General features: G+C 44.7%; 3 protein-coding genes, 1 non-coding gene and 4 pseudogenes across 12 annotated transcripts; 4 read left to right on the top strand and 4 right to left on the bottom strand.

The window, feature by feature from the left end:
* Positions 1-4,283: 4,283 nt before the first annotated feature.
* LOC146762673 (mesoderm induction early response protein 3-like) lies at positions 4,284-224,164 on the top strand. Of its 8 annotated transcripts, none has more exons than XM_085533733.1 (13): positions 4,296-4,406; positions 5,159-5,183; positions 7,284-7,429; positions 20,963-21,097; positions 23,069-23,189; positions 24,873-24,958; positions 25,215-25,287; positions 76,483-76,634; positions 77,071-77,152; positions 140,643-140,737; positions 220,882-221,009; positions 221,193-221,338; positions 221,418-224,164. In XM_085533733.1, the coding sequence occupies exons 1-13, from the start codon at positions 4,398-4,400 to the stop codon at positions 221,873-221,875; spliced, it is 1,656 nt and encodes a 551-aa protein (XP_085389859.1). In that variant the 5' UTR covers positions 4,296-4,397; the 3' UTR covers positions 221,876-224,164. The 8 variants fall into 8 exon arrangements, with proteins under 8 accessions (XP_085389866.1, XP_085389859.1, XP_085389875.1 ...); XM_085533726.1 differs by having other exon boundaries at positions 4,374-4,490; XM_085533742.1 differs by having other exon boundaries at positions 4,392-4,490; positions 5,159-5,254.
* On the bottom strand, positions 27,064-34,156 carry LOC146762680 (uncharacterized). Its single transcript, XM_085510537.1, has 2 exons — positions 32,804-34,156; positions 27,064-27,213 (listed from the first exon to the last, which is right to left on the bottom strand). The coding sequence occupies exons 1-2, from the start codon at positions 34,031-34,033 to the stop codon at positions 27,064-27,066; spliced, it is 1,380 nt and encodes a 459-aa protein (XP_085366663.1). The 5' UTR covers positions 34,034-34,156.
* On the top strand, positions 51,081-51,184 carry LOC146762679 (U6 spliceosomal RNA). Its single transcript, XR_014942339.1, has one exon. It is a non-coding gene; the product is annotated as a U6 spliceosomal RNA (small nuclear RNA).
* On the top strand, positions 91,819-93,495 carry LOC146762678 (uncharacterized; annotated as a pseudogene).
* On the bottom strand, positions 142,434-143,582 carry LOC146762677 (uncharacterized; annotated as a pseudogene). The gene has a single exon (XR_014941253.1). The product of XR_014941253.1 is annotated as an uncharacterized LOC146762677 (transcript).
* LOC146762676 (uncharacterized) lies at positions 158,962-162,247 on the bottom strand. The gene is made up of 2 exons (XM_085551745.1): positions 162,149-162,247; positions 158,962-161,538 (listed from the first exon to the last, which is right to left on the bottom strand). Exons 1-2 carry the CDS (start codon positions 162,157-162,159, stop codon positions 160,113-160,115), a joined length of 1,437 nt encoding a protein of 478 aa, XP_085407871.1. The 5' UTR covers positions 162,160-162,247; the 3' UTR covers positions 158,962-160,112.
* LOC146762675 (uncharacterized) lies at positions 164,839-165,933 on the bottom strand (annotated as a pseudogene).
* On the top strand, positions 179,785-181,718 carry LOC146762674 (uncharacterized; annotated as a pseudogene).
* Positions 224,165-231,338: the final 7,174 nt, after the last annotated feature.

The following is a 231,338-nucleotide window of genomic DNA, read 5'->3' as shown; positions in this document are numbered from 1 at the left end:
AATGTGTTTGAGGAGAGGAGAGGAGAGGAGAGGAGAGGAGAGGAGAGGAGAGGAGAGGAGAGGAGAGGAGAGGAGAGGAGAGGAGAGGGAGAGGAATGTGTTTGAGGAGAGGAGAGGAGAGGAGAGGAGAGGAGGGGAGAGGAGAGGAGAGGAGAGAAGAGGAGAGGAGAGGAGAGGAGAGGAGAGGAGAGGAGAGGAGAGGAGAGGACAGGAGAGGAGAGGAGAGGAGAGGAGAGGAGAGGAGAGGAGAGGAGAGGAGAGGAGAGGAGAGGAGAGGAGAGGAGAGGAGAGGAGAGGAGAGGAGGGGAGAGGAGGGGAGAGGAGGGGAGAGGAGAGAAATGGAGTAGAAAAGAGGAGAGGAGAGGAGAGGAGAGGAGAGGAGAGGAGAGGAGAGGAGAGGAGAGGAGAGGAGAGGAGAGGAGAGGAGAGGAGAGGAGAGGAGGGGAGAGAGGGGAGAGGAGAGAAATGGGGTGGAAGAGAGAAATGGAGTTGAAAAGAGGAGAAGAGAGGAGAGGAGAGGAGAGGTGAGGAGAGGAGAGGAGGGGAGAGGAGGGGAGAGGAGGGGAGAGGAGAGGAGAGGAGAGGAGAGGAGAGGAGAGGTGATGAATGGTGTGGAGGAAAGGAGAGAAGTGGAGAGGAATGTGTTTGAGGAGAGGAGAGGAGAGGAGAGGAGAGGAGAGGAGAGGAGAGGAGAGGAGAGGAGAGGAGAGGAGAGGAGAGGAGAGGAGAGGAGAAGAATGGTGTGGAGGAAAGGAGTGAAGTGGAGAGGAATGTGTTTGAGGAGAGGAGAGGAGAGGAGAGGAGAGGAGAGGAGAGGAGAGGAGAGGAGAGGAGAGGAGAGGAGAGGAGAGGAGAGGAGAGGAGAGGAGAGGAGAGGAATGTGTTTGAGGAGAGGAGAGGAGAAGAATGGTATGGAGGAAAGGAGTGAAGTGGAGAGGAATGTGTTTGAGGAGAGGAGAGGAGAGGAGAGGAGAGGAGAGGAGAGGAGAGGAGAGGAGAGGAATGTGTTTGAGGAGAGGAGAGGAGAGGAGAGGAGAGGAGAGGAGAGGAGAGGAGAGGAGAGGAGAGGAGAGGAGAGGAGAGGAGAGGAGAGGAGAGGAGTGTAGAAGAATGGGGTGGAGGAAAGGAGAGAAGTGGAGAGGAATGTGTTTGAGGAGAGGAGAGGAGAGGAGAGGAGAGGAGAGGAGAGGAGAGGAGAGGAGAGGAGAGGAGAGGAGAGGAGAGGAGAGGAGAGGAGAGGAGAGGAGAGGAGAGGAGAGGAGAGGAGAGGAGAGGAGAGGAGAGGAGAGAGGAGAGAAATGGGGTGGAAGAGAGAAATGGAGTTGAAAAGAGGAGAAGAGAGGAGAGGAGAGGAGAGGTGAGGAGAGGAGAGGAGAGGAGAGGAGGGGAGAGGAGGGGAGAGGAGGGGAGAGGAGAGAAATGGGGTGGAAGAGAGAAATGGAGTAGAAAAGAGGAGAAGAGAGGTGAGGAGAGGAGAGGAGAGGAGAGTAATGGGGTGGAGGAGAGAAATGGGGAGATGAAGGAGATATTTCAGAGAGAAACATTCTACCTGTGCCCGTGACAGGGGCCACCGCCCCAGAAATGAAGGGAAAGAGGGGAATGGACAAAAACAGTGACAGCAATCTAAGGAGGAAACTTATTTTACTAAATATGATATTGGAATACAAGATAACACAATATAGTACAATATAATTGAGGCTAATAAATCAAACATGTGAGAGAGAATAAATCCCTGAAAACCGGGAGGCCTACTGTTTCCTCTCGGCGATAGGGCTGAAGCGCAGCGATGACAGAGCTGGCACGCAGTGAGCGAGAGAAGAAGAAGAGGGCATTCCAGCTTTCCAGCAAATTATATATGTACACATTCTCTGGGATATGTAGTTCTCCTCTGTGAGCTGAGTACTCGGGACGCTTCCATTCCACGTAACTGGAGAATGAACCTTCCACTCTTCCACATACCCTCTATTACACTTCCACATACCTTCTATTACACTTTCATATACCCTTGATTACACTTTCTTATACCATCAAAACAGTTTGTCCCATTCAGACACCTTTAATACCATATAACTTTCCCTTAGCAATCTGTTTCGTTCAGTTATAAACATAAACTTACTTCTCTTTAACCCTTTTTCCTTTGTACATGATTTCACTATTTATACCCTCAATTAATGATTCATACTGCACATGATGTTATGATGTAGAATATTGACAGCAACAACACCAAAACCATGACATGGAGATGCCATGGAGGAACTGTTTTTTAGCTTTTAGATTGAACTTCTCTGCTCTTGGAGAGCTTTGTTTGCCTTGTTAGGGGAGTTTTATTTCTTCTGCAGTTGCTCACTGAAGAATTTGACCTTGAAATTCCATGTGGACTGTCAGTATTCTGGGATATTTATAAACTTTGAGCACTCTTATCTTGCTTCTGTAATGAGGGGAAAAAAAGATCCTGCTTTCTTTTTTAAACTTGTGTTCAGAGGGAGCTGCAATTTTTACTGAACTTGTGGTTTTTAAGCAGGCTCCCAGTCTCTCCTTTGAATCATTTATTCATTTTTTGAATGTTCATCTGATCACATTGTTAATCTCCCTGAATGTACTACTCATCATTTCATTCAGTATTTGTATTTGTCATATTTCGATGAAGCCTTCCCTGAAGCCAGAGAATACTGAGTGATAGGGGGTGTGGAGAGGCTTGGGAGGGACTTCAGAGATCTAGGCATAGTACATATTAATAGCATGTTGGGAAAAGCAGTTTGGGTCTTTCCAGCCTCTAGGAAGGGGAAACCTCTACATGGAACTGTTTTCGCCCATGGACCTGGGTCCACTTGGTGGGTGATGCAGAAAAATGGGGATGTTCAGTGTATACCACAAGGGAATTTGATGTTGGGGGAGTGTAGTCATTAATTCCATCTATATATATGTGTGTATATATAGGTTTGTGTGTGCGTGTGGCTAATGCTTGTTAATTATTCTTTGCTTGTATATATATTAAGCATGATGTAGTTACGTGGGATGTCATGGTTTTATGATTTTTGATTATTGGTTTTAGTCATCTTAATATTGTGCAGTGTACTGGGAGTTAAAATATTAATGCTACATTTCCATGGACTGTGGATAGTTCCAGGTATCCGGTTCTCAGAAGAGAAGAACTACATAGCAGTATTCGATTTATTAGCTCTAATTCTAGTGTATTATGATTTATAGTGTGTTATCTTGAATTCCCTTATCTTGTTTAGTAAATTAGTTTGTTTCTCCTCAGATTGTTGCTGCTGTTTTGTTTTAAGGCCCATCTCCCTACCTTTTTCCCATTTTTCCCTTTTTCTGTTTCCTGGAGTGTGGGTCTGTGTGTCCCCCCCACCCCATTAGTCACGGAACCAGGTCAAACCAGCCTGTAAACTATTGACAATATCCCAGAATAATGGCAGTCCACCTGGACTTCATGGCCTTGTTTTCAGTACAGCACCTGCAGTGCAGATTAGCTTTCTAATGAAGCTCTCCAACAGCACTGAGAAATTTGTTCTAGAAGTGCATCTTTTCACAGCCAAGGTGAATTATGCCTGCATCCTCCACCAAAAATGTCAACAGCTTATGGGTCAGTTTGGCCCTGTTATGTGACTAATAGGGTGGGGGACCCACAGAGCCATGCACTAGGGAAGGGGGAAAAAGGGAAAGGAGTAGGGTGATGGGCCTAAAAATAAAACAGTGGCAGTGGAATATTAATTTACTAAATACAATATTGGAATGCAAGAAAACTCTATAAAATGCAATATAATTAAAAATGAGGCTAATAAATAAAATAAAATGAGTGTCCAAAAAAACAAAGGCCTTACTCTGAATGCTGAAAGTGAGATAGCTAGGCAGAACACACACTGCAGAGAGAAGCAGAAAGGGAAAAAAAAAAAGAAAAAAAAAAAGGGGGGGGGGGGGGATATGTTGTGATCTGCAAACAATTTTCTTTCCTTCTCAAAGGGAAACAGAAGTTAAAAGTTCTCTGTGGTACGTAGGTCTTCTCTTCTGAGAACTGAGTACCTGAAAAATTGGTAGTCCATGGAACTGGAACTCTTTTAACTCCCGGTCATCTACATGATGTTATGATGTGAAATACCAATAACAAAAAATCATAAAACCATGAAAGACCCTCAGCTTTTAGGCCTGTGCCGAGTGCCCCCTCAGCGCTGGGCAAATCCAGGACGAGCAAAGCGCCCTCAGCAAATGAGGTGCCGTTGGAGGTGGGGTCCCGGGATGACACTGTGACGCCTCTTCCTCCATCCCATCCGTCCCGCCAGCTTCTCTGGTTCCTCCCCGGCCGGCTCCGACTCGGCGACTGCCATTGGTTTAGCGGCCTCATCCGGGCACTCGTTGCTAGCGCTGTTGCTCAACCTGATTGTCCAAATATGGCGGAGGTGAGCGGGGAAATAGGATTGGGGAGTCGGAGTTCGCGCGGTTTCTCTCAGGGGTTCCGCTACCGTCTGGTTTTCCACGTCCACGTAAGGCACTTCTAGGGTGGGCTAAGGGCGCGGGGTACTAGGAGGGTGGCCGTCGGAGCCACCGGCTCCAGGTGCCTACAAGATTAGGCCGCACGACAGGCGCCGTGCAGTGCGGGTGTCGGGTTCGGAGGCTGCGGGTGGCCGACAGGCCGCGGAAGGGGACGTGGCGGCTGTGCTGGGGTTTGAACTGGACCGGCTGCTACTGCAGCGCTATGGAGAAGTGCTTGGCGGGCGGGAGAATGAGCAAGCCTTGGACTAGGAGTGGAAAAGAGGCGGCGGCCAGTCGGTCTGCATTTATTGCTGTTTGCTGCTGCCATGTCCCGCTGAGAATGGAGGGCGGAGGAACACTGGGTCAGTCCGATTGCGGCTCGTGGTTGGATTTTACTAAAGGAGGAGAAAAGCGTAATGACAGAGAGTGGATGAGGGAAGGAGGAATAGGAAAGGGTAAGTGGGATGGCGGGATAAGCAGAGTGAGAGATATAGGGGCTGGGGTAATGCCAGCAGCCAGTGTGGGGATGGCAGTGGAAAAAGAATGGTGGGAGAAGGGGGAAGCTCTGGTGACAAAGGGGAGGGGATGTAAAATGGTGAACCCTACATGCTGTGGGGTGAGGAGCCTTGTTCCAGACTACAAGAACTTCATGCTTCACCTGGCTCTACTTTTCCTGCAGGCATCCTTTGGGAGTTCGAGTCCAGGTTTGTCATTGCCAGCTCTTGCCTGGCATCCTACCTGCATGCTGTGCTCTCTCCAATTCCTCTACACAGCTGTATGTTCTTGCTTTGTAGTTTTTCTAATACTTCATGGTCACCTAATGTATCACCTGCATGTGCTGTGGAGTTCCTTCTCTTAGCTCCAGTCCCAATTAATAATTGGCTGCTTGGAGCACAAAATGAAGGCAAAGTTTTGTAGTGCTTTTAAATCAGGAGAGAGGGAGTTGCTTGATGCTGATAATTATGGGCTTGTATGAATTTTTTATTTCTTGATAATATCAGCAAATGTTGCAAATCACAATTATATACAACCATTAAGGCTTGAAGCTCTGTGAAGGTTCATTGGAATACTTCACACAAGTGAGTCTGTTTAACATTAATAGGGCTACTTATGGATAAATATTTGAGGGTAAGTATTTGAGTGCATTCACTTTGGTGCAACTGCTTTCTGTATTAACTGTTCTTTTTAACTGCTCTTACTAAATTCAACGAGTTCATATGACTTGAATACAGTTTTAAATTGGATATCGAGTGCCACTGAGTATATCATTTTATATGAGAGTTTTGTAGACCATCCACTTCAGTTATTCAAAATGAATTAGAACAATTAGAAACATTAATATATATACACACACTACATTAAGATAGCTCATGGTTCTTGAAAAGCTGTGGGATCAGGATGTAATAGCCAACAGCAGAAAAATTTGATGTGTAATTATTGTAATTTAAGTAGTATTATCAGCTATGCTGAGAGCTACGTGAGACCATAATATTAAGAGCATGTGAATGAAAAGTGTTTTAAGCCTGAGTATTTTTGCATGGTATGGTACTTGCTTGGTACTGTCTTAAACAAGCTAAATAGACAAAGCTTAATTACTTGCATTTAAGAAATGAACACTTAACATAATCACTGAAAAAATAATTAGATGCTTTAAGATTTGTGGGTGTTAACATATACTAGTGTTTCTGAAGGCTGTAAGTAATGTGATGAGGGATACTGCTTTCTTCTTTTTTGTAAGAAGGGGGTTGTAAATTTGTAGGAATTTCCTTGATGCTCCAAAAAAAAAAAAAAAAAAAAGTCACGTGGAAATAATTTTTAATAAACCAGCTGCTAGTAAGCCAAGGATTGCAGCAGAACAATAGTATGTAAGAACTAGAAGAGGAAACTAGAAGTTAAAAGAAAATATCCTAATTTGTTTACTGTTTTTTAAGGCTTTCAGGATTGAGAAAGATAAACATTAAAGAACACGTCAACCCCATATTTCAGTAACTTTCATTGTAGATTGCTGGCTTTGTGGTGCAGAATGTTTGCATCTTTTAAACTTTTTGAATCTAATGATAAGGGTATTTCTTTCAACTGTTAGGTTAAAATAGCAGTACTTCCTAATGATTTGCAAGTATCCTCTTGAGTAGTGCAAAAGTGTCTACTGGACCATAAAGCTGTCATAATGACTTGTTAATTAATGTGATTCTTTAGAAGCATTTAGTTATTTCCAGTATATTTTCCTTTTTTTTTTTTTTTTTTTTGAGGCTCTGCCATGTTTATTTTTTCTTTCTAGATCAAATGCTGAGAGTTAAGCGAGTTTTAGTAAAACATCCCACCTGTGACAGTAAACTAATCTGAACTGAGTCTCACTGTTTATTTTGCTGTAAGGAAATTGATTCATAAACTGAAGTTAATCATTTACCAGTAGAATAAACTAGCTTAGTTACTGTATAAATCATAAGTAGAATCAAAGACTTTAAATCACAGCCTCTTGATTTGTGAGGTAAAGTTGGCATTCTTGTAGCATCAGAAATCTTGTGATATGTATGCCTTAATTATAATTTCAAGGATGCTTTGAACAATCTTTTAGCTAGAAAAATACTTGTTTGAGATTGTACTTCCTAAACTACTGAAATAAAGTTTCAGATAATTCTTCCAAGTATTTACATTATGCTGCAAGAGAGAAAACTGCCTGTTCCTTATAATTATGGAAAGGGAAGGCCAGCTAAATTCATGTAACTTTTTTTTTTTTTTTTCCTGATGTGACTTTGTATAGTGATGTAGAAAAAATGATTCAGATATGTTTTTTTTTTTAATAGTTGGCTCCTTATCGTCTGAGGATCATGACTTTGACCCTTCTGCTGAAATGCTGGCTCATGATTATGATGATGAGAAAACTCTTGAAGAGGAGGAGATGATGGAAGAAAACAAAAATTTCAGCTCTGAAATTGAAGATTTAGAAAAGGTAAGAGTGACTTATGATCTCCTAAATTTCCACATGTGCTGTACCTCTTTTACTGAAAAGAACATTCAACATATTTAACTTGTATAATACAGTTTCTTGCAAAATGTGTTTACAGCTTGTTTAAAGATAACAAAATCAAATTTACTTAGGATATAGCAGTGCATCATCACAAAAAGACTAAATTTAGCTTTTCAAATGTATTAGTGTAAAGTTCAGATTATTTTTTTTTCATTTAATGCTTTTTAGAGGTTAAACTACTGAAGCTGATTTGAGAGTACAAAGGCTACTCTGAAAGTAATGCCTCCTATGTTATTATGTTGGCCTACAACATCAGAGGCAGATGGTGGTATGACACTAGAAGGTGAATATTTTGTTGTTGTGTGATAGATGGCAGCAGAGGGGCAGTCTGAAAAAATGGCATCTGGCATGAAAGTGCATGTGAAGTCAAAGGTGAATTCTTCATGTGGGGGGAAAAAATTGTACTCATTGATATTCATTGAACATTAATGAAAAAATTGTACTCATTGATATTCATTGAACATTAATGGAGACCAAACAGTGGCTGTGAGCACAGTGAAGAGGTGGGTGGTGCAGTTCAGCAGTGGTGACAGCAACGCGAAAAGCAAGCCATGTTCCAGGCAGCCATGGATAGCTGTCACATTGCGAAATGAATAGCGTCTCAATCAGCTCATCTGTGTGAATCAGTGGATTATGACCTGTGAGCTGTGTACAGAGCTAAATATCAATTTCAGTGTGTTGGAAACAATGGTGGCAACATTGGAATATCACAAAATTTGGGACTGGCAAATCACACGAATGCTCGCACAGAAACAGAAAGAACATAGCATGCAGGTTTGTCAAGGCCTATTGAACCAATATGAGGCTGAAGGTGACAGTTTCCTGGATTGCATCAGCACTGGTGATGAGACATGGTGTCACTGCTATGAGCTGGAGTTAAGACAGCAGTCTATGCAGTGGCGACCTGTGAATTCCTCAAAGATGAAAAAGATCAAGATGCAGCCCTCAGCTGGTAATACATGATGTGCACTTTACATAGGAAAGGGATCATCCTTCTGAATTTCCCCAAACCCGAACAAGCAGGTTTTCTATACCATGATGCTGACTAAGGTGAAGGCTGAAACTTCGAGAATCAGGCCAGGGAAGACCACCTTTCTCTCTCAACAAGATAGAGCCGTGCCCCACAGCAATTTGAAGGCAGGAGTGCATTTCCCACCGGTGGGTCCTACCAGACTGTATGGGAAACTGTTGATCATAGCCTGAACCTTTGATTAACTATCTGAGGCAAGCAATGAGTCAGCTGCAGGAGCACAGATGAATTCAGCTGTGCTACCAGAATGGGTGGAGTTTGACTGGACTTAAATGGGATCTAGTAGAGGTGGAGTTCAAGGGCTGACCCACTATTAAGGTAGCTTCTCTTTCTGAAGATTGCTCCTTTGTGGAGTTCTTGTGGTGAGCCTTGACATTGGTGAGCACCCATCTTGACTGAAGTTGGTGAGTCTTTTCCTTAGATATCCTCTGGCATTTATTTCCAACTATACATAACTATACTTATATTATTCCAACTGTACATTTGGCTAGCCAGGCAGGAGTCACAACTTGTATAGGTGGTAAATATACAGATGTTAGCAAAGATGGTAATAAACTTACAAAGGTTATAAGCAAGAGGGAAACTCACCAGTGGTGATGCTTTTGCTGAGGGAGCCAGGGCAGTCTTCACTGAAGAGCGATCTTCAAGAGATGCTGCCTCAGTGAAGGTCAGCTCTTAAATGAGGTCTCAGATGAGGTGGAGTCGAGCTCCACCCCTTCCAGGAGAACAGCTACATTACTCTCACCTGTGCTGCCGTAGCTGACCCAACACTTGCCTCAGCTGATTAATCAGTGGTTCAGGCTGTGATTACCAATCTTCCATACACAACTATAATGTCTTTCCTTTGGAGCATGTTCGAGTGGATCAAGGGGTAGAACGCTCATCCCCTAGGGAAAATGCTCCCAGGGCAGATCCTGGGATTTATGGGTTCCCCTTATTTTCAAATTGCTACCATAATTGAACAGTGGGGTCCATTGTGAGTTGCGGACAATGTTTCCCTGTTCTGCCTAGCAGAATATTTTAAAGGTTTATACAAGGACATCTTGACTGCAAAAGAAAGACGATTAGCTGCATCCACAATAGCATGGCTGCTATTAACTCCTTTAAGTCAGGCAGAAATTAGATCAAATACTTTAGAGCATGAAAATAAATTATTAAAAGATCGGATTGAAAAACTTGAGCATGAGCTCAGTATATTGACGGGGAAAAGACCATTATTGCATTCCCCAGTCCCTCAGTTCCGTAATATTTCAGGTACTAGGTTATCATCTATTGAAACAACAGACCTGGTTAAACAAGAGAATGAAATTACTAAGGCGGACTTGGAAGAACCCCCTAGGACAGATCCTTTACAACTCTGTCCACCTCTTCCAGATCTCATTTAAGGGCTGACTGCCACTAAGGCAGTATCTCTTTCTCTGGAGATCACTCCTTTGTGGAGTTTACTGTAAACCCTCAACATTGGTGTTTTCTATTTATCATAGATCATCTTTCTATCATGATAATCTTTCATACAAAACATCTGTTTAACCTGTTTACTTATTGACTGTATAATTGTGTAACTATACAATTATGTAATTGTACACATGCCCACTGAATAGTCTAGATTTGGCACCTTCTAACTTATGTCTCAATGGACTGAATAGGCAATGTTTTCCTAGCAACAAAACTCACAGCAGCTGTGAAACAGTGTGTCAACTCTGCTGGTGCAGGTTTTTATGTGTGGCATGCAGGGTCTTGTTTATTGCTGGTGAAAATACATAGCTAATGGTGGTGATTACATTGAAAAATAGCCTTTTGTAGCTGGGAATTTGCTCTATCAAATAGTGTTATTCTGCTTGTTGTATATGTTGTGGTTGCCATGGAAATAAATGGGAGGCAGTACATTCTGAGTAACCTGTGTGCATATGGATATGCATACAAGTATTTTCCTGTTTGTGTAAAACGTTCTCATATCAAGCATAGTCTTTTTTTTCTCAGGCATACATAAAAAGGTCCCTAAGTGTACAGTAGGGCACACACAAAAAAAAGCATGTTTTCATTTGCAAGAAGCTTCTGTGTTTTATTGATGCATTATGTAGTAATTTAAGCATGAATGCAACATCAAACTGTTAATTTGCAGCATTATTTTGGCAAAAATTTCACTGAAAGAATATCATTAAAGCACAAGTTCAAATAGATAAAAATGAAAGAAACTGTCCTTAACTTAAACAAAAAGTAAAAAAAAAAATCATTAAAAAAAAAAAAAGTACTTATGAAAATCCAAAATGTTTTTTAGGGCATTCTGCTCAAGTATTATTTTGGAAAAGGGAGATCTTGAGAAGATAATATACAAAAAATAAAACAAAAAACAGTTATTTTAGTTATTTGTAAATGTAATTACATTCTGCCTTAGACCCTGTTGATAATGCTCAAACTGAATCCAGAGCTTTATCTATTCCATTTCATCCTCAGTTGAGAATTTTCTTCGTTGTTTCCTGTTCACTGTCATGAAGACTTATAGTGAAAAGCTACTGATATTGGATCCAGTATCATAAAAACAATGTTTCCATAGTATCTATCAGACTGGAGAAAAGGAAGATTTCCTAGTTCTTAGCTCATGTACATAGGTCTCTCTGAGAATAACACCTCCTATTTATTTCCATGGGAATAGTTGCCAAGCCACTCTTGATGATATTGGAAGTCATAGTGGTCAAGTGAAGTTCCTGGTGAGTGGTGGAAGAGGCAATATTGCAATCAATTTTAAGAAGGGTAGAAAGGATGATCCAGGGGACTACTGGACCTGTTAGCCTCACCTCTATGCTGGGGATGATCATTGAGCAGATCCTTCTGGAAACTATTTTAAGGCACGTGGAAGACAGGGAAGTGATATGGGATAATGACCATGGCTTCACCAAGAGCAAGTCCTGCCTGACCAACCTTGTGGCCTTTTATGATGTTGTAACTGCATCAGTAGACAAAGAAAGAGCCACTGATGTCATCTGGACTTCAGTAAGGCCTTTGACACAATATCCCACATCATCATTCTCTCCAAATTGGAAATACATGGGTTTGATGAGTGGACTGTTTGATGGGTGAGGAACTAGTTGGAAGATTGTACTCAGAGAGTAGTGGTCAATGGCTCAATGTCTGGATGGAGATCATTGACAAGTAGTGTCTTTTGGGAGTAAATACTGGAACTGGCGGTCTTCAACATCTTGATCAGTGACATTGACAGTTGTACAGTTATAAAATTGTGCAGTTATACAGTCAATAGGTAAACAGGTTAGATGTTTTGTATGAAAGATTATTGTAATAGAAAGATAATCAATGATAAATGGGAAATGCTCACCGATGTTGAAGGTTTGCAGTAAACTCCACAAAGGAGTGATCTCCAGAGAAAGAGACCCTGCCTTAGTGGTAGTCAGCCCTTAAATGAGATCTGGGAGAGCCTTGAGAAAAGAAGACTGAGAGGGGACCTGATCCAGGTCTACAAATATCTAAGGTGCGGGGGGCAAAGTGGTGAGGCCAGACTTTTCAGCAGTGTGTGGAGATAGGACAAGGGGAAATGGACAGAAACTAGAACATAGTAAGTTCTGCACAAATGTGCACAAGAACTTCACAGTGAGGGTGATGGAGCACTGGAACAAGCTGTCCCAGGGGGCTGTAGAGTCTCTTTCAAGAGATATTCAAGACCAGCTTGGGTGCCTACCTGTGCAACCTGGTGTAGGGAACCTGCTTTGGCAGGGGGGTTGGACTCGATGACTTCTGGAGGTCCCTTCCAACCCTTGTGCTTCTGTGGAGCCAAGCTCCACCCCTTCTGGTAGCACAGCTGAATTACCTTCACCTGTGCTCCTACAGTTGACTCATTGCTTGCCTCAGGTGGTTAATCAGAGGTTCAGGCTGTGATCACCAGTTTCCCATACAACAGTGGCTTGAGTATGCCCTCAGTAAGTTTGCTGATGTCACCAAGCTGTGAGGTGCAGACAACACAGCAGAGGGAAAGGATGCCATCCAGAGAGACCTAGACAGGTTTGAGCAGTGGGCCTGGACAGAACCTCATGAGGTTTAATGAATCAAAGTCTTGCACCTGGGTCAAGGCAACATCCACTACCAATACAAGCTGGGGGAAGAAAGGATAGAGCACAACCCTGCCAAAAAAGGCTTAAGATACTGGTTGGTGGCAAACTGTATGTGAGTCTGTGTCATGGAGTTATCTAGATTTATGTCTGTGGTAGAGGGGGCAGTAGGCCTGTGTGCCCCCTGGCCCCCAAAAATGGGAAAGGAAAGGGGTAGGGAGGTGGGATCTGGGCTCAAGGAAACAAACAGAGCAGTGGCAATGATCTAAGGAGATAAACTTTACTAGCTCTGATATTGTGTTACCTTGCATTCTCTTATAATGCAAACTAATTGAAATTGAGGCTAATAAATAAAATGAGTGAGAGTTTTCCAAAGACTGCAAAGCTTACTTTGAAATAGGTGTGCAGCTTGGAAGCACACCCACACCTGCTGCCAGGCAGTGAGAGAGAGCAAATGTTGCTTCCGTGATACATTTTCCTCTCTGACTGTGAGGCACTCTGGAACACGTAGCTCTTCTCTGTGCACTGCATGATGTTGTGATGTGGAATACCGATAGCAAACATTACAAAATCATGACATTCCACCCCTTATTCTACATCACTACATCATGCTTAATACATGCACACACATATATAAAAATAAACAATAATTAAAATGTGTTACGCACATACCTATATTCATATATATACATAGGATTACTGACTGCCTCAGCATCAAATTCTTTGTTGCCCACACTGAGCATCCCCATCTTTCTGCATCACCCACTGAGTGCACCCAGGTCCTTGGGCAAAGACAGTACCTGTCTTGTTCTGATTTACAGGAGGGAGAAAAGAGGTTCTTTGATATATGTATATCTGGCATGAGATGAAGAAGCAACAGTTCAAATGTTGGTCTGACCAGTTTATTGCAAATCTTAATCATGGAGATGGAGAAGGGAAGGATGGATGATTTAGTGTGACAGGGAAGGGAAAGCAGACAATAAAAAAAAGATAGAAAAAAGCAAAAATTGGGTAAAGTGGGGATAGTGACCACCAGGCTCTAGCAGTGGTCCCACTGCAAGACATTCGGATGGTCCGAGGCAAAAGAGCAGGGGAGGGAGAGCAGCGGCAGTATGGCCAGCCTTGGGCAACAATTGGGTAACAGGAAGAAGCCGCAGGATAAGTCCAGGAGCAGGCAGCAGGATTCAGGTAGCAGGTTGTCTCGCTCCAATTTGTAGGAGGGAGACAAGGTTCTTTGATATGTGTATACCCGGCGTGAGATTAAGAAGCAAAGGTTCAAATGTTGGTCCAACCAGTTTATTAAAGTCCTAGCTATTTTTAGGGAGATGGGGAAGGGAAGGTAGGCGATAGAAAAAGTAGGAAATGTAAGCAAGGAGTCTTTGCAGAGAGCGAAAGAGATAGTCACCACTGTGGGTCCAGCGAGGTACACAGTAGGTCCGATGATCTCAGGAACTCGTCTGATCGCCGCAGGGGATGGGAGACAGCCAGGGAGCTCCGCAGCAGGCCGGTCCCGGGGGTTCTTCCGACAAAGTTTTCACAGAATCACAGAATCACAGAATCACAGAATTACCCAGGTTGGAAGGGACCTCAAGGATCAGGTAGTTCCAACCCCCCTGCCTAGCAGGGCCACCAAACATACACCTTTACTAGATCAGGTTGCCCAGGGCCCTGTCCAACCTGGTCTTGAACACCTCCAAGGACGGGGCATCCACAACCTCATTGGGCAGCCTGTTCCAGGACCTAACCACCCTTCTAGTAAAGAACTTTCCCCTAACATCCAACCTAAATCTTCCCTCCTTCAACTTAAAACCATTTCCCCTAGTCCTGCTATTATCAGCCCTTTCGAAGAGTTTACTCCCCTCCTGGGAATAAGTTCCCTTCAGGTACTGAAAGGCTGCAATGAGGTCACCCCGCAACCTTCTTTTCTCCAGGCTGAACAAACCCAACTCCCTCAGCCTGTCCTCATAGGGGAGGTGCTCCAGCCCCCTGATCATCTTTGTGGCCCTCCTCTGGACCCTTTCCAAAATCTCCATATCTTTTTTGTACTGAGGGCTCCACACCTGGACACAGTACTCCAGATGGGGCCTCACAAGAGCAGAGTAGAGAGGGACGATCACCTCCCTATCCCTGCTGACCACCCCTCTCCTGATGGAGCCCAGGATCCCATTTGCTTTCCGGGCTGCCAGAGCGCACTGCTGGCTCATGTTAAGTTTCTCATCTATCAGGACCCCTAGGTCTTTTTCAGCCGAGCTGCTCTCAAGGACAATTCCTCCCAGCCTGTACAGGTGCCTGGGGTTCTTCCGGCCCAAGTGCAAAACCTTGCACTTTGCCGTGTTGAACCTCATTAGGTTCACCCGAGCCCAGCTTTCCAGCCTGTCAAGGTCCCTCTGAATGGCATCTGTTCCCTCCACCGTATCGACTGCACCACTCAGCTTGGTGTCATCAGCAAACTTGCTGAGGGTGCACTCCATTCCCTCATCGATGTCATTAATAAAGATGTTAAAGAGCACCGGTCCCAAGACAGACCCTTGAGGGACGCCGCTCGTTACCGGCCTCCACCTGGACATAGAGCCATTGACCACCACCCTCTGTCTGCGGCCTTTCAACCAATTGCTTATCCATCTAGTTGTCCACCCATCAAATCCACCTCCCTCCAATTTGGAGATGAGGATGTGATGGGGGACCATGTCAAAGGCCTTGCTCAGGTCCAGGTAAATGACATCGGTCGCCTTCCCTTCATCCACCAACGCCGTCACTCCATCATAGAAGGCCACAAGATTAGTTAAGCATGACCTTCCCCTGGTGAAGCCATGCTGGCTGTCTCGGATCACATGCTTGTTCTTTATACGATCAAGCATGTTGTCCAGGAGGATCTGTTCCATAATCTTCCCAGGCACAGAGGTGAGACTCACCGGCCTGTAGTTACCTGGGTCGTCCCTGCTCCCCTTCTTGTAAATGGGAGTGACGTGACCCTTCCTCCAATCATCCGGGACCTCACCTGACAGCCACGACTTCTCAAATATGATGGAGAGCGGCTCAGCAACCACCTCAGCCAGCTCCTTCAGGACCCTGGGATGCACGCCATCTGGCCCCATAGACTTATACTCATTCAGTCTAAGGAGGCACTCTCGGATTTGCTCTACCCTTACAGTGGGGAGGGATTTACCTCCTTGGTCCCCACATGGAGGTATGGGGGTGCAAGACTTAGGGACGTGAAAAAGACTAGAATCCTGGCCACCAGTGAAGACCGAGGTGAAGAACTCATTCAGCACCTCAGCTTTCTCTTCATCTGTTGAAGCCATTTCTCCTTTTAAATTTACCAGAGTAGGTACACCCATTTTGGCCTGTCTCTTCTGGCCAATGTACCTGTAGAAGGTTTTCTTATTGTTTTTCACATCCCTCGCCAAGTTCAGTTCTGCCTGCGCCTTGCCTTTCCTGATCCCACATCTGCAAGTTCGGACGGCATCCCTGTATTCTTCCCGGGTGACACAGCCTTGTTTCCAGAGCTTGTACACCCCTTTCTTCACCCTCAGTTCTCTTAGCAGGTCCTTGCTGAACCATGCCGGTTTTTTTTCCCCTCAGGGAATTCTCCGTCAAAGGTGTCTTTGGGAGTTTGTCTCCAAAGTCCCCAGTTTAGCGAGGGTCTTTTATCCCCCATTTCAGTGGGGTTTCTTCTTCTTCTTAACAAACGCTTCTTTGTAAAAAGATTTAAAACTAACTTTTCTGACATTCCTGTCCCACAGATAAGCCAGCAAGGGTTGGAGGTCTCTGTTGCCAGACACAAGATTTACCACCTTCTGCAGGGGTCTGCTCCTCCCAGCAGCATTCCTGGAAAAGACTGCTTGTCTTGTTCCTCCTTATCTTTACAGTCCTAAGCAGGGATGGCACGATAACACCCACCATTCACCCTCCTGGATAGTTAGCAGTTGCCTGTCAGAGTCTTATCATCAGAAAGGCCTCACGAAAGCAAACTTTGAGACAATAAAAGAAAAACAGTCTGTCTTTCACACAGGTCCAGCAGAGTCTGTCAGTGGGCAGGATTTCTGTAGTGAGGGATCTGATGGCTGACACCTACTACTTCTTCATCATGCTGGCATCTTGCTGTGAGGTATCTGATGTCAGGAAACCCTCTCTTGTTCACATTGTGAGGAATCTGATGTCAGAAAACCTAACTTCCTGCTTGCTGATCTCTCTTTTATCCTCCTTTTTTCCTGCCTACGTAACATCCCTCAGTGCACCCCTGGAGATGGCCATCTTCCTTGAGATAAGCCCACGCAAAAGACTGCTTCACGGCCATTAAGCTGCAGCTTCTTTCTCTCTCCTTGCCATGGGCCTAGTCCATCTGTGTCCCTCAGACAGATAACAGATATTGCACAGATAACCTGTGCAATAGCGTCCATAGTTAAGTCCACCCCTTGGTCTCTAGCTCACTTATCTGTGATGTCTCTTCCTTGATGGCTTGAGAACTCATGGGCCCATTGTGCTAGAAATAATTTACCCTTGTTCTGCCCGTCCAAATCTATTTGAGCCACCTCAATTCTGGCTGCTTGATCTACCTGATGGTTATTTTTTGTTCTTCAGTAGCCCAACTCTTAGGCACATGTAGCTCTGAATTGTCCCGTGTTCATCCCTGACTATCCGCGGCTGGGCCAAATGCCGAGACAGCGACAAGAGAGCGCATGGCAAATGGCGTTTTATTCAAGTTTACACATCCTTATATAACCTTGGCACAGAGCCTTCTAGAGAGTAGGCATGGCTTATCACACCCATATGCTTGCGTCACGCATATTAACTAGGGAGGTGGAACCTTTCCCGTAACAACCCGTAGCCCCGCCTTTCGCCTAATACACTACAGGCACATGAGCGTCTACATGGCACACCTTCTACAACCATATTCTTTATTTGAGTAGCAGCCCAAATAGGTTTACCCCTCTGCTGCTAGTTATTTTGCTCTCACTGCTGTGACCACCTCCATAAGGCATTTGCCACCATCCATGAGTCAGTATAAAGATAAAATGTTGACCACCACTCCCATTCAGCAACATCTAAGGCCAGTTGAACAGGCTCACTACAACCAGGAAAGACTGTGTCACTTTCTTATTTGTGGGTGGAAACATAGCAGGTTTTTTTTTGATCACGTCTGCTGGGATGTGATGACACCTATCTTGCCACTTTATACCCAGGAACTGAATTTCCTGGGCAGGTCCTTTTACTTTGCTTCGTTTAATAGCAAAACCGTCTTGTAGAAGAATTTGGATTATTTGCTCTCCTTTCATGAAAACTTCTTCTGCTGTATCGCCCCACATAATGATATCGCCAATGGACTGCAGGTGCTCAGGCTCACCACCCTGTTTCTGTACAGTTTGGATCAACCCATGGCAAATGGTTGGGCTGTGTTTCCACCCCTGGGGCAAATGATTCCAAGTATTCTGAATGCCCCTCCAGTTGAAGGCAAACTGTGGCCTACATTCTGTGGCCAAAAGAATAGAAAAGAAGATGTTAGCGATGTCAGTTGTTGCATGCCATTTGGCTGCTTTTGACTCCTGTTCATACTGGAGTTCTAACATGTCTGGCACAGTAGCGCTCAGTGGGTGTGTGACTTCATTCAGGCCACGGTAGTCTACTGTTAGCCTCCATTCTCCACTGGCTTTATGTACTGGCCATATGGGGCTGTTAAAAGGTGAGTTTTGCTTATCACTCCCTGATTCTCCAGCTGATGATCAACTTATGAATGGGAAGCAAGGTATGCTTATTGGTACAGTACTGCCATCTGTGCACTGTTTTTGTAGCAGTCGGTACCTGCTGCTCTTTTCAGCAGCCCCACAACAGACTGGTCTTCTGATAGAGCAGGTAAAACAGCCAGCTGCTTAATGTTGTCTGTATCTACAGCAGCTATTCCATCAATACCCCTTAGGGTGACTTGCAGAATCAAACTCCAGAACCACAAAGTTGTTATAAGCAGGTGTGTTTAATGAGTGATGCACATACACCCTGGTGCAAGGGGGATAGCTGCACCTTACTTGCACACTGTTACAAGAAAGTGTGCTACAGATATAGACTGAACTTATACATATCAATATTTTGCAGGAATTTGGATACATATATATTACATTCCTGAGACCCCGTTAGCATGCAGTCCCTCCCCCCTTGCGAGTGTGTAGTGAGTCGTGGGGGTGTTCGTGGATGAAGGCTCATCGTCTTCCTCTTGTAAACACTCTACCCTGTGGGAGAGGCACCCCCCAAACTGGTTTCAACTTGCCATGTGGACATCTAATCACCTCACTGTTCTTGGGCTGTTTCACCCTTATCTTTATGGCCTTCATCACCCTTGTTATTCCAGACCCAGTGTCTGTAATCCCCATTCTTCTAACAACTTTTATATAAACTTTTCGCTACCCCTGTCCCAGTTTCTGTGACAATTTCTTTCTCTGCCTTACTGTGCGGCCCTTCTCTCATCCTTCAAGGGTCCTTGAAATGCCCCCTTCTGAGGCAATCAATACCAAGTATGCATGGAGCCCCTGGGCCAGTCACAATAGGATGTTTTTGCCAGTCTTTACCAGTGAGGCTTATTTCAGCCTCCAACACAGTCAATTCTTTAGAGCCCCCACTCACTCCAGAAATATGGATTGATTCTGTCCTTTCATGACTCAAGGGCATTAGAATGCACTGTGTTCTGGTATCCGCCAGTGCCTTATATTTCTGTGGTTCTGGTGTGCCAGGCCATCGAATCCATACAGTCCAATAAACCCTATTATCTCTTTTCCCCTTCCCAACTGAGGGCAGGGCCCCTCTATTCATTACCTGTGGTAACTGGAGCAACTGCACTTTGTTGTTACAAAACTATGACAGCCAGAAATGTGCCCTTGCAGCTCAGAAGGCCAACTGCATCATGGGTTGCATCAAAGGAAGCATGATCAGGTATTGGAGCATGTCCAGAGGGGGACTACAAAAGTGATCTAAGGGATGGAGCGCCTTCCCTATGAGGGCAGGTTGAGATAGCTGGGGCTGTTCAGCTTGCAGAAGGGAAGGTTCTGAGCAGACCTGATAACATCCTTTCAATATCTAAAGGAGGTTTATAAGGAAGAAGGGGACAGGCTGTTTAGCAGAGTCTGCTGTGGCAGGACAAGGGGAAATGATTTTGAACTAAAATTTATGTCAGCATATCACTCATTTTAAACACGTGCTGAATGTTGAATGCCTACAAAGTGATGCTACTAGTATTTAACCTTCAGTGATCTACTTACTCCATGTAGTATACCTTTGGGTTTTGATCAACGGCCTTCTGAGAATGTAATTTCTGACATCAAATATAAATCAGTGTTTGTGTAGCCCATGTAATAATAAATTTTCTTAATATTCATTTGTCGGTGTTTATACTCTTGAATTCTTGTCCTGCTACCCTTACAATTTGATTTTTGTCATGTTATGGTTAAAATCAGGTTATTGCTCTACAAAATAATCTTACTTCCTCTTTACTAGAAGGAAAAAGAACTGAGAGCTACTCATCTGAAACACTATTACTCTAGGTCTCCATCCTGTTAAGACTTGAACATGAGTTTACATTAACCCGTTGTGAAAAGTCTGCAGGATTAAGACCTTAGCTGACTAAAGAGAACAGGTAATCAGTATATGAGTTCAACAAGAAGTTTTTGAGGGTGATTTAACTTTTAAAGGTATAAATATCAGAAAATATTTCTAATTATTTGTTGAATTGGATGATATAATTGTCTTAGGATGGAAATATGATATTTAGCAAGATCACTTGCACAAAAACTGTTGGGAAAAGAAAATTATAAATGCAACATTGTCTTTTTTTTTTTTTTTTTTTTCCTTCCAGATCATTTGCTCTATTTCTCCTATTGCTTTCTTGACAGTTGTGATAAAATATATTGTGCAAGAGATGAAAAGGGGAGACAAAAGCTTGCTATTTTGGTTTACTTTCCTGAGTTTTTGAATGCACACTTACAGCTGTAATTGTGTAGGACTAGAGTCTTCAAGTTTTTCTGCAGTTCTTTCTTGTAGGGGTGTTGTTGTGTTTCTAGTATTGAAGAAATACAAGCTGTACAAGCCACTTGTGCTCTACAGTATGAATCAGATAAGGAGCAAATTTCTGTTTAATTTCATCTAGTAAACAGTTTTATTGAATATCTTGATGAAACTTCACTATTTGGTAAGAGAGATGGTGATAAAGTGTTTCACTCCTGTGCCTGAAAACATTTTAAATGTTGATTCAAGTTTCTTGCTTTCAATTAAATTTTTTTTTATTACTTTTTTTTTCTTCCCAAAATATATCTTATCGTTTTAGGCCTGAAAAGTTTACATGTATTTGCTAATATGTTGAGATGTTCATAAATCTTCTCATATTAGGAAGGAAACATGCCTTTGGAAGATTTACTGGCATTCTATGGATATGAACCCACGATTCCAGTTATGACAGGTTCCAGTGTGGATAGCTCTCCAAGTGAACTTGCAGATGAACTTCCAGATATGACTTTAGATAAAGTAAGTCATAGCCATTTTTTCCCAGTATTACAATTTAAAAGCAGAAATCCATGCGACTTCAAATAATTCTTAACACTTCCTGATCTCTTGATGTTACAAAATGCCTATCTTTGTCAATTTCAATATACTGTCAAGAACTACTGTATTCATTTTCAAGGACACTGAGAATCTGATTCTAATTATACTTACTTCACTTAGAAATGCAGAGCAAATTCAGTGACACTATATTACTCCAAATGAGTAATGAATAAATTAACACTTCTTCTGAACCACATCCAAAGAACTATAGATTTATTTAATAAATAAATAGATGTGAGATTTTCCCGAAAAGATCTACATTTTATTTTAATGTCTACAATGTTCAGAAATAATTCTGACTTCCAACATGTCTGTTACAGAATGAATGATGGATTGCACTCAGAGAAAAAGAGCAATATAATTTACTAATATGAGACACTTTAACAATGTTCTGATGATAAATGTGTTATTGAACAGATTATGATGGCAAGGTCACTTGGTTATGTACCGAATAGAGAACAGTCAGACAGAGCTGTTAGAGAAAGCCTCCCGATGAGTTGCAAGGTTCAGAGTGGCCCCCTGGTCAGTGGTTTATGTCTAAAGGATTGTATGTGCAATCTGTCCTTTATATCACTTACCTAAGATTACAATACACCATTAATCACTTATTAAGTATCTGTCACAGGTAAGGAATCTCTCAACCTCGAGGAGTAGCCTTGAGAGGTATCCCTGCTCAAGGGAAGGTCCTGGCACACAGCCCACTGCCATGCAGGAGAGATGTTCCCTAGTTATGTGGTAGGATGATCGACTCCTATTCATATCTGCATATCAGTAATATTTGGTGCATGCTCTGTTAGCCCTTGATTATTGTGGTGTTATCTGTCTCCCCTGAATACACATTGAGCTCAGTGCAGCTATCATGACCAGATGCATCTGTCACAGATTCCACTGATGTTTATTGCTTGAACAGGGTTGTGGGTTGGAGGGAAAGCACACTGTCACATTGTCCTGTACCAAAACTTTTGTGGATAACTTGAAAGCCTTAACTGTGGCTTAACTGAGGGGGGAGGGGTGTCAGTGAGGGAGACAGATAGTAACATACATAATCATTACAGATAAATACATTGCTGATGTAAAAAAAAAAAAAGAGTTTGGTCTCTGTGATTTGCATACTAACATTGAATTCTGAGATTTTACTCTGTTTGTAAAATCTGTAGGTAGTAAGTATATGTTGCTTTTTTTCCTAACATACATCACTTACAGATACACCCCATAGAAAGTTAAGTTGAATATGAATATAGTTATGGCTCTGCACATCTAATTCTCACTAGATTCACGATTGTGTTGAGGTTACAAAATGTAGTTGACTTGTTGTCTAATATAGTTCTTTCCCTCCCTAACCTATATACAGAGGAGTTCAAATATGTCTACTACTGCTTTTTTTTCCCTGTTTTCCTTTGGAAACTTCAGTTTTTGGTGTGCTTTAGATAGATAATGGGTGTTCTTTTTTCTGTAACTGTCCTCTCAGCAAATGCTTGCAGAAGTGCCTGATCTGTTTTCTTTTTCCAAAGTGTATGGGTAACAGCATCTTAAATCTTCAGTGTATTTGTGATATAAAGAATGACAAAATTCTAAAGTTTGAGGCACTTTCCATTGATATTTTTCATTGGAAGTGGTTGGAAGCACATCTGAGATTGATAGTTGCAGAGGTTACTTTTTGTGCCTTTATTTTAATAGAAGACAAAGGGGAAACAAACCCATGTTCAACTCTGAAATGAAGTTATGTTTCTTCTTAGATTTAGGAGGAACAAACTAGCTTTTTAATTAAGGGAATACAATCTGCTAAAAGTATGTACTGTGAAATAATTTACTGAATCTAAATGCTCACCAGTCCATACTTAATAGACAATCTGAGATGATTATTTACTTAATTATTTTATTTTAATGATACAGGAGGAAATAGCTAAAGACCTCTTATCGGGTGATGATGAAGAAACACAGTCCTCTGCTGATGACTTGACACCATCAGTTACTTCACATGAGGCTACAGACTTCTTTCCTCGGCCATTAAGATGTAGGAAATCTAATTTTATAACAGCACTCAAAACAGTCTTGTCATTACATACAACTTTCTAGCTTAAAATATCAAGAGTTGCAGAGTACTGCTGACTTACTGATGGTTGAGAAACAATACTTTGGAGGATGTTGTATGTGAATGTTGTCTTTGGCTGTTATTAATAATTACCTGAAAGACCTACATTTGGTATTGTGCTTGAAGCCAAAATACAATTAACTTCTCTGCAAATACAGTGACTTTTCATAGTTAATAGTTAATGTGGTATTGAGGAACACTCTTTATGATTTTCAGTATTTGTGAGTATGAATGGAAGTGAATTACATGAATATATAGCTCATTCTTTTAAGTTAGTGTTTCTTTACTAAAATTTTGCTGCTATTTTTAAGCCAGTGACTTCAGTTCAGCTGGAGAATGCGAGTTTGGCTGTGATTTCTTTGTGATTATTTCCTTTCACATATTCATCACTTTTCTATAGGACTTTGTAGGGTGAGCCAGTGTTTTTATATGGGATGGGACCTTTGAACCCATGACCACCAAAATTTCACTTCCCATGGAGCTATGATGGGAAAGATTTGAGAACCAGTGGTTCAGTTACCCAATGTGGACCAGATATTCCTCATTGCCTACTGCAACTCATTTGTTCAGTGGTGTACTGGAGTTAAGACAACGTGAACATTTTATCATGGTTTTAATTTGGCAAGTATCTTGAGCTATTTTTTGGGGGGGGATTTCATCCTGCTAAAGAAGGATGATAAAGATGATGTGCTGCCTCAGTCACCTGCAGGTGTAGTACTTAGCATGTTGCTGATTCTTTAATGTAAGACATTCTTATTTAAGGAGAGATATAAAAAACCTTAAAAACTATAATGCTCTTGAAATTAAGCAAACCCTAACTTTGTTGGCACTTAAACGTTGCTTGTAAACTGTTAAGGAATATGACACTGAAAGTGTGTAAGCTTTAATCTTATTGTAATGATAGATTACATTCTACCAGGAATTATACATCTGTATTAATTTCAGAACCCAGTACCACAGTGTTCCAGTTTCTAAAATATGAGTAGTTCTGTGAAGTACTATATTTGAAATACTCGGAGTGCTTTGCTGTCTTTCTTCTCAAGGAGGGGAGAAAAAAAAAAGTAAAAAAGAATAAGCAATAAGATGCCTTTTGCTTATTCTGTTTTGGAAATCTCTGCTATATCTTCACTCCATGTTGAGGCAGCCTTACTTAAAAGAATGTTTTGAATACCCATTAAAACTACAAATTACTGGCTTTGGTAGATATTAGACTTGCCTTCAACATACATTTTGATTAACTGGGACTAAGTTGTAGCCCTGAAGGTTTGTTTTCTCATACCTTTTCTGTAACATGTAAGCCTTCACTGAAAGGGAGAGGGGAAAAAACAAAAGAGAAGAAAAATTATTTTATTCCTTTTTGACTGTTAGAATTATGTTGTCTCAGTTGCAGTCATGATAAATGTTTCAGTTCTGTAGTATGCAAGTACCAGTGCTTTCTGACTTGATGCTGTAGTTTGATAGAAGCGTAGAGCAACAGACTTGTGATCAATGTGTACCTGAATAAAAAAGCAGCTGCTTCTTTCAAAAGTAAAAGAACAATTCACTGTAGTTATGTTTAAAGTGAAAATGCTTCCTAGCTAAAACCAAAAATTTTTGTGTCTGAAGCAAACACTACTTGTGATGGAGATAAAGAATCAGATGGTGAAGATGTGGAGGTAGACAGTGGTAATACATCTGAAGATTTGAGAAAGGTAATAATTATTTCATAAAACAAAAAAGCACCAACAGTTCAAATAATGTTTTTTGTTTTGTTTTGTTTTGTTTTATAGGAAAGTTTTAAAGATCTACAGAATGTGTCTAAAACTGTACCTTAATTCTGGAATTTTCTGCTGAATGCCAAGTTAATTATGTGGTTTTTTTTTTGTTTTTTTGTTTTTTATAATGCGTCCATGTGAAAAATATTAAGTAAATATTTATCTCCATGTTTTTGTTTTTTTTCATCTTCAGGAAATAATGGTTGGTTCAAAGTATCAGGCTGAAATTCCACCTTACCTTGGCAGGTGTACTGATGATGAAAAGGGTAAGTTCTGCTGACTTTCACTTTTTATCTTAACAGTAGCAGTTGATGGAAAAATATTATATAATTTTTAAACTCAAATCTATGGCTTAGTTAAAATTTGAGATGTTAAAAACACAAGAAAATGGAAGATTTGAAATGTGATTATAGAACTTTGAGAAGGCATAATGAAAATGATATAGGAGGGTGGACTGCAATGTTAATTTCAGAGTATCTAGTAATCTTAAGAGGCAATAAATGGTGGGTCAAGAAAGTAAGAGTTTTCTTGGACTATCATAATAGGGCCATGACTATGCAACTTAGCTTAAATTGAAGATTGAGAAGATATTCAGATTTGTGAGTTTTGATTGCAAATACAGGTTAAAAACTGAAAAGGGACTAGAAAAGAAAAAATGTCAGGAGTTTTATTTCGCATGCTGAAAAGACTTCACTATGATTAAAGTGTGGTACATAAAGCTGTGGTATTAAAATAAACATGTATGGACAATTAAAAGGATGGAAGGGGAGAAAGGAGGGAAAGAGAGTGAGCTGGGAGGAGAGAGGGGGAGGAGAGAGAGCCAAAAGGGAGGAAGGAAGGAAGAGAGAGAATGCTGGGAAGGAAATAAAAAGGAAGGAAGGGAGGGAGAGCAAGAGAGGGCCGAGAAAGAGAGAGAGAGAGAGGAGGGAGAGAAAGCCAGGAAGGAGGCTGGGAGGGAGAGTGTGATAAAGCTGGGAACAGAGCCAGGAGGGTGGGAGGAAGAAAAAAGGGCATGACAGGGAGCTGGGAGGGAGGAGGATGAAGCGAGAAATGAGCGAGACAGTGATCCAGGAGGGAGGGAGAGGAAAGGAGAAAGGGGTATGACAGAGAGCTGGGAGGGAGGGAGAGGTAGGGAGAAAGGGGCGTGACAGAGGACCAGGAGAAAGGGAGAGATAGTGAGAAAGCGAGAATGAGGCACATCAGAGAGCAGGGAGGGAGAGGTTGGGAGAAATGGGCATTACAGATTGCTGGGAGGGAAGGAGAGGTGGGGAGAAAGGGAGAAATGGGCACAACAGAGAGCTAGGAGGGAGGGGGAGGAAGGGAGATGGGGAGAAAGAGCTTTACAGGGAGCTGGAATGGACTGGGAGGAAGGTAGAAAGAGTGCAACAGGGAGTAGGGAAGGAGAGGGATAAAAACAGAAGGGGCATTACAGGGAGCTGTGGGGAGGAGGAGTTAGGGAGTAAGGAGTGAGATAGTGAGCTGGGAGAGAGGGGGAGCAAGGGAGAAAGGGATGTGACAGGGAGCCAGGAGGGAGGGAGATGAAGGGAGAAAGGGGTGCAGCAGGGTACAGGGAAGGAGTGAAAGAAAGGAAAAAGGGTTGTGAAAGGGAGGAGCTATGAGGGAGGAGAGAGGAAGGGACCAAGGGGCACAACAGGGAGACAAGAGGGCATGAGAGGAAGGGAGAAATGAGTGTGACAGTGAGCTGGGAGGGAGGGAGAGGCAGGGAGAAAAGTGTTCAACAGGAAGCAGGGAAGGAGGGAGAAATAGGGAGAAAGGGACTCGGGAGTGAGCCAGGAGGGAGGGAGAGGTAGGGAGAAAGTGAGTAAGAGTGCGACAGGGAGGGAGATGAAGGGAGAAAGGGGTGCAGCAGGGTACAGGGAAGGAGTGAAAGAAAGGAAAAATGGTTGTGAAAGGGAGGAGCTATGAGGGAGGAGAGAGGAAGGGACCAAGGGGCACAACAGGGAGACAAGAGGGCATGAGAGGAAGGGAGAAATGAGTGTGACAGTGAGCTGGGAGGGAGGGAGAGGCAGGGAGAAAAGTGTTCAACAGGAAGCAGGGAAGGAGGGAGAAATAGGGAGAAAGGGACTCGGGAGTGAGCCAGGAGGGAGGGAGAGGTAGGGAGAAAGTGAGTAAGAGTGCGACAGAGAGCCAAATGGGAGGGAGAGGTAGGGAGAAATGGGTACAACAGAGAGCTGGGGGAGGGGGAGGAAGGGAGAAAGGGATGTGACAGGGGTCCGGAATGGATGGAAATGAAGGGAGAAAGGTGCATGACAGGGAGCAGGGAAGGATGGAGAGGTAGGGAGAAAGGAGCATGACAGAGAGTCGGGAGGGAGGGAGAGGTAAGGATGAAGGGGGAAAGGGGTGTAACAGTCTGAGAAGTAACAAACTAATTTACTAATAATTTACCTGGGTGAGAGGGAGAAGTAGGAAGAAAGGGGTGCAACCAAGAGCTGGGATGGAGGGAGAAGTAGGGAGGAAGGGGAATGACAGAGAGCTGGGAGGGAGGGAGATGTAGGGAGACGGCGAGAAAGGTGTGCAACATGTAGCTAGGAAGGAGGGAGAAATAGGGAGAATGATTGAAAGGGTGTTAACAGTGAGCCAGGAGGGAAGGAGTTGTAGAGAGAAAGGAGCACTGTGGAGAGCCGGGAGGGAGGGAGTGATAGGGAGAAAGGCACACGACTTGCAGAATCAAACTCTATAAACACAAAGTACTTATACAGCAGGTGTTTTATTCAGTGCTGTGCACACGCCGGGTGCAGGGGGGCACTCCCTTCCTAACCTGCACATCAAAAGCAGGTAAACACCTTTAGTTATAGAATGTATACATTCATATTAATAGTATTTCTTAGACAAGGAGTGATTATTACAATTACTTCTGGGAATTCATTACAAAATTCCATGCTCATTCTATGCCCTGAACTCCACCCCTAATTAATGCTTTTGCACATGTGTGTTGCCTCCTGATAGTAACCCCAGTGGTTATGGGGATGAAGGCTGTATGTTATCCTTGCAGTGTGCTTCTTATCCCAGCATAGTTGAGGAAGTATTCCAGCTTCATCTTGTTCAGTTTCTAGGATAGTTTCTAAGATGTGGCTCCTTGGACCAATCAGCAGGCTCCTCAGATTACGATTGATGTACCCTATATTTTTCCCATTGTTTGTGCTCAACTACTTTTACAATTTTAACAATATAACAAATTAGCCCTTTGTTCAGGGTAGAGATGGGCCTAAAAACAAAGCAGAGGCATCAATCTGAGAAGTAACAAACTAATTTACTAATAAGATATCCGAGTGCAAGATAACACACTATAATGGAATCTAATACAATATCATTGTAACATTGGATGTTAGGGGGAAGTTCTTTACTAGGAGAGTGGTGAGGTCCTGGAACAGGCTGCCTAGGGAGGTTGTGGATGCCCCGTCCTTGGAGGTGTTCAAGGCCAGGTTGGATGGGGCCCTGGGCAAAAACTGATCTAGTAAATGTGGAAGTTTGGTGGCCCTGCCAGGCAGGGGGGATGGAGCTTCATGATCCTTGAGGTCCCTTCCAACCCAGGTCATTCTGTGATCTGTGTGATTAGAACTGGTGATAATAAATCAAATAAAATGAGAGAGTGTCTGAGAACCGAAAGCCTTACTCTAAGTAAGCTGGAGTGATATGGCACTGGCAAGCAGAGACAAGCCAAACAGTTGAAATGGTAAAAAATGGTGTCTCCTTATCTATGAACAGTTTTTATCTTTTCCCTCTGAGCAAAACCAGAACAGTGAACAGTCCTCTGGGAGATACAGTTCTTCTCTTCTGGGACAGGTACCTGGAAGTGGAGTATTAACTCTTTAACTCCCAGTACACTACATGATGTTATTATGTCGAATACCAATAAATAAAAACCATAAAAACATGACACTCCACCCCTTATTCCACGTCACTACATCATGCTTAATATGTATATAAAAAAAGAACAGTAATCAATAAGCATTAAACATACACACGCACAAAAACACATATATAGACATATGTATATACAAGGAATTACTGACTGCACTCCCCTAACATACAAGTCCCTTGCGATCCACACATAGATACATAAAATTATTGACTGCACTCCCCCAGCATCAAATTCCATTGTGGTACACACTGAACATCCCCATCTTTATGCATCACCCACCAAGTGCACCCAGGTCCCTGGGCAAAGACAGTACCAGGGAGAGGTTTACCCTTTCCAGAGGCTGAAAAGATCCAAACTGCTTTTCCCAACATTTTCTTCACATGTACTACAAGGATCTTATCTCCCTCTACACTATGTAGGTGGCTGGTCTGGGTAGGACCATCACGATTGACAGATCCTCTAGTATTGACCAACCAAGTGGCTTCTGCCAGATGCTTTTCCCAGTGCTTAAATGTTCCACCACCCATTGATTTAAACATAATTTTCAACAGCCCATTGTATCGTTCAATTTTACCAGAAGCTGGTGCATGGTAGGGAATATGATAAATCCACTCAATGCCATGATCTTTGGCACAAGTATTTATAAGGGAATTTTTGAAATGTGTCCCATTATCAGATTCAATTCTTTCTGGGGTGCCATGTTGCCACAGGACTTGTTTCTCAAGACCTAATATGGTGTTTCTGGCAGTTGCATGGGGTACTGTATATGTTTCAAGCCACCCAGTGGTTGCCTCTACCATGGTAAGCACATAACACTTACCACTGTGAGATCGTGGCAAGGTAATATAATCAACCTGCCACGCCTCCCCATATTTATACTTTTGCCATCGCCCTTCCTCCCAGAGAGTTTTCATCCTTCTGGCTTGTTTAATTATGGCACATGTTTCACAATCATGAATAATTTGCACAATAGCGTCCATGGTTAAGTCCACCCCTCGGTCTCTGGCCCACTTATATGTTGCGTCTCTTCCTTGATGGCCTGAGGTCTCATGAGCCCATCGAGCTAGAAATAATTCGCCCTTATTCTGCCAATCCAAGTCGATTTGAGCCACCTCAATTATAGCAGCTTTATCTACCTGATGGTTGTTTTGTTGTTCTTCAGTAGCCCGACTTTTGGGCACATGTGCATCCACGTGACGCACCTTTACAACCATATTCTTTGTTCGGGCAGCAATGTCCTTCCATAGTTCAGCGGCCCAAACAGATTTTCCCCTCCGTTGCCAGTTATTTTGTTCCCACCGCTGTAACCACCCCCATAAGGCATTTGCCACCATCCATGAGTCAGTATAAAGATACAGCATTGGCCACCTCTCCCGTTCAGCAACATCTAAGGCCAGCTGGACAGCTTTTACCTCTGCAAACTGACTTGATTCTCCCTTACCTTCAGTGGCCTCTGCAACCTGTCGTGTGGGGCTCCACACAGCAGCTTTCCATTTGCGATGCTTCCCTACAATGCGACATGATCCGTCAGTGAATAGGGCATATTTCTTTTCATTTTCTGGTAATTCGTTGTATGGTGGGACCTCTTTAGCACGTGATACCTCTTCTGCTGGTGATGTTCCAAACTTTTTATCTTCAGGCCAGTCCATGATTACCTCTAGGATTCCTGGACGATTGAGGTTTCCCATTCGCGCTCGCTGTGTAATCAGCGTAATCCACTTGCTCCAGGTGACATCGGTAGCATGATGGGTGGAGGGAATCTGTCCTTTGAACATCCAGTTCAGCACTGGCAGTCGAGGTGCCAAAAGGAGCTGTGTTTCAGTCCCGACTACTTCGGAAGCAGCCCGAACCCCCTCATACGCAGCTAAGATCTCCTTCTCAGTTGGAGTGTAGCACTCTTCAGACCCCTTATATGATCGACTCCAGAATCCCAGGGGTCGGCCTCGGGTCTCTCCTGAGGCTCTTTGCCACAAACTCCAAGTGGGGCCTTTCTCTCCAGCAGCAGTGCAGAGGATGTTCTTTACATCCTGTCCAGTCCGTACTGGCCCCAGGGCTACAGCATGGGCTATCTCTTGTTTAATCTGTTCAAAAGCCTGCTGCTGCTCAGGGCCCCATGCAAAATCATTCTTCTTCTGTGTCACCTGATAAAGGGGGATTACAGTGAGGCTAGAGTTTGGAATGTGCATCTTCCAAAAGCCCACTACACCCAGGAAAGATTGTGTCTCTTTCTTGCTTCTTGGTGGAGACATGGCAGTGGTTTTGTCGATCACATCTGCTGGGATGTGACGATGTCCATCCTGCCACTTTATACCTAAGAACTGAATTTCCTGGGCAGGTCCTTTTACTTTGCTTCGCTTAATAGCAAAGCCAGCTTGTAGAAGAATCTGGATGATCTGCTCTCCTTTTGTGAAAACTTCTTCTGCTGTATCGCCCCACACAACAATGTCATCAATGTACTGCAGGTGTTCAGGAGCACCACCCTGTTCCAGTACAGTTTGGACCAACCCATGGCAAATGGTTGGGCTGTGTTTCCACCCCTGGGGCAAACGGTTCCAAGTATACTGAATGCCCCTCCAGGTGAAGGCAAACTGTGGCTTACATTCTGCAGCCAAAGGAATAGAGAAGAAGGCATTGGCAATGTCAGTGGTGGCATACCATTTGGCTGCTTTTGACTCCAGCTCGTACTAGAGTTCCAACATGTCTGGCACAGCAGTGCTCAATGGGGGTGTGACCTCATTCAGGCCACGGTAGTCTACTGTCAGCCTCCATTCTCCACTGGCTTTACGCACTGGCCATATGGGACTGTTAAAAGGTGAGTGAGTTTTACTGATCACTCCCTGATTCTCCAACTGGCGAATCAAATCATGAATGGGGAGCAAGGAATCCCTGTTGGTGCGATACTGCCGTCTGTGCACTGTCTTTGTAGCAATCGGTACCTGCTGCTCTTTTACTCGTAGCAGCCCCACAACAGACGGGTCCTCTGACAGGCCAGGCAAAACAGACAGCTGCTTAATGTTGTCCATGTCTACAGCAGCTATTCCAAAGGCCCATCGATACCCCTTAGGATCCTTGAAATGCCCCCTTCTGAGGTAATCAATACCCAGTATACATGGAGCCCCTGGGCCAGTCACAATAGGATGTTTTTGCCAGTCTTTGCCAGTGAGGCTTATTTCAGCCTCCAGCACAGTCAATTCTTGAGAGCCCCCAGTCACTCCAGAAATATGGATTGATTCTGTCCCTTCATGACTGGAGGGCATTAGGGTGCACTGTGTTCTGGTATCCACCAGCGCCTTATATTCCTGTGGTTCTGATGTACCAGGCCATCGAATCCACACAGTCCAATAAACTCTATTATCCCTTTCCCTCCCCTGACTGAGGGCAGGGCCCCTCTATTGGTTACCTGTGATGACTGGAGCAACTCCACTGGTGGTTGGTATGTCTAGTAGTTCTTTCACCCGTGCTCGTAGTGCAGAAGTGGGCTGATCGTGCCACTTCCTCATGTCTTCTCCACGGTCACGTAGGTAGCGCCACATGGAAACACGCGGTGCAATCGTACTGTTGTTCTTTGCTCGAGCTGGGAAGCGTGTGCGTTTAACAGCTGAGACTTTTGATGATGCAGGTGGGGAGTAGGACTGGACTAATTTGATCAGATCCTTCATTAGACCTTGTGGCCCGTACAAGGATTGACCTTCATCAGTTGTTTCTGATACTATTACGGGATCATTACGATTAGTTGATGGAAACAATTTCTTGCACATTTCATCTACTCGGTTTTCTACCCGTGAGATGGCAGAAACTGCGGCATGCAGTTGGGGGAGCTGCTGATCGACGGTTTGAAGCATTATAATCAGCTCAACAACTCGGGGCCATCTGTCCCCGAATCCTTTAGATCCTCTTACCAATGACTGTGCAATTCTCTCTGGTGCTGTACTTGTGATTTTCTGCCACATGTCAGGATCGGCCCTCACTTTCTCAGGATCAAGTTCGCTTGGATCAGGGCTGTACAACATTTTCGCCATGGCCAATTCCCTCAGGCGCTGAATACCTTTTTGGACGGTATTCCAAATATCAAATTTAGGCTTCAAAGCATCCTTATAGGGGTACCTTTCTCTCACGGCTTCTAACAGCCGCAAGCAAAGAGTGGCAGCTCCATCCGAACATCTGCTAATCCCTCTGTCGATACCTGCATCTTGGGTAATGCTTCCTAGTTGGCGAGCTTCATTACCATCTAGAGACAAGCTGTTGGCCCCGTTGTCCCAGCATCGAAGCAACCAAGCAAGGATACCTTCATCTTGACGCCGTGTGAACTCCTTTCTTGAGCCTTGGATTTCAGTCAGCTTCAGAGGTCGACAATAGGTGATTTCCTCCTCATCATCAGTCTCTTCTTCATGCCTCTTGGTTTTTGCCTTTGCTTTTTTCGGTACTGCTCCATGCCCGGCACCTGGGTCTTCTGCAGCCCCCCCCTGTGCTTCTCCTTCTTTTCGTTCTAGACGCATGGACACCCGTTTCCATTTCTTGCCTTCCACAGGGGCAACTGATATTGCTACTGATGCCTCCTGTGACTGATCAGAATTAACTTGGGCTTGAATCTCAGATCGGAAACTCTCTCTCTCCAGAATAGTATGATACAAAGCACGGTATGCATAAGCCAAACCCCACATAAGGTTTACCTCCTTAGATCTCTGACCCAAATACTCACTTAATTTCTTAGGGTCCCTTAGGTGTTCAAGAGTGAAATCCCATGACACTGCGGGTCCCCATGCTTCTAAGACTTTTCCTAAACCTTTCCATATTCCCTGCCAGTCATCATTCTCTGTTTCTGGAGGAGACTTCCGCATAGAACGAAAGCATAGGAACATATATGCATTCATTGATAGTGATAACATGGATGCAAGTATGAACCCTATCTCAGTTATTGAAAGGCGTGTGGAAATCTGAGAGTACAACCTAAATAAAAAGGGTTTTTTTAGCCTGTACAATGAATTAAACATGGTGGTGTTTGTAAAATTGCCTGTTCCATCTGGGATGCAAGTATTTGTAAAATTGCTTGTTCCATCTGGGATGCAAGTGTTTGTAAAATTCACAATTCCATCTGGGGTGTAGATGCCAAAATTCTGACCATACCACATCTCCTAAAAGTACCAGGCAGGTGTCTCCATCAGTATCCACCTTATTAGGCTATATACCTGCACAATTCCACAACACCAAATTATGGTGTTAATAGTTGACCAATACTTTAAGAAGATCATAATTGCTTTCAATCCCTTAAACAGAGCAACTGGGATGAAGAGTGGATTCATAGCTGGCAGGCTCTGTAAAAGTCAGAGCTAGCTAGCTTTGCTCTAAGGGAGAAAGAAATCCCTTTGTTTTCTACACAAAAGTTAGATAGCAATGCTGAGAATGTGCAGCAGCCCTTAATGTTGACAATTTGTCTGGTATTTCAAGGTCACGTTCTCCGTGAGCAGCTACGGAAAGATAGCACTCCCAACACTCCCGTAACGAAGCTCTTTAAGAGCAAAGAGAGAGTCGTTCTAAAAGCTAAAAAGCTCTATGCCCGCATTCTCCACCAAAAAATCTGTCACGGGTTACTTAGATTTACCTATGCCCGTGACAGGGGAAGCCACCCCGTGGGCCCCCCCCCTGGGGCCCGGAAAGGAGGGGGAAAAGGGGATTGGAGAAAACAGCGACAATCTAAGGAGGAAAAACTTATTTTACTAAATATGATATCGAAATACAAGATAACACAATATAATATAATTGAGGCTAACAAATCGAACGAAACAGAGAGAGAGAGTCCCAGAAAACCGATTGGCCTACTGTGAACTTTAGGCGACACGGCTGGAACGCTTCCCACTCTCTGAGAAGTTCGAGAGAAGAAGGAGGGCACTCCAGCCTGGAAACGAGATTATATAGAGTCCTGGTCCCGTGACTTATTGTTACCCCTGTTGTTCTCTGGGATATGTAGTCTTCTTCTGTGGACTGCACATTCAATAGAAGTATCCATACTTGACATGATGTTATGATGTGGAATACTGATAGCAAAATTACAAAATTACAAAACCATGTCAGGGCGAGACAAAGAGCTGGGAGGAAGGGAGAGAGGGTGGAAGGGAGAAATGAGAGACGGAGATGGGATGGAGGGATGGAGTGAGGAAAAGAGCGAGACAGAGCTTGGAGGGAGGGAGGGAGAAAGGGCGAGACAGATAGCTAGGAGAGAGGGAGGCAGGGTGGAAGGGAGCGAGACAGAAAGCCAGGAGGGAGGAAGGGATGAAGAAATGAGTAAGACAGAAAAGTGGGAGGGAGGAAGGGAAGAAGGGAGAAAGAGCATGACAGAGAGCAGAGAGGGAGGGAGGGAGGGAGAATATGTGAGAAAGAGCTAGGAAGAGAACAGAGGAAGTGTCACGAAGTTATCTAGATCAATCTATGCCTGTGACAAGAAGGGAGGGAGAAATAACCAGGAGGGAGGGGAAGAGAGAGAGGGACAAGAAGGAGAATGAGAAAGAAATGAAGCCAGGAGGGAGAGTGTTAATGAGACAGAGATTTAGGAAAGATAATGACAATGGTTTATGGGCTGGTTTGGCCTGGTTCTGTGACTAGCAGGGTGAGGGGACCCACAGACCCATGCCCCGGGAAAGGGAAAAAGGGAAAAAAAAGGGAAAAGGGTAGAGAGATGGATCTAAAAACAAAATCTGAGGAGAAACAAACTAATTTACTAAATAAGATATAAGAATGCAAGATAACACTATAATGCAATATAATACGATATAATTAGAATTGAAGCTAATAAATCAAATAAAATGAGAGAGTGTCCGAAAGCCGAAGGCCTTACTGTAATGTTGTGACAAGATGGCACCTGCAACAGAGACGAGACAGATTATCAAAAAGGGAGAAAGTAATCTGCGAATAGCTTTTTATCTTTTCCCTCTAAATGGAAAAGGGAAACACAAATAATGTGAAGTCCTCTGGGGTATGTAGTATGTACTTCTCTTCTGAGAACCAGGTACCTGGAACTATCCACAATCCACGGAACTGCAGCATTAACTCTTTAACTCCCGGTGCACTAAATGATGTTATGATGTGGGATGCTGATAACAGAAGTCATAAAACAATGACAGAGAAGGAGAGAGAGCAAGAGCTGGGAGGGAGCTAGTGAGAGAGAGAGAGAGACAGGAGTACGATAGTCAGAAAGGCAGAGAGCTGGGAGGGAGAGGGTGAGAGAGAGAGAATGAGAGTGAGAGACGGGATGGAGAGAGAGACAAGAAGGAAAGTGAGAAAGGGAGCTGGAAGAGAGTGCTGGGAGGGAGACAAAAAGAGATAGAGGCAAGAGGGAGAGAGAGAGAGTGATGGGGGATTGAGTGTTACAGGTAGAGAAAAAGGGTGAGACTGACGACTGAGAGGGAGGAAATGATGTGAGAGAGAAAGGAGCAGAGGAGGGGATAGGGAGGGAGGGGGAGAAGGAGGAAGAGAGACTAGGGGAGAGGGATGGGGGAAGGAAGTAGAGTGAGATGGGAGGAGGGGTAGAGGGAGGGAGAGAGGCTGGGGGGAAGAGGAAGAGAGAGATGGGGTGAGGGAGAGGAAGTGAGAGGCATGGGGGAGAGGGAGAGAAAGGGGCAGAGGAGGGAATTGGAAGGGAAAGGTAGAGGGAGGGAGAGATGGGGAGGAGGAAAGGAAGGAAGACAAAGGAGCAGGAGAGGGAGGTAGAGAGTCAGTGGAGAGGGAGGGTGAGGGAGAGTCTCTTTGGTATGAAGGGCAATGGCTGAAATATAAATATGGATAGTTCTGGAAGGTTGACTATGTCACACTTTCACAAACCTGCCATGACAAGCACCATGTGTTTACTATGGTGGAAGCAATCAGAGTATGACTGGAAACATATTCTGTGCTCCATGCCACTGCCTGAAATACTATCCTGGGTCTTGAAAAGCAAGTCTTGTGGTGACAGGGCACCCCAGAAATAACTGAGTTAAACAATGGGAATCATTTCTGAAACCTCATAGATACCTGGGCCAAAGAGCATAGTGTTGAGTGGGTGTATCTCATTCCTTATCATGCACCAACTTCTGGAAAAATTGAACCATACAGTGGACTGTTTACACTGAGAGCAATGGGTGCTGGGACATTCAAACATTGGGACACAAAGGCAACCTGGTTAGTCAACACTCAGGGATCTGCTAATCAAGCTGGTCCTGCCCAGTCAAAACTCTTCCGTACTATAGAAGGTGATAAAGCTCCTGTAAAAGAAATGAAAAACATGCTGGGCACGACAGTCTGGGTTATTCCTGCCTCAGGCAGTGGCAAACCCATCTGTGGGATTGTTTTCACAGAATTGTAGCAGTTGGAAGAGACCTCTAGAGATCTTATGATCCAACCACCCTGCTAAAGCAAGTGCCCTACTGTAGGTCACACAGGAAAGTGTCCAGACAGGTCTTGAATACTTCCAGAGAAGGAAAATCCACAGCCTCTCTGGGATTCCTGTTCCAGTGCTTTGCTACTCTGACAGTTAAGAAGTTCTTCCTTGTGTTTGTTTGAATCTTCCTGTGCTCCTGTTTTTGCCTATTGCTCCTTGTTCTGTTGTTGCACACACTGAGAAAAGTCTTGCCCCATCCACTTGACTCCTGCACTTTAGGTATTTATTAACGATGAGATCCCCCCTCAGTTTTCTCTTCCCCAAACTGAACAGTCCCAGATCTCTCAGCCTTTCCTCAGACAGGAGATGTTTCAGGCTCCTAATCATTGTGGCCATCCAGTGGACTCTCTCTAGAAGTGTCAACGGTTGACGGGCTGGTTCGGCCTGGTTCCGTAACTAGTGGGGCAGAAGAATTTCGCAAAATCTGCACTTATGGAAAAGGGAAATGGGGACCCCAAAATAATTAAAAACAGCGGCAATGATCTGAGGAGAAACAAACTAATTTACTAAATATTGTATTGGAGTGCAATATAACACACTATAATACAATATAATTAAAATTGAGGCTAATAAATCAAATATAATGAAAGAATATCTGAAAGCTGTAGGCCTTACAGTAATATTGAAGTGATGCGTGCAGTTAGGATGGGCAGCAGCGAGGAGAGGCGAAGGAGAAGGGTGACGAAAAGACTGATCAGGTGACCTTGCCAGGAGTTATATCTCCTCTCTGACCACAAAGCCCCTTGGGGAATGTAGTTCTTCTCTTCCAGGCGGTACCTGGAACTGGAGCATTAACACTTTAACTCCCAATACACTACATGATGTTATGATGTGGAATACTGATAATCAAAAGTCATAGAACCATGACAAGAAGATCCCTGTCTTTTTGGAACTGAGTAGCCCAGAACTGGACACGCTATTCCAGATGTGGCCTCACCAGGGCAGAGTAGAGGGGGAGGATGACCTCCCTTGACCTGTTGACCATGTTCTTCTTGATGTGCCCTAGAATACCATGAGCCTTCTTGGACATAAAGGCACAGAAGAACCTGAATGCCCTTGCTGGGTAATGCAGGAGGATGGGGAAGTCCAGTGTGTACCTCAAGGGGATTTGATGTTGGGTGAGAATAGCCAATAATTTGATTTATGCAATACTGCATATAATCTCTACTATGATTGTTATGTTCCTTATCAGTTACATTACAGTAAGAATCACTCACATTAAAGAAGAATGAATTCTGACCTTTTTCTCCAAACCAGATCAGACTGGTTGATAGAGCAAAACCATGCAACAATCCAGCACCATGCAATGTCTCTCTCGCCCTGAAGGACTTTTATGACAAATGAACGCTATGGACAATTTAGAGAGATGATCCATAGAATATAGAAATTACAACTATATAATTAATTGGAATGTATTGGAAAGTGTAGGACCTAAGAATAATATAAATTGCATGGAATAATGGATGGATATTGTCCTGGTTTCAGCTGAGTCAGTGTTAATATCACACACATTTTGGTTGCTGCTTCACAATGGTTGCATGCCTGGGGCCAGGCCACTGGGCGGAAGAGCCGCTGCATTTATGGTGCAGATGTAGGGAGCAGAACCAGCTGCCTGAACACAGCTGGCCACAGCTGAAGGACAGCTGGCCTGAATTTGGCAAGGAGTTATTTCATAGTGACATGGGGAAATTAATCTCTATAACCACAGAGTAGATATAACACAGGTATGCTGATTCAGCACTGCACACACATGGGATGTAGAGGGGGTATTCCCACCTAGCATGCATAATGTAGGGCAAGAAAGACACACACATAAAGAACAAGCTACTTACATATGCATTAGCTGTCCAAGAAAAGGCTGGATTATGACAATGAGTTCCCAGAATGATTGACATGCCCCCTGCCCCAACTCAGTTCTTTTATACATGTGTATCTCTTGGTTTTTTGGTGGTCTTTCTGATGAAGGTCTGGGTCAGGTTGGAGAACACTTGGCTGGCTCTGTTTGGTCATCTCATCAGCCACAACTCCATTCACCAATCGTCTGCTTCGTTAAATTGTGGTTTACTATCCTAGTCTACAGCCTTGCATTCCAGAGATAGGAGAGCTAACAATATTATTTGGAAGAAAAAAAAAAAAAAAAAGGAGCCTGAACTAATTGTCTAAGTCAGTAGAAAAGCATCTGTTATCAACTTAGCAAGGAACCTGGCTAAGCAAGGTCAAACCCACAGCTGCCAATTCAGCACCCCATGAAGGCACATAACTTTTAAAGTAACATACTTTACTTCACTCAGTTCACCCCTTTTCTTCAATCTAGCAAGGTTATCCTCCCTTACTAGATTATCCCATTCTCATTAAGATTCACCCTGGAAATACTTCCCCTTTTCTATATGCTGATGGAGCTGATGTTGTTTCCACTGTTCATAGGACTCTAAAATGTTTTTCCCAGACCATACAAACCATTCAGTACACAACATACTAAAGCATTAGCACTAGGATCACTACTACAACAACTCCTCCTCCAACAAGGAGATGTTTTAGCCGTTTTATATCAGGCAAGCAGCCTGTCAAAGTGTCCCAAATTCCCGAGGAATCAGCCAGTGATTTTTATTGGGTTATCATGTGAACTACCAGGGATTTTTCCCATATAGTCTGCAAATCTGTTTCTACTCTGTGGGTCTTGTCTACATAAGCACAAGACTGACTGACAATCATGTACACTCCCCTTTCTTCAGCTGTTAGTGAGTCTAAGGCCATTTGATTCTGTAACACTACCATGCTAAGAGAGCTAACTTCTGTTTGGTCAGCTGTTATAGCATCCACAGTTGCATTCTCAGTATCTTCCATTGCTTTTGAGATATTTAATATCGCACTCTGGAGATCTGCAATTCCTCAGATTGGGAGGATTGCACCAAGGAACTTATAATGTCCTGAGGAATCCTTAGTTAATATTACTGGGTCCCACATAGTTCTCACTATACCTGACAGGAGTTCTTTTGGATGGATGCTTGTAGGAGGCATTAAAAATCCTCCTAGGCAACGTCCTTTCCAATTTATCGGTACCATTTTCTGAGCTATCTTGTCCCCAAACAACCACAAGAAACCCCTCCGTAACAATACTTTAGTTATCTCATGTGCCTTATTAGTTATACAAGGGAATGCCTCTGGCCACCCTAAAAAGATATCAGTTAGTACCAACATATAGTGCTACCCCCCTTTCCTTGGGAGTTCCAAGAAATCCATTTGCTACTGTTGCCCTGGAAGGTTCTCTTTCCTAATAGGCCCACTTCTACCCTGTTCCTGGTACTAGGATCTTACTCTGTAGTGTTTGTTCACCCAGTATATTTTCTTATCTACCCTTAGAACCAATTTCTATAACATACTAAAGGGCATAATAATGTGTCCATCTGGGCGTACACCCATCTGTCAGCTTGCCCTCTTCCCTTCTAAATCATTAGAGTCCTATCCTCTCAAGAATATTTTACAAGTTCTGACTTGGGTTCAGAGGCTGTCATGGAGTTATCTAGATCAATCTGTGCCCGTGACAGGGGGCAGCAGGCCTGTGGGCAGGAAAAAGGGAAGGGTAGGGAGATGGGAGCTCAGCCCAAAAACAGAACAGCAGCAATGATCTAAGGAGGAAAACTTAATTTTACTAAATATGATATCGGAATGCAAGATAACAATATAATACAATATAATTGAAATGGAGGCTAATAAAATCAGAGAGAGCGTCCAAAAACCTAAAGGCCTACATTTTTGCTGAAGGCGCACAGCTGGGGAGCACACCCACACACTGCCAGGCAGCAAGCAAGATCCTGTGTCTTATCTTCCTCTCTGACCGTGACGTCCCCAGGAATATGTAATTCTTCTCTTCTGAGAACCAGGTATCTAGAAAGTTGTTAGTCCACAGAACTGGAGTATTAAGTCTTTAAATCCCCGCACTTTACATGATGTTATGACGTGGAATACCGATAACAAAATTATAAAACCATAACACAGATTTTAAATTTACAGTCTGGAATTAAAACCTTCTTCAACTGCCTGTTCTATCACCTGATCCACCATCTCATTTACAGTTTCCTGTACAGTGTTACCTTTCTGACGTCTTTTACAATGTATAACAGCCACACTCTTTGGTAGATTGGTACCTTTTACCACCGGTACATTAGACACTGTATGAGATATTAAAACTGTTATTTTTTGTCTCAGCGTAAATTTACAGGCTTCTTGAATATTGAGCACTAGTGCAGCCACCACCCTCAGGCACTTTGGCCATCCCTTACTCACATCATCAAGCTGTTTGTAGAAGTGTGCCGCTGCCCTTCGATAGGGTCCAAGGTTCTGGGCAAGGACTCCCAAGGCTATTCCTCATTTTTCATGCAAGAACATCCAGAAAGGTTTAGTCGTGTCTGGTAGCCTCAAAGCAGAGGCCTTCATGAGTTCTTGTTTCAGCTGGTGGAATGCCCTCCTTGCCACCCCATTCCATATAATATTCTTTGGATACAATTACAAAAGTGCATAAAGAGGCTTTACCAACAGTCCATATCTGTATATCCACAGTTGGCACCATCCTGTCATTCCTAGGAATGTACGGAGTCCCTTAGCAATCTCCAGCTCAGGGGTTTGGCAGATGGCATCTTCCCTGGCAGCCCTTAAGGTTCAAAGTCCAGCTGTAATCTCATATCCCAGATACATCACTTGCTGCTGAGTTATTTGTGCTTTCTGTTGTGAAACTTGATAATTCGATAATTATTTAAACCAAGAAATTCAGCAAACTCCATCTATTGCACACAGTCCTCTTTTGTTGCTGTGGCATCCACATACTGCAGTAAAGTTCCACCCTGGGATGTAGAAACCCAAGTCTCAGGCTCATGAGTTGACCAGTTCTCAAAAATCATTGGTCTGTTCTCACAACCCTGGGTAACACTGTCCAGGTTAACCGAGTCTTTTCTTCCCCATATTGGGATTTTCCTATTCAAAGGCAAATAACTTCAGTCTTCCTTTGGCAAAACCAGACAAAATAAGACAGCCTTCAAATCCAGAAGGCAAACTCCACCTAGTCATTCCTTAACTTGGTTAATAAAGTGCATGGATTTGCCATTACTGGGTGTATACATTCAACAATTCTATTACTTGCCCTCATGTCTTGGATAGCATGTGATATAGCTTGGTACAGTTTTCCATCTGCAAGATCAGGGTGCTGTAATCAGAGTCACATTCAATTAGTAATCCAAGTTCCAAAAAGTTAGCTATTATTTCTTTTATCCTTCTACATTCTCATATCCTCAAAGGGCACTGCTTTACCCTGACTGGACTGGCCCTGCCAGGCATCTCTGATACCCACGCTCCTAAGTATACCTGATTTAAGATTTCTGTAACTTCTGGGGTGCAACATTATTTTACCCAGTTTGCGTTAAAGCCAGACTTACAATTTTCAGTCATCTGATATTTTTTGACCCTTAGCTCCAGTTTTATTGAATTTCATCTCTGCATCCATTTGTTCTAATAAGTCTTGCCTGAGTTATGGTTTTGGAGAACCTGGCACGTAAGAGAATTTACTTATTCCTACATGTTCCACAAGCCTGTATTTAACTGATACCAAAATGTAAGTTTCTTCTTCTTTTTGTTTACCAGTAGCTCCTACTATGTTTAAAAAAAAAAAAAATTAAAAAAATCCATCTACGGGTAGTAAGAGGCACCCATATCCACCAGAAAATGAACGTCTTTACCCTGCTCCCTACCTGCAGTTTCAACAGTGGATCTGCTAGGGTAAAGTTCCTGGGTTCCCATCATTAAGCTTCTGTGATCAGAGACTCTTCTCTCTCACTTAGCATGGTACAACTTCTCCACCAGTGCCCAATTTTCCTGCAGTTTGAGCCTCCCCCCCCCCCGGGTCCTTCAGCCTTACTCTAGTGCAGCAACAGGATAGTTCTTCCCAGTGGCAGCTGCTACTTACTACCTCTGTTCCTCAATCAGCTATATCAGCTTTTCAATATCACTCACCTCCCTTCAGTCCTTACATTCCTGTTACACCTTGCTCATTTTTGCTTTCCTCAGCATGCATCTCTCCCAAAACTTTTTTCCACTCTCCAAACTCATTACATAGACTACTAACATTTCAGCTTCGCCTCCTCCCCTTCAGAGGCTTCCAATGCTAACACAGGGATTTCAAGTTCCCTAGATCTCTGCAGACAAAAGCTTTTCTCACTTCCAGTGCCCCATCCCCTACAACCCCCTTCACAAGTAATACTGTTTAGAACAACAGTCTCTGACCCCAACTATCACTCACACTCAGAGTTCTACTTGCAGAGGGGCAGTGCAGTGGGGTTGCTCTCACACCAGTGCAAATAAACTCATTCTTTAATCCTTTTGCTTTCACACACTATTCATGCCCTCAATTACACTTCCATTAACAATGCTTTCTTAAAGCATTAAAACAGCTTGCCCCATTCACTTAAAAAAAAACACAAATCAAACAATATGGTTCCTTAGATTCCATGAACAGCCAGTACTTAGACTTATGATTAAAGCACTCAATTATAAAATCTGGTCATGCTACATAATTTATTTTTGCTGTTACTTCCACTTCTCTTTTCCTTTTTTAGTGCTAAAACCATCAGACCTTGGGGTGCCATCATACCACAGTCCCATTACCACTTGAGATGATTACAAAGAGTCAAAAACATATCCGTGTATGCAACCTTTCTCCATTTACCACCCCTTCTTAACATAACATGAACTGTAAGAGAAAATCACAGCTTCATGCCCAATTCCAAGGACACTTAATTTTTAATTTATAATGGACTCACCGGGATCTTCTTCTACTTCTTATTTCCATTCTAAATGCAAGGACACACCAAACAACCAACAAATAACCAGAGATTAAACAGACAATTCACAGAATCACAGAATCACGGAATTGTAGAGGTTGGAAGGGACCTCTAGAGATGACTATCGAGTCCAACCCCCCTGCCAAATCAGGCTCCCTACACCACATCACACAGGTAGGCGTCCAGGCAGGTCTTAAATATCTCCAGAGAAGGAGACTCCACCACCTCCCTGGGCAGCCTGTTCCAGTGCTCCGTCACCCTCACTGTAAAGAAGTTCTTCCGCACATTCGTGCGGAACTTCCTATGCTGTACTTTCATCCCATTACCCCTAGTCCTGTCCCCACGCACTACTGAAAAGAGACCAGACTCACCACTATGGCTCCCACACCTCAGGTATTTATAAACCTGGATCAAGTCCCCTCTCAGCCTTCTTTTCTCAAGGCTAAACAGACCCAGTTCCCTTAGTCTCTCCTCATAGGGGAGATGCTCCAGGCCCTTCACCATCTTAGTGGCCCTCCGCTGGACTCTCTCCAAGAAGTCCCTGTCTTTTTTGTACTGGGGAGCCCAGAACTGGACACAATATTCCAGATGAGGCCTCACCAGGGCAGAGTAGAGGGGGAGGATCACCTCCCTCGACCTGCTGGACACGCTCTTTTTAATACACCCCAGTATGCCATTGACTTTTTTGGCTACAAGGGCGCACTGCTGGCTCATGGTTAATCTGTTGTCCACCAGGACGCCCAGGTCCCTCTCAGCAGAGCTCCTCTCCAGCAGGTCTTCCCCCAGCCTGTACTGGTGCATGCAATTATTTCTACCCAGGTGCAAGACTCTACACTTGCTTTTGTTAAACCTCATCCGGTTTCTTACTGCCCAGCTCTCCAGCCTGTCCAGGTCTCGCTGAATGGCAGCACAGCCTTCAGGTGTGTCAGCCAATCCTCCCAACTTCGTGTCATCAGCAAACTTGCTGAGGGTGGTCACTATCCCCTCATCAAGGTCATTGATGAAGATGTTGGACAAGACCGGACCCAGTACAGACCCCTGGGGGATGCCGCTAGTTACAGGCCTCCAGCCAGACACTGCACCACCAACGACAACCCTCTGCACTCTGCCAGTCAGCCAATTCTCGACCCACTTCACCGTCCACTCATCTATCCCATACTTCCTCAGCTTTGTTATAAGGATGTCATGGGGGACAGTATCAAAAGCCTTACTGAAATCAAGGTAGACTACATCTACCGCCCTCCCCCTGTCCACCCAGCTAGTGACATCTTCATAAAAGGCCACCAGGTTGGTCGAGCATGACCTCCCCTTGGTGAACCCATGCTGGGTACTCCTGATAACCTCCTTATCACCCAGTTGTCTGGAGATGGCATCCAGCACAAGCTGTTCCATCACCTTCCCGGGGACAGAGGTGATGCTGACTGGCCTATAGTTACCTGGGTCTTCCTTCTTGCCCTTTTTGAAGACTGGAGTGACATTGGCCGTCCTCCAGTCTTCAGGCACCTCCCCAGTTCTCCATGACTTCTTATAGATTACAGAGAGTGGCTCAGCAACGACCTCCACCAGCTCTCTCAGCACCCGCGGATGCACCCCATCAGGTCCCATGGATTTATGGACCTTAATGTTTCCTAGGCACTCACGGACCACCTCTTCCCTGACTAAAGGGAAATCTCCCATTCCCTGGACTCTCTCATCAACCTCCAGGGTCTTGGATTCCTGAGGGAGAGCCCTTTCACTAAAGACAGAAGCGAAGAAGGCGTTCAGTATTTCCGCCTTCTCAGCATCCCTCGTTACCAGAACGCCCCCCTCACTTAGTATGGGGCCCACATTCTCCCTAGCCTCCCTTTTGCTGTTAACGTATTTAAAAAAGCCTTTTTTATTATTCTTTATCTCCTTAGCTAGATTCAACTCCAGGTGGACTTTGGCCTTCCTGGTCGCATCTCTGCAGTCCCTGACTACATTCTTATATTGTTCCCAAGTGGAACAATTCGTTTAAAGACAACAGAAAGCTAACCAAACACAAATGAAAAACTCACAAATATTGGAAACCTACAGCACAGCCCCACAAAACAACAACACCAGTGACTGATACTTCCTCAGTGGCAGTCAGTCCTTAAATGGAATCTAGGAGAGGTGGAGCCAGGCTCCACCCCTTCCCATAGCACAGCTGTATTGCCTTCACTTGTGCTCCCACTGCCGACTCATTGCTTGCCTCATGTGGTCAATCAGACGTTCAGGCTCTGATCAACAGTTTCCCATACACTCCACCCGTTCACAGCATGAACCAATGATTAGGTTGACTAAAGGGTAAGCTTTTCCTCTTTACAGAGATCCGACACATTGCAACGCTTATGCAATTTTCCATCGTGATGTATGTTGACATAGTTTAAGATGAGTGATGACTGGTGAAGGTTCATGCTCTTGTATGGGCTAGCACTTGGTGGTGTTACTGGAGGCGTGTAATCATGAGGTGCAAGTCTATCTATGTTTCATCGGTCCCATGTAGACCATCACTGGGTATTACACATGATGTGGCAGCAACACTGGAAAACTTTGGGGATATTTTGTTCCTTCCATGGTCCTGGAGGCTCACAGACTCAGGGAGAGTAAAACATATGTTTCAGGGGTACTAGGAGGGGAAGGTCTACCCTCCAGGGCAAGATATAGGCCATATTCCTATCCTGGGTCAACACTTCAGCTCATACCAGGGAAAGGCCCAGCTGCCTGTACCACACCCTTTGCTCAGATATCTGTGGCTGCATAACTATATCAGGCACCAAAGGATGTCTTGATCTGCAATAGGGACATGATGGGGGTCCCTTTAGCAATAAAGATTGGAATGTTGACCACAATATCCGTAGGCCATGTACAAACTACTGGAGGGACTACCGAGCCTCCCACCTCCAATAATCTCCCCCAAGGTGCAAGTCAAGACATAACCAACTTCCCCCAGCAAAACAAGAGTATTTTAAATAGGGAATGGAATTTCACAAGTAACATTTTTACAACAAAAGCATTTAATCCCAGTAAGAATCCTGTATGAAGCATTTTTGCAGCATAAGCACTGAGCGATTACAGCAATTAGTACTGTAATTCCTACTACTGGCCAGAGAATTGAAAGAAGAAAATAAAAACTATTTGGACATTTGCTCCAAACTCCCTCCTGGGATTACGAGAGTTTGAATTACTGATTGTCCAGTTCCTGTAGGTTCCCTCGAACCTATGGGCCCTAGTGGGAGCTCCCCCAAGGATCCTTCCCACCCTAGCCTACAATCTTACCCGTGAGCTCACGTTCCTCAGGGGTAACATATGCTCCTTCATACCCCGTGTAGGACGTCTCCTCACGACTTACAAGTTCCCCATTCCTAACATACCTTGTCTGTAGACAGGGCTCTTTCTCTGCTCTGCAGTGGATGTGTTGGCCTGGGGGAGTCTTCTCCGAGAATCTCTGAGGGTGTGCCAGAAGCGTCCCCTGGGCTGACCAGCCCCACAGCCCAGCAAAGAGTCTCCTGGCTGGCTTGCCAAATTTATGTGGGGAAATCAAACTCTATAACCAGAGTAGTTACAAAGCAGGTATGTTTAATCAGTGCTGCACACGTGCCAGATGCAGAGGGGGTATTCCCACCTAGCATGCATAATGGAGGGCAAGAAAGGCAAACTACTTATATATGCATTAGCTCTCCAAGAAAAGGTTGGATTATTACAATGAGTTCCCAGAATGATTGACATCCCCCCCTGCCCCGAGTCTTAGTTCTTTTACATGTGTATCTCTTGGTTGTTGTTTTCTGGTGAAGGACTGGGTCTGGCTGGAAGATGCTTGGCTGACTCTGTTTGGTCGTCTCATCGGCCACAGCTCCATTCACCAATCCGTTGCTTCTTCATTAATTTGTGATTTACAAAACACTAGTTTTCATAATAGTCGTTACCATTAGTTATGCATTTTCACTAGCGATGAACAAGAGCCTTCATGCTGTGCTTGTAAAATTCTGCAGCAGCAGACATGACCCACTGTCGTTCTCTCCACTGCTGAAATGCACCAGTGTTGTAGTTTAACCTGACAGGTGACTGAGTACCACACAGTCATTTGCTCACTCCCCCTCCTTTCCAGTGAGACTGGGGAGAGAATCGGTAAAAATAAAAAGAGTAGAACTTGTGAGTTGAGATAAAACCATTTACTAAGATAGAGGAGAAAAGGAAAAATATAATAATGATGACAAATATATATACATATATGAATGTATACAATAAGTGATGCACAAGCTTACTACCTGCCAACTGATACTCAGCTATCCTCCCAAGCAGCAGAAAAGAACCAGATGAAGTCCTATCCCCTTCAAAACTCCTTCTGCATGATATCATATGGTATGGAATATCCCTTTGGATAGTTTAAGTCAGCTGTCCTGTTCCTTCCCAGCTCTTTGGGCCATGCTAGTTCACTGTTAGACTCTACTCTCCATTGGACTTTCGCACTGGCCATATGGGACCATTAAAGGGTGAGCGAGTCTTGCTGATTACTCCTTGGTTCTCCAGTTGGCTGATCAGCTGATGAATGGGAATTAGGGAGTCTTAGCGCAATGGTGCACTACAATAGTAGCAGTTAGCACCTGCTGTTCTTCTACTATTAGCAACCCCACAGCAGAAGGGTTGTCTGAGAGACCAGGCAAGATGGACAGCTGCTTAATATCCTCCATCTCCAAGGCAGCTATACTGAAAACCCACCAGTATCCTTTTGGGTTCTTGAAGTACCCTCTCCTGAGATAATTTATATCAAGGATGCACAAAACCTCTGGGATAATTGCAATGAAGTGCTTTTGCCACTCATTTCCAGTTAGGCTCACTTCGGCCTCAAATACGGTAAACTCTTGGGATCCTTCTGTCACTCCAGAAATACAAATGGGTTTTACCCCTTTATAACTTGATAGCTTTTGAATACATTGTGTATCAATGTCTACTAGGGCCTCATATTTCTGTGTTTCTGATGTGCCGAGCCATGAAATCCAGACACTTCAATAATCCCAGTTGTCCCTTTCTTCCACCTGGTTGAATGCTGTGCCCCTCTAGTTCTGGTTATTGTATTAATTTCTTATCTCTTGTGTATGGGAACATGAAGGCTCATTGTCAACCTCAGAGATAAGATAGGACCATTTTCTCTGTCTGGAGAACTACCCGCTGGAAACTGGAGTTGCCATTTTCCTGGAAGGATCCTCTTTTGTGTTTGCTTTCCTTTGCAACTCACATACCTTTGCCTGTAGATTTGATGTGGGTTTTCCATCCTACTTCCTTATATCCTCTCCATGGACATGCAGGTAAAACCACACGATGCTACATAGTGCGTACGTACTATATCTTCTCTCTTGAGCAGAGGAATGTGTGTTTTTAATGGATGAAATACTATTTTGTACAGGTGGAGGTACCATTTAAACAGGTTTTTGTTGTTTTTTTGGTTTTTTTTTTTTAATTTGAGCCATTGAACCAGTTTCTTCACAGCTGAGACACAGACCTGTAGGGAGGAAGAGAGACTATCTTCATATTGTTGAGGTAGCCATTTCATCTAGCACTGGTCTTTTGTTATCTTCCCAGTTCACTCCTGCCAGGGTGCTGGCATATGATGATGTTGCATTTCATACAACTCTGCCACATAGGTCATATACATATCATGTTGTCTGGATCTTGGGAGTTGATATTATCATCCAAGTTAATTTTATACATCATCTCTACCACAGCTAGTTCCCTCAAGTACTGGGTACCTTTCTTCATAGTATCATATCATAGTATCATAGTCTCGTGCGGGTTGGAAGGGACCTTAGAGATCATCAAGTCCAACCCCCCGGGATTCGAGCCTCCTGTGTAGCAGAGCGGCACTTCTACCACTTGCGCCACAGGGGGGATTCGAACCCCGGGCCTCCGGTGTTGCAATGCGGCATTCCTACCACTTGCGCCACCGGGGCACACATGGTGGTCCATTGCATGGGTTAAATACTAGGTCTTCCTTGAAGGGATATATTTCCTTCACGGCTGACAAAGAGTTACCTCCATAAGCTGAAAGACTGTATCTCTTTTCCGACTGCTTTGTCAATGCCACTATCTCTAGAAAGAGTGTAGGTTTGTGTGCTGGTTCGGCCCAGTTCCATGACTAGTGGGGCAGAGGGATTTTGCAAAATCCACGCCTCCGGAGAAGGGAAACAGGGGACTCCAAAATAATTAGAAAAAAACAGCAGCAACGATCTGAGGAGAAACAAACTAATAAATATGGTATTGGAATGCAAGATAATTAGAATTGAAGCCAATAAATCAGATATACTGAGAGAGTATCTGAAAGCTGTAGGCCTTACAGTAATTGCGCAGTCAGGAAAGGCAGCAGTGAAGGAGAAGAGAGGTGAAGAGAAAAGCTGAAGTAAAGCGAGAGAATGTCAGATGACCCGCCACCGCCTTATATGCGTTCCTCCCTGTGCAGGAATTATATCAGCACAGCAAACAGTCTTCTGGGGAACATAGTTTCTTCTCTTTGCTGTGTGGACCTGGGGCATTAACACTTTAATTCCCAGTACACTACATGATGTGATGATGTGGAATACTGATGATCATAAAACCATGACAAAGAGATCCCAGCTGCTTGACTGCACTGACCACTAATCCAATCTACCGGCCCCACCATCCCAGCACCGGAGCAGCCAGGTGGCAATGTTCTCTCCTGAGCAATAGTTGTAATCTTTTCACAAATCTTGCAGCTCACTCAGTGTTAGAAGTCAGATGATTTCTGTCTCTTCCTTCTGCTTTTGTGATGGCCCCACTCTATCTTCATCATCTTCTTTGAACTTATCATCTTCTCTTTGCTAAACTGATACTGACACTGGCTGATTCTCTGATTGAACTGTGGTGCTTGTCACAGGGATTGGAGTGATCACAGGACTGGTTGTGAGGGTTGTGGCACCTGCAGGGCCTGCCCTCCCTCCAGCAGCACATATACTAAAATTGCAACAATACAGAGATTAGCACAACCTCTGCACAAGGATGGAATGCCAATTCATGAAGTGCTCCTTTTTTTTTTTTAGAGTAACCACAGAGTATGTCAAAAAAGTCAGAACAACTGCAGGGCCCATAATGGGAGTTGAAGCAGCTGCAGGGCTTGTTATAGGATTTGGAGTAAACAGAGGACCTGTCACAGAAGCTGAAGCAGACACGGCTCATTGCAGGGGTTGGAACAACTACAGAACTGTACCTCTGGGCATGGTTCACCTCCCTCAGGAGGAACTTTTTTTTTTTTTTTTTTTTTAATTTCAGTACATGGAACATCCACAGGACCCATAGCAAAAACAAACACAGGGCTCATTCCAAGGGTTGGAATGACAGTTGCGTCTTTTGCAACATTTGGAGCAACCACAGGATCAGTTGCAGGAATTGGAGCTGCCTCAGAGTCTGTCGCAGGAGTTGGAGGGTCTGTTGCATTGTTGCCAGATCCAGAGGTATTCTCTTCCCCTGATGATGCTGAATAGTGTTAAATAGAGCTCAGTAGGCATAGAATCATAGAATGGCCTGGGTTGAAAAGGACCATAATGATCATCTAGTTTCAAGCCCCCTGCCAAGGGCAGGGTCACCAACCACTAGACCAGGCGGCCCAGAGCCACATCCAGTCTGGCCTTGAATGCCTCCAGGGATGAGGCATCCACAAGTTCCTTGGGCAACCTGCTCCAGTAATTCACCACCCTCTAAGTGAAAAACTTCCTCTTAATATCTAACCTAAACCTCCCATCTCAGTTTAAAAGCATACCCCCTTGTCCTATCACTATCCACCCACATAAACAGCCATTTCCCCTCCTGTTTACATACTCCCTTGAAATACTGAAAGGCCACAATGAGGTCTCCCCAGAACCTTCTCTTCTCCAAGCTAAACAATCCCAGTCCCCTCAACCTTTCCTCATAGTAGAGGTACTCCAGCCCTCTGATCATCTTAGTGGTCCTCCTCTGGACTCATTCCAAGAGCTCAATCTTTCTTGTACTGGGGGCCCCAGGCCTGAACACAGTACTCCAGATGGGGCCTCACAAGAACCTAGTAGAGGGGGACAATCACCTCCCTCTCCCTGCTGACCACTCCTCTTTTAATGAAGCCCAAGATATAGTTGGCCTTCCAGGATGCAAGAGCGCACTGCTGGCTCATGTCCATCTTCTCGTCCACCAGGACCCCCATATCCTTCTCCACAGGGCTGCTCTCAAGGAGGTATTCTCCCAGTTTGTATAAATGCCTGGGATTGCCCTGATCCAAGTGCAGCACCCTGCACTTGGCCTTATGGAACCTCATTAGCTTCACACAGGCCCACATCTCCAGCCTGTCGAGGTCCCACTGGATGGCTGTAAGAGGCCATGCTTTTTACATTACTGTCTCAAAGTTTGCTGTAATGGACAAGTTCAGGCAAGTCCTGGCCAAGGTTCCAGGACTCCCTTTGAGACTGGTGGCGCAAGTGGTAGGAATGCCGCGTTGCAACACCGGAGGCCCTGGGTTCAAATCCCCCTGTGGCGCAAGTGGTAGAAGTGCTGCTCTGCTACACAGGAGGCTCGAATCCCAGGGGGTTGGACTCGATGATCTCTAAGGTCCCTTCCAACCCACACGAGACTATGATATGATGATGATGACACACAGGAACCAAGGTTCGTGAAATCCCTTTGTTTAGGAGATGGACAAGTCTGGGAGCTACGAAAGGGAGATAAGATGCTGATTAATGGCCCTTAAGTGGTCTTTTGTGTTGGCCTATCTCAAGGAAGATGGCCATTACTGAGGAATTCAGAGGACTCTGACCCGAGCCTTCCCGAAATGTCTCAAAGGCTGGAAAGAAGTATAAAAAGGGCACAGACAAACCACGGAATTAGGTATCTAGGTATCTGACCTCAGATTCCTCCACCGTCGTCCTACTGTTGCCTACTGTCTCTCCTGGGATTGCTGCTCGAGACTCTGCTCCGTGAGACCTCGCTGCCCGAGACTCCGCTTTTTCAGACCATGGTACTTTGACCGCGTTCTCTGCGCCGCACCGATCTGCTGCTTTCGGCCTGCTACTTTGCTGCTGCTCTCCCCTACGCTTATTTTGCCCCGGACCAACGTAACAATGTGCTACCGGTCGCTGCTGCATCCAGGAGGTGACTATTCCCCGCTTTAACGTGATTCTTGCTCTTTTCTACCTTTTCTATTGCCTACTTTCCCGTCCTCATCACCCCAATTTTGATATTAGCCGCTCTCCCTTCCCCATCCCCTCTGCTGTCTACTATTTCCAATAAACTGGTCGGATCAACATTTGAATGCTTTTCTTCTTAATCTCACGCCGGGCATAACATATCAAAAGAACCTTGCCTCACTCCTAAATTGGAGCGAGACAATGGCTTCCCTTCCCTTCAGTGTATCAACTGCACTGCTCAGATTGGTGTTGTCTGCAAACTTGCTGAGGTTGGACTCGATTCCATCATCTATGTCATTGATAAAGATGTTGAAGAGCACTGATCCCAAGACTGAGCCTTGAGGGTATCACTCGTGACCAGCCTCTACCCAGACATAGAATTGCTGATCACAATCCTTTGGCTGCGTCCATCCAACCAGTTCTTAATCCATTGAACAGTCCATCCTTCAAATCCACACGTCTCCAATTTAGAGAGAAGGATGTGGTCAGGGATCACGTCAAAGACTTTGCAGAAGTCCAGATAGATGACATTCATCACCCTTCCCCTATACACCAATGCTGTCACTCCATCATAGAAGGCCACCAGATTGGTCAGGCACGATCTGCCCTTGGTGAAGCCATGCTGGCTGTCCTGGATCACCTCTTTGTCTCGTATGCGCCTTAACATAGCTTCTGGGAGGATCTGCTCCGTGATCTTCCCAGTCACAGAGGTGAGGCTCATCAGCCTGTAGTTCCCCAGGTCATCTTTTCTCCCTTTCTTGAAAATGGGAATAATGTTTCCCTTTTTCCAGTCACTGGAGATTTCATGGAGAGTGTCTCGGCAACCACATCAGCCGTCTCTCTCAGAACCCTAGGATGCATGTCATCCAGCCCAATGGACTTGTTCAGTTTCTTGAGGAGGTCCCAGACTTGTTCCACTGTTAAAGCGGGATGGAATCTACTCCTCTCACCCACACCTAGAGGTTCATGATCCTGGCAGACATGAGGAGAAGCCTGACCACCAGTGAAGACAGAGGCAAAGCACTTATTGAGCACCTCAGCTTTTTCCATGTTTGAGGAAGCTGTTTCTCCATCTTCATTTGTCAGAGGGGGAACACTCTCCTTGATCTGTCTCCATCTGCCTATGTACCTGCTGAACCCCTTCTTGTTATTTGTCACATCCCTTTCCAAGTTCAGCTCCAACTGTGCCTTGGTTTTCCTGATCCTTTCTCTACACATGCCAACAATGTACCTATATTCTTCCCAGGCTACACAACCCTGCTTCCACTTCCTGTACATTTCCCTCTTTTCACTCGGTTTAAGTTGCAGGTCCTTGATCGGCCATGCCGGTCACCTACCTCCTCTGGTCAGTTTCTTCTGCTGGGAGATGGAGAGCTCTTGTACTCTCAGAAGAGTGACCTTAAAGAGCTGCCAGCTCTATTCTGTTCCTATGCTGTAAGGACAGTTTCCCAGGAGATCCCACCCAGCAGTTCTTTGAGCAGATGGATGTTTGCTTTCCTGATGTTCAGGGTCCTGACTCTTTTTTTTTCCATGCCTGCATTCCTCCAGATCACAAACTCCACCAGGGCATGACCACTGCAGCCCAGGCTGCCTCCAATCTTCACCTCTCTAACACTCTCCTCCACATTGGTGAGCCCCAGGTCTAGTAAGGTTTGGCCTCAGATCGGTTCGTCTAGTACCTTGTCAAATGGTTTACGGGCTGGTTTGGCCCAGTTCCATGATTAGCAGGGCAGAGGGATCTGCAGATTTGTGCCTCCAGAAAAGGGAAACATGAGACCCTAAAATAATTAAAAACAGCGGCAATGATCTGAGGAGAAACTAATTTACTAAATATAATATCAGAATGCAAGATAACACACTATAATACAGTATAATTAGAACTGAAGCTAATAAATCAAATAAAATGTGAGAAAGAATGCCTGAAAATGCTGAAGGCCTCACATTAATGGCGTGTGGTTGGGATGAGCAGCAGCAAGAGAGCCTGATGATCAAAAAGGGGGACATCAGGTGACCTACCAAAGCTTTATATGTGTTCTTCCTGAGTAGGAATCGTAACAGAACAGCAAACAGTCTTCTGGGGAATGTAGTTCTTCTCTTCCAGTCAGGTGCACGGAAGTGGAGCATTAACTCTTTAACTCCCAGTGTTACATGGGACTCCACTCCCACTACATGATGTTGTGTTGTGGAATACCAATAACCAACAAACATAAAACCATGACATACCTGGACCAGGAAGTTATTGTTGGGAAACTGAGTTTTCTGTGTAAGGGTTAATGAGTACATAGAATGTAGTTCTAAGTAGGATGAGTGTTCTGGATTAGTTGAGTTATGAATTAGGAAGCTAGTGGGTGTGGGGTTTGGGTAGTGTCACGGTTTAAATGAAAATCCACCTGCATCCGTGACAGGGGGCCGTGGGCCCCGCAGGGGCCCTAGGCCGAAAGGAAAAAAAAGTTAATGAGGAAAAGAAAACAGCGGCAACGATCTAAGGAGGCACACTTATTTACTAAATACTATATCAAAATACAGGATGATACAATATAATACAATATAATTGAAAATTGAGCTAACAAATCAAGCAAAATAGGAGAGAGAATGAGTCCCAAAACCGAGAGGCCTACGGTGAATCTAGGCGAAACGGTGAAGGCTCCCACACACTCCCCTGAACGCCAGAACTCGAAAGATGTCAATCTAGCTTGCGACAGAGTTAATATAGTATCCAGGTCCCGTGACCCATCTCTCTGACCGTGTTGTTCTCTGGGAGATGTAGTCTTCTTTTGTAAGTTGCAGATTCAGTAAAATTATTAATGCTTTATATGATGTTATGATGTGGAATACTGATAGCAAAATTACAAAATTATTAAACCATGACAGGTAGGTGTGTGTATAGGTTTTTCTTGCGTGTATCAGGTGTGTGGCGGGTGTACGTGTCTGTGCGGGAATTAGAATCATTAGGGCTAGAAAGTGAAATTAACAACAGGGCTTTGCCTCAAGGCCATCTGCTTCATGGGCCGGGAGAACCGTACATGCAGTTCTTGGATCTGTTGCTTAACGCATTGAATGCATCAGGTCTCCCAACTGTTGTGAAGTCAGCAGTGGGTAAGGACTTGGCTGCGGTTAATGAAAATTCGTTGTGTAAAGCAGCAATTTGAGCACTGCCAGGAGATGCCACTCTGTCACAAATGCTGGAGGTGTGTTTTCATGCCAAAAATATCAAGGCTCAGGAACCGATGGTGGTGGCTGTAGCCTCTGCTGTTCGGGAAGTTGTCTGGAACATACCATCTGCGGGTAATTTGAAACTGCATTGTTTTAGGTGCGGTGGTGTTGGTCATACTAAGAGAGACTGCCCCTCCCCGCCGGTGACAGGAGTTGGAGGTAATTGCTTTAACTGCGGTAAACTGGGCCACCTCTCGAGACTGCAGAGTGGGGTCGGGAAACTGCAAGCAGAGCACCGCTCCAGACGTAAGAACACAAATGCAGACCAAGAGCTCCACTCACCGGGCGTTTCTGTCAACGCCGCGTCCAGGCCCAGACCAGGAACACAATTGAGATCAGAAAGCGCATACCTTTTGTCATCACCCACTCTTCCAGTAACCTCCAAAAATACCAGAAGAGGTGAACAGGTAATAGTGGGGGCTCCAAATACAGAAGAGTGGGGAGCAGAGGTATGGCTGCAGTGGACTACAAAACCAGTCCATAACATTCCTTTGACTCCTCTGACTGATTCCCCAGTATTTATACCTGCGCACCTTCCCATTGCTGCTGCTGTATGGGAGCTTCATGGTCACCCTAAGATTATCACATATATTTGTTGGAATGGGCAGTACCACCAAGTAAACTGCTAGGCGGATACAGGTGCAGATGTAACTGTCGTTAGTGAGCATGATTGGCCCCCACATTGGCCTACCGACGCTTGCCCATTGGCTATCTCTGGGGTTGGGGGTTGGCAGTTTGCAACCAAGAGTGTTAACTCTATTCAGGTTAAGATCAAAGGGGAGATGGGAACTGTCACTGCTTGTCCTTATGTTCTGCCTGGTCTCCCAGTCAGCCTGCTTGGGCATGATGTGCTTCAACAATTTGGAGCATGATTGGTTGTGGGGCACACAGACTTTCCTGGGTGGGGCCTTGGTTGTTGTTGCCGGTAAAGTTGTCATGGCACTCTGACAAGACGGTGTGGGTCCCCCAGTGGACCTTGAGTCAGAAAAAATTGACCCACTTGCAAGAATTGGTAGACCAGGAGGTTGCGGCAGGCCATTTGGTTCCGACTATCAGTCCGTGAAATTTGCCAGCTTTTGTTATACAAAAGTCTGAAAAATGACATTTTATACATGATCTTAGAGTAGTCAATGACACCATGAAAGATATGGGAGCTTTGCAACCAGGCCTTCCATGTTGCCGCGCAATTGGCAGTTGCTTGTGATAGATCTGAAATTTTGCTTTTTCACCATCGCCCTGCACTGTGACAATCAGAAGCATTTTACTTTAACTATTCCTTCTGTGAACAATGCTGCTCCTGCCTGCCAGTACCATTGGACTGTTTTGCCACAGGGCATGAAGAATTCCCCAACTATCAGCCAAATGTATGTGGATATGGCCTTATGATCACTATGTAAAGAGTACCCAGAGTTACTGATCTATCATTATATGGATGACATCTTCGCTGCTGGCAGAATTTTGCCGCCAGACTTGGAGCATGATCTGTCTGGTCATCTGGCTGATGTTGGTCTGAATATTGCCCAAGAGAAAGTTCAACAGATAGGTTCTTATACCTATTTGGGCACTATTATTAGAGAGCATTCACTGTCCCCCCAGTGACTTTAAATTAATATACCAGTAGCAACCCTTAATGACCTCCAGCGTTTGGTTGGATGCATCCAATGGGTGCAGTCTCTCATGCCAGTACCACAGCAGGATCTCCAACCATTGTTGGATGGTCTAGCTGGACCTCCAGATCCAGTGGCACCTTGTCATCTCTCTGTGCTGCGGTAGCAAAAATAGAGGAGACGTTATCTATCTATGCATTGGGCCGCTGGATTCCACAGCAGCCCTTGGAGGTTCAGGTTTGTGCATTCGTCAAGGACAACAGCTTTACTGTACCAATGGGACGAAACCACAGCGCTTGCTCAGTGCTTGATCCCTCTTGGATGGCTATACTCCACAACTTTGGCATGCACAGTCATTACATTGGGAAAAAGCCTGGCTGATATCATCACTTGGGTGCAACGGTGTGCCATCCAGATAGCGATAATAGATGTTGCTCAGTTTTCATTTAACTTACCCCAAGCTATATGGGAAGGGGCAATTATTGATAATGTTCCTTTGACAGCTTGCTTTATCGGGCTGTTGATGGCTATGTCAAGTTATCCTCAACAGACTCCAGGAATCTCCTGGATTGTCTGCCACCTGCCATGCCGCTATCCCAGCAAATGTCTGGGTGGTAAAATCAAGAGTCTCCCAACGTCTCCCGCAGTTGAAGCAAGAAGGCCTCGTCAAAAGGCTGCCCCTGATCAGGTGGCCTGTAGCAGACCCCAACCACCAGATGTCCTTCACTGGTCTTTTCCCCAATTTTCATTCATAATCTCTCAGCCTGGTTGTGGCTGTTCCTCAGACACAGTTCTTCATACTTCCTAACATAGAAGGCAACTCTCCCTCCCTTCTTACCCTGTCTGTCCCTTCTGAAGACTCTGTAGCCTTCAGAGTATTCCAATCATGGGATTCATCCCACCACGTTTCTGTGATAGCAACCAGATCATAACTTTCCAAGCACAACATCGTTTCCAACTCCTTTTGCTTATTTCTTATGCTGTGTGCATTAGTGTAAAGGCACTTCAGCTGGGCGTTGTGACACACTACTTTTACAGAGGGCCCCTCCCTCAAACCTCTGAAAGAAATCTGAAGTGTCCCCCCACTGTTTCCTAGAGGGACACAAGAAGGTTTTCGATGGGAGGTCAGCAACATTACCTCCTCTGAGTTCCCAGAAGATACTAGTTGAAATTTCTGAACTACTCACTCCACCCTAGTGAGTGTCATTTTTCCCCTTCCCCCTTACCTAATTTAAAGCGCTCTCAATGAGCCCTGCTGGCTCCTTGGCAAGGATCATATTTTCCCTCAGAGACAGGTGAGACCTGTCTGCAGTTGTCTGGCCAGGCACTGAGTAAACAACCCCATGATCAAATAACCCAAAGTTCCAGTGGCAGCACCAACCCTTCAGCCACTTATTCAAAGCCTGTATTTTCCTAGACCACCCCATATCTCAAACCATCCCCCAGAAGGCAGAGAGAAAAATACCTCTCCCTCAACCATTTACCCTAAACCCTTGAAATCTCTTCTGATTGCTCACAGGCTTCCCTAAGCGATTTCATCACTGCCTGACTGTAAAGGTGGTAACAGAGGATGGTTTAAAGATAGCTAATATAAAGATGTTGACCAAGATGGTGATAAATAGTCAAAGGTTTTTAGTAAAGAAAACTCACCAATGTCGATGCCTTGACCAGATAGCTGAGGCAGTCTCCACTGGGGAGCAATCTCCAAGAGATGCTGCCTCAGTGGTGGTCAGCCATTAAATGAGGTCTCAGAGGAGGTGGAGTCGAAGTCCACCCCTTCCGGGAGCACAGCTAGATTACTCTCACCTGTGCTCCCGCAGCTGACCCAACACTTGCCTCAGCTAATTAATCAGAGATTCAAGCTGTGATTTCCCATACACTCCACCCCTTCACAGCGCAAACCAATGATGATAGGTGAGTTTTCCCTATTACAGAGACCCAACGCGACGCTGATACAATTTTCCCATCGCCATAAATGTTGATATAATTTGAGTGATGATTTGATGGGTATTCATGATCTTCTGTGGGCCAGTGCTTGATAGATGTTACTGGAGACAAGCCATCATGAGGTTCCAGATCTGTGTGCACTTCATCAGTCCAAACGTATCGTCCTGTGATGGTCCTAGAGGCTTAGAGTCTTAGGGAGAGTAATACAAATGTTTCAAGGGTACTAGGAGGGGAAGGTCCGCCCTCCAAGGCAAGATACAGGCCGTATTCTTATCCTGGGTCAATACTTCTGCTTGTACCGGATTATGCCCCAGCCGCTGATACCATACCCTCTGGCCAGATATCTGTGGCTGTATAACTATATCTGGCACCAGAGGAGGAGTCTTAATTTGCCATAAGGACATGATAGTTGTCCCTTTAGCAATGAAGATAGGAGTATTGACCACAATGTCAGTAGGCCATGTACCACCATGTACCACCGAGGCAGTTACTGAACCTCCCACCTCCAATAATCTCCCCCAAGGTGCAAGTAGGCCCCGGTGGCGCAGTGGTTAAGGACATCGCCTTGCAACACTGGGGCCCGGAGTTCGAATCCCCCCTGTGGCGCAAGTGGTAGAAGTGCCGCTCTGCTACACAGAGGCTCAAATCCCGGGGGCTGGATTCGATGATCTCTAAGGTCCCTTCCAACCCGCACGAGACTATGATACTATGATGATACCACTTGGGTCCTACCTGCACCTTCCAGGGTCAATTTATCTTATGGATTCCTGGTTCGAGATTCTCAGGGGCAGGGAGCAGAAGATTATTTTCATTACCAACCTGCGGTTTTACCTGATTATCAGTACCCGTAGTTTGGATCCTAAGAGGGGAGGCCCATATAGTCGGCAGCATTTTTAGGGCACTGAGTCTGCCATCTCGAGGTCTTTCATTCAGGTCCCGCAGGGTTTTGTAGAGTCTTTTTGTCCACCCCTGCAGGGACTGGGAGACTGTCTTCAGGGCAGTCTTGAGGATACCATTGTAACGTTCAATAAGGCCTGCCCCTGTTGGATTATATGGTAGGTGGAATCTCCATTCAATGTTGTTTTCTTCTGCCCAGCGCTGTATCATTGCACCAGTAAAATGAGTCCCTTGGTCACTCTCGATAACTTGAGGTGTCCCGTAGGTAGACATCAATTTAGTAAGTACCTTGATGGTATATGCCTGATTTGCTTTTGGCACTGGATAGGCTTGCAGCAGTCCACTTACAGTGTCAACGCAGGTCAGGGCATATCTTGCCCCCTCAGATCGAGGGAGGGACCCAGTGTAATCAACCTGCCATCTTTGAAGAGGACGGTATCCTCTAGCAATGTGGGATGTTGTTTCAGGCAACGGTCTTAGTCTCATCTTTGAGCAAGCGTCGCAATCCTGACATGCTTGGACGATATCAGATAGTTGTACAGGCAGCCCCCATGCTTTAGCGGCTGTCCACATTATCTTTTGTCCAGCATGTCGTAGTTTCTGATGTAACCAACGGGCAATATTTTCAGATTGTGAGTTCTCAATCCATCGGATTCGGGCCAGTGTGTCAGCTTCATCGTTTCCTGGTGACTGCAGGGGTTGATGACCAGAGACATGGTAGACACGTACTGTCCTGCGTTTGACTGCATTCCATATGTCTAACCACATGTCTTTACCCCAAATTGGTCGGCCGTGGATAGTCCATTCTTGAGTAGCCCACTGCGTAAACCAAAGAGTGAGCCCCCGATACACAGCCCGACTATCTGTACAGATGTTCAGGACACCGTCACCAGGTTCTTAAGTTATAACCACCCACACAGCTCGCAATTCTACCCATTGGCTGCTCTGACCATCCCCCTCATCAAACCAGATTGTCTCAGTAGAGGGATGGTATGCTATCGCTCGCCACTTACTCGGGTTGCCTTTGCTCAATCCATCCGTATACCAGGCATCTTCAGGAATAGTATATCTTCCTTCCTGAATGGGACTCTTCTCTGGTGGAGCAACCATCGGTTCTTTTGGTGCATCACTGTGATATGTCACTGAGCCTAGGATTTTCTGTAGTTCTTCTTTAAGTGGAGATGAAGACAGACTACTTCTCTGGCTCAGATAGGCGACCCATCGTGCTACCATTTATGCTTGAACCACCCCTGTCTTAGGAAGGTGGGTCAAATCCCTTACCTACCCCTGGATTGGTAATGTAGTTTTTACTATGACTTTTGCTGTCTGTGTTATTGGCTCAACTGCTTGCAACACCAAATAGGCAGCCAATAACTGTTTCTCAATCATGCTATATCTTTCCTCTGCTCCATGCCAAATCTGAGACCAGAATCCAATGGGGGTTCGAACAGAACTCTGGCATTGCCACAGGCCCCAGCCAAAACCATCCTGGGTAACATGAACATCTAATTCGGCTGGGAGGGTAGGATCAAATATACCCAATGCCTGAGCTTGTTTAACTGCCAGTTTTGCCTGTTGAAAAGCATCCTGTTCTACCTTCCCCCAATCCCATGATTGACCCTTCTTAGTGAGTTTGTACAATGGCCTCAATAGCTGCGCCAAATGAGGTATAAAGGAGCGCCTATACCCCAATATACCTAAGAATTCTTGCAGCTGCTTAGATGTCGTAGGGACTGGAAATGCCTGAATCTTATCTACTACCGCACTGGGTAGTACTTTGGTTTTCCCCGACCAAACTACTCCCAGGAATTTCACAGATAACCCTGGACCTTGCACCTTCTGTGGGTTTATAGCCCACCCTCTTTTCTGCAGATAAGGTTTCAACAAATCTGCTGCTTGTCCTACCACCTCTAATCATCATAGTATCATAGTATCATAGTCTCGTGCGGGTTGGAAGGGACCTTAGAGATAATTGAGTCCAACCCCCGGGATTCGAGCCTCTGTGTAGCAGAGCGGCACTTCTACCACTTGCACCACAGGGGGGATTCGAACTCCGGGCCCCAGTGTTGCAAGGCGGCATTCCTACCACTGCGTCACTGGGGCACACACGAGTCGGTTGTTAACAGGACATCGTTAATATAATGATATAAATTGACATTATCCAGATTTTCCCAATTAGCCATGTCACGCGCCACTAAATTATGACAATAGGTGAGAAAATGCACGTAGCCTTGCAGTAGGACCTGGAAAGTCCACTGCCTGCCCTCTCATGTAAAAGCAAACTGGTCTTGTGATTCTTCATTGACTGGAATACTGAAGAATGCATTTGCTAAATCCAGGACACAGTGGTATGTTTTAATTTCTCTGCTTAGCATGTCCATTAGGGAGGCAATATTGGGTACGGCCTCATGAACGGGCGGCGTGACCTTATTCAATTCTCCATAATCTACTGTCATCCTCCATGTTCCATCCGGTATTCGCACTGGCCATATTGGGGAGTTGTATGGGCTACGTGCAGGTCTTATAATACCCACTCTCTCTAACTCCTGCACTGTTTTTGTTATTTCATCCTGCCCACCCGGGAGTCTATATTGTTTTACATTAGTAATCTGGCGTGGCTTCGGCAGAGAAATAGGCTCATGTTTGGCATGGCCTCTCAATATTGTTTGTATTGCTTGGATACTAATTCATCTCTGTCAGAGCCGAAACTCCCCCACCGTTGTGTGGAGAGCCAGGCCCCACAAGATATCAATCCCCAATATATACTCTGGAACTGGGGCAATGGATACCTTATACTCCTGTGGTGGGAGTCACCCAACCCCCAATTTTACCCAGGTTTGGGTGACTGGAATGGTCTGTCCCCCAAAACCTCCAATCATCACTCTATTGCCTTTGAATTTTGTTGGGTCTCCGTATACTATAGATGTTTCAGCCCTGGTTACCACTAGGGCCATAACCTTTTGTATATTTTTCCAGGACTATTGTTAATTCTTATTATTGTTAATTTCCGGGAATATTGTTAATTCTACATAGGGCCTCCGGTCGCGTCTGGAGGCCCTAGGGGGACTGACGTCCCTCGTCATGCCATGAATTGGGCTAGGTTCAAATCTTTTACCTCTGAAGTCTTATATAAAGACTGCCATATAAAGATGTTGACCAAGATGGTGATAAATAGTCAAAGGTTATTAGTAAAGAAATCTCACCAATGTCAATGCCTTGACCAGATAGCTGAGGCAGTCTCCACAGGAGATCAATCTCTAAGAGATACTGCCTCAGTCGTGGTCAGCCCTTAAATGAGGTCTCAGAGGGGGTGGAGTCGAAGTCCACCCCTTCCGGGAGCACAGCTAGATTATTCTCACCTGTGCTACCACAGCTGACCCAACACTTGCCTCAGCTAATTAATCAGAGGTTCAAGCTGTGATTTCCCATACACCTGACTGAACTATCAATAATTGGCTGTAATCACAGGAGTGAATCCTCCTGGGAGTTTTTTGGTGATATCCCTGACGCGGGCCCCAGGGAGGCAACACAACTCCCTATGGGTCAGGTCTAGTCTGCATATGGGACCCTCTGTTCCCCTGAGAAGGGAATAGCCTACCATAACCTTCTATCTTTATAATACAATACTAAAATTTTGAAAGCAAAATCCTACACTCTTTTACTGTAAACTATAGATCATTTGTTGAAAACACCAGAATGAAAATGAGTAGATTCGCTAGTTTATTTAAAGGAATATGATATGTGTATACATGTAATTTGACTTGAATCATGTTGTAGTCAACAAGATTATCTGTCTTGAGGAATCACACTCTATAACCACAAAGTAGTTATAAAGCAGGTATGTTTTATTCAGTGCCATGCGCATGCTTGGTGCAGGGAGGGTAGCCCCTTCCTAGCCTGAACACCAAAAGCAGGTAAACATCTTTATTTATAGAAGGAATACATGCATATTCATAGTATTTATAAGACAAGGAGTGATTATTACAGTTACTTCTGGGAATGCATTACAATATTCCATTTGCATTCTGTGCCCTGAACTCCATCCCTAATTAATGCTTCTACACATGCATGGTGCCTCCTGGTGGTCATCTTGGTGGTTGCGGGGATGAAGGCCAAATGTCATCCTCGCAGTGTACTTCTGACCCCGGTGTAGTCTGAGAAAGTATTCTAGATTCACCTGGTTCAGTTTCTAGGATGGTTTCTAGGATGTGGCTCCTTGGACCAATCAGCAGTCTCCTTGGGTTACGGTTGATGTACCCCATATCTTTCCTGTTGTTCATGCTCAACTACTTTTACAGTTGTAACAATATAACAAATTATCCGTTTATTCATTCCTCTGTAAAGGTTGTCTAAAGAGTTAAGTTCATTATCTCATTCTCCTTCACCATACCACATTGCAGAGTCATAGAATCATAGAATTACTCAGGCTGGAAAAGACCTTAAATATCATCAAGTCCAACCACAGCCTAACCATTGTTTCTTAACTCTAACAACCCTCTGATAAATCATATCTCTGAGCACCACATCCAAACGGCTCTTAAACACATCCAGGGACAGTGACTCAACCACCTCCCTGGGGAGCCCATTCCAGTGTTTAACTACCCTTTCTGTAAAGAAGTGTTTCCTAACGTCCAACCTAAACTTACCTTGGCGCAACTTGAGGCCATTTCTCTTTGTCCCGTCACATGTCACCAGTGAGAAGAGACCTGTCCCGCTCTCAAGGTAAGCACCTTTCAGGTTCTGGAAGAGGGCGATAACGTCTCCCCTCAGCCTCCTTTTCCCCAGACAAAACAGCCCCAGCTCCCTCAGCCTCTCCTCATAAGGCTGATTTTCCAAGCCCTTCACAAGCCTTGTTGCCCTTCTCTGGACCTACTCCAGTACCTCCATGTCCTTTTTGTACTGAGGTGCCCAAAACTGAACACAGTACTCAAGGTGAGGCCTCACCAAGGCCGAGTACAGGGGCAGGATGACTTCCCTGGTCCTGCTCACCACACCATTCCTGGTACAAGCCAGGATGCCATTGGACTTCTTGGCTACTTGGGCACACTGCTGGCTCATATTCAGCTGACTGTCCATCAGTACACCAAGGTCCCTTTCCATCAGGCAGCTTTCCAGCCACACCTCTGCAAGCCTGTAGGGTTGCCTGGGGTTGTTGTGACCAAAATGCAGGACCTGACACTTGGCCCAAAGTTTACTCATGCCGTAAACTTTGGCCCATCGATCCAGTCTATCCAGGTCCCTCTGTAGTGCCCTTCTCCCCTCTGGCAGATCAACACTCCCTCCCAACTTAGTGTCGTCTGCAAACTTACTGAGGGTGCACTCAATCCCCTCATCAAGATCATTAATGAAGATGCTAAACAGAAGCGGCCCCAGCACTGAGCCCTGGGGGATGCCGCTCATGACCGGCCGCCAACTGGATTCCACTCCACTGACCACAACTCCTTGGGCCTGGCCATCCAGCCAGTGCTTCACCCAGAGGAGCATACACCCATCCAGACCATGGGCAGACAGCTTTTCAACAATAATGTTATGGGGGACAGTGTCAAAGGCCTTACTGAAGTCCAGGTAGACCACATTGACAGCCTTACCTTCATCCACCAAGTGAGTCAACTTGTCATAGAATGAAATCAGGTTTGTCAGAAAGAATCTACCATTCATAAACCCATGCTGACTGGGCCTGATCCCCTGGCTGACCTTTAATTGGTCCATAATGGTTCCAAAGATTATTCGTTCCATAACCTTTCCAGACAATGAGGTGAGACTGATAGGCCTGTAGCTACCAGGATGCAGCATTTGAGGCACGGACTCAGATGTGAACAATCCAAATCGTTTATTATAAGTTCTCACATCCCTTATATACCTTATATACCTTATATACCTTCACAAGTTTTTGTTTTCTAACTCCCATCCACCCTTACAACTTTCCCAACCACCTTTACATGTCAACAGAGCATTCTACAAAACACTTTTCAACTGTCCATGCAGGCACATACCCAGTCAGAGCTGTGAGTCCCTTCTTCTCCTTCTAGAGGTGTCCTTGGTTCTCATGCTGTTTATCTTGCTCCACAGATGCTGCTCTGAACAGCTAACACCATACTATACTACAAAATAATAACACTAGTTATATTAATAACATAATCATTATAACTCAATCAAAGACTCGATTGACAATACTCTAAAAGTGAGAAAGGAGACAACGCAAATGACAAGAAATACTGTTAAACCCACTAAAATATCAGACACATTTTGCCTGTGGCCTCAGTTCCTACAACCTGGAAAAGAATCCCTGAGAATCCAATTCCGTATTAATCTGAAATGGGTTAGAAAAAGACTTCACTTTCGTGTTATCCATTTCAGACCATCCCATTAGCAAGAAGCGAATACTCCCTAAGCTAGCACATTACTACTTATTGTCCCTGGAGAGGCAGAGAACTGCAGAAAAGGAGAGAGAAGGATCATGTTGGCTGTGAATGCGATAGGCAGCACCAGCAGGGCGTCCCCTGCTTCAAGGTGCACTTTCCCTTTCTCATCCACCACGGATTCTCTCTTGCTTTTATCCTACTCAGGGTTTGTATGGTATTTTCCATTTGTACACTGCATCCGCATGGCCAGTACGTGGTACAGAGCCCAAGTGGAACACCTGTTTACAAAATAGAATAAACTACCAAGGTTAGCTCTTTTAGCAAGCACCTTAGTTTCAATTGATGCATGGTCATACTTTGAAAATCCCAATTAGTGAGATGAAAAAGAGTTAATCATTTTATATTTAAGAAACATCCCTTTGTCCAGGATTCTTTTCTAGGGTTTTGCCTTTATAAACTAAAAAGAGGCTAGTTGATAGGCTAATAAAATCATAACTGAACATTATATTAAAAGAGCTATTCCCATAGTTTCCAGCATTGATAACATCAAATCCTATTTAACTTATATTCGATCTACTACCAAAATAGGAAAAGCACACAATAATCTAGATCATGCTTAATAATTCTAATTCTTAAATTTGTACCAGTAACGCAGAAGAGTTACCCACTATGTCCTGCCATTACTAAAATTATTATTTGCAATACAACAAATTACAAAGCAATACCAATGAAGTAAGAAGCATATAATCATGGTCATTATTAAGGCTGGATGCTGTTTTCTGCCTTGAGATGAGGCTGAACATATCGTGCCAGAACCCATATAGGGCCAGTCTCTGTAGAAACACAAGCATATCCATGACCCCAGGTTATCAGTGTTAAGGGACCTTCCCAGTGCCCTGTGGCCATATTTCGAATGTTAACCATTGACCGTTCCTTGAGCACTGGGGAGGCCCCAAAATGACGATCCACACAAGTTGTATTTGTATGATCACGATTCAAAAAATTCAGCACAAACAAAGCCTTACATAATCTTTCTTGTGATGTGTCTCCCATATTCCCCCTTCTTTGTTTAATAAGAATGGATTTCAGTGTTTGATGAGTACACTTAATGATAGCTTGTCCAGTGGTAGAATGAGGAATGCCTGTAATATGTCTAACCCCCCATTCTTGAAGGAAAGTTCGAGTGGCCTTAGAGGTATACGCAGGCCCATTATCTGTTTTTATATTATGTGGGATTCCCATAGCAGCATAAACAGATAACCAGTGTTTACAGGCGTCGCAACTGCGTTCACCTGTATGTGCTGTGGCAAATATGTAAGAAGAATGAGTATCTATCGTTACATGTACATATTTTAGACGGCCAAATTCAGGAACGTGAGTGACATCTTTCTGACACAGTTGAAGAGGTGCTGTGCCATGTGGATTTGTCCCAGTTTGAGGCAAAGGGGCAATTGCCTGGCAGTCTGGGCATGTTAGAATAATGTTACGGGCTTGATCCACTGTCAGTTGGAATTGTTTTTGTAAGGCTCTCCTGTTCTGATGAAAAAATTGATGGGAGAGTCGTGCTTGCTCAAATAATTGAGGAGTAGCAAAAGCGACTGTGGCTTGATTAGCCTTACGGTTGCCCTCAGTTAAAGGACCAGGCAATGTAGTATGCGATCGAATGTGCATAATAAAATAAGGAAGAGTAAGGTGAGAGGCATAATGCAAGACTAGCTTGAGCTGTACAAACAACAAAGGTTATTAACTTCCTTAAGAAAGGATCCTTCAATCCGCTGAATGATACCTGTAACATAAAAAGAGTCAGTTATTATATTAAGCTTTTGTTCTGAAAAAATTTGAAAAGCTCGAGCTACTGCAGCGAGTTCTACAACTTGAGGTGATCCATCGACAACATGTATGTCTGACTGCCATCTTGTAGCAGTCACACGCCAGAGAACCACTGCTTGGTGTGTTTTGTTGGAGCCACCTGCAAATGCAGTAACAGCATTAGGTATTGGAACATGTGAAAGTGAAGTATTAGTAAGGGGGATATCAGCCAAATTATGTAGTAACTGATGTTTGGGAGGATGGGTGGACAATTGTCCGGTATAGTCTGCCATAGCAGTCTGAAAAGAAAGTGACTGCGAAATCATCCAATCTAAATCTTTTTTAGTAGCGGGTATGTATATGCAATCAGGGTCAAGAGCTTGTAGAATTTGTAGACGATGTCGACCTTGCTGTATTAGCATAGCAAACATTTCCACTTGTGATGTAATAGTTTTTGAAAATGTATGCGGTAGAAATACCCATTCGAGGATAATGAGAGGATCCTTTCTTGAGGTATCTCGTTGACATAACAAGCCGTATGGCTGATAGAAGTTGGATATTCTTATGAGATGTACTGGAAGTGATAAACAAACATGATGGCTATGTCGATGTTGCACTGATGTTATTACAGAGTCTAAGCACTGTTGTGCTTCTGGTGTTAATTGTCTTTTAGAAGTTAGATCTGGGTCTCCTTTCAGGAGTTTGAATAAAGGATGCAGCTCTTGAGTAGTAATTCCCAAAAGTGGTCGCAACCAACTGATGGTTCCTAATAACTTTTGCAGATCGTTTAATGTCTGTACGTGAGGTACTATTTTGAGGATTTGTGGCTGGATAGTGTGAGATGCAATTTTCCATCCTAAATATTTCTATGGAGAACTAAGTTGCAATTTTTCTTCTGCTATTTGTAAGCCGATACATTGGACTACCTCCCGGATGAGCAGTAAAGCGTCCTTTAGACCCTCTTCTTGTTCTGCTGCTATTAAAATATCATCCATGTAATGATAAATAAGGACATGAGGTCTAGCCTTTCCTACTGGTTGTAATGCATTTGCTACAGTCAATTGACATATTGTTGGACTATTAAGCATTCCTTGTGGTAACACTGTCCAATGATACCGCTGAGCAGGGCTTTGTAGGTTGATGGAGGGCACTGAGAAAGCGAATCGTGGCGCATCTTTTGGATGAAGCCAAATGGTAAAAGAACAGTCTTTTAAATCAATGACTGCTACAGGCCAATCAGAAGGTAACATTGAGGGTGAAGGAAGGCCAGGCTGCAACACTCCCATAGGCTCAATCACTGCATTGACAGCACGCAAGTCCTGTAAAAGCCTCCATTTTCCCCTCTTCTTGAGGATAACAAAAACTGGAGTATTCCAAGGGCTGGTAGTAGGCACTATGTGACCAGCAGCTAGCTGTTCTTGAACTAACTCATGTAAGTGCAGCAACTTTTCCCTTTTTAAGGGCCACTGATCTACCCAAATAGGTTGTTCTGTTTTCCAAGATAGGAGTATAGGTTGCTGCCGATCAATGGCCCTCATTGAATATTTGTCTGCAAAATCATACCCCACTGACTTAAAAGATCACGACCATCATTAAAAGTGCAACCATCAGGCCCTTCAAAAGATAAAATTTGGGGCACTTTGTTTTGGCTGCTGTAGGCCCCCAACCCCCACAATAGCAGAATTAGGATCTCTCAGTGGCCATTCAGAGGGCCAATCACTGGACTTAATGATGGTAACATCAGCTCCAGTATCCACTAGTCCTAATAACTGTCTGCCATTTACTAAGCATGGTAATAATGGTTTGTCTTTTGACACTTGTGTGGTCCATAGCACAACAGGTTTCTCTGTGTTCCCAAATCCACCAGTTTGATCTCTAATGCCAGGTTCGGTCATAGAATGAAAAGGGACTAATTGTGCTATTTTTTGGCCTTTTGGAATAAAATAGGGGGGGCAGGTGTCCATGCCATTATCTTAATTTCCCTGGTATGGTCAGCATCTATAACTCCATGTAAAACAAAAAGTCTCATCCTTGTAACAGAAGAACATCCTAACAAGAGGGCGCTGCTCCCATCCCCAAGGGGACCCATTACCCCTGTTGGAATGAGAGTCACGGTGCTATCAGTCAGCGTCACTGACTGGGCGGTGGACAAATCCACTCCTGCGCTGCCAGCAGTGGCTGGACTGAGTGAGCTAGCCAGACAGTGGCTGGCTGAGTCAGAACTGTATTTGTTGTCATAGTGCACGGTCTCGCGCTCTTCTTGCCGTTTCCCAGCAGATCGCAGGGCTGCGCAGCAACAGGGAGTTTAGATCGGCAGTTTCTCTCCCAGTGTAGCTCCCTCCTGCACCGGGGGACAGGGTCAAGTTGGAATAGCAGAAGCATTTTTATTTGCTTGCTTGGGCTTTTTACAGTCGCTTTGTACATGACCCGGTTCTTCACAATTGTAACTCTTAATTTTTTGAGCTGCTCCCTGCATCGAGTTGGGCTGCCAGTGAATCTGCTAGCAAGGCCATTTTATGGCTTTCTGTGCCTACATCTTGACAGCTTTAATCATGTCAGTAATTGATGGATCTGCATTCTTTAAGGACTGTAAAACCTTTCCACAGTCTGCATTTGTGTTTTCTACTGCTAATTGCTTAAGCAAGACATTTCGGGCGGCTTCATTTTCTACTTGTCTCTCTAGTGTATTTTGTAAATGATCAAGAAATTTAATGTAAGGCTCAGTAGCCCCTTGCTTAATTGATATAAATGAAGCATCGGGTGAATTAATATCAGGAACCTGACGGACAGCACGCAACACCAAAGTCTTAACTTGCTCCAGGCATTGCCTGTCCAGCTGTGCCTGTGCCTGAGGTGTTGCCGATGCCCCCTCCCCCATGAGTTCCTCTATGCCAATATGATTTAGGTTGTTCAAATTATTCAAGGCCTGGACGGTGGCCTGTTCCCGGTATTCAGTCATAAACACGGTGTATTGCATGGGAGAGAGGATCATTTGTAACACAATTTTCCAGTTGTGAGGGGTCATAACGTAACTGTCACCGATTGCAACCAAAAGGTTGTATGTAAAGGCTGACTGAACTCCGTATGTTCTCACTGACTTCCTTAGCTTCTTCACTGCCTCATAAGGCAGAGATTCCCTCAGGGGGAGCTGATTCAGCTGATACAACACAGGAAAGGCTTGCAACCTGTCAGCATCACCCCTTAATATTGCTTCTTTTCTGCACTGCTCTAACACACCTCAGTACGCTGTAGAGAAATTTGTTGTTCCTGCTCCCTTCAAATTATCATCAGGAGGGAATGCGTCCAATTCGCCTTCCGGTTATACTGGACCGGGGTCATAACGATCTCCTGGTTTCGGTCCGTCCGTGCCTTTAACCACGTTACACGCGGGCTGCAGAGACGCAGCAACGCACGACGTGAGGGGGGCGGAGGGCGGAAGCGTGGCGAGCGTCGTGGGCAGAGCAGAGGGCGACAACGCAGCGAGCGACGTGGGCGGGACGAAGGGCGGGAGCTGCGTGACGAACGTCGGGGGAGGAGCGAACGGCGGGAGAGCGAGGATTTGGGGGGGTTGCGATTTTTCTTCTCCCCGAATCGGGGTGGGGTTGGAGCCGCTGGTTGGATCCGGGCACGGGCCGCTTCCCGCAGCGAGAGGCAGCGCCGGGGCGGGACGGAGGGTGGCAGGGAATGGTCGGAAGAAATTCTTCCTTGTCGAATTTGCTTAAGCCCTTCCATTATCCGGCTCCAAATGGGTAACAGCTTTGCAGCCGTGCTTTAGCGAGAGAAGCCTCGTAGAGTTTTGAGCCGATTTTGTCCCAAAGTTTTCCATCGAGAGAGAACTCAGTTTTCGGGAATTCAGGGACATTTTTGCTTATCCATTTAAGCAAAGTAGCTAATGCTGAAGTAGACACAGGCTGATCCTGAAACTGTAACACTGACCGTAATACTTCGAGATTTACTTTTTGCTCCTTAGTGAGCTCCCCATAGTTCCAGACTGCTCACCTTCTGTCCTGCAGAACCGAGCGGGCACGCGCGAAACAGTCTCTCTGAAGTTCAGTCGAGAGACGCTGCTAAACTGGGCTCGCTCAGCCGCGGCTTGATTTGCTCCACGCAGTGGGCGCCATTTGCAGCGTTTGAGGCATGGACTCAGATGTGAACGATCCAAATCGTTTATTACAAGTTCTCACATCCCTTATATACCTTCACAAGTTTTTGTTTTCTAACTTTCCCATCCGCCCTTACAACTTTCCCAACCACCTTTACATGTCAACAGAGCATTCTACAAAACACTTTTCAACTGTCCATGCAGGCACATATCCAATCAGAGATGTGAGTCCCTTCTTCTCCTTCTAGAGGTGTCTTTGGTTCTCATGCTGTTTATCTTGCTCCACAGCTGCTGCTCTGAACAGCTTTTCTTGTATTCCCACATCAGGATCATCTTTTCGGCCCTTTTTGAAGATGGGCGTCACATTTGCCAGCCTCCAATCCACCAGGATATCCCTGGTTAGACAGGACTGTTGAAAAATGATGGAGAGGGGTTTGGCAACCACATCCACCAACTCCCTCAGCATTCTAGGGTGCAATCCATCCAGCCCCATAGACTTGTAAGCATCCAGCTTACGGAGCAGGTCCAAAACTATGTCATCATGGATCATGCAGGGCTTTTTCTGTTCTCCATCCCCATCTACCAGCGCAGGGGGCTGTGTTCCCAGAGAGTAACAAGTGTTGCTATTAAAGACTGTGGCAAAGAAGGCACTAAGTACCTCAGCCTTATCCCGATCCTTGGTGACCAAGTTGCCCTTGGCATCCAACAAAGGATGGAGATTCTCCCTAGCCTTCCTCTTGTTGTTGATGTGTTTACAAAAACATTTGTTGTTCTCCTTTACCTTAGTGGCCAAGCTCAGTTCTAGCTGTGCTTTGGCTTTTCTATTTTTTTCCCTGCACAGCTTCACTACATACCTGTAATCCTCGTAAGTAGCTTGCCCACTCTTCCAGAGACCATAAACTTTCCTTTTGTTCTTGAGATCCAGCCAAAGGTCTCTGTTCAGCCAGCCCGGCCTCCATGCCTGTCAGCTTGTCTTCCATGACTAGGGGATGGTTAGCTCCTGCACCTTTAAAACAATTTCCTTACAGTATTCCCTGCCTTCCTGGGCTCCCACGCTCTCCAAAGGGACCCTCTCAACTATGGTCCTAAAGATGTTGAAGTCTGCCTTCCGGAAGTCCAAGGTGGCAGTTCTGCTGACTCCCCTCCATGCTTCGACAAGGACAGAGAAATCTAGCATCTCATGATCACTTTTTCCCAGATGGTCTCCAAACTTTACATCCCCCACCAGACCTCTGTTAACAAACGGCAGGTCCAGGATTTGCTTCCCCTCAGCTCCTTCACCAGCTGTGTCAGGAAGTCATCTCCCACACACTCTAGGAACCTCCAGGACTGTCCCTTGTCAGCTGTATTACAATTCCAGCAGATGTCTGGGATGTTGAAGTCCTCCACCAGAACAAGGGGGAGTGACTTTGAGACCTCACCCAACTGTTTATAATGCATCTTGTCCACCTCTTCATCCTGAATGGGTGGCCTGTAGCAGATTCCCACAATAACGTCAGTCTTGTTGGCCTTAGCTTTTTTTCTGAGCCATAAGCTCTCAACCCTATCATCACCGTCATTGATTTCCACACATTTACAGCCTTTTTTAACATAGAAAACTACATCACTGCCTTTCCTATCTAGCCTGTCTCTTTTGAAAAGTTGGTAGCCCTCAATCACAGCAATCCAGCTGTGGGAGTTGTTCCACCATGTTTCCATGATGGCAACTATATCAAAACTATCCGAACACACAGTGGCCTCCAGCTCCTCTTGTTTATTACTCATGCTGTGTGCATTAGTGTAAAGGCACCTGAGCTTGGCCTCCTTGGAAGTGGCAGTAACCCTAATACCCTCATGACCACACTCAGGTGTTTCCACTGCCACTAACCTCACACCAGCCCCCGTGATCTTCCTACAAAGGGGTGAGTCATCCTCTTTCTTCACCAAGGCACAAGACCATGGGGTCTTACAAGCACATCCCTCTCCTGCAAGCACAGGGATGTTACGTACAGGCTCCGTATTAGTGACCCCAGTTACACCCTCACCTCCCTTCATTCCTAGTTTAAAGCTCTCTGAATGAACCTACCCAACTCCCATCTTAAGGCCCCTTTCGACCAGTGGGAGAAGCCACTCCTATTGGTCGCTAGCCGTCCTGGTCTAATGCAAATAGAGCCGAGGTCAAAAAACTCAAATCCTTGCCGGGCACACCAAGCTCAGAGCCAGGTATTAATCCGTTGGCCCATTATATTAAGTCCCTCCTTATTCCCTATAGCTGGAGGGATAGAAGAGAACACAACTTGTGCACCCAAACCTTTTTATCTGTCTCCCCAAGGCTCTGAAATCCTTTTTCAGAGTCCTTAGGGAAGTTCTGTCTAAATCATCACTACCAACCTGAAACAACAACAGGGGATAGTAATCAGTGGGCCGGACTAGGGAAGGAAGTTTCTTCCTCACATCCTTAATCCAGGCACCTGGGAGGCAGCAGACCTCCCTGTGTAGATGGTCTGGTCAACATATTGGCCCTTCTGCTCCCTTCAGCAGAGAGTCACCTATAACAATGACCTGTTGTTTTTTCTTAGTCGATGAAGTTCTAATGCTAGGCGAAGATTGGTTAGACTTGGGGAGCACCACCAACTGGGGAGAACCATCATCACCACCACTGTCCAGTTGTCCCTGCAGAGCACTGTACCTGTTCCACACAGGGGCAGCTGGAGGGGCTGGGGACTCACCGGGAGGGCGTGCCTGCATCACTGAGCAGGGACCTTATGCCATGGCCCTACATTCCCTGATTCTTCGCTGTTGTTCGTAGTGGGAGGAGAGGATAGTAGGCTCACTGCAGCAGGAATGCTGTCTGTGTGCTGGTTCCCCTGTCACCTGTTTGCAAGGCTGCAGGGGTTGATGTACTCCGTGCAGAGCTTCATCTGGCTGCCAAGATCTAGGGGTCGATAGGGTTTGGTACCAGCAATCAATCTCCCTCTCATAATCCTTTATGTTCCTCAGCCTCTCCACCTCCTCCTTCAGGTCAACCACAAGGCTGAGTAAGTAGTTTACCTGGTCACATCGTACACAATCGCTGCCTCCCTCACCCAGCACTGCAAAGGCCAGGCTCCAGCACTCACTACAGCCAGAGACCTGCACACAGAATCTTGGTTTGGGATCTCAGACTCTCCTCATTTTTCTTGGCATTCTTTGTCTTTCTGAAATAGCTTTTTATTATATAGTCTTAAAAATGTCACACCTGATGTTAATGGATTTCTGTTTTAACAGCCTATGAAAATGAAGACCATTTACTTTGGAATCCTGATGTGATCTCAGAAAATAAAGTTAAAGAATACCTTTTTGAAAGCTACGTAAGAACAGGAAACTTAAAAATGATTGGCAGAATTCCTGAAGGACTACAAACACGGGACAATGAACAAGTATGTTTTATATCCTGTTCCATTTGTGACACATTGCTTTGTAATTCACACCTTCTCTTTCTTTGCTTGTATTATAAAGGCAGCAATACTCAGTTTCTTTATTGTTTGCTTTTAGATTAGGTATTGGGGGTCAGGTTCTAAAATTTATGAATATTTGAATGTTGGCAGTGCTGTGATCTGACATATTTCTGATTGCTTGCTCTTGACAAATCTAGCTTTTTTAGAAATTGCATATAATGTTTCAAATTTAATTAAACCTTGTCTCAACTTTTAGATTGTTTTGCTTTTGGCTGTTTTTTATCATGTATTAAAAAAGAAAAACAAAGAGAGAAAATGTCTGTTTGATATGAGGTATGCTCACTGAAAAGCTAGTTTCATATGTTTACATCGGATATTTGCAAACTTTGACTCCTTTTAAAAAGGCTTTATTTTGTAGGCACTGTATGAACTTCTCAAGAGTAGCCATAATGTTAAAGAAGCAATTGAGAGATACTGTTCAAATGGAAAGGCATCTCAGGGTAAGAAAAAGTACCTGATTTCCCAATAATGTGTGTTTGAAAATAATTTAAGAAGCTATGCAAAAATTAAACAATCAATCAAACAAACAAAACCTTGAATAACAATCAGATTGACAGGGATATCCCTTTTCATTATCTCTTTAGCATAGTTTAGGTATAATCTCACTGGTGGCCATCAGGAAGTTTATGCTAGAGAAGTTTGCAAACTTTTGTAAAGTTTGCAGGATCAGCTTTTACACCTTTTTTCCCTTCCTTTCCTCCACTGCTGTAACAAGAATTGCACAGACTGAGGGATGGGCAGGAAGCTGTGATTTTGCTCCCATAAGGGAGTTTTCACCCACTTCAAAGTACCTTTTGGAGACTATGATCAACTATAATCTGATGATATTTATACCAGAATTGGGAAAACAGAAATAGCTATATAAATGAGCCCCTCTCTTCCTCACTGCATTAATATAGTTCTATGTCAACCCTAAACTAGATTCACTACATTTTGCAGGTTTTTGACAGAATGTGGAGAATTTGAAGTGGAAAATGAACTTCTGTCTTGCTTGTCCCTAACTTTATTACTCCCTTAAATGAAAATCAGAGTTGATCATTTAGCAAAGACAGTTCTGTTTTAACACACGTTGCATAAAGCAGAAATGGGCTATGAATCCTGCTGTAAGTCAATATTCTAGAAGATATTCCCTACTCAGAACTGGATTGAGAGGAAATGAGTGTTTTCAGGTTAGGTGCTGTGAAATCTAAGTACCTAAGGTACAGCTGACTGGAACAATAAGGAATATCAGAGCAGTGCTTCAGAAAGCTCTGTTCAGTATCTAGTGGGGAGCTACAAGAAAGAAGGGGGAAGTATCTTTAGCAGGATCTATGGTGATAGTACTAGGGGAAATGGTTTTAAACTAAAAGAGGGTAGATTTAGGCTGGATATAAGGAAAAAGTCTTTTACAGTGAGGGTGGTGAGGCACTGGGACAGGTTGCCTAGAGATGTGGTGGAAGCCCTGTCTCTGGAGACAGGCTGGACTAGGCTCTGAGCAACCTGATCTAGGTGTGGATGTCCCTGTTCATTGCAGGGGAGTTGGATTAGATGATCTTTTAAGGTCCCTTTCCACTCTAAGGATTCTATTATTCTAAAAGAAGAGAATTTGCAAAGAGGTAAACAATAAGGAAATACCAGTTGCAGGGCTATGTCTTAAATGTCATGCCTCTTTAGGATTTCAATTCCTGTTCTGTGATTGATAAATATCTACGGCCATTTGTGATTCAGAGCCCCATATTCTGTCCTACAGAATACTACTACTCATGCTCCCCACCCCCTCAAGTCGGATGAGAATTATAGTATCCTCATTAAAAATGGTAAGGAATAATAATGCTGTCAGTGCCTGTCTTTTAGAGTAACAGTTGTGCTATGATGTACTTTACCTGCTGAAGTTCACTGCTACTTTCAAGACGAAAATTAAAAATTCACATTTCCCAAGATATTTTCTTAAAGGTAAAACTTTCCACGGGGATCTTCTCTTTTCTTTAAAGCTTGAGAACTCTGGAGAAAGGAATACAAAACTAAAGGAGTGAGAAAGAAAGAAAATGACTGTGTAGTCAGATGGTTGTCACCTTCATTTGGGAGCAGAAAGGTCTTGGTTCTAGTGCCTGTTTACAGAAACATATTGAGACCTTGTCTTTTTTTCTACTCATCGATGTTAAATGATAGTTGAACAGAATTTTTCTGAATTACTATTATGAATGCAAGATGCCTGAAAATCCCTCCTTTATTATAAGTAGGTCCCTCCAAAAGTAATGCCTCCTATTTATTTCCATGGACTCCACAACAGCTTTCCATCTGTGATACTTTCCGACAATATGGCAGGATCCATCAGTGAACAAGGAATGTTTCTTTTCATTCTCTGGCAATTCATGGTATAATGGGGCCTCTTCAGCATGTGTTACCTCTTTCCCTGGTGTTGTTCCAAAATTTTTACCTTCAGGCCAGTCCATGATCACTTCCAAGATTCCTGGATGACTGGGGATACCCATCCGAGCCTGTTGTGTAATCAATGCAATCCACTTACTCCAAGTAGCATCAGTAGCATGGTGTGTGGTGGGGTCCTTCCCTTTAAACATCCAATTCAGTACCAGCAGTTGAGGTGCTAAAAGGAGCTGTGTTTCAGTACCAGTCACTTCTGAAGAAGCTCAAACCCCCTCATATGCTGCTGCTATCTCCTTTTCAGGTGGAGTATACTGTTCTTCATATCCCCTGTATCCTCAACTTCAAAACCCAGGGGGTTGACCTCAGGTCTTCCTTGAGGTTCTTTGCCAAAGGCTCCAAGTGGGGCCTTTCTCCCTGGCTGCACCATAGTTTTTTATACCATGTCTCATCCAGACTGGTCCCAGGGCTACTGTACAGTCTATTTCCTGCTTAATTTGCTCAAAAGCCTGCTGCTGCTTAGAGCCCCATACAAAATTGTTCTTCTTCCTCATCACTTGATGGAAAGGGCTTACAATAAGGATATAGTCTGGAATATGTATTCTCCAAAAACCCACTATATGTAGGAAGATTGTGTTTCCTTCTTACTAGTCAGTGGAGACAGCAGTGATTTTGGTTATTACATCTGCCAGAATGTGACAGTCTTGCCATTTTATTCCTAGGGACTGGATTTCCTTTGCTGGTCCTTTAACTTTGTTTAACAGAGAAACTGGTTTGCAGAAGGATTTGGATTTTTTTTTTTTGGTGAGGTACTTGGCTCTGGAGCAGACGCATTTCCACACCAAAGCAGGGAATTGCTTCTGCTGGTTGAGGGGTAGCCCTGTCAGAGAGCAGCCACTGGGCTCCATTGTCTTTCTTTCGCACTGCAGCAGCATTCTGACATCGTGAGGGCAAAGCCAGGAGCATCAACACGATCATCCTCTGCATGTATAAAACCTGCCACTAAGGAATGGAGTGACCCAAGAACAATGTAAACAGGACAGACAAACAGGTCTTGGCATGTCAGAAGGGCGTGACTCAGCAGTTTTGTGCAGGGCAGGCAAGCAGGAAGGGCAATGAGTATCTCTCCACATGGGAGGCTGCCTCCCTGACAACAAATCCAGCTGTGGTCTCCACTTGGTAGAAAGCTCTGGCAAGAAAGAATGTGATGACTCAGAGTGCCTGCCTAAAAATGTGGAGGTTTAAGTCTCTGGCTGCAGCAAGTGCCTGAGCCTGTTTCAGCCGGTGACTGGTGGCAAGAATTCTGCCTGTGTGAGGTGTGAGCAGATAGGTGATCTGCTCAGTATGGTAGCGAAGATCAAGGAGGAGGTGGAGACACTAAGGAGAATCAAAGAGTGTGAGCAGGAAATAGATTGGTGGAGTAACTCTGCTAAAATTCCAAGACAGACACTGGGGTGATACCCACAAATGGTGGTGGACCACCTCTCCTGCTATCATCAAGCAGAGGGAGGCAGTTGTCACGGTTTAAACGAAAATCTACCTGCGTCCGTGACAGGGGGCCGCGGGCCCCACAGGGGCCCTAGGCCAAAAGGAAAAAGTTAATTAGAAAAAAAAAAACACAGCGGCAACGATCTAAGGAGGCACACTTATTTACTAAATACTATATCAAAATACAGGATGATACAATATAATACAATATAATTGAAATTGAGCTAACAAATCAAGCAAAATAGGAGAGAGAATGAGTCCCGAAACCAAGAGGCCTACTGTAAACTCTAGGCGAAACGGTGAAGGTTCCCACACACTGCTTTCCTGAACGCCAGAACTCGAAAGACGTCAGTCCAGCCAGAGAGTGAGATAATATAGTGTCCATGTCCCGTGACCCATCTCTGACCGTGATGTTCTCTGGGATATGTAGTCTTCTTCTGTAAGTTGCAAATTCAGTAAAATTATTCATGCTTTATATGATGTTATGATGTGGAATACTGATAGCAAAATTACAAAATTATTAAACCATGACAGCAGTTTAAGGGAAGAGGAGGAGTGGAAACAGATTCCAGCTTGGTATCACAGACAACCCCCATCCTGACCTACCTCGTTTCCCCAGGTGTCCCTCCATAAGAGGTTTGAGGCTCTGGAACTTGAGGGAGAGGTAACTGAGGGTGTGGTGGGAGATCCACCCTTGAGGTTGTCTAGAGAGACACAGTCGACTCCACGCCTCAAGACTGTCTCTGCCAAGAAGAAAAGAAAGGTGATTGTCATAGATGACTCCTTTATGAGAGGAACGGAGGGCACAATATGTCAGCCCGGCCCTATCCATAGGGAAGCATGCTGCCTCGCTGAGGCCCAGGTAAGGGAGATTTCTAGGAAACTTCCAAGTCTGATTTGCCCCTCTGATTGTTATCCTTTATTGATAGTTCAGGCTGGCAGCAATGAAGTCACTGAGATAAGCCTGAGGATTATCAAAAAGGACTTCAGAGAACTGGGGCAGTTAGTGGATGGAGCGGGCATACAGTTTACATTTTTCTCTATCCCTTCAGTGGCAGGGAAGGATACTAAAAGGAGCAGGAAAACCCATCTCATGAATACATGTCTTAGAGTCTGGTACAAACACAAGAATTTCCAATTTTTGACCATGGAGTGGTCTACTTGGCACCTGGCCTGATGGCTACAGATGGGTCTTGCCTGTCTCAAAGGGGGAAACAGATCCTAGTCCAGGAGCTGGAAGGGCTCATTGAGAGGGCTTTAAATTAGGGGGAACGGGATAAAACCAGGCGTGCTTGTGTCACGGTTTGAACGAAAAATCCACCTGTGTCCGTGACAGGGGGCCGTGGGCCCTGGAGGGGCCCTAGGCTGAAAGGAAAAAGTTAATTAGAAAAAAAAAAAACACAGCGGCAACGATCTAAGGAGGCACACTTATTTACTAAATACTATCTCGAAATACAGGATAACACAATATAATACAATATAATTGAAAATTGAGCTAACGAATCAAGCAAAATAGGAGTGAGAATGAGTCCTGTAACCGAGAGGCCTACTGTGAATCTAGGCGAACGGCTGAAGGCTCCCACACACTCCCCTGAACGCCAGAACTCGAAAAAACGTCAGTCTGTTCTGCGACCAAGTTAATATAGAGTCCAGGTCCCGTGACCTATCGTGTTGCTCTCTGGGAGATGTAGTCTTCTTCTGTAAGTTGCAGATTCAGTAAAATTATTCATGCTTTATATTATGTTATGATGTGGAATACTGATAGCAAAATTACAAAATTATTAAACCATGACATTCCACCCCTTATTCTACATCATTACATTATGTTTATACAAACATACACACTTATACATATAGTTGAGAATAATTAGCAACCCAGCAACCTTATTTTCTCAATAATCTATATTTATTCCATACAAATCCCTAAGTTGAGAACAAAACTCTATAACCTAACCTAACATTTTATTAATTTTGAGAAAATGGCAAAACTGCCAGAAAAAGGAAAACATGTCAGCGGTAGAGGAGAAAGGCAGTGCTAGTAGGGCGTCCCCCACATCAAGGTGCACTCATCCTTTCCCAGCCACCACAGCAGATTTCCTTTTGACTTATACTTCTTTCCATGTGTGCTCTACACATGCATGGCCAGTGCATGATATAGAGTCCAGATGGAAAGCTTACTTACAGAATGCCTAATTAAGGTATATAGGAAAAAGTGTTTCCTTAACATTAATCCACTTTGTCTTAAGTCCTGTACCTAATTGAACTATCTTCTGAGACTCTACTTATATATCTACGAGAAATCATTGGCTGCACTCCCCCAACATCAAATTCCCTTGTGGTACACATTGGACATCCCCATTTTTGTCCATCACCCACCACGTGCACCCAGGTCCCTGGGAAAAGACAGTACCCCGGAGAGGTTTGCCCTTTCCAGACGCTGGAAGGACCCAAACCGTCTTTCCCAACACGCTCTTTATGTGTACTACAGGAACCTTGTCTCCCTCCACGGTACGTAGGGAGCTGGATTGGTTAGGACCATTACGATTACTAGATCCTCGAGTGTTGACTAACCAGGTGGCTTCTGCTAAATGGTTCTCCCAATTTTTATATGTTCCGCCACCCATTGCTTTCAACATAGTTTTCAACAACCCATTGAATCGTTCAATCTTACCAGAAGCTGGTGCATGATAGGGAATATGGTAAATCCACTCAATGCCATGATTTTTGGCCCAAGTGGTTACAAGAGAATTTTTAAAATGGGTCCCGTTATCTGATTCAATTCTTTCTGGAGTGCCATGCCGCCACAGGATTTGCTTTTCCAACCCTAATACGGTATTTCGGGCGGTAGCATGGGGTACTGCGTATGTTTCGAGCCACCCAGTGGTTGCCTCCACCATGGTGAGTACATAACGCTTACCATTGCGAGATCGTGGCAAGGTGATATAATCAACCTGCCATGCCTCTCCATATTTATACTTTCGCCATCGCCCTTCCCCCCAAAAAGGTTTCATCCTCTTGGCTTGTTTAATTATGGCGCATGTTTCACAATCATGAATAACCTGAGCAATAGCGTCCATAGTTAAGTCCACCCCTCGGTCTCTGGCCCACTTATATGTTGCATCCCTTCCTTGATGACCTGAAGTCTCGTGGGCCCACCGAGCTAGGAATAATTCACCCTTGTTCTGCCAGTCCAAGTCTATTTGAGCCACCTCAATTTTGGCAGCTCGATCAACCTGATGGTTATTTTTATGTTCTTCAGTAGCCTTACTTTTAGGCACATGAGCATCTACATGGCGCACCTTTACAACAATGTTCCTTAGTTGGGCAGCAATGTCTTTCCACAGTTCAGCAGCCCAAACAGGTTTACCCTTTCGTTGCCAATTATCATCCTCCCACTGTTGCAAACACCCCCGTAAGGCATTGGCCACCATCCATGAATCAGTATAAAGATGAAGCATTGGCCTCCTCTCCCATTCAGCCACATCTAAAGCCAGCTGAACAGCCTTTACCTCTGCAAATTGACTTGATTCTCCTTTACCTTCAGTGGCCTTTGCAACTTGTCGTGTGGGGCTCCATACAGCAGCTTTCCATCTGCGATGCTTCCCTACAATACGACATGATCCGTCTGTGAATAGGGCAAATTTCTTTTCATTTTCTGGTAGCTCATTGTATGGTGGTGCCTCTTTAGCGCGTGATACCTCTTCTGTAGATGGTGTTTCAATTTTTTTACTCTCAGGCCAGTCCATGATCACTTCTAGAATTCCAGGACGGCTGAGTTTTCCCATTCGAGCTCGTTGAGTAATTAATGAAATCCACTTACTCCAAGTGGCATCAGTAGCATGATGGGTGGAGGGAACCTGTCCTTTAAACATCCAGTTTATTACTGGCAAGCGAGGTGCTAGAAGAAGCTGAACCTCTGTCCCAACTACTTCAGAAGCAGCCCGAACCCCCTCATACACAGCTAAGATCTCCTTCTCAGTCGGAGTGTAGCATTCCTCAGACCCTTTATATGCTCGACTCCAAAATCCAAGGGTCGACCTCGGGTCTCTCCTGAGGCTCTTTGCCACAAACTCCAGGTGGGACCTTTCTCTCCAGCAGCAGTGTAGAGGATGTTCTTCACATCCTGTCCCGTCCGTACTGGCCCCAAGGCCACGGCACGGGCTATTTCTTGTTTTATCTGCTCAAAAGCCTGCTGCTGCTCAGGACCCCATGAGAAATTATTCTTCTTCCGTGTTACCTGATAGAGGGGGCTCACTATGTGGCTGTAGTTTGGGACATGCATTCTCCAAAAGCCCACTACTCCCAGAAAAGATTGGGTCTGTTTTATTTGTGGGCGGAGACATAGCAGTGATTTTGTCAGTCACATCTGCTGGGATGTGACGACGTCCATCTTGCCATTTTATACCTAAGAACTGGATTTCCTGGGCAGGCCCCTTCACCTTGCTGCGCTTAATGGCAAAACCAGCTTGCAAAAGAATTTGGATTATCTGTTTCCCTTTCTTGAAAACCTCTGCTGCTGTATGGCCCCACACTACAATATCATCAATATACTGCAAGTGCTCAGGAGCATTACCCTGTTCCAAGACAGCTTGGATCAATCCATGGCAAACTGTTGGGCTGTGCTTCCACCCTTGAGGTACACGGTTCCAGGTATACTGAATACCTCTCCAGGTAAAAGCAAACTGTGGCCTGCATTTTGTAGCCAATGGGATGGAAAAGAAGGCATTAGCAATGTCAGTGGTGGCGTACCACCTAGCTTCTTTTGACTCCAATTCATACTGGAGTTCTAGCATGTCTGGCACAGCAGCACTTAATGGAGGTGTGACTTCATTGAGGCCATGGTAATCTACCGTCAGCCTCCATTCCCCACTGGTTTTACGCACTGGCCATATGGGGCTGTTAAAAGGCGAGTGCGTTTTGCTAATCACTCCCTGATTATCTAATTGGCGAATTAGCTTGTGAATGGGGAGCAATGAGTCCCTATTGGTGCGGTACTGCCGTCTGTGAACCACTTTGGTGGCAATTGGTACCTCTTGGTCTTTTACCTGGAGCAACCCCACAGCAGAAGGATCATCTGACAGACCAGGTAAAGTTGATAGCTGCTTAACACCGTTTGTGTTTACAGCAGCTATCCCAAAGGCCCATCGATACCCCTTGGGATCCTTGAAATATCCCATCCTAAGGTAATCGATTCCCAGTATACATGGAGCCTCTGGACCAGTCACAATAGGGTGCCTTTGCCAGTTTTTACCAGTGAGGCTTATTTTGGCCTCCAACATAGTCAATTCTTGGGAACCCCCAGTCACTCCATGTATATATATTGGTTGTGTCCCTTGGTGACTTGAGGGCATTAGGGTGCATTGTGCACCAGTGTCCACCAAGGCTTTATATTTCTGTGGTCGAGATGTGCCAGGCCACTTAATCCACACAGTCCAATATACTCTATTGTCCCTTTCCCCCCCCTGGCTGGGGGCAGGGCCCCTCTATTGTTTACCTCGGTGGCTTGCAGCAACTGGAACTCTCCCCTTCTTGGAAGAGTTCACCTTGGTGGTTGTTTCACCTTGTAATTCTTTCACTCGTGCCTGAAGTGCAGAAGTGGATGAATTACCCCACTTCTTCATGTCCTCCCCATGACTACAGAGGAAAAACAACAAGGCAAGACGTGTAGTCTTATCGTTGTCATTTGCTTGAATACGAGGTGTCTTATCGTTGTCATTTGCTTGAATACGAGGACGTCTCTTTTTTATGGTTGAGATTTTCGATGATACAGGTCGAGAGGAACTCATGTTGTTTAGCTTTCTCAATAGGCGATCGTGGAAATCCTGGTCTCCATCATCTTGTACCACCGTGGATTCATCTACATCAGGCACATTAGCCAATTTGTCAATAATATCACTTTGTGTTCCCTCCATTTTGTTTAATCTTTCCACAATTTTGACAATGGCTGAAGTATACAGATTAACTTCTGTGGCGCTTATAAATAATTCAAGTTCCTGAAGCCTGCCAATTAGTTCATTCACAAGGGGTTTCCTGTCCCCTTTGCCATATACTAATGCAAGTGCACTGGCATACTTTTCTGGAGCTGCTTTTGTAAAGTCACGCCACATTTGTCGTGGGACGCGGACTGCTTCAGGATCATGTAATTGGTTTGGATCGTTACGATTGAACTGGGGGCTGTATAGCGTTTCCACCAGAGCATTTTCTCTCAAAAATTGGATACCTTTCTCTATATCAGTCCATTTCTTTCTCTCAGGCTCCATGTCCCGTTTGAAGGGGAATCTATCTCTTACCGCTATCAACATCCGCTTCCAGAGGGTGTAGGACCGATTTTGGCATGTGCCAATACCTCTGTCCACACGTGAGTCCTTGGAAATGCTACCCAGTTGGCGAGCTTCACTGCCATCGAGCCACGCACTATTGGCACCATTGTCCCAGCAGCGAAGTAACCAAGTGACAATATGTTCTTTTGGATGACGTGTGAAATCCTTTCTTAGATCTCGAATTTCACTCATTTTAAAAGATCGATCAATAATGGTCGTAATACTTTGCTCACCTTTTGCTCTATCAAGAGTCCCAGATGTTGATGGTGGCATCTGTGTCGGTGAGGCTGCCCCATCTCTAAGTTTGGACTCGAGAAATTCTCATAAAGAAAATCTGGCTTTTGGCTCCTCTTCTGACTCTGACCCTGACGCTTGTGTTATTTCCTCCAGGTAACCCTCCTTCTTTTTCCTCTCTCCAAACTTCCTCTGCTCCTCTAACTTCTTCTGCTCCTCTAACATCTTCTTGTACCCCTCTAACATCCTCTGCTCCTCCAACTTCCTCTGGTCTTCTGACTCCCCCTGCTCTCCTGAGTCCCCCTGCTCTCCTGAGTCCTGCTCTACTAACTCCCTCCGCTCTTCCAACTCCTTCTGCATTTTCTCTAACTGAGTTGAAACTCGTTTTGTCTTTCACCCTCTTACAGGGGCAACCAACATTGTATCTGGTGTCCCTGATAGTTGGTCCAATTGGACTACATGTATCCCCCGTGGCTGGTCAGATTGAACTACATGTGCCCCCGGTGGCTGGTCAAATTGGACTACATGCGCCCCCAGTGGCTGGCCAAATTGGACTACATGTGCCCCCAATGGCTGGTCAAATTGGACTACATGTGACCCTGGCAGTTGGTTACATACATTCAGCTCATCCCGGAGGGCACATAGCTGGTCTCGGAGAGCGTTCCGCTCGAACTGGACGGCACCGAGCTCAGTCTGGAGGCTGTTGTAGTTGGACTGGAGAGTGTTGTACCCGAACCGGAGGACATTATGCTCGGCCTGGAGGGCAGTGTGCTCAGTCTGGAGAGTGTTGAGCTCTGTCCGGAGGGCATTGTGCTCAGTCTGAAGAGCGTTATGCTCGGACTGGAGGGCATTATGCTCAGACTGAAGAGTGTTGTGCTCGGTCTGGAGGGTGTCACAATTGGGTTGAAGGGCATCGTGCTTAGGCTGGAGGGTGCCGCGCTCAGACTGGAGGGCGTCATACTTGGCCTGAAGAGTGTTGTACCCGGACCTGAGAGCATTGTGCTCAGTCTGGAGAGTGTTGTGCTCGGTCCGGAAGGCATTGCGCTCAGTCTGGAGCGTGTTGTACTCGGACCGGAGGGCATTGTGCTCGGTCCGGAGGGCATTGTGCTCAGTCTGGAGAGTGTTGTGCTCGGACCGGAGGGCATCGTGCTCAGTCTGGAGAGTGTTGTGCTCGGTCCGGAGGGCATTGTGCTCAGTCTGGAGAGTGTTGTGCTCGGACCGGAGGGCATCGTGCTCAGTCTGGAGAGTGTTGTGCTCGGTCCGGAGGGCATCGCAGTTGGGTTGGAAGGTATCGTGCTTGGCCTGGAGGGTGCCGCACTCAGACTGGAGGGCGTCATACTTGGACTGGAGAGTGTTGTGCTCGGTCTGGAGGGCATTGTGCTCGGTCCGGAGGGCATTGCGCTCAGTCTGGAGGGTGTTGTACTCGGACCGGAGGGCATTGTGCTCAGTCTGGAGAGCATTGTGCTCAGACTGGAGAGTGTTGTACTCAGACTGGAGGGTGTTGTGCTCGGACCGGAGAGCATCGTGCTCAGTATGGAGAGTGTTGTGCTCGGTCCGGAGGGCATTATGTTCGGACTGAAGAGTGTTGTGCTCAGACTGGAGGGTGTCGCAATTGGGTTGGAAGGCATCGTCCTTGGGCTGGAGAGTGCCGCGCTCAGACTGGACAGCGTCGTACTTGGACTGGAGAATGTTGTAGCTGGACCGGAGGGAGTTGTTCTCTGATTGGAGGATGTTACACTCAGACCGAAGGGTGCTGTTCTCTGACCGGAGGGCGTTATGCTCGGACTGGAGAGTGTCGAGTTTGGATTGGATACTCTCATTCTCGGCCCTGAGACTCTCTCTCTCAACCTCAAAATCCTCCCTCTCAGGAATGGTATTGAATAAGGCCCGATAAGCATTAGCTAGGCCCCAAGTCATTTGTGCCTCCTTAGATCTGCCTGAGCCACAACATTCCTGTCTCAAATATGCGGTCAAACTCTCAGGATTCTTTAAGTGTTCAGGAGTAAAGCTCCATGACACTAAAGATGTCTGTTTTCTAAAAGTCTCTCCAAAGTTTCTCCACACTCCCTGCCACTCAGTATTCTCTGATTCTAGGGAAGACTTCCTCCTGATGTAACAAATGTAATAAATCCAAGAACCAATAAGTTAAAAAGCCAACATTAAGTTCAGGGAGATTGACACAATTGACAGTGTGGTCCACTGGGACAACTGTTCATTCGAAGACTGCTTAAAGGATGCAAAGAAAAAAGGAGGAGTACGCTCAAAAACCACCATTCCTGAACTAATAGTTGCATTAGTTGCATTAGTTGCTTCCTCTGGAGCTGCATGCAGATACCAAGTAAGCGTTGCTAACCATGTTTTCAAATCATTATACATGTTTACAGTTCCATAGGAAAAAGTGGCTATCTTAAACATGCTCCAATATGTTTGGAGCATCACAAAAGAGGAACTAATGAAATGCAGTCCCTGGTAGAACAAACTTACTAGAGGGAACATTTTTTTTCTTCTTTTTTTTTTTTCCTTTTTTTCTTCATTAGAGAGAAAAAAAGTAAAAGAAAACAAAGCTCAGCAGTGTTTATAAAATATACCGGAGTATTGGCAGTCCGCCTGGACTTTCAAGGTCAAGCTCGCAGGTGCAGAGTCGCAAACCTAAGATAGCTCCTTAACAAGAAAAAAAACTCGTAGCTCTGTTAAAAGCTAAAAGAGCAACAGAAGAAAACACAGAAAAACAGCAACTCAATTTGCCCGCATTCTCCACCAAAATCTGTCACGGTTTGAACGAAAAAATCCACCTGTGTCCGTGACAGGGGGCCGTGGGCCCCGGAGGGGCCCTAGGCCGAAAGGAAAAAGTTAATTAGGAAAAAAAAAACACAGCGGCAACGATCTAAGGAGGCACACTTATTTACTAAATACTATATCGAAATACAGGATAACACAATATAATACAATATAATTGAAAATTGAGCTAACGAATCAAGCAAAATAGGAGAGAGAATGAGTCCCGTAACCGAGAGGCCTACTGTGAGTCTAGGCGAACGGCTGAAGGCTCCCACACACTCCCCTGAACACCAGAACTCGAAAGACGTCAGTCTGTTCTGCGACCAAGTTAATATAGAGTCCAGGTCCCGTGACCTATCGTGTTGTTCTCTGGGAGATGTAGTCTTCTTCTGTAAGTTGCAGATTCAGTAAAATTATTCATGCTTAAATTTATTATTTATTATTATTATTAAACCATGACAACATCTAATTCCCTTGTGGTACACACTGAACATGCCAATCTTTCTGCATCACCCACCAAGTGCACACAGGTCCCTGGGCAAAAACAGTTCCACAGGGAGGTTTGCCATTTCCAGAGGCTGGAAGGAACAGAACTGCTTTTCCCAACACGTTCTTCACATGTACTACAGGGACCTTATCTCTCTCTACAGTATGCAGGGGGCTGGATTGGCTAGGACCATCATGACTGACAGATCCTCTGGTGTTGACCAACCAGGTGAATTCTGCCAAATGCTTCTCCCAGTGCTTAAATGTTCTACTACCCATTGCTTTCAAAATGAATTTTCAACAACCCATTGTATCATTCAATTTTACCAGAAGCTGGTGCATGGTAGGGAATATGATAAATCCACTCAGTGCTATGATCTTTGGCCCAAGTAATTATAAGGGAATCTTTGAAATGTGTCCCATTATCAGACTTAATTCATTCTGCAGTGCCATGTCACCACAGGACTTGTTTCTCAAGACCCAATACAGTGTTTTGAGCGGTATCATGGGGTACTGCATATGTTTCAAGCCACCCAGTGGTTGCTTCCACCATGGTAAGCACGTAACACTTACCACTGCGAGATCGTAGCAAGGTGATATAATCAACCTGCCACGCCTCCCCATATTTATACTTTTGAAACAGCCTTTCTCCCCAGAGAGGTTTCATCCTCTTGGCTTGTTTAATTATGGCACATGCTTTACAGTCATGAATAATGTGCGCAATAGCGTCAATAGTTAAGTCCACCCCTCAGTCTCTGGACCATTTATATGTCGCGTCTCTTCCTTGATGGCCCGAGGTCTCATGGGCCCATCGAGTTAGAAATAATTCACCCTTATTCTGCCAGTCCAAGTCTACTTGAGCCACCTCAATTCTGGCAGCTCGATCTACCTGATGGTTGTTTTGTTGTTCTTCAGTAGCCTGACTCTTGGGCACATGTGCATCCACGTGACGCATCTTTACAACTCAGCTCACCTTTTGTTTGGGCGGCAATGTTTTTCCACAGTTCTGCAGTGCAAATAGGTTTACCCCTCGGTTGCCAGTTATTTTGTTCCCACCGCTGTAACCACCCCATAAGGCATTTGCCACCATCCATGAGTCACTATAAAGATAAAGCATTGGCCACCTCTCCCGTTCAGCAACATCTAAGGTGAGCTGGACAACCTTTACCTCTGTGAACTGACTTGATTCTCCTTTTCCTTCAGTGGCCTCTGCAACCTGTCGTGTGGAGCTCCACACAGCAGCTTTCAATTTGCGATGCTTCCCTATAATACGACATGCTCCATCAGTGAACAGGGCACATTTATTTTCATTTTCTGGAAGTTTGTTGTATGGTGGGGCCTCTTTAGCATGTGACACCTCTTCTGCTGGTGATGTTCCAAACTTTTTACTTTCAGGCCAGTCCACAAACAATCACTTCTAAAATTTCTGGACTATTGAGGTTTCCCATCTGCGCTCATTGTGTAATTTGACTATTTACCACCATCTTGGTCAACATCTTTATATTAGCCACCCTTACATTTGGCGAGCCAGCCAGGAGCCTGTGGACGTGGGAAAAGAGATGTGTTTCTTGTGGAATATGTTTAGCTGGTTCAAGGGGGAGAAGGTCACTCCATTAGGAAAGATCCCTCCTGGACAAATCCCGGGATTCATGGTATCCCCATTTTTCCAACTCGCGATTATTACTGAACAATGGGGTGCCTTACGGGTGGTGGACAACATGTCCCCATTCCGTTTAACTGAATATTTTCAAGGGTTACATAAGGATATACTTACTACTAAAGGCAAATGGCCGCGTCTATAGTAGCCTGGCCCTTACAAACCGCTTTAAATCAGGCCAAAATGAGATCAAATGATATTGAGCATGAAAATCAATTATTAAAGGCTCGAACTGAAAAGCTAGAAAGCAATCTCAGTTTATTAACAGGGAAAAATCCATCTATTTTTTTCACCAAATCCCTGAATTAGATATATTACAATGAATGATGAACAAGATCCTAAAACAACAGATCAGGACAAAGTCACCAAAGCTGATGTGGGAGAACCACCTAAGGCGGACTTATTAGAAGTCTGTCCTGTAGTGACCCAAAAGACAAAAAAGATCCAGGACCGGCCAACGGAGGTGCCACCAGATCAATGGCCCACTGCCGAGTCTTACCTACACATAACAGCCCGCCCCTACACACTTACTGAGCTCATGGATTTGGTTCAGCGATTTAGACAAAGGCCGCAAGAAAGCGTTCCGGTCTGGCTGTTGCATCTATGGGATTCAGGGGCAGAAAGTGTATTAGTTAGTGGACCCGAAGTATCTAAATGAGCAACTATAACCATCCATCCTGCCCTTAGGCAAAGATTATATGCACGGACCCAGTTCCCTGATGAAAATCATTCAGTCATAGATTGGTTGATGGCTGCATGCCACATGGTATGGTCAAATAAATCTGATGTACCAGTAAACATGGGCATGTGGTCTTCCATGGAAGACCTTCAAAATTATATATGGGAATTGGGCATGCGAGAAACCATTTATGAAGATATATTCGATAGCCCTGATATGGTAAAATTTTCTGCAGGGATGAGGGACCTAATACTGCAACAAGCTCCCTCACATATGTATGGAACATTAGTTTCCATATTAAATCCGTTGGTGGCTTCGGAAGCAGCAGTTCAACAAGCTGCTCAATTAGTAGCAGATATGGGGGAGACAGAGCGTTTAAGAGCTAAGTGCAATATTAGGGTAATAGAAGATGCAGAAGTCTTTCCAATAACTTGAACTAGGAAACCAGCCCTGCGAACCCCTCAGTCGGGACCTATAAGAGTGTCCCAAAAACAATTGTTTGGTGATCTTCTTTGGGCAGGCATTCAATTTACAAAAGTTGATGGCTAGCCTAACCATGTCCTCCTTCAGCTGTGGAAGCAGCTGAAGGATGAACAAAAATTTCCAAACCGTCCTAAAAGACCAAGGATAAGAATCATAGAACGATGGCCAACAGTAACTTGGAACTTAGAAGATTTCATTGTTCCTAGTAGAAAAAAGAAAACACCTCAAGTGTCTCGGGCTACAATACCTGAGACTTCAGAGGTAAAAGATTTGAACCTAGACCAATTCATGGCATGACGAGGGACGTCAGTCCCCCTAGGGCCTCCAGACGGGACCGGAGGCCCTATGTAGAATTAACAATATTCCCGGAAATTAACAATAATAAGAATTAACAATAGTCCCGGAAAAATATACAAAAGGTTATGGCCCTAGTGGTAACCAGGGCTGAAACATCTATAATATACGGAGACCCAACAAAATTCAAAGGCAATAGAGTGATGATTGGAGGTTTTGGGGGACAGACCATTCCAGTCACCCAAACCTGGGTAAAATTGGGGGTTGGGTGACTCCCACCACAGGAGTATAAGGTATCCATTGCCCCAGTTCCAGAGTATATATTGGGGATTGATATCTTGTGGGGCCTGGCTCTCCACACAACGGTGGGGGAGTTTCGGCTCTGACAGAGATGCATTAGTATTCAAGCAATACAAACAATATTGAGAGGCCATGCCAAACATGAGCCTATTTCTCTGCCAAAGCCACACCAGATTACTAATGTAAAACAATATAGACTCCCGGGTGGGCAGGATGAAATAACAAAAACAGTGCAGGAGTTAGAGAGAGTGGGTATTATAAGACCTGCACGTAGCCCATACAACTCCCCAATATGGCCAGTGCGAAAACCAGATGGAACATGGAGGATGACAGTAGATTATGGAGAATTGAATAAGGTCACGGCACCCGTTCATGAGGCTGTACCCAATATTGCCTCCCTAATGGACACGCTAAGCAGAGAAATTAAAACATACCACTGTGTCCTGGATTTAGCAAATCTGAGATACTCTGAGATACTGCCTCAGTCGTGGTCAGCCCTTAAATGAGGTCTCAGAGGGGGTGGAGTCGAAGTCCACCCCTTCCGGGAGCACAGCTAGATTACTCTCACCTGTGCTACCACAGCTGACCCAACACTTGCCTCAGCTAATTAATCAGAGGTTCAAGCTGTGATTTCCCATACACCTGACTGAACTATCAATAATTGGCTGTAATCACAGGAGTGAATCCTCCTGGGAGTTTTTTGGTGATGCTTTTCAACAGGCAAAACTGGCAGTTAAACAAGCTCAGGCATTGGGTATATTTGATCCTACCCTCCCAGCCGAATTAGATGTTCATGTTACCCAGGATGGTTTTGGCTGGGGCCTGTGGCAATGCCAGAGTTCTGTTCGAACCCCCATTGGATTCTGGTCTCAGATTTGGCATGGAGCAGAGGAAAGATATAGCATGATTGAGAAACAGTTATTGGCTGCCTATTTGGTGTTGCAAGCAGTTGAGCCAATAACACAGACAGCAAAAGTCATAGTAAAAACTACATTACCAATCCAGGGGTAGGTAAGGGATTTGACCCACCTTCCTAAGACAGGGGTGGTTCAAGCATAAATGGTAGCACAATGGGTCGCCTATCTGAGCCAGAGAAGTAGTCTGTCTTCATCTCCACTTAAAGAAGAACTACAGAAAATCCTAGGATCAGTGACATATCACAGTGATGCACCAAAAGAACCGATGGTTGCTCCACCAGAGAAGAGTCCCATTCAGGAAGGAAGATATACTATTCCTGAAGATGCCTCTGCAACCTGTTGTGTGGGGCTCCACACAGCAGCTTTCCATTTGCAATGCTTCCCTATAAAGCGACATGATCCGTCAGTGAATAGGGAATATTTCTTTTCATTTTCTGGTAATTCGTTGTATGGTGGGGCCTCTTTAGCACGTGATACCTCTTCTGCTGGTGATGTTCCAAACTTTTTATCTTCAGGCCAGTCCATAATTACCTCTAGGATTCCTGGACGATTGAGGTTTCCCGTTCGCGCTCGCTGTGTAATCAGCGTAATCCACTTGCTCCAGGTGACATCGGTAGCATGATGGGTGGAGCGAACCTGTCCTTTGAACATCCAGTCCAGCACTGACAGTCGAGGTGCCAAAAGGAGCTGTGTTTCAGTCACAACTACTTCGGAAGCAGCCCGAACCCCCTCATACGTGGCTAAGATCTCCTTCTCAGTTGGAGTGTAGCACTCTTCAGTCCCCTTATATGATCGACTCCAGAATCCCAGGGGTCGGCCTTGGGTCTCTCGTAAGGCTCTTTGCCACAAACTCCAAGTGGGGCCTTTCTCTCCAGCAGCAGTATAGAGGATGTTCTTTACATCCTGTCCAGTCCGTACTGGCCCCAGGGCTACAGCACGGGCTATCTCTTGTTTAATCTGTTCAAAAGCCTGCTGCTGCTCAGGGCCCCATGCAAAATCATTCTTCTTCCGCATCACCTGATAAAGGGGGCTTACAATGAGGCTGTAGTTTGGAATGTGCATCCTCCAAAAGACCACTGCACCCAGGAAAGATTGTGTCTCTTTCTTGCTAGTTGGTGGAGACATGGCAGTGATTTTGTCGATCACATCTGTTGGGATGTGACGACGTCCATCCTGCCACTTTATAACTAAGAACTGAATTTCCTGGGCAGGTCCTTTTACTTTGCTTCGCTTAATAGCAAAGCTGGCTTGTAGAAGAATTTGGATTATCTGCTCTCCTTTTGTGAAAACTTCTGCTGCTGTATCACTCCACACCACAATGTCATCAATGTACTGCAGGTGTTCAGGAGCACCACCCTGTTCCAGTACAGTTTGGACCAACCCACGGCAAATGGTTGGGCTGTGTTTCCACCCCTGGGGCAAACGGTTTCAAGTATACTGAATGCCCCTCCAGGTGAAGGCAAACTGTGGCTTACATTCTGCAGCCAAAGGAATAGAGAAGAAGGCATTGGCAATGTCAGTGGTGGCATACCATTTGGCTGCGTTTGACTCCAGCTCGTACTGGAGTTCCAACTTGTCCGGGACAGCAGCGCTCAACGGGGGTGTGACCTCATTCAGGCCACGGTAGTCTACTGTCAGCCTCCATTCTCCACTGCCTTTACGCACTGGCCAAATGGGACTGTTAAAAGGTGAGTGAGTTTTTCTGATCACTCCCTGATTCTCCAACTGGCGAATCAAATCATGAATGGGGAGCAAGGAATCCCTGTTGGTGCGATACTGCCATCTGTGCACTGTCTTTTTAGCAATCGGTACCTGCTGCTCTTTTACTCGTAGCAGCCCCAAAACAGACAGGTCCTCTGACAGGCCAGGCAAAACAGACAGCTGCTTAATGTTGTCCATATCTACATCAGCTATCCCAAAGGCCCATCGGTACCCCTTAGGATCCTTGAAATGCCCCCTTCTGAGGTAATCAATACCCAGTATACATGGAGCCCCTGAGCCAGTCACAATAGGATGCTTTTGCCAGTCTTTGCCAGTGAGGCTTATTTCAGCCTCCAGCACTGTCAATTCTTGAGAGCCCCCAGTCACTCCAGAAATATGGATTGATTCTGTCCCTTCATGACTGGAGGGCATTAGGGTGCACTGTGCACCGGAATCCACCAGCACCTTATATTCCTGTGGTTCTGATGTGCCAGGCCATCGAATCCACACAGTCCAATAAACTCTATTATCCCTCTCCCTCCCCTGACTGAGGGCAGGGCCCCTCTATTGGTTACCTGTGATGACTGGAGCAACTCCACTGGTGGTTGGTATGTATACTAGTTCTTTCACTCGTGCTCGTTGTGCAGAAGTAGGCTGATCATGCCACTTCCTCATGTCTTCTCCACGGTCACGTAGGTAGCGCCACATGGAAACACGCGGTGCAATCGTACTGTTGTTCTTTGCTCGAGCTGAGAAGCGTGTGCGTTTAACAGCTGAGACTTTTGATGATACAGGCGAGGAGTAGGACTGGAATACTTTGATCAGATCCTTCATTAGACCTGGTGGCCCGTACGAGGATTGACCTTCATCGGTTGTTTCTGATACTATTACGGGATCATTACGATTAGTTGATGGAAACAATTTCTTGCACATTTCATCTAGTCAGTCTTCTAGTCGTGAGGTGGCAGAAACTGCGGCATGCAGTTGGGAGAGCTGCTGATCAACGGTTTGAAACATTATAATCAGCTCAACAACTCGGGGCCATCTGTCCTCAAATCCTCTAGATGCTCTTACCAATGACTGTGCAGTTCTCTCTGGTGCTGTACTTGTGATTTTCTGCCACATGTCAGGATCGGCCCTCACTCTCTCTGGATCAAGTTCGCTTGGATCAGGGCTGTACAACATTTTCGTCATGGCCATTTCCCTCAGGTACTGGATACCTTTTTGGACGGTATTCCAACTAGTAATTTTAGGCTTCAAAGCATCCTTATAGGGGTACCTTTCTCTCACGGCTTCTAACAGCTGCAACCAGAGAGTGGCAGCTCCATCCGAACATCTGCTAATCCCTCTGTTGACACCTGCATATTGGGCAATGCTTCCTAGTTGGCGAGCTTCATTGCCATCTAGAGACAAGCTGTTGGCCTAGTTGTCCCAGCAGCGAAGCAACCAAGCAAGGATACCTTCATCTTGACGCCGTGTAAACTCCTTTCTTGAGCCTTGGATTTCAGTCAGCTTCAGAGGTCGACGATAAGTGATTTCCTCCTCATCATCAGTCTCTTCTTCATGCCTCTTGATTTTTGCCTTTGCTTTTTTCGGTACTGCTCCATGCCCGGCACCTGGGTCTTCTGCTGCCCCCCCCTCTGCTTCTCCTTCTTTTCGTTCTAGACGCATGGACACCCGTTTCCATTTCTTGCCTTCCACAGGGGCAACTGATATTGCTACTGATGCCTCCTGTGACTGATCAGAGTTAACTTGGGCTTGAATCTCAGATCGGAAACTCTCTCTCTCCAGAATATTATGAAACAAAGCACGGTATGCATAAGCCAAACCCCACATAAGGTTTACCTCCTTAGATCTCTGACCCAAATACTCACTTAATTTCTCAGGGTCCCTTAGGTGTTCAAGAGTGAAATCCCATGACACTGCAGGTCCCCATGCTTCTAAGACTTTTCCTAAACCTTTCCATATTCCCTGCCAGTCATCATTCTCTGGTTCTGGAGGAGACTTCCGCATAGAACTAATGTATCGGATTACATATACATTCATTAATATTGATAACATAGATGCAAGTATGAACCCTATCTCAGTTATTGAAAGGCGTGTGGAAATCGGAGAGTACAACCTAAAAAAAGCAGGTTTTTTTAGCCTGTACAATGAATTAAACATGGTGGTGTTTGTAAAATTGCCCATTCCATCTGGGATGCAAGTATTTGTAAGATTCACAATTCCATTTGTGATGCGAGTGTTTGTAAGATTCACAATTCCATCTGGGGTGTAGATGCCAAAATTTGGACCATACCACATCTCATATAAGTACCAGGCAGGTGTCTCCATCAGTATCCACCTTATTAGGCCATATACCTGCACAATTCCACAAAACCAAATTATGGTGTTAATAGTTGACCAATACTTTAAGAAGATCATAATTGCTTTCAATCCCTTAAACAGAGCAACTGGGATGAAGAGTGGATTCATAGCTGGCAGGCTCTGTAAAAGTCAGAGCTAGCTAGCTTTGCTCTAAGGGAGAAAGAAATGCCTTTGTTTTCTATACAAAAGTTAGATAGCAATGCTGAGAATGTGTAGCTGCCCTTAATGTTGACAATTTGTCTGGTATTTCAAGGTCACGTTCTCAGTGAGCAGCTACAAACACTCCTGTAACGAAGCTAACGAAGCTCTTTAAGAGTAAAGAGAGAGTCGTTCTAAAAGCTAAAAAGCTCTATGCCCGCATCCTCCACCAAAAAATCTGTCACGGGTTACTTAGATTTACCTTTGCCCGTGACAGGGGAAGCCACCCCGTGGGCCCCCCCCCTGGGGCCCGGAAAGGAGGGGAAAAGGGGAATGGGATAAAAACAGTGGCAATCTAAGGAGGAAAAACTTATTTTTCTAAATATGATATCGAAATACAAGATAACACAATATAATATAATTGAGGTTAACAAATCGATCAAAACAGAGAGAGAGTCCCCGAAAACCGAGAGGCCTACTGTGAACTCTAGGTGACACGGCTGGAACACTTCCCACTCCCCGAGAAGTTCGAGAGAAGAAGGAGGGCACTCCAGCCTGGGAACAAGATTATATAGCATCCTGATCCCGTGACTTATCATTACCCCTGTTGTTCTCTGGGATATGTAGTCTTCTTCTGTGGACTGCACATTCAATAGAAGTATCAATGCTTTACATTATGTTATGATGTGGAATACTGATAGCAAAATTACAAAATTACAAAACCATGACACCCAGTGCTTCAGCTATCAACTGATGATCTTGGGCATTAAATTCTTCCTACGGAGGTAATATATCTGTCAGTAACCATCATTTGACAAAATAGCAGTATCCATGCCAAAAGAGAGGAGCATATGGGATGTGCTAATTGGTTCAGGTCCATAGTTATTGCAGACATTTTACTCATTAACAGTTGTGAGTCTATGCTGTTTAGGACAGCCAGTACTGTTCCTAGAAAACCAGCAACATCCCTTTTCCCCTGATTTCCTGAGGAGAAGGCACGTTTATGTATCCAGGTTGTCCATCGTACTGAAGACGTCTTCGGGTATGGTGCACAAGCAGGTTGACTGGCAGAAACATTGCCTCTCATCTGTATCTCTATCCGCTTAAGAGACCATAAAGGATTGAAATGCATCTTTTGATATCATATACTTTTAATTATATAAGGACCTGTATTAAAAATATGAGGATTTAATTTAATAGGAGGTTGAGTAGGTATGGGTAACTCAACTTAAATTTTCATTTGTAATGCTGTGCTGGAATGAACTTTGGAATTCGCCCAAAAACTTGTTATCATTACTGGATGTGGCAAAGCAAAGGAATACCAGCATTCACGTTTAAAAGGGCAAATATGTATTTGATCTTCCAACTCATCTTTGTCTTAGTTGATAGTGATCTGAGACACAGTTGCACAGTCAGTGTTGCTTTCAATCCAACACCCTATCGAAACTGTCTCTTCATCATTTCCAATCACAGATGGAATCTGTCAGTGTTTGTCCCTCTCCTTTATTTTTCATTCCTGTCTAGAAACTGTGTTATTTCTCAATACTACTGCAGACAAGATTGGCACTTGCCCCACTTGGGTAGCATAGGCATCAGTCCATGGCCACCCTGTGGTACATGAGTGTCATACATCTTGGGTATCAACCATAAAATCAAATATCAATTCTGAACCTTTATATCTCCATTTACAATATATAAATAACAGTTTCGAATCGGCAACATTATACCAACAGATTTGTTCTAGCTCTGTCATCTTGCAACAATAAAAATCTCAGTGCTTAGGATTTTCTGGTTTTCTGGATTACTCACTGTAATTGCAGTGTATTGTGTGTGTCTAAGTTTCCATGGCCATATTAGCTCTCTTTGACTACTGACTTTTCCTATTATAATTAATATAATTAATATTGCCTCTTTCACTGCAATTTAAGTTTGTCCACTTCCCCCCCCCAATTTATAGTTTAAAACAACAGATTGGTTTACAATATCTTGGTCTAACAGTCCTTAATAGAACTTGGAAATTTTAGTTTACAAATTAGCACCCCAAATATGAACACAAAAACAATCAAAAACATTAACAACCCAGTTTGAGGGCACTCCCATTCAATATATTTCAATACCTCCTCCCAGTCACGGGTTATATTCATTATCTGTTAATCCTTACTTCCTGATGGTTCTTCTGTTTCCCCAATATTGGGATGTGCAGAGGCCTTTACTTGTGTGTAGTGAGTCCAGCCTTTCTCTACAGTCGTCACTGTTGTTTCAGTGATCAGCAGTACCTGAAACGTTCCTTCCCACTTGGGATAAAGCTTCGACTCCTTACAAATGCATATTAGGATCCAGTCTCCATCAGAGAATGAGTGAACTGGAAGTTCCAGAGGTGGAGTTTGAGCCAGTAGTCCACATTACAGAATCACAGAATCACAGAATTACCCAGGTTGGAAGGGACCTCAAGGATCATGTAGTTCCAACCCCCCTGCCTAGCAGGGCCACCAAACATACGCCTTTACTAGATCAGGTTGCCCAGGGCCCCGTCCAACCTGGTCTTGAACACCTCCAAGGACGGGGCATCCACAACCTCACTGGGCAGCCTGTTCCAGGACCTAACCACTCTTCTAGTAAAGATCTTTCCCCTAACATCCAACCTAAATCTTCCCTCCTTCAACTTAAAACCATTTCCCCTAGTCCTGCTATTATCAGCCCTTTCGAAGAGTTTACTCCCCTCCTGGGAGTAAGTTCCCTTCAGGTACTGAAAGGCTGCAATGAGGTCATTCCTTGAGGGATAATAGAGAAACAGACAACCTGAGTATATATGGTCTTAAACTGAGACAAGGGAGGTTTAAGTTAGATATTAGGAAGAAGTTTCTCACATAGAGGGTGGTGATGAACTGGAACAGGTTGCCCAAGGAGGTTGTGGATTCCGCATCCCTGGAAGCATTCAAGGACAGGCTGGATGTGGCTCTGGGCAGCCTGGTCTAGTGGTTGGTGACCCTGCATATGGTGGGAGGGTTGAAACTGGATGATCATTGTGGTCCTTTTCAACCCAGGTCATTCTATGATTCTATGACATAGTTCTTAAGAAACTTATCCTTGGTTTTGAGAGTGGGCATCTCACCACTCTCTCCCAAGTACAACAACCCAAAAAAGCATTTCATATGGTGATACTCCTAGGTCTTTTTTGGGAGCAGTTCGTATTCTGAGAAGGGCTAAAGGTAAACACTTTGTCCATGGTAATTTGGTCTCTAAAATCAGTTTTGACAAGTGCTTTTTCAGCATCTGATTCATTCTTTCTACTTTCCCTGAAGAAGGGGGGTGCCACAGTGTATGGATATGGAACTCACACTTTAGGAATAAAGTTCTCATTAGCTCCTGCAGGATGTGTGAAGTAAAGTGAAATGGCTTCCCTTATCTGAGTCTATATTCTACACAATCCCATATCTAGGGACTATTTGCTCCAAAATTGTCCTTGTCACTACACTAGCAGTTGCTGACACTGAGGGGTAAGTTTCTACCCAATCTGACAAGTGATCTGCTAATAATAACAGATACACGAACCTTCCTACCTTAGGTAGTTCAGTAAAATCTACTTGTATACTTTGGAAAGGTCTAAGTCCTGGATCCCTACCACTCAGGGATTGTTTTCTTATGGTCATCCTGTTTATTTGCTGACATGTTATGCAGCTGCTGCATATCTGCTTGGCTATTGTATACAATCCACACACACATATTTCCTCAATACAGCATCATACATTTCTTGAACTCCCCAATGACTTCCCTGATGCAAAAGAGTTAAAATTTCTCTCATTACTTGCTTGTTTACCATTTCCCTACCATCAGGGAGAATCTATCATCCTTCTGACCCCTTTACTTCTAACTCTCTAGAAGTTGCTTTCTCTTTTTCACTGAAGATTTGATTTTCAGAAGGAGGCTTTATCTCAGGCACCTGTGACAGTTTAATTACCCTTTCTGACTGTAAAGCAGCCTCCCTTGCTTTTTTGTTTGCAGTTTGTTTTCCTGTGCTTCCAGGGAATCTCCTTTTTGATGTCCCTTTATATGGACTACAGCAATCTCTTCTGGCAGTAACACATTTTCCAAAACGTGTTTGATTAGTTCTTCATGTGCCAATTCCTTTCCTCCACTGTTTATCAAAACTCTCTCCTCCCAAATTTTTCCAAATGTATGTACCACTCCATATGCATATCTCATATCTGTATATATAGTTCCCTGTTTCCCCTGTAACAGCCTCGGAGCTTGATTTAAGGGGAACAACTCACAGGTTTGAGCTGACCAACTACTAGGTAAGTTTCCCATTTCTGCTACTTTCCTGTCTGCTCCTTCAACAATTGCATAACCATTGCACCACTTCCCACTTATCACTCTAGATGATCCATCTATAAACAGAATTTCCCTTTCAAAGGTACATCCTGTAAATCCAACCTTATCTTTGTCTGAAAATTTAAGTCCAGGCAGTTACATTCCACATCCATGGTGTTTTCACTTCCCTTAATTAATAAGGAAGCTGGATTTGTGATAGAGTTTGTAATTAGAGTCAAATCATCTTTTTCAATCAATATTGTTTCATATTCAAGTATCCTAGAATCCGTCAGCCATCTCCCAGCTTTCTGAGTGATAATTGTTTTTACTTGATGAGGAGTGACAACAATTAATTGCCCCCCGAAGGTCAATTTCCTGCTTTCTTCTACCAATAAGGCAGTTGCCACTACTGTCTGGACACATTCGGGCCAACCTCAAGATACAGGATCTAATAGCTTAGACAAATATGCAATGGGTTTTCTTTCTGTCTCCCCATTCTTGTGTTAGAACTCCTAAAGCAGCTCCTTCACTGACAGTTACAAAAAGGTGAAATGGTTTCTTTAAATCAGGAAGTATGTTGGGTTCCTCCTCTGATAATTTGAGATAGTCTCTTTGCTTTCTGTGCATATGATTCTATCCTTATTCTACAGTATTGAATTAAACCTAGAAACATTTGCAACTCCCTCTTTGTCCCAGACAGAGGAAGCTGCACAATGCCCTGAATTTTCAGAGTTTATCCTCCATTTCCCCTCAGAAATCACATGCCCAAGGTATCTGACTTCTTTTTCCACATACTGCAGTTTCTTTTTAGATACCCTTAGCCTGTGTTCCCCCAAGAAATTCTGGAATTTATTTGTAATCTCTTTTACTTTGGACTCCTCTGTCCCACAAATCAGCAAATCATCCACATACTGTAACAACCTCTTCTCTAGCCTGTAACCACTCTACCTCTTCACCAGCCTGAAGGTTTATCAAAACTTTCTCCAGCGCTTGTCCAAATAGATTAGGTGATTCTGTGAATCCTTGGGGGTAAAACAGTCCACATATATTGCTTCTTTTGTCCCATTTCTGGGTCCTCCCATTCAAAAACAAAAAGATCTCGACTCTCTGAGTCCAAAGGACAGGCCCAGAAAGCATCCTTTAGATCTATTACACTAAAACATTTATGTTCGGTGGGATCTGACTCATTAGGGTATAGGGGTCAGGAACCATGGAGTGTCACTTAAAAACTATTTCATTAATTTTTCTTAGATCTTGCACCAGCCAGTATGTGCCATCTGCCTTCCATACTAAATTGCTAAAGAGGCCCCACCATACCATGAACTACCAGAAAATGAAAATAAATATGCCCTGTTCATTCAAGGCTGTCCATCTGGCCTTTAATGTTACTGAACGTGAGAGGTGGCCAACGCTTTATCTTTATACTGACGCATGGATAGTGGTGAATGCCTTATGGGGGTGGTTACAGCAGTGGAAACAAAATAACTGGCAATGGAGGGGTAAACCTATTTAGGCTGCTGAACTGTGGAAAGACATTGCTGCCTGAACAAAGAATATGGTTTTAAAGGTGTGCAATATGGATGCTCGTGTCCAAGATTCCGGCTACTGAGGAACATGAAAACAGGTAGATTGAGCTGCCAGAATTGAGGAGGCTTAAATAGACTTGGACTGGCAGAACAAGGGTGAATTATTTCTAGCTCGATGTGCCCATGAGACTTTGGGACATCAAGGAAGAGACGCAACATTTAAGTTTTCTACAGACCAATGTGTGGACCTACCTGTGGACACTATTGCTCAGGTTATTCATGACTGTGAAACACGTGCCATAATTAAACAAGCCAAGACGATGAAACCTCTCTGGGGGGAAGGGCGGTGGCAAAAGTATAAATATCGAGAGGCATTGCAAGTTGATATCACCTTGCCATGTTCTCCCAATGGTATGATTTGCTTACTATGGTGGAAGCAACCACCGAGTTGTACAATATAGTCTTATCTTGCATTCTGATATCATCATTTTGGGGGACAAAATGAGTGCTGCTGGGTCTGAGGCGGCAGTTTGAAGCTTAAAACAGAGATTGATGGGTGGAGACAGTGGAGTTCAAACGCATGGAGAGGGGTGGGGAGATGCTGCTTCTCTTAAGTGCCTGTATACTAACATGCGTAGCATGGGTTATAAGCAGGAAAAGCTGGAGTTCTGTGTGCGGTCGCAGGGTTACGATTTCATTGCGATCACGGAGACGTGGTGGGACAGCTCACATGACTGGAATGTTTTTGTGGAGGGCTATGTGCTTTTTAGGAAAGATTGGCTGGCAAGGTGGGGTAGTGGAGTTGCTCTTCATGTGAGAGAACACCTAGATTGTATTGAACTCCACCTGGGGGAGAGTGATGTAGCAGTGGAGAGCTTGTGGGTAAGAATTAAGGGGCGGGCTGGTAAGGGTGACACTGTTGTGGGTGTGTACTACAGGCTCCCTGATCAGCAGGAGGAGATTTGATGAGGCCTTCCATAAGCAATTGGAAGTAGCGTCACGCTCCCAGGCACTGGTACTTATGTGGGACTTCAATTATCCATATATTTGCTGGATGACCAACACGGCCAGGCATGCACGGTCCCGACAATTTTTGCAGTGTCTTGAAGACAACTTTCTGATGCAGGTGGTCGAGGAACCGACATGGGGTGGGGTGTTACTGGACCTTATTCTCACCAACAAAGAAGGACTTGTTAAGGAAGTAAAAGTCAGGGGCAGCTTGGGTTGTAGTGATCATGAGATGGTGGAGTTCAAGATCCTGAGTGGAAGAAGCAAAGCAAAAAGTAGGATTGCTACCCTGGACTTTAGGAGAGCAAACTTTGATCTCTCCCGGGACCTACTTAGAGCTATCCCGTGGGCCAGGGTGTTAGAAGGCAAGGAGGCCTGTGAGAGCTGGTTAGCATTTAAACAGCCCTTCTTCCAAGCTCAGGATCGGTGCATCCCTTTAACTAAGAAATAGGGAAAAGGTGTCAGGAGGCCTGCATGGATGAGCAAGGAGCTCATGTGCAAGCTCCAAGGAAAGAAGAAGGTCCATGAAATGTGGAAAAATGGTCTGACCACTTGGGAAGAATATAAGAATGTAGTCAGGGCCTGCAGGGACGCGACAAGGAAGGATAAAGCCCACCTGGAGTTGAATCTAGCTGAAGTGATAAAGGATAATAAAAAAGTGAGGGGGGTGCTCTGGTAACTGAGAAAAAAAAAGACAGGGACCTCTTGGAAAGAGTCCAGCGGAGGGCCGCAAAGATGGTGAAGGGACTGGAGCATATCCCCTATGAAGAAAGGCTAAGTGAACTGGGTCTGTTTAGCCTTGAGAAAAGACGACTGAGAGGGGATCTAATCCAGGTTTATAAATATCTGAGGTGTGGGGGCCATAGTGGCGAGGCCAGTCTCTTTTCAGTGGTACGTGGAGACAGGACAAGGGGAAATGGACATAAGCTGGGACATATGAAGTTCCACACGAATGTGCGCAAGAACTTCTTTATGGTGAGGGTGACAGAGCACTGGAACAGGCTGCCCAGGGGGATTGTGGAGTCTCCTTCTCTGGAGATATTCAAGTCCCGCTTGGATGATTACCTGTGTGACCTGCTTTGGCAGGGGGGTTGGACTCGATGATCTCTAGAGGTCCCTTCCAACCCCTACAATTCTGTGATTTTGTGATTCTGTGATCATAGTGTTACCAGTTTACGGGTTGGTTCGGCTCGGTTCTGTGCCTAGTGGGGCCAAGGGATTTCACAAAACCCACGCCTCCAGAGAAGGGAAACAGGGGACCCCAAAATAATTAGGAAAAAAACAGTGGCAACGATCTGAGTAGAAACAAACTCATTTTACTAAATATATTATTGGAATGAAAAATAATTAGAGTTGAAGCCAATAATTAGGTATAATGAGAGAGTATCTGAAAGCTGTAGGCCTTACAGTAATTGTGCAGTCAGGACAAGCAGCAGCGAAGCTGAAGAGCGGCGAAGAGCAAAGCTGAAGGGAAGCAAGAGAGAATCAGATGACCCAGTCCTACTGCTGCCCCCCGCCATGGACATAGATTGATCTAGATAACTTTGTGTCACCTCCCGATTCGGTGACAAATTAAGGCTGCCGTGTGAAAGTACCGTGCCTCTGTGCATGGGGAACAGACAAGACTCACACACAGTGTGTAAAGCCAAAAGTACAAGTTTAATGCCTCGCAACAAACCCTATATACTGGTACAGGTGACCTCCCAGATGCAGCTGCAGTGCCTACAAACCTGAAAACACACAACAACAGCTATCTGCCTAACAATTTTTGAAATGCTGTATGGCAACACTTAGTCAACTTGAAAAGAACAGTGCATTCAAGTTCAAGATAACAGCACAGTACACAGTGGAGTTACAATTTTGCCAAGTTCAATGTAACACTGCTGTACAGAATCTTCATGGCATTCCAGTTCAATCCAGTGTGCATTATAAATGTCATACACCATAACCCAATAACAAGAGAAAAACATATTCGTTGTGCAGAATCGTTCCGAATGTCCCCACCGGGGGATTACCCAGGAACAAGGTCTCCCCCGCTCAACGAACTATCAGTCCGGCATGAAGGCAAGATTCCCAGTTTGTACCTTCAGGCACATTGGGAGCAACGCTGTCTCATGTCCTGTTACCAGCAAGCCGCTGGCCAGTGTTGACGTCAAATCACTGGCTGCACTGCAGGCATTAACCAAGGAGACGTTGACCAAAACCGGTGCTGAAATGTTTGGATCCTCACGATGCACAGGATGTCTCATCATTTGGTGTTGGCTTAACTTAACGTGCCGGCAGCCAGCGGGGCCCACTTGGGGTCCTGACACAGGCGTATCCCCTGCCCATGACAAGGAGTGGCATAGGGCCTGGGAGCCATGGCCCTCCATCAGGTCTGATCAGGACCTGACTTATTGGTGTCCGTTCGGTCAGCCGATGATCTCCCATCCGATTCTCTAGATGATTTAAACTAAACAGTACATGCAGGAGGAGAGCATGTGGGCACAGCTCAGGCCCCTCCAGTCCTCTCCACTCTTTAAGCGCATGAAGATGCCCCTTCAAAGTCTGATGTGCACGTTACCCAATAGCCTGGCCGGTGCTGTTGCCAGGAATACCGAAGGTATGCTTAACAACCCAAGCTGTACACTAGCGTTCAAAACATGCACTTCTATATCCTGGGCCATTGTCAGTCTTCAACTCCTGAGGTGCACCCATGACAGCTCAAACCTCTGGGGTTCACACCTGCAGGAAAAGGGTTAGCTGAATGCCAACCTGGGCAATTCTGTACAATGTTGTGTGCAAAAACAACTGGAACGTGAAACATCCTGTGCAGTGACAACACTGACTGATGGAACCGATTATGTGACATTTTGGCAGTGGTACATAGATCAACCATAGTCATGTAGTAAGCAGCATCAGCATACTGATTCCCTTCTACAGTCCTGGATGTTGTTTCAGCCACCCCTCCCACAAACCGCACTGTTGGTTCCAGCAGCTATTTTCTAAGGCCAAGATCACAATGGGAGTGTGGTAACGTCTGCACCAGTATCTACCTGAAATTCCAGGGTCGTATGGGGTCAACAAATCAACAATGTGTATGCAGATTTGGAGACGTCCAGTTCCCCGACCTACTAGCACTGAATAACACAATCTACAAGCATTTATCTCAGGGATCAGATCGCACCCAGTCAGAATGCATTCTTGTGCCTTGATGGTCCAGTGTTCAGCAGCCTCGGCTGCTACCCTCCCCAAGTCCTGATCGCTCAGACGCCTATCAGCTTTACTCCAACAGCGCGAGGATGCCTTACTACCCAAGGCTGACAGCTTTTCTATTGTCATGGTTTTGTAATTTTGATATTTGTATTCCTGTCACGGTTTGAATGGAAAATCCACCTGCGTCCGTGACAGGGGCTGTGGGCCCCGGAGGGGCCCTAGGCCGAAAGGAAAAAAAGTTAATTAGGAAAAGAAAACAGCGGCAACGATCTAAGGAGGCACACTTATTTACTAAATACTATATCGAAATACAGGATAACACAATATAATACAATATAATTGAAAATTGAGCTAATGAATCAAGCAAAATAGGAGAGAGAATGAGTCCCGTAACCGAGAGGCCTACTGTGAAATCTAGGCGAGACGGCTGAAGGCTCCCACACACTCCCCTGAACGCCAGAACTCGAAAGACGTCAGTCTGTTCTGCGACCAAGTTAATATAAAGTCCAGGTCCCGTGACCTATCGTGTTGTTCTCTGGGAGATGTAGTCTTCTTCTGTAAGTTGCAGATTCAGTAAAATTATTCATGTTTTATATGATGTTATGATGTGGAATACTGATAGCAAAATTACAAAATTATTAAACCATGACAATTCCACATCATAACATCATGTAAAGTATGGATAATTTTACCAAATGTTCAGCTCACAGAAGAAGACTACATACCCCAGAGGACATCACGGTCAGGGATAAGTCACGGGACCAGGACACTATATAATCTCACTCCCAGGCTGGACTCGCTCTCTTTAATCCTCGGAGCGTGGGGGAGCATTCCAGCCATTTCGCTTAGAGCTACAGTAGGCCTCTCTGTTTTGGGACTCACTCTCTCTCCTATTTTGCTTGATTCATTAGCCTTAATTTCAATTATTTTGTATTATATTGTATTTATATATAGTATTTAGTAAATAAGTGTGCCTCCTTAGATCATTGCCGCTGTTTTCTTTTCCCCTTCCCAGCCAGAGGGCTGGACGCTATTGCTCAGGTTATTCATGACTGTGAAACATGCGCCATAATTAAACAAGCCAAGAGGATGAAACCTTTTTGGGGGGAAGGGCGATGGCAAAAGTATAAATATGGAGAGGCATGGCAGGTTGATTATATCACCTTGCCACGATCTCGCAATGGTAAGCGTTATGTACTCACCATGGTGGAGGCAACCACTGGGTGGCTCGAAACATACGCAGTACCCGATGCTACCGCCAAAAACACCATATTAGGGCTGGAGAAGCAGGTCCTATGGCGGCATGGCACTCCAGAAAGAATTGAATCTGATAATGGGACTCGTTTCAAGAATTCCTTTGTAAATACTTGGGCCAAAGATCATGTCATTGAGTGTATTTACCATATTCCCTATCATGCATCAGCTTCTGGTAAAATTGAATAATTCAATGGGTTGTTAAAAATTATGTTTAAATCAATGGGTGGTGGAACATTTAAACATTGGGAGAACCATATAGCAGAAGCCACTTTGTTGGTCAACACTCGAGGATCTAGTAATCGTGATGGTCCTAACCAATCCAGCTCCCTATGTACTGTAGAGGGAGATAAGGTCCCTGTAGTACACGTAAAGAGCATGTTGGGAAAAGCAGTTTGGGTCCTTCCAGTGTCTGTAAAGGGCAAACTTCTCCGGGGTACTGTTTTTGCCCAGGGACCTTGGTGCACTTGGTGGGTGATGCACAAAGATGGGAATGTTCAATGTGTACCACAAGGGAATTTGATGTTGGGGGAGTGCAGTCAGTAATTCTATGTATATATGAGTAGAGTCTCAGTGATATATGACGAATGTCCAATTAGGTGCAGGACTTAAGATAGGTGGATTAATGTTGAGGGGACACTCTGTATACCTGGACTAGGCTAGTTTTATTATTAGTAGACTATGGTTGACTATAGTGCTAGAGATTCTCTGAAAGTATTTTGGTTTATAGACTTAATTTCATGATTTTATTTCTGTAGGCAAGTTTTCCGTCTGGGCTCTATATCGTGCACTGGCCATGCATGTGTAGAGTACACATGGAAAGAAGTATGATTCAGAGGGAATCTGCTGTGATGGCTGGGAAGGGATGAATGCACCTTGATGTGGGGGATGCCCCACTAGCTCTGCCTTTCCCCTCCACTGCTGTCATGTTCCTTTTTTTTCCAGCAGTTTTGCCATTTCTCAGGTTAGTAAATAATAGTGTGTTAGGTTATGTAGTTTTTTTCTCAGCTTAGGGATTTGCATGAAATAGATATAAATTGTTAAGAAAATAGGGTCACTGATTGCTCATAACTATGTATGTATGTGTGTGTGTATATTAAGCATAATGTAGTGACGTAGAATAAGGGGTGGAATGTCATGGTTTTCTAATTTTGATATCAGTATTCTACATCATAACATCATGTAAAGTATGGATAATTTTACCAAATGTTCAGCTCACAGAAGAAGTCTATGTAGCCCAGAGGACATCACGGTCAGGGATAAGTCACAGGACCAGGACACTATATAATCTCGCTCCCAGGCTGGACTCGCTCTCTTTAATCCTCGGAGCGTGGGGGAGCATTCCAGCCATTTCGCTTAGAGCTACAGTAGGCCTCTCTGTTTTGGGACTCACTCTCTCTCCTATTTTGCTTGATTCATTAGCCTTAATTTCAATTATATTGTATTATATTGTGTTATCCTGTATTTCGATATAGTATTTAGTAAATAAATGTGCCTCCTTAGATCGTTGCCACTGTTTTCTTTTCCCTTTCCCTTTTTTCCCTTTCCTTTTTGGGCCAGCAGCTCTGCGAGCCAGCTGCCCCCCTGTCACAGGCACAGGTAGATTTTTGGTTAACCCGTTACATCTATCTGTGTTAACTCCATTTCAAAGTCTGCCTCCTCCTCGCTAGTCGAGGACTCCTTGGCACTACTCCGTTCTGCTTCTTCTCTCTTCTCTTTCCTCAGAGATCTTTTGTTGAAGGTACAGGGGCGGCATAGCGGAGAACACAGGTGGCTGAATTGGGGCAGCAGTGTGCGCTACCACTCCTGGCGGTTTCTCCCCCAGAAAATAGATAAACCCTCGGCCCCCCATACCCCAGAGCCTTCCCGACTCATCCTCCCCCCACTTCAAATGTCCCATGGTGGGAGCGGAGGGGTTGACTGAATCTGTAACTGGGCTAATAAAGGGCTACTGAGGCCCTTTGTTTCTCTACCTCTTCTACTGCCTTTCCCTCTTTTATCTCTTCTCGATCATCTGCCTCCTATTGTTGAGTCTTCTCCTCCTCCCCCTCGGAATCAAATGGCCGCAACTAGGTGTTAATGGCTCGCCATAACTCCCGCTCCTCCTTAGGCGATTTAGTTAACTTTCTAAGAGGGTAGCAGTTTCTGCGCCTCCATCCCCTGAACAAGCCTGCTCACAGAGCTCCTTTCTGGCTTTCTCTAATGACGACCAACTCACACAGTAAGAAGCTTCATCAGCCAGACCTCTCCGCATCATCCACTTAATAAGCAGATCGAGGTCCTCATCATGCACTTCACACCACACCCATGAAGCCATCCCCCACAGCATACTCACCCACTGTCCCATAATCAGAACTATAATGGAGTTGCTGTCTCACACACACTGTCCGGACCGCTCTCACCACATCACGTCGGGGTCACCAATTGTCACCTCCCGATCCGGCGACAAATTTAGGCTGCCCTGTGAAATTACCGTGCCTACGCGCATGGGGGACAGATGAGACTCACACACAGTGTGTAACGCCTAAAGTACAAGTTTAACGCTTCACAACAAACCCTATATGCTGGTACAGGTGACCGCCCCTATCAGACACTTGTGACCTCCCTGACTCCACCCCTGGTGCACACAGGCACCACCTACCCAATACCCAACACTCCGTGACAGTTTTTGGTGGAGAATGCAGGCAACACCTATTGCAAAAAATTACAAAACCATGACAGTCTTATTTCTGCCTCCAACACAGACAATTCTTGGGATCCCCCAGTCACTCCATAAACTTAAATCAGTTATGTCCCTTTATAACTCAAGGTCATTAGATTGCTCTGTGCAGCGGTATTTACCAGTGCCTTTTATTTCTGTGGTTCTGATGTGCCAGGCCATCAAATCCTCACAGTCCAATATACTCTATTGCCCCTCAAGCAGGGAAGCAATTACCTCTAATAGCTGAGACTTTAATCAGTTGTATCAGCTCCTTCAGCAGACTCTTGATCATCGCGGTCTTTTTCAGGTATTTCTGATACTGCCACAGGTTCATCACAATTAATCAATAGGGACAATTCCTACAGCATGCCGTCCTGTTTCTTCTCCGTTTCATCTAGTCTTTCTGTTACTCAGGACATGGCTGAAATGGAAACATGGGATGGAGGTAATTTTTGTGCCAAGTTCTGAAGTGTAATAATCAGTTCAAAAACATGGGGTCTTCTGTGTTGGTTCTGTCACTGTTTGAATGGAAAATCCGCCTGCATCCGTGACAGGGGCCGTGGGGCCCGGAGGGGCCCTAGGCCGAAAGGAAAAAGTTAATTAGGAAAAAAAGAAAACAGTGGCAACGATCTAAGAAGGCACACTTATTTACTAAATACTATATCGAAATACAGGATAACACAATATAATAAAATATAATTGAAAATTGAGCTAACGAATCAAGCAAAATAGGAGAGAGAATGAGTCCCGTAACCGAGAGGCCTACTGTGAATCTAGGCGAACGGCTGAAGGCTCCCACACACTCCCCTGAACGCCAGAACTCGAAAGACGTCAGTCTGTTCTGCGACCAAGTTAATATAGAGTCCAGGTCCCGTGACCTATCGTGTTGTTCTCTGGGAGATGTAGTCTTTTTCTATAAGTTGCAGATTCAGTAAAATTATTCATGCTTTATATGATGCTATGATGTGGAATACTGATAGCAAAATTACAAAATTATTAAACCATGACAGGTTCTCATATCTATTAAATGTACTCGCATACCTTACCAGTGCTGTTCTTGTGGGCTTCTGCCATATGTCGGGTATACTCCTCACTCTCAGGAACAGGGTCCTGGCATGGTTTATTAGGAACAAACATGGGATCATACAACATTTCCATGATAGCTGTTTCTCTCAAATATTGGATACCTTTTTCAGTGATATTCCGCTTTTTCATCTCAGGCTCCAAATCATCTTTGAAGGGATGCTTTTCCTTCACAGCTACTAACACTCGTTCCTAGACGGTGGCAACTCCATTCAGACATCTACTAATCCCTCTGTCAATAGCCGAGTCTATGGCAATGCTTCCTAGTTGGCAAGCTTTGTTATCATCTAGAGGCACACTACAAACCCCATTGCCCCAACACTGAAGCAACCAGGTGACAACTCTTTTGTTTAGGTGCTGTATAAACTCTTTTCTTGAGCTGTGGATTTCAGTCACCTTCAGGGGTCAATGTGTAGTGGTAACAGTGACTTCCTCCTCCTCACTCTCCTCTTTGCGTCTCTTTGTTTTCTCAGCAGCCTTTCTCGGTGATAATGGTATTGAGGAGGGCCCCATATAACATAATATCAGCCATACCACATAAAAGTACCAGGCAGGTGTCTCCATCAGTATCCACCTTATTAGGCTATATACCTGCACAATTCCACAACACCAAATTATGGTGTTAATAGTTGACCAATACTTTAAGAAGATCATAATTGCTTTCAATCCCTTAAACAGAGCAACTGGGATGAAGAGTGGATTCATAGCTGGCAGGCTCTGTAAAAGTCAGAGCTAGCTAGCTTTGCTCTAAGGGAGAAAGAAATCCCTTAGTTTTCTACACAAAAGTTAGATAGCAGTGCTGAGAATGTACAGCAGCCCTTAATGTTGACAATTTGTCTGGTATTTCAAGGTCATGTTCTCAGTGAGCAGCTACGAAAAGATAACACTCCCCTAACGAAGCTCTTTAAGAGTAAAGAGAGAGTCGTTCTAAAAGCTAAAAAGCTCTATGCCCGCATCCTCCACCAAAAAATCTGTCATGGGTTACTTAGATTTACCTATGCCCGTGACAGGGGAAGCCACCCCGTGGGCCCCCCCCCTGGGGCCTGGAAAGGAGGGGGAAAAAGGGAGTGGGATAAAACAGCGACAATCTAAGGAGGAAAAACTTATTTTACTAAATATGATACCGAAATACAAGATAACACAATATAATATAATTGAGGCTAACAAAATCGAACAAACAGAGAGAGAGAGAGAGTCCCCGAAAACCAAGAGGCCTACTGTGAACTCTAGGCGACACGGCTGGAACGCTTCCCACTCTCCGAGAAGTTCGAGAGAAGAAGGAGGGCACTCCAGCCTGGGAACGAGATTATACAGCATCCTGGTCCCGTGACTTATCATTAACCCTGTTGTTCTCTGGGATATGTAGTCTTCTTCTGTGGACTGCACATTCAATAGAAGTATCCATACTTTACATGATTTTATGATGTGGAATACTGATAGCAAAATTACAAAATTACAAAACCATGACAGCCCCTCACCTGAATCTTTCTCTACTTCCTCTGCTTCTTCTTCTTTCCGTTCCAGACAACCCCTCCACAGGGGCAACTGACATTGATACAGGTGCTTCCTGTGATCAATCGGGTTTGACTTGGAGATTGCCCCCTTTGGTTTGGATCTCATTTTGGAAACTCACTCTCTCCAGAATAGTACTATATATACCTTGGTAAGCATGAGCCAAACCCCAAATGAGCCGTACCTCCTCAGATCCTAAGCCACAACATCCCTGACTCAGATACTGGCTTAGTTTCTAGGGACCCCACAGGTGTTGAAAAGTGAAATCCCACTATACCAGGGGTCTCCACACTGCTTAAGCTCTTTTCTAAACCTCTCCATATTCCCTACCACTCAGCATTCCCTGGTTTTGGGAGAAGCTTCTTCCCCCCGTGTAAATTGTCATTACAAAGAATACCTTCAGAGAGACTGATAATATGGTCCCTGAGCCAGCATTCCAAACATGCATAAGGAACTGAGAAGAGAAACCAGTCCAGACATCATACTGTCTGTTGAATTACCCACTCCCTCTGGGATGTATACGTACCAGGCAGGTATGGTATCTCCATCAGTGCCCTTAATTAGTTATACATATATGCAACTCTGAAAATTAACATGAACTTAATAAGAAACAAACATGTTCCAAGAAACAGCGATTCTTAATCCTCTATACAGTGCTCTTAAAATGAAGCAGAGATTAATAGCTGGCAGTTACTAGGAAAGAAAGATGGAAAAAAAAACAAAAACACCTTGGTACTATGTCTAAAGTCACAAAGACCACTTGGCCTATAATCTAATCTATGCAGGTCAAAACTAGCTACAACACTTTGCAACTCTCTGACTCCCCAATTAAAAAAAAATCAGATTTGGTTCAGTCTGTCCACATTCCCCACCAATGGGGAATGGAATTATCTCTAGATCTGCATCCATGACACAGGGCACAGGTCCAAAGAGAAAAAAAAAACCAAACAACAACAGCAACAAAAAAACAACAAAGGAGAGAAGAGAAAAACAACAAAGTGTTAAATGTTTATGGCCAGTCTGGCCCGGCCCGGAACTAATTAGGCAGAGCACTCCCAGACAGGCGCCTCTGAAGAGGGAGAAAGGGGAGGAGGGGGGAAGGTAGGAAGATAGTAGAAGGATCTTTAAAAAACAAAACAAAACAAAAAAAGCAACTATCTGAGGAAGAACGTTAACTTACTAAGTTCAACAAAACCAAACAAAGTGAGAAAGAGGGTGCCCAAAGCCAAGGCCTTACACTGCAGACTGCAAAGGAAATCATGTGCTTCTCTATCAGGAAACTGAGAGTCTGCAAGAGGGAGAGAGGCTGGTGTCCTGCTAGGAACTCCCATCTTTCTCTCTCAGGAAATGAAGACCTCTGAGGAATACCACCCACCCATCCCCTTCAAGAACCTAAATGACCAAAAAAGGCAGTCCACAGAACCAGAACATTAACTCCTTACCTCCCACTGCTACGCATGATGTTACAACATGGAATACTGACAACAAAGATAACAGAACCATGACAAGTGCTTAACAACCCTTTCTGTAAAGAAATTTTACCTGATATCCAACCTAAACCTCCCCAGTGCAACTTGAGGTCACTTCCCCTCATTCTATCACCTGTATCACACAGTATCACAGTCTCGTGCAGATTGGAAGGGACCTTAGAGATCATCGAGTCCAACCCCCGGGATTCGAGCCTCCTGTGTAGCAAAGCGGCACTTCTACCACTTGTGCCACAGGGGGGATTCGAACCCAGGCCTCCAGTGTTGCAAAGTGGCGTCACAGAATCACAGAATCACAGAATAACAGAATCACAGAATTATCAAGGTTGGAAAAGACCTAGAAGATCATCTAGTCCAACCATTACCAATACTTCCTGGCTAAATCATATTCCTCAGCACCACATCCAAGCGTTTCTTGAACACTCTCATGGTCGGTGACTCCACCACCTCCCTGGGCAGTGCATTCCAATGTCTGACTACTCTTTCCGAAAAGTAATACTTCCTAATGTCCAGCCTGAATCTCCCCTGACGCAGCTTAAAACCATTCCCTCTAGTTCTATCACTGATTACACAAGAGAAGAGGCCAACCCCCAGCTCACTACAACCCCCCTTCAGGAAGTTATAGAGAGCAATAAGTTCTCCCCTGAGCCTCCTCTTTTCCAGGCTGAACAATCCCAGCTCCCTCAGCCGCTCCTCGTAAGGACTGTGCTCCAGACCCCTCACCAGCTTTGTAGCCCTCCTCTGAACATGTTCCAGGGCTGCAATGTCTTTCTTGCAGTGAGGGGCCCAAAACTGAACACAGTACTCAAGGTGTGGCCGCACCAATGCCGAGTACAGGGGGACAATTACCTCCCTGTTTCTGCTAGTAACACTGTTTTTGATGCAAGCCAGGATGCCGTTGGCCTTCTTGTCCATCCGGGCACACTGTCGGCTCATGTTCAGCCGAGCATCAATCAGTACCCCCAGGTCTGTTTCCTCAACACAATCCTCTAGCCACTCTGCCCCAAGCCTTCCTAAGCGTCCTTAACCACTGCGCCACTGGAGGCACACAAGAAGAGAAGTAAGAAAAGACCAATACCCACTCCCACTGCAATCACCTTTCAGGTATTTGAAGAGAGCAATAAGGCCTCCCCTTAGCCTCCTCTTCCCGAGACTAAACTGTCCCAATTCGTTTAGTTGCTCCTTGAAGGGATGTCACGATGTTATCTAGATCGATCCATGCCAGCGACGGGGGCAGTAGGCCCGTGGGCCCCCTGGCTCCCAACAAATGGAAAGGGGTAGGGAGATGGGAGCTGGGCTCAAGGAAACAGAAGCAGCAATGATCTAAGGAGAAAAACTTATTTTACTAATTACAATCTAATTGAAATTGAGACTAATAAATCCAGTAAAACAAGAGAGAGAGAGAGGTTTCCAAAGACCAAGAAGCCTACTTCGAAACTGAATGCTCCACGGCTTGGAAACACACCCACAACCACTGTCAGGCAGTGAAAGAGAGAGAGAGCCAGCATCACTTCCGTGACATGCTTCCCTCTTTGACTGGGTGGTCCTCTGGGACAAGTAGCATTTCTTCTCTGTGCTCCACATGATGTTATGATGTGGAAAACCAATAGCAAAAATTACAAAACCATGACATTCCACCCCTTATTCTACATCATTACATCATGCTTAAAATACATACATATATACAAACAAAAAAAAAATTAATATGCATTACACACACAGGACTATATACATATATATAAAGAGAATTACTGACTGCAATCCCCCAACATCTAATTCCCTTGTGGTATGCACTGAACATCCCCATCCTTCTGCATTACCCACCAAGTGCACCCAGGTCCCTGGACAAAGACAGTTCCACGGAGAGGTTTGCCCTTTCCAGAAGCTGGAAGGACCCAAACAGCTTTTCCCAACATGTTCTTTACATGTACAACAGGGACCTTATCTCCTTCTATAGTATGTAGGGGGCTGGATTGGCTAGGACCATCACGATTGACAGATCCTCTAGTATTGACCAACCAAGTGGCTTCTGCTAAATGGTTCTCCCACTGCTTAAATGTTCCACCACCTGTTGCATTCAACATAGCTTTCAACAACCCACTGTATTGTTCAGTTTTACCAGAAGCTGGTGCATGGTAGGGGATATGATAAATCCACTCAATGCCATGATCTTTCGCCCAAGTAATTATAAGGGAACTTTTGAAACTTTTGAAAGGGAACTTGTCCTGCCAGTCCAATTATATTTGAGCCACCTCAGTTCTGGCAGCTTGATCTACCTGATGGTTGTTTTGTTGTTCTTCACTAGCCTGACTCTTGGGCACGTGTGCATCCACGTGACGCACCTTTATAACCATATTTTTTGATCAGGCAGCAGATCCTCAGTTCAGCAGCCCAAATAGGTTTACCTCTCCGTTGCCAGTTATTTTGTTCCCACTGTGTCTCGCTCCAATTTAGGAGTGAGGCAAGGTTCTTTTGATATGTTATGCCCGGCGTGAGATTAAGAAGAAAAACATTCAAATGTTGATCCAACCAGTTTATTAGAAATGATAGACAACGGAGGGGATGGGGAAGGGAGAGCGGCGAATATCAAAATTAGGGTGATGGGGAAGGGAAAGTGGGCAATAGAAAAGGTAGAAAAGAGCAAGAATTACGTTAAAGCGGGGATAGCAACCTCCTGGATGCAGCAGCGTCCCGTAGCACGTTGTTACGTTGGTCCGGGGCAAAATAAGCGTAGGGGAGAGCAGCAGCAGAATGGCAGGCCACAAGCAGCAGATCAGTGCAGTGCAGAGCAGGCGGTCAGAGTAGCAAGGTCTCAAGAAGCGGAGTCTCGGGCAGCGAGGTCTCACGGAGCAGAGTCTCGAGCAGCAATCCCAGAAGAGACAGTAGGCATCAGTAGGATGACGGCGGAGGAATCTGAGGTTAGATACCTAAAAGGTTAATCAGCATGCAGGCATCTTCTTCAGCATGCAGGCGTTCACGTAGAGAGGCATCTGATGACAGAAAACCTCCTTGTTTTTGTAGTGAGGCATCTGGTGTCAGAAAACCTAAATTCGGAGTTTGTCTGTGCCCTTTTTATCCTTCTTTCCAGCCTTCGTGACATTTCTGGAAGGCTCGGGTCAGAGTCATGTGAATTCCTCGGAGATGGCCATCTTCCTTGAGATAGGCCCACACAAAAGACCACTTTAGGGCCATTAATCTGCATCTTATCTCTCTCTCGTTGCCCCTGGACTTGTCCCTCAGACAAAGGATTTCTCATCCCCTGCCCAGGGCTTGTCCTTCTGTGTGTCTCAGACAAAGGGATTTCTGGAACCTTGGTCAGGACTTGCCTGAACTTGTTCATTTCAGCAAACATTTGAGGCAATAGTCTAAAAAGCATGGCCTCCTACACACTGCTGTAACCACCCCCAGAAGGCATTTACCACTATCCATGAGTCAGTATAAAGCACTGGCCAGATGGACAGCCTTTACCTCTGCAAACTGACTTGAACCTCCTTTACCTTCAGTGGCCTCTGCAACCTGCCATGTGGGGCTCCACACAGCAGCTTTCCATTTGCGATGCTTCCCTGCAATGCAACATGATCCATCAGTGAACAGGGCATATTTCTTTTCATTTTCTGGTAGTTCATTGTATGGTGGGGCCTCTTTAGCACGTGACACCTCTTCTGCTGGTGATGTTCCAAACTTTTTACCTTCAGGCCAGTCCACGATCACCTCTAAAATTCCTGGACGCCTGAGGTTCCCCATCCGTGCTCATTGTGTAATCAGCGCAATCCACTTGCTCCAGGTGGCATCGGTAGCATAATGGGTGGAGGGAACCTCTCCTTTGAACATCCAGTTCAGCACTGGCAGTCGAGGTGCCAGAAGGAGCTGTGTTTCAGTACCAACTACTTCGGAAGCAGACCCAACCCCCTCATACGTGGCTAAGATCTCCTTCTCAGTTGGAGTGTAGCACTCTTTGGACCCCTTGTACGCTTGACTCCAAAATCCCAGGGGTCGGCCTCGGGTCTCTCCTGAGGCTCATTGCCACAAACTCCAAGTGGAACCTTTCTCTCCAGCAGCAGTGAAGAGGATGTTCTTTACATCCTGTCCTGTCCGTACTGGCCCCAGGACCACGGCACATGGTATCTCTTGTTTAATCTGTTCAAAAGCCTGCTGCTACTCAGGGCCCCATGAAAAATCATTCTTCCTCCGCGTCATCTGATAAAGAGGGCTTACAATGAGGCTGTAGTTTGGAACGTGCATCCTCCAAAAGCCCACTACGCTCAGGAAAGTCTGTGTCTCTTTCTTGCAAGTGGTTGGAGACATGGCAGTGATTTTGTCGGTCACATCTGTTGGGATGTGACAACGTCCATCCTGCCACTTTATACCTAGGAACTGAATTTCCTGGGCAGGCCCTCTTACTTTGCTTTGCTTAATAGCAAAACCGGCTTGTAGAAGAATTTGGATTATTTGTTCTCCTTTTGTGAAATCTTCCTCTGCTGTATTGCCCCACACAACAATGTCATCAATGTACACCCTGTTCCAATATGCATCACCCTGTTCCAATAGTTTGGACCAACCCATGGCAAATGGTTGGGCTGTGTTTCCACCCCTGGGGCAAATGGTTCCAAGTATACTGAATGCCCCTCCAGGTGAAGGCAAACTGTGGCCTACATTCTGCAGCCAAAGGAATGGAGAAGAATGCGTTAGCAATGTCAGTGGTGGCATACTATTTGGCTGCTTTTGACTCCAGCTCGTACTGGAGTTCTAACATGTCCGGCGCAGCAGCACTCAGTGGGGGTGTGACATCATTCAGGCCACGGTAGTCTACTGTCCGCCTCCATTCTCCACTGGCTTCACTCCCTGATTCTCCAGCTGGCAAATCAAATCATGAATGGGGAGCAAAGAATGCCTATTGGTGCAATACTGCCGTCTGTGTACTGTTTTTGTAGCAATTGGTGCCTGCTGCTCTTTTATTCTTAGCAGCCCCACAACAGATGGGTCCTCTGACAGGCCAGGCAAAACAGACAGCTGCTTAATGTTTTCCATATCTACAGCAGCTATTCCAAAGGCCCATCGACGCCCCTTAGGATCCTTGAAATGCCCCTTTCTGTGGTAATCGATACCAAGAATGCATGGAACCACTGGGCCAGTCACAATAGGATGTTTTTGCCAGTCTTTACCAGTCCAATAAACTCTATTATCCCTCTCCCCCCCAACTGAGGGCAGGGCCCCTCCATTACCTGTGATAACTGGAGCAGCACTACTGGTGGTTGGTCTGTTTTGTAGTTCTCTCACCCATAGTACAGGAGTAGGCTGGTCGTGCCACTTCCTCATGTCTTCTCCATGGTCATGTAGGTAGCACCACATGGAAACACACAGTGCAATCTTACTGTTGTTCCTTGCTTGAGCTGGAAAGCGTGTGCATCTAATAGCTGAGACTTTTGATCTTACAGGTGGGGAGTAGTGTTCATCACCTTTAATTAGTTTGATCGGCTCCTTCAGTAGACTTCCTTGATCGTTCTAATCTTCATTGGACTTTTCTGATACCTGTACGGGTTTGTCGTGATTAGTAGATGGAAACAGTTTCTTGTGCATTTCATCCAGTCGGTCTTCTACTCGTGAGATGGCAGAAAATGTGGCACGTAGTGGGGGGAGCTGCTGTTTGTCGTTTTGAAGTGTCATAATCATTTCAAAAACTCGGGATCACAGTATCACAGTATCACAGTCTGGTGCGGGTTGGAAGGGACCTTAGAGATCTTCTCTGTTGGTCCTCGTATCTTCCAAACATTGTTACCACTGTCTGTGAGTATCTTTCTGGTGCTGTACTTGTGAGTTTCTGCCACATGCTAGGCTTGGTCCTCACTCTCTCAGGATCACGGTCTTGTGGATCAGGGTTATACAACATTTCCACCACAGCCTCAGGAACTGGATACCATTTTCCATGGTATCCCACTTAAGAATCTGAGGCTTCAAAGCATCCTTGAAGGGGTACCTTTCACTCACAGCTGTTAACAGTTGGTCCCAGAGGGTGCCAGCTCCATCCGAACATCTGCTAATCCCTCTGTCAATAGCTGGGTCTCTGGCAATGCTTCCTAGTTGGCGAGCTTCATTACCATCTAGAGACAGGCTGTTGGCCCCACTGTCCCAGCAGCAAAGCAACCAGGCAAGGAGACCTTCATTTTGACGCTGTGTAAACTCCTTTCTTGAGCCTTGGATTTCAGTCAACTTCAGGCGTCGACGAATGGTAATAGAGATTTCCTCCTCATCACTCTCTTCTTCATGCCTCTTAGTTTTTTCTTTTGCCTTTCTCGGTGCCGATCCAGACCCCTCACCTGGATCTTCTGCTGCCTCCTCCTCTGCTTCTCCTTCTTTTCTATCTAGACGCGAGGACACTCGTTTCCATTTCTTGCCTTCCACAGACACAACTGATACTGTTACTGGTACCTCCTGTGACTGATCAGAGTTGACTTGTGGATTTTCTTTTTTGGCTTGAACCTCAGATCGGAAACTCTCTCTCCAGAATAGTATTATACAGAGCACGGTACACATAAGCCAAACCCCAAATAAGGCTTACCTCCTTAGATCTCTGTAAGCTGCATAATCTCTGACTCAAATACTCAATTTCTCAGGGTCCCTCAGGTGTTCAAGAGTGAAATCTGTCACGGGTTAACCGAAAATCTACCTGCGCCTGTGACAGGGGGGGCAGCTGGCCCGCAGGGCTGCTGGCCCCAAAAGGGAAGGGAAAAAGGGAAAGGGAAAAGAAAACAGTGGCAACGATCTAAGGAGGCACTCTTATTTACTAAATACTATATTGAAATGCAGGATAACACAATATAATACAATATAATTGAAATTAAAGCTAATGAATCAAGCAAAATAGGAGAGAGAGTGAGTCCCAAAATCGAGAGGTCTACTGTAAGCTCTAGGCGAAACAGCTGGAATTCTGCCCCACGCTCTGAGGATCCAAGAGAGCAATTCCAGCCCGGGTGTGAGATTATATAGTGTCTTTGTCTGGTGACTTATCCCTGACTGTGATGTCCTCTGGGATACGTAGTCTTCTTCTGTGAGCTGAACATTCGGTAAATTATCTATACTTTACATGATGTTATGATGTAGAATACTGATAGCAAAATTACAAAACCATGACAAAATCGCATGGCACTGCGGGTCCCCACACTTCTAAAATTTTTCCTAAAAATTTCCATATTCCCTGCCAGTCAGCATTCTCTGGTTTTGGAAGAGACTTCCGCATAGAACGAATGTATTGGAATACATATACATTCATCGATATTGATAACATGAACATGAGTATGAACACTAATTCAGCTTTCAAAAAGTGTGTGGTAATCCGAGAAGACAGCCTGTACACTGGATTAAACATCGTGGTGTTTGTAAAATTGGCTATTCCATCTGGGATGCAAATGTTTGTAAAAGTAACTATTCCATCTGAGATGTAAGTGCTGAAATTCAGATTATACCACATCGCATATAAGTACCAGGCAGGTGTCTCCATCAGTGCCCTTATTTGGTTATATATGAACACAATTCCACAACAAGAAAGCATGGCACTGACAATCAGCCAATATGTTGAGGAGATCATAATTGCTTTCAATTGCTTTCAATTGCCTTAAACAGAGCAGCTGGAATGGAGAGTGGATTCATAGCTGGTAGTAGCTGGCAGGTGCTGTCAAAGTCAGAGCTAGCTAGCTGTACTTTGAGAGAGAAAGAAATCCCTTTGTTTTCTTTACAAAAGCAAGATAGCAATGCTCAGAGCGTACAGCTACCCCTGAATGTTGACAGTTCACCTGGAATTTCAAGGTCACGTTCTCAGTGAGCAGCTACAAAAAGATAACACTCCCCTAACAAAGCTAATGAAGCTCTCTGAGAGAAAAGAGAGATTTGTTCTAAAAGTAGCTAAAAAGGAGCAGCTGTTGTCTGCACTCTCCACCAAAATCTGTCACGGGTTACCTAGATTTACCTGTGCCCGTGACAGGGGGCAGCCGCCCCGTAGGGCACCCAGCCTGAAAAGGAAGGGAAAAAGGGAATGGTAAAAGATAACAGCGGCAGCAATCTAAGGAGGAAACTTATTTTACTAAATATGATATCAGAATACAAGATAACACAATATAATACAATACGATTGAGTCTAATAAATCGAACAAAACAGAGACAGAGAGTCCCCGAAAACTGAGAGGCCTACTGTGAACTCTAGGCGACAAGGCTGGAACTCTTCCCACTCTCCCAGAGTCCGAGAGAGAAAGCTCCAGCCTGGGAGCAAGATTATATATGTCCTCCTCACGTAACTTATCTCTGACTGTGAAGTCCTCTGGGATACGTAGTTTTCTTCTGAGAGCTGAGTATTCGGGACGTTGTTATTCCATGGAACTGGAGTATGAACCTTTTAATGATCTATACTGCACGTGACGTTATGATGTGGAATACTGACATCAACATTACAAAACCATGACACTGGGCCTGATCCCATTTTACCTTTAATTGATCCATCATGCCTTCCAAGAATATCCATTCCATATCCTTCCCTGGCACTGAGGTGAGACTGATAGGTCTGTAGCTACCAGGATAATCTTTCCAGCCCTTTTTGAAGATGTGTGTCACATTTGCCAGCCTCCTTTCCACCAGGACATTCCCAGTGAGCCAGGACTGTTGAAAGATGATGAAGAGTGGCTCAGTAACCACATCTGCCAACTCCTTCAGCACTCCGGGATGCAATCAATCCAGCCCCATGTACTTGTGAGTGTCCAGCTTCTGAAGCAGGTCCAAAACCATCTCATAGCAGATTATGCAGGGCCTATTCTGTTCCCCATCCCTATTTACCAGTGCAAGAGGCTGTGTTCCCAGGGAGTAACTAGTCTTGCTATTAAAGTCTGAGCCAAAGAAGGCATTAAGTACCTCAGCCTTATCCTGATCCTTGGTCAGCATTGCCCTCTGCATCCAACAAGGGATGGAGAGTCTCCCTAGTCCTCCTCTTACCGTTGGTGTATTTATAGAAATATTTATTGTTCTCCTTCACCTTAGAGGACAAGTTCAGTTCTAGCTGGGCTTTTCCCATTTTCTCCCTGCACAGCTTCACTACTTACTTGTAATCATCATAAGCAACTTGCTTCCTCTTCCAAAGATCATAATCTTTCCTTTTGTTCATCAGTTCCAGCCAAAGGTCTCTGTTCAGCCAGACCAGCCTCATTGCCTGTTGGCTCATCTTCCGTGCCTTGGGAATGGTCAGCTCCTACACCTTGAAAATATCTTTCTTCAGGTATTCCCAATCTTCCTGGGCTCTCACGCCCTCCTGTCATGGGTTCCCTAGGTTTACCTGTGCCCATGACAGGGAGCAGCCACCCCGTAGGGCTCCCAGCCCAAAAGGGAAGGGAAAAGGGGAATGGGAAAAGAGAACAGCGGCGGCAATCTAAGGAGTAAACTTATTTTACTATATATGATATCGGAATACAAGATAACACGATATAATACAATATGATTGAGGCTAATAAATCGAACAAAACAGAGAGTCCCCAAAAACCAAGAGGCCTACTGTGAACTCTAGGCGACAAGGCTGGAACGCCTCCCACTCTCCGAGAGTCTGAGAGAGAGAAAGCTCCAGTCTGGGAGCGAAATTATATATGTCCACCTCCCGTGACTTATCTCTGACTGTGAAGTCCTCTGGGATACGTAGTTTTCTTCTGAGCGCTGAGTATTCGGGACGTTGTTATTCCATGGAACTGGAGTCTGAACATTTTAATGATCCATACTGCACATGATATGATGTGGAATATTGACAGCAACATTACAAAACCATGACACCTCCAGAACTACTTTGCAAGGGATCCTCTCAGCCATGGTCCAAAAGAGACCAAAGCGTTCGTTCCCTCTGGAAGTCCAAGGTAGCAGTTCTACTGAGTCCCTTCCACGGTTCAACAACAATCAAAAAACATGTCATTTTGTGATCACTGTGCCCCATACAGCCTCCAACCTTTACATCCCCCACAAGACCTTCTTTATTAAGAAACAAGTCCAGGGTTTTGCTTCCCCTTGTTGGCTCCTTCACCAGCTGTATCAGGAAATTATCTCCCACACACTCAGGGAACAGTCCCGGAGGTTTCTAATCTGCTGTATTATAATTCCACCATATGTCTGGTAATTTGAAGTCTCCCATGAGAACAAGCAGTAGAGACCTCGAGACTTCACCTAACTGTCTATAAATTTTCTTATTCACCTCTTCATCCTGGTTAGGTGGCCTGCAGCAGACTCTCCCAATAGTGTCAGTCTTATTGGCCTTTGCTTTTATTTTGACACATAAACTCTCAAACCTATCATCACCATATTTAACTTCATTCGCATACTTTCTTAACATAGAGGGCTACACCACCACCTTTCCTGTCTTGTTTAACTCTTTAGATAAGTCAGTAGCCATCCATCACAGCACCCCAGCTGTGCAAGTCTTTCCACCATATTTCCATGAGGGCAATTATATCAGGCCATTCCAGTGCCTGACCACTCTCTGAGAGAAAAAGTTTTTCCTTATGTCTAATCTAAACTTCCTGTGGTACAACTTGCGGCCATTTCCTCAAGTCCTGTTTGTTGCCTGGGAGAAGAAGCCGAACCCTTCCTCATCACAACCCCCCTTCAGGAAGTTGTAGAGTGTGATTACATCTCCCCTGAGACTCCTCCAGACTAAACAATCCCATCTCCTTCAGCTGCTCCTCATGAGATTTGTGCTCTAGGCCCCTCACCAGTTTTGTTGCCCTTCTCTGCACACATTCCAGGGTCTCAATATCTTTCTTGTAGTGAGGGGCCCAAAACTGAACACAGTACTCAAGGTGCAGCCTTGCCAGAGCTGAGTACAGAAGGATGATTACCTCTCTGCTCCCACTGGTCACACTATTTCTAATACAGGCCAGGATGCTGTTGGCCCTCTTGACCACCTGAGCACACTGCTGGCTCTCGTTCAGCTGAGCATCAACCAACACCCCCAGGTCCCTTTCCTCTTCACAGTCATCCAGCCACTCGGCCCCAACCCTATAGCGCTGTATGGGGTTATTGTGGCCAAAGTGCAGGACCTGGCACCTGGCCTTGTTGAACCTCACCCCATTCACCTCAGCCCAACAACCAAGTCTATCCACATCTCTCTGAAGGGCCTCCCTACCCTCAGGCAAATCAACAACACCTCCCAAGTTGGTGTCATCTGTAAACTTACTGAGGGTACACACAATCTGCGTGACACATCTAGGTAATGAATAAAGATATTAAACAAGATGGGCCCCAGGACCGACCCCTGGGGGACACCACTTGTCACAGGTCACCAGCTGGACTTAACTTCGTTAACCACTACCCATAGGGCATGGCCCTCTAGCCGGTTACTTACCCAAGGGAAGGTATACCTGTCCAGGCCACAGGCAGCCAGTTTCCCCAGAATACTGTGAGAGACCGTGTCAAAGGCTTCACTGAAGTCTAGGTAGACTCCATCAACAGCCTTCCCCTCATCTACCAGTTTGGTCACCCAGTCATAGAAGGAAATGAGGTTGGTCAAGTGCGACCTGCCTTTCATGAACCCATGTTGGTTGGGCATGAACCCCTGGACGCCACGCACATGCCGCGTGATCTCACCCAAGATGATTTGTTAGATAACTTTCCTCAGTACTGAGGTCAGGCTGGCAGGTCAGTAGCTCCACAGATCCTCCTTATAGCCCTTCTTGTAGTTGGGAGTCACATCAGCAAGCCTCCAATACTCCAGGACCTCTCCAGTTAAACAGGAGCACTGGTAGATGGCAGAGTGGCTCAGCAATCACCCCCACTAGCTCCCTCAGCACCCTAGGGTGAAGCCCATCCAGTTCCATGGACTTGTGGCAGTCCAGATGAAGGAGGAGCTCTCCAACTGTCTCCACCTGAATCACTGGGGGTGTATTTTGCATTCCATCCCAGACTTCCAGATCAGGGCGTAAAGTATAACTGTTCTGCCTATTAAAGGCAGATGTAAAGAAAGCATCGAGGACCTCAGCCTTCTCTTTATCCTTGGTGGTCACATTCTCCACTGCATCAAGGAAAGGGTGGACATTTCCATTGTTTCTTCTCTTACCATATCTGACATATCAGTAAAAGGATTTCTTATTCACTTTTACTGTAGTGGCCAATCTGAATTCAAGTTGGGCTTTTGCCTTCCCAACTTCCTCCCTGCATACCTTAGCAACTTCCTTGTAATCTCTCCAAGTTGCCTGTCCCTGCTTCCAGAGTACATAGGCTCTCTTTTTCTTCTGGTGTCTCAACAATAGTTCCCATTTCATCCACACCGGTCTTCTTCCCCTACAGCTCACCTTAAGGCATTCAGGGACAGTCTGTTCTTGGGCCTTTAAGACTTCCACTTTGAGGAGTGTACAGGCTTCCTGGACTCCTTTACCCTTAAGGAGCAGTTCCCAAAGAGAAACCTGCAACAAGCATCCTGAACAGGTCAAAGTCTGCCCTCTGGAAGTTCAAGAGAGCAGTTTTACTAGTCACCCTCCTGACATCTCCAAGAACAGAAAATTCTAGAATTACATGCTTGCTCCACCCAAGACATTCCCCATCCTTCACATCACCCACCAGTCCTTCATTGTTACTGAAGAGCAGGTCTAGCAGGGCACCACCCCGGTAGGCTTTTGTACCAGCTGCATAAGGAAGCAACCTTCCACACACTCCAGAAACTTCTTGGACTGCTTCCTCTGGGCTGTATTATATTCCCAGCCTATATCAGGGAAGTAGAAGTCTCCCAAGAGAACAACTGCTGGCAAATGTACAACTTCCACAAGCTGTTCAAAGAATGCCTCATCCATCTCTTCATCCTGATTAGGTGGTCTATAACAGACCCCCACCAAGATGTCACCCCTACAGGCCTTCCCCCTGATCCTTACCCACAGACACTCAACTTTAATCACTCCCAACCCCAAGCTCTTCAATATCAAAAGAGTCTTTAATATAAAGGGCTACACCACCACACTTCCTTCCTCATCTATTTTTTCTGAGGAGCTTGTAGTCATCCATTACAGGATTACAGGTATGTAGTGAGGCTGTGCAGGGAGAAAATTAGGAAAGCCAAGTAGTAGCTATAACTGAGCTTGGCTGCTAAGGTTAAGGAGAACAGTAAATATTTTATAAACACATCAACAGCAAGAGGAAGGCTAGGGAAAATCTCCATCCCTTATTGGATTCTGAGGGCAACTTGGTCACCGAGGATAGGGATAAGACTGAGGTACTTAATACCTTCTTTGCCTCGGTCTTCAATAGTAACACTTGTAACTCCCTGGGAACACAGCCCCCTGTGCTGATAGATGGGAAGGGGGAAAAAAACGAGCCCTGCGTGATCTGCGACGAGATGGTTCTGGTCCTGCTTCAAAAAGCTGGATGTTTATAAGTCGATGGGGCCAGACGGTTTGCACCCTAGAGGGCTGAGGGAGTTGGCAGATGTGGTTGCCAAACCACTCTCCATCATTTTTCAGCAGTCTTGGCTGACTGGGGATGTCCCGGTGGACTGGAGGCAGGTGAATGTGACGCCTGTCTTCAAAAAGGGCTGGAAAGGCGATCCTGGCAGCTACAGGCCCATCAGTCTCACCTCGGTGCCCGGGAAGGTTATGGAAAGGATAATCTCACATATCATAAAGCAAAGCAAAAAGTAGGATTGCTACCCTGGACTTTAGGAGAGCCAACTTTGATCTCTTCTGGGATCTACTTGGGGCTATCACATGGGCCAGGGTGTTAGAAGGCAAGGGGGCCTGTGAGAGCTGGTTAGCATTTAAACAGCTCTTCTTCCAAGCTCAGGATCGGTGCGTCCCTGTGACTAAGAAATCAGGAAAAGGTGCCAGGAGACCTGCGTTGATGAGCAAGGAGCTCATGTGCAAGCTCTGAGGAAAGAGGAAAGTTCATGGTATGTGGAAAAAGGGTCTGAACAATTGGGAAGAATATAAGACTGTAGTCAGGGCCTGCAGAGATGCAACGAGGAAGGCTAAGGCCCACCTGGAGTTGAATCTAGCTAAGGAGATAAAGGATAATAAAAAAGGCTTTTTAAAGTACATTAACAGCAAAAGGAAGACTAGGGAGAATGTGGGCCCCATACTAAGTGAGGGGGGCGTTCTGGTAACTGGGGATGCTGAGAAGGCGGAAATACTGAACGCCTTCTTTGCTTCTGACTTTAGTGAAAGGTCTCTCCCTCAGGAATCCCAGACCCTGGAGGTTAATGAGAGAGTCTGGGGAATGGGAGATGTCCCTTTAGTCAGGGAAGAGGTGGTCCATGAGTGCCTAGGAAACATTAAGGTCCATAAATCCACGGGACATGATGGGGTGCATCCGCGGGTGCTGAGAGAGCTGGCAGAGGTCGTTGCTGAGCGTAATCTTTCTGTAATCTCTGTAATTCTCTGTAATCTTTCAGAGGTCTTGGAGAACTGGGGAGGTGCCTGAAGACTGGAGGACGGCCAATGTCACTCCAGTCTTCAAAAAGGGCAAGAAGGAAGACCCAGGTAATTATAGGCCAGTCAGCCTCACCTCTGTCCCAGGGAAGGTGATGGAACAGCTTGTGCTGGATGCCATCTCCAGACAACTGGGAGAAAAGGAGGTTATCAGGAGTACTCAGCATGGGTTCACCAAGGGGAGGTTGTGCTCGACCAACCTTGTGGCCTTCTATGATGTTGTCACGTCCTAGGTGGATGTGGAGAGAGCGGTGGATGTAGTCTACCTTGATTTCAGTAAGGCTTTTGATACTGTCCCCCATGACATCCGTATAACAAAGCTGAGGAAGTATGGGATAGATGAGTGGACAGTGATGTGGGTCGAGAATTGGCTGACTGGCAGAGTGCAGAGGGTTGTCGTTGGTGGTGCGGAATCTGACTGGAGGCCTGTAACTAGAGGCATCCCCCAGGGGTCTGTGCTGGGTCCGGTCTTGTTCAACATCTTCATCAACGACCTTGATGAGGGGATGGTGACCACACTCAGAAAGTTTGCTGATGACACGAAGTTGGGAGGATTGGCTGACACGCCTGAAGGCTGTGCTGCCATTCAGCGAGACCTGGACAGGCTGGAGAGCTGGGCAGTAAGAAACCGGATGAGGTTTAACAAAAGCAAGTTTAGAGTCTTGCACCTGGGTAGAAATAATTGCATGCACCGGTACAGGCTGGGGGAAGACCTGCTGGAGAGGAGCTCTGCTGAGAGGGACCTGGGCGTCCTGGTGGATGACAGGTTGGCCATGAGCCAGCAGTGTGCCCTTGTAGCCAAAAAGGCCAATGGCATACTGGGGTGCATTAAAAAGAGCATGTCCAGCAGGTTGAGGGAGGTGATCCTCCCCCTCTACTCTGCCCTGGTGAGGCCTCATCTGGAATGCTGTGTCCAGTTCTGGGCTCCCCAGTACAAAAAAGACTTGGAAAGAGTCCAGCAGAGGGCCACTAATATGGTGAAGGGCCTGGAGCATCTCCCCTGTGAGGAGAGACTAAGCGAACTGGGTCTGTTTAGCCTTGAGAAAAGAAGGCTGAGAGGGGACTTGATCCAGGTTTATAAATACCTGAGGTGTGGGGGCCATAGTGGCGACAATGGTTTCTTTTCAGTAGTGCGTGGGGACAGGACTAGGGGTAATGGGATGAAAGTACAGCATAGGAAGTTCCGCACAAATGTGCGGAAGAACTTCTTTACAGTGAGGGTGACGGAGCACTGGAACAGGCTGCCCAGGGAGGTGGTGGAGTCTCCTTCTCTGGAGATATTCAAGACCCGACTGGACGCCTACCTGTGCGACATGGTGTAGGGAACCTGCTTTGGCAGCTGGGTTGGACTCGATGATCTCTAGAGGTCCCTTCCAACCCCTACAATTCTGTGATTCTGTGTGATCATCATGGATCAACTAAAGGTCAGCCAGGGGATCAGGCCCAGTCAGCATGGGTTTATGATTGGTAGATTCTTTCTGACAAACCTGATTTCATTCTATGACAAGGTGACCCGCTTGGTAGATGAAGTTAAGGCTGTCGGTGTACCCCGGTAGTGCAGTGGTAGGAATGCCGCTTTGCAACACCAAGGCCCGGGTTCAAATCCCCTGTGGCGCAAGAGGTTGAAGTGCTGCTCTGCTACACAGGAGGCTCGAATCCTGGGGGTTGGACTCGATGATCTCTAAGGTCCCTTCCAACCCGCACGAGACTATGATACTATGATGATGTGGTCTACCTGGACTTCAGTAAGGCCTTTGACATTGTCATTGTCATTTGACATTGACATAACATTCTGGTAGAGAAGCTGGCTGCCCGTGGTTTGAATGGGTGCACGCTTAGCTGCGTGAAGCACTGGCTAGATGGCCAGAGAGTGGTGGTCAGTGGAGTGGGATCCAGTTGGTGGCCGTTCACGAGTGGCATCCTCCAGGGCTCTGTGCTTAGGCCGCTTCTTCATTGATTATCTGGATGAGGGGATTGAGTGCACCCTCAGTAAATTCGCAGACGACACTAAGTTGGAGGGAGTGTTGATCTGCCTGAGGGGAGAAGGGCACTACAGAGGGACCTGGATAGACTTGAACAATGGGCCAAGGTTAACAGAATGAGTTTCAATAGGGCCAAGTGTCGGGTCCTGCATTTTGGTCACAACAACCCCAGGCAACCCTACAGGCTTGGGGAGGTGTGGCTGGAAAGCTCTCAGACAGAAAGGGACCTTGATGTGCTGATGGACAGTCAGCTGAATATGAGCCAGAAGTGTGCCCAGGCGGCCAGTGGCATCTGTCACGGTTTGAACGAAAAATCCACCTGTGTCCGTGACAGGGGCCGTGGGCCCCGGAGGGGCCCTAGGCCGAAAGGAAAAAGTTAATTAGGAAAACAAAACAGCGGCAACGATCTAAGGAGGCACACTTATTTACTAAATACTATATCGAAATACAGGATAACACAATATAATACAATATAATTGAAAATTGAGCTAACAAATCAAGCAAAATAGGAGAGAGAATGAGTCCCGTAACCGAGAGGCCTACTGTGAAATCTAGGCGAGACGGCTGAAGGCTCCCACACACTCCCCTGAACGCCAGAACTCGAAAGACGTCAGTCTGTTCTGCGACCAAGTTAATATAGAGTCCAGGTCCCGTGACCTATCGTGTTGTTCTCTGGGGGATGTAGTCTTCTTCTATAAGTTGCAGATTCAGTAAAATTATTCATGCTTTATATGATGTTATGATGTGGAATACTGACAGCAAAATTACAAAATTATTAAACCATGACAGCATCCTAGCTTGTATCAGGAATGGTGTGGTGAGCAGGACTAGGGAAGCCATCCTGCCTTTGTACTCGGCCTTGGTGAGGCCTCACCTCAAGTACTGTGTTCAGTTTTGGGCACCTCAGCACAGGAAAGACATGGAGGTACGGGAGCAGGTCCAGAGAAGGGCAACGAGGCTCGTGAAGGGCTTGGAAAATCAGCCCTACAAGTAGAGGCTAAGGAAGCTGGGGCTGTTTAGTCTGGGGAAAAGGAGGCTGAGGGGAGACCTTATCACCCTCTTCCAGTATCTGAAAGGTGCTTACAGTGAGAGTCTCTTCTCACTAGTGACAAATGACAGGATGAGGAGAAATGGCCTCAAGTTGCAACAGGGCAAGTTTAGGCTGGATATTAGGAAGAACTTCTTTACAGAAAGGGTTAAGTACTGGAATAGGCTCCCCAGGGAGGTGGTTGAATCGCCATCCCTGGATGTGTTTAAGAGCCGTTTGGATGTGGTGCTCAGGAATATGATTTAGCAGAGGGTTTTTAGATTTAGGGTACTGGTTAGGCTGCGGTTGGACTTGATGATCTTCAAGGTCTTTTCCAACATGGGTAACTCTATGATTCTATGATCACAGCACTCCAGTCATGGGAGTGGTTCCACAATGTTTTGGTAATAGCAACTAGGTCATAGTTCGCCTGACACAGTTACTTCCAGCTCCTGTTTGCTGTCCATGCTGCATGCATTGGCGCACATGCACTTCAGTCAAGTCATCTGCCTCACTCCCAGCTCAAGCACTGTGTTGCTAGGCTCATCTCTTGTAAGCCCTGTTTTGTCCCTTTCCCCCATCGCAGCTAGCTTAAAGCTCTTTCGATATGCCCTGCTTACCAAAAGCCCCACTCTTGATGATACTCAGATGTTTCCATCGCCACTGAGCTCACACCAAACCCCATGTTCTTCCTACAAAAAGGCAAGTTCTCCTCCCCCAACAGGGCACAAGAATGAGGGAAATCTTACTGGCACATCCCCCTCCCTGAAGCACTAGCATGTTACATACATGCTCCTTTCTAGTAACCCCAGTTATACCTCCATCCCCCTTCTTACCTAGTTTACTCTGTTTCCCCCCCCAGCTATTTACAAGTTGGCACAGTGTCAGAAACCTTCACTAAAATTTGGCACCCTGACAATTCATAAGTAATTTGCAAAATTATAAGGTACATATACTATTAATATAGGTCTGACAGATGTACCACCTCCCATAATAGTCTCACGTTGAGTGCTAATTAGTAGTTTGAAGAGCTGATCATCCAACACCCATCCCTCCCCTATGGTAGAAGGGGGAGGAATAGGAAAAATACTAAGTAGATGGAAATAAAAGAAGTAATTTACTGAAAGGAATAAGAGATATCATCAAATAATTAGGAATAATAAATCAAATGAACCAAAAAACAACGAGAGTCTGAGTGATTACTGGCAGGAACTTGCTGCTGGCTTCCCAGATGGGCAAAAAGCTCTCCCCTTTCATCACTCAAATTTGGAAATTATATGGGGAGTTGTCACGGAGTTCTCTCTAGAGCTCACTCCGGGACAGTGGGAAATCAGGCAAATCAGACAGCTGCTTAATGTTGTCTGTTTCTATAGCAGCTATTCCAAAAGCCCATCGGTATCCTTTGGGGTCCTTGAAATGTCCCCTTCTTAGGTAATCTATTCCAAGTATGCAAGGAGCCCCATGGCCAGTCACTATACGATGTTTCTGCCAGTCTCTACCAGTGAGGCTTATCTCGGCCTCCAACACAGATAGTTCCTGCGAACCCCCAGTCACCCCATGTATATGTATCCGTTCTGTCCCTTTGAAACCTGAGGGTATCAGAGTGCACTGTGCACCGGTATCCACCAGTGCTTTATATTTTTGTGGTTCTGATATGCCAGGCCACCGAATCCACACAGTCCAATACACTCTATTATCCCTCTCCCCACCCGGCTGAGGGCAGGGCCCCTCTATTGGTTGTCTGCAGCGGTAGAGGCAACCTCAGTAGTGGCTGACCTCTTTTGTAATTCTCTTACCTGTACTCGCAGTGCAAAATTGGGTTCGTCATGCCACTTCCTCATATCCTCTCCATGGTCACGCATGTAGTTCCACATGGCACCACATGACATAGGCTCACTGCGGTCATTCACTCGGACAGGTGTGCGTTTGCGTCTGATGGCTGAGACTGCCACAGGTTCACTGTGGTTCCTTGCCGTGGACCAGTTCTTCTGCATGTTGTCTTGTTTTCTCTCCATTCGGTCCAGTCTATCCACCATTTGACAGATGGCTGCAATGGTGGTACGGTGTGGCAGTAGTGTGTATTCGGTATTTTGCAGTGAAAGGATCAGCTCAAAAATTGCAGGTCTTCTATCTAGCTCATCATACCTGTTAGAGTTCGTTAATAGTATACTGGAATACTTCCCTGGTGCTGACCATATGAGTTTCTTGCATATTTCCTGAGTACAGCTCACCTTTTCTGGGTCATGGCCATCCTCTGGGTCCCCAGGGACAAACGTGGGATCAAACAGCATTTCTGCCACAGCCATTTCTCTCAGGTACTGGATACCTTCCTCAGCTGTACTCCATTTTTCCAGTACAGGCTCCAAATCACTTTTGAGAAGACAGGTTGCCTTTACAGCTGATAGCATCCTCTCCCAGAGATTGGCGACTCCATCGAGACATCTGCTGATCCCTCTATCAATAGAAGAGTCTCGAGCAATGTTTCCTAATTGACGAGCCTCATCGCAGCTTAGGGACATGCAGGAGGCCCCATTGTCCCAACACCGGAGCAGCCAAGTGACAAGGCGCTCACCTGGGAGTCGGGCAAGCTCCTTTCTCGCACTTTGGATTTCAGTAATTTTCAGAGGTTTACGAGTAGAGGAAGCAGTGACTTTTCCCTCATCATCACTATCTTCTCCGCGTCTGTTAGTCTTCTGGGTTGCCTTTCTCAGTGGTTTTGGGGAGGGTCCCTCACCAGGATCTTCCTCTACTTCCTCCATCCGTTCCAGACGTGAGGACACACGTTCCCATCTCTGGCCTTCCACTGGGGCGACTGACACTGATGCTGGTGCTTCCTGTGGTTGGCTGGGATTAACTTGGCAGCTTCCCTTTAGGGTTTGGATCTCATTCTCAAGACTCTCTATCTTTTTTCTTAAGCCGTTCGTTCTGAGATCCCCCTGATCTCCCACCCTCACTCACCAGTTCTTTTAATCTCTCATTCAAAAGTTCTATTAATTTCCCAAGGTCCCTCTGGTGTTCAGGGGTGAGATTACCTGATACTGGGGGTCCCGATGTTTTTGGCCCTTTTCCTGAGTCTCTCTGCACTATTCTTTGCAAGTCTCTCCACCCTTTATAGTAAACTACTACAATTAGAGAGGCTAACAACACAGTATCCCATTTGACACCCCAGTCATACTTAAGAAATTCAGAGCATTCATGAGCCAGTTCAAGCACAGTGTCTGTGATGTTCGTTAGTCTGGAAGGGAGCCAGGCAGGTATCTTTATCCCTGCCAGCCGTTGGCTTAATATATCTACCCCTACCCCCATCATCAGGATGTTCTGAAGCCAGGGCCACAGGAACCTAGGGACCGTCAGTCCTACATACAGGGCTGTTGAAAAAAGCCACCTAATTACTGCCCAAAATATTGCCCAGAGCACTGCCCGCTTTCTCCACCAAAAATGTCACGGAGTTCTCTCTAGAGCTCACTTTGGGACAGTGGGAACAAACCCGGGGGAGCAGGAACAAAAGTCCCCCCCCTTTTCTCTAGCGGCACTGTACGGCACGGCGCGGCACGGCCACGTGCGTTTAGGGAGAGGGGAAGGGAAGGGAGATTGCGATTAGGTCTAACAAAAAATGAAGGAGAAAAAAAGGTGATCTGAGAACGAACGGCAGTTTAATAACCTAATAACGCTAAACAACAACAAGAGAGTTTCAACAAAGAAAATACCAAGTCCCCAATCTCACCGATGGAGCTGCGGAAGGCAGGAAGCTCCGACCACATTGTCTCCTCGCAGGGAGCCGGGCCAGCAAACCTGTCCCCTTCCCCACTTCCCTTCCGGTGCCTCTCCCCACATGCCCATTTAAGGCAGTCCACAGAAAAAAAAACTTGTCCCCTTTACTCCCATTATTAGGCATGGTGTTCTGATGTGCAATACCAACACCAACCAAATAGCAAAACCATAACAGGAGTACTGGTTACTTCTGGGACTTGTAGTCTGTCTCTTCTCAACTTATCTCCCTCTAGTAAAGCCAGAATTCATGTAAGAATAGCTGAGACTACTAGAAGCACAGGACCGAGGAAGTGCAGCTCTCCAGCATTATGATCCAGCACCAAAGAGCTGTTCCAAAGAGTTGGGGTTAACACTCCAAACTTGAGCACCATAGTGAAAAAGCTTGTCACAGATATAGGCCAAACTAATACATAATCAAAAAGTCTCCCCCCAAATTTTGTTACATATTCATTACATTCCCCACAACCCCATTGGCAAAGACAGTCCGTCCATCTGTGTCGCCCCCCCCCCCCCCCCCCCCACCATCACTGTTTTGGGATGAAGATTCCTCTCCTGCTGCGAGAACTCCTGTTTTCTTCTGGTGTTAAGCTTTTGGCCTTGCAGAAGGAGTGCCCCCACACATCTGTGTCATCTTGCCCCCTGAATATCTAATCATCTTTCTGCCAGATATCTTCAGGCTGCTCCCAAACTCCTATCTTTACGGCCTTCTTCCCCTTGTTTTCCCAGACTTAGTTTATGTTAAGGTGGGCAGAGAGAGGGGGAATTGCAGACACTATCCGTAACTACCCTTTACCTTGGTTTCTGTGAGGCCCCCTTTCCCTCTCAGTAGGGAGGTGTTCCCTTTCCATTTATTATGGGGTCCTTTTTGCTCTTCAATAATGGTCTTCAAATTGGTATGAGGCCTGGTGTTATGTTGCAAGAGAAAAGTTGCTTTCTTCCTTGGCCTAACTCTTGAAGTTCAGGCCTTCATCTTAGTCAGCATTATGACGCAGCAGTCAGAGTTGATGGTTTGTCTGAGTTCCAGCAAATCCAGAAGGATCACCCCTTTCCTTTTTCAGAAGACAGGGCTCATAACTTGGCCAGCTGAGGGCTGCATCATGAACTCCCTGTAGAAGTTCAAATGTCACTATTCCAAGGACTGTCATTTTTACTCCATTTCAAAGCAGTGGCACCATGTCTCATCACTAGTAATGACACAATCCAAGAAGTTGACACCTCCAGCCTCATACTGGTTCAATACATCCTGACAAACTTGCCTATGGCGTTCTTCCATGAGCATTCATGGGACCTATCTGTCTCAAACTTCGTGATGCAACAACATTGCCACCACTATTTGTAACATACTGAAGCGAATACTCAGCTCCGTACACAGTTCACTGGTCATAATCTACTGAGTCACATAGATGAGCTGATCAAGATGCACTTCATTTTGTGATGTGACAACTGTGCATGGCTGTCCAGAACATGGCTCATCTTTCATGTCTCTGTCACCATTGTTTAACCACACCACCCACTACCTCACTGTGCTCACATCTGTTTTGCTTCCATAAACATTAATGTTCTTCAATGCTGAATGGGTGCCATTTTTTCCACATGAAGGAATTCAATTGCTCATCCAATTCCATGTCAGATGCCATTTTGTAAGACTACCCCTCTGCTGTCACATAGCAACAACATGTTGTAACAGAATATCAGTGGAAGAACTCAACTTTCTACTGCCGCATCACCCACATGCACTTCTGAGGTCACCATGCCAACATAATAAAACAGGAGGCATTACTCTCAGAAGAACCCTTGTATTTAGGCCTAAAGTCATAAGAGAGAAAAACAACACTTGAGACAAAACTAGATACTCAAATATTTTGAACAAAACATATATGAAGAAACACTATAGAAAGAAGTGCAATAAGTATGCCATTTGTTTGCATCTTTCTTACCTTAGTAATTTTATATGTAAGATTGAGTTTTACAATATGTAGGTTTTCAAAACAAAGAGACTGTTTCTTTGCTTCGCCCTCCTTCCAAAAAAATTAAAACCCACACACAACAACAACACTGCTACTCTTTGTGACCTATGCAAAAAGAAATACTTAAGAAAAATAATTCCATTGGTATCTTGGTGATGACTTTGAAGTCTTAGTGGTGGCTTTTTTTTTTTTTTCTTAGTTATTAAAGGAAATATATCTCAAGTAACAGTAAATCAGAACTTTTGAATGCCCTTTGCTTTCAAGGAAGAACAATTATAAAGACTCAAAGTTTTGATTTAAAAACAGGAATATAATATTTCAGATAGGATAACTGTATAGTAGATGAATGATGGGTCTAAATAACTGCCCTGCTATTTTTTAGAGTGGTTTTGGACATACAACCATTAGTAACAAATAATATTCAATATAATTTCTATTTAGCAAAAGTAAGTTTAACCTACTATTCTTGTTATTTTCTAGGAGAGATGACAGCATGGACAGAAGAAGAATGCAGAAGCTTTGAACACGCACTTCTAATTTATGGAAAAGACTTCCATCTCATACAGAAAAACAAGGTTAGTGTTTGACAGTTAAATGGAAGACTTCGTATATTAGATACTCAATACCTGTAAGAGCAATACATTTGCTCAGTCACACAACAAAATAAGAACCAACGTATTAGAACTAGTTTGGCATTCTTGTACTAACCTTACCTCAGATCCCATTGACAAAGCTAGATAAAGCTAGGTAAGTCAGTCTTATATATAGCAGCACACACTCCTAACTAAATTTAAAAAAAAAAAATAAAAAAATTATTTACTTGAAGCTTTATTGTGCCATTGCAGAAACAAACACATTGAGCCTAGGAAACCACAGCACTACTTTGGAGTTTTGATAGAAGCAGTATGTATAACTGATAAACATATAACTACTTTAAACCAGCTTCCAATTACCTAAAAAAGATGGAAGACACAATTCAACAATAAAGAAAAATATCACTTACTCTTTCCTGAAGATCAGGACTTAACAAGCACCCAAAGACAACAGCCCCCAAATATAAATAGGGCCCTTGCAGCTGCCAGGCCTTAAATGAGGTTAGGGAGGGGTAGACTCAGGGTCCCCCCTTCTGGTCACACAGGTGAATTGTTTCCACCTGTGCTCCCAGGGCTAGCTACACCCCTTCACCAGGTGCTCAATTATTGGTTCAGGCCATAACCTAACAGTTCCCATACGCTTTACCTCTTCACATGAACCAAGAATGCTATATCAGGCTCAAGTTACTCTTTACAGCCTGCATTTCTATCACAACTGCAGTTATGAACAATTTTTCACAATGCTAATATTATTTTATGTTGTTGACCCCTTTATAATTGCCTGTGCCACCTGGATATTCATACATCTTTCCCTTAATCTGAACTCTCCCACAGCAGTTTGCAGAGTCAGACCCAACAGGACGCCTATCTGCAATACGAACTCTGGAATTGGGGTGATAGACACCATGTACCCCACCCCTCAGATGGTAGATGCCCAACCTTGAGTTTCAACCACATTTGGGTTACATTCTATGATTCTAATTCCATCCCTTTTAGGGGAGCAATGAAATCTCTGACTGTCTAGTAATTGCTTCTAGAGTTGTAATAAGACCTGATTAGGCTGCCCATCAATCTTTTGAAATTGAACTCCTGCTCTAATCAGGTCACTGAACATTTGTTTTCATGAGACCCTGATGGGTCCAAATTGAATTGCCTTAGGGGAAGGTCTCCTAGATCATGGATGGATCTCTGACTTTTCCACTACTACTCAGACATTGCACCTGGCCCATAGATGCTCTGTCTCTCCCAGATCTGCCACTAATTGGGCAGCCTGTTGTATTATGGCCTCTGAGGCCACTAGGGTATTTACTATGGATATCAGAGTACCACACTGATGTGGTGGTGGACCTCACTGCAGGATGAGGTTCCTCATTCCTGCTGAAAATTTCATCAAGTCCAGGATCTCAAAATCCTCCTCATAGTCATAAACTGCCTCCTTCACGCATAATTCTCAAATGCAGTTTTGCAAATCCTCTATAGAGGAACTACAGGCCCATATTTAATGGTATTTCACTCTTATTTGTCCACGTTGTATGGCCTGCAGTCATTAACTATGTAATTAATAAACAATTTTCTTTATCATGTTGGACAGCTGCATATAGTCTTTGCCTGAGGGCAGAGTGAGTGGTAACAGATGTCAGTTTAGAAATTTCCAGTCCATTCACCACAACACTTTCTGCCCCCATGTCTTATAATTGAGAGCATGGCTGCTCCAGGTTTTATCTAAACCGATGTACTAGATCCGTTAATTCAGCTGCCACGTATGAGCAAGCTGTGTAGCGCAGTCAGAGCAGGGGGCCACAGATCAGGGGCAGCCCTGCTAACCTAACCTGCAGCTTTTGGGTTTTTTTTTTGGTTTTTTTTGAGTTACAACTGATCAGGTCTCAAAATGTTCTAGCTCTAGTGAAGCCTCAAGATCCAACCTTGTAGTGCTTTCTTTTACAGAGTCTTGTTTATGTGAATTCCCTTGTACAGGGCCCCAGGTAATTTTTAGAGAGATATTCTGGATCTTCTGTAGGGGAATGATCAGATTAGATTTGTTCCCCATTAAAATTGCAACTTGTCTTCTCAATTTTTCCAACATGGTCACACAATAGTTGATTTAAGCTTTTAGCTGGTTCAAGGCCAGCAGCAGTGGCCATGCCACCATGGAGGCAGCTAACTGTCATTCTCAAGTAGTGAGTATATTTTTGCTAAGACTATTGAAATACTCAGCCAGGTAGGCTGGGGACTCCTGGACATTTCCATATTTCAACGATAGAAGCAATCCCATGATATGAGGATCCTAGGAAACCTGGGATATGCCCTGGCAAAACTTCACTCATAGAGCTAGTATTCCCCTGACCAAACCACTGCGTGATATTGTTCAGAAATGCCATGGTAAATACTTTAAAAGGTATTCATGTATAAGTCTCCTAAAGATACTTGGCTGCCTGACTCACCAAAACATAGAGCAAACAACAATGATGACAGACCCTTTATTTGAGATACAGGAACTATAGGAAAAGATAACAAAGACAAAAGACATTAACTCACCCCTGCCAGTAACAGTTGGGAGAAAGAGGTGAGCTAAGGAATGCAGCCTTCTCCCATTCATACTCTCACACTGCAAAAGTAGGGCAGGGGGAGGGGAAACCTGCACAGACTCAAACTGCACAGGCGTTCTCAGAAGCATCACTGAGAGACACAGAAAGGGTGACTCTAGCTGCCCCCACACACACACCCCCAGAACTCACGTACTCACATAATAGTTCAGGCTGTGACCAAGGAATTCTACTGCATATGTCATTACATGAAACAGTTTTTCCCATCATGAAGTAGAGAGTCCATAGTTTTCAGTTTTACATCCTCCCAGCTTCTTTTGCTAAATATGTTTAAAAACTCTGTCATTAAACTTCACTGAAGAACAAGATGCCATGGTAATTCTTCAGTGACACCAGAATTCTTGCTGCTTCTGCCACTCTCAGTCACCCTGGCAGGCTGTGGATCTAAAAAGCAGAACAGAGGTTTAATTAACAAACTTTACTTCACTCAGTTCCCCCCTTTTCTTCAGTCTAGCAAGGTTACCCTCCCTTACTAGATTATCCCATTCTCATTAAGATTCACCCTGGAAATACTTTTCTATATGCTGATGGAGCTGATGTTGTTTCCACTGTTCATAGGACTCTAAAATGTTTTTCCCAGACCATACAAACCATTCAGTACACAACATACTAAAGCATTAGCACTAGGATCACTACTACAACAACTCCTCCTCCAACAAGGAGATGTTTTAGCCGTTTTATATCAGGCAAGCAGCCTGTCAAAGTGTCCCAAATTCCCGAGGAATCAGCCAGTGATTTTTATTGGGTTATCATGTGAACTACCAGGGCTTTTTCCCATACAGTCTGCAAATCTGTTTCTACTCTGTGGGTCTTGTCTACATAAGCACAAGACTGACTGACAATCATGTACACTCCCCTTTCTTCAGCTGTTAGTGAGTCTAAGGCCATTTGATTCTGTAACACTACCATGCTAAGAGAGCTAACTTCTGTTTGGTCAGTTGTTATAGCATCCACAGTTGCATTCTCAGTATCTTCCATTGCTTTTGAGATATTTAATATCGCACTCTGGAGATCTGCAATTCCTCAGATTGGGAGGATTGCACCAAGGAACTTATAATGTCCTGAGGAATCCTTAGTTAATATTACTGGGTCCCACATAGTTCTCACTATACCTGACAGGAGTTCTTTTGGATGGATGCTTGTAGGAGGCATTAAAAATCCTCCTAGGCAACGTCCTTTCCAATTTATCGGTACCATTTTCTGAGCTATCTTGTCCCCAAACAACCACAAGAAACCCCTCCGTAACAATACTTTAGTTATCTCATGTGCCTTATTAGTTATACAAGGGAATGCCTCTGGCCACCCTAAAAAGATATCAGTTAGTACCAACATATAGTGCTACCCCCCTTTCCTTGGGAGTTCCAAGAAATCCATTTGCTACTGTTGCCCTGGAAGGTTCTTATTCCTAATAGGCCCACTTCTACCCTGTTCCTGGTACTAGGATCTTACTCTGTAGTGTTTGTTCACCCAGTATATTTTCTTATCTACCCTTAGAACCAATTTCTATAACATACTAAAGGGCATAATAATGTGTCCATCTGGGCGTACACCCATCTGTCAGCTTGCCCTCTTCCCTTCTAAATCATTAGAGTCCTATCCTCTCAAGAATATTTTACAAGTTCTGACTTGGGTTCAGAGGCTGTCATGGAGTTATCTAGATCAATCTGTGCCCGTGACAGGGGGCAGCAGGCCTGTGGGCAGGAAAAAGGGAAGGGTAGGGAGATGGGAGCTCAGCCCAAAAACAGAACAGCAGCAATGATCTAAGGAGGAAAACTTAATTTTACTAAATATGATATCGGAATGCAAGATAACAATATAATACAATATAATTGAAATGGAGGCTAATAAAATCAGAGAGAGCGTCCAAAAACCTAAAGGCCTACATTTTTGCTGAAGGCGCACAGCTGGGGAGCACACCCACACACTGCCAGGCAGCAAGCAAGATCCTGTGTCTTATCTTCCTCTCTGACCGTGACGTCCCCAGGAATATGTAATTCTTCTCTTCTGAGAACCAGGTATCTAGAAAGTTGTTAGTCCACAGAACTGGAGTATTAAGTCTTTAAATCCCCGCACTTTACATGATGTTATGACGTGGAATACCGATAACAAAATTATAAAACCATAACACAGATTTTAAATTTACAGTCTGGAATTAAAACCTTCTTCAACTGCCTGTTCTATCACCTGATCCACCATCTCATTTACAGTTTCCTGTACAGTGTTACCTTTCTGACGTCTTTTACAATGTATAACAGCCACACTCTTTGGTAGATTGGTACCTTTTACCACCGGTACATTAGACACTGTATGAGATATTAAAACTGTTATTTTTTGTCTCAGCGTAAATTTACAGGCTTCTTGAATATTGAGCACTAGTGCAGCCACCACCCTCAGGCACTTTGGCCATCCCTTACTCACATCATCAAGCTGTTTGTAGAAGTGTGCCGCTGCCCTTCGATAGGGTCCAAGGTTCTGGGCAAGGACTCCCAAGGCTATTCCTCATTTTTCATGCAAGAACATCCAGAAAGGTTTAGTCGTGTCTGGTAGCCTCAAAGCAGAGGCCTTCATGAGTTCTTGTTTCAGCTGGTGGAATGCCCTCCTTGCCACCCCATTCCATATAATATTCTTTGGATACAATTACAAAAGTGCATAAAGAGGCTTTACCAACAGTCCATATCTGTATATCCACAGTTGGCACCATCCTGTCATTCCTAGGAATGTACGGAGTCCCTTAGCAATCTCCAGCTCAGGGGTTTGGCAGATGGCATCTTCCCTGGCAGCCCTTAAGGTTCAAAGTCCAGCTGTAATCTCATATCCCAGATACATCACTTGCTGCTGAGTTATTTGTGCTTTCTGTTGTGAAACTTGATAATTCGATAATTATTTAAACCAAGAAATTCAGCAAACTCCATCTATTGCACACAGTCCTCTTTTGTTGCTGTGGCATCCACATACTGCATTAAAGTTCCACCCTGGGATGTAGAAACCCAAGTCTCAGGCTCATGAGTTGACCAGTTCTCAAAAATCATTGGTCTGTTCTCACAACCCTGGGTAACACTGTCCAGGTTAACCGAGTCTTTTCTTCCCCATATTGGGATTTTCCTATTCAAAGGCAAATAACTTCAGTCTTCCTTTGGCAAAACCAGACAAAATAAGACAGCCTTCAAATCCAGAAGGCAAACTCCACCTAGTCATTCCTTAACTTGGTTAATAAAGTGCATGGATTTGCCATTACTGGGTGTATACATTCAACAATTCTATTACTTGCCCTCATGTCTTGGATAGCATGTGATATAGCTTGGTACAGTTTTTCCTCTGCAAGATCAGGGTGCTGTAATCAGAGTCACATTCAATTAGTAATCCAAGTTCCAAAAAGTTAGCTATTATTTCTTTTATCCTTCTACATTCTCATATCCTCAAAGGGCACTGCTTTACCCTGACTGAACTGGCCCTGCCAGGCATCTCCGATACCCACGCTCCTAAGTATACCTGATTTAAGATTTCTGTAACTTCTGGGGTGCAACATTATTTTACCCAGTTTGCATTAAAGCCAGACTTAAAATTTTCAGTCATCTGATATTTTTTGACCCTTAGCTCCAGTTTTATTGAATTTTATCTCTGCATCCATTTGTTCTACGTCACGGGTTACTTAGATTTACCTATGCCCATGACAGGGGAAGCCACCCTGTAGGGCCCCCCTGGGGCCTGGAAAGGAGGGGAAAAAGGGGAATGGGATAAAAACAGCGGCAATCTAAGGAGGAAAAACTTATTTTACTAAATATGATATTGAAATACAAGATAACACAATATAATATAATTGAGGCTAAAAAATGGAACGAAACAGAGAGAGAGAGTCCCCGAAAACCGAGAGGCCTACTGTGAACTCTAGGCGACACGGCTGGAACGCTTCCCACTCTCCGAGAAGTTCGAGAGAAGAAGGAGGGCACTCCAGCCTGGGAACGAGATTATATAGTGTCCTGGTCCCGTGACTTATCACTACCCATGTTGTTCTCTGGGATATGTAGTCTTCTTCTGTGGACTGCACATTCAATAGAAGTATCCATGCTTTACATGATGTTATGATGTGGAATACTGATAGCAAAATTACAAAATTACAAAACCATGACATTCCACCCCTTATTCTACATTATTACATCATGGTTAATATATATACATATATATAAGTATGAAAAACTATGATAGCTAAATAGTAGAACTGCATGTAACATAACTAAATGTATAACTATAATAACTAAAATACACTACACATGCAAACATATATATATATATAGATACATAAAATTATTGACTGCACTACCCCAGCATCAAATTCCCTTGTGGTACACACTGAACACCCCCATCCTTCTGCATTACCCACCAAGTGCACCCAGGTCTCTGGGCAAAGACAGTTCCACGGACAGGTTTGCCCTTTCCAGAAGCTGGAAGGACCCAAACAGCTTTTCCCAACATGTTCTTTACATGTACAACAGGGACCTTATCTCCTTCTATAGTATGTAGGGGGCTGGATTGGCTAGGACCACCACGATTGACAGATTCTCTAGTATTGACCAACCAAGTGGCTTCTGACAAATGCTTCACCCACTGCTTAAATGTTCCACTGTTGCAGAACGGCGGGAGAAAAGCAGACGACCACACCTGTCATTGACATATGATCAGCTATTCTCGTTTATTCCTTGGCTGAGTGTACTTTTATAATACGGATAATTAGCTCATACATATTGCAAAAGTAGAGCTCATCATTGGTTCCCAATTACATACCATCCCCGAGTATCTTAACAGCTTGTTGTTATCAACTGAAAGCTACTCCCTTGCTGAGTTCCCAGAACCATGGCTAGTTTCTCACCATCCCAGGGCATCCTGTTGTTCTTGCTGTCCTTGCAGGTGTTATGGCTGCTTGCTTAGCTGCACCGTGTTTACGACCCTTCTCAGCTAACTAGCTGTAAAAAACACTCTCTACATTCCACCACCTATTGCATTCAACATAGCTTTCAACAACCCACTGTATTGTTCAATTTTACCAGAAGCTGGTGCATGGTAGGGAATATGATAAATCCACTCAATGCCATGATCTTTGGCCCAAGTATTTATAAGAGAATTTTTGAAATGTGTCCCATTATCAGATTCAATTCTTTCTGGGGTGCCATGTCGCCATAGGACTTGTTTCTCAAGACCGAATATGGTGTTTCGAGCAGTAGCATGGGGTACTGCGTATGTTTCAAGCCACCCAGTGGTTGCCTCTACCATGATGAGTACATAACACTTACCACTGCGAGATCGTGGCAAGGTGATATAATCAACCTGCCACACCTCCCCATATTTATACTTTTGCCATCGCCCTTCCTCCCAGAGAGGTTTCATCCTTTTGGCTTGTATAATTATTGCACATGTTTCACAATCATGAATAACCTGTGCAATAGCATCGATAGTTAAGTCCACCCGTTGGTCTCTGGCCCACTTATATGTCGCGTCTCTTCCTTGATGACATGAGGTCTCATGAGCCCATCGAGCTAGAAATAATTCGTCCTTATTCTGCCAGTCCAAGTTGATTTGAGCCACCTCAATTCTGGCAGCTCGATCAACCTGATGGTTGTTTTGTTGTACTTCAGTAGCCCGACTTTTGGGCACATGTGCATCCACGTGACGCACCTTTACAACAATATTCCTTGTTCGAGCAGCAATGTCCTTCCATAGTTCAGCGGCCCTAACAGGTTTACCCCTCTGTTTCCAGTTATTTTGTTCCCACCGCTGTAACCACCCTCATAAGGCATTTGCCACCATCCATGAATCAGTATAAAGATGAAGCATTGGCCACCTCTCCCGTTCAGCCACATCTAAATCCAGCTGAACAGCCTTTACCTCTGCAAACTGACTTGATTCTCCCTTACCTTTAGTGGCCTCTGCAACCTGTCGTGTGGGGCTCCACACAGCAGCTTTCCATTTGCGATGCTTCCCTACAATGCGACATGATCCGTCAGTGAATAGGGAATATTTCTTTTCATTTTCTGGTAATTCGCTGTATGGTGGGGCCTCTTTAGCACATGAAACCTCTTCTGCTGGTGACGTTCCAAACTTTTTATCTTCAGGCCAGTCCATGATTAACTCTAGGATTCCTGGACGATTGAGGTTTCCCATTCGCGCTCGCTGTGTAATCAGCTCAATCCACTTGCTCCAGGTGGCATCGGTAGCATAATGGGTGGAGGGAACCTCTCCTTTGAACATCCAGTTCAGCACTGGCAGTCGAGGTGCCAGAAGGAGCTGTGTTTCAGTACCAACTACTTTGGAAGCAGACCCAACCCCCTCATACGTGGCTGAGATCTCCTTCTCAGTTGGAGTGTAGCACTCTTCTGACCCCTTATATGCTCGACTCCAGAATCCCAGGGGTCGGCCTCGGGTCTCTCCAGAGGCTCTTTGCCACAAACTCCGAGGGGGGCCTTTTTTGTGATTTTGTCGATCACATCTGTTGGGATGTGACGACGTCCATCCTGCCACTTTATACCTAAGAACTGAATTTCCTGGGCAGGCCCTTCTACTTTGTTTCGCTTAATAGCAAAGCCGGATTGTAGAAGAATTTGGATTATCTGCTCTCCTTTTGTGAAAACTTCTTCTGCTGTATCGCCCCACACAACAATGTCATCAATGTACTGCAGGTGTTCAGGAGCACCACCCTGTTCCAGTACAGTTTGGACCAACCCACGGCAAATGGTTGGGCTGTGTTTCCACCCCTGGGGCAAACGGTTCCAAGTATACTGAATGCCCATCCAGGTGAAGGCAAAATGTGGCTTACATTCTGCGGCCAAAGGAATAGAGAAGAAGGCATTGGCAATGTCAGTGGTGGCATACCATTTGGCTGCTTTTGACTCCAGCTCGTACTGGAGTTCCAACTTGTCCGGGACAGCAGCACTCAACGGGGGTGTGACCTCATTCAGGCCACGGTAGTCTACTGTCAGCCTCCATTCTCCACTGGCTTTATGCACAGGCCATATGGGACTGTTAAAAGGTGAGTGAGTTTTACTGATCACTCCCTGATTCTCCAGTTGGCGAATCAAATCTTGAATGGGGAGCAAGAAATCCCTGTTGGTTCGATACTGCCATCTGTGCACTGTCTTTGTAGTAATCGGTACCTCCTGCTCTTTTACTCGTAGCAGCCCCAAAACAGACGGATCCTCTGACAGGCCAGGCAAAACAGACAGCTGCTTAATGTTGTCCATATCTACAGCAGCTATCCCAAAGGCCCATCGATACCCCTTAGGATCCTTGAAATGCCCCCTTCTGAGGTAATCAATACCCAGTATACATGGAGCCCCTGGGCCAGTCACAATAGGATGTTTTTGCCAGTCTTTGCCAGTGAGGCTTATTTCAGCCTCCAGCACAGTCAATTCTTGAGAGCCCCCAGTCACTCCAGAAATATGAATTGATTCTGTCCCTTCATGACTGGAGGGCATTAGGGTGCACTGTGCACCGGAATCCACCAGCACCTTATATTCCTGTGGTTCTGATGTGCCAGGCCATCGAATCCACACAGTCCAATAAACACTATTATCCCTTTTCCTCCCCTGACTGAGGGCAGGGCCCCTCTATTGGTTACCTGTGATGACTGGAGCAACTCCACTGGTGGTTGGTATGTTTAGTAGTTCTTTCACCCGTGCTCGTAGTGCAGAAGTAGGCTGATCATGCCACTTCCTCATGTCTTCTCCATGGTCACGTAGGTAGCGCCACATGGAAACACGCGGTGCAATCATACTGTTGTTCCTTGCTCGAGCTGGGAAGCGTGTGCGTTTAACAGCTGAGACTTTTGATGATACAGGTGAGGAGTAGGACTGGAATACTTTGATCAGATCCTTCATTAGACCTGGTGGGCCGTACGAGGATTGACCTTCATCAGTTGTTTCTGATACTATTACGGGATCATTACGATTAGTTGATGGAAACAATTACTTGCACATTTCATCTAGTCGATCTTCTAGTCGTGAGATGGCAGAAACTGCGGCAAGCAATTGGGGGAGCTGCTGATCGACGGTTTGAAGCATTATAATCAGCTCAACAACTCGGGGCCATCTGTCCTCGAACCCTTTAGAACCTGTTACCAATGACTGTGCAGTTCTCTCTGGTGCTGTACTTGTGATTTTCTGCCACATGTCAGGATCGGCCCTCACTCTCTCAGGATCATGTTCGCTTGGATCAGGGTTGTACAGCATTTTCGCCATGGCCATTTCCCTCATGTACTGGATACCTTTTTGGACGGTATTCCAACTAGTAATTTTAGGCTTCAAAGCATCCTTATAGGGGTACCTTTCTCTCACGGCTTCTAACAGCCGCAACCAGAGAGTGGCAGCTCCATCCGAACATCTGCTAATCCCTCTGTGGACACCTGCATCTTGGGCAATGCTTCCTAGTTGGCGAGCTTCATTACCATCTAGAGACAAGCTGTTGGCCTAGTTGTCCCAGCAGCGAAGCAACCAAGCAAGGATACCTTCATCTTGACGCCGTGTAAACTCCTTTCTTGAGCCTTGGATTTCAGTCAGCTTCAGAGGTCGACGATAAGTGATTTCCTCCTCATCATCAGTCTCTTCTTCATGCCTCTTGATTTTTGCCTTTGCTTTTTTCGGTACTGCTCCATGCCCGGCACCTGGGTCTTCTGCTGCCCCCCCCTCTGCTTCTCCTTCTTTTCGTTCTAGACGCATGGACACCCGTTTCCATTTCTTGCCTTCCACAGGGGCAACTGATATTGCTACTGATGCCTCCTGTGACTGATCAGAGTTAACTTGGGCTTGAATCTCAGATCGGAAACTCTCTCTCTCCAGAATAGTATGAAACAAAGCACGGTATGCATAAGCCAAACCCCACATAAGGTTTACCTCCTTAGATCTCTGACCCAAATACTCACTTAATTTCTCAGGGTCCCTTAGGTGTTCAAGAGTGAAATCCCATGACACTGCGGGTCCCCATGCTTCTAAGACTTTTCCTAAACCTTTCCATATTCCCTGCCAGTCATCATTCTCTGGTTCTGGAGGAGACTTCCGCATTGAACGAATGTATAGGATTACATATACATTCATTAATATTGATAACATGGATACAAGTATGAACCCTATCTCAGCTATTGAAAGGCGTGCGGAAATCTGAGAGTACAGCCTAAAAAAAAGCAGGTTTTTTTAGCCTGTACACTGGATTAAACATGGTGGTGTTTGTAAAATTGCCTATTCCATCTGGGATGCAAGTATTTGTAAGATTCGCAATTCCATCTGGGGTGTAGATGCCAAAATTCAGACCATACCACATCTCATATAAGTACCAGGCAGGTGTCTCCATCAGTATCCACCTTATTAGGCCATATACCTGCACAATTCCACAACACCAAATTATGGTGTTAATAGTTGACCAATACTTTGAGAATATCATAATTGCTTTCAATCCCTTAAACAGAGCAACTGGGATGAAGAGTGGATTCATAGCTGGCAGGCTCTGTAAAAGTCAGAGCTAGCTAGCTTTGCTCTAAGGGTGAAAGAAATCCCTTTGTTTTCTATACAAAAGTTAGATAGCAATGCTGAGAATGTGCAGCTGCCCTTAAAGTTGACTATTTGTCTGGTATTTCAAGGTCACGTTCTCAGTGAGCAGCTACAAAAAGATAACACTCCCGTAAGGAAGCTAACGAAGCTCTTTAAGAGCAAAGAGACAGTCGTTCTAAAAGCTAAAAAGCTCTATGCCTGCATTCTCCACCAAAAATCTGTCATGGGTTACTTAGATTTACCTATGCCCGTGACAGGGGAAGCCACCCTGTAGGGCCCCCCTGGGGCCCAGAAAGGAGGGGGAAAAGGGGAATGGGATAAAAACAGCGGCAATCTAAGGAGGAAAAACTTATTTTACTAAATATGATATTGAAATACAAGATAACACAATATAATATAATTGAGGCTAACAAATCGAACGAAACAGACAGAGTCCCCGAAAACCGAGAGGCCTACTGTGAACTCTAGGTGACACGGCTGGAACGCTTCCCACTCTCCGAGAAGTTCGAGAGAAGAAGAATACTCCAGCCTGGGAACAAGATTATATAGCGTCCTGGTCCCGTGACTTATCACTACCCATGTTGTTCTCTGGGATATGTAGTCTTCTTCTGTGGACAGCACATTCAGTAGAAGTATCCATGCTTTTCATGATGTTATGATGTGGAATACTGATAGCAAAATTACAAAATTACAAAGCCATGACATTCTAATAAGTCTTGCCTGAGTTATGGTTTTGGAGAACCTGGCACGTAAGAGAATTTACTTATTCCTACATGTTCTACAAGCCTGTATTTAACTGATACCAAAATGTAAGCTTATTCTTCTTCGTGTTTACCAGTAGCTCCTACTATGGTTAAAAAAAAAATAAAAAAATAAAAAAATCCATCTACGGGTAGTAAAAGGCATTCATATCCACCAGAAAATGAACGTCTTTATCCTGCTCCCTACCTGCAATTTCAACAGTGGATCTGCTAGGCTAAAGTTCCTGGGTTCCCATCATTAAGCTTCTGTGATCAGAGACTCTTCTCTCTCACTTAGCATGGTACAACTTCTCCACCAGTGCCCAATTTTCCTGCAGTTTGAGCCTCCCCCCCCCCCGGGTCCTTCAGCCTTACTCTAGTGCAGCAACAGGATAGTTCTTCCCAGTGGCAGCTGCTACTTACTACCTCTGTTCCTCAGTCAGCTATATCAGCTTTTCAATATCACTCACCTCCCTTCAGTCCTTACATTCCTGTTACACCTTGCTCGTTTTTGCTTTCCTCAGCATGCATCTCTCCCAAAACTTTTTTCCACTCTTCAAACTCATTACATAGACTACTAACATTTCAGCTTCACCTCCTCCCCTTCAGAGGCTTCCAATGCTAACACAGGGATTTCAAGTTCCCTAGATCTCTGCAGACAAAAGTTTTTCACACTTCCAATGCCCCATCCCCTACAACCCCCTTCACAAGTAATACTGTTTAGAACAACAGTCTCTGACCCCAACTATCACTCACACTCAGAGTTCTACTTGCAGAGGGGCAGTGCAGTGGAGTTGCTCTCACACCAGTGCAAATAAACTCATTCTTTAATCCTTTTGCCCTCACACACTATTCATGCCCTCAATTACACTTCCATTAACAATGCTTTCTTAAAGCATTAAAACAGCTTGCCCCATTCACTCAAAAAAAACACAAATCAAACAATATGGTTCCTTAGATTCCATGAACAGCCAGTACTTAGACTTATGATTAAAGCACTCAATTATAAAATCTGGTCATGCTACATAATTTATGTTTGCTGTTACTTCCACTTCTCTTTTCCTTTTTTAGTGCTAAAACCATCAGACCTTGGGGTGCCATCATACCACAGTCCCATTACCACTTGAGATGATTACAAAGAGTCAAAAACATATCCGTGTGTCATGGTTTAAACTAAAAATCCATCTGCGTCCATGACAGGGGCCGTGGGCCCCGCAGAGGCCCTAGGCCGAAAGGAAAAAAAGTTAATTAGGAAAAGAAAACAGCAGCAACGATCTAAGAAGGCACACTTATTTACTAAATTACTATATCGAAATACAGAATAACACAATATAATACAATATAATTGAAAATTGAGCTAACGAATCAAGCAAAATAGGAGAGAGAATGAGTCCCGAAACCGATAGGCCTACTGTAAATCTTGGCAAAACGGCGAAGGCTCCCACACACTCCCCTGAACGCCAGAACTCGAAAGACGTCAGTCTAGCCTGCGACAGAGTTAATATAGTGTCCAGGTCTCGTGACCTATCGTGTTGTTCTCTGGGAGATGTAGTCTTCTTCTGTAAGTTGCAGATTCAGTAAAATTATTCATGCTTTATATGATGTTATGATGTGGAATACTGATAGCAAAATTACAAAATTATTAAACCATGACATTCCACCCCTTATTCTACATCATTACATTATGCTTATACACACATACACACTCATACGTATAGTTGTGAGTAATCAGCAACCTTATTTTCTCAACAATTATATTTATTCCATACAAATCCCTAAGTTGAGAACAAAACTCTGTAACCTAACCCATTATTATTTATTAATTTTGAGGAAAATGGCAAAACTGCCAGAAAAAGGAAAACATGTCAGCGGTGGAGGAGAAAGGCAGCGCTAGTAGGGCATCCCCCACATCAAGGTGCACTCATCCTTTTCCAGCCGCCACAGCAGATTTGACTTATACTTCTTTTTATGTGTGCTCTACACATGCATGGCCAGTGCACGATATAGAGCCCAGATGGAAAACTTGCTTACAGAATGCCTAATTAAGGTATATAGAAAAAAGTGTTTCCTTAACATTAATCCACTCTATCTTAAGTCCTCTACCTAATTGGACATTCGTCAAATATTTTCTGAGACTCTACCTTTTTATCTACAAGAAATCATTGGCTGCAATCCCCCAACATCAAATTCCCTTGTGGTACACATTGGACATTCCCATTCTTGTCCATCTCCCACCACGTGCACCCAGGTCCCTGGGCAAAGACAGTACCCCGGAGAGGTTTGCCCTTTCCAGATGCTGGAAGGACCCAAACTGCTTTTCCCAACACACTCTTTATGTGTACTACAGGAACCTTATTTCCCTCCATGGTACGTAGGGAGCTGGATTGGTTAGGACCATTACGATTACTAGATCCTCGAGTGTTAACCAACCAGGTGGCTTCTGCTAAATGGTTCTCCCAATTTTTATACAATCCGCTACCCATTGCTTTCAACATAGTTTTCAACAACCCATTGAATCATTCAATCTTAACAGAAGCTGGTGCATGATAGGGAATATGGTAAATCCACTCAATGCCATGATTATTGCTCCAAGTGGTCACAAGAGAATTTTTGAAATGGTTCCATTATCTGATTCAATTCTTTCTGGAGTGCCATGCCGCCACAGGATTTGCTTTTCCAACCATAATATGGTGTTTCGGGCAGTAGCATGGGGGTACTGCGTATGTTTCAAGCCTCCCAGTGGTTGCCTCCACCATGGTGAGTACATAACGCTTACCATTGCGAGATCGTGGCAAGGTGATATAATCAACCTGCCATGCCTCTCCATATTTATACTTTTGCCATCGCCCTTCCCCCCAAAAAGGTTTCATCCCCTTGGCTTGTTTAATTATGGCGCATGTTTCACAGTCATGAATAACCTGAGCAATAGCGTCCATAGTTAAGTCCACCCCTCGGTCTCTGGCCCACTTATATGCTGCGTGTGCCCCGGTGGCGCAAGTGGTAGGAATGCCGCATTGCAACACTGGAGGCCCTGGTTTCGAATCCCCCCTGTGGCGCAAGTGGTAGAACTGCCGCTCTGGTACACAGGAGGCTCGAATCCCAGGGGGTTGGACTCGATGATCTCTAAGGTCCCTTCCAACCCGCACAAGACTATGATACTATGATGATCCCTTCCTTGATGACCTGAAGTCTCGTGGGCCCACCGAGCTAGGAATAATTCACCCTTGTTCTGCCAGTCCAAGTCTATTTGAGCCACCTCAATTTTGGCAGCTCGATCAACCTGATGGTTGTTTTTATGTTCTTCAGTAGCCTTACTTTTAGGCACATGAGCATCTACATGGCACACCTTTACAACAATGTTCCTTAGTTGGGCAGCAATGTCTTTCCACAGTTCAGCAGCCCAAACAGGTTTACCCCTTCGTTGCCAGTTATCATCTTCCCACTGCTACAACCACCCCCATAAGGCATTTGCCACCATCCATGAATCAGTATAAAGATGAAGCATTGGCCACCTCTCCCGTTCAGCCACATCCAAATCCAGCTGAACAGCCTTTACCTCTGCAAATTGACTTGATTCTCCTTTACCTTCAGTGGCCTCTGCAACTTGTCGTGTGGGGCTCCATACAGCAGCTTTCCATCTGCGATGCTTCCCTACAATACGACATGATCTGTCTGTGAATAGGGCAAATTTCTTTTTGTTTTCTGGTAGCTCAACGTATGGTGGTGCCTCTTTAGCACGTGATACCTCTTCTGTAGGTGGTGTTTCAATTTTTTTACTCTCAGGCCAGTCCATGATCACTTCTAGAATTCCAGGACGGCTGAGTTTTCCCATTCGAGCTCGTTGAGTAATTAATGAAATCCACTTACTCCAAGTGGCATCAGAAGCATGATGGGTGGAGGGAACCTGTCCTTTAAACATCCAGTTTATTACTGGCAAGCGAGGTGCTAGAAGAAGCTGAACCTCTGTCCCAACTACTTCAGAAGCAGCCCGAACCCCCTCATACACGGCTAAGATCTCCTTCTCAGTCGGAGTGTAGCGTTCCTCAGACCCTTTATATGCTCGACTCCAAAATCCTAGGGGTCGGCCTCGGGTCTCTCCTGAGGCTCTTTGCCACAAACTCCAGGTGGGACCTTTCTCTCCAGCAGCAGTGTAAAGGATGTTCTTCACATCCTGTCCCGTCCGTACTGGCCCCAAGGCCACGGCACGGGCTATTTCTTGTTTTATCTGCTCAAAAGCCTGCTGCTGCTCAGGACCCCATGAGAAATTATTCTTCTTCCGTGTTACCTGATAGAGGGGGCTCACTATGTGGCTGTAGTTTGGGACATGCATTCTCCAAAAGCCCACTACTCTCAGAAAAGATTGGGTCTCTGTTTTATTTGTGGGCGGAGACATAGCAGTGATTTTGTCAATCACATCTGCTGGGATGTGACGACGTCCATCTTGCCATTTTATACCTAGGAACTGGATTTCCAGGGCAGGCCCCTTCACCTTGCTGCGCTTAATGGCAAAACCAGCTTGCAAAAGAATTTGGATTATCTGTTTCCCTTTCTTGAAAACCTCTGCTGCTGTATGGCCCCACACTACAATATCATCGATATACTGCAAGTGCTCAGGAGCATTACCCTCTTCCAAAACAGCTTGGATCAATCCATGGCAAATTGTTGGGCTGTGCTTCCACCCTTGAGGTAAACGGTTCCAGGTATACTGAATACCTCTCCAGGTAAAAGCAAACTGTGGCCTACATTTTGCAGCCAATGGGATGGAAAAGAAGGCATTAGCAATGTCAATGGTGGCATACCACCTAGCTTCTTTTGACTCCAATTCGTACTGGAGTTCTAGCATGTCTGGCACAGCAGCACTTAATGGAGGTGTGACTTCATTCAGGCCACGGTAATCTACCGTCAGCCTCCATTCCCCACTGGTTTTACGCACTGGCCATATGGGGCTGTTAAAAGGCGAGTGAGTTTTGCTGATCACGCCCTGATTCTCTAATTGGCGAATTAGCTTGTGAATGGGGAGCAATGAGTCCCTATTGGTGCGGTACTGCTGTCTGTGAACCACTTTGGTGGCAATTGGTACCTCTTGGTCTTTTACCTGGAGCAACCCCACAGCAGAAGGATCATCTGACAGACCAGGTAAAGTTGACAGCTGCTTAACACCGTTTGTGTTAACAGCAGATATCCCAAAGGCCCATCGATACCCCTTGGGATCCTTAAAATATCCCATCCTAAGGTAATCGATTCCCAGTATACATGGAGCCTCTGGACCGGTCACAATAGTGTGCCTTTGCCAGTTTTTACCAGTGAGGCTTATTTCGGCCTTCAACATTGTCAATTCTTGGGAACCCCCAGTCACTCCATGTATATATATTGGTTGTGTCCCTTGGTGACTTGAGGGCATTAGGGTGCATTGTGCACCAGTGTCCACCAAGGCTTTATATTTCTGTGGTCGAGATGTGCCAGGCCACTTAATCCACACAGTCCAATATACTCTATTGTCCCTTTCCCCCCCCTGGCTGGGGGCAGGGCCCCTCTATTGTTTACCTCGGTGGCTTGCAGCAACTGGAACTCTCCCCTTCTTGGAAGAGTTCACCTTGGTGGTTGTTTCACCTTGTAATTCTTTCACTCGTGCCTGAAGTGCAGAAGTAGATGAATTACACCACTTCTTCATGTCCTCCCCATGACTACAGAGGAAAAACAACAAGGCAAGACGTGTAGTCTTATTGTTGTCATTTGCTTGAATACGAGGTGTCTTATCGTTGTCATTTGCTTGAATACGAGGACGTCTCTTTTTTATGGTTGAGATTTTCGATGATACAGGTCGAGAGGAACTCATGTTGTTTAGCTTTTTCAATAGGCGATTGTGGAAATCCTGGTCTCCATCATCTGGTACCACCATGGATTCATCTACATCAGGCACATTAGCCAATTTGTCAATAATGTCACTTTGTGTTCCCTCCATTTTGTTTAATCTTTCCACAATTTTGACAATGGCTGAAGTATACAGATTAACTTCTGTAGCGCTTATAAATAATTCAAGTTCCTGAAGTCTGCTAATTAGTTCATTCACAAGGGGTTTCCTTTCCCCTTTGCCATATACTAATGCAAATGCACTGGCATGCTTTTCTGGAGCTGCCTTTGTAAAGTCACGCCACATTTGTCGTGGAACGCGGACTGTTTCAGGATCATGTAATTGGTTTGGATCGTTACGATTGAAGTGGGGGCTGTATAGCATTTCCACCAGAGCACTTTCTCTCAGAAATTGGATACCTTTCTCTATATCAGTCCATTTCTTTTTCTCAGGCTCCAAGTCCCGTTTAAAGGGGAATCTATCTCTTACCGCTATCAACAATCGCTTCCAGAGGATGTAGGACTGATTTTGGCATGTGCCAATACCTCTGTCCACATGTGAGTCCCTGGAAATGCTACCCAGTTGGCGAGCTTCACTGCCATCGAGCCACGCACTGTCGGCACCATTGTCCCAGCATCAGAGTAACCAAGTGACCATATGTTCTTTTGGCTGACGTGTGAAATCCATTCTTAGATCTCGAATTTCACTCAGTTTAAAAGATTGATCAATAATGGTCGTAATACTTTGCTCGCCTTTTGCTCTATCAAGAGTTCCAGGTGTTGATGGTGGCAACTGTGTTGATGAGGCTGCCCCATCTACAAGTTTGGACTCGAGAAATTCTTGTAAAGAAAATCTAGCTTTTGGCTCCTCTTCTTCTTCTGACTCTGACTCTTGTATTATTTCCTCCAGGTAACCCTCCTTCTTTTTCCTCTCTCCTAACTTCCTCTGCTCCTCTAACTTCTTCTTATACTCCTCTAACATCCTCTGCTCCTCCAGCTTCCTCTGGTCTTCTGACTCCCCCTGCTCTCCTTCGTCCCCCTGCTCTCCTGAGTCCCTCCGCTCTTCTAACTCCTTCTGCAGTTTCTCTAACTGAGTGGAAACTCGTTTTGTCTTTCGCCTTCTTACAGGGTCAACCAACACTGTATCTGGTGTCCCTGATGGTTGGTCCAATTGGACTACATGTGCCCCTGGTGGCTGGTCAAATTGGACTACATGTGCCCCCGGTGGCTGGTCAAATTGGACTACATGTGCCCCTGGTAGTTGGTCAAATACATTCAGTTCACCCCCGAGGGCACATAGCTGTTTTCTGAGAGTGTTCCGCTCGAACTGGATGGCACCGAACTCAGTCTGGAGGCTGTCGTACTTCCACTGGAGGGTGTCGTGCTCGGATTGGAGGGTTTTACACTCGAACCGGAGGGTGTTATTGTCAGTCTGGAGAGTGTTGTGCTTGTTCCGGAGGGCATTGTGCTCTGACTGGAGAGTGTCATACTTGGACTGGAAGGTGTCACTCTCGGATTGGAGGGCGTTGTGCTTGGGCTGGAGGGTGTCACACTCAGACTGGAGGCTAACATTCAGAGTGTTGTACCCGGACCGGAGGCTGTTATGCTTGGACCAGAGGGCGTTATGCTCAGTCTGGAGAGTGTTGTGCTCGGTCCGGAGGGCATTGTGCTCAGTCTGGAGAGTGTTGTGCTCAGACCGGAGGGTGTTATGCTTGGACTGAGGAGTGTTGTGCTCGGACTGGAGGGTGTCGCAATTGTGTTGGAAGGCATCATGCTTGGGCTGGAGGGTGCCGCGCTCAGACTGGAGGGCATCGTACTTGGACTGGAGAGTGTTGTACCCGGACCGGAGGGCGTGGTGCTCTGACCGGAGGATGTTACACTCAGACCGAAGGGCACTGTGCTCTGACCGGAGGGCGTTGTGCTCGGTCAAACTCTCAGGATTCTTTAAGTGTTCAGGAGTAAAGCTCCATGACACTAAAGATGTCTGTTTTCTAAAAGTCTCTCCAAAGTCTCTCCACACTCCCTGCCACTCAGTATTCTCTGGTTCTAGGGAAGACTTCCTCCTGATGTAACAAATGTAATAAATTCAAGAACCAATAAGTAAAAAAGCCAACAGTAAGTTCAGGGAGATTGACAGTGTGTTCAACTGGGCTAAATGGTCATTCGAAGACTGCTTAAAGGATGCAAAGAAAAAAGGAAGAGCACACTCAAAAACCACCATTTCTGTACTATTAGTTGCATTAGTTGCTCCCTCTGGAGCTGCATGCAGATACCAAGTAAGCGTTGCTAACCATGCTTTCAATCCATTATACATTCCTATAGCTCCATAGGAAAAAGTGGCTAGCTTAAATATGGTCCAATATGTTTGGAGCATCACAAAAGAGGAACTAATGACATGCAGTCCCTGGTAGAACAAATTTACTAGAGAAAACATTTTTTTTTCCTTTTTTTTCCTTTTCTTCAATAGAGAGAAGAAAAAAAAGTAATAAAGCAAAGCTCAGCAGTGTTTATAAAATAAACCGGGGTATTGGCAGTCCGCCTGGACTTTCAAGGTCAAGCTCGCAGGTGCAGAATCGCAAACCTAAGATAGCTCCTTAACAGAAAAAAAAAACTTGAAGCTCTGTTAAAAGCTAAAAGAGCAACAGAAGAAAACACAGAAAAGCAGCAACTCACCTTGCCCGCATTCTCCACCAAAATCAGTCACGGTTTAAACTAAAAATCCACCTGCATCAGTGACAGGGCCCATGGGCCCCGGAGGGGCCCTAGGCCGAAAGGAAAAAAAGTTAATTAGGAAAAGAAAACAGCGGCAACGATCTAAGGAAGCACACTTATTTACTAAATTACTATATCGAAATACAGGATAACACAATATAATACAATATAACTGAAAATTGAGCTAACGAATCAAGCAAAATAGGAGAGAGAATGAGTCCCGAAACCGAGAGGCCTACTGTAAATCTAGGCGAAACGGCGAAGGCTCCCACACACTCCCCTGAACGCCAGAACTCGAAAGACGTCAGTCTAGCCTGCGACAGAGTTAATATAGTGTCCAGGTCCCGTGACCCCGTGTTGTTCTCTGGGAGATGTAGTCTTCTTCTGTAAGTTGCAGATTCAGTAAAATTATTTATGCTTTATATGATGTTATGATGTGGAATACTGATAGCGAAATTACAAAATTATTAAACCATGACACCGTGTATGCAACCTTTCTCCATTTACCACCCCTTCTTAAGATAATGTGAACTGTAAGAGAAAATCACAGCTTCATGCCCAATTCCAAGGACACTTAATTTTTAATTTATAATGGACTCACCAGGATCTGCTTCTACTTCTTATTTGCACTCTAAATGCAAGGACACACCAAACAACCAACAAATAACCAGAGATAAAACAGACAATTTGTTTAAAAACAACAGAAAACTAACCAAACACAAATGAAAAACTCACAAATATTGGAAACCTACAGCACAACCCCACAAAACAACAACAGTCAGTGACTGATACTTCCTCAGTGGCAGTCAGTCCTTAAATGGAATCTAGGAGAGGTGGAGCCAGGCTCCACCCCTTCCCATAGCACAGCTGAATTGCCTTCACCTGTGCTCCCACAGCTGACTCATTGCTTGCCTCATGTGGTCAATCAGACGTTCAGGCTCTGATCAACAGTTTCCCATACACTCCACCCATTCACAGCATGAACCAATGATTAGGTTGACTAAAGGTTAAGCTTTTCCTCTTTACAGAGATCTGACACATCGCAACGCAGTCCATGATCACCTCTAAAATTCCTGGATGTCTGAGGTTCCCCACCCCAGCTTGTTGTATAATCAGCACAATGCACTTGCTCTAAGTGGCATTAGTAGCATGATGGGTGGAGGGAAACTTTCATTTGAACATCCAGTTCAGCACTGACAGTCGAGGTGCCAGAAGGAGCTGTGTTTCAGTACCAACTATTTTGGAAGCAGACCCAACCCCCTCATACATGGCTAAGATCTCCTTCTCAGTTGGAGTGTAGCACTCTTCGGACCCCTTGTACGCTCAACTCCAAAATCCCAGGGGTCGGCCTCAGGTCTCTCCTGAGGCTCTTTGCCACAAACTCCAAGTGGGACCTATCTCTCCAGCAGCAGTGTAGAGGATGTTTGGTAGGGCCATCTATACTGGCCCCAGGGCTGCGGCGCAGACTATCTTCTGTTTAATCTGTTCAAAAGCCTGCTGCTGCTCAGGGCCCTCCGCGTCATCTGATAAAGGGGGCTTACAGTGAGGCTGTAGTTTGGAACGTACGTCCTCCAAAAGCCCACTACGCCAAGGAAAGACTGTGTCTCTTTCCTGTTAGTGGGTGGAGACATGGCAGTGATTTTGTCGATCACATCTGTTGAAATAAGACAATGTTCATCCTGCCACTTTATACCTAGGAACTGAATCTCCCGGGCAGGTCCTTTTGCTTTGCTTCAGTTAATAGCAAAAGCAGCTCATAGAAGAATTTGAATTATTTGCTCTCCTTTTGTGAAAACTTCCTCTGCTGTATCGCCCCACACAACAATGTCATCAATGCACTGCAGGTGCTCAGGAGCACCAACCTGTTCCAGTACAGTTTGGACCAACCCATGGCAAATGGTCAGGCTGTGTTTCCACCCCTGGAACAAATGGTTGTAAGTATCCTGAATGCCTCTCCTGGTGAAAGCAAACTGTAGCCTACATTCTGTGGCCAAAGGAATGGAAAAGAAGGTGCTAGCAATGTCAATGGTGGCATACCATTTGGCTGCGTTTGACTCCAGCTCATACTGGAGTTCTAACATGTCCGGCACAGCAGCACTCAGTGGGGGTGTGAACTCATTCAGGCCTCGGTAGTCTACTGTTAGCTTCCATTCTCCACTGGCTTTACCCACTGGCCATATGAGGCTGTTAAAAGGTGAGTGAGTTGGTACACGCTGCTCTTTTACTTGTAGCAGCCCTGCAACAGACAGGTCTTCTGACAGGCCAGGCAAAACAGACAGCTGCTTAATGTTGTCCTTATCTACAGCAGCAATTTCAAAGGCCCATTGATACCCCTTAGGATCCTTGAAATGCCCCTTTCTGATGTAATCAATACCAAGAATGCATGGAACCACTGGGCCAGTTACAACAGGATGCTTTTGCCAGTCTTTACCAGTGAGGCTTATTTCGGCCTCCAACACAATCAGTTCTTGAGAGCCCCCAGTCTCTCCAAAAATATGGATTGATTCTGTCCCTTCGTGACTCGAGGGCATTTGAGTGCACTGTGCACCGGTATCCACCACTGCCTTATATTTCTGTGGTTCATCAAATCCACACGGTCCAATTACTCTGTTATCCCTTTCCCTCCCCTGACTGAGGGCAGGGCCTGTCTATTAATTATCCGTGGTAACTGGAGCAGCTGTGCTGCTGCTTAATCTGTTTTGTAATTCTCTCACCCATGCACATAGTACAGGAGTAGGTTGGTCATGCCACTTCCTCATGTCTTCTCCATGGTCTCGTAGTTAACGCCACGAGGCAATACGTGATGTAGTCCTACTGTTGTTCCTCGCTTGAGCTGGAAAGCATTTGGATTTTAATAGCTAAGATTTTTTATGATACAGGTGAGAAGGAGGGTTCATCACTTTTAATTAACTGGATCTGCATTTTCATTAGTTGGATCAGCTCATTCATTAGACTCCCTTGATGATCCTGATCTTCATCAATCGTTCCTGATACTACTACGGCTTTGTCTGGATTAACCAATAGAGACACTTGCTCTTCCATTTCATTCAGTCTGTTCGTTACTTCAAAGATGGCAGAAACGGTGACATGAGTTGGAGGTAACTGTTGTTCAAAGTTCTGAAGTTTAAGAAGTAATTCAAAAACTAGGGGTCTTCTATCTTGTTCCTCGTACCTTTGAAACGTTGCTGCTAGTGTAACGGCGTACCTTTCTGGTGCTGTTTCTGTGAGATTCTGCCACATGTAAGGCATTCTCCTCACTCTCGTAGGATCATGGTCTTGGCGTGGATTGTTAGGATCAAAATTAGGGTTATACAACATTTCCATCACAGCTATTTCCCTCAAATACTGGATACCTTTTTCAGTTGTATCCCACTTTTTCATCACAGGCTTCAGATTGTCTTTGAAGGGAAGCTTTGCCACTAACATTCACTCCCAGAGGGTGGCAGCCCCATCTAAACATCTACTAATCCCTCTGTCAACAGTTGTGTCTCTGGCAATGCCTCCTAGTTGGCAAGCTTTGTTACCATCTGGAGACAAGCTAGTGGCCCCGCTGTCCCAACAGCAAAGCAACCAGTTAACAAGAGATTCCTTCGGGCGCCGTGTAAACTCCATTCTTGAGCCTTGGATTTTAGTCATCTTCAGGCATCGACAAACAGTAATAGACTTCCTCGTCATCACTCTCCTCTTCATTCCTCTTAGATTTTCCTTTTGCCTTTCTCGGTGCTGAGGAGGGCCCCTTGCCTGGATCTTCCTATACCTCCTCCTCTGCTTCTTCTTCTTTTCTCTGTTCTAGACGCAAGGACACCCATTTCCATTTCTTGCCTTCCACAGGGGCAACTGACATTGCTACTCGTGCGTCTCCTGTGACTGATCAGATACGACCTGGAGACATCCCCCTTTGGCTTGAACCTCAGTTTGGAAACTCTCTCTTTCCAGAATAGTATTATATAGAGCATGGTAAGCACAAGCGAAGCCCCAAATAAGTCATACCTCCTTAGATCTAAGCTGCACCATCCCTGACTCAAATACTGGCTTAGGGTCTCGGATCCCTCAAATGTTCAAGAGTGAAATCCCATAACATTATGAGCCCCCACACTTCTAAGATTTTTCCTAGACCTCTCCATATTCCCTGCCAGTCAGCATTATCTGGTTTTGGAGGAGACTTCCGCATAGAAAGAATGGAGAGGAACACATTCAGGGAGACTGATAACATGCTCTCGAATATGAACAGAATCACTAATTTGGCTTTCGAAAATCTCGCAGCAAACTGAGAAGAAAGCCCGGAATCTGGAATGCACATTGTGTTGTCTGTAAAACTGGCTATTCCAACTGGGATGTATTTGTTTGTAAAATCAGTCATTCCATCTGGAATGTAAGTGTCAAAATTCAAATTATACCACATTGCATATAAGTACCAGGCAGGTGTCTCCATCAGTGCCCTTATTTGGTTATACATGAACACAATTCCACAACAAGAATTCATGACGGTAATAATCGGCCAATACGTTGAGAAGATCATAATTACTTTCAATCCCTTAAACAGAGCAGCTAGAAGAAAAAATGAATTCATAGCCGGTAGGTGGTAAAAAAGGAAAAAAAAACAAAACGAAAACAGAAGACACTGTACAGTGTCTGGAGTTTGACAGATTGCCCAGACTACAGTCTAATCTACGAAGGTCAAAGTAGCAATGCTTTTGCAGTCTCTGGCTTAATGAAATCCTTTATTTCCTTTCTTCCCTACTAACTAACTTTTAACTAACGTTAAAATCTTCAGGTTGCCCACATTTTCCACCAAAAGCTATCACTGAGTTATCTAGATCAATCTATGGCCATTACAGGGGGGCAGTAGGCCCGTGGGCTCCCTGGCCCCCCAAAATGGGAAGGGAATAGGGGTAGGGAGATGGGACCTGGGCTCAAGGAAACAAACAGAGCAGTGGCAATGAGCTATGGAGGAAAACTTATTTTATATGATGATGGCATGCAAGATAACACAATATAATACAATCTAATAGAAAATTGCGGCTAATAAATCAAGTGTAATAAGAGAGAGAGAGTTTTCTGAAGACCAAGAAGCCTACTTTTGAAATTGAAGGCACACGGCTTGGAAGCACACCCACAGCCACTGCCAATCAGTGAGAGCGAGCAAGCGTCACTCCCGCAACATATTTTCCTCTTTGATCGTGAGGTCTTTCGGGACAGGTAGTTCTTTTTGTATGTGCTCCACATGATGTCATGACATGGAATACCAATAGCAAAAATTACAAAACCATAATACGATATATCTCCTGAGAAAGGATATTTCTTTCTCTTGTACAAGACTCCTCTCTGGCTGAGCGATATTGGTCTTTTAAGGGGCATCACTATGGTACATCACCAGGCTGAGTATATTTTGTAGCTCTTCTTTTAACAGCAAGGAGTACAAATGACTTTGCTGTCCCAGAGAGGCAACCTAAAACGCCACTGTTTGGGCTTCGGCCACTTCTGTCTTAGGAATGTGTGATAGATCTTTCAATCACCCTTGAATAGGTAGCATTGTTTTTACCAGCACCTCTGTTTGTGTTTTTGGTTCTACTACCCACAAGGCAGAACAGGTGGTCAATAACTATTTTTCAATTAAGCTATACCTTTCTTCTGCTCCATGCCAAACCTGAGACCAGAAACCAATTGGGGTGCAGACAGAACCCTGACAATGCCACAAACCTCACACAAACCCTTCCTGAGTTACATGAACATCTAATTTGGCAAGTAAGATGGGAATCAAACATAACAAGTGCCTGTGCTTGTCTGACAGCTAGTTTGGCTTGCTAGAAAGCATCTTCTTCCACCCAACCCCAATCCCACTGTTAGCCTTTCTTAGTCTACACAGAGGCCTCAGGATCTGTGCAAGGTGGGGTATAAAGAACCTCCAAAAGCCCAAAAAGCTCAAAAGGTTTTGCAGCTGTCTTCCTGTAGCTGCTATAAGAAACGCCCGAGTTTAATCAATAATAGCACTGGATAAAGCTTTTGTCTTCCCAGATCAGGCAACTCAAAAACTACAATGACAATTCAGGTCCTAGAACCTTTGGTGGGTTGATAGCTCACCCCTATTTATAAACATAATTAGATAGTGACCCTACTACTATATCAAGCATTTCAAAAGAGGCGGAAATCAGCATTATGTGTGCCCCGGTGGCGCAGTGGTTAAGGATGCCGCCTTGCAACACTGGGGCCCGGAGTTCGAATCCCCCCTGTGGCGCAAGTGGTAGAAGTGCCGCTCTGCTACACAGAGGCTCGAATCCCGGGGGCTGGACTCGATGATCTCTAAGGTCCCTTCCAACCCGCACGAGACTATGATACTATGATTAAGCCATCAATACAATGATACAATTTGACATAATCTGATCTCTTCCACACCAACAAAACAGGAGCTAACAAAACAAAGCAGTGTAACAGTTAAATGAGATGGAAAGTAGCAATAATAGCAGGGTGGCAAAGTTTAAAGCTACAGCAAACAGAAACAGGCCCAGCATACAAAAACACAGAAACAAAGGAAGAAAACTAACAAATGACAGGAAAATCACAGGTAAACAGAAACCTCTAAAAAAAAAGCTTGTGCCTCCCCCTGCCAACAATTAAATGAGGTCTGGGAAGAGGTGGATCCTGACTCTACCCCTTCCAGTCACTCAGGTGCATTACATGCACCTGAGCTCCCCTGGGTTAGCCCTGCCTTCCCACCAGGTACTCCATGACTTAACATTTCCACTACACTCCACCCCTTCACAGTATGAACCGATGATTGAGCAAGGTGAAGATAAGCCCTTTTCACTACAGTGATCCAGTACACGACGACACTTGTTAAAATTTGCCCATCTCAGTGTAGATTGACAAAATATACAATTAATGTTGATTGGTTCTTGGTTGAGGTTCATGCTCCTTTGTGGGACAGTACTCAATGGTTCTCCAGGAGGCACTTAGTTGCTTGAAACAGGGAAGGTTCAGATCACATTTCATCTGTCCTATATAGTCCACCACAAGGTATCACACTGATCTTACAGTGACACTGGAGCATCTTAATGTCATGTTGTCTCTCCCAGAGATCCTGCGGACTCAAAGAAACTCACAGGGAATAGAACAGATGCTTCAGAAGTACCAGGAGTAGGCCCACCCACCATGGCAACATACAGACCGTATTCCTGTCTTGGATCAACACTTTCGCTTGCATCGGGGCATGTCTGTCTATGTTTTATGGGTGGGTTCGGCTTGGTTCCGTCACTAGAAGGGCAGAGGGAACCGCAGATCTGAGCCTCTAAAAAGGGGAAACAGGGGGCCCCAAAATAATTAAAAACAGTGGCAACGATCTGAGGAGAAACAAACTATATTACTAAATATAGTAAAAATAGAAAAATATAGTAATAAATATATTGAAATACAAGATAACACACTCTAATACAATATAATTAGAACTGAAACTCATAAATCAAATATACTGAGAGAGAAAGTGTCTGAGTACTGAAGGCCTCATCATAACGCTGAGGTGAGATGCGCAGTCCAGTCAAGCAGCAGGGAGAAGAGCCAAAAGTAAAAGGGATATCAGGTGACCTTGCCAGGGGTTTTATCTCCTGTCTGAAAGCAAAGCCCCCTGGGGTATGTAGCTGTTCTTTTCCAGAGAGGTACCCAGAACTGAAGCATTAACTCTTTAACTTCCAATGCACTACATGATGTTATGATGTGGAATACCAATAACCAAAAATCATAAAATCGTAACATTGCACTCCTTATTCCACAATGCTATATCATGCTTAATATATACAAACAAAGAACAATAATTAACAAGCATTAAACACATGCGCACACAGACTTGTATATACATATACACGCACAGAATTACTGACTGCAATCTCCCAGTACCAAATTCTTTTGTGGTACACAATGAACACCCCCATTTTTCTGCATCAGCCACAAAGTAGATCCATGTCCCTGGGAAAACAGTTTCATGATGAGGCTTGACCTTCCCAGAAGCTGGAAAGACCCTAACCACTTTTCCCAACATGTTCTCTAGATGTACTAACAGGGACCTTATCCCCCTTGCCAGTATATAGGGAGCTGGCAGGACCATCATGATTGATAAATCCTTGAGTGTTGACAACCAGGTGGTTTCTGCCAAATGCTTCTCCCAGTGCTTAATTAATTAAGTAATTAATTAAGTGCTTAAGCCACCTTAATTTTGGCAGCACAATCTAACTGATGGTTATTTTGTCGTTCAGTAGCCCGACTCTCGGGCACATCAGCATCCACATAGCACACGTTTACAACCATATTCTTTATTCAGGCAGCAATGTCTTCCCACAGATAAGCAGATCTACTTAGATTACCCTTTCTTTGCCAGTTGTTTTCTTCCAGCTGCTGTAACAAACCCCATAAGGCAATTGCCACCATCCATGAGTCAGTGTAAAGATAAAGCATTGGCCACCACTCCTGTGCAGCAACATCTAAGGCCAGCTGAACAGCAAATGGGCTTGATTCTCCTTCTCCTTCAGTGCTCTCTGCAACCTCTCATGTGAGGATCCACACAGCAGCTTTCCATCTGTTATGCTTCCCCACAATACGACAAGATCCATCAGTGAACAGGGCAAATTTCATTTTCTGATAGTTCATTGTATGGTGGGGCCTCTTTAGCACGCAATACCTCTTCTCCTGGTTATGTTCCAAACTTCGTAACCTCTGGCCAGTCCATTATTGCCTCTGGGATTCCTTGACGATTGAGATTCCCCATCCAAGCTCGTTGTGTAATCAGTGCAATCCACTTAGTCCAAGCAGCATCAGTAGCATGATGGGTGGAGGGAACATTTAAACATCCAGTTCTGCACTGGTAGTCAGGGAGCCAGAAGGAGCTACACTTCAGTACTGACTACTTCAGAAGATGCCTGAACCCCCTCATACTCAGCTACTTTTCAGTTGGAGTATACCATACTTCGAACCCCTTGTATGCTCAACTCCAGAATCTCAGGGGCCGGTTTCTGGTCTCTACAGACACACTTTGCCACAAACTCCAGATGGGACCTTCCCCTCCAGCAGCAGTGTAGAGGATGTTCACAGAATCACAGAATGACCCAGGTTGGAAGGGACCTCAAAAATCATGAAGCTCCAACCCCCATGCTTGGCAAGGCCATCAAACTTCCACATTTACTAGATCAGGTTACCCAGGGCCCTATCCAAACTGGTCTTGAACACCTCCAGGGATGGGGTATCCACAACCTCCCTGGGCAGCCTGTTCCAGGACCTCACCGTTCTCCTAGTAAAGAGAGAGTAAAGTTCTTTGCATCCTGGCCCCAGGCCCAAAGCCTCCTGTTTAGTCTGCTCAAAAGGCCCCATGAAAAATTATACTTACACATCACCTGATAAAAGGAAACTTATAATTAAGCTGTAGTTTGGAACATGCATTCTCCAGAAGCCCACTATGCCCAGAAAAGATTGTCTCTCTATCTTTCAAGTGGGTGAAGACACGGCAGTGATTTAGTCAACCACATCCGTTGGGATGTGATGACATCCATCTAGCCACTTCATAAATAGGAACTGAATTTCCTGGGCAGATCCTTTTACATTGCTTAATAGCAAAACCAGCACACAGAAGGATCAGGATTATTTGTCCACCTTTCTCAAAAACCTCCCTTGCTGTGTTGCCCCACACAATAATGTATTATAATGTAATGTAATATAAGTGCTCAGGAGCACTGTCCTGTTCCAGTGCAGCTTGGATCAACCCATGGCAAATGGTTAAGCTATGTTTCCACCCCGCAGGGCAAACGATTCCAGGCATACTGAATGCCCTACCAGGTCAACATAAACCAAGGTCTTGTATAATCAACAAGTATACAGACATATAATTGACAACTATACAGAGAAGTTAAGCTGGTCTTTTGAGATCATATAACAGGAAAGATTATCACGTTGGAAGATCTTGCCCCTTCAGACTGAGGAAGGAGCCCAATGGAATCAACCCGCCTTCACTGGAGAAGACTGTGTTCCCCAGCAAGATGGGCTGTTGTTTCAGGCACTGACCTCGGTCTCATCATCAAGCAAGTGTCACAGTCTCAGCATGCCTGGGTGATGTCAGACAGCTGTAGGGGCAAGCCCCATGCTATAGCAGCTGCCCACATTGTCTTTTGTCCAGCACGCTGTAACTTCTGATGTAACCAACAGGCAATGTTCTCAGATGGTGAATTCTCAATCCATCGAACTCAAGCCAGCATGTCAGCTTCATCATTTCCCAGTGACTGTAGGGGCTGACGACCAGAAACATGGTAGACTTGTTAAGACCCATATTTAACTGTATTCCTTATGTCTAACCATATCTTTGCCCAAGACTGGTCAGGCATGGATAGTCCATTCCCGGGTGGCCCACTGTGCAATCCAAAGAGCAAGCCCCCAGTACACAGCCCAACTATCTGTGCAGATGGTCAGGATGATGTCACCAGGTTCCTTGGTTATAAACATCCGCACAGCATGCAGTTCTGCTATTGGCTGCTCTGACCATGCCCCTCCTCAAACCAGATTGTCTCAGTGGAGGGGTGATATGCTAGCACTCTCCACTTGCCCTGGTTGCCCTTGCTGGATCTATCCATGTACCAAGCATCATCGAGGATAGGATATTTTCCTTCCTGAACAGGACTCTTCTCTGGTGGAGCAAACAATGTTTCTTTTGGTGCATCACTGTGATACATCACTGGGCCTAGAACCTTGTGAAGTTCTTTTAATGGTGATGAAGACAGACTACTCCTTCAGTTAAGGTAGGCAACCCATCATGCCACCATTTGTGCTTGGGCATGTATTAGGAAGGCAGGTCAGATCCTTCACCCACCACTGAATCGGCAGAGTGGTCTTCACTATAACTTCAGCCAATTGAGTTATCAGCTCTACCACCTGTAATGCTGAATAGGCAGCCAATAATTGTTTTTCAGTCATACTATATCTTTCTTCTGCTCCCTGCCAGACCTGAGACCAGAAACCAATGGGGGTCCAATCAGAACTCTAGCATTGCCACAGGCCCCAGCCAAAGTCATCCTGAGTGACATGAACGTCCAACTCAGCTGGGAGGGTAGGATCAAATATATCCAATGCCTGGGCTTGTTTAACTGCCAGTTTTGCCTGTCGGAAAACATCCTGTCCCATTCTCTCCCAGACCCATAGCTGCCCCTTTTTCATGAGTCTGTATAATGGTGTCAGCAGCTGTGCTAAATGAGGTCAGTTGTATGGGAAATCACAGCCTGAACCTTTGATTAATTAGCTGAGGCAAGTGTTGGGTCAGCTGTGGGAGCACAGGTGAGAGTAATTTAGCTGTGCTCCCGGAAGGGGTGGAGCTCAACTCCACCTGCTCTAAGACCTCATTTAAGGGCTGACCACCACCAAGGCAGCATCTCTTGGAGATTGCCCCAGCTTTTCCAGTCAAGGCATTGACATTGGTGAGTTTTTCCTTTACGAATAACCTTTTGAATATTTGCCATCATCTTTGTTAACATCTGCATATCATTCAACTTTACATCAGTAAACACCAGTATCCTAATATACCTAAAAAACCTTGCCGCTGCTTTAATGTTGTATGGACTGGGAACACCTGAACCTTCGTTATTACTGTGCTTGGTAGTACTTGGGTCTTTCCTGACCAAACTATCCCCAGGAGTTTTACGGACAGGCCTGGACCTCACACCTTCTGAGGATTTACAGCCCATCCTCTTTCTTGCATATAAATAGCTAATGAATCAGCTGCCTGTCCTACTGCCTCCAGTGAGTCAGATGTCAACAGGAGATCATCAATTTAATGATGCAAGTTCACATCATCAAGTTTTTTCCAATTAGCCAGGTCACACGACACTATTTATGATATGTTGGCAAGCACACATACCCCTGTAGCAGGACCTGAAAGGTCCACTGCCTGCCTCCCCACGTGAACACAAACTGATCTTGTGATTCTTCGGCAACTGGGATACTGAAGAACACGTTCGCTAAATCTAGGATGCAATGATAGGTTTTTATCTCCCTACTTACCATGCCCATTAGGGAGGCAAAGTTGGGTATGGACACATTGACAGGCAGCATGACTACTTAATTCTTTATATTCCACTATCATTCTCCACATGCTATTTGACTTTCTCACTGGCCATATGGGAGAATTACATGGGCTGATTGCAGCTCTTATAATACCCACTTTCTCTATTTCCTGTACTGTTCTCGATATTTCATCTTACCCACTCAGAAGTCTATACTGTCTTACATTAGCAATTGTAAGGTGGAATAATACAAAAAATGGCAATAATACAAGAAGGATGGCAATAGATATCCAAAGGGTTATATACAGGAAAAACTCACCAATGTGGATGCCTTCAGTCTGGCTGGAAAACGCTGAGGCTAACTATCCAATCTCAAAGAGACACTGCCTTAGTGGTGATCAGCCCTTAAATGAAGTCTAGGAGAGGTGGAGTCAAGCTCCACCCTTTCTGGGAGCACAGCTGAATTACCCTCACCTGTGCTCCCACAGCTGACCTGACACTTGCCTCAGTTGATTAATCAGAGGTTCAGGCTGTGATTACCAGTTTCCCATACAGTAATCCAGCGCAGTTTTGGCAGGCAAATAGGCCCATGTTTTGCATGACCTCTCAATATTGCCTGCACCACCCAGATACTAATACATCTCTGTTGAAGTCTGAATTCTCCCACAGTTGTCTGGAGAGCCAGACCCCATAGAGTGTTTATGCCCAAGATGTATTCTTGGACTGGGGCGATAGACTCTTCATACTCCCGGGGTGGGAGACACCCAACCCCCAGTTTCAACCATGTTTGGGTGACAGGAATCATCTGTCCTCCAAAACCACCAATCATCAATCTGTCCCCATTGAATTTGGTCAGATCTCCATAGATATTTGATGCTTCCACTTCAGTGTCTACTAATGCCATAATTCTTTGAATAATTTTCCAGGACCAACTGTCAGTTCTACATAGGGCCTCCGGTCCCATCTGGAGGCCCTAGGGGAATTAGAATACCCCATAATTCCATAAACCATGCTATGGCCAGATCTTTTGCGTCCAGTGGCTCGGACATCATGGCCCAAGACACCTGAGGAGGCTTTTTCCCCCCCTTGTTAGGAACTATAAAGTCTTCCAAATTCCATGTTGTAGTTGGTAATCTATTTATAATTCTTACCCTGGGTTTCTTAGGGTAATTCTGATTTTTTTTATTTTTTTTATTTTTTTGGTCTTTTAATTGTTTCCACAACTGGAAACAAATATGATTGGGCTGGCAGTCAATCTTAGCAAATTGGACCCCAGCCCAAATTAGATTGTTAAACATTTGTTTTCAGGAAACCCTTATGGGTCCCAATTGAGGAGCTTGTGTAGCCGGCCTCTTGGTATTAATCATCGGCATGACTTCAGCTTCCTCTAATGTCCAGATATTACACCTAGTCCGCAGATGCTCTGTTTCTCCAAGGTTGACTACTAATTAAGCAGCCTGCAGGACCACCATCTCTGATGCCATCAGGGGATTTAACATGGAGACCAGAGTACTATATAGGTGGGAAGGGAACTGCTGTATAATTAGGTCCCTCATTCCCTCTGAGAATCTACTCATGTCAGGGCTATCAAATGTATCTTCATAGATGCTTCCCTCATACCTAACTTTCAGATATTATTTTGAAGGTCCTCCATGGAGGACCACAACCCTGTATGTAGCAGTATATCCAGTTTGTTTAGCCATACCATACAGCATGCCACCATTAACTGATCTAATATATAACAGTTTTCATTTGCAAATATATACCCGCATATAATCTCTGCCTAAAGGTATGGTGCACAGTTACAGTAGTGTAGTAGGCGTTAATGAGGACATGGGTTATGACACAGCAGGACCTCCCCCACTCTGTGATGTAAATTAGACGTATGCTTTTGATGCATGCTTAAGGGGCGTAGAGGAAGCAATTATAGTACTTAAGGAGCTATTGTGTTGCAATAAACGTCATTTGCTGCACCCCATATTGGTGTCAGTGTCGCGATGGTCCTAGCAAGGGTAGATCGCTAGCCCCCTGCAGAACGCGCCTCAGACATGGGAAGGACAGCTACTACACAGTAGCCAATTTAGATATTTCCAGCCCATTAACTGTAATGCTTTCTACCCCTGAATCCCATAATCTCAACAACCAGGTTGGTACACTCTCCGACCCACCAGCACCGAACAACACAATCTACGGGCATTTATCTCAGGGATCAGATCGCACCCAGTCAGAATGCATTCTTGTGCCTTGATGGTCCAGCGTTCAGCATCCTTGGCTGCTTCCCTCCCCAGGTCCCGATCGCTCGTGGCTTTACTTTGAGAGCCCGAGGATGCCTCGCTACCTGAGGCTAACAGCTTTTCTATCTGTGTTAACTCTGTTTCAAAGTCTGCCCCCTCCTCGCTGGTCGAGGACTCCCTGGCGCCACGCCGTTCTGCTTCCCCTCTCTTCTCTGTTTCCTCAGAGACCTTTTGTTGAGGGTATGGGGGCGGCATAGCAGAGAACACAGCCTGCTGAATAGGGGCAGCAGCGTCCACCACCAGTCCTGGTGGTTTCTCCCCCGGAAAATAGATAAACCCTCAGCCCCCCAAATCCCAGAGCCCCCCCAACTCATCCTCCCCCCACTTCAAATGTCCCATGGAGGGAGCCCACGAAATCTGTAACGGGGCTAATAATGGGGTTTTCTCCTCAGCTAATGAGACCTTTTGTTTCTCTACTGCCTCTCCTTCTTTTGTCTCCTCTCCATCATCTGCCTCCTGTTGTTGAGTCTTCTCCTCCTCCCCCTCTGAATTAATAGGCCGAAACGTGCCCCGGTGGCGCAAGTGGTAGGAATGTCGCCTTGCAACACTGGAGGCCCTGGGTTCGAATCCCCCCTGTGGCGCAAGTGGTAGAAGTGCCGTTCTGCTACACAGGAGGCTCGAATCCCGGGGGTTGGACTCGATGATCTCTAAGGTCCCTTCCAACCCGCACAAGACTATGATACTATGATACTATGATGAAATGAGGTGTTAATGGCTCGCCATAACTCCTGCTCCCCCTTGGCTGATCCAGTTAACTTTCTAAGAGCGCCAAGGGGGGGTAGCAGATTCTGTGCCTCCTCGTCCCCTGCGAAAGCCTGCTCAAAGAGCTCCTTACTAGCTTTCCCTAATGCTGATCAACTCACATAGTGAGCAACTTCGTCAGCCAGACCTCTCCACATCATCCACTTAATAACTGGATCAAGGTCCTCATCATGCACTTCATACCACACCCATGAAGCCATCTCCCACAGTATACTCACGTACTGTCCCATAATCAGAACTATAATGGAGTTGCTGTCTCACACACACGCGGTCCAGACCGCTCTCACCACATCACGTTCGGGGGTCACCAATTGTCGCCTCCTGATCTGGCAACCAGTCAAGGCTGCCTAGTGACTGCACCGTGCCTCCGCACACGGGGAACATACGGGACTCACACACAGTGCATAACACCGAAAGTACAAGTTTAATGCCTCGCAACAAACCCTATATAGTGGTACAGGTGACTGCCCCTGGCAGACCCTCGTGTCCTCCCTGACTCCACCCCAGGTGCATGCAGGCACCACCTACCCATTATGCAACACTGTCCATATATTTAAGGTTCTTGTCAAGGCAGTTATTTCTGCCTCTGAGTGTAAGTCCCCACAGGTAATGGTTTTGCTTCAATTACCTGGTCAGTAGCAGTTACTGCATATCCTGCCTTATGGTTTACTTGTCTTATAAAATTGCTTCCGTTGGTGACTCCAGGAATCCTCTGCATCATCCAATAGTTCTTCCTGTAGGTCTGGCTGGCTGGCGCAGACAGTCTCCATGCAGTCACACACTGCTGGTTTGGAGGTAGCTCTGTGTCGCTGTCCTGAGTGTTCAACAAACTACTTCCTTCCTTCTCTTGGATCAGTTGAATTTTCTGTTGAAAAACGTGATAACAACTGAAACCAAGACATTCAGCAAACTCATAGTCCATTGCACGCAGTCTTCTTTTGTTACTGTGGCATCCATGTACTGCAGTAAAGTTCCACCTTGGGATGGAGGAATACAGGTCTCAGGCTCACGAGCTGACCAGTTCTCAAAAATCACTGGGCTGTTCTCACAAACCTGGGTAACACTGTCCAGCTTAACTGTTTTTGTTTTTGTTTTTTTTTTTTATTTTCTCCCTATATTGGAGTTTTCTTATTCAAAGGCAAACAATTTTAGACTGTCTTTGGCAAAACCAGGCATAAAAAGATGTCCTTCAAATTCAGAAAGGCAAACCCCACCTACTCATTCCTTAACTTGATTAATAAACTGTACGGATTTGCCACCATGGACTGTATATCTTCAACAATTCTATTAATTGCTCTCAAATCTTGTATCAAGCTATAGTATAGCTCTTGCTGTCAAATTTTCATTGTCAAGATTAGTGTGTTGTATTGAGATCTCTATCCAATTAATAATCCAAAATCCAAAAAGTTATTTATTATTTCTTTTATCCTCCTACAATCTTGCATTCTCAAAGGATGCTTTACCCTGACTGGGCTGGCTTCCGTCTTTAACTTCTATTGGGCTGCATTTTTGGCTCTGCCAGGAATCCCTGATGCCTGCACTCCTGAGTATACCTGATTTAAGATTTTTGTAATTTCTGGAGGCTTTTCCCAGTTTGTGTTAAAACCAGCCTTAAAATTTTAAGTTAATTGGTGTTGCTTGACACTTAGCTTCAATTTTCTTTACTGAATTTAATCTCTATACATGACTGTTCTAATACGTCACTCCCAAGTAATGGTTTTGGAGAAACTGGCATGTAGAATTTATGTATTCCTACTTATTCTCCTAGCCTGTATTTAACTGGTCCCCAAAAAGTAAGCTTCTCTTGCTACAACTATTACAAAAATCATCTAAAGGTATGCCATGGTTTTGTAATTTTTGCTATTGGTATTGCACATCATGACATCATGTGGAGCACAAAGAACTACACATCCCAGCGGACCTCACGGTCAGAGAGGGAAATACATCACGGAAGTGATGCTTGCTTGTTCTCTCTCACTGCCTGGCAGCAGGTGTGCATGTGCTTCCAAGCTGTGCGCCTCCAATTGCAGAAGTAGGCATCTCGGTCTTCAGAAAACTCTCTCTCTCTTATTTTACTTACAATTAGATTGTATTATATTGTGTTATCTTGCATTCCAATATCATAGTTAGTAAAATAAGTTTTCCTCCTTAAACTAGTACCACTGTTCTGTTTGTTTCCTTGAGCCCAGGTCCCATCTCCCTACCCCTTTCCCCTTTTCGCTTCTCATTTTCAGGGTCTACGGGGACCATGGGCCTACTGCCCCCCTGTAATGGCCATAGATTGATCTAGATAACTCAGTGATAGCTTTTGGTGGAAAATGTGGGCAACCTGAAGATTTTAACGTTAGTTAAAAGTTAGTTAGTAGGGAAGAAAGGAAATAAAGGATTTCATTAAGCCAGAGACTGCAAAAGCATTGCTACTTTGACCTTCGTAGATTAGACTGTAGTCTGGGCAATCTGTCAAACTCCAGACACTGTACAGTGTCTTCTGTTTTCGTTTTGTTTTTTTTTCCTTTTTTACCACCTACCGGCTATGAATTCATTTTTTCTTCTAGCTGCTCTGTTTAAGGGATTGAAAGTAATTATGATCTTCTCAACGTATTGGCCGATTATTACCGTCATGAATTCTTGTTGTGGAATTGTGTTCATGTATAACCAAATAAGGGCACTGATGGAGACACCTGCCTGGTACTTATATGCAATGTGGTATAATTTGAATTTTGACACTTACATTCCAGATGGAATGACTGATTTTACAAACAAATACATCCCAGTTGGAATAGCCAGTTTTACAGACAACACAATGTGCATTCCAGATTCCGGGCTTTCTTCTCAGTTTGCTGCGAGATTTTCGAAAGCCAAATTAGTGATTCTGTTCATATTCGAGAGCATGTTATCAGTCTCCCTGAATGTGTTCCTCTCCATTCTTTCTATGCGGAAGTCTCCTCCAAAACCAGATAATGCTGACTGGCAGGGAATATGGAGAGGTCTAGGAAAAATCTTAGAAGTGTGGGGGCTCATAATGTTATGGGATTTCACTCTTGAACATTTGAGGGATCCGAGACCCTAAGCCAGTATTTGAGTCAGGGATGGTGCAGCTTAGATCTAAGGAGGTATGACTTATTTGGGGCTTCGCTTGTGCTTACCATGCTCTATATAATACTATTCTGGAAAGAGAGAGTTTCCAAACTGAGGTTCAAGCCAAAGGGGGATGTCTCCAGGTCGTATCTGATCAGTCACAGGAGACGCACGAGTAGCAATGTCAGTTGCCCCTGTGGAAGGCAAGAAATGGAAATGGGTGTCCTTGAGTCTAGAACAGAGAAAAGAAGAAGAAGCAGAGGAGGAGGTATAGGAAGATCCAGGCAAGGGGCCCTCCTCAGCACCGAGAAAGGCAAAAGGAAAATCTAAGAGGAATGAAGAGGAGAGTGATGACGAGGAAGTCTATTACTGTTTGTCGATGCCTGAAGATGACTAAAATCCAAGGCTCAAGAATGGAGTTTACACGGCGCCCGAAGGAATCTCTTGTTAACTGGTTGCTTTGCTGTTGGGACAGCGGGGCCACTAGCTTGTCTCCAGATGGTAACAAAGCTTGCCAACTAGGAGGCATTGCCAGAGACACAACTGTTGACAGAGGGATTAGTAGATGTTTAGATGGGGCTGCCACCCTCTGGGAGTGAATGTTAGTGGCAAAGCTTCCCTTCAAAGACAATCTGAAGCCTGTGATGAAAAAGTGGGATACAACTGAAAAAGGTATCCAGTATTTGAGGGAAATAGCTGTGATGGAAATGTTGTATAACCCTAATTTTGATCCTAACAATCCACGCCAAGACCATGATCCTACGAGAGTGAGGAGAATGCCTTACATGTGGCAGAATCTCACAGAAACAGCACCAGAAAGGTACGCCGTTACACTAGCAGCAACGTTTCAAAGGTACGAGGAACAAGATAGAAGACCCCAAGTTTTTGAATTACTTCTTAAACTTCAAAACTTTGAACAACAGTTACCTCCAACTCATGTCACCGTTTCTGCCATCTTTGAAGTAACGAACAGACTGAATGACATGGAAGAGCAAGTGTCTCTATTGGTTAATCCAGACAAAGCCGTAGTAGTATCAGGAACGATTGATGAAGATCAGGATCATCAAGGGAGTCTAATGAATGAGCTGATCCAACTAATGAAAATGCAGATCCAGTTAATTAAAAGTGATGAACCCTCCTTCTCACCTGTATCATAAAAAATCTTAGCTATTAAAATCCAAATGCTTTCCAGCTCAAGCGAGGAACAACAGTAGGACTACATCACGTATTGCCTCGTGGCGTTAACTACGAGACCATGGAGAAGACATGAGGAAGTGGCATGACCAACCTACTCCTGTACTATGTGCATGGGTGAGAGAATTACAAAACAGATTAAGCAGCAGCACAGCTGCTCCAGTTACCACGGATAATTAATAGACAGGCCCTGCCCTCAGTCAGGGGAGGGAAAGGGATAACAGAGTAATTGGACCGTGTGGATTTGATGAACCACAGAAATATAAGGCAGTGGTGGATACCGGTGCACAGTGCACTCAAATGCCCTCGAGTCACGAAGGGACAGAATCAATCCATATTTTTGGAGAGACTGGGGGCTCTCAAGAACTGATTGTGTTGGAGGCCGAAATAAGCCTCACTGGTAAAGACTGGCAAAAGCATCCTGTTGTAACTGGCCCAGTGGTTCCATGCATTCTTGGTATTGATTACATCAGAAAGGGGCATTTCAAGGATCCTAAGGGGTATCAATGGGCCTTTGAAATTGCTGCTGTAGATAAGGACAACATTAAGCAGCTGTCTGTTTTGCCTGGCCTGTCAGAAGACCTGTCTGTTGCAGGGCTGCTACAAGTAAAAGAGCAGCGTGTACCAACTGCAACAAAGACGGTTCACAGACGGCAGTACTGCACCAACAGGGATTCCTTGCTCCCTATTCATGAGTTGATTCATCACCTAGAGAATCAGGCAGTAATCAGCAAAACTCACTCACCTTTTAACAGCCTCATATGGCCAGTGGGTAAAGCCAGTGGAGAATGGAAGCTAACAGTAAACTACCGAGGCCTGAATGAGTTCACACCCCCAGTCTTTTCTGGTCGTAGGGGGCTCTTGGTGGATACATGTTCCAAACTATAGCCTTATTGTGAGCCCACAGTCTGCTCAGTCTGGAGAGTGTTGTGCATTAGTTGCTCCCTCTGGCCCAAATGGCTCCCAAAGGCCCATCGATTACCTTAGGATGGGATATTTTAAGGATTCCAAGGGGTATCGATGGGCCTTTGGGATAGCTGCTGTTAACACAAACGGTGTTAAGCAGCTGTCAGCTTGACCTGGTCTGTCAGATGATCCTTCTGCTGTGGGGTTGCTCCAGGTAAAAGACCAAGAGGTACCAATTGACACCAAAGTGGTTCACAGATGGCAGTACCGCACCAATAGGGACTCATTGCTCCCCTTTCACAAGCTAATTCACCAATTAGAGAATCAGGGAGTGATTAGCAAAACTCACTCGCCTTTTAACAGCCCCATATGGCCAGTGCATAAAACCAGTGGGGAATGGAGGCTGAGGATAGATTACCGTGGCCTGAATGAAGTCACACCTCCATTAAGTGCTGCTGTACCAGACATGCTAGAACTCCAGTATGAATTGGAGTCAAAAGCAGCTAGGTGGTATGCCACCATTGACATTGCTAATGCCTTCTTTTCCATCCCATTGGCTGCAAAATGTAGGCCACAGTTTGCTTTTACCTGGAGAGGTATTCAGTATACCTGGAACCATTTACCTCAAGGGTGGAAGCACAGCCCAACAGTTTGCCATGGGCTGATCCAAGCTGTCTTGGAACAGGGTAATGCTCCTGAGCACTTGCAGTATATTGATGATATTGTAGTGTGGGGCCATACAGCAGCAGAGGTTTTCAAGAAAGGGAAAAAGATAATCCAAATTCTTTTGCAAGCTGGTTTTGCCATTAAGCGCAGCAAGGTGAAGGGGCCTGCCCAGGAAATCCAGTTCTTAGGTATAAAATGGCAAGATGGACGTCGTCACATCCCAGCAGATGTGATTGACAAAATCACTGCTATGTCTCTGCCCACCAACAAAACAGAGACCCAATCTTTTCTGGGAGCAGTGGGCTTTTGGAGAATGCATGTCCCAAACTACAGCCACATAGTGAGCCCCCTCTATCAGGTAACACGGAAGAAGAATAATTTCTCATGGGGTCCTGAGCAGCAGCAAGCTTTTGAAGAGATTAAACAGGAGATAGCCTGGGCTGTGGCCCTGGGGCCAGTACGGACGGGACAGGATGTGAAGAACATCCTCTACACTGCTGCTGGAGAGAAAGGTCTCACTTGGAATTTGTGGCAAAGAGCCTCTGGAGAGACCCGAGGCCGACCCCTGGGATTCTATTGTCAAGTGTACAAGGGATCCAAAGAGTGCTGCACTCCAACTGAGAAGGAGATCTTAGTTGCGTATGAGGGGGTTTGAGCTGCTTCTGAAGTAGTCGGTACTGAAACGAAGCACCTTCTGGCACATAGACTGCCATTGCTGAACTGGATGTTTAAATGAGAGGTTCCCTCTACCCATCATGCTTCTGATGCCTCCTCGACCATGTGGATTGTGCTGATTACACAACGAGCTCAGATGGAGAACCTCAGACATCCAGGAATTTTAGAGGTGATCATGGACTGGCCTGAAGGTAAGAAGTATGGAACATCACCAGGAGAAGAGGTGTCATGTGCTAATGAGGCCCCACCATAAAATGAACTACCAGAAAATGAAAAGAAATATGCCCTGTTAACTGACGGATCATGTCGTATTGTAGGGAAGCATCGCAAATGGAAAGCTGCTGTGTGGAGCCCCACATGACAGGTTGCAGAGGCCACTGAAGGAGAAGGAGAATCAAGCCAATTTGCAGAGGTAAAGGCTGTCCAGCTGGCCTTAGGTGTTGCTGAACGGGAGAGGTGGCCTATGCTTTATCTTTATTCTGACTCATGGATGGTGGCAAATGCCTTATGGGGGTGGTTACAGCAGTGGGAGCAAAATAACTGGCCACGGAGGGGTAAACCTATTTGGGCCGCTGAACTGTGGAATGACATTGCTACCCGAATAAAGAATATGGTTGTAAAAGTGCACCATGTGGATGCTCACATGCCCAACATTTGTGCTACTGAAGATCAACAAAGCAACCACCAGGTAGATCAAGCTGCTAGTATTGAGGTGGCTCAAATAGATGTGGGCGAATTATTTCTAGCTCGATGGGCCCATGAGACCTCGGGCCATCAAGGAAGAAATGCGACATATAAGTGGGCTAGAAAACGAGGGGTGAACTTAACTATGGGCGCTATTGCACAGGTTATTCATGACTGTGACACATATGCCATAATTAAACAAGCCAAGAGGATGAAACCACTCTTGGTGGAAGGGCAATAGCAAAAGTATAAATATGGGGTGGCGTGACAAGTTGATTATATTACTTTGTCATGATCTCGCAATGGTAAGCGTTATGTGCTGGTGGAGACAACAACTGGGTGGCTTAAAACATATGCAGTACCCCATGCTACTGCCCGAAACACCATATCGGGTCTCAAGAAACCAGTCATGTGGTGACATGGCACTCCAGAAAGAATTGAATCAGATAATGGGACTCATTTCAAAAATTCTCTTGTAAATACTTGGGCCAAAGATCATGGCATTGAGTGGATTTATCATATTCCCTACCATGCACTAGCTTCTGATAAAACTGAACAGTACACTGGGTTGTTGAATAGTATGTTTAAATCAGTGGGTGGTGGAACATTTAAGCACTGGGAGAAGCATTTGGCAGATGCCACCTGGTTGGTCAGTACTAGAGGATATGTCAATTGTGATGGTCCTACCCAATCCAGCCCGCTACATACTATCAAGGGAGATAAGGTCACTGTAGTACATGTAAAGAACATGTTGGGAAAAACAGTTTGTGTCCTTCCAGCCCTGGGACCTGGGTGCACTTGGTGGGTGATGCAGAAAGATGGGGATGTTCAATGAGTATCACAAGGGAATTTGATGTTTGGGGAGTGCCGTCAGTAATTCTATGTGTATATATGTATATAGACCTGTTTGTGTAACGCATTTTAATTCTACTTTATTTGTATACGTATATGTATTTTAAGCATGATGTAGCGATGTAGAATGTGGTGTGGCTCTTCATGGTTTTGTAATTTTTTGCTATTGGTATTTCACATCATGACATCACGTAGAGCACAGAGAAAAACTACATGTCCCAGAGGACCTCACGGTCAGAGAGGAAAATACATTACAGAAGTGACACTCACTCTCTCTTTCTCACTGCCTGGCAGCGGGTGTGAGTGTGCTTCCAAGCCGTGTGCCTTCAATTTCAAAAGTAGGCTTCTTGGTCTTCAGAAAACTCTCTCTCTCTTATTACACTTGATTTATTAGCCGCAATGTTCTATTAGATTGTATTATATTGTGTTATCTTGCATGCCATCATTATATAAAATAAGTTTTCCTCCATAGCTCATTGCCACTGCTCTGTTTGTTTCCTTGAGCCCAGCTCCCATCTCCCTACCCCTATTCCCTTCCCATTTTGGGGGGCCAGGGGGCCCACGGGCCTACTGCCCCCCTGTCATGGCCATAGATTGATCTAGATAACTCTGTGACAGTTCTTGGTGGAGAATCTGGGCAAACTAAAGATTTTAACATTAGTTAAAAGTTAGTTAGTAGGGAAGAAAGGAAATAAAGGATTTCATTAAGCCAGAGACTGCAAAAGCATTGCTACTTTGACCTTCGTAGATTAGACTGTAGTCTGGGCAATCTGTCAAACTCCATACACTGTACAGAGTGTCTTCTGTTTTCGTTATTTTTTTCCTCTCCTCTCCTCTCGTCTCCTCTCCTCTGACTCTCCTCTCCTCTCCTCTCCTCTCCTCTCCTCTCCTCTCCTCTCCTCTCCTCTCCTCTCCTCTCCTTCAGTTTCTTCTTCAGTTTCCTCACCTTCAGTTTCAAAGTAGGCTTCTCAGTTCTCAGAAAACTCTCTCTCTCTTATTTTACTTGATTTATTAGCCTCAATTTCAATTAGATCGTATTATATTGTGTTATCTTGCATTCCAATATCATAGTTAGTGAAATAAGTTTTCCTCCTTAGATTGTTGCTGCTGCTGTTTGTTTCCTTGAGCCCAGCTCCCATCTCCCTACCCCTTTCCCTTTTCCTTTCCCATTTTTGGTGGCCAGGGGTCCCATGGGCGTACTTCCCCCCTGTCATGGATATAGATTGATCTAGATAACTCCATGACAGGGTAATAATTATTGATGTAGCACAGAATAAGAGGCACCTGTGTCAGAATGTAAACCACTTTACCCTGCTTCCCCAGCTGCTTTCCATCCATTGGGTGTGGAACTCTCCCTGAGCCCTTCCAGGCTGTCCCTAACCTCTTCCCCGAGGGAATCTCTGGGTCCTCAGGCCCTGTTCTGGTGCAGCAACAGTAACAGCTGCTATTGTTCTTCCCTATTTCCTTACTTCCTTGCTATCTCTGTTTCTCAATCAGTTTTTCCAGATCCTTCACCTCTCTTCTTTGTAAGGACATCCCTGTTACACCTTGCTCAACTTTGCCTTCCTCAGCCTGTGTCTTTCCCAAACCCTTTTCACTTTCCAAACTTTCATCATTACAGAAATTACTATTATATTTCAGTTTCACCCCCTCTCTTCTCCAGGCTTCCAGTGCTAACGCTGGGATATCAGGTTTCCTTAGATCTCTGCAGATGAGCGGTATTCTCACTTCCAATGTCCTGTCCCACCCTCACTCATAAGTAATACGCCCTCTGGCCCCCAGGCTCTTTCTCTCACTCCGAGTTGTTCTTACAAGCTGCAGGGAGGTAATGTGGGGGATGTGTTCTCCTATCAGCACAAACTCTAATACCCCAAACTCACTGTTTTCCTTAACCCTCTTGCTGTTGTTTTTTTGTTTGTTTGTTTGTTTTTATTGTTGTTTGTTTTTTTCCCCACAATTCCACTATTCGTACCCTCAATTGCAGTTCCATGTACCATTAACAACTGCACTTCCATGTACCATCAAAACAGTTCCTCCCACTCCCTTCAAAATCCATAAATCAAACAATACAATTCTTCTACTTCCACAAACACCCAGCACCTTGGTCTCATGATTAGGGTACTCAATTATAAAACTGGTCCCATTACTCCATTTATGTCCCTGGTTTCTTATTCTGTATTCCCCCTGGCTCACCTGCAATGTTTCTCCAGTGAGCCAAAATACAACCCAGGGGGGTCTCCTCAGTATCTCTTTAGACACCCCTTGTCCCATAGCAGCCTCTCAGGTAACACTTTCAAGACATAAACATTCAATGGTCACAAAGACAGTGCCTCTGGATCCTTCCTCTCTCTGTCTCCCTCCAGGGCCCAAACTTTCTGTATTCCTTTCCCGCACTTGCACAGCTGCCCACCTAATCACTACTCTTTCTTCTCCAGTAAACAACATACCCATGATAAACATATAGGATCCTCAGTTAAGGAATTCATTTCCTTTTTGAGACTCCTAACATTTCTGCTAGTAAAAATGGCAGGCATTAGCATACCGTATTTCCCTTTGACCTAAGAAGACTTCCCTAAGAGGAAAGGAAAACTCTCCAGGTCCTGTTTACATTGTTCCAATTCCCTCAGTAATCGAGAGTGCATACTCTTTCTAGGACCCTGCATGGAATCAGCAGCTCAGCCACTCCCCTTCTCTGGAGAGGTCACTGTCGCTTGCATTGCTTTAGAAATTGAAGGAAGTTATCTAAGGGATTTCCCCATCCCTTTTTCCCCCTTTCTAATACTAAAACCATCGAGTCCTGGGGTGGCCCCATACCACAATCCCACTGCCATTCAGGATGATTACGGAGGGTAAAGAACATAGCATTGGTGGCTTCCTCCCATTTCCCCTCCCTCCCCAAAAACAACATTAACTGTATTCAAAATGCCATTTACAGGCCATTTTTCAATGCTTTCCAACATGTATAACAACCACCACTGATTACAATACTCAATAATCAATAATTAAAGTTTTCTTGCTCAGGGATCCCAGCAATACCTTGCCAATGAGCCAAGATGCATCCAAGTGGGGTTCACCTGGGAACCTCCTTTCTCTATGCTCCCCCCCATATTAAATCTTATTGATTCTTTATTGTTCCCAGAAGTCCACACCTTATAGCCAGTATATCAGTTAGACCTGATACATGTTGCTCTTTAAACCCCAGCTCATAACCCCAACAAAAATGCCAGTCTCCTATGTTCAGTGTAATTCCTGGACAACATTACAGGTTAAGCATCTAACAACAAATACAGAGTTGCAATTATTTTCAGGGTGTAACAAGCATCCAATTACTCTCAGATCACATAATAATACCACTCACACCTTGAATCCAGTATTTAACATTCACACTATATAGCAGCTGCTTATAAAGTATCCATTGCTGGGTAATGGAATCTGCCTACTTGCTCACAGCACGGGAACACTGAATTCCCTGGACGAGAGCTATAACCGATGTCCCCAGCAACAATAGCACTTATATTATAAATAGAATTCCACAAACAATATTTTTATAACAGAAACACTTAACAATTACAAAGATAACAACAATGACAAACTCAGTTCCTATCACAAACAGAAAGAAAATCAGTTTGAGCATTTACCCAGCCTGCTTGATCAGTCACTTTTAAACACTTCAATAATAGTTTCCGGCCGTCTCCCTCACAGGAAAACGAAACCACAGATCAGACACACTTTTGTAGCTATGATCTTTCCAAAGCATTACAAAGCTTACGTTCCCAAGCACACTATGGCCTTACTCTCAGGATACCTTGTGTGCTATACCTGTGGGGTCCTTGGGATTCTTGAGATACCCCCCTAAGTGGGACCCCCCTCCCGAGGGGTGCACTCTCACGCTGATTGCAATCACCCAACCTATCACAGAATCACAGAATTGTAGGGGTTGGTAGGGACCTCTAGAGATCATCGAGTCCAACCCCCCTGCCAAAGCAGGCTCCCTACACCACATCGCACAGGTAAGCATCCAGGCGGATCTTGAATATCTCCAGAGAAGGAGACTCCATCACCTCCCTGGGCAGCCTGTTCCAGTGCTCCGTCACCCTCACTGTAAAGAAGTTCTTGCGCACATTCGTGTGGAACTTCCTATGCTGAAGTTTCATCCCATTACCCCTAGTCCTGTCCCCACGCACTACTGAAAAGAGACCAGCCTCGCCACTATGGCCCTCACACTTCAGGTATTTATAAATCTGGAACAAATCCCCTCTCAGCCTTCTTTTCTCAAGGCTAAACAGACCCAGTTCGCTTAGTCTCTCCTCATAGGGGAGATGCTCTGGGCCCTTCACCATCTTAGTGGCCCTCCGCTGGACTCTTTCCAAGAGATCCCTGTCTTTTTTGTACTGGGGAGCCCAGAACTGGACACAGCATTCCAGATGAGGCCTCACCAGGGCAGAGTAGAGGGGGAGGATCACCTCCCTCAACCTGCTGGACACACTCTTTTTAATGCACCCCAGTATGCCATTGGCCTTTTTGGCTACAAGGGCACACTGCTGGTTCATGGCCAACCTGTCGTCCACCAGGACGCCCAGGTCCCTCTCAGCAGAGCTCCTCTCCAGCAGGTCTTCCCCCAGCCTGTACTGGTGCATGCTATACCTGTGGATCCACCCTCAGGAGGAGCATTCTCACTCCTTCAACCCTGCATAGGACCTCTCGTCACGTCTTATGGGTCCCTGTACCTGTGACGTACCTGGTCTGCACCAGAGCTCTTTCTCTGCCCCACAGTGGATGTGTCAGTCTGGGGAGTCTTCTCCAAAAAATTATTTTCGGGGCGCGTCAGTAGCATCCCCTAGTCCAACCAGCCCTGCAGTCCAACAAAGAGTTCTCCTGCCTGGCTCACCAAAACTGACTTGCAGAACAAACTCTATAACCACAAAGTAGTTGTAGAGCAGGTACATTTTATTTGTCCAGCTGGATGCAGGAAGGACAACTCCTTCCTTGCCTACACATCAAAAGCAGGTAAACATCCCTATTTATCAAGGGAATACATGCATATTCATGATACAAGGAGTGGTTATTACAATTAATTTTAGAAATTAATTACAATATTCCACTCCTATTCTGTGCCCCAAACTCCACTCCTAACTAATGACCCCATATTGTTCCCATTGTTTGTGCTCAACTACTTTTACAATTTTAATAATATAACAGATTAGCACTTTATTCACTCTGGGATGTAATTGTCAATATTCAAATCATACAACATTGTATATAGGTACCAGACAGGTGTCTTCATCTCTTAATTGGTTATATGTGTATGCAACTCCAAAACAGAACATGATGAAGTTAATAAGTCCACAGGTCCAGGTATATGGGAAACTGGTAATCGCATCCTGAACCTCTGATTAATCAACTGAGGCAAGTGTCAGGTCAGCTGTGGGAGCACAGGTGAGAGTAATTCAGCTGTGCTCCCGGAAGGGGTGGAGCTTGACTCCACCTCTCCTAGACTTCATTTAAGGGCTGACCCCCCACTAAGGCAGCATCTCTTGTAGGTTGCCTTAGTGTTTTTCAGCCATACTGAAGGATTCTTTACTGGTGAGTTTTTCTTATGGATAACATTTTGGATGTTTATCACCATCCTTCTTGCATTAGTGCTATCTTAATGTTATTTTCACCTTACACCAGGGAACTGGAACACTAACTCTTTAACTCCAAGTGCTCTACATGATGTTATGATGTGGAAAACCAGTAACAAAAATCATAACATCATAACAAGGTCCCTGCACCCCTTCCCAAGGACACTGTAGGGATTGTGCCATCAGTCTAGCCCTCATTTTTGCTTTTTTCTCACCCTGTTTCACGTGTGTCTCTGACCAGTCCAGAACTTGGACATCATTAAAAGGTTATCCAGGAATATTGGAGAGGTTTTCCCAGCTTATTGTTGCCCTTCCCCAAGTGTTCTTGCCTTTTTACTCCCCACAGTCACTATTTTAATTCACTGGTGAGATTTCTTTATGGAGTCCTTGGCTTCTCCTTTACCTTCTTTTTCTTTTTTCTTGGATTCCCAGTTTGTCATCCTGTCTGTCTCTGGGATCGTCCTGAGAACCAAGAAATCTTCTGTTGCTAACAGCCCCCAAACAAGCTGATCACCATAAATTGGTGAGGATGCCTGTCAGCTCACTCAGGCACCCACTGACCCCAGAGAGTGAAAGGTACCCAGCCAAGCCCCCTAAGTAATTTGGAAAATTTTACTCAAATATACTTGCTCAATTATCTTTATCCTAAAAAGAGACAAAGGAGAAGTCTTAGCTTTCTTTATTCAAATAAAGAGAGAGTCTACTGGAAACATTTTTTCCAGTAGATTTTCTCAACACATCAGAAGTCCCGGCCTCCATTTTATCCTTCTTCTCAACACATTGTCCCCTCTCCTTTCCTCACTTGAAAAAGTACTTGGAGGTTACAGGCTTCCCAGTCTACCAAATACGGCTTCCCCCTTCTATGGGGGGGGGAACTATTATGTCATAGCCTGAACTGATGATTGAAGACCTGGTGAATGAGGGTGGCTGGCCCAGGAAGCATAGGTGCAGCAATTCACTTGTGCTTCTCACGTGACCAGAAAGAGTAGACCCAAGTCCACACTTCCTTTGGACTCCACCTCCTTTAGACTGTGGAGACCCCCACTAAGGCAGCATCTCTTGGAGATCGCTCTCTGGTGGAGATTGCCCCAGCTTTTCCCAGCAAAGGCATCCATACCGGTGAGTTTTCCTTTACAAATAACCTTTTGAATTATCTTTGCTACCATCTTCATATTATTCAACTTTACATGCTGTTATCTCAACTTTCTGTACCTCCCATAGGGTGCCAAAGAGGACTGTTGTGTTTTAACCTGGCAGGCAGTTAAGCACCACAAAGCTGTTCACTCACTCCTTTGCTGCCAGCATAATGAAGGAATCAATCAGCAATAAAATGGAATTCTCAGGTTGAGATAAAAGTTGTTCATTAGGGGAAAGGAAAAAAAAAGTATCTAACCACAACGCAGTTACTTATCACCCACTGACAATACACACCCAGCTAACAATACAACTGCTTGCTAACAGTCACCTCCACTAACAATACATCTTACCACACACTTGTTTAACTCCCCACAGCTTTATAGCCTTCTGTATGATGTCATATAGTATGGAATAACTCCTTGCCTAATTCAGATCAGGTGTCCTGGCTCTGCCCCACCCCTTGCTGCTTGGCTATAAAAGCAGTGATTTTTCCTCACCAAAGAGTCAGGCCTTGTGGGGCCTTGGGTGTGTACCCATCACACAAGTAAAACAAACAAACAAACAAACAAAAAAAAAAAGCAAGCAGGTAAAACTACATCTATGTGCTCGTAACTCTGTCTCTGCTGAATCCAGCTGCAATGGAATTGCCAGGTCACAGCATGAACCAGTAGGTGAGCACCTGAGTGACCGGAGCAGGGGAGCCTAGATTTACCCTTCCTTTCTCCCCTCCTCGGTGGTGCTTCCGGGAGCGCGTTTGCACTCAAGAGCCTGCGCGCTTTACCCCCCCCTTCTGGCGTGCCAGAGTTTAAACCGGAGAAGGCTGCATTCCTGAGCTCACCCTTTTTTCCGAGTTGTTGCCGGGAGGGGTGAGTTAATTCCTCTTTCTTTGATATCTTGTTCTATAGTGCCTGTATATCAAATAAAGGCTTTGTCGTTGCCTTTGTTTGCTTTACACCAGCACGAGTTGACAATATGGACATTTTCAAGTTTTGTGCGTTTCTGTTGTTTTCTTACCATCTTCAGGGTTTTTTGTTGTTGCTGTTGTTGTTTTCATCAGGGATCTGGTGTTCTTGTTATATGTCAGGTGAACATCATAGTGTTGTGACTGGTGTTCGGTAACAGTAAACTAGCATAGTTTATCTTAAGATGTTTGTTCAATTAAAATTTCAACTGAGCATTACTAATAAATAGTAATTCACCAGAGATGCAGAGAAATAATTAAAAATAATTATATTATTTCTTCCAACATGCAGAGAAGCATATAATTTGAGATAGCTGTTACTTTGGATTAGAATTTGTCTAAGAAATTTGCTACCTTTTATCTAAGAAGATGAAATGTCAGAAAAATATGGAGAAAGTTATTGGAGACAGCATAAGTCGATCTCACTTGTATATAGAAAATATCAGCTAGTCAAGATTCAGTTCATGGAGAAGTTTAGTGAGAGAAATCCTCATTACTGTACTGCAAAGCATTACTTGAGATTTCATACATAGGTTTTCTTCTTTGCCTGGTATGTTGGTCCTTGAGCTGGGAAGACTTATTAATACAACCAGGGCATTTTGGATGCTTGTGTAAATTTTATCAAGCTCAAGTATAGTTTACTGCAATACTACATCGGGAAGTAATTTCACATTCTAGATTTTACTAAGACTTAAACAGCAGTGAAAGCATCATAATCATAGAATGGCCTGGGTTGAAAGGGACCAGAATTATCATCTAGTTTCAAGCCCCCTGCTATGTGCAGGGTTGCTAACCACTAGATTAGGCTGCCCAGAGCCACATCCAGCCAGGCCTTGAATGCCTTCAGGAATGGGGCATCCACAACTTCCTTGGGCAACCTGTTCTAGTGCATCACTGCCCTCTGAGTGAAAAACTTCCTCCTAATATCTAACCTAAACCTCCCCTGTCTCAGTTTAAAATCATTCCCACTTGTCCTATCACTGTCCAGCCTCGTAAACAGTCGGTCCCCCTCCTGTTTATATGCTCCCTTCAAGTACTGGAAGGCCACAATGAGGGTTCCCTGGAGCCTTCTCTTCTCCAAGCTGAACAATCCCAGTTCCCTCAACCTTTCATCATAATAGAGGTGCTCCAGCCCTCTGATCGTTGTAGTGGCCCTACTCTGGACCTGCTCTAAAAGCTCTATGTTCTTCCTGTACTGGTGGCCCCAGGCCTGGACGCAGTACTCCAGATGGGGCCTCATAAGAGGTGAGTAGAGGGGGACAATCACCTCACTCTCCCTGATGGCCACCACTTTTTTAATGCAGCCCAGAACATGGTTGGCCTTCTGGGCTGCAAGCATGCACTGCTGGCTCATGTCCAGCTTCTTGACTACCAGGACCCCAAAGTCCTTCTCCGCATGGCTGCTCTCTGGGAGATCTTCCCCCAGTTTGTATAAATACCTGGGATTGCCCCAACCCAAGTGCAGCACCCTGCACTTGGCCTTATTGAACCTCATTAGGTTCTCATGGGCCCACTTCTCCAGCCTGTTCAGGTCCAGTCTTCTTTCCTTCCAGTGTATCAATTGCACTGCTCAGCTTGGTGTCATCCGTAAACTTGCTGAGGGTGCACTTGATGCCACTGTCTGTGTCGTTGATGGAGATGTTGAAGAGTACTGGTCCCAAGATTTAACTCTAAGGGGCACCACTTGCGACTGGCCTCCACCCTAACACCAAACCACTAATCACAACCCTTTGGCTGCATCCAGCTAGCCAATTCCTAATCCATCGAACAGTCCATCGTTCAAATACATGCCTCTCCAATTTAGAGTGAAGGGTGTGGCGGGGGACCATGTCAAAGGCTTTGCAGAAGTCCAGGTAGATGACATGTTTTCCCCTTTCCCAGTCCACTGAAGCCATCACTATCATAGAAGGCCACCAGATTGGTCAGACGAGATCTGCCCTTGGTGAAGCCATGCTGGATGTCTCGAATCACCTCTTTGTTTCATATGTGCCTTAACATATCTTCTAGGAGGATCTGCTCCATGATCTTCCTAGAAACAGAGGTGAGAGTCACCGGCCTGTAGTTTCCCAGGTCTTCCTTTCTCCCTTTCTTAAAAACAGGAGTAATTTTTCCCTTTTTCCAGTTACTGGGGAATTCACCGGACAGCCATGATTTTTCAGATGTGATTGAGAGCGGCTTGGCAACCACATCACCCATCTCTCTCAGAATCCTAGGATGGATGTCATCTGGCCCTATGGACTTAAACACATTCAGTTTCTTGTGGAGGTCTTGAACTCGTTCTACCGTTACAGTGAGACTGAAACCACTCCCCACACCCTCACCTAGAGGCTTCTGGTCCTGGCAGATGTGGGAAGCCTGACCACCCATGAAGACTGAGGCAAAGCACTCACTGAATACCTCAGCTTTTTCTATGTCTGAGAAAGCCAGCTCCCCATTACATTTCATCAGAGGGGGAATACTCTCCTTGGCCAGTCTCCTCCTGCCTGTGTACCTGTAAAACACCTTCTAGTTGTTCAGGTAGGTAGTGATGAAATTGCTCAGAAAAGCCTGAGAAATACGGAAAGACATTTTAGGGAATTAGGGCAATTACTTGAAGGAGCAGGAGCTCAAGTGATTATTTGTTCGGCACCATCAGGGGGAGTGAGGGACATGGAACAGACCTGGAAAGTACACTCATTGAATAAATGGCTCAGAGGCTGGTGTCAAACCAGAAAATTTGGGTTCTTTGACCATAGGGCAGTTTACTCAGCTCCTGACCTGCTGCCTGTCCATCAAACCTCCATATCTCAAAGGGGACAATGAATCCTAGCTTGGGAGCTAGCGGGGCTTATCAAAAGAGCTTTAAACTAGCTACGACGGGGGGAGGGGATGAAACAGGGCTAACAAGAAATGAGCCTAGGGAAACAGAGCTTGAGCTGGGGGTGAGGCAGGTGACACGGCTGAAGTGCATGCAGCAGCATGGGCGACAAGCAGGAGGAGCTGGAAGTGACTCTGTGTCAGGCAAACTATGACCTGGTTGCTATTACTGAAACGTGGTGGGACAGCTCCCATGATTGGAAAGCTGTGATAGATGGTTACAAGCTTTTCAGAAAAGACAGACGAGGAAGGAAGGGTGGTGGTGTGGCTCTTTATGTTAAAGACTGTTTTGAAGGTGAAGAGATTGGGGTTGGGGATGATAAAGTTGAGTGTCTGTGGGTAAGAATCAAGGGAAGGGCCTGCAAGGGTGACATCTTAGTGGGGGACTGTTATAGACCGCCTAATCAGGATGAAGAGATGCATGAGGCATTCTACAAGCAGCTCGCAGAAGCTGCACTTTAACCAGCACACATTCTCATGGGAGACTTCAACTTCCCTGATATAGGCTGAGAATATAATACCGTGCAGAGGAAGCAGTCCAAGAGGTTTCTGGAGTGTGTGGAAGATTGCTTCCTTACGCAGCTGGTACGTGAGCCTACTAGGGGTGGTGCCCTGTGTCATGGGTTGCCTAGATTTACCTATGCCCGTGACAGGGGGAGCGACCCCGCAGAGCCCCCCGGGCCCAGAAAGGAAGGGAAAAAGGGGGAATAGGATAAAAACAGCAGCAATCTAAGGAGGAAAACTTATTTTACTAAATATGATATCAGAATACAAGATAACACACTATAATATAATTTAATTGAGGCTAATAAATCAAACAAAACAGAGAGAGAGAGTCCCCGAAAACCAAGAGGCCTACTGTGAACTCTAGGCGACACGGCTGGAACACTTCCCACTCTCCGAGAAGTCCAAGAGAGAGAGAACTCCAGCCTAGGGACGAGATTATATAGTGTCCTGATCCCGTGACTTATCCCTGACCGTGATGTTCTCTGGGATATGTAGTCTTCTTCTGTGAACTGCACATTCGGCAAAATTATCCATGCTTTACATGATGTTATGATGTGGAATTCTGATAGCAAAATTACACAATTACAAAACCATGACACCCTGCTAGACCTGTTCTTCACTAACAGTGAAGAACTGGTGGGTGATGTGAAGGCAGGGCACTGTCTTTGGCAGAGCGACCACGAAATTCTAGAATTCTTTGTTCTTGGAGATGTCAGAAGGGTGACTAGTAAAACTGCTCTGTTGAACTTCCAGAGGGCGTACTTTGACCTATTCAGGACACTTGTTGCAGGGGTTTCTTGGGAATCCCGCCTTAAGGGTAAAGGGGTCCAAGAAGCCTGTATGCTACTCAAGACGGAAATCTTAAAGGCACAAGAACAGGCTGTCCCTGAATCCCGCAAGGTGAGCTGTAGGGGAAGAAGACTGTTGTGGGTGAACCGGGATCTATTGTTGAGAATCCGGAAGAAAAAGAAAGTCTATGTCCTCTGGAAGCAGGGACAGGCTACTTGGGGAGATTACAAGGAGGTTGCTAAGGAATGCAGGGAGGAAGTTAGGAAGGCTAAAGCCCAGCTCGAATTTAGATTGTCCATGACAATAAAAGAGAATAAGAAATATTTTTATAAATATATCAATGATAAGAGAAGAACCAAGGAAAATGTCCACCCCTTACTTGATGCAGCGGGGAATGCGACCACTGAGGATAAGGAGAAGGCTAAGGTCCTCAGTGCCTTCTTTACATCTGCCTTTAACGGGCAGAACAGTTGACCTCAGGGCACTTTATGCCCCGATCTGAAAGTCTGGGATGGAATGCAGGATACACCCCCAGTGATTCAGGTGGAGACAGTTAAAGAGCACCTCCACCTGGACTGTCACAGGTCCATGGGACTAGACGGGCTCCACCCTTAGGTGCTGAGGGAGCTGGCGGGAGTGATTGCTGAGCCGCTCTCCACCATCTACCAGCGCTTCTGGTTAACTGGAGAGGTCCCAGAGAATTGGAAGCTTGCCGATGTGATTCCCATCTACAAGAAGGGTAGTAAGGAGGATCCAGGGATCTACAGGCCTGTCAGCCTGACCTCGGTAATGGGAAAAGTTATGGAGCAAATCATCTTGGGTGAGATCACACGGCACGTGTGTGGCATCCAGGGGATCAGGCCTAGCCAGCATGGATTCATGAAAGGCAGGTCATGCTTAACCAACCTCATCTCCTTCTACGATTGGGTGACCAGGCTGGTAGATGAGGGTAAGGCAGTTGATGTAGTCTACCTGGACTTCAGCAAACCCTTTGACATGGTCTCTCACGGTATTCTCCTGAGGAAACTGGCTGCCTGTGGCCTAGACAGGTATACCCTTCTTTGGGTAAGGAACTGGCTGGAGGGTCGTGCCCAGAGGGTAGTGGTTAATGGAGTTAAGTCCGGCTGGCGACCCGTTACAAGTGGTGTCCCCCAGGGGTCGGTTCTAGGGCCCATCTTGTTTAACATCTTCATTGATGACCTGGATGAGGGGATTGAGTGCACGCTAAGTAAGTTTGCAGATGACGCCAACTTGGGAGGTGGTGTTGATCTGCCTGAGGGTAGGGAGGCCCTCCAGAGGGATCTGGATAGGCTTAATCACTGGGCTGAGGTTAATGGGATGAGGTTCAACAAGGCCAAGTGCTGGGTCCTGCACTTTGGTTACAATAACCCCATGCAGTGCTATAGGCTTGGGGCAGATCGGCTGGATGACTGTGAAGAGGAAAGGGACCTGGGGGTGTTGGTTGATGCTCATCTGAACATGAGCTGACAGTGTGCCCAGGTGGCCAAGAGGGCCAACGGCATCCTGACCTGTATTAAAAATAGTGTGACCAGCAGTAGCAGAGAGGTAATTTTTCCTCTGCACTCAGCATTGGTGAGGCCACATCTCGAGTACTGTGTTCAGTTTTGGGCTCCTCACTACAAGAAAGACATTGAGGCCCTGGAACATGTCTGGAGAAGGGCAACAAAACTTGTGAGGGGTCTGGAGCACAAGTCTTACAGGAGTGGCTCAGGGAGCTGGGATTGTTTAGCCTGGAGAAGAAGAGGCTCAGGGGAGACCTCATTACACTTTACAACTTCCTGAATGGAGGTTTTAATGAGGAGGGTCATGGCCTCTTCTGCCAGGCAACAAACATGACCCAAGGAAATGGACACAAGTTGTATCAGATGAGGTTTAGACTGGACATAAGAAGGAACTTTTTCTCTCAGAGAGTGGTCAGGCACTGGAATAGCCTGCCCAGGGAGGTGGTGGAGTTGCCATCCCTGGCAGTGTTGAAGAAGCGTCTGGATATAGAGCTAGGAGATATGGTTTAGTGGTTTTCTGTAGGTATGGTAAAGAGAGGACGTTTGGACTAGATGATACTGTAGGCCCTTTCCAACCTTGTGATTCTATGATTCTATGATTCTTGTTATCTTTCACATCCCTTGCCTAGTTCAGCTCCATCTGCATCTTGGCTTTCCTAATCCTATCTCTACAAACATAAACAACAGCCCTGTATTCCTCCCAGGCTACACAATCCTGCTTCCACTTCCTGTACATTTCCCTCTTTTCCTTCAGTTTAAGCTGCAAGTCCTTGCACAGCTACGACAGTTGCCTGCCTCCCATGCTCGACTTCTGCTTGGCGATGGCTAGCTGTTGCGCTCTCAGAAGGGTATCCTTAAAGAGCTGCCTCCTCTGTTCTGTACCCATGCCCTTAAGGACAGTTTCCCAGGGTATCCTACTCAGCAGTTCCTTGAGCAGCCAGTAGTTTGTTCTGAAGCATGGGGTCCTAGTTCTGCTTTTTGCCAGGCCTGCATTCTTCAAGATCACAAACTCCACCAAGACATGGTCACTAAAGCCCAAGCTGCCTCCAATCTTTACCTCTCTAATGGTCTCCTCTGCATTAGTGAGCACTAGGTCCAGTAAGGCTTCACCTTGGGTTGGTCCATCTATTTCCTGGACCAGGAAGTTGTCCTTGACAGACTTCAGGAATCTCCTGGATTGTCTGCCACCTGCCATGCCACTATCCCAGCAGATATCCGGGTGGTTGAAATCCCCCATCAGGACAGGAACCCATGAGCGCAACACCTCCTGCAGCTGAAGCAAGAAGGCCTTATCAACAGGCCCCCCTGATCAGGTGGCCTGTAGCAAACCCCAACCACTAGATGCCCTTTACTGGAGTGATCCTTGATTTTTACCCTCAACCTGATCATGGCTGTTCCTCAGACACAACTCTTTGCAATCTATTCACTTCCTAACCTGGAGGGCAACTATGCCACCCCTCCTACCCTGTCTATCCCTTCTGGCCTGTAGTCTTCAATCAGGGTATTCCAATTGTGGGATTTATCCCACTGTTGTATTAGGCGTGCATGAACACTCGGGATGTATCGCAATAGGCCCTCCCCTGCTCGGTTATGCATATGTAGAAGAGGTATAGATGAAATAGGAAACCTATGTAAGGGACTCACACGTTCAAATAAATGCCATTTTACCGCTCACCACATTGGTGTAATGAACAGTATGTAATTTGGTCGGGGCCGTCAAAGCACATTACCAGAGGGACGTGACTTCCAAGATTACAAGATCAAGGTAACAATCCCACCATGTTTCCGTGATAGCAATTAGGTCATACTTTCCCAATTGTGCCACGGTTTCTAGCTCCTGTTTATTTCCCATGCTGCACGCATTTGTATAGAGGCACTTCAGCTTAGCTATTGGCCTCATTGCTTTGTGAATCATAGAATGGCTTGGGTTGTTAGGGGCTTTAAAATATCATTAAGTTCCAACTCTCTTGCTGTGGGAAGGTGTGTCATCTACTAAATCAGGGCCCTATCAAACCTGGCACTGAATGCCTCCAAGGATGAGGCATCCACAACTTCCCCGGGTAACCTGATTTAGTACCTCATCACTCTGAGTGATAAAATTTCCTCCCAATAACTAAATAAATCTATCCTATTTTAATTTAAAACCATTTACTTTTTTCCTATCACTATTGTCTTCTCAAATAATCTGATCTCCTTCCTATTTATAAGCTCTTTTAATTATTGGGAGGCCACAAATGGGTATCCCCAGAGCCTTTGCTTCTCTAAACTGAAGGAGCCAAGCTCCTTCAACCATTCTTCATAGAAGTACCTCAGTTCTCTGGTGATCTTCATGGCCCTACTCTGGGCCTGCTCCAACAGCTCTGTGTACTCCTTGTGCTGGAGGACTGTTGTGGATAAGCACAAAACAATTGTATGCTCAGTTGTTTCCCCATTCCCTCACCTTCCCAGTGGCTTCAGGAAAGAGAAGAAAAATAATAAAGTAGAACTCATGGGTTGAGACAGAAAAACAAAAACACAACAATTTACTAAGATTAGAGGAAAGGATTATAATTATAATTAGATGTATAAAACAAATGATGAACAATACCCAATATTGCCTCCTTGATGGACACATTAAGTAGGGAGATAGAAACCTACCATTGTTTCCTAGACTTGACAAATGCATTCTTCAGTATTCCTATTTGATCAAAAGACCAGTTTGCATTTACGTGGGGAGGCAGGCAGTGGACCTTTCAGGTCCTGTTGCAAGGGTATGTGCATTCCCCAACCTACTGTCATAACTTTGTGGCACTTGACCTAGCATAGCGGAATAATCCTAATAACATCAAACTGTACCACTATATTGATGTTCTCATGTTAATGTTTGACTCATTGGACGCATTAGGAAAGGCAACAGACTCATTAACTACTCCTTTACAAGAGAAAGGGTGGGCTATAAACTCCCAAAAAGCACAAGGACCAGGCTTGTCAGGAGAAATTCCTGGGTGTAGTTTGGTCAGGAAAGACCAAACCCAGTACTACCCAGTGCAATAACTGATAAGGCTCAGGCATGTCCAGTTTCTTCTGTGCCAAGGCAGCTGAAATAATTTTTGGGTAGACTGGGATACTGGCGTTCCTATATATCTCATTTAGCACAGATGCTGAGGCCCTTGTATGGACTCACAAAGAATGGCCAAAAATGGGACTGAGGGAGAATGGACCAAGAGTCATTCCAGCAAGCAAAACTAGCTGTTAAACTGGCCCAGGTGCTGGGTATATTTGATCCCAACCTCCCAGCCAAACAAGATGTCCATGTAATTCAGGATGGGTTCAGCTGGGGCCTATGGCAGTGCCAAAATTCCATTTGAACTGCAGTTAGGTTCTGGTCTCAGGTTTGGCATGGAGCAGAAGAGGGGTACAGTACTACTGAAAAAGTTACTGGCTGCCTACTCTGCATTACAGGCAGTAGAGCCAATAACCCAAACATATGAAGTCATAGTTAAGACCACCTTGCCAATTCAGGGGTGAGTGAAAGATCTGACAGCAGCAGCAATGATCTAAGGAGGAAAACTTATTTTACTAACTATGATATCGGAGTGCAAGATAACACAATATAATACGATCTGACTGAAATTGCGGCTAATAAATCAAGTAAAATAAGAGAGAGAGAGAGAGTTTTCCAAAGACCAAGATGCCTACTTTGAAACTGAAGGTGCATGCCTTGGAAGCATAACCACGCCCACTTCCAGGCAGTGAGAGAGAGAGAGAGCGAGTGTCACTTCTGTGACATATTTTCCTCTTAGAGGTCCTCTGGGATGTGTAGTTCTTCTTCTCTGTGCTCCACATGATGTCATGATGTGGAATACCAATAGCAAAAATTACAAAACCATGATATTCCACCCCTTATTCTACATCACTGCATCATGCTGAATATACATATATATATATGTATATATATATACACATATATATATATATATGTATATTTATACAAATAAACAATAATTAAAATGTATTACACAAACAGGTCTATATACATATATATATATGCAATTACTGACTGCACTTCCCCAACATCAAATTCCCTTGTGGTACACACTGAACATCCCCATCTTTCTGCATCACCCACCAAGTGCACCCAGGTCTCTGGGCAGAAACAGTTCCTTGGAGAGGTTTGCACTTTCCAGAGGCTGGAAGGGCCCAAACTGCTTTTTCCAACATGTTCTTTACATGTTCTACAAGGACCTTATCTCCATTGACACTGTATGGGGCTGGATTGGCTAGGACCATCACGATTGACAGATCGTCTAGTACTGACCAACCAGGTGGCTTCTGCCAAATTCTTTTCCCAGTGCTTAAATGTTCCACCACCCATTGCTTTCAGCATAGTTTTCAACAACCCATTTGTCTCTCTCCAGTATAGGAGCGAGAGGGATATATGGATATAGGAGGGTGGGGAAGTTCTTTGGTATATGTATACCCAGCATGAGATTAAGAAACAATGGTTCAAATGTTGGTCCGACCAGTTTATTGCAAATCTTAATCAGGGAGATGGGGAAGGGGAGGACAGACATTATTATGATGTAGGGTAATAGGGAAGGGAAGGCAGGCAATAGTAAAGATAGGAAATAGAAGCAAGGAGTCCCATCGGTCGCCTGACAAAGGGAAGGCGACCAATGTCATTTACCTGGACTTGAGCAAGGCCTTTGACATGGTGCCCCACCCCATCCTCATCTCCAAATTGGAGGCATGTGGATTTGATGGGTGGACCACTCGATGGATAAGAAATTGGTTGAAAGGCTGCAGACAGCCTTTGTGTGCCCCGGTGGCGCAAGTGCTAGGAATGCCGCGTTGCAACACTGGAGGCCCTGGGTTCGAATCTTCCCTGTGGCGCAAGTGGTAGAAGTGCCGCTCTGCTACACAGAGGCTCGAATCCCGGGGGTTGGACTCGATGATCTCTAAGGTCCCTTCCAACCCGCACGAGACTATGAGACTATGAGACAGAGGGTGGTGGTCAATGGCTCTATGTCCGGGTGGAGGCCGGTAACGAGCGGTGTCCCCCAGGGGTCTGTCTTGGGACCGGTGCTCTTTAACATCTTTATCAATGACATCGATGATGGAATCGAGTGCACCCTCAGCAAGTTTGCTGATGACACCAAGCTGAGTAGTGCAGTTGATACGGAGGGAGGAAGGGATGCCATTCTGAGGGACCTTGACAGAATTGAAAGGTGGGTCCGGGTGAACCTAATGAGGTTCAACATGGCAAAGTGCAAGGTTTTGCACTTGGGCCGGAAGAACCCCAGGCATCTGTACAGACTGGGAGGAGTGATCCTTGAGAGCAACTCGGCAGAGAAGGACCTGGGGGTCCTGATGAACGAGAAACTTAACATGAGCCAGCAGTGTGCTTTTGCAGCTCGGAAGGCAAACGGTATCCTGGGCTCCATCAGGAGAGGGGTGGCCAGCAGGGATAGGGAGGTGATTGTCCCTCTCTACTCTGCTCTTGTGAGGCCCCATCTGGAGTACTGTGTCCAGGTGTGGAGCCTTCAGTACAAAAAAGACATGGAGATTTTGGAAAGGGTCCAGAGGAAGGTGACAAAGATGATTAGGGGACTGGAGCACCTCCCCTATGAAGACAGTCTGAGGGAGCTGGGCTTGTTCAGCCTGGAGAAAAGAAGGCTGCAGGGTGACCTCATTGCAGCCTTTCAGTACCTGAAGGGAACCTATATCCAGGAGGGGAGTAAACTATTTGAAAGGGCTGATAATACCAGGACAAGGGGAAATAGATTTAAGTTGAAAGAGGGTAGATTTAGGTTGGATGTTAGGGGGAAGTTCTTTACTAGGAGAGTGGTGAGATCCTGGAACAAGCTACCCAGGGAGGTTGTGGAGGCCCCATCCTTGGAGGTGTTCAAGACCAGGTTGGATGGGGCCCTGGGCAACCTGATCTAGTAATTGTGGAAGTTTGGTGGCCCTGCCAGGCAGGGGGGTTGGAACTTCATGATCCTTGAGGTCCCTTCCAACCCAGGTCATTCTGTGATTCTGTGAGTCTCTGTAGGAAGCAAGAGGGAGATAGTCACCACCATGGATCCAGCGTGGTTTGTAGTTCAGTCATTGATCTTCAGTAGTGGTGGGTCATCAGGCGTTGTTGTTCCACTGATGATGATGGTGACGACGGCAACAATTTCCAATGGTGTCTCGCTCCAATTTACAGGAGGGAGGCAAGGTTCTTTTGATATATTATGCCCAGCGTGAGATTAAGAAGCAAACGTTCAAATGTTGTTCTGGCCAGTTTATTAGGAATAATAGTTAGTTGAGAGGATGGGGAAGGTAGAGTGGCGACTACCAAAAATTAGGGTGATGGGGACAGGAAAGTGGGTGATAAGAAAGGTAGGAAAAGGGCAAGAATTGCGTAAAGCGGGGGTCGTCACCACCTGGATGCAGCAGCATCCCATCACACATCGTTTCATTGGTCTGAGGCAAAATAGGCATAGGGGAGAGCAGCAGCAGAGTGGCAGGCCACAAGCAGCAGACCGGTGCAGCGCAGAGCAGGTGGTGGAAGGAGCAGCGAGGTCTCACGGAGCAGTCTCAAGCAGCAAGCCCAGGAAGTCTCCTCCTTCAATTTGTGACATTACTGGATGTTCCTGTTAGAGGCCCCCTTTCTGTTTACTATTCATTTTCTCTAAAACGCTTAACCGCTCTACCATCAAACCATAAATCTAAACCTGATTTTTAACATACATTGAGCTTTGTTCCTAAGCAAGATTTATTACTTAGATCCCTGCTCGGGTTCATAAGAAACACAACTTGCATTCCTAGATACGTGAGAAACAGACTAGGCCTAACTACAAGCCTTAGCATGACTACTGCTACTATTATTTAAAGCACACTGTAACATGTCCCCCCTTTTGAGCATTCTTTAATTATTTACAAGAATGCTCAACTTTTAATTCTAATGTTCAGTTTCTTGAAATTCTGTTTTTTCTTGACCATTGTTGTTTCTTATCACCACGTCTTCATACTTTGTCAGGGAAGGGTTGATCCCGGTGATTCTGGTCATGGCTTTCATCAGACTGTGGGTATGACTTCTTTCTTTAGTAATGACCTTTATTAAACATTTACAGGCAATCCAAATGATTAACAATAATATAACAAACATTATGACATATTGAATTGCTGATGATATCCACCCAGAAAGGTGCAAACCCAGAGACTCAAATATGGCTCCGACCCAATTATGCTGGGCCTCTTTTTCAATTTCTTTTGTTTCCTTTTCTACCTGTTCCAATTGAGAAATATCCTTTTCCACTTCTATGGTTACATTTGGGATATGGATGCAACAATAGTCAACTCTGACTCAGATACCCACAAACACCGTGTTCTTTTAATAATAACAGATCTAATGCCATTCTGTTTTGCAGAGTCATTCTAGAAGTTGCCTGTAATTGTAGATTTAAATCTTTAAAACCCTTCTTAGTAGCCGCTGCCAATCGTTTGGTTTGTGCCAAGAGTTTATATAACATTTCTCGATTTCTATAAGAGGCTACTTGAGCAAAGAGTGATTCGAGTGCCCATCCTAGCTTTCCTCCACTGCTAGGTTCGTGCCACTTATCTTCATCCAAATTGTCAAAACTTCTTTTCTCCTTATCATGTACTTGGGTCTGGTCTAACTTTGACTGTTTCCAAATGGGACATAATGTAGGGATTCCCAAATTAATTTGGGTCACTGGGCCATCTAAAGGAATATGGGCTGTCCATTGACCATGCCCTAATACCCATACTAAATTCCCTGGACTTTTTATTGTAGTTGCTTCACAATTCAAAATCTTCCCTTGCTCTATATTTATTTCCCCTTTTATAGAATGATTTAGCTTTCTACATTCGCATCCCTATTTTAGCAATATTCTTACTGGCACTAATCCAATCTGACTTTCCGGAGTATCGCAGGTTAATACTCGAGTGCAATTCCATCCTTCCTTTGGTATTCTCTGCGTTCTCAGCACTTTCTCAGTCATTGACACATTCTCGTGCGTTTTATTATTCATCCCTGTCCACTGTATACACCAATTAACTTGTTCTATATAACTATAATGTTCCAACAGGCTAGGTCCCCGTATTGTCTCCCAATCTTTCCATAAAGTCTGAGTAATATTTTGACATTCTATTTCATATTTTTGCCTTTTTAGTTTTATATTCACTTTTGTACAAAGCCAAGGGGGCGTCCCTGTTACTATGCATTTCTGGTTGTTCTGGGTCCACCCAAAGTAACCAGATTCCTTCGTACATTGTTGTTCTGTCATAAACTTTATGGATTTACAGACCTGTTGCAATTCATCATAAGGTTTCGGTACTGTATTACAAATTTCAGTGGTTTTCTCATTGACTTTAGGAATATCTGTAATCGGTATTATTCCCCATGGTATGGGTTCTCCTGCTGCCTGTGGGAATGGTAGACACGCCGTAATTTTTGAAATGTTTCGTGCCAATCCGAAATCCCTAACTAATGCTAATATCAAATTCTCCCGCTCTCTATTCTGTTCAAGCATTCTTTTCAAATCAGTCTCTCTCCTATTCCTATGACGACTTCGTATCTTATTTTCCCGTTGCTCCGGCAAAATTATTAATCTGATTTGTTTGTAGCCGAAGCTGGCTCCTATCTTCACTATGCACGTGTATACTCCCATTTCCTTCTGTGTAACCTGTCTCAACATTAGAACAGTGTTCCCTCTCTGTGCATCCTTATCCCAAACTGTAACAAATTGTACCTGTGGATCCTTTGTTCCTAATTTCCATACCACTTGTGTCTCTCTGGTTTCGGCTTTCTGGTTGTTAGCAATGATGCAGGTCAAATTTATATTCATTGTCTTCATAACGGTGATGATTGGCTCTGGAGTAGAGACAACTATAAAGCAGTAAGAACAGGTTAATTTTATCAATAATATAATCAGTATTCCGGTTTTGCGCGGAAGACCACTCGTGTCGGGGAAATCAACTGAGATTCCCATTCGGTAGGGACTTTCTTGATTCTGGTGTAGTGAATACTTGTCGATTCCTGCAACTTTTACCGCCGTGAAGGTAGTTAGAATCACTTGGTAAGGGCCGTCCCATGTTTCCTTTAAAGAGTCTGTGAACCAGTTCTTTATGTAAACTCGGTCCCCTGGTTGTATGTTGTGGACTGGATTCTCCAGGGGGAGGGGTCGATTCCACTGCAAAGCCCCTCTCAGTGCTGTGAGGATCCTGTTTAGTGACATAACATAATCAAATATTATTTGATCACCTTGAACATGCATATTCCCTTTCAATGTTGCAGCATGATAAGGTCGTTCGTACGGACTCACCCCTAATATCTCTCTTGGCTTTATCATAATTCTCAGTAATGCTAGTGGCAAGGCCTGTGGCCACTGTATTTTAGCTTCCTGACAGATCTTTTTGATTTGATTCTTTAATGTCTGATTCATTCTTTCTACCTGTCCACTAGATTGAGGCCTCCAGGGGGTATGCAAGTCCCAAGATATTCCCAGTGATTTTGCAAGTTCCTGTACTATTTTTGTGATAAAATGGGGTCCCCTATCAGACGACATTCCTAGTGGTACACCGAATCTAGGAATTATCTCCTTGAGTAATGTTTTTGCTACCTCCTTTGCTTGATTTGTTCTACATGGGAATGCTTCCGGCCAACCCGAAAATGTACACACATATACCACTATATATTTGAAATGTTGTGATTTTTGGTAATTCAGAAAAATCTATCTGCCAATAATCCCCTGGTTCTGCCCCTACCTGCAAATGTCCCAACTGGATTTGTTTCCTAACTATCGGATTATTCTTCAGACATGCTGGGCATGTCGCATTTACCCGTTTAGCCAATGTTAACATTTGGTTGGAAATTATTTCTTTCTTTAAAAATTTCACCAGTGCCTCTGCTCCCCAATGGCATTTGTTATGTTCAGTCTTAAGTACTGCTTTCATTATTCTGGCAGGGATAACTACCTGCCCTAGGGCTGTTACGTACCACCCAACTGCATTCTTCTGGGCCTTCAGGAGTGATGCTAATTTTTCATCATCAGGGGAGTATTTGGGATCCGTGTGCATGTAGGGAGTGGCTGGTCCTACCTTAGTTGGTATTAGTGCCATCTGAATCCATACTTCTTTGGCTACACCCTTGGCTGTTATATCCGCCAACCGACTCCCCTGATAGATCTTTCCCTCTTCTTTTTGATGTCCTTTTACATGCATCACCGCCACCTTTTCTGGTTTATGTACCGCATCCAAAAGAGCCAAAATTTCCGTCCTGTATTTAATCGTAGCCCCTTGCGAGGTTAACAGTCCTCGTTCTTTCCATAATGCTCCGTGCACATGGATTACTCCAAAGGCATATTTAGAATCAGTCCAGATATTCACCCTTTTTCCTGTGCTTAGTATTAGGGCTCGCATGAGTCCCACAATTTCTGCTCTCTGTGCAGACATCCCAGGGGTCAGGGCCTTTGCTTCCACCACTGTGGTAGCTGTAACTACCGCATATCCCGCATACCTGGTCCCATTTTCCACATAGCTGGATCCATCTGTGAACAGTTCCCAGTCAGGATCTCCTATTGGAGTGTCCTTCAAATCAATCCGACTGGCGTATACCTGCTCAATTATTTCCATACAGTCATGGACTAGTTCTCCTTCTTCTTGCTCACTGCGGAGAAATTCTGCTGGATTCACATGGTTAGTTACTTTCAGATCTATATCATCTTGTTCCCTTAGTATTGCCTGGTATTGCAGCATCCTACTAGAAGACAGCCAATGACCCCCCTTTTGTTCTAAGACTGCCAAGACCATATGAGGTACAAATACCTCCATCCTTTTTCCTAGGGTCAGTTTTCTGGCCTCCTGAATGAGCAGTACAGTTGCACTAACAGCTCTTAAGTATGCTGGCCACCCACTGCTGACAGTATCTAATTGTTTTGAAAAATATCCCACCGGACGTTTCCAAGATCCGATTCGCTGGGACAGCACCCCCAAAGCCAGCTTCTGTCTTTCATTCACGTATAATTGAAAGTCTTTGTTTAAATCTGGTAGCCCCAAAGCAGGAGCCTGCTTTAAGGCTTGTTTAAGGGTCTCAAAAGCCTCTTTTCTTTGTCGATCCCACTTTAATTGTGGCTCTTTCAAAGCTTCATACGGAGGTCGAGCTATTAGTCCAAAATTCAGGATCCAGAGCCGACACCAGCCCACCATTCCTAAAAAGGACCTTAGTTCCTGATGATTTCGTGGAAGGGGAATAGCACAATTTGCTTCCACCCGATTTGTTCCTAATAGTCTCTGGCCTTGGCTAATTTCACAACCCAGATATATCACTTTTTCCCGGATCAGTTGTGCCTTTTCCTTTGATACCCGATAGCCAGCTTGGCCCAGCATGTTCAGTAGAGCAATGGTTAATCTTAAACAAACTTCTTTTTCTTCGGTGGCTATCAACACATCGTCTACATATTGCAAGATTGTATATGAAAAAGGAGAGTCCCTTACCTCTGTTGTCTTCCATTCTTCCAGTTCTTTTGCTAACTGATTTCCAAATATGGTAGGGCTGTTTTTGAATCCCTGCGGAAGCCTTGTCCATGTTAGTTGTCTCTTTCGTCCGGTTTCTGGGCTTTCCCACTCGAAAGCAAAAAGTTTCCTACTTTGAAATGCCAAGGGGATGCAGAAGAAGGCATATTTTAAATCAATTACTGTGAACCATTTAAATTTTTCCGACACAGATGTTAACAGGGTGTAGGGGTTTGCGACAACTGGAAATATATCCTTAACGATGTTGTTAATTGCCCGTAAGTCCTGCACTAACCTGTACTTACCATTAGGTTTCCTTACTGGAAAAATGGGGGTGTTAAACTCTGATTCACATTCCTGCAATATTCCAAAGGTCAAGAACTCGGCTATTAATGGGGCAATTCCTTTTTTTGCTTCTAATTTGATAGGGTATTGTTTTACCCTGACTGGTTGAGCATTATCTTTTAATTCCACAACCACTGGTTGTGCTGCTTTTGATCTTCCAGGAGTTCTAGTGTCCCATACCCAGGGAACCACTGCTTGCTCTATTTCCCTAGGTATCGGAGTGGGTTCCACTTCTTTGACTGCAAATATTTTAGCAATATTCTCCCCAGGGATTTCCAATTTTACCCTTCCTTCCTCGAATAAAATTTTCACATTCAAGGCGGATAAAAGATCCCTTCCCAACAGAGGGTTGGGACAGTTAGGCATATATAAAAATTGATGATCCAATTCTTTCCCCCCGAATTTTAAACTTAGAGGCTGCAAAAAGGGTCTCTCTTCCAATTGTCCTGTAGCTCCCACTACCTGAATTGTTTTGCTGCTAATTGGTCCTAACCCTTTATTCAAAACTGAATAAGTTGCCCCTGTATCTACTATAAACTCCTGTTCATCCCCAGCTACTGGTATCCTAATCTTTAAATCCCATTCTAGTCAGCTTTGATTCTGATATTCTCCTAAAACTAGTGCTTGGGCGCCATCTTCCGGATTCATAGGATAACGGCTAGGATTACTTCTACCTATCCCAGATCCGCCCACCCCATTCCTTACTGGGCACTCATTTTTCCAATGCCCTATCTGACGGCAGAATGCACATTGGTTAGGACCTAATCTATCTTGCTGATGTCCCAGACCTCGATATCCTCCCCGACCAATACCCCTACCGCGCCCAAAACCACCTCTTCCCCGTCCTCTTGAACCTCCAACCTGCTGCATTACCGCAAGAATATTCGCCTGCTGTTTTCTAGCTGATTCTTTTTCTCTGTTATTATATACCCTCCATGCTACCTCCAACATCTTGTCTAAGTTTCTAGTATCTTCCCCTTCCAACTTCTGTAACTTTTTCCTTATATCATCCTGTGATAGTCCCATAAAGATTAGTGCTATCTGTAACTTGCCAGATTCATTTTCTACCTCCAGATTCGTATATTTCCTGTCTGTCTCCTTAAGTCTTTCTAGAAACGCAGAGGGGGATTCGTTTTTGTCCTGTCGTACTGAATATAGCTTAGACCAATTCAATGTTTTTGGCATTCCTGTCCTGATGCCTTCCAATAATAATTCTTGATACTCCTTGATTGCTCTTAACCCTCCCGAAGTATTGGGATCCCACCCTGGATCATCGTTCGGTACTAAATTATTTATTGTCCCTCCTATCATTTGCGTCCTCAACACTTCCCTGGCCCGCTCCTTTGTGGCTCGTAAAACCATTTCTTTTTCAGTAGAATACATTATGGTATCTAATAAAACTTGCATATCATTCCAATCCGGATTTTGTGTTTTAATTATCATTTTTACCACTCGAGCCACCCTTTCTGGATTCTCCCTATAACTCCCTGCAGATTGTTTCCAAATCACAAGATCTCCAGGAGAGAAAGGTACTTTTATCAGTACTTTCCCCCCTAGGGGTCCCATTGCTTTCCTTAATGGAGCAATTAGCTGGGGTTCCCCATAATTTTTCCTCCCCTGCCGTGTTCGGGCTGCGAACGGTGTTTTCCGTACATTTCATGAGGTACCGGGAGAGGGAGGAGAGGGAGTTTGAGGCCGCAAAGTCACCGAAGCTTCAGGTTTTACGGGATTCCCTATTACCTCTAGCTCCTCATCTCCCACACTCTCGTCCCCCTAAATATCATCTTTTTCCCGAGGGTATAGAGAAACAGGAGGCATGCTAGGGGATATTAACAGGGAAAAATCTTCCTCTGGTTGAGATGTAGCAATCAAACACTTAGTGCAAGCCGGTCTGTCTTTGCAGGCAGAACATCCCGACTCCTCAGATTTTAATATCATAATCCCACATTCTTTCTGCCATTCTAGCTTGTGACTCAGATAATAAAACAAATCTAGATACGGTACTTCATCCCACTTATTGTTATCCCGCAAGAAATGCATTAAGGGAGTAATTATTGCGTGATCAATTGTACCATTCAAAGGCCAAGCAGGACCCTCCCGTTCATATTCTGGCCACCAGTGATTACAATATTCAATCATCTTTTCCTTACTCATATCCTGATAAAACCCTTCGCTTTTCCATCTTTTTAGCAAACATCCCAGCGGGGTGTTACCCGGTATATTACCATTAGATTGTATCATGGCTTTAAGATTCTTAAAAGGCATATTTTACCACCTTTTACAAATTATAGACTATAGACTATAAGGTATAACAACACTTCGTGCCTGGTCACTCACACAATTATCAAGCACACATACACATATAAACACATATAAATATACCAATACCAGTACCAAACCAATACCAAAACTGGCCGCTTCTCGTCGCTGCGAGGGGCCAGTGCCAGTCCTGCGCAGCTTTCGCTGCGTCTAACGGCCGGCGCCTAGGCTTCCCAACCAAAGACGTCTTAGCCCAACCTTGCGAGGATCGCCGCCTCGTCTTATAGGCAGGCACCAATACCGAAATATAAAGCACCTTTCGGGCTTACCCTTACGGTTGTCCGTCAGGCGCTGGGGTCGGGCACGATCCGATGACTCCCCGAAAATCACTCGGTGCCGGCGTGGAGTTGATCAGGTCACGAGCCGCCCCAGTCACCTCCGGAGTCCCATCTGGGTTGCCAGAAAACTGTTACCCGTAGTTAAGGAACACAAAACAACCTGAGTCGTTTTATGCGGTGCTTTATTGAGGCCCCGGGAGCCTGAGGACTAGCGTCCAAAGTCAGAGCCCCAAACTATAAAGAAATCACAAGGTTTATATACATTTTCTTCAGGATTGCTTCGTCCTCTTTTGTCATGTTTCCTTGGTTACAATTAGGTAAGACTATCCCACAAAGACCTAAGGAAATGTGCTGTACATTCTTCTCCTCCTTCAATTTGTGACGATACTGGATGTTCCTGTTAGAGGCCCCCTTTCTGTTTACTATTCATTTTCTCTAAAACGCTTAACCGCTATACCATCACACCATAAATCTAAACCTGATTTTTAACATACATTGTGCTTTGTTCCTAAGCAAGATTTATTACTTAGATCTGTGCTCGGGTTCATAAGAAACACAACTTGCATTCCTAGATACGTGAGAAACACAGACTAGGCCTAACTACGAGCCTTAGCATGACTACTGCTACTATTATTTAAAGCACACTGTAACAGTCACAGGCCAGATCTTGCACCCATAAACACTTCTGAGCTCTCTCTTCCGGAAGCAAGATATAATCAACTTGCCATGCCTCCCCATATTTATACTTTTGCTATCGCCTTTCTCCCAGAGAGGTTTCATCCTCTTGGCTTGTTTAATTATGGCATATGTGTCACAGTCATGAATAATCTGCGCAATAGCGTCCATAGTTAAGTCCACCCCTCGGTCTCTAGCCCACTTATATGTCGCGCCTCTTTTCTTGATGGCCTGAGGTCTCATGGGCCCATCGACCTAGAAATAATTCACCCTTGTTCTGCCCGTCCAACTCTACTTGAGCCAGCTCAATTCTGGCAGCTTGACCTACCTGGTGTTTTTTTTCTTGTTTCTCAGTACCCCGACTCTTGGGCACGTGAGCATCTACATGACGCACTTTTAGAACCAAATTCTTTATTCAGGCAGCCATGTCTTTCCACAGTTCAACAGCCCAAATAGGTTTACCCCTCCACTGCCAGTTATTTTGTTCCTACTGCTGTAACCATCCCCATAAGGCATATAAAGATAAGGCGCAGGCCACCTCTCCCGTTCAGCAACACCTAAGGCCAGCTGGACAGCCTTTACCTCTGCAAATTGGCTTGATTCTCCTTCTCCTTCAGTGGCCTCTGCAACCTGTCATGTGGGGCTCCACACAGCATCTTTTCATCTGCGATGCTTCTTCACAATACGACATGATCCATCAATGAACAGGGCATATTTCTCTTTAGCACGTGACACCTCTTCTCCTGGTGATGTTACAAACTTTTTACCTTCAGGCCAATCCATGATCACCTCTAAAATTTCTGGATGGCTGAGGTTCCCCATCCGAGCTTGTTGTGTAATCAGCACAATCCACTTGCTCCAGATGGCATCAGTAACATGATGGGTGGAGGGAACTTCTCCTTTAAACATCCCGTTTAGCAATTGCAGTCGAGGTGCCAGAATGTGGGAATACAAGAAAAGCTGATCAGAGCAGCAGCTGTGGAGCAAGATAAACAGCATGAGAACCAAGGACACCTCCGGAAGGAGAAGAAGGGACTCACAGCTCTGATTGGATATGTGCCTGCATGGACAGTTGAAAAGTGTTTGTAGAAAGCTTTGTTGACATGTAAAGGTGTTTGGGAAAGTTGTAAGGGCGGATGGGAAAGCTAGAAAACAAAAACTTGTGAAGGTATATAAGGGATGTGAGAACTTGTAATAAACGATTTGGATTGTTCACATCTGAGTCCGTGCCTCAAACGCTGCACCAGAAGGTGCTTCGTTTCAGTACCGGCTACTTCAGAAGCAAGATTTGAGATCTCCTTCTCAGCTGGAGTGCAGCACTCTTCGGACCCCTTGTATGCTTGACTCGAAAATCACAGGGGCCCAACTCGGGTCTTTCCTGAGGCTCTTTGCAACAAACTCCAGGTGGGTCCTTTCTCTCCAGCATCAGTGTAGAGGATGTTCTTTACATCCTGTCCCATTCATACCGGCCCCAGGGCCACGGCATGGGCTATCTGCTGTTTAATCTGTTCAAAAGCCTACTGCTGCTCAGGGCCTGTCTTGCTCCAATTTATAGGAGGGAGGCAAGGTTCTCTGATATATTATACCCGGTGTGAGATTTAGAAACAACTGTTCAAATGTTGGTCCGACCAGTTTATTACAAATAGCAATCAACCGAGAAGATTGGGAAGGGAGAGCGGCGACTACTGAGAATTAGGGTGATGGGGAGGGGAAAGAGGTCGATAGGAAAGGTAGGAAGAAAGCAAGAATTGCGTAAAGCAGGGATAGTCACTACCTGGATGCAGCAGTGTCCCATCACATGTTGTTCTGTTGGTCCAAGGCAAAATCGCAGAGGAGAGCATCAGCAGAAGGGAGCAGCAGCAGAGTGGCTGGCCACAAGCAGCAAGCCGGTGCAGCACAGAGCAGGTGGTGGAGGAAGCAGCAAGGTCTCACGCAGCAGGCCCAGGAGAGTTCGTTGGCAGCAGCAGAACAGCAGCAAGGGATCTGAAGCTTGATACCTATCTTGTTCTTCAGCATGCAGGCGTCTTCTTCAGCATGCAGGTGTCAGGTCGTGAGGAATCTGATGTCGGAAAACCTAACTTCATTGTTGCTGATCCCTCTTTTATCTTCCTTTTTCCTGCCTACATGACATTCCTGGGTGCTTGGGTAAGTCATGTGCAGCACCCCCTTGAGATGGCCATCTTCCTTGAGATAAGCCCACACAAAAGACCACTTCACCACCATTCATCTGCAGCTTATCTCTCTCTCTCTCTCTCTGGCTTTCTCTCTCTCTCACTCTCTCTCTCTTTCTATTGCTTTCTCACTCTCACTCTCCTTGCCCCTGACCTTGTCCATCTGTGTCCCTCAGACAAAGGATTTCTCAACCCTTGTCCAGGACTTGCTTGGACTTGTACATCCACAGCAAACTTTGAGGCAATAGTGCTAAAGCATGGCCTCTTGCAGGGCCCCATGTATCATAGTATCATAGTATCATAGTATCATAGTATCATAGTATCATAGTATCATAGTATCATAGTCTCGTGCGGGTTGGAAGGGACCTTAGAGATCATCGAGTCCAACCCCCTGGGATTCGAGCCTCCTGTGTAGCAGAGCGGCACTTCTACCACTTGTGCCACAGGGGGGATTCGAACCCAGGGCCTCCAGTGTTGCAACGCGGCATTCCTACCACTTGTGCCACCGGGGCACACATGTAAAATCATTCTTATTCCGTGTCACCTAATAAAGAGGGCTTACAATGAGGATATAGTTTGGAACAGGCATCCTCCAAAAGCACTCTATGACCAGAAAAGACTTTGTCTCTTTCTTGTTAGTGGGTGGAGACATAGCAGTGATTTTGTCAATCACATCTTCTAGGATGTGACAACACCCATCTTGCCACTTTATACCTAGGAACTGAATCTCCTGAGCAGGTCCTTTCACTTTGCTTCACTTAATTGCAAAACCAGCTCACAAAACAATTTGGATTATTTGCTCTCCTTTCATGAAAACTTCCTCTGCTGTATCGCCCACACAACGATGTCATCAATGTACTGCATGTTCTCAGGAGCACCTCCCTGTTCCAGTGCAGTTTGGATCAACCCATTTCAAATGGTTGGGCTGTGTTTCCACCCCCGGGGCAAACATTTCCAAGTATTCTGAACGATAGAATAAAGAGTGGATAGCTGTTGAAAAGGGAAATAAAAAAAAAAAAAAAAAAAAAAAAACCAAAAAACCAGAAGACACTCTGTACAGTTTGGCAGATTGCCCAGACTATAGTCTAATCTATGAAGGTCGAAGTAGCAATGCTTTTGCAATCTCTGGCTTAAAGTTATCCTCTTTTTTTCTTTCTTCCCCACTAACTAACTTTGTATAAATCTTATGGTACTGCCCACATTCTCCACCAAAAACTGTCATGGAGTTATCTAGATCAATCTATGGCCAGGACCAGGGGCAGTAGGATCGTGGGCCCCCTGCCCCCAAAAAATGGGAAGGGAAAAGGGAAACGGGTAGGGAGATTAGAGCTGGGCTCATGGAAACAAACAGAGCAGCAGCAACAATCTAAGAAAGAAAACTTATTTTACTAACTATGATATCAGAGTGCAAGATAACACAATATAATACAATCTAATTGAAACTGAAGCTAATATATCAAGTAAAATAAGAGAGAGAGAGGTTTCCGAAGACCGAGAAGACTACTTTGAAACTGAAGGCACACAGCTTGGAAGAACACCTACACCTGCTGCCAGGCAGTGAGAGAGACAACGAGCGTCACTTCTGTAACGTATTTTTCTCTTTGATCATGAGGTCCTCCGGGACAGGTAGTTCTTTTTCTTTGTGCTCCACATTATGTCATGATGTGGAATACCAATAGCAAAAATTACAAAACCATGACACTCTTGAACACTGCCAGGGACGGTGACTCCACCACCTCCCTGGGCAGGCCATTCCAGTGCCTGACCACTCTCTGAGAGAACAAGTTCTTTCTTATCTCTAATCTAAACCTCTTCTGGTACAACTTGAGGCCATTTCTTCGGGGTCCTGTTTGTTGCCTGGCAGAAGAGGCCACGTCCCTCCTCATCACAACCTCCCTTCAGGAAGTTGTAAAGTGTAATGAGGTCTCCCCTGAGCCTCTTCTTCTCCAGGCTAAAAAATCCCAGCTCCCTGAGCCACTCCTGTAAGACTTGTGCTCCAGACCCCTCACAAGTTTTGTTGCCCTTCTCCAGACATGTTCCAGGGCCTCGATGTCTTTCTTGTAGTGAGGAGCCCAAAACTGAACACAGTACTCGAGATGTGGCCTCACCAGTGCTGAGTACAGAGGGATAATTGCCTCTCTGCTACTGCTGGTCACACTATTTTTAATACAGGCCAGGATGCCGTTGGCCCTCTTGGCCACCTGGGCACACTGTCAGCTCATGTTCAGACGAGCATCAACCAACACCCCAGGTCCCTTTCCTCTTCACAGTCATCCAGCTGCTGACATATCCGCCAATTAACCTGACTTATCCCGGGACCTCGACTGTCCGGGGGACAGACACAAACATGGATGCCATGATGTCTTCTCTCAATTTATTGCTGCGTCACACTCCTTATATACCATCCTAAATCCCTCCCAGACGCGTACACCCGCTACGCAAAACCCGATGCATGCGAGAGAACCTGTACACACACCTACCTAAACCCCCGCCCACTAACTCTTAACCTACAGGCCAAACTCAGCTATTCTAGAACACTCCATCTACTCAGAACTAATGTATGCACTCATAAATCCTTACAAAGACAACTTAGTACCCCAACACAGCCGCTCTGCCCCAAGCCTATATCACTGCATGGGGTTATTGTGGCCAAAGTGCAGGACCCAGCACTTGGCCTTTTTGAACCTCTTCCCATTCACCTCAGCCCAGCAATCCAGCCTATCTAGATCCCTCTGAAGGGCCTCCCTACCCTCAGGTAGATCGACACTACTTCCCAATTTGGTGTCATCTGCAAACTTACTGAGGGTACACTCAATCTCCTCATCTTGGTCATGAATAAAGATATTAAACAAGATGGGACCTAGTACCGACTAGGTTATAGTTTTCTAATTGCACCACGGTTTCCATGTTCTGCTTATTTCTCATATGGTATGCATTAGTGTAGAGGTACTTCAGCTTGTCTGTTGTCTGCATTATCTTCTTCAAGGAGTCTTCCCAAATTCCTCTTGGAAAAATCGATTATTTTTTTCTGCTGCTTTCTAAAAAGATAGCCTTCCTCCATCCTTCTCTGTCTCTTACAAGTCCATTCTCTTCCTCCATCAAATCTAGTTTCAATTTCTAGTAATGTATCTAGCAAGCTTTCTGCCCAGAACATTCTTGATCCTTCTTGTCAGTTGCATACCATCCAACATCAATATTTCTGATCTCTCAAAGGTGCACTCAAGGTATTAGTACCCAAAACCCTGAGTGTTACACCATCTATTCATTCAACTGATCCGTTTTTCCTTCCTCTACCCAAGACCCAGTTGTCACGGGTTACTTAGATTTACCTATGCCCGTGACAGGGGAAGCCACCCCGTGGGCCCCCCCCGGGGCCCGGAAAGGAGAGGGAAAAGGGGAGTGGGATAAAACAGTGACAATCTAAGGAGGAAAAACTTATTTTACTAAATATGATATCGAAATACAAGATAACACAATATAATATAATCGAGGCTAACAAATCGAACGAAACAGAGAGAGAGAGAGTCCCCGAAAACCGAGAGGCCTACTGTGAACTTTAGGCGACACGGCTGGAATGCTTCCCACTCTCCGAGAAGTTCGAGAGAAGAAGGAGGGCACTCCAGCCTGGGAACGAGATTATATAGCGTCCTGGTCCCGTGACTTATTATTACCCCTGTTGTTCTCTGGGATATGTAGTCTTCTTCTGTGGACTGCACATTCAATAGAAGTATCCATACTTGACATGATGTTATGATGTGGAATACTGATAGCAAAATTAAAAAATTACAAAACCATGACACCCAGTCAATGGCTGGGAGGATCTAGGTGAATACTACTTGTACTCCCGATCCCTTCAGTATTCTTCCAAGGAACCTTAAGTCTCTTAGTATTTTGTAATTCCTTTGTTTCAGCCTCCTCTGCCCCAGCTTGAAAGAGTAGGAGCAGACAGTCATTCTCTGGTTTTGTCAGATCCAGTAGCCTCTTCTTGATATTCTGAATACATCCATCAAGCAGCAAACCTCTCCAGAGATATTATCTGGGTGGCAAAATGGGTGCCTCAGTACCTCTTAGTGAGGAGTCCCTGATTACTAACACTGTTCACTTTTTTTCAATGGAACTGGTTCTGACTTTGGTCCTTGATTGGAACAGCTTAATGTAGTTGTCTGTTCCTGGGTCTGAACCATTACCCACATCCTCTCTTTTTTCTACCCCCCAGAGCTTTGTATCTGTTGCTTAGAGGCACTTTGTGGAGGGAGGAACTGTGAGCTGATGATATGAAATGTTTCTGCATCTTAAAATGGATTTATTTTATAAAAATATAGGTAGAAATAACATTTTCTCTAAGAATCTGACTTTGCATTGCAATGGCTGTTTGGAGGGAAGAGATTAACAGTTAACATAGATCAAAATGAGTCTTTTGAGTCCTAAATACCTTGAAGATGACAATTTTATTCTTTTGTTTAAACACTTACTGTTGTGTATATCTGTTGTAAAAGCCTCAGCAGTTTCTGACTTTTCCAAAAGGATTAAGTACCTCAAGTCTTTTCTCATAAGTTGCTGATCTGTTGAGCTTTTTCCATTCTAAGAGTCTGTTTTACAGTTTAAAAAAAAAAAAAAAAAAAGTTATATATGTGATGAACTTAAATGTTTCAGATATAAATATGGTTTAAATTTATTTAAAAAAATAAAATAAAATCAGCACAACACTGTAGAACACATGTAACAGTTATTTGAAACTGTAGAGCTCTTTAAAATCTCTTCATTTAATTGGTTTGTTCCAGATTACTGGAGTAGTGAAGGTAACAGTATTGCAGGGATATAGGAATTGGGGAGATGCCAAAACATAACCCGTTACACTAATTTTGTCTTCTTTTAGGTAAGAACCAGAACAGTTGCTGAGTGTGTGGCTTTCTATTACATGTGGAAAAAGTCAGAACGTTATGATTACTTTGCTCAGCAAACAAGATTTGGAAAAAAGAGATATAACCACCATCCAGGAGTTACGTAAGTAAAATGTTCTCAGAATGTTTTCTCTTGCAAACCCTAAATGTAGAAGATTTTTATTTATTTATTTTTCCCTCATATCATTGCAGTGTAATGCTGCAGTGGCTATGACAACTGAAATTAAATCATTTTAGGCCTTGATTTAATGGTAAATAACCCATTATGGGTGTAATATTCTTTTAGGGATTACATGGATCATTTGGTAGATGAAGCAGAAGCCCTCGGTGGAGCAGTGCATTCTTCAGCCTTGACATCTAATAGTCGAACAGAAACCATCCCTGATCAACAGCTAAGCATTCTGAACTCTATCACTGCCAATGAGTTGACAGGTAAATCAAGGGAGAATATCTTTCTGTTGTGACTGCATAAACTATTTGATTTATATTTGTGTTCATCTGTTTTTTACAGTATTGACAAATAGCGTAAATGCAGTCTGCCACACTTCAGATGTGAACTGCCTGGATGATACCTTTTCTCCTATGGACAGCTTACCCCGATCAGCAGTTAATCATGTGCCTGTTGGAACAGAAGAATTGCTCAACTTGCCTAGCAATGGTGAAAGTGATTGTTTTAATTTATTTGAGACTGGCTTTTATCATTCAGAGCTAAATCCAATGAATATGTGCAGTGAGGAGACAGAAAGATCTGCAAAGAGACTGAAAATGGGAATTGCTGTTCCAGAACCTTTCATAAATGATGTCTCTGTAAATAACCTTGGTGTGGACTTTGAGAACCACACACATCATATTACAACTGCCAAAATGGCTGTTTCAGTGGCTGACTTCAGCAGTCTATCTACAAATGACGCAAATGGTTTTATCAACACCCACCCTCTACACCAACATACTGCCCTTCACTCAGAATGACTGTTGAAAATGAAATAAACAGTGGGTACTTTATGCAGTAGTAGTAAACTTGATGAGAGCTATCAGGTTTGCTTAGTCTTTCACTGGAAATATGAACTTTATGACATCAGTGATGTCTTTGTATGTATAGAACTATATCTTGGTTTATCAAGAGTATTTTCTTTTTTCAGTCCATAAATGAGGAAATGTCATACAACGTTTGGCAGAGTTTGAGACTAAAACAATTCTGTGGTGCAGCTTGAAGCTCTGCTCCAATGTTTTTTAAAACCTGTAGACAGAAGCCACTGTTTCAAAACCAGCACAGTTCTGAACTGGTTGAAATGGCTTTTTAGTATTAGTTACTTTTGTTGTGATTAATGCAGTGGAATAATAGTGTTTACAGGTAGTAATCCTGCACAACGCAGCATTTTTTTTTTATAAAGGCAGGGATTGCTTTTTTTAATTTAAACTGCACAAACACACAAGGCTGAATTTTAAATGAAACTTGCTCTCATGTGATATTGAACTAGAGCGCTTCAATTTACAAAACAGCAACTTCATTTTGGTTGGAAGCTAGCACAAGGGACTTAATGTAAGTAAAATACAAAGATGTACACTCAACTGCTGTTACAAAATTATAGGCCATAGCTACCTTATACAAGTAATGACACTGCTAGAGGTGTCTGTGTACTTAAAACTTATTGGCTGTAGGAGAACTGTTAGGTCAGGGCTTGAACTGTTGATTGAGCACCTGGTGAAGGGGTGTGTCTGGCCTAGGGAGCACAAGCAAATTGTTTGCACCTGTGCTCCCCATGTGTCCAGAAGGGATGGACCTAGGGTGGAGCCACTCTGGACTCATATAAGGACCAGCATTGCTTAAGCTTAGGTTGTTTTTTTTGCAAAAGGTTTGTTTATGGTTGGGAGTTTTATTTTCCTGTTAGGTGAGCTCTGTTTTCAGGCTGTTGTATTTTTCTGAGTTTTGTCTACAGCTTTAGAGAGTAATATAATTGTGTAACATAACTTTTAAGAGACAGCTGATGTGTAGGCTGTAGCTTTACACAGTTAAGGATTTGCCACTAAACAGTCTACGTTTTGGAAGACATCTTAAATTATTAGGAGTGCTGCAGTTGAAAACATGATTTTTGGGAGTCTATCTGGTTTATATAAAAATAGTGGAACCTTGTAGTATGTATCTGAAACCTACTTAGTGTGAATTGTGTTTATTTGTTTTGGTGAAGTCTTTGGCTGAAAAATGGTACTTTGCTACCTTGAAAAGAAAGATCAGGTAGAAATGCCTCTCATTAGTTAACTCTCTTGGGAAATTTTTGTTTTGGACTTTGAATGTAAGTTAACTATCCAGAAAGCTTATCTTGCAAATGCTTCTTCTAATTCTTGTGGAGGAATTGAAACAAACATGGTATTGACTTGTAATGTGTTCGAGCATACAGCTTTAAATTATTTTTAACTGATAATCTGAACCTTATTTCAGTAAAATCACTGCTTTTTCTCCATAGTAGTTAATTTTATTTTTTGCATTGCTTGTGTTATATGTTGCCACTTCATTGTTTTTATTATTCAAGTGATTAAACTTGCTTCACTAATACTTGTTTAATTACTTAAAGGTATTGCTGGGGAATTAGGAAGTAGTGGCATAATATTAGAAGGGAAAGAGGATATTTATTATGTATATTAGGAACTGTATTGACATTGAGTTTCAGAGAATATAGATTTTCTTTACAGCATTGTCACAAAGGTATTTTTAAGTGTCTATGCAGTAATGCATTACCATATGAAAACTGTATTAGTTTAGCACAGTAGATGAAAATAGAGATAATTTTATAATCAGTTCTTAACTTATGCATTTAAAGTATTTCTAATGTTTACACAGTAAGTAATGGGTGGCCTTGGTCCTCTATTGTACTCAGATGTTTATTTTAGTTAAGTTGTCAGTTTCTTGTTGCTGTTTAATGCTGAAGTTTAAACCTTGTTTATTTTGTTTATGAATCATCACACTTGGTAAGAAACACTAGTCATAATTCTTCATTGTTTTACATTCAAATTTCACTATGATCTTACAGCGAGTGGCTAGTATGTATAAAAAGAAATAACTTCATACGAAGATTACTTATACCATTTATGTTTACCTGAGTGTGCCCATTCTCATTGGTTGATGCAGTATTATATTAAGTTCACCTATGCTGTGCTTGGATTTTATTGTAGATGGAGACTTGCCAAGGTTTGGGTTGTCAGCAAGTTTGAATGAACACTTCTGTTAATTAATAAAGACTTTTACTAAAATTCAAGAAATAATGAGTTCTGGCTGGTCAAATAGTTTTTAAATGATGATCCTGTTGGCTAGCTAGCTGTTTGTTTTGGGGATGTTTTGGGGGTGTTTTTGTTTTTAGTTTTCTGGGATAAATGAGGCAATAGCATGCAAGGTCTTGTAAATGTGTAATTTTAAAAATATCTTTATAGTTGTCAATAAACAGTGAAATAGATTAGTTCTATGTATAGTAATGCTTCTGTGCACGCTTTTTGTCTTGGTTTCAGTTGAGACGGTGTTAATAGCACACTAGTCTTGGTTGCTGCTGAGTGATGGGAGTACACCCAGGGCTATGCCAGTCAGGGCAGAGATGGAATAAGTGACGTGAATTAGGCAAGGGGTTATTCCATACCATGTGACATAAAGCTGTGGGGAGTTGGCCTGAGGATGGGTCACTGCTTATGGATTATCTAGGCCATCAGTCATTGAGCGGTGAGATATTGTGCTAATGGGGTGTTGGTCAGCAAACAGTCGCATTGTTAGCTGGGTGTTGATTGGCTGCTGGTGGGTAAATGTACTAGGGATGTTATCGCATTTTTGTTTCTCTTTTTCTTGGGTGTATGGGAGATTGGTAATCACAGCATGAACCACTGATTAATCAGCTGAGGCAAGTGTGGGGTCAGCTGCGGGAGCACAGGTGAAAGTTACGTAGCTGTGCTCCCGGGAGGGGTGGAGCTCGACTCCACCTCCTCTGAGACCTCATTTAAGGGCTGACCCTCACTGAGGCAGCATCTCTTGGAGATTGCTTGCTAGTGAAGATCGCCTTGACTCCTAGCGTCATCACTGGTGAGTTCCCTTTTTTTCCTTATACCTTCTGTACTTCTACTACCATCTTTGTAGTTGCCATTCTTGTTAACACCTGTATAGTTACCACCAATACACTTGGAGATGGAGGGGCAGGTGATTGAACAGCTGTGTGGTGCTTAGGGTTGTAGGATGTGGAACTAATGGAGGCAGTGACAAAGCCTTTTTTTGAGAAATAGGTGCTACAGGAAAAGATTCCGAAAATAAATTAACTCACCCCTCCAGGTAACAGTTTGGAGAAAGTGATGAGCTGAGGAATGTGTCCCTCCCCTGTTTGTGCTGTTGTGCTTCCAGGGAGAAGTGTGGGGGAAGAGGAGGACCTACACAGACACAAACTGCATGGGACCCCCTGCACTCCAGGCACTTCTGCAACTCACCCATTGGTTCAGGCTGTGACCTTGGAATTCCACTACGCTGTCTCACTCCAATTTGTAGGAGGGAGGCAAGGTTCTTTGATATGTGTATACCCGGCGTGAGATTAAGAAGCAACGGTTCAAATGTTGGTCCAACCAGTTTATTAAAGTCCTAGCTGTTTTTAGGGAGACGGGGAAGGTAGGCGATAGGGAAAGTAGGAAATATAAGCAAGGAGTCTTTGCGGATAGCAAAAGAGATATAGTCACCACCGTGGGTCCAGCGAGGTACACAATAGGTCCGTGGATCTCAGGAACTCGTCTGATCACTGCAGGGGATGGGAGACAGCCAGGGAGCTCCGCAGCAAGCCGGTCCCGGGGGTTCTTCCAACGAGGTTTTCCCCTCAGGGAATTCTCCGTCAAAGGTGTCTTTGGGAGTTTGTCTCCAAAGTCCCCAGTTTAGCGAGGGCCTTTTATCCCCCATTTCGGTGGGAATTTTTCCTCTTCGAAGTTTGAGGATTGCAGCTCAGCATTTTTGGGAGAAATACCAAACTTCCAAACAAACAGGCAAACATTCTTTGAAAGATGATTTAAAACCAACTTTTGTGGCATTCCTGGCCCACAGATAAGCCAGCAAGGACGGGAGGGGGGGGGTGTCTCTATTGCCGGACACAAGCGTTATCGCCTTCTGCAGTGGTCCGCTCCTTCCAACAGCACCCCTGAGAAAAGACTGCTCTTCCTGTTTCTGTTTACCTTTGCAATTGTAAGCAGAAACACTATGGCACAATGACACCCACCATCCGCCCTCCAGGATACTTAACAGTTGTCAGTCAGAGTCTTATCATCAGGAAGGCCTCATGAAGCAAGCTTTGAGACAACAAAAGAAAACCAGTTCTGTCTTTCACACCACCCCGTGGCTCAAAGGTTGCTTGAAATTGATGCGCAAATGACCATTCAAGGTGGTGAGGAAAGAGGAAAAAAAATAAGTAAGCATAAGGGAAAAGAGGGATAGGTGATATGGGGGAATTAAATGTTAACAATCATCATAATTCAATCAAAACCTTGATTGATAATGCACTAACTAAACATGAGGTTACATGTAAGGTCATAATTTTTTGAGTTGACATATACACACTGATTCCAGCTTTCATTTTAGACAATTCTATAAATGGAAATTTCAAAGCTAATGTATTATTACTTATCAACAACTATGAGGTGGCAAACCACCAAAAGAAGACAGAAGGAACACAATAGCAGTGAATGTGATAGGCAGTGCCTGCAGGGCGTCCCCTGCTTCAAAGTGCACTTTGCCTTTCTCACCCATCACAGATTCTCTCCTGTTTTAATTCTTGCTAGAGACTGCAAGGTTTTTTTCACATGTGCTCCATATCCGCATGGTCAGTGCATGATACAGAGCCCAGGTGGAACACCTGCTCTTAAAAGATAACAAACCACTATATTATATCTCTCTACAATACAAACTACTCAGAAAAGTTATTTAGAGCTACAGTTACTTATTCCTATTTTTTGTTACTTGCTTTACCCTTAGCTTCCTTTCTTTATTTAATTGGTAAGCTTTTTCTTGTTGACCTACTCCTACTAAAAAATCATCTAAGGGTAGTAATTCTTGATGCAGTACAGAGTGAGATGCACTCGTATCTACCAGAAAACAAACATCTTTACACTGCTGTGTGCATGTTGCATTCTGGGGGCAAAACTCATCCTGGAATCTTCATGTCCTGATCTAGTGCAGCTGCTATTATTCTTCCAATTCTTTCATTACAATCCCTCTTTCTATACAATTTCCAAGCTCCATACTTCAGTTCCTTAAATGTGTATATTATTGAGAGAAAATGCTGTCCCAAACTTTCTCACTTTCCAAACTCTCTTCATTACATAAACTAACGTATGTTATTCCACTATTTGTACCCTCAGTTATACTTCTGTATCATTAACAGTTCTTATACCATCAAAGCAGTTTGTCCCATTCCCTTCAGAACCCACAGATCAAACAATACAGTTCTTCAGTTTCTGCAACACCATTAATACCATATAACTTTCCTTTAGCAATCCATGCTTATATATACCATAAACATTTAACAATCACAAAGACAGTGACAATAACCAATAGTATCAAATAAACAAGTAAAACAAATAAATAGGGGTATTGGTGTCAGCTGCTGTCCACTTGAGCATTTCCAAAGCAGTTCAATTGCTGAGGGATATAAATACTAGTTTGGCAAGTTAGAGTACTGTTATAGTCTACCGAACTTTTCACAGGACAGTGTGTGTGTAGGATACCCCATAATATAAACCATAAGAGGGATAATCCCAGAAACAAACACATCTCTTATCAAAACTTAGACATTTTTCAACAACCATGTTTTGTATGGAACTCCTGAACTTATGTGACACTGAAAAACATCACTGCATAGGGTTTTATGATAGATTTCTTTTTTGACCACATCTATTAGATGGGTCCCTTGGCTCATTTCCCAGTTTGTTAGGAATTTGGAAACACTATGGAGGAGTTACATGCAAATCATAATCAGTTTGACAAAAAGGGGTAAAAGAAGGGATCAGAAGGAATGGTTATCACTGTGCAGAAAGTACCAGAAAGTCAGAATGACCTGGAAAAACTCTGAACCAAATTGTGAAGTTTTAACAGATCCAAGGACTGATATCAATCACAATCCACAACAACAAACAAAACCATAATACTATTGCAACCAAAATATGTAACAACGTGTTGTATCAGTATTCTAGCAAGATCACATCTTTAATTTTTCTGTCACAAAACACAAATGGTTAAAGTCAGCTATCAGTCATTCTGTGTTCAGTAAAGGTCCCACGGGGATCTTCTGAAAAATAAAACAACAACTTGCCCTTTTGGGGCTTTATTAATACAATTAAAATTGATGGTACAATCCATCGAGGATTATATTTTACATTCCTTTTTCGGGGTGTCCTTAGCCTTCTAAGGATATTTTTCTAAGGATATATTTCATTAAGGTTAGGGAAACTGGCCTCATGTTGGCTGAGTCAGTGGACACAGGCTGGCCAGGGAGATAAGTGTTTCCCTAGCTTATCAGCAACTGGATCGTGACTCACAGGGGCAATTGGCAGGAGTGGGGAGGCCTTGGGACAGAAGGTGTTAAATCGAGGATCTCCTTTTGTTGTGAGCTTTCTAATAAACATCCACCCTTCACTGCCTTCCCCCCCCCACTTCCCACTCATCTGGGGGAGGGGGTTGTGGGAATCAAATGTTGTTTCTGCATTTAGAATAAGATAAGAATATTTTATTTCAAGGTCTCATTATATAAGTGAAGCAGTTTGTAGTTATTAGGTAGAAGTTATTAGGTACAAAGACTGCAGCTCCTGTCTGTCCAGCTGTCTGAAATAGAACTAACAATATGCCTGTATAAACTAGCAACAATGTATGTTTTAGTGTTTTGTTGTACGCATTGTAAAAATATACAAGTTGTGACATACCTAAGGATGTGCCTGAAGAGATATCGGGAAGGACTGGAATCACACACACACCCCCCCCCCCCCCCAGGCAGGACGGCGACTGACAAGATAGCAAGTGAACTAACAAATTTCAGAATGGAATTAACAAATGCAAACCTCGGGTAACATTGTAACCTGGAATACCCAACCAAAGGGGAGAGGGGAGGGGAAAACATATGGGAGAAAAGGTATAAAAACTGTAACATCATGTCCATAGGTGCGCTTCTGCCATCAGGGCGCCCGCCATTGCAATCGCAAATAAAAACTGCTTTTTATCAGAGATACCGTCCTGACCAAAAATTATTGAGGATATTTCCAACAGGGTGAAAGCATCAGCTTTCCTTGAGCTTTTGTTCTGGCCACAAGTTAACTAATTTCTCTAACCTGACTGTGGGTAATCCATTCATCAGGTCTCGTGGAACACCCTTTTGCCAGCCCAGTGTCCAGAGACGATTACGTTTATGATCAATATTTCGCCTACCCGTTCTTACTGGCAGTGAGACCCTTCCAGTTCCACTGAGGTTTGGACTAGGTGACCTAGGAGCAAGGGTGGTTGCTGCGAGCCTTACTTCCCCTGGCTCAGTTTTACTGGAAGAAGCCACAGGCCCATATTTCCTTTCATAATTAATCAACTCTTGGGCAACCTCCCCCCATGTCCATACTTTATATCCCGACTGCAAATGGCCTGAGGTGCCAGTTCCTTCTAATGCTACAAGGGTTCTTTGTCCCTGAGGCATAGCTTGTATTTTTCCTTGTAGTTGTATGCCTATAGGTTTTAGTGATTCTGGAAGCCCCCTGATTAAAGGAGTCATCCTTTCAGGATCAACAGGCATCATCATAGGTGATTCATGATGTGGCTGCAGCTTTCTATCATACATCATTTGCAGACAAGCAGCTTTTTGAACACTTTCAACCAATTGATCAACTGTCCCATTAATAGCAAGCGGGTCTCCCCTTTCTAAAGGGTTAAGACCACCTGCCCAATAGGCAGCCCTCTGCATTAGGGACCAAGGAGCACAGTTGTTACCAGTAGTTAAAAATACTCCAGGCCCCCAATAACCTTCAGCTTCCTTTTGAGTTAACAGTATTTGGTCTCCGCCAGTGAGACTAACCCTCCAAACATACTCCGTCTCTGATTCCTTTGGAGAGCGGCTAAAATCCTTTCTCAGCTTTGCCAATTCAGTGGCAGAGAAGGGAATTTCTTTAACATTCATTTGAGGGTCCAGATCCTCACTGTTATCAAATGTATATTCAGTTTTTATCAAAGGACACAATTGGGCTGGCGAGTCCTCTAATTTGCCAAGCCCTTCCTTTATTCCTTGTAGTTCCTTCTGAGGAAAAGTTTTCTCTTGAGGCAAATTATGGACAGCAGTATTGCTAGTATTCTTATATGTTAATAGTTCCTTAAAAGCCATTTGCAACAAGACTGTATTATGTTGCTCTCTTTGTAATTGTTCCTCAAGGTTCACTATTTGATTCTGCAGTTTTTACCAATTCTTGCATTACTTTAACTGATTCCTGTAATGCTTGTATGGTTTGGGTTTCTGCCGAATGCTTTTCATCTCGGAACTCTACGGCAGCTTTTAAAGCAGCACCGAGCACCGCACAAATAAGCGATTTTCCTTTCCCAGCTCGGGTACGAGCATTCCTTTGCAGAACACTAATACGGTCTGAAACACTCTGCAAGTTATACCAGTTTTGCCGTGCCCAGTCCACCCCTGATAAAGAGGGCCGAGCACCATGCTTTTCTAAAAGGTCAAATAGCAAATTTTCACTTTTCATAGTGGCAATACTTTCAATCATTTCTCAATACCCTAAAAGATCTACACTAAGGGAAGAAAAGGTGCACTTAACTTCTTACCCCTCCCCAGGGAGACACGCACCTATCAAACAAATGCAAATGCTACAATCATTCCTCCCTTTCACAAAAGACCAAGAAGCCCAATCAACACTTACAAAGAAAGTGTAAACACCTAAATCGCTCCTGGCTACCCTGTCAGGCCAGAAAAACTTCAAGCTTAAAGTCACACAAGTTACAAAACACTTCTAGGTTTCTCAGAAAGGAATAAACTTCTTGGAGAGTGTCATGGTTTAATAATTTTGTAATTTTGCTATCAGTATTCCACATCATAACATCATATAAAGCATGAATAATTTTACTGAATCTGCAACTTACAGAAGAAGACTACATCTCCCAGAGAGCAACACAATAGGTCACGGGACCTGGACTCTATATTAACTCTGTCGCAGACTAGACTGACATCTTTCGAGTTCTGGCGTTCAGGGGAGTGTGTGGGAGCCTTCAGCCGTTTGCCTAGATTCACAGTAGGCCTCTCGGTTACGGGACTCATTCTCTCTCCTATTTTGCTTGATTCGTTAGCTCAATTTTCAATTTTCAATTATATTGTATTATATTGTGTTATCCGGTATTTCGATATTGTATTTAGTAAATAAGTGTGCCTCCTTAGATCATTGCCGCTGTTTTCTTTTCCTAATT

The sequence above is a fragment of the Coturnix japonica genome, chromosome 1 (assembly GCF_054131305.1).
Source record: "Coturnix japonica strain WE chromosome 1, WE-NBRP24, whole genome shotgun sequence".
NCBI lineage: Eukaryota > Metazoa > Chordata > Aves > Galliformes > Phasianidae > Coturnix > Coturnix japonica.
Note: the sequence above shows the minus strand (reverse complement) of the source record. Positions and strands in the feature narration are given on the sequence as shown.

Coding starts and splice junctions, on each gene's coding strand:
- LOC146762673 (XM_085533726.1), top strand. CDS start 4,398: ATGGCGGAGGTGAGCGGGGAAATAGGATTGGGGAGTCGGAGTTCGCGC. Junction 7,430..20,962: donor AAATTGAAGATTTAGAAAAG/GTAAGAGTGACT, acceptor TTCTCATATTAG/GAAGGAAACATGCCTTTGGA. Junction 221,339..221,417: donor CACTGCCAATGAGTTGACAG/GTAAATCAAGGG, acceptor TGTTTTTTACAG/TATTGACAAATAGCGTAAAT.
- LOC146762680 (XM_085510537.1), bottom strand. CDS start 34,033: ATGTGGTATGGTCAGAATTTTGGCATCTACACCCCAGATGGAATTGTG. Junction 27,214..32,803: donor AGAGAATTGCACAGTCATTG/GTAAGAGGATCT, acceptor CCCCTCCCCCAG/CTCTCTGTTGTACCCATTTC.